Source organism: Thamnophis elegans, chromosome 10 (assembly GCF_009769535.1).
Source record: "Thamnophis elegans isolate rThaEle1 chromosome 10, rThaEle1.pri, whole genome shotgun sequence".
Lineage (NCBI taxonomy): Eukaryota > Metazoa > Chordata > Lepidosauria > Squamata > Colubridae > Thamnophis > Thamnophis elegans.
This window is the reverse complement of record NC_045550.1, coordinates 33,406,204-33,676,771: the sequence shown is the minus strand read 5'-3', so window position 1 is coordinate 33,676,771 and position 270,568 is coordinate 33,406,204. Positions and strand designations below refer to the sequence as shown.

Here is a 270,568-nt window from a genome sequence, read left to right as displayed (position 1 = left end):
ACACTAACTCTATTATAGTCTTGGAACTTAGAATTAACATGTCAGTTTGGGGTGTCTTGAAGGGAATATGGAGGGACTTTCCATCTGGAATAAATTTTCAGAAGAGTTGCTTCTGAGATTTTCCCCTAATTAATGAGTATAAGTTAAAGAAAGTTAAAGATCCAAATATATGCAGCTTTTACTGGAAATAGTCCCACTACATTCCATGGACAAGAGTGTTCACTGGGTGAACACTCAGTGAAAAAGTAAAAAAGTAAAAGATGGCAGCTGCAATGGTATGATAGAAGCTCTCATGTATGCTCTCTTGCAGATCATGACTGTGAGCAGAACCTCTGAGTCCAACAGTGGGCACAATTGACCTAGAAGGTGGAGTTATGCCTCAGGCAAAAATATCAACTGTTTTTCAACTAGGAGTTGAGAGTCTAGGAAGACTTCCAAATTGCTTAGGGGCTCTAAGAAAAGGGAAAAACCACTCAGAATCAAGGTTGAAAATATACAGATCCTGATCCCAGAGAGTTCAGAGCCAACGTACTATGGTTAAATCAAAATATGTTCTTCTCCCTCACCACAGTTTCTGGATATTAGGAAAATACCAAGATAGCATTACAACTGAAAATAAATATTATATTGAAGTTACTTAGCTCTGGGACAACAAATTGTTCTACCTAATGGCCTAATGGCTTAAATTTAGGGATAGAACTCAGAGGCACTTCCCCCTCCACCAACTTGGATTGGAACTGGTCCTGCAGAACAGAAAAGAACCACTGCATCACCACTCCAAATCCCTTGATTCACTCCAGAAGAATACAATGATCAATAGTACTGAAGGGCACTAAGACTTCAAGGACAAACAGAAGAGCAACCCAACCATTTCATCATTGGTGTGTTACAGACTTCCCCCTTTTCTCATATTTTTTTTAAAAAACATATTCATTGACTTATATAGTCACACACTTAATTTAGTAAATGGCTAGAAATAAATTAGTCTAAGTATTTTGTTGTCCAATTTTATATGGCATATGTTAATGTAATTGACTATTTATTATTAACTTACTGATATTAGGCTTTTTGTACTTCAATTTTAAAAGGGAGGCTCCCGTAGAGTCACTCAGTGTTTATTAAATTTCTTTCTCCAGATCTGCAGCATCATACTGACATGTATTTTATTATGGAAATATTCATTTCACGCTAACACTGTCTACAGTTCAAGCTTCTTTGTGAACAATACTGATGACATTGTTTATTCTATGCTAAGTAAAGTCTATGAATAACTTACAACAGAATTATTCAGTGCACTTAGAAATACAAAAAAGAATCAAAGCACTTTGACTAAACATTCAATTTCAGATTTCTTGGGAATAAGCAAACCATAGTCCTTGTTCTATGACCAATAACATAATCCTAAGCATCTTCTTTCATGTCTTCTATGGAGAACTATTTGCTGGAAGAACAAGATGTGGTCCAAAATGTAGTCTCTCCTTGTTTTAAAAATAGATGTGATCCAGAAAAATTAAGACCAAATCTATCTCCAATGCAAGACTGAAATTTTTAGGACCTATGTTGACACATCATCATACCCTTAGATGTAAGTATAAGTAAGTATCATAATTATTAATCATAAGGAGAAAGTTTTGCTTGGACATAAAGCCCTATTTGCAGGATTTAGGTTCTTCTAAAAGGTTGATTGGAATTATGTCAATTCCACAGGGCAAGTTATGGACTAATTTATTTGCAGGACAGTATTGTTGCAAGAATGCTCTCCATGGTACTGAACACAGTTTCTTAACTATAGTGATATTGACTGTAATTCAAGAAAAATTACTCTAGCTTAGTTTACTGTCTCTTTATAATTTTGGTTTATTTATTTAAAATATTTCTAGGCTACATGTAAGGCAAAAATTAATGATAAAACTTAAAACAAAACTCAATCTTGAATGATGACATAGTCTACAAACGTATTTTACGAATATAGATTTATTTATTTTTAAATGTTCATGTTATTAAAACAGACATTTCAATAAAACTATTATAAAATTGTTCATAACATTAGCCTCATAAAGAGTTCTACAATAGACAATGCACTAATATGTTTGTTCAGATCTCATTTCCAGAATATCCTCATATAACAAGGTTTGAGACTACAGATTAGAACATAGTAAAATTATTAGAATTGCTGACATTATAAAGATGGAAAGGAACAGTAAAATATTAGTATATGTAGGAGTGCTATATATACTTATTTATTCTTAACATGCAATACCATGACAAATTATTAGCAGTGGGGCTTTAAGAAGAAATTAATGTTTACTTTATCTGTAAGACTAGCAAGTTACAAGTGAAAAGGATAACTTAAGGATAACTTGGTTGGCAGTTCAGTGGTTCAAATCCCTAGTGCCACATAATGGAGTGAGCTCCTGTTACTTGTCCCAGCTTCTGCCAGTAGAAAAATGGGGACCATTTTTGGTGGAAAGGTAACAGCATTCCATACACCTTTGGCGTTTAGTCATGCCGGCCACATGAGCACGGAGATGTCTTCATACGGTGCTGGCCTTCGGCTTTGAAACAGAGGTGAGCACCACCCCCTAGAGTCAGGAACAACTAGCACATATGTGCAAGGGGAACCTTTACTTTTACCTTAAGAACTTGTGTTCTTTTCTAAGGGTAAACATACCAAATGAGATTAATAAATAATATTTCAATGTACATTACAATATAATCAAATAAATAAATTTTACATCATAAGAACTCACCAAACCTTTTAATTGTTTTCATGATCCATTTTATTATATAATATACTCTGGAGTTTAATAATGAAATAAGTGGTTTAGAGATTACTAAGAGTAAAAAATTAAAGTCCAGGGAAGAAAAGATAATCATGAGACACTTATATGCTAAAGGACATGAGGACAAATTCAGCCTAACTTTATAAAAGAGGTACTTTGCTCAGATTGGGAAATCAAACTTGGGGAACAGCAAAATTAACAATATATATCCAAAACAGAATTTTTATTAAATTTAAGTGAGAATGGCTTCCCTATATATTGCATGTTATATAGCAAGAGAAATTAGAGTATGCTTTTAGAGAGGAAATATAAAGACTGATATAACCAACATTAATATTAGTATTTATAAATAATTTAGGTGCAATGGGAGGAAATCTAGAATATTGTATTTATTTATTTTTTAGTATTTATTTTTTCTTTCCTTTTAAAATAAGATTCTTTTTTCATTTTTTTTTATTTGTATTGCACACATATTGCACCTATATAATTTTACACATAACCCAAGGTGGAGAACATATCCAACATACCTTCTTCCTCCTCTTTGTTATAGAACAACAACTCTATGAGATATATTGGGCTGAGAAAGTGTGACTGGCCCAAGGCCATTCAGATTGCTGCATTCATGTCTAAGTGGCACTTGAACTCATGGTTTCTGGTTTTCAAGCCTGGTGACTTAATCACTAGACCAAGCTGGCTCTTGTTATTTTATAAGATTATGTGCATTTATTTTAGATAATGACAAATCATGGTGATCGTAATATAAACATTAGTATTTAATGTTTGACAATGTTTTACAATTATACAATTATTTTTCAACATGATACAATAAGTTTAATTTTATATATTCAATTAATTAATCATTGAACTAATAAAAAGAATGTCAAATTTCATCACAATTATAAATACTTTTTATTTACTAATACTTTATATTATATTCCATCCTCTATATCTGCTATTTTTATTTTTTATTTTATGGGGTAATCTGTTTCACTCTTCTTTTCTTCCTTTTTAAGTGATCTATGAATGGGAGGAGGCATCTTCTGGATTATGTATACTAAGACTATGAGCATATTGCAAAGAGATAGTTGAAGGGCAATCATCAATTTAGGATAAAGGAATCTTGTCTCACCACTGGTAAATTATAACTGTCCATTTTGAGGATACTTGATATCTCTTTGGTTGGGACATCCTGGCATGCAACAGCCCACAGATGCAAACAAGGGTCTCTATATCAAGACTTATTTTGCATTTGCATGAATATGAATTGTGCAATTTATTATTCAGAAAAAGCTATAAATAAGGAAGCAAGCATCTGTTATGTAGACAGCATTTTTCTTTATAACTTTGCCATTGTGTTCTTCACTTCAGCATTATTACCTGGCTCTATCAATTTTCCATAGCAGGATATTTAAATTTCAGAAAAAAGATGTTCCAATGAAAGCTAACTTTGTCCATAGCTTGGAGACACAGGAAGAATCAAGTGATAATTCAAATCACAGCATTCTACAATTCTGTCTGAAGTTCTAATATTTTTGTCTCTTTATTTTCAGAATGAAAGAATAGCTCATGTTACTGAAGAAACTGACATACACGGATGATATATTATATAGGTGAATCTGAGTGGAAATACCTCATTCAGACTGCCTTAAGCAGACTACAATACAGGTAGTCCTTAAGTTTTATCCAAAATAGAGCCCAAAATTTTTGTTGCTAACAACACTTCAGTTGTTAAGCAAGCTTTGCTCCATTTTATAGTCTTTCTTCCCACATTGTTAAGTGAACCACTGTAGATGCTTGTTAAATGACTTTGGTTTCCCCATTCAGAAGGTCTCAAAAGGTTATTTCATGAACCTGGAATACTGCAACCATCATAAATGTGAGCCAATTGTCAAGCATCCAAATTTTGATCTGCAGCAGTTGTAATTGTGAAGAATGGTCATAAGTCACTTTTTCAATGCTGTGCAATTCAAATAGTCACTAAACAAATGGTTGTAAATTGAGCACTACCGGCATGCAACAAATTATGAGAGATAGATTATATTAACGTTTCCAAACCTGTTTCAACTATGTTTCTCATTCATCATTAGGATAATTTCCAGGGGTGAAATTCAGCAGGTTCTGACAGTTTGTAGACAACTGGTAGCAGAAATTTTGAGTAATTCGGAGAACCAGCAAATACCACGTCTGGCTGGCCCCAGAATGGGGTGGGAATGGAGATTTGGCCTATTCTTCCCCAGGAATGGGGAGGGAATGGGGATTTTGCAGTATTTTCCCCTGCCACACCCTCCAACCCATGCCCACAGAAGCAGTAGTAAAAAAATAATAATTTCACCACTGATCATTTCACATATGCAGTGCAGTTACTGATGGAGAAATAGGAATGACCTGCTAAATTATACTATAATTGCACTACTATTATTAGTAGTTTAATTTGATAATTGTGAATAATAGTACCACACAATGCAAAACTCACACAAACTCACAATGAAAACTTGTTTAAATATCCATCATCAATCTCTGAAAATGAATTCTCAGAGTTCCTTAGTATGGGTGTTTATTAAGAGCTGAGGTGGCACAGTGGTTAGAGTGCAGTACTGCAGCCACTTCAGCTGACTATTAGCTGCAGTTCGGCGGTTCAAATCTCACCGGCTCAGGGTTGACTCAGCCTTCCATCCTTCCAAGGTGGGTAAAATGAGGACCCAGACTGTGGGGGCAATATGCTGACTCTGTAAACCGCTTAGAGAGGACTGAAAGCCCTATGAAGCGGTATATAAGTCTGCTAACTGCTATTAAATGAATAAATGAATAAATAAAAATAAATAATGGAGTAACAGAAATTAAAAGACCATTCTAGTATCCATTTCTAGTATTTAATATTTCAACCAGAATATTTATTTAAAAAATACTGGACTCTAGAAAATCTCAGTACTGGAATCAAAATGAAATTGTAGAAGTATTCATACATGTATCTATCTGCAAACCATATGTAGTCTGCCCTTTGTCAGTCAATAATTCATATTTATACATAAATTATGTAACAGAGACTGGCAGTTGGATGTCTCCAATTTCTAGAGCAAGGCAATGCCAATTCTGCATCCAGAATGCATATAGATGGTGAGAAGTCTTCTGAAGGCTGAGATGTGTTTGGAATAGCTATTCCTGAAACATGCTTACTTCTTGCCAGTTAGAAGATTGGTTTAAATAACCATTGTACAAAAAAGTCTGTAACAGACTTCAGAAACTTTACCAACAAACTGAATTCTTAAAAATGGTCCTTTGGGGAGAAGGACATACGGTGACAGTAACATCCCCTTTGCCACACTCTGCACTCTTGTGGAGTTTGAATAGAAAGATAGACACACTTTCCTGGAAACCTGATAATTAAAAAAAAGTCTGACAAATACTGTAGTTTACATAAGAACACATTTCTGAGGCTGCAACACTTCCAAGACAATTCAAGGCTGACAAGCATCTCTCTTTACCTGAAAATATACAGTAAGTACAGAGGAGTCTTTTGAATTGGTTAATAAGTATGTTCAAGTCAGACTTCCACCACCTTAAATAATGAAATGATTGGTAAGATTGTTTTAAACACATCTGTTTCTCAAACTGAAAACATACAAAGAATGCTCTCTCTGTTAGCTGAAACTTTGGGTATTAGCTAGAGGAAACATCTTCTCTAGATTTGAATAAGGAACTATGAAAGTTGACAAATTCTGAATATACTACAGATATTGTTACTGCTTCTTACTGCTCATAAGTGGTGCAATGGTGGGTTCCTACTGGTTTGGCCCAGTTTGGCTGAACTGGTAGTGGTATGGTGGTCTGGGTTGCTGAAACCGGCAGCAGCCCAGGCCTGCCACACCCCCGAACCAGTTCCCTGGTCGCCACCATCGCCTCCCCCATCTTGTTTTTGAGTTCCGTGCATGCGCAGAACAATTTTAATTGAACTGCACATGTGCACGCAGCCGCATCCAGTGCATACGCACAAAGTGTGCACACACCCGAACCAACAGTAAAGCCGGCCGGAACCCACCCCTGTCCTGTAGGGTTTATGTAGTAGAAATTGTTTGTTTTCCTTGAGAACAAGTCAAAAGGAAAAAAAATGGCTATGAGAGATCATCCAGAAATGGGTTATATAATGGGTTGAGATGTGTTGTTAGTCTATTTGAATTCTGAGAGAATACTGTGGGGCTCTTGAAGAATGCCAGCCATGGTGGGAGCAGGCAATCATAATTCACCAATCAACCAGAAACCAGACTGTTGAGGTTATTGCTATCATATCCTTTAGCCTCAACCCAGATGTTATCTTCTCTCTGCCTAACCTTGGATTTTCTTTTATTGGTAGGTGGATATAACAAATCAAGTACCAGGCTTCAGTCATGCAACATTTTCAGTTACTAAGAATGTCTCTGAAGGCCCTAAATGCTACAGAACAGCATTCTGTAATACATTCATGTTTCACTTGATTTTAAATTATTATTGTTGTTATTTATAACAACAACAATAGATGCCAAGGGGATGTGACCTACTCCTGCTCCAAAATGCAAACCTTTGAAAGAATTTTACCCATAAATATGACTAGAAATATTTAAATAATCAATAATACATAAATTATTCTAGCTTTAGTTGAATCTAGGTGTGTTACAGATTAAAACTAACTAATATAAAATTGGAAAGAAATGACTCTTAAGAGATTTGGACAATACTCTCTTTGGACAATACTTCAAACTCATCTCAAAATAATTATGCTTCCTTGCTTTGGAGCTTTTGGTGAGGAAATTGATATTAATTGATGAGTGATTTGTTAGTTTACCAACTAACAATTTGGTAACTGGGTAAAAGGTCCAGTTTTACATGAATACATTTTAACATTTAAGTTATAAAAGGTATTGGAATTCCACCCTAGTTTAGAAGGTTGGACAAGTCCTTTAGTCTTGTCACATCAAATCAATATCCATTACTTCTTCAGCCATGAGCCATATTCAATCTAATAATGTCCTGATAGCATGGCTATGCCTTCTGTGATGCTCAGTTGAGAGAAAGTTATCCCCTTTTTCTTTATAAATCCAGTAAATTATAGTTTGTTTGATAAACAATTACTAACAAGTCCATGATTTAGAATGATATGTGAAGGCAATTTAATACTTGATAGCTGTGGTAATTTCTTCTATTGAAATTCATATGACTAAAGGGAAATTTACTTGACCATTAATTGTGTCACAAAGTACTACAATGAGTTGCTGAGCTCTAGGTATGAATTTGGCCAATATTTCAAATTATTAAACTACATTGTTTCTAAGTACCTTAAGAATCTTTTGGTTGAAAAGCTGAGTACATACATCCAAAATAATAAATATCTTTTGGTTCTTTAGATCTTTCCACTATATTTTTGGTCATTTTGATAAATGAACTCAGAGTGGTTTCAACTAGACTATAATTTGTTTAACAGAATTGCCATGAATCAAAACTTTTCTTAAAGACAATACACATATAATGAAGATAAAATGTTTAACCCAAAGCCCATACATCACCTATATTATTATTTGGAGAATGTTAATATGGATTCCATGCACAAAATAGCAACTCTTATATAATGAGAGTCAAAGGGAGGAAATATATAGTCATTAATTATACTAATTAATGCAGTATATTTATACTTAAAAGACTCTAGCTTTAAGTCCCTGGGCTTCTTTTTCAATGTAGGCCATAGTTATTTCTTTCATATATATTACAGCATGAATAAGTTGAAATATACAGAGGAAATGATCCATAATTTCTCTATACATGCAGTCCTATCTAAGGACTTGAAAGTCACTGAAGAGAAAAATGTGCATAATCATATGCACTGGCAACCTGTAGAAAGGAGGAAAAAATAGTTTGGTTCACATTTTTCTGGAAATTTAATACTATTTATCATTTAGTAGGAGAACGAGTTTAGTATAGTGGTTAAGGCGTAAGGCTAGAACTAGGAACCATGACTTCTAATCCTGCCTTAGGCACATAGCTAGCTGGTTAAGCTTGGAAGAGTCACTTTCTCTCAGCCCTAAGAGTTAATGGCAAAGCACTTCTGAAAAACCTTGCCAAGAAAACTGCAAGGATTATCCAAGCAATCTTCAAGTATCGGTCATTCCTAAATAGAAGTTACTTAATATCTTTATATTCTCTTTTTGGGGGGGGGCGGGTGGGATACTCACAGTACCTAAAACCAATTAAAAATAAATAAAAAATCACACATAAGAATAAAAAAAATTATATCAATACAAATTTCAAATCAATTTCAATATAGCATAGTTCAACTAATAATAGCACTTATTCCTTAGACTTATATAATGCTACACAGTGCTTTAACGCCTTCTAAGAGATTTATAGAGTCAGCATATTGCCCCCAACAATCTGCCTCTTCATTTTACTGACCTCAGAAGGGTGGAAGGATGAGTGAACCCTGAGCTGGTCAGGTTTGAACTCCTGGCAGTAGGAATGCAGAGTTAACCTGTATTTTAACCACTGCACCACCATGGCTCTAATGAAATGCTTAATGAGAGATTGTTTGTGCTATTTTCCTAAAGACAGTATCTTTATAAATATTTTTAAACCTATGATATCCAGATTTATTTACCAAAATCTGCATTATTATAATTGGCAAATTGAATTTAAAATGTGTACATTAAGAAAATATATAAATATGCACATACTAAGAAAAATGTAACCAACATTCATAATAGTCTTCCTCCAGACTTTTCCTTCTTAACTAGAAGGAAAGATGATGAAATCATCTTAAAACTGGGAAAACTGAATAAAACTGAATTCTATAGATTTTCTGATTCAAAAGGCCTTATATTATGGGTAAGACTTGAAAGTGAGTAACTGGGATTCTGAACTGTGACTCTCGGGATTTGTATGTTTAGTTTGATTTTTATTATGTTAAAGCAAAAGAAAGATCAGGTGGATTACTTAGTTGGTTCTTCCTTTAGACATTGTAAATTGTTAAGGAGAACCTCATTCCAGATTATTTTAATTGTTAGTTTTTTAAAAAGCTGGAAGTAATGAGCCACCACAATCGCCTGCCCTTTTTCTTGAAGACTCCTGACCTTGAAAAGTCTTAAAGCTCTCCTCTTTATGAAAAATAACTTTTACTTAGTGCTGAGTACATATATTGCTCCTCAGACAAATAACAATAAAAGCTCAGGGCTCCATCATTCATCCTCCTTCGAGGGCTATAACCAGGAGCAAATGAAACAAAGGCATAAGATTAACAGTGGAAATTTAACATGCCACATTTTTCACCATGTTTGCTCTACAGAGACAATTAGTAAATGCCATTAATTGCCAGGCATTCTTGAAAAGCTGAGGTCCAGCCCTGGCTCAGTCTGACTCAGAGGCAGATTTCTCCAAAGTAAAATAACATAAGCAGGAGTTTTGAAAATATAATTCACTAGGAACCAGAGTTTAAGATAATCCGTCATTCCACACAGTGCTTATAAATTACAGCAAAAGTTAAACATGTCTCTGCAAAGACCATTGAAAATATTTATGTTTGATTCAGGTAAGATTGACAAAAGTCCCATAGGGAATGTGTTAAAAAGAAATGTTAGGAAAATAATGTTGTCCTTCATTTGAAAACAAGGTAAATGTGAAATTAAACACAAAGACTTGAAAAATACACTACAAAATACAATTATCCATGTTTTTATCTATTTCTATTCTTATATTTCTGCTGCAACAATTCTACTGCTTTTACATGCATTGCAGTTGGGGCATTGAAATATGTTTATCAATAATCAAATGTCTTTTAGTTAATAAGAATCATCAGGTGATTCTCTTTACTATAAGAAGAAAATACTACAAGCCCCAAATATCAGATGATCCAATCCTCTTTGGAGAAAGCCAAAATCCTGGACTACAAGTATCTAGGTTAGGAAATGCTGATATCTAATGATCAGTAAAACTTTTGAAGCCTTGATTTATAAGGCATACATATGACTTTTACTTAAGGATAAACAAGGCAGATGTTCTCCATATCTACCTTAATGAAATGAATATTCTGCAAACAGTGTCATGTTATCTTAAACCCTGGAAATTTTCCTTCAGTATAATAATACATTTCATCCTACCATCAACAGTTTAATTCATTATTGTGTACCTTCATGATAGTTTCCAGGAATTTCCAAACATTCTTATCACACCATATATCAGTTCACATATTGATTTATAGGAATTTATTATCATTGTCTTCATGTCTAAATTATGAGAATGTTGTCGACCTAATGAAATTTGATTTCAGCAACCCATATGATGAAATATCCAAGACAATATTTAATAAGACAATCTTATTAAATAGAAGGCATATCTATTAGGTGGAACTGGAAGGGAGGAATGTGTTGGTATTTTTCATTAATGTTTCAAGCATAAAAAAAGGATGTTGGTATTTTTCATGAACCTTTCACATAAAAAATCAAGATCCATCATTTCTAATCCCAGGACATGATCTTAATTTACAGGAGATAGATTCCATTTAAGTATTAAGAAAAACTCCCAATAAGAAGAGGGATTTTTATTTATTTTATTTAACTACTGGAACCAATTACTAATGTAAATTCCTTTTCATAGCAGGTATTCAAGCTGAATCTGGGAAGCTTCACTCAGGAATTCTGCACTGAAAAAGAGGCTAGATGGCCCCTTCTGTTTTTATAATAATATAAAGTAGCCAAAGAGTCAGATTCACCAAAATTCTGCTTTGTTAAATGCCATTATGACTGATTTTGACTGTCTAATCTTGCTTTTCTCATTGCACTTTCTTCCTTACAACACTAGCTACATAATACTCTTTTATCCTGACTAAAAATTTTATGCTGGAAGAGGACTATGATTCGGGAAAAGCCATGCAATAACACAATAATATACTGTATACCTTTTAAGGAGTCACAACACTGTTAATCATTTTAAAACTCTCAAACATTAATATTTGTGCATTCTTTTTTAGGGGTTTTGAGAAGCTCCTGCTTCTCAACCTAAATTTCTCAAGCTAACCTTTCAAAGTATAAAATGTGCATCACTGAAACTACGACACAAGCACATTTTTGTATGGGCTTGTAGTTTTATTGAGTCTTACATTCCAAGAGAGTATATTAGGGTAAACAGCAACCTTAAATAATTCCTATGATGAGATTGTGTAACAACACTGCAAGGTTGTTTTTAAAAAAAACATTTGCTTTCATTCCAGAAATATGATTTCCAATTTGCAATGAGAGTGGCACATTGGCACACTCACACAATATGTAGTTGAATCAAAATGTAGATAGTTCAGACTGTACAATCTCTGCAGAGGAAATAGTGTCCAAAAAGCAAAATAATACATCTTACCACTGTTGTCATAAATAATTTCCTTTTGCTTCCATCGAGCCCAAAAAGTTTCCATGTGGTTTTAAGTCTATATAAATGGTAGGTAACAATAAGTTACATTGATTCTTCTCTTCTTCAGCTAAGTGTGGTAGTCTGAAATGTAATGTTGGGGAATAACAATTCATTCTCTTTTCCTTTTGATATTTAAATAGCCTAAGGTGAATAAAGGGGCAAGGCAGTACTCAGATTTTTGAGATGTTATCATTCTTCCAACATTTATGTAATGGAAGGAAAACACTGGTCAGTTATTCAGCAGATACCTTTGGAAATTTTAATGATCACAGTCAGAAAGTCCAATATATTTTGAAATGCCAAATATGCAGTTAAGACGATTGGATGCTTCCCAAGATTAGCCATGCTGAAAGCAAATACTTCCATTTGGAGTTTTTGCTGACTTTGCTCTGTGTTCAGCACGGTCTTGATCATCACAGTTAATGGAGAATGTTCAGACTGCTTTAGAGTACATATTTGCTGATTTGTAAATTGGATATTTGTTGGCAGGATTACATGGTCTTATTTATTTATCTGTTTATTTAGAATTAGAAGAAATGTAAGTAATTTGCAATGAGAGTTAGTGAAGATCTTAAAATGATTGCTCTGAAAACACATTATCCCCCCCCCCAAATAGCAATATAGCAATAGCAGCAATAGCAGTAGACTTATATACCGCTTCATAGGCCTTTCAGGCCTCTCTAAGCGGTTTACAGAGAGTCAGCATATTGCCCCCAACAATCTGGGTCCTCATTTTACCCACCTCGGAAGGATGGAAGGCTGAGTCAACCCTGAGCCGGTGAGATTTGAACCGCTGACCTGCTGATCTAGCAGTAGCCTGCAGTGCTGCATTTAACCACTGCGCCACCTTGGCTCTTTATAGTACCTTTTTTCCAGTAAAATTGCAACCACTTGCCCACTAGGACAATTAAGGAACATTATTTTCACCTTCTTTAAAGGAGGTAGGCTCAGAGGAAAAGAAGCTTTGCCATCATCCAGCAAGGGCTCTCCCTCTAACGCTCTACTGAGAGCGGGTCTTCCTCTCCACAGAAGACAAGTAGGGTGATTGAGGAGTTCCTCCCTCTGAAAGAGGGTGTTTTCTGTATACTGATGAAAGGACTTAACATGCAATAATTATTATTAATAATAATTTATTAAACTTGTGTGTCATCCAACTCTTCATGATTCATAACAATCAAATCAGGAAAAGTAAAAGAAACAAAATACAAACAAAATGAAGTGAGAGGTTTAATTCCATCTCACCTCTGGTCTTCATGAATCTTATAAACCAGGGGTCTCCAACCTTGGCAACTTTAAGACTTGTGGACTTCAATTCCCAGAATTCCTCAGCTGGCTGAGGAATTCTGGCAGTTGAAGTCCACAAGTCTTAAAGTTGCCAAGGTTGGAGACCTCTGTTCTAAACAACAGCAGAATGGAGGGCATTTGGATCTCATGGGGAACTTTGTTCCAGAGGATAAGCAAGTTTTCAGCCTCCTGGGAAATGATATGTTTAATAGAATAAATCCAAGTATGCCAGCCCTGCAAGATTGAATCAGCCAGGCAGATGTTATGGGAGACAGATGGTTTCTCAAGAAGCCAGGACTTATGCCATGAAAGATTCTATAGGTAATAACCAGCACCTTGAATTATACTCAAAAGTAAATTGGCAACACAGTTCGTGAAGCAGAACTGTGGCACATGGTAAATTAAAGCATGAGTGACTGTCTGAAAGTTCCCTTGAGCTAGGAAAGGATGCTACCAGTATACCAGAGTTGTACAAAGGCCTCCCTAGCTACAGCTGATATCTGCCCTTCAAGCAGGAGCTGTAAATTCAGGAAAATGCCAGATTATAAACGAACATTGAAGGGGGAAGCACAGCCACACCCAAGGTAAAAAAGATGAATATCTGCAGATATGCACAGTTCAACACTCATAACCATTTGGTCTTGGTAAAATTGTTTTGGAGAGGGTTCCTCCCCATCATAAGCAATACAACTTCCAGGCACTGAACCTTGACCGCTTTACTTGGTCAGCCTCAAAAAAGGGTGAGCAAAGATGTCCAAGTGGCCAGAGATGTGTGGCACAAGCTCAGCAAGGCTCAAGTAGGGTGTCTGAGTGTGTGCAAGTGGCCAAAGATGGTGCATGAATGCCCGAGAAGGTGCAGAACAATTGCGTCAATGGTGAGGAGAGTGAACAAGGGGGTATTGATATCTGGCAAGGTCTCACATGAGTGCAAAAGGGTTGGGGAATGGTGTGTGGTTAGAGGAGACTTATCTGAGCAACTTGGAACCTTCCCTGCCAGCTATCCATTGACATTGCTTGTGGGAAGTGATCAGGAAGGTGACAAATTATGACCATGTGACTGTGGGACACTGTAAATATCCTACATTGAACTGGTTTCCAGGAAGCCAAATCTCAATCATGTGGCTGCAGGAGTGCTGGGACTACCAGAACTTTGATTACTATTATACCCTCTACTCTCTCAGTGCCATAGTTACTTTGAATCATCACTGAATGAATGGTCATTAGCTGAGGTTTACCTGCATCCCTTTCTATTATTGAAACTACAGCTCATATCCTGATATACTATACCTAGGATTCACCTTGCTTCATAAAATATCCAAGAAATTCTGGTCTTTTTTATATATTGTTGTTATGATTTAGTCTCCTTAAACATAGCCAAATTCTTTTATACTGCTTATAAAAATAGACACACTTTGTCCACTAATCATCATGAATTCATTTTTACTAGTTTGTGCTTTCAATCTAACTTTCAATCTAAAATTAACATACTTTATTTTGAACTCTGGTTTATGACTGTAATTTAAGTTCCATCTGTGTAATTGAGGTCAGAGAAAGAGACAGAAGTAAATAAGATTTTCTTGTGATGAAAGATTTTTACCTTTTAAGTACTAGTATTAATTATGATGACAATATATATTGTATTAATATATTGTATCAATTGTATCAATATGAACAATTAGAGCCATTCTATTATAACATTGCTTCACACCTCTACATAACAATTTGATATTTATTAGTACAAGAGTCACATTAGTCTCATTCCCCCAAAACAATCCAAACATGAATGTTTGAGACTTGGATGAAGACAAGATCAAAATACTGATAGTTAGATCCTTCAGACCGACAGCCCATGAATTAGTGTCAAGCACACGATGTCAGCAGATATATCTCCATCCTCATTTTTAAAAACATTAACAACTAGGGAATTTTTGCTGTCAAGAGAAGGAATTTCAAACAGTGTCTATCATACAGCTCTTAAGAAGGTATTATGAGCTTCACAGTTAATAATGTAAGTTTCATCTTATTTCCTTTAAACAAAAGGAAAGTGGTTAGAAGCTAATTTTTTAGTCTATACACAAATTCAGCATTTGTGTTTCCACACAAATGATATATTATCTGTGTTAAAGATAATTGTAACATATACCATATATTAATTAACAAAAAAAATCAAACAATGTGCAGGATAACAGTTTGTTAGCTACTTTTTCTATTTACAAAATAAAAATAAGACTAAGTCTAAAACAATTGCAAAACTTCACAAATAATGGTTGGTTATAATGAGTTACTTTTGTAAGTTACACTCATTTTATGCCATTTTTTGTTTAGAGGAACTGCCCATTTCTCAGCTTTTATGTAGGCAATTAAACATGTACCCTGTGCAGCCAACCAGAAATCTCTCTTTATTCCTGGTAGCTCTCAAATTTATAGGTTTGTTATATTTTCCAGAATAAAATTGATTAGGTAGTTACAGTATAAATGGATAGCAGTAAAAATACTAGATACAAAGTGCAGGTGTATTTAATATTCTATGGCTAAGCTCATTTGGAACATTTCCCAAACTTGTCTAAATAACTCTTAATCTCAGGATGTCTAAATGAAGGATGAATCTGGTGTAGGAACTGCACAGAATAATTAGAATGTTCTGGTCCTGTGGAGAATAGTGCCTGGGCCAAAAAAGCATTACAGCGGGTGATAATATTCCAATGGCATTCAGTTCTTTTGAAATGTAAATAATATTCATTTACTACTGTCATTGACTCCATATCTACCGCATATCTATTATTATAGTTCTGCTTCTATAGTGTTTTCAGGCCAAATGGTATAGTGTTCATGTATAAAATATGTACATCTACCTCATCCATTTGACCCCATATACACATTTGGTAGCCGTGATATCTGTAAGTATTATGCACAAAATCAAATAATGCTCCACAGTGCATTTCTAAGAACAAAATATAAATCCTCCTGTATGTTGCCACTTAAGTGCCAATTAACTTTACAGGAAAAAAAAAATCTATCCACAGACTACATAAAACTTATTGCTGCATTAAGGATTCCTTGTTGATTTGCTTGTGGGATCAGCTTCTAAATTAAGAACCTGATTTGTGCCATGGTACTCAGTTGCAAATCTGTTCAACATCATTCAATCCATTTAATGTTTTCTAATTTCTTGGCTAGTCTGCAAGTCTTATTACATGAAAGGACTTGCTGAGAATCAAAGAAAGCTAACCAGGGACAGATCACAGCTAGTTTACTTAATCCAAATAAAATTCCATAAAATCACAACAACATTATTACTATATAGGCTTTATTTGCCTTTCATCAAGCAAAATTGTTTTATGTATTAAAAGCACATATATTCATGTAATTTGAACACTATAGTTTGATGTATTGCATTTAAATTTGCAGTGCAATTAGAAAACAGTAATTTCAGAAGTATTCAAAAGCACTGAAATACCATGGAATTCAGGCCCCGTGGAAAATCATTTCAATCACCTGCTCAATATTCTGCTATATTACTCATACAGTAAGAACTGCTGTCTCAATCTTCACTGTATTGCATGTAATTGAGACTAATAGTATTGCTCCTAACTCAGAAGAAATCATACAGTATTGTTACTCAAGTGCTAAGTATGAGTAACATGTTGCTTGGGAATTGCTAGGCTATTCCTTGTGTTGTGGCTGAAACCTGGTTCACTTAAAACAATCAGGCATTTTGTTTATAAAATGTTGACAATAATGTTGGGTTTCAAAGTGGAGAAAATGGTTTTAAAATTTAGGTACTAATATTGATTTTCTTTCAGATTTAAATGCTTGCAAATCAATATCATACAATACAAGAGCCCCAGGCATGACAACTTTAGAATGTAAACAAGAGAGCAAACTATTACATTTTCCTATAAACTAGAAAAGCAGTTGTTGGAAACAGATACTTAGAACATCAAAATTATCAAACTTAGAAACAACTTTCTATCCGCTTCTTGTTGGCCTGGATTGAAAATATTTATTTCGCCATCTGGTGCTATTGGTAATATAGATAATTTTGGTAATAAAGAGTATGGCTAGTTCAGAGCAGTAAACACAGCATACAAATGTACTTTTATTGCAGGATTAAAATACTATTTATAAGATGAAATTGAAAATGAAGCAAAGTTCATATGATCCTTTACAATCTAAAGCAGCCAAGAAGACATAATTTAGCACAATTATGTTTGTTTTAAAGATTCCTCACTCTTTGCCTCATTTTAATAGCAACTTCATTTAATATGTTGACATTTTCTTATGAGAGATGTTAGCAAAGATAATGATGGGATGCTTTATTTTATTGCAGAGTTGCCTCAAATGAACTATGATGCCCTTTAGATTAGGAACCTGCCAAAATGAGAAAACCCTTCTCTTATTTATATAACTACCTAGAAAAATACAGAGTTGTATTACGTCTGTAAATAGCAAGAAACAGGACTTTTTAGAAACATTAAAGACTAGGTTTTCCAGTGTTCTGCCCGTGGAATCAAATATGTCAATACACAGGTCTTTTGAGGCCCACCAGAATCCTTGACCCTTAAGGTTTAACTTTTCAGATAATATTTTTAAAAGAGTAAGGGCAAGTGGCATTAAACAAACTGCTATCTTCCAAGAGCATCAGATTGATTTCCATCCTTTGCTACATAGGTCTTGTAAACATATTGGAAGATAAAAACATTAAGTCATTTTTGTAAGAGCCATGAGGGCACAGTGATTAGCAGGCAATAATGAAAGTTAACTCTGCCCACCGTTAAGAGTTCGATCCATGTGAAATTTACACAAGCTCAAAATCTGAGAGAAAATTTTTACAAGATGTTCTATAGATGGCATTTAGATCCTAAAAAGTTGGCTTCTATGTATCCGAATGTACAGCCTAAATGTTGGAGGTGTGGTTCTCTCGATGCTACATATTATCATATATGGTGGACCTGCCAAAAGGTTAAGGCATTTTGGATAAAAATATGGTGGGTCATGCAAAATGTTTTTAAAAGAAGGATAAAGTTTATTCCTCAGTTATTTTTACTAGGTATATGTACTGACTTTACAGTGGTAGAGACCAATTTGATTCTGCACCTGATAACTGCAGCAAGACTGTTGGTGGCGCAATATTGGAAGAAGGAAGACTTGCCTACAATCCAAGAATGGACATTGAAAGTAACAAACTTAGCCGAGATGGCTAAAATATCGGCATATCTCAAAGATCATTCAAATGAGATATATAAACGAGACTGGAAAAAATGGATTGACTATATACAAAATAAATACGGGACTAAGAAATTCCAGTTAGCCTATGCTTAAGATCAGAAATGATTTAAACTGTTAAAAGTCAGTTCAGTAAGAAGAAGCTAAGGTCAATCTAGAATGTCATTAATTTCTTTATTTCTTTTTTCTCAATAGATTTTAGACTGTGTTAGTTAAAAATCCATACCGTGTACGGGTTCTGGGAAGTCGGGGGGGGGGAAGGAGGAGGGGGTGGGGGGGGTGGAGGGAGGGAGGGGCACACACAAAAAAAATTGTACTTCAATGTCTTAATGATTGACAAATGATGACATATTTGTGTTTTTTTTTAAAGAAAAATAAAAAAGTTCTGTTTTTTTAAAAAAAAAAAAAAGAGTTCGATCCTGACAAGTTTAAGGTTGAAAAGAAGGACTGGGGGAGACATAATAGCAATGTTCCAATATCTCAGGGATTGCCACAATGAAGATGGAGTCAAACTATTCTCCAAAACACCAGAGGGTAGAACAAGAAGCAATGGGTGGAAGCTAATCAAGGAGAGAAGCAACTTAGAACTGAGGAGAAATTTCCTGACTGTTAGAACAATTAATCAGTGGAACAGCTTGCCTCCGGAGGTAGTAAATGCCCCAACACTGGAAGTTTTTAAGATGTTGGATAGCCATTTGTCTGAAATGGTATAGGGTTTCCTGTCTAGGTAGAGGGTTGGACTAGAAGACCTCCAAGGTCCCTTCCAACTCTGCTATTGTATTGTATTGCATTGTATTGTATTGATTCAGCCTTCTATCTTTCTGATGTGAATAAAATGAGGAACTAGATTGTTGGGGACAATATGCTGGCTCTGTAAACAACTTAGAGAGTGCTGTAAAACACCATGAAGTGGTATATAAGTCTAAGCCTGATTACTATTGTTATACTTGGTGCCACCATTACCACCACCATACACAGATTGGTACATAGAGATGGTGAGGAAGATCTTGGGTGTCATGAAAGAAAGACACATTCAATTTATCTTCTAATAAATAGGAATTTAGTGAGAACTATGGCTACCATGGTCACACTTTTTCAACCTATCTCAAGCTACTGGTCTAGGGTTATATGTTTTTTTAACCCTTTGAATTACTGTACATATTTCGTGGCAAAAGTACAATTTTAATCCAGCTAGAAGTTGCAATAAGCAGAAACAGTTGTTTGTTTGTTTGTTTGTTTGTTTGTTTGTTTGATGAAACATGTGTCTTTGGAAGATTGGGACTGCCTGATTTGAAGTTGTATTTTGCAGCCTACTGTCTAGTTTTGATAAAAGAGTGGACAACCTATAATTCAACAACATATTCTATTAATAGTGAATCAGAGATGAAAATCAATGTTCAGGTTGTAAAGTCTCTCTCTCTCTCTCTCTCTCTCTCTCTCTCTCTCTCTCTCTCTCTCTCTCTCTCTCTCTCTCTCTCTCTCTCTCTCTCTCTCTCTCTCTCTCTCTCTCTCTCTCTAGAAACCAAAGGAAGATATGAAATAAGCAATGTTTAGTTTGTCCCCCAGATTTTAGTAAGTGTTCTTTTTTCAGTTGACTTTTGAATTGACTCACTTTGCCTGAAGGAATACTTTGTACAATACAGTTTGCTATGCTCAAGAAACTTTCTAACAATTTACCATTGTATAATAATTAAACACTCAAAAGGATTCAGGCTTCTCTGTTCTGATGCAACAAGAAAAAAACTATAACACAGACATGATGAGCAAAGCCATTTGCTGTTATTTATTTTTCAGAAACTTGTACCGATCACTTTTATATTGCCACTTACAGACTTACTGTAATGCACAGGTTCGTTTTACCAATATTATTAATAGCTGTATGACAATTATCCTCAAAGTAGTTGCCTGTCATCTATAGTTTATTTTATATTTCATAACTATATTTAATGGATTTGTAAAGCTAAGGAAGTAGTATGAGACAATTTGAAATGTAATAAATAGACTAATCCAGCACCTATTATTAAGGTAGAAGTTCCAGAAACGCTGATAAATGAAAGATTCCTTTAAAAAAAATGCCTTAATTATTTTTACAAATAACTCAAGGCATAAACATCTATTATTCCTTTCCTCCTCATTTTCCCCCCACAACATGTTACTAAGGCAGGACTGGAGTTCATAATGTCATGGTTTCTAGTTGGGATCTTAACCACTAGATCAGACTGCTTCTCTTTCATTTTGGTTCAACTCACAAGAAGCAATTACAAACTAGCCAACAATATTTTAGTTAGGATATTGGAGAAAGCTAGTCTAAAGGATGTGTTTTCCATTTAGTCAGCTGCACTAATTCTGAAAACTATGTTAGTGGAATGAACTGTTTTTAACTTAACCATGAAGAAAAAGTGTCCTCTGAATGCAATCCATTGAGAAGGATCATGAAGAAACAAATTGCATAAACATTCCCATTTTCTTCCCCTTTGATAAAGTATCATGATAACAGTGACGTGCGGTGAGGGATACCGTTGGTGAGGCAAAAGTGCAGCAGCGGCGAGAAGCAACGTCCCTGCCACTGTGTCCAACAGGCGTCTCTCGTTTATGATGGACATAAACGCGAGATGCCTGTCGGACACAGCGGCTGGGGTGTTGTTTCTCGCCGCTGCCGCACTCTGCCGCCTCGCCCCCTGCCTCCTCCGTCCCCGCTGACATTCTTGGGAGCAGGTCGGCTGGCTGGCTGGCTGGGAGGAGAAGAGCGGTGAGTCTTTGTGCCAGCTGGCCGGCCAGGCAGGGAGCAGGTCAGGTGGGTGTGGCTGGCTGGCTGGCTGGCTGGGAGGAGAAGAGCGGTGAGTCTTTGTGCCGGCCGGCCGGCCAGGCAGGGAGCACGTCGGGTCCAGGTGAGTGGCTGGCTGGCTGGGAGAAGAGCGGTGAGTCCCTCCCCAGCCAGCCACAAGGGCTCACCGCTCTTCTTCTCCTCCTCCTCCTCCTCCCCACTCAGTGCTGGGCTGGCTGCAGAAGAAATGGCGGCTGGTGAAAGAAAAACCTCTCCAGAATCACCCTTGCACTTGCGCAGTCACTCAAGTGCAAGACATGATTCGCTGCTCCCAGATCAGGAGGTGGGAGAATCAGTGCCTCTTTTGCATATTAAATCTTTTGCTTTTAAACTCCTCCTTAACTTTTAAAAGGCAAAAAATTCCTTAAGCAAAAGAGGCCCCAAGTTCTCTCGCCTCCTCCTAGTTAACACTGAGAGCAGACACCAAGCCACTGTGACTTGAAATCTGGTAGCAACTATCCTGGCTTTAATTCATTAAAAAAAATATATTTAAAACTCTTTCCTTTCTCTCAGGAGACTGGGGAGGCTCCACCTCCCTTGCCTCTAGTGACTGCACGTCCCTGCATGATAACAGATTAAGCATCCCCATGGGTTTCTGATACCAACAAATCTGTAGTATGCAAATTATATTGTATATAGGCATGATGGCGAACCTATAGCATACGTGTCAGAAGTGGCACACAGAGCCATCTCTCTGGGCACGCCAGCCGTCACCTATTGCTCTTCTGCGTTCTGGCGCGCACATCCACGATGGCCATCTGGTCGTTGTGCATGCAGGAGTGCAAGAACTGGAAGAGCAGCTTCCTGGCACGCATGCGCACGCTGGGAAGCTCAGCTTCTGGTTTTTGGCGTGCACATGTGTGCTACCCAGCTGGTCTTCATGTGCACATGCACACCAGAAACCAGAAGCTCAGCTTCCCGGTTCATGCATGCATGTCAGGGAATTGCTCTTCCAGTTTCTGGTGCTCCCTCACATGTTCCCGTTTTGGCACTCAAAAAAGATTGCCAATGCTGGTATATAGTATACTATACTAGTATAGTGTATGGTACGGTAAGGCACAGCACAGCACTGTGCATACATAGTATATATATAATATTTTTAAATAAAAATAAAACAAAAAGGGGAAGCAAAATTGAAAGGCTGATCTTTTTTCTTTCCTTTATACTAGAAGACCTGATCTTAAAAGAGAACTTGCACTCAGAAGATTTCAATCTTATTCCCATTTATCTGCAAAATTTACGCTCACTCATATAGGTAGTCCTCTGCTTAAGACCATTCATTTAACAATGGTTCTAAGTTACATCAACCTTGGAAAAAAGTGACTTAAACTATCTGTATTTGCACTTACAACAGTTACACTACACCTGTGGTCACAATCACAATTTGGGTGCTTAGCAATAACCTCACCTTTATAAATGGTTGCAGCGTGCTGTGATCATGTGATCACAACTTATAATCAATTTCTGACAAAAATTGCGGATTTCTGACCCTCCCCAAAAAGGCAAAAAATGTCCATCGGGAAGCTGAATTTGCTTAACCACCACCACAAAAATAGTCATAAAATCAGGTCTTCACTTGAATGCAATGACTTAAAATAGAAATTCTGATTCCAACTGTAGTCATGAAATTGAGGACTACCATTACATGCATTTAAAATAAAATTTAAAAAAAGAAACAGCAAATATACAGAGGACCATTTTATGAAACCAGAGCGGGAGGGAGGAGGGTTCCGAAGCTTTGCTCTTTGCACATGTGATTTTGATCAGGCTCGTAGCATACCCTTTCTCATGTTTGATTTCAAAAGTACAACTGCTTGTTGCATATTTAATATGCCACACAAGTTTCCCTCTAGCTATTTGCCGTAGGAGCCTTTTTTTCTTACCTGACTCTCATGTCAGTTATTTTCACTGATTGCAACAATCAGTTTTCTTCTTCTCTCCAACTCCTTGAAGCCTCACAATGTAGGATGCTTTTGTTGGTGATCCTTTTATGCACTTCTCCATAGACTGTTGGATCTCAGGAATGGAAATCACTTTTCAAAAGATGCTCCTTCGTCATGTGGATTAGACATTTCTTGGGAGCCAGTAGGTTGCTTGACTTTTATTTATTTCAACTACAGGTAGTCCTTGACTTATGATCACAATTGAACCCATAATTTTTGTTGTTAAGTGAGACATTTGTTAAGTGAGTTTTGCCCAATTTTACAACCTTTCTTGGCACAGTTGTTAAGTGAATCACTGCAGTTGTTAAGTTAGGAACACAATTGTTAAGTGAATCTGGCTTCCCTGTTGACTGTGCTTGTCAGAAGATTGCAAAAGGTAATCACGTGATCCCAGGACACCACGACGGTCATAAATATGAGTCAGTTGCCAAGCATCTGAATTTTGATCATATGACCATGGAGGTGCTGAAATGGTCGTAAGTATGAAAATGGTCATAAATCATTTTTTTCAATGCCATTGTAACTTGAATGGTCACTAAATGGACTGTTGTAAGTTGAGGACTACCTGCATATGAAATAAAGACAGTAGTAGTGATATTAGTGGCTTAGAAGAGGACAAACTGCTTTCTCCCCCTTTCCTCCTCTGTGTTAATAAGTTAATTCTAGGTCTCAAAAGTGTTCTTATATTGCTAGCTGAGCTACTACTGCTATAGCAGAAGGCTTTAGAAAGAAACAAACAATAATTGTCTTGAGGAATAATCTCTAAGTACTGTTTTCACAGGGAAACTCTAATGATGATAGATTCCAATGTTAAAACTTCAATTAACTTTGCTGCAGCAGGTGTTGCCTTAACTTTGCATGTACAAAACATATTTAAAAGTATTAATCATTCAGGGATAATTAAAAAAAAAGAAAACAGTAAATGAATAGCAATAATTTTCTTTGTCCCTACTGTGTTGTTTTTTCTTTAAAAATGTTGCCATAATAAAACATGATGGTTTTTAATGAAAGCAGTTTTAATTCCAGACAATTGCTTTGATTCATTGAGAAAAAGTTCTGTCCTAGTGGTATACCAAGGGCAAAGTGGGGGGTCATTTCATTCCTAGGTACAGGCAATAAGGGATGGGCTGCTGAAGATACCAGAACACTAGTGGTGGGTTGTTGTCAGTTGTTTGGCAATGGAGCAATGGTAGAGGGGAAATATATTCCTACAAAGCAGCTTTGATATTTGGCAACTGCTCCCCACAATTTTATTGGCAGAATTTTTGGGAAATAGCTTGCTTGTTCCTTCTTCTCTGAATTGAGAAAAGTGACCAGCTCAATATGGCTTTGTGGCCAAATTAACATATATCCCCTAATTTCTTGCCTGACAATCAAGCAGAGTATCAAAACATTATTTACACCTGGAATAAATACACTAAGTATATTTTCCTTTGCTCCACATACCAAATACAGTCTGGGATGTATTAATCTGCAGCAAACTGCGAGAACCATTGGGACTTCAGTGAGTGACCTGGATCTGGCTTTAGGTACTAATGGTGAAATTCATCCTTATGTGTAGCAAAAGTCACACACAGTCAATTAATTCTCCATCTGGAGCTGGTAACTGTGTATGACTATAAGTGGATTACAGTCTAACCACTCCTGAAATTATTTGCAACATTGCTTCCTATATTGGGCTGTAAATGTTTGTGGCGTCCCAGGAGAGATGCTGGAAATAGAAGAGAGAATCAGATAGTGGTTTAATGAGAAAATGAGGTGATAATTAATAATAAGGGATTGGGTGCATAATGATTAGGGCTGTTCAAAAGTGGCAAAGGGTTGTGGCTGTGCATACATACACATGCAGAGACAGCTGAGGACAACTTTTGAAACTGCTGGGAAGCCTTGTCAATTTCAAAATAAAGTTATTTGCTCATACTAATGCACAATGAAAAGCACCTCTTCTGAATATTTTGCAGAGCCCAATAGTATTATTTACAAAAGACTGGCTGAAGCTCTAAAACCTGTAAAGACTCAATAATAGAGGTTGCTACACTTTGGATGAATGCCTGCCTTTCATGATAATTGTCTATAGAATGTCAAATGAGAAAATATAATCAAAGTAATGTTATAGGGCTGTGATGGTGAACCTATGGCACACGTGAAAAAGTTCACCATCACTGTTATAGGGCATCTCACACAGACACACACACACACCAATTTAGTGTTCTTTAGATACATTTCATGAAAACAGGGCTGTAATCCAACCCACTATAGCAAGTATCAAATTGGGAAGACTGCTTTAGAAAATAGAAAGACTTTGAAGCATTGCCATAATTTGATTCATCTTCAATCTAGAAATGTAGACAAAACTTCTATGAATAAAAGTATCCAAGTATTCTCTGGTTATCAGAGACAGTTGAGGACAGGGAGAGTCAAGATGAAATCTATTGAGTACCTTCCCTCACGGAGAGATATTTTGCCTGCATTGAATCCAGGATTTCAAGGATTATCTGCTAATTCAAGATTTTTTTTTTGAATTAATGAAATAGATTGGGAGTAATAAGCTTCAGTGCATGGTTTGCATGGAAATAGATATTATGCCAAGGAGTAATGGAAGAAAATTGTTCTCTTAGTTTAATTCTCCTGATGGGAGAAAAAGGAAAAATAAAGAATATGGTGATGGATAGTTATAAATAATACATACTACCAACTTCTTCTGCTCCCTGTCTCTCCTAGAAAGATAGAAAAGAAATTCTATCACAGCATGATACTGGAACTAAAGAAACTCTTCTGCTGAGAAAGGCCATTTTAAGATCAATTTTAATCATTTTTTTAAAAGATAAAAACAAGTCACGTAGGCCAAAATATTCCTTCCTTTATTTCCAAGATGTGCTCCTTGCACATTTTAATCTAGTGTAATATACTACTTAAGTGTGATTAAGGGTGCAAACATTTCAAAGTGCAGTATGAACAATTAACTGTGCATTATTTAATACACAATCTAAATTTTATCTCCCTCTTATCCATCTGATCATCCATTTAAGTAGAAAGAGTAGAACTCAAGAACCAATTCCTTATTGTGTGAGTACACAACAGTGAAAAAGGGGCATCTTGGTTTTGTGGGGATATTTGCTATCCATGAGTGATGTCATCCCCCTTGGTTCAGTTCATTCTGCAGCTAAGTATATGGGTGAACATTTATTTGTTCGTTTGTTTATAAGATTTATATGGCCACCCACTCACTCTCAGTGACTCTAGGTGGCTTACAAACAATAAAAACCCAATATAAAATAATAAAAAACAATACCCATCCCACACACACATACACACTACCCTGGTGACAAGCAATCAAATGAGCCATTCCATCCCACTCATGAGTTTGGACAAACTCAGGAAAACAGTGGAAGACAGAGGGGGAGGGGCTGGCATGCTACGTTCCGTGAAAAGGAATGGTGGGATTCAAAAATTTTTACTACTGGTTCTGTGGGCATGACTTGGTGGGCATGGCAGGGGAAGGATACTGTAAAATCTCCATTCCCTCCCCACTCCAGGGGAAGTTTATTGCCAAATCCCCATTCCCTCCCAATCAGCTGGGACTCTGGAGGAAAAGAATAGATGGGGGCAGGGCCAGTCAGAGCAGAGATGCGTTGCTACCAGTTCACACCAGTTCAGGCGAACCTGTAGTGGTATTTTGACCTTGGTCACCCGACCCAGGCTGGCCGGTTGCCGATGCCATTGCTGGCATCTTTATTTGTAATTTTGTAATGTAATTGTAAAGAACAATTTATAGTCAACTGCTCATGTGCACACAGCAAAGTACAAAGCACACACAAAGTAAACCATCAGCAATGCCAGCAGGACCCCACCCCTAAATCAGAGGGGATATTTACTAGTTCTCTAAACTACTCAAAATTTCCGCTACTGGTTCTCCAGAACTGGTCAGAACCTGCTGAATACCATCTCTGATGAAGAGTCGAACATGACTTAGCAACTGAACAACAACAAAGTTAAGTTCTTTTTCTGAGCAAAATTTGCTTTAGATCATTCAATTTTCTAATGAGGTATAACGTTGCAATAAAGTAGAAATAATAACCTCTGGAAAAAATAAATGTTACAGATAGTGTTTGGAACAACCTCAATCATTTTTCATTTTGGACATGCATGGATTGCACTGAAAGCAGGACAAGTGATAATGCCTTCAAAATCCTTTTCCAGCATGGTATGTTTCAATACAGGGAAGAATACTTTTAATACAAATACCTATCAATTAGTCAGTTGCACTTACGAAAGGAATGTTAATTTAGAACAGCACAGCATCCTTTGAAAACAAAAATTGACTAGTTGTTCAGGCAATAAAGATTGCTATCAGGATTGAAAATGTACTGTATGTGCTGCTGGGATTCCAATTTCTGTGTGGCTGCAGGACATCGTAACATGCAGTAGCATTAGGTGACACATTCCAAGAGGAGTTTATCAGATATTCTGCTTCAAATGCCAAAGACTCTTGGCACTGTATACTTTGCGTCTTTACTTGGGGAGATGCAATTTGCTACTTCACTTTAAGCAATAAAAATGTGTTGGCTCAACCCTGCTGACTACTGTTATTTTTATGATAAAATGTCAAAGTCCCACCACATTAACTACTAAGCTATTCAGTCCAGCAACCTGTTTTCCAAACATTTGGGGGGGGGGGGAATCCACATGTAAATTATGTAGACAATAGTTCTCCTCAGGCATTCTTCCCCATACTCTGTTTCTGTCTCTTGAACTTATAGATTCTAATTAACATAATGGATCCTGGACAACACTATAATGATCTTAAGCTCACTTGGTGAAACTTCTTAAAATTAACTTCAAGTATACATACAGCCAGAATTCTTTGAGGTAGCACATATGTCCTAACCATTTGTTCAACAGAGAAACCCTTTTGAAAGGGCCTGATATGCTATGCGTGCAAGTTTTCAACTCTAATTGGATAATGATGTATTTCTATTATACTTTAAGAATAATTGTTTGTATTGGACTCCAATATTAACTTCTTAGAATAAATGTGTAAGAAACACTGGTTTCTTTTAGTTAAATGAAAAGAACAAGTAATAGAGCTAATTTTTGGGATCCAGTGATTTGTTATATCTATTAAAGAATTTTGGAAGTGGTGTTTTTCAGATACATGTCTATTATTTTGACATAATCTATCATGCTAGTCTATATTTCCCCCCAAAAAAATTCATTCTAGTTCTCTTTCATTTCTCCTTTGACATATTTTTTTCCCATAGTATATTTTTTATCCATAGTGTCATCCCTTATTAAGTTGGACATAAAATTGAGCAGACTGATGTAGTCAAATCTACCAAGCTATCATTTTTCATCCAGGAAGCTGCTGGCAAGGCAAGTTTGGGTTGCAGTGAGTCTTCTGCTTTAGTATCCACAAGATACGCTGCTAATTCTATGTAGCAACTATTTTCTTCTTTGATTGCTATAAACAGCTAAGGTTGTATTTAATCAGTGATGCTGGCAATTTTCTCAAACTGGGGGATCAATGTAGCTTAATGGTCATATGACACATAATTAACATAGGCATAATTTGGAGACCTGTGATGCAGTCCCATAGTCAAACTAAAAAGGTGTGGTCTGATCAGTCCCTAAGTAGAAGGCTATTTATGATCAATATGAATAATGCATACAGGTGTATCATTGATCATAGAGCCGAGGTGGTGCAGTGGTTAGAGTGCAGCACTGCAGGCTACTTCAGCTGACTGCAGTTCTGCAGTTCGGATGTTCAAATCTCACCGGCTCAAGGTTGACTCAGCCTTCCATCCTTCCGAGGTGGGTAAAATGAGGACCCGGATTGTTGGGGGCAATATGCTGACTCTGTAAACCGCTTAGAGAGGGCTGAAAGCCCTATGAAGCGGTATATAAGTCTAACTGCTATTGCTATTGCTATTGATGAGAGAGAGATATATATAGACAAGACAGATGGCTAGAGATCTATGTCTCTAAAAAAAAAGGGAAGTGGATACATAAATATGATCTAACTCTTTAGCCACCTCCCTTGTCCTTTTCATTATGGAGACAGAAAGTCTTCATGAGATCTTCTCAACATCAGGACCAGCTGCCTGAAGGAAAAGATATTTGGTACCCCTTCCCATCCCATATCCAGAAAAGTGGTAGCACTTGGTATAGATAATTTTATTAATTGAATAAAAATGGTATCATACCTGAAGACACTAATAAGCTTTTCTAGATGCAGGACAGGCTGAAAGTTAGTTACAGTTCTGATCCTCACACACATTGTAATTTTGGTCCCAATACAGTTATGGTGTTTCATGTATCAAGAACTTTGAAGGATAAACACAATACAGACTTTCATTGTCAATTGGAAGCGATGGGAAAGACATTGAGAGGATAAAGTGTTTTTCAACTAATATACACCTATTATTCTTAATAACTATCTGGAGAAAGTAAGTAATGTATAATCCTATCATACAAATCTTTGTGGACCTGACCTTAATTTGACTGGCCATTGAAGTTGTGAGACCTGCATGAAACACTTAATGCAGAAGGACCTTATTTATTTTTGTTACAAAACTTAATTCATGCAACCATTTTATGTTTGAAAACTAGGCATAAAAGTCAAACAAACCCACACATTTTGCAAGACTACTCCGCGTGAATTATTAATTATGTACCTCAAATCAAGCTCACCTGAACTTCCTAACCTTAAATAGGCATTCCAGAAATGAGACTGTCAAAGTGATAATCATTTTATAGCAAATGACAGGTATTTCTGCCAGACTTGAATGTGACTACAAGACTTTGAAATATAGATGTTCATGACTGCGTGTTGAATTTAATTGGAAGAAATAAAAGTTCAAGTCAGGGATAAATCTCATGGAGACAATCTATCTATGTGACCACTGGGGCCCCCAAAACCATTTGATGACACATAATCTAATCATATCAGTTTTCCAAACTGGCAGTAATTATATTCAAAGTAAACATATACTGGACCCCTTTGTGTATTTGGATGAGTAAATACCTTTTCTGTTTTCAGATTATGCACAGTATGATTAGAAAACTGCCTATATCTTCAGACTAATAGATTAACCTTGTAAGCAAGTAAGCAGAAAAATAGATTGTGTTTGCATCTGCATTCCACTTCTCTCTGGAATATTAGTTTGGCCCTAAATATAGTGTAAAAATAAAGCAATAGAATGACATACAGCAGCCAATCAATCAGTGTATGTAGGGGGTGGTAAAGGATGAATGCACAACCATTGATTCCATCCATAGGTCATTTTATTTATATATAATGAACCTTGACATTTTGAAATCATTCTCTTCATTCAGATTCACAGTTGGCATGCTGAAGGAAGTTCCTTTTCTTGTGTTATATGAATATTATAGATGTGTTGGGCAGGTGAAAGAAATGAACACATTTATATGAGAAATAAATTGTGCTACAAAAATGATTGTATGGAAGTAATTGCAGAGCAGATTTACACATAATCAGAAAGTTGAAGAACAATAAAAAGAAGGGAATTTATGGATCTTCGATAAGAACAATTATTCTAAGAGCATCAATTGATATTTTTTGTTAGTACCTAGAAAATATGGGAATTTTAAAGTAAAGTTGTAGAATGGGAATGATTTTTCTGAAAGCAATTCACTTATATTATTGATGGGCCTCCATTCACTAAAAATCATCCTAAGAAAACAAACCTGGAGAGCAAACCACTGCTAAAATCTAAAACCAGAGCTGTAAGTATTTTCAATTATTTCAAAATTCTTAGATCACTCCAGCAACAGAATATGCTACCTGGGGAAGATATGGAGATAATGAATCTTCTTTCAGGTTCTTGCCTGATGCCTTGATCACTGTACCAAACTGGTTCTACACATCAATAAAGCAGTTGAAATGAGAGGTCCTTCATGCTCTCTGAGCTTGGTAGTTTTCTTGCAGACATTTCATTACCCAAACTGATCATTCTGACTGATGATGTTACCTAGTTTGGGTAATGAAATGTCTGCAAGAAAACAACTAAACTCAGAGAGCACCACGAACATCTGGCTCTACATTACCTAATTATGATATATTGAGACAGCTGATAAATTTCATTAGTAAACAAATGATGTCCTTTTTAGATCTCTTTCATAATCTCTTTTTCTTTTTAAACCATAAGGTTTATGGAGTCAATAAACTTGCACGTTCTTATATTGTGAGCCACCCAATGTACTTTGGAGTCAGGCAGTTGCTAAATCAAATAATTAAATTAAATTAAAGGTCCATTTCTAAGTATAGGTAATTTATGAACAGGTTGACAGTGTTTTTCACTCTTGTTAACTACCTTTTTCAGGCAAAAGCTCAACTAGACTAATGAGAAAGCTTGAGCAGAAATTGTCTGGCCTATTATGAATGAGTAGAGTAAAGGAATTTCTTCCCTGTACATTTCAGGGACTTGCCAGCTGTTAGATAAAGATAACTATCTAAAAAGGCACATATAAAATACATCAAATCCTAACAGCTTTTCAGAAAACATGATATTTTAAAACTTATTTTATTATAATCTTTTGGTGTAGGGTACTATAATTCAGCCTCTCGTTTACCTTTCTGATCTCTCATAATCAGATGCAGTTTAACATTTATATCCAGCTGGGGAAAATAAAGAGTTTCTCTGCCATTACCTGTCAAACTATTATTCTGCTCCTGATCTCTTTATGTGGGTTACAAATTCTCACTTATTCCTTGGCATGAAAATTGACAAGGAACGCAGCAAAGATGACAATGAGAGGCCCAGAGATCCTGATGAAGGGAGTTGTAATTGACAAGTGGCAGCAATACAAGCGGTTGTTTGTGACCAGGTTTTCACCCAAGTATTTGATTCATTTCACTTTTAATCCTCTGTGAGAAAGTGTGTAAATGGTTGAGCATTTTCCTTTTTCTTTCTTTACGCTATATAAAATAAATACAGGGCAGGCAATGGCAGCATGTCTTTATTTTGTCATCATACAGACCTATAGATCCATATGCACACACACATACACAAACCTCCTCAGGAGAGGGCCACCAACTAGTTTTTTATACAAGAAAACATTCAGTATTGCAAAGAATATTAGTTCTTCTATTAGGCTGTCAGGCACATTCGTCATTTCCTAATAATATTTTTTTCTTATTAAACCATCCTTTCCCCATCCCCAAAGTATTCATCTTTCAAATGCAGTTGTAAAGCCTGGCACACTTTCTTCTAGCACTGAAAATTTAAATGTTTGCAATAGCTTGCACGGTCCTTCTGCTCTGCTGATGGCTCCTGCCAAGTCCTTCCAATCTATTAACTGCCATGCTAATGAACTGAAAAGATGGTGATGCGTTTATTTTACCCCATGCCATAACCCCTTGGGGTTTTGCCAGTGGGATGTTAATATTGCCTGGTTCATTTCCCCAGGATTTCCAATACATGTTTTTCTCAAGAGATGATATTAATATATCTCAAAAATAGTTTTAGAAGACTTGATCTACAAAAGCATCTGTTGTGGTGAAATTAAGAATGTTGTTCCCATGTCAGAACAATCTCAGAGCAGTAAATAATAGATTATTGTACATAAAAGTGTAGATCAGGGGTATCAAACTGGCAGCCCATGGGACAGATATGCCACTCACAGACCACGCCCACCGCAGCTCCACAAAGGGGAAAAACATTGCAAAACGTGACAGCATTGTGATGTGACGGGTTTGACAACCGTAGTGTAGATGAATAAAATAGACATTTATTGAGGGCCTTTTGTGGACAGTCTGATCATACCTGAATGACAAATTATGTTACTGTATGTATATTATATACGTTTTGAGTCCTGGTGACTGCCTGGGCAATTTTATTGGCAAGGTTCTTTTTTCATGAGTGGTTTTACCATTGGCAGTTTTCTATGGCTGAGAGAGAGTGACTGGTCTAAGGTCACCCAGTTGTTTCATGTCTATGGTGGGAGTAGAATTCATAGTCTTCTGGTTTCTAACCTGGTACTTAACCACAAACTGGCTCTCATATTATGAAAACTGTATTGCACTTTGTGTTATTGTAAGTTCATTCAAAAGTGAGTCTGAAAGGTGAATACTGGAACCAGGGGCGTGCAGGCAGGGGAGGCAGGGGAGGCAGAGTCTCACCACTGTCATCATGAAAAGAAAAAAAATGTAAAAGGAAAAAGGCAAGAGCTGAGGTCAGGCTGAGCTAATTGCTGCCACAGTCACCATGGATGACTCTGCTTAGTGCTTAACTATTTAAAAAAGCCTCTAAAAAGTGCCCTCTACAGGAGGCGGAAGGAGAACGACGTGCCTCATCTAGTCTGACTTTTTATGATCATTCGAGTTAAGCAAGAGTTAAAAGCCGAAAAATTCTTGATCCAGATGAGGCACATCGTTCTCCTGCCTCCTCCTGTAGAGGGTGCTTTTTTAGAGGCTTTTTTAAACAGTTAAGCAGAGTTATCCACGGTGACTCTGGCAGCAACTAGCCCAGTCTGACCTCAGCTCTTGCCTTTTTCCTTTAAATTTTTTTTTTCTTTTCATGATGGCAGGCAAGAGCAGAGTTGAAATCCTTTCTGAAACAAGCTGGAAAAGCTACATGTGGGTCGGAGGGAGTGGGAGGAATTCAAACTTTATCCTCCTGGTGCAACTTTGTGTGTGTGTGTGTGTGTGTGTGTTTGTTTGTTTGTTTGTTTGTTTGTTTGTTTGAGAGAGGGGGAGGGAGGGAGACAGGGAGGAAGGAGCGGAGGGGTGAAGAAAAAGAAAGAAGGAAACTTATTTAGCAAAGGAGAAAAACAAATGCTGTCACTTTAAATCGGATTCTGGGAGTTGAAGTCCACAAGTCTCATGGCCTCACCAGCCATAAACCTCACCGCACGTCACTGACTGGAACCAATACGCAGAGTAGGGTTTCCTCCAAAAGGCAGGTCTCAGTCCACTACTACACTGACCATGATGTTATCTCAGATGATTTTCTGCTTTTCTTCCCATTGCTTCTGGCTCATATGTCCTGTATATGCTTGTCATCCCCTTACTCTGGATTTTAGAAATTTCTCAATTGTTTACGATATTGTTCTAGGGATTTCCTATAATGTTTTTATAAGCTTTTCAGCCTTCTATGGGCTTCTCAGAATTGTAATAGACTCCCAGGGATTTTCCATAGCTTTCTGAATATAGGGTTTTTACTTTGGTCTCTTTTTCTGTTTAGCAGGCTTCTTCTCAAGATACTGTTTGGTATCTCTCTTCTTCTTTCTAGGCATCTATTCATAATCTGTCTGCTTTTCTGAAAAAAAAAAGGTTTCAAAAATGCCTTTGTCTTTTTTTACCCTGCTTCAAATCATCCATCTGTTCAGTTTTCTTATCTCACACCAGTACCCACATCCTCTGAACTTCTTCAGGTTCCCAGAAATTCCCCTTCCTTATCCTTATCTCTTTTGGCTGCAACATCGTGGCTCGTTAGAGATAAAGATAAAACATTATTAACATTTTCTTGGCAAGGCCATTTACATAATTTTAACTAAAATATAACTATATTAGCGAGCTTGAGTTGAAGTATTGTTGCTATTTCATAGTGTAGGATCCTTTAAGGCATTTACACAGCATGGCTCCAATGGTATATGAGACATTCCACATCTTGCTGTGACACTATTAGCTCAATCACAATTCATAGTAAAAAAAAATCATTTCATACAAGAGACACTGAAATATCATTGAAACCAGTTATAAGTGATAAGGAAATGATCGAACCTCCTACAAAAATAATACATTTTTCTTTAAGAAGATCATAAGGAAACCTGAGATCAAAGCTCTTCCAATCTTTTCAATATTTTTTTTCTTGTTGTGTTGTTCAGTTTCCAGTGGAATGCTCATTTATCCCCCTTGGTACATTGTTTACCTTTTCAAAAGTTTGTTGCAAAAGTTTGATAAGATCGTTTAGGTTTCCCCAGAGGTTTCCTATGTCTTTGCAACATGATCATGTAAGAAGGTAACAAGCTAAACAAAGTACATTTCATGTTGTTTTTTATTGTTCTTCACTAAATTAGCTTGACTGACTTTGGAGAGATGGTCTTAACTCTTTCTTTATAATTGGAAGTTAATTTATCTCTTTCTACTGAGAGGAGTTATTCCTTCACAAAGACAAAGCCATCTATCTTTGTGAATTGCTAGGATTAGGTTGTCCATATTTCTTCAAGCCTTTTGATCTTCTGACACAGAGGTAACAAAAAACTGTAATTAAGCATTTGGGAGGATTAGAAGAATGGATATGGACAAGGATGCCCTGTTTGTTGAAAAACTTAAATCTGAGAAAAACATCCAGCCACTGCTTTCTTCTTGGTGTGTGATTCTGTGGTGTGAGAGATATTTTTCTCTTTTTCATACCTAGAGATCAGGAAAAGAGAAGCAGATATAAAACATCTTTAAAGCTTATAGACTGGGGCAGTTTATTTCTTCCACAAATATTTTCTGCATGGGTTTTCTTACATTGATGCAGTGTCTATAAAAGAAGGGCCATAAATGAAGCTATATTTGCTGACAGTCCATTTGAGGTCTAAAGCAAGGTTTTCACGAAGTCCACATTGCAAAACACTTTCTTTTAAATGAGCACATTTGCTAATCTTTCTAACTGCAAGTTGGAAAATTCATACCTTTAATATTTTGAAGGATTGCTTGATCTTCAAGAACATATATTGGAGAAATAATACAACAATACAATAGCAGAGTTGGAAAGGACCTTGGAGATCTTCTAGTCCAACCCCATGCCTAGGCAGGACACCCTATACAGTTCCAGTCAAATGGCTATCCAATATCTTCTTAAAGACTTCCAGTGTTGGGGCATTCACAACTTCTGGAGGGAAGCTGTTCCACTGATTAATTGTTCTAACTGTCAGTAAATTTCTCCTCAGTTCTAAGTTGCTTCTCTCCTTTAGTTTCCACCCATTGATTCTTGTTCTACCTTCAGGTGCCTGGAGAATAGTTTGATTCCGTCTTCTTTGTGGCAACCCCTGAGATATTGGAACACTGCTATCATGTCTCTCCTAGTCCTTCTTTCTATTAAACTACATATACCCAGTTCCTGCAACCGTTCTTCATATGTTTTAGTCCCCTAATCATCTTTGTTGCTCTTCTCTGCAGTCTTTCTAGAGTCTCCACATCTTTTCTACATCATGGCGACCAAAATGGAATGCAGTATTCCAAGTGTGGCCTTACTAAGGCATTATAAAGTGGTATTAACACTTCATGTGATCTTGATTCTATCCCTCTGTTTATGTAGCCTAGAACTGTGTTGGATTTTTTGGCAGCTGCTGCACACTTCTGGCTCATATTTAAATAGTTGTCGACTAGGACTCCAAGATCCCTTTCACAGTTACTACTATTGAGCAAGGTACCACCTATACCTGTGCATTTCGTTTTTCTTGCCTAAATGTAGAACCTTACTCTTTTCACCATTGAATTTCATTTTATTAGATAGTGCCCATTGTTCAAGTTTGTCAAATGCACGTGGATATTGCTGAAAGAGGGGGAAAAAATGTCCAGAGGAGGAAAAGGAGCTTTCAAAAATGTTAAAAAGAAAAAAGAAAGAGAAAAAGAATATTAGCCATGTTTTTCTTGAGGGAGATGTTGTTTCTTAACAACATTTTTATTAGACCAACAAGTTTACACAAAATTGATGCAGGTCTTTGAGCTCTTATTTTGACAAATAGATTAGAAAAGGTGGAATGAACAGAAACTGTGGTTTATTTTAAAGCTATATACCGGTATATGCCATATTACACTGTGACTGTGGTTAATGCATCTGTTAAAAGCAAGATTTGTTTTATAAAGTAAGTGGGGTCTTTGCTATATATTTACTCGATCCTTCTATTAGAATAAATCTGGTACCTCAGCCTTTTTTCATTCACTTTTCAATATTATCTATTTTCTGCCTCTTGGCCTCAGGGGATTGCAAGAAGCCTTGCTGCCATTTTGGTCAACCTGCTTTAAGCAATAGCAGCTTAAAAATAAATGCATTCATTCCTGGAAGAGGAAGAACTTAAATTTTCTGCTTGTAGATCTATTTCTAAAGGGTGGGGGAAATGAAAATGGAGTGTGTGTGCTAAGCTAGAAATACACATGGAGCCAATAAGAAAGCCATGTGGAAAAGCAGAGCAGCGATGAAAGGTGACAAAAGCTGGAGAAATGACTAGTTGCCTGATAATAGGTTGTTCATCCTTTGATTGGCACATTTAGAATTTTGAGATCATGTCAAGGACACTTTTACAACATATTTACCCCCAAACTGCTTCTACATTTACAAAACTGTTGCCAGGGATGACAGGGCAAAACACTAATATACTACAATACTCTTCACTACTTCCCTTAACCTCCTTACTAAGATGCTATATACTACGCTTGTCAGCAAATACTCAGAGCTTTACTTACAAATATGCCACCAAAGTGGAAAAATGTCAAATCAGCAAAGAGATCACTTTAGAATTCAGAAATATCATTGCAAATACAAATACTATGTTCATAGCATCCAACTAAAACATGTGTTTTCAAATCTGAGAGGGTTTTTTTTAATGGGCAACAAATCAAGTCTATGTCTCTCTCAAGCTTTTCACAAACTTTTGGGACCAATGGACAATCCGATGAAAGAAATAAAGAATCTTATGAGTAGCAACCTGTGTGGATGAATTTCTAAAGTACTCTCTTGTCCAGTGGCGGTTTAAGGCTCACTGGTGCCCTAAGCATTAACAAATATTGGTGCCCTCCTCTTTTGTATATACTGTACAAATCTTCATTGGGGTTTTCTTCTTTCTCAACTTTCTGGTGCCCCCATTTGGCCTGGTGCCTTAAGCTCACCAGGTCTGCTTAATACACCACTGGTCTTGTCCTAAGAGACAAAAAACACTTCAGAGGCACATGAATCTACTCAATAGTATGAAAATAGTGACAACAGGATAAGTCCTGCAGAATAATGCAAGTAATGAAGAAGACATTTTAAGCCCTATATGCCCCCCTCTGAAAACCAGAAATAATGTCTTAAAAGCAGAAACATAAAATGTCAGAACCTTTAACTAACCTGGAAGTCTTTAAAAATATACTAAAATTAATTATACCTTACAACCACAATTGAGACCAAAATTACAATTGTTAAGCAAGGTGGTTGTTAAATGGGTAATGCCAATTTTTCAACCTTTTTTCTACAATTGTTAAGTGAATCACAAAGGCATTATGCAATCCAGCTTTCCCCATTGACTTTATTTGTATGAGCCCAACTGGGAAGATCACATATCATGGTCATGCGACAACTCCCTCCCCCCCCCACACACACACAGGATGCTGCAACCATCACAAATACCTGCCAGTTGCCAAGTGCCTGAGTTTTGATCGTGTGACCCTGGGGAATACTGTAACACTCGTGAGTGCAAGGTTCAGACATAAGTCATTTTTTTCAGTACCATTGTAACTTCGAATGAGCACTAAATGAATGATTGTAAGTCAAGGATTACTTGTAATCATGACCAACATCTCATCAAAATCCTTCAGTATCATATGACAGATGCATGCACTAACATAGACTAACTTTAACTTTAACTTTTAATAGATTTATATGCCGCCCAATCCCGTAGGACTCCGGGGGGCTAAAAAAGAGAAAAAAATATGAAACAATATAACAAATTGGGATGTCCTAATTATTATGGGAAACCTTCGTTCAAAAATGAGCTCTAAGACAATCTCTACCTGTACAGAAAATATGAACTAGAAAATAAGAGGATTTCCCTGCTCAAACTATTCTATAAACTTTCTTTTTCCCTTAGTAATCATAAATGTATTTATTTATTACTATTATATCTTCAGGAATGAGACAGAGGCTCGTGTCCGGTAACTCTGTAACCAATTTATTTTAACACAACTTGTAACAGTAACAGGTAACAACCAGGCAGGGTGCTGGTTTAACAATGTAGCAACAGAAGGATGATCTGTGTAGAGAGAGAGGCAGAGAAGCAGCTCCAGCTGGACTGGAGTGTTCGTCTGCTCTGGTGCTGAACAACTGACAGTTTGAACGAGTCTGCCTTTTATAGTTCCTCAGACTCGCCCGGCAACTGACAGGCGCGTCTGATTGGCTAAGACGCGCCTGGCTGCTGCCGAGCTGTCATTCGTAACAGCGAGGACTAACTTTTACTATACAACAATTACCTATAGCGATGACATCATTTTGAGACCTGGTTGCATCACCTCTTCTTGCTATTACTGGTCAGGAAGATATGGTCCTAGGGTAACTAGACTGGGAACCATGTAGATCATTGTTGCATAAAATGTTGATAAAATATTTTGTGATAAAATGTTTTGGCTTCTTAGTACTATTTGCCAACAATATACAATCTCACACTACTAAGTATTTATCTATTCATAAGTGATAGAGCATTATACTGTATATGGTATCCCATTAATATTGCACATACATTCATCCTCACATACAAATCATTTAAATATACACAAAGAAAGATTTTATGTATAGATATTTTTTGTCTTTGTTACTCTGTTGCTTTCCACAATATAATATAGTGTTGGTAATTATTCTGTATTATCACACCTAGATCAACTGTCATTAGATCAGAAAAAGAAAATTCAATACACAGGAACTATGTAATATGGTAAAATATAACTAACTTAGCACAATGGTTAAAGGAATTTACTATAGATCACAGCCAGCAATAACCACCAAATTGTAATGAAAATTATTATTTTTAATAAAAAAATTATTTTCAAACAAACACACAAAACATATAACATAAAAGTTACCCTAGGACTCTTCAACCGCATACAGGGTGTCGATTGGTTACAAGGTCTTTCTGTGTCCTTTCCATAGTGATCACTTGAGCTTTATCAAAAATCACATATTGTCAATCATATATCTTTGTATACATTATTATTATACTTCATTTGTTTGATTATCACTGTTGTTTCTCCATTTTGAACAAGGTATTCTAAATATGTATCCATTTATATTATAATGATTCATTATATCATCTTCAATATATCCAATAATAAAGATTTTTTTTATATCCTATTCTGTCGTTCTATTATTTTAGTATTGGTAACATCTCTAATAATTTCCAATTCCATGTTTTTTTCCATTATTATCATCAATCTAATATAATGTATACAAATTGTTATAATTGTTAAACATCCATTAAGCATAGCTATTATTACATCCTTTTATATGAAACATATTAAATTTGAAATAAATTTATATTATAGCCCTTCATTACATCATCTTGAAATCATCCAATGAAATTATCTATATATTCTATTCTATATAGAATTATTTATCTTTTATAAAAATGTTTTTCAACATGTCCATCATCCTCAGAGTTTGTATAAAATTTCATATTATCAATCTAGTATATATAAATGCTTTATTATCATTATCGATCATTTATTTGACTATAGCTATTCTTACTTTGTCTTATACATAGTACTTACTTGTCTTATACATAGTACTTTGACTACATTTAACTAAATTTATTGTGACATTTCATTTCATCATCCTATATCCTTCCAGAAATAGTGCAGTTCAATATCTCTTGCCATTTGTAGTATCTATATTCTAAGTGTTTTCTTGATAAGTCTTATGTGGACTTCTCTTGACAACTTGTTATTCATTGCATACCTTATAAAGATTTGAAACCCTCTATCTGTTCCTTTCATCAGCTTGACTTTTGTTATCGCTAGTGCTTCTGCCGAAATTACTCTCATTGTTTCTGCCAAATTTTCTCCCCTTTATTCATCTATATTTTGACATCTGAGATAGAGTTCCAGTTCATCGATCTCTCCTTTCCATATTTTGCACTTATCATTTCCCTCCACTCTTGATTTGCTGTCAGTGTCAACAATTTTCTTATCACTTTCATATGTCTCTGTGGTTTTTTGAACTCTGTTCTCAAATTTCATTGTTGTTTTATAAGTATTCTCAACTCTTCCCTCCATACTTTCTGTATTTTGATCTATAATTTCAAGTCTCTTTTCAATTTTCTCTATGATTATTAATAAGAATAATTCTTTGCAATGTTAGTCCCTTTTCTTCATCATATTGGGCCATTTTTCCAGGTTATAGACACTGCCACTAAAACATTCAAGGCTTTTGCTAGGTTTCAAACAAATTCAATAAAGTTTTTCAGATCAAAGCTTTCTCTTTTCTTCAAAGAAACACCTGTATAGCCACTGACCCTTTCAGTAAACAAAGCCAATAGCTTTGTATTATCAGATGTTGCCAAGCCTCTAGCCTCTAGATAGCAGTGTTACATTTTTCCCCTCTGTTTTTGCTTCTCTTTCTAAGTTCTGAACTCCAGAACAAAAGAAAAAATGTTTAAAGATTATGATCCAGTTGAGCCTTGCAAAGAAAGAAGCTTTTAATCTACAAATACAAAAAAATGGAAGAAGTATAGAGGAAGAAGGGAAAAAAAGACCAGTCCAGTTTAAAAGTAAAAGGCATTTGTAAAAAGTCCATCCATAGAAAACAAACAAAATTAAAGTGAAAAAGATAATACGATAGTTTTAAACCAGGGTTAATTTGCTGCTTACTTCCTTCTGTGTTCAATTTTATTTTAACTAAGTTGTTTGGCTTTTCTCTTCTCTATTAATAAGGATTTTTCTCACCATTTTGACACACTGTCTCTCCTGCTCTGTCTCTGTTTCAGGGGACCTTCTGCAGCCCCAACCTTCTGCAGCCATTTTGACTGCTTTTCTTGTAGCCGGCAAAAAGAGCTTTCTCCTGGATCGATCAGGGACTTTGCAATATCCATGAGATCAGCAGGACTTGCTCTTCTCTATCACCGTTCCTTCAGAATGGTTTAGGTCCAGCAACAGAGATATCGACCACAATCCTGGAGCTCCAAGATTGCATGACGTGTCGCGACATCCAAACCCGCCCCATAATGAAAATTATGAATAACATGCAGAGCAATCACACGGACTATCAACTAATTAATTTTTCATTAATTGTCTAAAATGTCATAGTGGAGAAGAAAGGAATATTAGAAATAGAATAACCATTACCCTTGGATACCCATTGAAAGCATAGGCAATATTCAAGGAAAGCATCTTAGGGAATGAAAAAAAATGTTGAGAGAGAGCTGCCATAGATCTGAAATACAACATCTAAAGCCAAACTGCAGGCAATGTTTACAATGTCAGAATTCTCTAGAACTAATATATGTCAATGACCATTTCTTGTTGGCCATCCTATTTAATTCATGACAGACATAACTACATCTACAACTATATTCCTCAGCTGGACATCATCCAGTTTTGTCAATTTCAACAGTCAACAGAGCTTTGCCAACAATTTCCACAGTGTATCCAGTTTGGGAGAAACTATACATATTTCATGTTTTAATCAAGGAAATATATCCTGAAAAGAATTCTATTAAGGAAATTTAAGCACTGTGTTAATATAACTTGTTAAAATAATTAATGTTGAGAATATACACATTAAAACAATTGGTAAAGAAAATAACAAATAAAACAAACTCTAAAGTGTTAACTGTTTAAACAAGCCAAGAAAATGAATGTCATATGCTTGTGTATGGAACAGTGGATGTACTAGAGAAATAAAAGGATCTCTTGTATTGCAAATTACTACTTGGTCTTGAGTAATGATTTCTGTAAGAACAATAAGGAGCACGTATTGAATGAGGTCATTTTTAAAATTTTAATCAGTGGAGGAAGGACATCCTTTTCACTATTATCATCAAGGGGAAAATGTGTCAACAGTTAAGATCTGTTCCACCAGAGTTGTCCAGAACATTATTTTATTCCAAGCAACCTGCCAAGTCATTAATTCTGTTGTGTTACCTGGAAGTATATAGATTTTCAAGTTAAGTTGTCAGAATTATATCAACAAAAAATGCAAAGCACAGCTGTATGGAGACAGAAAGTCAGCATCACCAGACTTCTCTGTTAACTCTATTTATGTAATCTACTTAAGAAAACATTTATTTTTTTGAAACTGTATTTTAAAAACATTAGAATTAACATTTGCTGAAAAGCATTAGTTATTAGCCCCAATTTAGTTAAATATCATTTAATGCCTTGTTCAAGCATTAACCTTTCATGTTTTATAGTACTTACATATAGAAAGTTTGACTGTGGCATGCAGCTTCTTGTCTATAGGCTTTGTTGTTGTTGTTGTTGTTGTTAGTTGCAAAGTCATGTCCAACCCATCGCGACCCCATGGACAACTTTCCGCCAGGCCTTCCTGTCCTCTACCATCCTCTGGAGTTCATTTAAGCTCACAACTACTGCTTTGCTGACTCCAGCCAGCCACCTCATTTTCTGCCATCCCCTTCTTCTTTTGTCCTCAATCTTTCCCAGCATTAGGCTCTTTTCCAGTGACTCATTCCTTCTCATTAGTTGACCAAAGTATTTGTAGGCTTTGTAAAGCCCTACAAAAAATACAGATGTTCAAGCCATGGAAATGTTTTGCTTTTAGTCAACACAAACTTAAAATGACTTAGTGAGGGTTTAGTTCCAAAATAAGTTATCTGTGTACTAAAAATGGATAACAGATTTTTGGAAAATCTCTAATGAAAATACAAGTTTTTCCATTAAATAGGAACATAACAAAGGAATATCAGAATATGCAGACAGGAAGCAGGCAGGCTGGAAAGAGGGGGGAAGTACAGTTCAAATTATCACTTTTCTTTAGAATTCAGGGGCTAAATTTGAGCCAAGCAATATCTCTCAGTCTTCATTTTGTTGTAAGAATAAAATACAAGTTATCAGAATAATTAGCTATTATTCTTCAAAAAAAAATATGTGTTTAAAATTCAAAATAAAAGTCATAAGTAATAAGATTAGCTATTCCCATCTATGTTGTTATCTTTGAAAAATCTGGAATTTATAATCCAGATTTATGTTTGAAAGAAGTTCTAAAAATAGATGTACCCTAACCACTGTCTTAAACCTTTAAACTGGGACCTAAGAAGCTTCTACTTGCTGCTTGGAAACAAATACTTGTGACTCACAACAGTTTACAACATAGTGGCTCACATAAAACATATGATACACAATATACAAATAAATTACTATAGATACAAAAAAACTATATCAAATAATTGTAAATAAAATAGTAAACCTTACAGTAATTATAAAAAGCCTAGTCAATATTCAAATTCTCTATATTGTACATTTATTTTACCGTAGTAACTTAATAGTAAGCAATTTATTTCAAATGCCCTTTAAATAATTTTGGACTTCCTGAAGATATATGCCTCTTTAATAATCAAACATGTTCTTTTGCTAACCAGTTTCATGCCACTTCACTACACCACTATGTGAGTTGAAGTTTATATTCAGTTCTTTAAATGAAATATTTCCTTTAGTTTCCCAGATAGCAATATTTAACTGTCTAGCAGTAGCCATGATGCTGTTCATTAACCAGCAGCTTAATAACTCAGCAATCAAGACAGGTCATCCTTTAAGATGACATATAGTAATCAAGACTGCCAACTTGGCATTTTTCCAAATCCGTAGTACACTGCTAGATAAAATATGGATAGAAGAGTTGGGGATACTGTTTTGCCTTTCTGCTTGTATATTTGGGGTACATACAATTAGAAGGTAGGCTTGGATGAGCTTCTTATCCATTAGCCACATACTCAGATTTCTCTTCAAACTTGTTCATGGTGAAAATATTCTACTGATGCAGGAATGCATCCAGTTCTCCTAATAGCCTATCCACTGTGATCTTTAACCACACTCTTAACACCTTCTATAATATTTCAATTAAAAAATGTATTTTCTTCATATCATCCATTATCCATTATCAAATTATTAAAAACCTATCATTTAGTTCTAATCAGCAAAAGTCTGTTAAGAGCTACCAGAAATGGTAACATATTTTGCTTTAGGTTTAATCTAATCAACCAATTTTGTATTCCAACTTATCACTTTCTGTAAAAAATAAAATAAATCTCTTTCCATTTAGAAAATATCTTTAAAGCCTTATCATTCAGTGCTATTCAAAAAGAAATTCCATTAATAGCTATCACAAATCACAACATATATATTAACCTTGATCAAATAAATCCAATTTGCATTCCTTCTGTTTACTTTTCTTGATCTTTGTCATCAAATAATGTCCATCAAACAAGCTGATTTCTTTTAATTTTCTCTTTGTCTCCTCTCGGAAACAGGGAGTTTCTGAATTTAAGACTCCCCTTTGTAAATCCGAGATAAGAAGGCTTTTAAAGTCACTCTTCTGATTTATTATTTGTGTGTTCCTTTTAATTATTATGACATCTGTTGGTTTTATTGGTAAATCCATTGTGGCGTCTTATATTTTGGTATTTTTAAATTAATTTTCAGATCCACATCTTTTCCATATCACTTTTGTAATCTGGCTTTTTTTTTTAATTAAAAAAAACACATTTTCAAATCAGTCTCAGTCTCTTTTTTTAATCCCATAAAATCTGTTGCTTCTCTATATCTTCTGTTATAACATCAAACAATAATTTCTGAGTCCATTGTTCCCAGAGACCCTTTAGTTTTTTTCTATAGTCAAATAGTTCATATGATAACATTTTGCTACAGAAGCTCATATAGTTCTAGTAGTGCAAAACTAATGTAAAAGTCCTTACAGATTAAAGTGGAACAGTGTCTATGCTTCCAGGTATTTTTGCTCATTTGGATTTGGTGCACCTCAACTTTTTTACACAGATATGGGATTTGGTGCAGTCAGGCTTCATTCAATTTTGTGACAAGATGCTATATCAACCTGTAGAGTAAATTTATCATCAAGCTCCAAGCTGGGCTTTAAGCAGAGTTAAGAGTGCTAAGCTTAACTAGAACTAAGGATCAAGTAGAGCTGGAGCTGCTTACTGTGGCTTTTGGTCTTAGACGCTGGATGTCAACCTTGTTTCTTGCATATCACTGCAGAAATTACAGAATTACAGAAATTGCCCTGATGCTGCTTAATCCCTACCTGAATATCTAATTACCATATTTTCTGTTTCATCTGAACATATCTTCTCCTTTGTATCCTGAGGGCAAGATGGGATCAGGGGGACTAACATGGCTAGCTATGGACATTGATATTTTCTTGGTTAACTAGTCAACTATAGCTACCTGTTGTGGCCCAGCAGGAGCCGTTGGAACTGCCACCAGACTCCAACAGCGAGGGGCCCTCTGAGTCAGCTCTGGAGGATGTAGAGGACCCTGGACAGGGTTCCGACTCTGAGCAGGGCTCAGAGAGGCTAGTTGGCCAGCTGGAGGTACCTGAGCCTTGGACCAGTGGGGAGGAGACAAGGGAGAGTGAGCCAGACGCCAGTAGTGAGTTGTTCCTGGATGCACGCCATCGAAGAGCTAATAGGCATCAGGAACAGTTGCATAATTACAGGAGGTAATTGCACTCAGCTGGTGGTCATTAGGCTTCTCTCCAGACTATAAAAAGCTACTTGTGCACACACCCCTCTTTGCAGAAGTCAACGCAGGATTGAATGTCGGAGGACATTACTGTGAGCTTGGCAGGCTGGATTGCTGCCAAGCCTTATCTGTGTTTATTGCTGCCCAAGTTTGTCTGAGTTGCTGCCTAGGTCCTTATCTGTTTGTTATGCTTGGCTTTCAGCCACCGAGGTTTTGGTTTCTTGCTATTAAAGTACATTCCAGTTAAGCTTGTCTCGGGAGTCGTTACTGGACAGAGGAGGGGGTCAGAACATCTACCTTTATTCCCTTCAGTCCCAAAGATGCTTTTCAAAAGACAACTGGACTTACTTGGTTTTTTTCCTTGAAAACATTTTGCTTGTCATCAAAAAAGCTTCTTCAGTTTTGAATTGAAGTGAAGGGTCTTCTTGGATGAGATGCAAAATGTTTTCAAGCAAAAAAACCAAGAAAATCCAATTGCCATTTGAAAAGCATCTTTGGGAGAACTATGACCTGGATGATTGAGAATCGCCATAGACCTTCAAAGGGCTGGGTGATGATACTCATCCCCTTTTCATGTGAATCTCCAAGATAATATTGCATAACTGAGTTAAAAACAGAACTATTTGTCTAAGTCTGGCTGCAATTTTCTTTATAACCTGATGATCCCTAGATTGACCACCATGACTGTTTATATTTACATACTGGTATGTCTTCCATCTGGGCCACAGACACTATTTCCCATTAAGCCACAAACTATAGTCTACAGCAATCATTAAAAATATATGAACTTTTGGAAATTTCAGCAGATGCTATGACTGATAACTATTGCAGATGTACTTGGTCTCTTGCAATAGCAAACTCCCTTTCAGATTGGAAGCCTTTTTTTTCCTCAAGGAATGAAACAGGGTTCATTTCTGATACCCAAACATGATATGCATAGAAACTTTGATGTCTTGGATTTATTACTCTGCTAGCCAAACTACAGAAACCTGTTGCTAGGTGAAGGTAAAATGTGGTTTAAAGCCAGCTGTCAATGATGTTGTTTCTCAATCTTCAAGACTTTGCAATTGCTGGTGTACCTTACTCATTGATCTTGTTGAAGGGCAAGTGACAGGTTATGAAATGAAATAGGTTCCTTGTGAAAGAATTATGTTGTTCATTATGTAAAGCTGCATCTATTGCACTTAATTGGAAGTCCCATCTCAGTTATAGCTCATTAAATAGTCATGTAGGAGCTGGATTCACATTTTCATTAAGACATAATATGGTTTATTTAGTTTTGGCTTGGCATGTTGCACAAACCCAATCACTGAGATTGATAAACCACAATTTATGACATTGTTTAAAAGAGAAAAAAACTAGAAACTCTGTTTTATAACTCTTATCTGCATAATTAGAAAATCTTAATTCATTTTTAAGAAAGGGGAGTTAACAATATTACATACTTCTTATTAATAACCTTAAGATGTCTCACAGTACCTTAGCTTGGCTAAACTAATTTTTATGTCATTATATATTTTCTTTTAGCTAGAAGCTAATCTCTTATTAGGGTTATGCCTCTTAGGCTGCAATCCTATATTAATTTAAGAGCAAGCTCCCATAAAAAAGCTACATAAAAAACTTTAAAATTCTGGCTTGTTATGAAAAAAAATAATGTGTATTTTTTAAAAAACTAGAATTTAAAGTTCTATTTGTCTTAAAAACTCAAGACCAAAATGTTAGGAATTTGATACAGCTGGTTCCCACTTATTTGTTTTGCTAATCAAACCACTTAGATTTGCTTTTCTATTTCTATTCCTTTTGCCAACTGAACTACTTTGTGCAAATTCAAATTTTCTGTATTTAAGATCTAAGCCATAGTGTTAGGTGGGGTTGTGAATGATGAGTTGTGTTTTCTTTTTATTTTGTTTTATTTCTTTTTTTTTCTTTTCTTATAGCAAATACCCTGTATATAAGTGATTGCAAAATGGAATGTGAAAATGAATAAAATATATTTAAAAAAAAAAAAAAGATCTAAGCCATATCAAGACAGCTAACTAAAAGAATAACCAGCATATTGCTATGCATAGCCCTTTCGTTAAGCTGACGTTACTTGCTCCTTGAGCTTTGTGAGTTTAAAAAAATCCTGGAAAAAGACTGTTTTGCCAGAGGAGAAAAGAAGTATCTACCAGCAGCAGGTGTCCACTTTATTAAAGAGTAGAACTGACAGACTGTCAGGCCTGCTTTTTAATCTGTTAGGAAAATGTCTGAATGATGTATGAGCAAAGGAAAATGCAGATACATCTCCGAGTAAAAACTGAATGCTTGAGAATGATCATCAGCACAGCCATCTTGACTACTTTAGTTGTTTTAATATAATAATTATACAATTTGCACACAATAACAAATCAAATGAAAGCGTATAAAGTGCCTGATTTCTGTGCTCTTCATTCAGCACTTAGTAGAAAGCATGAGCACAATGATACCATTTACAGCTAAAAAAATTAGTATTAGACCAATACAAAATGTTCAGTGAGCAACATAATTAGTTTAAAAAGTAGATTTTGGAGACAGTCAAATGTTTAGCACCAAAATGTATCTTCCTCTCACCCCTACACAATGGTGTTTTAAACAACAACAACAATGAAGCATCACAGCTCTCTAGATTATCCCCAGCCAATTAGAAATCAGCATAGTATTAAATGTAAAGGTCCTGTATGCCTAAAAGGACTAATCTAACTTGTCCAATTCAGTTGCTTTTACAAATTCTTACATTACAAAGAGATTGATTGATCTATTGATTGATCGATTCATCTAATAGGCCACATAAGCTATTTTGCCACCATCTGAACTTCCATATGTTGTTTCAGTCTTGCTCAGAATGATGTCTTAAGAGCAGAGATGGGTTGCCAATTTTTTTACTAGTGGTTCGGGCACGCTTCCCCATGCAACATGTGCTCACATGCGATGCTTCTGCACATGCGCAGAAGAATCCAGGCAGGTGGGTGGAGCCTCCCGCCACCGCTACTACTGGTTTGGCTGATCTGAGCCGAACCAGGAGCAATCCACCTCTACTTAAGAAGTGTTGGTCTATTAACAATGGCAAAACACCTTGAAAGAGCCTTTCTTTAATCTCTACCTTCCTATCCTCTTTGCCAAAATTTCAGGATATCTCTGTGTAAAGAGTTCTATCTAAAAATTAGCACTGTATTAACCTTAGAGTAGCATATCTCATAGATAGTTAACATTGCCACTATCTGTTCTTGAATGGACAAATATCTCTCTTCCTATAATTGGGGCACAGCAGAATAAGAATTCACCTTTCTCCCAGAAATAGCTCTTAATAAATGGTTGCTTCTAAAAACTGGATTAGCTGGACAAAATGTGTTTGGATTGTGTGATGCTAGATGACAAATCTAATACTACCGGTATAGTAATAAAAATGATTTTTATTTTAATAAAAGCAACAAAATAAAAAAATGAAAGCAACATTGAATTACAACAGGTTATATACGGTTGAGATCCATATTCCAAAATTATTAGTCATTAATCTCCAAGTAGCCTAACAAACATGAAATAGAGAAATAATGGATTGGAACACTATTTAAATAGTACAAATAGCATTTAAAATATATAAGTTAAATGTTCTCTGCCAATATTACTTCAGTGATTCTCTTAGGGCCTTTTCAGCTTTGAGCATGAATTCTTAGGCAGAGTCACTTGAAATCTGTTTTCCCCAGGTTCTTGCTCCCTCTAGACAAATATCTCTGCTTAAAATCCTCCCCCTCCTCCATCACTTTCATCTGATGTTTATGAGGCAGTCACTGCTTTTAGAGAATCCTCCAGAGATCTCAACTGGCTAATAGGCCACTCAATAGAACAAATCCCTTTAATTCACTACAGAATGTGTGGTCACCAAGCAGTATTGCTACACCACCAGTTGGAAACATGACAATCAACATATCTTGGGGACCATCAGGTTGAGATATGCTACTCTAAGGTTAATACGGTGCTAATTTCTTTTGATGAGACCCTTGAAAGGGGAGAATCCATTACTGAACTAAAATTCATCCTGATACTGGGTGTTTGTAGTTTCTTTGCTTTGCTGAAAAGAAGTTAAAAGAATAGAAATAAAAGGAAAAATGTTGGGAAATTGTGCAAAGGTGTTGCAAACAAAATAAGCAAACTTGCATTTAAAGATATGAGTAATAGTGCAGACTACCAGTTTTTCAGTTTATGCAACATATCACAGGAGGAAAAAATGTATTTATTGTGTCATTTCGCAAATATGTTTTTAGGTTTTTAACTGAATAATTTTGAATAGTTCATTTTAAAAAATAATAGCAAAGAGATTTGGGGAAGGTTGTATCATTTGGATTTTTTAAAATGTAACATGAGATCTCGGATTAGAAAACTCATTTTTCATTTTAAAAGAAATGGTTGCAAGAGTTTAAAAAACCAGGAAAATGAAGAAACTCTTTATTATATAAAAGGAAATTCCAGTGTCCTATTTTAATATAATTATCTTGACTATCATTTGATTATCGGTATGTTAAATGCATATTTTGGATATTTTCTAGGTTTATTCATAAAATTAATTAAATCAGTAAAATTCTTACCTAGATAAGAAATCAAAAGATTTGTAAACACAGGAGGATCTGATTAATTTTTAATTTCCAATCTGGTTTTCAGTGGAATGATCACATTCAGATGTTTGTATCAAGAGGAGATCAAAAGCCTTAATTTCAACTAACCACAGTTTATCGTTATCTATGTTCTGAAACAAAATATACATGGTTTTAAGATTTTTTTATGCAAACATAAGCAATTTATAATTTCAGGTTATACAGAAAAACAACAACCAACAGCAATTTGAATTTTGCAAGTGCGCACACACACAGACACACATACACACAAACACACACATACACACACACACACATATACACACACACACACTGTTTAGTTGCAAACCAAAGTGTATGGACATATATATTTAGGTAGGTAGGTAGGTAGGTAGGTAGGTAGAAATAAAAAGTTGGGTTTCTGTGTATAATACTACAAATAACCAATACTTCTCAAGAAATGTTAATTGCAATGTTTTAAAAGTTAATTTTAAAAATTAAATGTTATCTTAAGTATAATTACATAAATAGACTACACAGAGAACCTGGTCATGTTGGCTTTCTGTCTCTGTGCAGTTGTTCTTTGCATTTGTGTTGATATCACTCTGACATCTTCGCTCACAAATCTATATTCTTTCAGATAACGTAGCAGAATTAGTGCCTTGGGAGAACGCTTGGAATAAAAATAATGCTCTGAAAGATTGTGGTGGGTCAGATGTTAATTGTTTATGTCTCCTCCATTGATTATAATAAAGAAAGTGATGTGTTTCCTCCACTGATTAAATTCAAGAGAGTTGTTCCCAGGAAACTGCCAATAAGTAGAAAAACTACTTGACTGCTAAGACATTCAATCTAAGTAACTCATGAAAGTTCCTTTAAATTGACCTTATTAAAAAAAGTGATTTCATATTAAAGTTTTGCTATTTAAGATAAAGGTATACAGTGGCTCGATGGCTAAGATACTGAGCTTGTCGATCAGAAAGGTCGGGAGTTCAGTGGTTCGAATCCCTAGCACCATGTAACAGAGTGAACTCATGTTACTTGTTCCAGCTTCTGCCAACCTAGCAGTTTGAAAGCATGTAAAAAATGCAAGTAGAAAAATAGGTCAGAAGGTAACAGCCTTCCATGCACCTTTGGTGTTTAATCATGCCAGCCACATGATCACAGAGATGTCTTTGGATGGTGCTGGCTCTTTGGCTTTGAAACGGAAATGAGCACCGCCCCCTAGAGTCGGGAATGATTAGAACATATATGTGCAAGGAAAATCTTTATCTTTACCTTATCTAAGATAAATCAAGTGACTGGAATATCTTTTGGATATCCCCATCATTCATTGTACTTTGTATCACATTATCCTCATTTTTTCATAATATGGCTTTTTGATCATTGACAATCTTTAGTCAGGAACCTATTGAGCCTTTTGTCTTGCTTCAAGATGGGTCTAAAGTGTGGACCATAGCTTTATAAACATATACTACTAACCAGTGGATGTTTTGTTTGGCTTACCTGGCACATGAATGCAGTCATTATGTTTTGTAACTCCTTCCACTACAGATTCTGCACAAAAAATAGTATAAAGGTGAAGATAATGGTTTCCCCTGTGCCATTGTTCTTACTCTAAGGAACCCTACTCATCTCCATTTCTTAGCTGAGGGAGCCAGCATTGTCTAAATACATGTGTATGGTCACGTGGCCAACCTGATTTTATGCCGAGGGGCACAAAATGCTGTTACCGTCTCATCAAAGTGGTACCTATTTATTTAATCACATTAGCATATTTTCAAACTGCCAGGTGGTCAGGAATTGGGATGAATAACAGGTGTCACAACACTCAGGACTTGAACCCAGGCCATCACCTTTCCAGCTGCCAAACGTAGCATCTTTAACTGCTGAGCCATATAGCACAGACAAATAAATATTCACATGACAAGATAAACTAGGTTAGCTTCTGTACCATGGTCGGATTTAGTGACTTATTTAGATAATGGCCAACATTAAGGTTATGGCTGAAAACAATTTCTGAGAGTTTCAGTTTCAACATTTCAAGAAGTCACTGCATTGGGAAAGTTAATATGAATAAATAGTTTAAATAGTTTATTGGGATTTATATGCCGCCCTTTTCCCTGAGGGGACTCAGGGCGGCTTACAACCACAGGGGAGGGGGGTGCAAGGTCAGAAACAAACAATATGTGCACAAAGAAAAAATAATAAAACACAACTTTCATTCAGCAATCAAATGCACACTGATACCATTTTTTTTACAACTAGTTGACAGAGTTTGGAAGTGAAGGCAGCCATTGTTGTTCCCTCCCCTACTACAACTCCCCATACATATAAATACATTGTGTGTTTTGAATGAAGCTGAATGACAGAAAGAGTCAGTTGTAAATCTTTAGCGAGATTAGTAATATAATGGCAGAATCAGGAAAGAAGGGCAGCAAAGAAGGTTTGTTAGAATTAGTGTTCAGTCTGCCTTGAGTGACACATATCAAAGAAGAAACGACTACTCGCCATTGCTTCAAATCCTCATAGATTTGAAGCCAATAATTTTTCTTTATTTTAGAAAGTAGAAAAGGGCTGAACAAATAAGGGATCAAACAGAATTCAACTGCTACCAACAAACTGAAGTTTAATAATTAAATTTCACAGTAAAAAGACAGCTAGGAAATTGTAAATGCTAAAGTTAGCAACAGATTACAAATCCTAGATGCATTTGCTTAAGATCAATCTTAGGACATAAGTGTGTGTACTGTATATACTCGAGTATAAGCCTAGTTTTTCAGCCCACTTTTTGGGCTGAAAAAAGCCGCCTCGGCTTATACTCGAGTCAGTGAAAAATTTGCCCGAAATGGAGGAGAAAAAGGGGCAGGGCCATGCCGCTGGGTGACACTCGTGAATGGCCCAGTGCCCCTGTGAGTTTCCCCTCCCTCTGTGTCAGTTTGCCGCGCAGCGCGCACCGCACCATCCCCCCTCCTCACGTTCTAATGTAATGCAGGGCTGTCTTACGATTCCCCTTCCTCCCCCTCCTGCCGCTCTGCAACGATGTCCCACCTCCTCCTTGTTATGGCAAGCAGCCACATAGCGATGTCCCACCTCCTCTGGTACAGTGATCCAATGATAGGAATCACTGTGCCGTGTGTCATAGGAGGCGGGACATCGCTCCCGCGGCTGCACGAGACATCATCATCACAGCGGGACATCAGCATCATGAGGTGAGTGAAGTATTTCATTGAATACACCGCTAGTTTACTGTTTTTCTTTGAAATAAATATTCAAAAACATTATTGGTATCTATTTTTATTTTTGAAATTTACCGGTAGCTGCTGCATTTCCCACCCTAGGCTTATACTCGAGTCAATAACTTTTCCAGTTTTTTGTGGTAAAATTAGGTGCCTCGGCTTATATTCGGGTCGGCCTATACTCGAGTATATACGGTATATAGATTGTAATAGGACAAATAAAATAGGATGAAGAACTGAGAACATCCAGAGAACAGAAGGTAATGTTTCTGTGTGCCTATGAATATGAAAATAACAGTGTCAAAATGTATTCTCAGCGCTTCAAAAAAAATTCTTCCCAACTCAAAACAGGTTGCTATTTTCTTAAAGCAGGTTGCTTTTCCCCTGAAGGTATTTGGGAAAATCTGCTGGTGACATTTCTAACTAGACATGTTTTTTTTTTTTTCTGTATGGCCAGAGAAGGTAGAGTTCTTCCTATGTTTGAGATGTTTGAGATGTTTATTAACATTTGTAGGCCGCCCTTTTCCCTGAGGGGACTCAGGGCGGCTCACATAAAATCAGGGAGGGGGAATACAAACAATGACGTAGACACATATAATAAAAGTAATAAGCAACATACATTCATCATTCGGGAGGGGCGGCTATCCTTGTCCCCAGGCCTGACGGGCTAGCCAGTTCTTAAGGGCTGTGCGGAAGGCCTGGACGGTGGTGAGGGTACGAATCTCCACGGGGAGTTCGTTCCAAAGGGTCGGGGCTACTACTGAGAAGGCCCTCCTCCTTGTGGTTGCCAGCCGGCACTGGCTGGCCGATGGAATACGGAGGAGGCCCAATCTGTGAGATCTAATTGGTCGCAGGGAGGTAATTGGCAGAAGGCGGTCTCTCAAGTATCCAGATCCACTACCATGCAGGGCTTTATGGGTGACTAATAGCACCTTGAAGCGCATCCGGAGATCGACAGGTAGCCAGCGCAGCTCGCGGAGGATAGGTGTTATGTGGGTGAACCGAGGTGCACCCACAATCACTCGCGCGGCCGCGTTCTGTACTAGCTGAAGTCGCTGGATGCTCTTCAAGGGCAGCCCCATGTAGAGCACATTGCAGTATTCCAGCCTAGAGGTCACAAGGGCCCGAGTGACTGTTGTGAGCGCCTCCCGATTCAGGTAGGGTTGCAACTGGCGCACCAGGCGAACCTGGGCGAATGCCCCCCTGGTCACAGCCGTCAGGTGGTGGTCAAACGATAGCTGTGGATCCAGGAGGACTCCCAAGTTGCGGACCCTCTCTGAGGGGTATAAAATTTGACCCCCCAGCCTGAGTGATGGAATATTGGTCGAATCTTTGGGAGGGAAACACAACAGCCACTCGGTCTTTTCTGGGTTGAGCACAAGCTTGTTAACCCTCATCCAGTCCATAACGGCCTCAAGGCCTCGGTTCATCACGTCTGCCGCTTCATTGAGTTGGCACGGGGCGGACAGATACAACTGGGTATCGTCCGCATATTGATGGTATCTGATCCCGTGCCTACGGATGATCTCTCCCAGCGGTTTCATGTAGATGTTGAATAGTAGGGGGGATAAGACCGAGCCCTGAGGCACCCCATATGTTAGGGGCCTAGGGGACGATCTCTGCCCCCCCACTAACACCGACTGCGACCTGTCCGAGAGGTAGGAGGAGAACCACCGCAACACGGTGCCTCCCACTCCCACCTCCCGCAGTCGTCGCAGAAGGATACCATGGTCGATGGTATCGAAAGCCGCTGAGAGGTCAAGGAGGACCAGGATGGAGGAATGTCCTCCATCTCTGGCTCTCCAGAGATCATCGGTCAATGCGACCAAAGCGGTTTCTGTGCTGTAACCGGGTCTGAAGCCTGACTGGAAGGGGTCGAGATAGTTTGCTTCCTCCAAGGACCGTTGGAGCTGGAAGGCCACCACCTTCTCCTATTGTTCTGCTATGCCATTCTTCAACACACTGTACCAGTAGTAGGTTTCAAATTTTTTTAGAACCCCTTCTGTAGGTGTGGCCTGCTTTGTGGGAGTGGCTTGCCAGCCATGTGACCGAGTGGGCGTGGCCAACTTGTAAAATGTGGTGTAACTCACTTAACAATGCTCTTGCTTAGAAACCAAAATGTTGGCTCAGACACTCTGGCATTTGAAGCACGCAAGTCTTAAAGCTGTCAAGTTACAAGACCCTTGCACCCCTAACCATTTAGAAAAAAAAACCCAGGGATGTTCAAACTTGACAGCTTTAAGACTTGTGGACTTCAACTCCCAGAATTCCTCTCTCACTCTTCATCTTGAGGATGGGCGGATGGGCAGGGGGAGGGAGCTGGAACCGGTTCTAAACTGTAGATTTGTGGAACCTCTTCTATAGAAGAGGTTAGAACTGGCAGGAACCCACTCCTGCCCTGTGCCCTTAGCTCTCCTATTTTCTAATTAGTTCTTAGTTATTTCTAAAAAATAACTCAATAAAATCTTCTCTAGAAACTTAATTGAAGTGTAGAAAGCAAGAGATGCTGCAGATTGCTGCAAAGTGGATGAAATGAAATGAAAGGCAGGACATTTTCATATATGCTGTACCTTGTGAGAGGATAGCCAAGACCCAATCCAGCATCCCACCTACATATTTTAACAAATTGAAATCAATTTGTTTGCCATAAAAATTGATGGGAAAAAGCACTCACACACGTGAAAACAAACAAGAGAAGAGGAGAGAGAGGGAGGGAGAGGGAAAGAGAAAGGGAGGGAGGTAGGAAGGGAGAGAGACAGACAGATGGACGGACTCCAGCCTATCATTCAACAGATCTGTAATAACCTATGAAAATCCTCCCTGCAGTGTTTATCTTGTATCAATGCTGTATTGCATTTCTATGTCTCTTTTGTTCTTACATGAGTATACCAAAGAGAAGGTTCAAATTAAATATTTCATCTTTCCGAAAGTTGTTCCATTTTCTCAAGATTTTTTCATCCCTTTCTAGTTCTTGTGATTTCATAAGATCTATAGCTGCCTGTGGCTTTTCAACCTTGCACGACATGATTCTTTTCTAAATTTTCCAGTGTTGAGACATCAGTGGCAAATTATCAATGTTATTTTTTTTTAAAGACAGCATTCTTTCCCCAAATGTCAGTCTGCGAATCATTGAATCCGACTGACAAGCTTTTACTTAACAGTGATACACATTTTGAAAGTTCTGTAACTTATTTTATTCACAGTCAGGTTTGTATCAAAATAACTCTAGTAAGGATTTTTCCCCCCTAACAGCCAATGCAGCTGAATTCTGTCAAGCTAAATTCTACTTAACCATAAGGGAGAAACTCTAGCTTTCAGTAAGAATTACAAGAAATTTAGCATTGATGCCATGCTTGAAAGCTGTAGGTAACAATTGGAAACCTGTTAGTAAATTAAACCAGCTGCATTTCTCCATGTTTTGATTTCATCCATTGTTGAATAAATTGGATGTTAACACCCATTTCAATTTAATGAATTAGAAAGACATAAATATTTAGCCTTGTGCAAATAAATCTTACAAATCATATGGACCTATAGTATGCACTCTGGTTGACTAATGGAATCCTGGCAGATGGAATTCTAGCACATCTGGAAGGAATGAGTTGGGGAAACCAACGTTAAAATGGTTTTTAAAAATAAATATTTGGCATCCTGTAGATTAAATTATATTTTATATGTACATATTTATATAGATATTATGTTCAGTATTTGAATTTAAAAAATCAAAAGTAAAGTTAGTTTTACCTATTGCAGCACCTGCCTTCTAGAACACCATACACCAGTGTTTTATAAACTTGGCAACTTTAAGATGTGTGGACTGAAAGTCCCAGAATTTCAAAGCCGGCGTGCCAATTCTGAAAAATATTGCAGCATGACACTTGATTGGTCCTGATGCTGCCATCCTAATGCACAGATCTTGGTATCTTGATTGATTCCAGCTACTAGAGATAACAGCCAAGAGAAATCTTTTATATCTACTGATTTATCAAAAGTCTTATTAATACTCCTAGCCTCTTTGAACATTAGCAACTGTTCCAGAACTTGTTCCTACCTATTTTTAGTTCTCTTAGAATGGGATTCACATCTTCTGAATCCTGGTCAACTCCAGAAGATATATATTGGAAATTCCAGTGCAAATCCACATGTAAGGGAGTAGACTTGGGAAGGAAGTCACTAGAGACAGTGGCTTTATCTCAAAAGAAAGTGACTTCTGTGAAATTCTCAGAGAAATGTAATCTTGCGCTTAAATCATTTATAATGCAGACAAGAGACACATGTGAATTTATTAGATTTATATTCCACTTTAATTTTTTTTTTTCAGTTTAAGGCAGCATACATAATACTTAGTGCTGCACAATATTAACTCTGTGAAGTGGATTAGACTGAGAAAGTGACTAGCCCAAATTCAACCAGTCACTTTTGAGTTCCTGGTCTACCAATTTCTAGTCCCACACCTTAACCACTTCGCCAAATTGGACCTTGTATTTTTTCTTTCTTCAAAAGAATCTCTAACTTCCCAAGCTTCTATTAGATTCCAAGGGGAAACCTCACAACGGGACTAATCCTATCGATGTTCTGTAGTAATCTCTACCAAAAGAAAATTCAGCCCTTGAGAAATTGTGAAGATTTCTTTAGATACCTGTCTCTACCTGCCAATAGGTGAATTCCGAAAGAAAATTTGTGGCCAAAAAAACAGAATGTTTCAACAAGTAGCTATTAGTGAGAAAGAGATAAGAAGTAATAGGGTGCATCTCCTTCATTTTTGGTACCATCCATTAATCCACAAAACTCATGGTCGCTAAAATATTTATTTGAATCAAGTGTATTTGTGACAATTTACATGTGTTAAAGAACACTTAAAAAAAATTCTTATACTTTCAATGGAAACATAAAATATAGTGTTGCAACAGAAGAAAAATGGCCAGATGACTTATAGAGAACAAGGAAGATGATCTTGACAGACACATACAAGTTGTGTTATCTAGGGGGAAAGTGGTACAGTGTTTAGAGTTCAGTACTGCAGGCTACTTCTGCTCACTGCTGGCTGCCTGCAATTTGTCAGTTCAAATCTCACCAGGCTTAAGGCTGACTCAGTCTTCCATCCTTCTGAGGTGGGTAAAATTAGAACAATGTTGAGGACAATATGCTGGCTCTTTAAACCATTTAGAGAGGGCTGTAAAGCACTGTAAAGCAGTATATAAGTCTAAGTGCTATTGCTATTGCAAAAAGACGATAAAGCATTTTTAATGTCCCGATACTATTCTTAAACCACTGAGACACCTCACTAATTCACTGAAGTATATGAAGGAGCAGGAAGTACAACACAACTGAACTTGCAATATTTGGTTATTATAGGCATTCTTAATAAAAGTAATTGTAGCCTTCTTGTGGATTGATTTAGAATGATAAAATCCTAGGGCTCCAAGAAGGAACCTTAGATGTCTTCTAGTTCAACTCCCTGCCCAAGATAAGACACCATACACCTTCACAGACAAAAGATTGTTCAAAATTTTCTTGAAAACTTCCAGTAATGGCAGCACCCACAACTTTGGGAGGCAAGCTGTTTCATTGCTTAATAGTTCTTAAAAGGTAAAAGTAAAGGTTCCCCTCGCAGATATCTGCTAGTCGTTCCTGACTCTAGGGGGCAGTGCTCATCTCCATTTCAAAATTGAAGAGCCAGCACTGTACGAAGATATTTCCGTGGTTATGTGACCGGCATGACTAAACGCCGAATGCACATGGAATGCTGTTACTTTCCCACCAAGGTGGTCCCTGTTTTTCTACTTGCCTTTTTTATGTACTTTCAAATTGCTAGGTTGATAGAAGCTGTTATGTGGCACTAGGGATTCAAACTGCTGAACTGCCGACCTTTCTAATCAACAAGACCAGCATCTTAGCCACTGAGCTACCACATCCATTATGTAATAGTTCTTACTCTTGGTAAATTCCTCCTTATTTCAAGGTTGGATCTCTCTCTTATGAACTTCTACCCATTACTTCTTGTCTTGTGCTGTAGTGACCAAATCAACATCAACTTTTCTGTTCTTCAAATATTGGAAAACTGCTATTATGTCATACTTCAATCTTTTCTTTGTTAAGTTAAATATATCTAGTTCCTTTATCTGTTCTTCACAGGATTTAGCCTCCAGATCCCTTATCATTTTTGTTGCTGTTCTCTGCACTTTTTTTAGGACTTCAGCATTTTTTTGTATTGTGGTGACCAGAGGTGCATGCAGAATTCCAAAAATTCCTTACCAGTGCAGGACAGAGCAGTAGCATCACTTCCCATGATACCCTCTGTTGATGCATTGACATTTACAGCAATTACAGCACACTGCTGTCTCCATGGTGGTCTCGTGGACATCAAGTTCTCTCTTGATCCAGATATTGCCTATCCTGTATTTGTGCATCTAGTGTTTTTTTTCTGTGTAAGTGCAGGACCTTACTTATCTCACCACTGAATATCTTGCTGGATATGGCCCAGAGTTTTAGTCTGCCAAGATCCTTCTGAAAATTGGTTTCTCTTCTGAAGTATTAGCAATTCCCATCAGCTTTGAGTCATCCACAAATTTGATCAGAATTCTTTCAGTCTCCTCATCTAGGTCATTTAAGAAGATGTTAAGAGCACTGGACCCAAAACAGAACCTTGAGATACCATACTGCATGCTTCCCTCCAAGGAGAAGTAGTTCCATTGAAGACACACTGAGTGTGGTTGTTCAGCCAATTACAGATCAATTTGTTATGGTACTGTTTAACCCACATTGTTCTTACCTGGAAGCAGGTAAGAACTACTTTATCAAATGGCTTATTGAAGTCTAAATATACTATAGCCATAGCATTTCCTTGGTCCACTAATTTATTGAACAAGGCAATAAGATTTGTTTGGCATATGTTCTTAACAAACCAATGCTGGCTTCTATTAATTGCCTGGTTCATTTCTAGAGACTCACAAATCCACTGCTTAATTACCTGTTTCAGAATTTTCCCAGGTATTGTTGTCAAATTGACTAGTCAGTAGTTTCCTGAATCCACTTTTTTTTTCTTTTTAAAAGATTGGAACTTTTCCAGCTCTTCTCTAGTCTTCTGGTAGTTCCACTGTGCTTCAAAGGCTTATGCCATTTTTTGAATTACAAGAAAATTATGAACATTTAGAGATGTTCTATTCCCTACCCCTAGATCACACTGAGAGTACTGAAATTTATCCAGTAGTCATAACTATATTATTTGAAACTCCAACTGATCTCAGCAGGATTTGCCTTTAACTAAGGTATTTAGAACTGCAGTAAAATTTACCTCTAGTTTTTGTAAGCATTTACACCTATGATTAGCTTTTACACCTTGTAAATTAGATACTGCTTTGAAAAAATAAGAACACTCCTAGACAGTTAATCTTGGCTGTCTTTTTCAGATTTCTAATATTTGGCTTCAAAAAAGTTGCCCTTTTAAAGATTTGATATGAGTATGAAATATATATTCTTAATAATCTTCTCTCATAATTTCTGTTATTGAAATTTTGCCACTTAGACATGAATACTCACAGACACCATTTATATTATAATTTGAATGCAGGGCAAAAATAGACAAAAAGAGAGCGAACGAAACAAGAAATAGACAAAAAATGATATTATTTGTAAGAAAAACAGAACAATGAAAGCAAAAGTGTCCCTTCTCCAATTTTGTTTAACACCCTGGTAATAAATGATGGTTATTCAATGGCTATGCATTTCATTATTACTTTGGAAGATGTACTTACACACTGCATCCTGAGACCTTAATCCACTTATATCTGCAAAACTACATTCCAACTCATTATCAGTCCTGTTAATATATTTAGACAGAGAATACAAGACAAGGGTTTAGATACCTGGGGGATCATGCCAGGACACTCTCAGTATTTCCATATGTGCAATGCTCTGTAATTTTCTAAATATGCGCAGAGGTATGAAAGAAAACCCACAGCACTTTCCCTTAACACATGCTATGTTGACATTTTCAATGCAGTACTTAATGTATCAAATGTAAATGCTAGGATCATTGCAGAAATATTAAGGTGGACCTTCTTTTTTATTTTTTATTTTATTTTAAACACTTGATCACATAAATAAAAACATACACATAACTTACAAACAACACCGGAACTGAGCGTTCTTTCTCACAGCAGATACCTATTGATGCATCTTTACAGTTATTGTTTCCCCTTCTATACATTCTAATTTTACATTTGTGGTCACCTTGTTTTTTAGTTCCTTTGCTTAGTTGTTTATGTTTAGTCATTTGTATCAGACTATCATATTCCCTTTGTTATATTGTATATCTTTTTCTTACGTTTGTATATCTTAAATTATTTTTCCTACCCTCTTATCTCTGTATCCTAATTCTTCTACTATACAGTTTACATTTCCCGGTTTCTTATTTCTGATTTCTATCATCCAACCATTTGTACTATTTTTCCCAAACTAAATAGTATTCTGATTCCTCCTTTCCTTGAATTTCCTCAGTCAATTTGTCCATCTCTGTGCATTCTAAGATCTTCCTTATTACCTCGTCTTCGTTTGGTACTGTGCTATTTTTCCATTTTTGTGCATATGATATTCTGGCCGCTGTGATAACATGTAAGATTAGGTATAGCATTTCTTTACTGTACTTTGTTGTGGTTAACCCTAATAGAAATATCTCTGGTTTCCAATCTATGTGGTTTCCCATTATGTCTTTCAGCCAATTTCTAATTTTAACCAGATTTTTTGGCTGCCTCGCAGGTCCTAAGGTGGACCTTCTATGAACACACCTGGACTCTATCTAGAGATGCTCCCTTGTGCATTCAGCCTGAACAGTTACATAGGTAGGACAATTGTGATACATTGCAAACTTCAGGTGCAACAATGTGAGTGAACCTTTTTTTAATCTCCTCTGGCTTGTCATCCCTTGAATTTAATATTTATTTTATTTATCTATCACATTCCTTCAATGACAGATAGTTCTCAACTTAATTGAGACTAAAATTTCTGTTACTAAGTGAAAGTGAAATTTGCCCCATGTTACAAGTCATTAAGTGACTCTGATTTCCCCGCTGCCTTTACTTCTTAGAGGGTTGTAAAAGAAGGTTACATGATCCTGGGACTTTGAAACCGTCATAAATATGAGTCAGTTGCCAAGCATCTAAATTTTGATCACATGTCTGTGGGGATGCTGGTCATGGTCATGGGTCACTTTTTTCAGTGCCGATGTAATTTCAAAAGGTCACTAAATGAACAGTTGTATGTCGAGGAATACCTCCTATTCCAGTATATATATATTACAAGATTTATATTCCACCTCAAAACCTTCTTGGTGAAGAGTTTCAGAAAATTAATTATTTTATTTTTTTAATTCATCTCATAAAAACATGTCATATTATGCATTCTTCAGCTTTTGTAGCAGATTAAATATGAGCTTCTAAGCTATAAGTGTCTTTAATAAAGAGTCAACTGTGCCTTATAACACACTGGGTTTTGATTGATGAATAGACACAATGCTTCTGTGCTGAGTGTTTGCACTATGCTTGCTTCAAGAATTTCCTTTCAGTTGAATCATATAATATACGAATAACAGTAATTTTAAAATACCCTTAAATTCTCTTAGCTAATCAGTCTGAACACACAAATACTGGTAAGAATTATTCATCTTCATTAGAAGAAATGACTTTTTGGCTGAGTGAACTTTGGTATAAATGTTCTTAAAAAGTTTGAACTATGGCATTTTTGAGCAACAAAAAAATGCTGAAAAAAGCTATGCCAATTGGGCAGGACATTTTTATAAAAAATAAAGTTTTCACTTATTAATATTGTACACTTGAAATACCAAAGATATTTGATGATGTAAATATATTTTACTATTGTTTTACTTCTGTAATGCGAGACTATTGTAGTCAGCATACAGTCAAATCTATTGAGAATTTTAAAAAGAATTTTAAAAAGAAAAAAGAAATAGAAAGGCTTTGCATAAACAAACTTGTTTTCAACATTTATTTTCTTTAAAGCCTGATTTTAAAAAATATCAACTGAGCTTTAGAAAGCTTTTCCATATGCTAATATTCAGTGACAGGTAATTATGAATAGAATAATTGTAATCTTTCCCATACGTCTCTAGAAATTTCTGATGTCAGTCATGGTGATTGCCATCAGAATTGTTTGGAAGCAGTTTCCATCAATTTTAGTAAAAATGTAAATAAATTAAGACAAAATAAATAAATTAGCACAAAAGGCATGATTCTACAACTTGGTTGATGCAAATTATAATATGCATCAGTTATCATTACTGTGCTTTGTGCAAAAGTGGAGCTCTCAATTGGTTAAGAATGATCTTGATGATGATACAACATGTGATAGGTCTGTGCTTGCTTTCGATAAAAATTCTATAAAATTTAGGTTCATTTTCAGTATATTAAGATGGATATTTTGACTTTCAAACAAATTAGGAACTGGGAAGTATTCAGAACCAATACAATACAGAACCAATACCTCCCAAAGACCCATTAGATCGCACAGGGTCGGCCTCCTCCGGGTTCCGTCAACCAGCCAATGCCATCTGGCTATGACCCGGGGGAGGGCCTTGTCTGTTGCAGCTCCGGCCCTTTGGAATGAACTCCCCGCGGTGATTCGGACCCTCACCTCTCTCCTGGCCTTCCGAAAAGCCGTTAAAACCTGGCTGTGTCAGCAGGCCTGTGGTTGATGAGCTCCCTTCCCCTCTCGACAGGTGTGGTCGTTGGTTATTTTAAATGCTTGTCTTGTATTTGTATGTTCTGCTTGTCTTGTATTTGTATGTTCCCTTTCCCGTTTGAGTTGTTCGCCGCCCTGAGTCCCTATAGGGAATAGGGCGGCATATAAATAAAATAAAACCTCAAACCTCAAACCTCAATACAGGTGCAGGATTTTCTTTTTATATATTTCTATATTTTTTGTTCTTCCTTTCAAATATTCAAAGTTCTTCAGTTGGAATAGAAAATTGCAGAAAAAAGATATTTCTTTGTTCCCTCCTCCTGGACCCACAGCTGACTTTTGAACATCATTTGTCAGCTGTGACCAGGGGGGCATTTGCCCAGGTTCGCCTGGTGCACCAGTTGCGTCCCTACCTGAACCGGGAGGCTCTCACAACAGTCACTCGTGCCCTTGTGACCCCTAGGCTGGAGTACTGCAATGTGCTCTACATGGGGCTGCCCTTGAAGAGTATTTGGCGGCTTCAGCTGGTCCAGAATGCAGCCGCGCGAGCGATCGTGGGTGCACCTCATTTCACCCACGTAACACCTATCCTCCGCAAGCTGCACTGGCTGCCTGTTGATCTCCGGGTGCGCTTCAAGGTGCTAGTTGTCACCTACAAAGCCCTTCATGGTATTGGATCTGGGTACTTGAGAGACCGCCTACTGCCAATTACCTCCACTAGGCCAATAAGATCCCATAGATTAGGCCTCCTCCGAATCCCATCAGCCGGCCAATGTCGACTGGCAACTACCCGGAGGAGAGCCTTCTCGGTGGCTGCTCCGACCCTTTGGAACGAACCCCCCATGGAGATTCGTACCCTCACCACCCTCCAGACCTTCCGCGTAGCCCTTAAAATCTGGCTGTCCCGACAGGCCTGGGGCTAAAGACTTCAACCCCACTCGAATAGTATAACTGTTGCACTTTTTTAACGATGTATTGTCTTCATGTTTGTAACTTGTCTGTCCTTCCCTCCCCTTGAATTGTGAGCCGCCCTGAGTCCCCTCAGGGAAAAGGGCGGCATACAAATAAAGTAATCTAATCTAATCTAAACTAATCGTATCCCCCCCCACATTCTTATTTTGTACCAAGAACATTCTGTACCACCCTTGAACATTCTAATACTCGAAACAGCTGTTCCGAAGACAGAACCTTCTCTTAGTGACTGACCAAACAGTGGTATTTAGTTAGTTAACTTTTACTTTGTTTGCCACCCATATTGCTGTGAGGCAGCGGTCTTTATGCTGGAATAATAATGCTTACTTTCTATCACTGGCTTTATTTTCCTTTGTTATTTTCTGTTTATATACTACTTGTCTCATGTTCTGTTTTTGTCTTCTCTCTTCTACTTTAGGTTTCTTCTTCAGAAATGACTTTGTCTGATAGAAGATTGCAGGCTATTCTGATCTGCAAATTAGCAGTTATTTCTCTTTCAGCACTGATTACCCAGATCCTTTGTTCAATGTGTTGATGTTCCAAGAATTAGCTCTCAAAAAATTTCACACCCTTTACAGTGTGAAAAAATAATATAATGAAGGTACTTGCCTTGAACATTAGGTGAAAGGTGGCTATAAATCCATACAACAAAGAAAGAAAGGGATTAATGAATAATGTCAATGCCATACTTTTACGTGAAATGTGTGTGTTTTCAGAATTTAGCAAGAATATGTTTCTGATCATTCAGAATGCAATAATGGCTTAGGAAAAAATGGGTTGTCAAATACCTTATTTTAGGCAGTCTTCTTCAACCTGATATTCCCAGCATTTGGGACTATAACTTTCCTAATTTCCAACCAGCATAATCAAAAGACATTGGATGAAGAAAAGTTTATTTCAGGATTCTCAAATGCGGTTCTAATTCAATCAATAATGGAGACTATGCGGCATTGGATAAGGCTTCAACGCTCTTCAGAGCTGCCACCTTACCGCAATTTTTGTATGATACAAATTGAGAACTATTAAATGCACAGGAATAACCTAACAGTATTTAACAGATTTAAATTATATCAAAGTTTAGTTTTTATCATGGTCCCATCCATTTGAAACTCTGGCATGCCAAGGGTCAAGTGCAGCATTCAGCCCTCAAAGTGGTACTGCCTGGTCAAAATAAAAGCCTCCTCATCGGAATGATCCCAGCATTGGAAAGCCAGACAAAAAGCAATTGTTCAGCATTTCCCTCTAGAAACAGTGAGTCCCTTTCTTTCTTTCCCCCTGAAGGGACGGGAAACCTGTTAGACTGATGCTTTTCACAGAGGAATATGACTACTGGCCCAGAGAAATTTCTCTTGAGGTTGGGAACTTTTCCTCGTGGAAGAAAGCCTCACTATGCTCAAAGGCTTTTGTCAACTATCTTAACAAGGTGTACCCCCTTCTGTTTCAATAATAACCCAGAATTATCTTTTAGTGAATAATTTCATTTTGGCTTTTCTAATTACCCATATAAATGTCAAGCCCTTTTCCTAACAGTTGCTGATAGCCTTTTTGGATAAAATAAAACAGAAACCCTATTCTATGACCACTTGCACTAGCTTTTATTTTATGCAAACTGGGTATCCTGCTCTTGTCCTCTACCCTGATAGTTAATATCCAGCAAGAGTAGAAAAAGAAACAGAGTTGAAAGGAACCTTGGCAGTGGTGGGATTCATTTTTTTTTACTATTGGTTCTGTGGGCGTGGCTTGGTGGGTGTGACATGGCTTGGTGGGTGTGGCAAGGGAAGGTTACTGCAAAATCCCCATTTCCTCTCTATCAACTGGGACTCAGGAGGCAGAGAATAGATGGGGAGGCAGTCACAGGTAGTATTTACAGGTTCTCCAAACTACTCAAAATTTCCGCTACTGGTTCTCCAGAACTGGCCAGAACCTACTGAACACTACCTCTGGGTCATTTTGGAGGTCTTCTAGTCCAACCCCCTACTTAGGCAGGAAACCCTACACCACTTCAGACAAATGATCAAGTGTTGAGCGATTACTTTATACTTAAATTGGGGAGATGCTTTTTTCCTCCCTCCCTACCTGACACCCCCCGTTTTAGTCCCATATTGAAGAGAGATATTTCTGATAAATGCTATTGTGTTCCTTTCTGGAAACCAGGGCTGGTAAGTGCGGTATGTTCGGTCAATGCTAATCATTTTAGCCGCTCCTAAACGAAATCCGAGAGGCTCTGGACTGGAGTCCCCCCACCAGTCAATCAAGCGCACTTAGAGAGGCGAGGGCGAAACAATAGCGCAAGTGCTTCGCCGCTATTCACCTCTTCGCTTGTTCTGCTGACCGCGAAAGATTCGCCCGCCTTCGTCTGCGTGAAACGAACTAGCGCAGATTAAAGCAGCTCTCGTCGGCTGCGGTGGGAGGGGGCGGGCGGGATTCCTGCCAGGATATCATTTAACTCGAGCACTGCGCTATTTAAACCCATTGACTAAAAGGTTCAGTTATGGCTCTCCAGCGCACACGGCGGCCACCTAATCCATTTGTACGCGGGCAAACAAGAGGTCTTTTTCGCAGATTTCTTGGACTTCGACATCTTATCAGTTCCACGCCATTGTCAATGGCAAAAGGGACTGTGGGGATTTTAGTCCAGATCAGAAGAAAACAAGGTCTCCTCCGCCGTGTTGGCTCGCCGAAACCGAGAGCAAACAGATGCTGGCCACGTTCTTTGAATTGTGTCCAAAGGCTGCCTCCTCTCCGTCCCTGGATACTAACTGACACTTGTTCAGCAATAACGCGCGTTGGGTGTGTACACGTAAAAGTCTGGGACGCGGGGTGCATTAAATGCGCTCCCTTCCCTCCCTCTGTCCGTGCTGCCCTGCTTTTTAACGCGACCGCGTTCTGACTACTGCTAAAGACAAACCGGGCCCCGCATCTCAGTTTAGTTCAGTAGGTTTAAGCAACGGCGATCCCAACAAGGAGCCAGAAGTAGTCTTTTTGGGGGGTGGGGGAGGGTGGGGAGAGAAAGCATCCCACATCTGCGCGTGCAGTTGAAAAAGGGGGTGGGGCTTCGGCGGGATCGCTGGGCAAAAAAGCCACGCTCTTTTCGGATTGGCCTCCTTTGGGTATGATGTCACGTCCGGCGGGGAAGCCTTGCCTTGTTGTGGAGCCGCCTCTTTCTGGTTCTGGCTGCGTTTGCAGGTGGTACTGCTGCTGGTGGTGCTGCCGCTGCTGCTGTTTCGTGCCGCCGCCGCCGCCGCCACCATCCTCGGAGTGTAGCGGAGTCATCCAGGCGCGCGCGCGCGCTACTCACTCCTACCTGGGAGACCTGCGCTTAGTCCGGCCAGAGAAGAGCGCCTGGTGCCGCTTCTTCTCCATCAAACTTCCCTCCCAGACTTATAACCGTTTCCCCATCTTTATTAGCATCGTTCGGTTTCTCCACACTCTGGGCAAGATCTGAAACCTCTCCTTTAACTCTGCTTTTTTAAAAAAAACAAAAACAAAGGATTTTTAAATAATAATAATAATCACACATTGTATACAAAAGCTCCGTTTGGTGGTATTTTTTCTTTTCCTATGCAACCTCCCTCTTTCTCCGTTTCTTTTTGGAGCCGATCTCAGGAGCTGGCACGCGAATTCCCTTCGCCGGGATCTGCTTTTTGAGAGTGGCCGTTGTGCGTTATATACCGAAGTTCAGCCTCTCCCCACCTTTCACCTCTTGGCTTTGGAAAGCGCGCCCCTTGGCCGCCGCTTCCCTGTCTGGAAGTGGCCTGACCCCCACCGCTGACTTGGCCACCTTGTGCGCTGCGCGCTGTGATTGTATTGTTCGCCGCCTCCTCCTGAAGGGTTTGCTTGTTGCCAGCGGGGGAGAAAAAGGAAGGCATCCGAAGGGAGGGATGCCCAGCGGAAGGAGGGGTTGAGCGATCACCTCCCCGCCACCAGCAAGAGCTCTTGAAAAGAGAGTACCGAGCGGCACGCGGAGACCGGCGGGACGCTGCTCCTCTATTATTATTATTATTTCCCCCCGCGACGGCTGCAGGTTGCTTTTAGGCGAGGGATTGGGGCACGCGGCAAGGATGCGTTTCTTCCCGGAGGGATTTTGGCTACTGTGTGTCGCCGCGACCTGTTCGGCCAGGAGTGAAGGTGGCAACAAGGCGAGGAGCTGCTCTGAGCTCCGGCAACTCTATGGAGCCAAAGGATTCAGCCCGAACGTGGTTCCCCAGGCGGAGATCTCCGGTGAGTAAGCTGCCTTTTGCGCCGTTTCTCCTTCTCCCCTCCGCCCCCGCCCGGCTTCTGCAAGGCGAACAAAGGGATTTCTAGCCGCTTTAACGGGAAAGCCCGCCGCCCACTTCCAATCGCCTGAGGAGAGACTGAGATGATCCTGGGGTGCCGGGTTCAGGCAGGCGGATTGAGGGGTCGGGAAGCCTACTTGAAAAGAAAAGTGGGGGCGGGGGGGGGAGAATGAGAGCAAATCGATCTCAGCAGCTGAGCCTTCGCTAATGGGGAGGAAAAGTCTTCGTGCTTGGGCCAAGTGCGGTTTAAATGCAAGCACGGCTGGGATGAGGAATCGAGCTTTTAGATGTGACTTGAAGAATGTCCAGGGTATTTTTAAGAGCTTAAACCACGAACAGCGTCGCGTTCATTTAAGAGGTCCGGTTTGGTTCTTTACATTTCCTGGGGTTTTAAATAAAGAGTGCTGATTGTAGTGCATAGATGCTATCCTAACCAGTTTGGGTCCATTTAAAAAAAAAAGTTAACATCTCTAGCTTGGCTCTGGAAAGGATGGAGGAACTTCACACCATCTCCCACTTTATTGGGCAATGCTTTTTTTTTCTTTTGATTAAACCCAGTTTTGGCAGTACTCTGTTAACTTTCTGAAACTGCAGGGTTAGCAAACCACCATCCTTCCCCAGGATCAGAGAGGGTTCTAAAAGTGGTTATAAACAGTCTGGACTGCCAAGAAGTTTAATATGTGGATAGTCTGTTCTTCCCAAACCAGCTTTTGCTGACAACTGGTTTTGAAGCCAAGACAGAAATCTCTGTGAAAACGCCTGTGTCAAACATCTCCTTTAAATCTAGAGTTTGTGACTTTTGCTCACATTTAAGACTGCTTCTGTCTCAGAAATGTATATTTTGAATTACATTTACCAGGAAGAGATTTTCTTATTTCTTCCCATTCTCCTCCCACTCTCTGGTGCATGATGTTGGGGGAGGGATGTGATTTGCTGGTATAGTTTTAAAAATAAAACTCTGGTCATAGCATGCGGCCATAATGCTTGAGAAAATTGGAGTCAGGAGTCTAGTAGTGGATAGTGAGAAAAGTTGTGATTGGTTTACAAAGCTAGAGAATGCCATAAGGTAATAAGAGAGGGTATGTTTCATCCTGATTGGGGAAGATTAAAGACCAGCTGACAATTTTTTTTTTAAAAAAGACACAAATACTAGGTTGTTTGAAATCTGTAGTTGAAGATTGCAAGAACTCCCTCTTCAAGCTAATTGATTAATATAATTTGACTTTCTTTCTGCAACTTCCCTTTTTTTGTGGTTCTCATACTTACAGGAATGTATACCTTGAAAAAAATCATACATTCTTGCTAGCATTTAAGAACTTTTTTTAGTGAAACTCAGCAGCAGATTACTTCAGAGTAAGGATGACATTGATCGGTCAGTTTTACATTGTTTGCATAGAAATAGATTTATGTGGACACTTATTCTAAATAAATTATAATATAGTGGGTCATTTTTTATTGCTACAGTTTTTAGGCATTGAGTGCTGGCTAGTAGATTATACAGAAGCGTCTCCAGTTGTTTGAGTTTCGATTCAAATCAAACTGAAGTTCTAAATCTAAATCTGTTTGCTTCTCATATTATACTGAACTGCCCCCTACAGAATGATTTCAGTTGTCTGATGCATCCTCATTTATTGTAATATTGGATCTCCTCAGTTTTGAAATATTCTTAACTATTGTATAAGCCTTATACTATAAGGAGTAAAGAACTTATAGGGCATTTGAATAAATGCTGACTTTTCTTTTTAACTTTCTGCAGTGAGGATATTGATTGCTGTATGAAATTGTAATCTTGTGCAAAATGCTTAGGAGAAAGTTGCTTAAAAGTCTGTAGTAAAGTAAACATGCTTAGGTTAGGCTTATCTCCCCTGCAGCTTCCCACATGGAATAAGTACAACTTCCAATAGTTAAAATAGTGTCCGTTGTTTCTTAGCTATATTCAGATTGACGCAAAATCAGAAATGAAAACTCTAAATAAAAATTGAATTCATGTATTTTATTTTAAAAAACGTTGGGCTGATGATATGTTGGTAGTGTTAAGAGAAAACATTTGGATGCTTCACTTACCACTATGTCTTTGCTATTTAGTGAGAGGATTCATATTTATTTATTTATTTATTTACTTACTTACTTACTTGAAATAGTTGTATGTATGTCAAAGTGGCTCAGGGTAGCTTACGTTAAATGCAATAGAACCCACCAGTTTTTGCTAGCAGATTGACTCTGTAATGAGCAATAATATTTAAAACACACATATTTTTTCTGAATATGGATTTGGTTTTAAACTTAAGAGAGACTGCAATCGATATATGGGTATAAATTCAGATCCTTTGAGCTTTGATCTTTTAAAGTACAGAAAGATGTCTAGAGGTTTGTGACCACTCCTCTTTTCATTATGGACTCAGCAAACCAAACCATTGATCACCACCACCAAAGCTATGAAATAGTGTGGCTTATCTATATCCTAAGTTAATTTGATTGATTTCCCCAATGTCCTTCCTCACATACTTGCAGGCAACATATAGAAATAAGCCATCCAGGCTTCAACAGGGAGATGTACTTGTACTTGTACTTGACGCCTCTTCACCCATCGTGGGTATAGGCGACTTCCATGGAAATTTATATGGCGATCTATGGAAGCTGTTTCAGCTGGATATACCCAAGGGGACGCCAGTCCCAAGGGTCAACAGGGAGATGGGTGGCATATAAATTTAATTAACAAACAAACAAACACATAAATCCAGATCTTTTATGATTTTATTCACTCAAAAAAGCCTTATGTTAAGAGAGTATGTTTGGTTCAAAGTTACTCATCAATGTCTACGTCCGAAGTCTTAACTAGTGTATTGGTCCTCTATATTATACTGGTGAGATTAACCTCTATATGTCTGATGACATTCCCAGCTCTCAAAAACTCAACCTCTACTTAGTTGATTGCTCTGAGAAAAAGAAAAGAGATGAGGGCTTAATGCCTGGGGTGCTTGGAAAAAATAATGTTGAGCCTGCTTACTTGGGACATTGCCATGGTAAAAATTATAGCACTGAAAGAGAGACATGAGAAAGATTGCCAGCAACTGGAGAAGGCAGGAGAGTTAATGGAAGGGAACCTTTTCTAGAGGTGAACTCTGCTTACTCTTGTATTTAATACTGCTTTCTCTTATACTTTAAAAGCCTTTGAAGCCATCATAATTCATAACATGAGTCTGAAAAATGTAAACAGAATATGCATTATATGTACATAACATATTAAGGCAGAATAACTAATATAGCCCCTTTGTCATCCATACATTTACCTGATTCACTTCATTTTAATGTTAAAAAAAACTATTTTTAACAATGGGAAATGACATGCTACAGGATTACAGACTTCCCCAGCATCGTTTATAAACCTACTTCTGGGTTGTGTATAGGCCCCCTAACAAGATCTGGCATGTTCAAAAGCCAAGTGCCTGACACTAGATTAGTCCATTACAATAAATAACAGAATAACAGAGGTGCCAACCATTACCTCCACTGAGATACAAATGGCTCTCAGTCCAGTGGAATATTAAGGCAGGAGAGCATAATTGGTATCCAAGGTATACCAGCAACGTAAGTATCTTATCAGAGCTATGTCCTTGAATCTCTGGCTATAAGCATTCTGGTTCAAGTATCAGACTGAGTGAAGGCACAGAAAAAGACAAACATAATGGAAATGAAGCAGAAAAAAAAAGAATGGAAGTATGCTTTGCTATAAACCATCTGCTTATAGCACTGCCAGCTGTGTGCTTAAAAGGAAAGTCTTCAAATAGCTGATAGGTGGTTGTTATATGGACATCAAATTGGTAAGAACATAGATGTCCAACCTTTTGGCTCTCATTGAATAAAGAGAATTCTGGGATGCATATAAAATATACAATATAGTTATTGCATATAAATCACATAATAATGTTAAAAGTTTATGATTTTGTGGGGCTGTGCTACTAACTGCCCAGAACCTCATGTGGTCCATGAGCCTTGATTACCCTTGGTTTGGGTAAGAATAAAGACTATAGAAAGTCATATTTATGTTGTGCTAATATCAGTTTAGTATTTACACAGATTTTGCCATGTTTTGCTAGAGAATATGATTTAGACAGTGAGGGAATTGTGGATTTTATAATGGGAATTACTGATGTTCATAACAGGGAAATTACAAGTAAATACACTTATGTTACAAAGAGCTCTCTTCACAGTCAATTCTGTTTTCTTGTTTTTTAACTTATTTGTTCCTTGCAGAAACATCTTTCATATTCTTCGGCCTTTCCTGTAAACCTTTCTCTACTGATATAGTTTATTTTCACATTAGTGGACATTTTGCAAATATTATATCTTGCTTTAATGGAATTCTAGACAAACTATTCTTTAGTTTGAAAAATATAATGATCTTTCTTACTTCATGCCTCAACTTATAATTAGACACCCCATGGAGATACTATTACCAGTTCGTTTGTTTTCTGCTACTCAACTCCAGTATTTATATAGAGAAAGAATTGGCAGTAGATTGCCACTGTACAAATACATTGATAATTAATAGCTCCTCCTGTTCGGTTTATTCTTCTGTTTTTTCAATTGCCTGGTAATTGAATGAGATTATATATGAAAAAAAATTTCTTTGATTTCAACTGAGTTGGTGCGGAATACGTAGAGAGGTACCATACCTCTAGTTATGGGGTAAAGCAGGAATGTCAAACTCAAGGGCTGTGGGCCGGATCCAGCCCACAGGATACTTAGATCTGGCCCATGGGGCTGCCCTGGAAATAGCAAAGCACTGGGCCCATAGCATGCAGTCCTCCCAAGCTGCATTTTCACTGGCAAAGTGCTTGAGCCACCACAGCACCCCCAATACAAGTGACATCAAGCTGGCCACGCCCACCTGGTCCCCAAGGTCAAACACAAGCCAGATGTGGCTCACAATGAAATCGAGTTTGACATGCTTGGTGTTCAGATTGGATTATCAAGCTGCAAATTGGACACTCAGGCTACTTTTGTTCAAAACAATAAAAGAAGAAGAGAATCTCAAAATTTGTACCAGTAGATTTTTTTTTTAAAGTCCCATTTTTTTCTAAATTGTGCTTTTGGTTAAGTTATAATCCAAAGAGAAAACCTGAGAAAGGAATTGATAGAAAATGAAAAAATAGAATTACAATTAATGTAATAAGGTGATCTATTTTATTACGGTTTTTTAAATATTAAATAAAAATAATGTCAGAAAATGAATTCTGGGAAGAGCCGAGGTGGTGCAGTGGTTAAATGCAGCACTGCAGGCTACTTCAGCTGACTGCAGTTCTGCAGTTCGGCTGTTCAAATCTCACTGGCTCAGGGTTGACTCAGCCTTCCATCCTTCCGAGGTGGGTAAAATGAGGACCCGGATTCTTGCTGGGCTGAAAGCCCTATGAAGCGGTATATAAGTCTAAGTGCTATTGTTAACTGCTATTGCTAAATAGATGGAGAGTGGTCTTCCCCCAGAATTCTATAACCATTTTTTTAAATAAAGTTGCAAAATATTGAGTGCAGATATATTAATTGACCAAAACCACTCTTTCAATTTTACTTTTATACATGTTGAATTTTGAAACTCCTACAGCTAGAATTTAACATTTAATTTATTCTACATAAGTTGCAATTTGTGCTGGAGAATGGAGGAAATCATTCAGTTTCTCCACTATCAGTCAGTACCCATGACCATGTACCGTGTAATATTGAAATTCACCTGAGATGCTTCTGTCCTTGTGGTTAAGCTTCATCTTTTCTTTTGCATTTGATTCCTTCCTGCCCTGCAAAGCAAGATGTACCTGCTGAGATTCAGGATGCAAACATGTGCCTGCTGAGATTTAAAATATAAACACTATTGAACCAATGGACTAAAACAAGAATAATATTTGGTTACAGATTACTTGTCTTCTGAGGCATTGATACAGGAGAGGATAAAGGCAAAGCAATTTAGACTGACCTCATGACCACTGACCACTATGCTCATACAGATGTTTCTACTTTGGAGTCAAGTGAGCATTTCTGAGGCAAAATTTGCCTTGACAAAGCGTATTGATTGCCTCTAAGCTTTTTTCTTGTCTCTTACCTTTTGAAACTTAAAAGATGTTGAAGAAACTTCTGTATGAGCATAGTGCTGATTTTTGTGGCTCCTGAAGAATTCTAAGAACACAAATTGTTCAAACCTATTAACCATATGATATTGTGCACAAGATATACTTAAGTAAATTAAAATTTGGGTTGATAGTGCTTATTTATTTATCAAATTTAGAGATCGGCCATCTTACAGTGTGACTTATGCTGAGAGGGAGGCTGCTTTTGGATCTTATTACTCCAAGTGGAGAACTGTTTTGATTTTTGCTTGTATTTGACTTCAATGTGTATCTGTTCCTGTGAATTGGAAGACCATTTTTGATACTTCGGAGAGCTTTTCCATTAAATTTATGCAAATATAATGCAAATTTATGGACATTAATGTGAAGCAACATTTTCTTTTGTCAGTGTAAGTTCAGTGAGTTAAATCATCTCTTTTTATTGTTAGTGGTGGTATAAAGGGAAGATGGGTATATGTCAGTATTATTTATCAATAAATTACAGTATTTCAAGCTAACTGCCCCACAACCATCTCTTCTTTCTCCTAATTAATATGTAATGTGTTTTTGAGCATGAATTTAGATGTCATATAATCAGATCTATGTCATTATAAATGTAAATGTACAGCGCATGACAAATGCTCATGCCCATCCATTTCATTTTCTTATGGTTTTACTTAGAAGTAAAGTATCAAGACTAGGACGATGCCAATATTGTTTCAAATGAGTGATGTATTAGTCGTCATCCCCCCTACAGATGTCTATCTATGGACAACTGGCATCATAGGGTTATTTTTACAATATTAATTATGTTAATTATGCTTACCCTAAAGCCGTGATGGCGAACCTATGGCGCACATACCAGAGGTGGCATACAGAGTCCTGTGTTCAGCGCTCTGTCGCGTCCCAGCTGAGCTCTCCATGGTGTTTCGTTCATGAGCTTCTGTTTGCCTTGCCACACTGTTGATGTTGGGATGCCCGCTAATGTTCTCCTGATCTTCGGGTCTCTGCTGTGCATGCTGCATGTCCCATATGTGTGCACACATGACCATGCATGCACACACGCACCTTTCAGTTTGGGCGTGCACGTGTGAGCGGTTTGGGCACTTGGTGTCTAAAAGGTTCACCATTACTGACCTAAAGTATCACATATTTCAAATAGCTTTTCGTAAATGTAAAGATTATGCTGTGTTTGTTAAATCATATTTCTACACTCTTTAAAAATAACTAAGAAAATGTTTCATAGCAGCACTTCTATGCTGCTCTGAGGTGTGGTGTTAATAGTAGATAGATGCTTTGCTCATATCAGGTCCAAAACATTTCTATAATTTAAAAAACCAAACATATACAGATCAGGGATATGCAGTCAGAGGAGGCAGGGGAGGCAGAGCCTCACCACTGTCATCATGAAAAGAAAAAAAATGTAAAAGGAAAAAGGCAAGAGCTGAGTTGAAATCCTCTCTGAAACAGCTGGAAAAGGTACGTGTGGGTCGGAGGGAGGAATTCAAATTTCATCCTCCGGGTGCAACTTTATGTGTGTGTGTGTATGTGTGTGTGTTTGAGAGAGGGGGAGGGAGGGAGAGAGGGAGGATGGAGGGGAAGGGAGAAGAAAAAGAAAAAGAAAGAAGGAAACTTATTTAGCAAAGGAGAAAAACATGCTGTCGCTTTAAATCGGATTCTGGGAGTTGAAGTCCACAAGTCTAAAAAAATTGCTGCCTCACCAGCCATAAACCTCACCGCACGTCACTGATACAGATCAATCAGAAACCTGTGCAAATTCCAGAGGTTTTAGCAGTCACGTAGGGATACATGTCAGGTTTAGATTTGCTCGATTTTCTTTGTCAAAATTTCCTTATTTCCATTTTTCTCATCCGTTTTCAAGTTTTCGGATTTGTCCAACGTCCACATTTTAGTATTTACTGCTTATAATGTGCCATTTTTTGAACATTATTTGAATTTCAAACTACGTTACAAAAGAGTAAAAATGCAACAGTTTGTCATATAATTTTATTCTGAATTATATATAAAAATGTAAGAATTTGTCAAATTAGAATGCAAACTACATTCCTTCCCTTATCTAGGAGGCTTTGCAGTCCTTAAAAATTGTAGTTCGGAGTTCTAAGAACACAAAAGAACATCTGATCATGATTATTTTTAATTCAAAATTTGAGACCAAAACTGTGTCTAAACGTATGCCTTCAGCCTAATCATCTTTTAAATAGCTGAAACTGCAGTTCTCTCAGAGAAACTATGAAATTCACTTACATCTTTTAAATTATTGGTGTAAAGCAATGACTCTGCTACAGAAAAGATTGCTCCAAATGTGCTGGCTAAAACAAACTCAACCATGCAAAGCTAAACCCAAATACATGCTGTCATAAGATAGTACAGATGATTCACACACATATATGTTTTTCCTGTTTGCAGTAATCTAGGAAGTGCTTCCCTTAAAATAAATGTGCGTGAAAGGGGGTCATGCAGTGGTGTTTCTTGAGCAATTCCATATCCTGCCTCACATACAGCATGTTTAGCATGTTTAACCTAAATTAAATATCAAATATTATTTGAACAAATATTAATAAATACCAAATACCAAATACCAAATATATTAAATACATTTCCTTTTTCTCAGTCATTCCTTTCTTTTCTGGAAAAATGTGCCATATTATTCTCACTTGTAGATTATATTTGGAGTTCCTCCTTTTCTATTAAATAATGAGTAAATGTTTGGTCTGATGGGTTGATAATTTTTTTAAAGAAAATACACCTTATTACGCTAGTCCTTCATAAAATAGGATTTGTGTGATCATGATTCTTACTGTTATAATCTAACCCCATTGGAATGTCTTAGATAAGTTCTCTTGTGATCCTCAGGCTCTTTGAAAGTTCAGCCAGTACAAAGCGAACACACCTTAAGAGCCTTTAATGTTATTTAATCAATCTGAAAAAGTACACTTAGAGAAAACTCTCACCCCTCTCTGGTTTCAATTAGTTCCTAGATGGAGGAGATTATGATACTTCTTACTATTTGCAGAAATGGGAAATGGAGGATTTGTCCTGCTACTTATTTTCTTCCTTTGTAATGAAAAGTGTAGGGGTCACATTTCTCCCAGAGTTGCTGAAGGGAAATGAGCATCAAATTAGTTTAATAATAATAATAATAATAATAATAATAATAATAATAATAATTATTATTATTATTATTATTATTATTATTATTATTATTATGCTTGCCAACAACCTTCAAATTACTCACAGGCATTATTGCAGATAACATGATGGATTATTTGGAAACAAACAACATCTTGCCAGTAGAGCAAAAAGGCAACAAAAGAAGGAGCAGGGGCACCAAAGATCAGCTTCTAATTGATAAAATGATATTAGAAAATTGTAAGAACAGAAAAACGAACTTGAATATGGTCTGGATTGATTACAAAAAGGCATTTGACTCACTGCCACATAGTTGGATCATAAAATGCTTAGAAACAACTGGCATTAGCAAAAATATTACATCCTTTACTGAAAAGGCGATGAAACAATGGAGAACTGAGTTGGCAGTAGGGAATGAGATCTACGGAATAGTTAATATCAAGCGAGGAATTTTCCAGGGTGATTCACTTTCACCTCTTCTCTTCATCATCGCAATGATCCCACTATCAGTAATCTTAAAAAAAATGAAATTAGGCTACCAAACAGCCAAAGAAGCTGAAAAAATTTCACATTTACTATATATGGATGATTTGAAACTCTATGGAAAGTCAGAAATAGAAATCCAATCATTGACAAACACAGTCCGAGTATTCAGCACCGATATTTCAATGCAGTTTGGCATGGAAAAATGTGCCACTGTATCCATAAAAAGGGGCAAAATCACTGCATGTGAGGGAATTGAAATGCCCAATGGCCAATTAATTAAATGCAAAGAAAATGAAGCCTACAAATACTTAGGCATTCTGCAGTTGGATAACATCAAGCATGGAGAAGTAAAAACTATTGTCAGGCGAGAGTACACCAACAGAGTTAGGAAAATTTTGAAATCTAAATTGAATGGTGGAAATACAATCAAGGCCATAAATACCTGGGCAATACCAGTTATAAGATACACAGCTGGTATAGTTAACTGGACACAAGCTGATTTGGACCTTTTGGACCGAAAAACCAGGAAACTAATGACAATGCACTACAGTTTACATCCACGTGGTGATACTGATAGACTATACCTGCCCCGAAAATCAGGTGGCAGAGGATTATTACAAGTGAAGCAAACAGTTGAAGAAGAAAAACATGCACTGGCTGATTATTTAAAAGAAAGTCAAGAACATCTATTAATCGAAGTAAAGAACAAAAATCTACTGAAGGCCCAACAGACGAAACAAGAATACAGAAAAGATGTGATAAAATCAAGAATGGAGAGTTGGCAGAACAAAGCACTGCATGGCCAATTTCTGGAAAAAATAAAAGATAAAGTGGACACTGAACAAACTTGGTTATGGTTAACAACAGGTACATTAAAGAAAGAAACAGAGTCACTAATCCTGGCTGCGCAAGAACAAGCTATCCGCACAAATGCCATTAAGGCCAAAATCGAAAAATCCTCTGATGATGCCAAATGCAGACTTTGCAAAGAAGCTGATGAAACTGTTGATCACATACTCAGCTGCTGTAAAAAAATCGCGCAGACTGATTATAAATTGCGGCACAATTCAGTAGCACAAATGATCCATTGGAATTTGTGCAAAAATTATAATATTAAAACAGCAACAAACTGGTGGGAACATCAGCCTGAAAAAGTCACCGAAAATCAGATGGTCAAGATCTTGTGGGATTTCCGTATACAAACCGACAAAATACTGGCGCATAATACACCAGACATCACACTGGTTGAGAAAAATAAGGTCACAATCATAGACATCGCAATACCAGGTGATAGCAGGGTCGCCGAGAAGGAACATGAAAAAATCGCAAGATATCAGGACTTAAAAATCGAAATTCAACGACTATGGCACAAACCAGCAGTGGTAATTCCAGTGGTAATTGGCACACTGGGTGCTATTCCAAAAGCACTGGAATTACATTTAAAACAGTTAAAAATTGACAAAATCACCATCAGTCAAATGCAAAAAGCCGCACTGCTTGGATCTGCACGCATATTAAGAAAATACGTTACGACGTCCTAGGCCCCTGGGTGGGGCCCGACTAGTAACCAATGCCAAATCCGGCGAAACAACTGGCCGCTGTGATACAATTGTATAATAATAATAATAATAATAATAATAATACTATTGTTTCCTTTCACATAATAACTTCAACCAAAGTAAAATTCTGCAACATCTGCTTAAAACTGTTCTGTGTATAAAGGATCATGTGCTTGCCTGCATGATTTGTATTAAATGTTTTATCATATCAATACATGATATTGTAGTAATCTTGTCTCAGTGTTTTATATGCCAATTTATATGGAAGAGTTATCACTTTCTTTTTAATCCCTCTCATCCTGAACACATTGTCATTCATTTTCTTAATATTTCTTAAGTATTAAGTGGTGCACTACTGCCAGACTCATTGGATAATATGTTGATGCCCTCTAATGTGTAATAAACAGGTTGAACTATAGTTTACTTTAGTGCCTGCTCTTGCCATTTAACTAATATACTGGATATTTAAATTTAGCAAATACAGTCTACAAATAGAAATTAATAAGTAGTCTGGTTATTGAAAAAAAAAGAAGGCATTTCCATTTTATCTCTTCTTAAACTCTCAAAAGCAAGCCAAGTTGCTGAACCATTCATAATGTTGCTTTGTTTCTTTTTTTTTATTATAAGGACCAAATTTTTCTGATCTATGCTCAGAGGTAAACTTTTCATAGTGCTGTGTCAGTGATGGATGTTGCTAGGAGGTGCAAAGCATATTGCAGCAGTCAGTCAGTCAGTCAGTCAGTCAGTCAGTCAGTCAGTCAGTCAGTCAGTCAGTATCATTGTTCCCATATTTCACTATTTATTCCTTTCTCTCTTGTTCCATTATTTATTGTCCAAATGCATCATCCACTTTCTAGATTTCCTGAATATGCTAAGCCCCTATTGTTCTGATTTATGTATAAAAATATTTTTTGTACTTTGTGGGATTCATTGCTCTCTGATATACAATTGGCTCTCTTTTGATTATCTAGAGAGGCACACTCTTGTGGTCCACCGGCAGCCTGCAGAGCTGGCAGCAGAGTCAGACAAAGAGGAGGTTGGGGAGGAACATGGGCCAGTCCTGGAGTCTGGGCAAAGGCCTGGATGAGAACTTTGTATCGGAGGCAGAAAAGGGGCCACGGCCATCTGGTAGTTACGTGCTGCCTCCGGAGTCTGACATCAGAGAGGCAGAAGAACAGCGGAAACCTGTTCCCAGCGTGCACATGGAAAGAGCTGCCAGAAGGCAAGAACAATTACGGTCAACTTGGGTGTAAGGCTTGAAAATGATTGGCTCCTCCCATAAGATATAAAAGGGGAGCGAATGGGATGTGAGCAATTAGTTCATCTGGTTTGTTCAAGTTTTGAGAAATTCTATTTGGCTCTGTGCTAAGTTTGGCCTTGCAAAACTAATTGGCAGTTAGATCTCTGGCAGCATTTCAAGGGAGATAAGGAAGCCTAGATCAGAAGACACACTTGGCGAATGAGTTGGCTAATGGGATGTAGACACATAAACCCTGTGATAACTGTTTTATTTCTTTTGAGTATTTATATTTGGCCATTCGTAAAATGGTAAAAGCAGTTAGGTCATGTGGTGATCTGCTAAATAACTATCACAACTTATGACTGTAATTGTGGGCTCAATTACAGTCATAAATTCAAGAGCAGCTGTATATTAAAATGACAAAAATATTTTGAGTAAGTCAATGCAATTAATATATAATAATAAAACAAGCATAATTCTGAAATGCATAGTGAAATAAATAATAATGATGCTTATTTATTCTGAAATCTCAGGTCTTACATTAGTGAGAAATAGCTAGACCTTGGTGATGAATATGCTTTGTGTAAGCTCACAGCAGAATTGCAATACTTTGAAAACAAAATGTTTCATTGTAATAAAAGTTCAGTTAGGGTTTTCTTTTTTTAAAAAAAAAAGTAAAGCAACATTTTGACTAAAGTGCCTTTTGTTGAGTCATTCCTTATTTTTCCAGAAGAATAGGTCATATAATTCTTATTTGTAAACTACACTTCCTAAATTAAATATCAAATATTATTTGAACTGTGAGCCGCCCTGAGTCCCCCCAGGGAAAAGGGCGGCATACAAATATTAATAAATACCAAATACCAAATACCAAATATATTAAATACATTTCCTTTTTCTCAGTCATTCCTTTCTTTTCTGGAAAAATGTGCCATATTATTCTCACTTGTAGATTATATTTGGAGTTCCTCCTTTTCTATTAAATAATGAGTAAATGTTTGGTCTGATGGGTTGATAATTTTTTTAAAGAAAATATACCTTATTACGCTAGTCCTTCATAAAATAGGATTTGTGTGATCATGATTCTTACTGTTATAATCTAACCCCATTGGAATGTCTTAGATAAGTTCTCTTGTGATCCTCAGGCTCTTTGAAAGTTCAGCCAGTACAAAGCGAACACACCTTAAGAGCCTTTAATGTTATTTAATCAATCTGAAAAAGTACACTTAGAGAAAACTCTCACCCCTCTCTGGTTTCAATTAGTTCCTAGATGGAGGAGATTATGATACTTCTTACTATTTGCAGAAATGGGAAATGGAGGATTTGTCCTGCTACTTATTTTCTTCCTTTGTAATGAAAAGTGTAGGGGTCACATTTCTCCCAGAGTTGCTGAAGGGAAATGAGCATCAAATTAGTTTAATAATAATAATAATAATAATAATAATAATAATAATAATAATAATAATAATAATACTATTGTTTCCTTTCACATAATAACTTCAACCAAAGTAAAATTCTGCAACATCTGATTAAAACTGTTCTGTGTATAAAGGATCATGTGCTTGCCTGCATGATTTGTATTAAATGTTTTATCATATCAATACATGATATTGTAGTAATCTTGTCTCAGTGTTTTATATGCCAATTTATATGGAAGAGTTATCACTTTCTTTTTAATCCCTCTCATCCTGAACACATTGTCATTCATTTTCTTAATATTTCTTAAGTATTAAGTGGTGCACTACTGCCAGACTCATTGGATAATATGTTGATGCCCTCTAATGTGTAATAAACAGGTTGAACTATAGTTTACTTTAGTGCCTGCTCTTGCCATTTAACTAATATACTGGATATTTAAATTTAGCAAATACAGTCTACAAATAGAAATTAATAAGTAGTCTGGTTATTGAAAAAAAAAGAAGGCATTTCCATTTTATCTCTTCTTAAACTCTCAAAAGCAAGCCAAGTTGCTGAGCCATTCATAATGTTGCTTTGTTTCTTTTTTTGATTATAAGGACCAAATTTTTCTGATCTATGCTCAGAGGTAAACTTTTCATAGTGCTGTGTCAGTGATGGATGTTGCTAGGAGGTGCAAAGCATATTGCAGCAGTCAGTCAGTCAGTCAGTCAGTCAGTCAGTCAGTCAATCAGTATCATTGTTCCCATATTTCACTATTTATTCCTTTCTCTCTTGTTTCATTATTTATTGTCCAAATGCATCATCCACTTTCTAGATTTCCTGAATATGCTAAGCCCCTATTGTTCTGATTTATGTATAAAAATATTTTTTGTACTTTGTGGGATTCATTGCTCTCTGATATACAATTGGCTCTCTTTTGATTATCTAGAGAGGCACACTCTTGTGGTCCACCGGCAGCCTGCAGAGCTGGCAGCAGAGTCAGACAAAGAGGAGGTTGGGGAGGAACATGGGCCAGTCCTGGAGTCTGGGCAAAGGCCTGGATGAGAACTTTGTATCGGAGGCAGAAAAGGGACCACGGCCATCTGGTAGTTACGTGCTGCCTCCGGAGTCTGACATCAGAGAGGCAGAAGAACAGCGGAAACCTGTTCCCAGCGTGCACATGGAAAGAGCTGCCAGAAGGCAAGAACAATTACGTTCAACTTGGGTGTAAGGCTTGAAAATGATTGGCTCCTCCCATAAGATATAAAAGGGGAGCGAATGGGATGTGAGCAATTAGTTCATCTGGTTTGTTCAAGTTTTGAGAAATTCTATTTGGCTCTGTGCTAAGTTTGGCCTTGCAAAACCAATTGGCAGCATTTCAAGGGAGATAAGGAAGCCTAGATCAGAAGACACACTTGGCGAATGAGTTGGCTAATGGGATGTAGACACATAAACCCTGTGATAACTGTTTTATTTCTTTTGAGTATTTATATTTGGCCATTCGTAAAATTGTAAAAGCAGTTAGGTCATGTGGTGATCTGCTAAATAACTATCACAACTTATGACTGTAATTGTGGGCTCAATTACAGTCATAAATTCAAGAGCAGCTGTATATTAAAATGACAAAAATATTTTGAGTAAGTCAATGCAATTAATATATAATAATAAAACAAGCATAATTCTGAAATGCATAGTGAAATAAATAATAATGATGCTTATTTATTCTGAAATCTCAGGTCTTACATTAGTGAGAAATAGCTAGACCTTGGTGATGAATATGCTTTGTGTAAGCTCACAGCAGAATTGCAATACTTTGAAAACAAAATGTTTCATTGCAATAAAAGTTCAGTTAGGGTTTTCTTTTTTTAAAAAAAAAAAGTAAAGCAACATTTTGACTAAATTGTCTTTTGTTGAGTCATTCCTTATTTTTCCAGAAGAATAGGTCATATAATTCTTATTTGTAAACTACACTTCCTAAATTAAATATCAAATATTATTTGAACTGTGAGCCGCCCTGAGTCCCCCCAGGGAAAAGGGCGGCATACAAATATTAATAAATACCAAATACCAAATACCAAATATATTAAATACATTTCCTTTTTCTCAGTCATTCCTTTCTTTTCTGGAAAAATGTGCCATATTATTCTCACTTGTAGATTATATTTGGAGTTCCTCCTTTTCTATTAAATAATGAGTAAATGTTTGGTCTGATGGGTTGATAATTTTTTTAAAGAAAATATACCTTATTACGCTAGTCCTTCATAAAATAGGATTTGTGTGATCATGATTCTTACTGTTATAATCTAACCCCATTGGAATGTCTTAGATAAGTTCTCTTGTGATCCTCAGGCTCTTTGAAAGTTCAGCCAGTACAAAGCGAACACACCTTAAGAGCACCAAAAGGCTTGTCCGTGCATGAAAAGTAACTGAATAGTAGGCTGGGTCAGTAGGCTGCAGCTTTCAGTAACAGACAGCAAAAGTTTGAAAAGTAAAGCTGCTGAATTACATAATACAGTTTAAATGCAGCAACATAATTCATCAGTCTTATTGATAGTGCCTGTGTAAGACTTACTGAACAGATTTCTCTACAGTAGTTCTTTGTGTTTTCATAAGAAGCAAGAAAGAACATGTGAAAGTTTATCATACTAACTTTAAGCAAGCAAGCAGAATAAAACTGGAAAGGACCTTGGAGGTCTTCTAGTCCAACAACCTGCTCATGCAGGAAACCCTATACCTGTGATGGCGGACCTATGGCACACAGATCAGGCACATCAGGCATTTCCCCAGCCCTGCTCCACCATGCAAACTTGCATGCTTCCCGCCAGCCAGCTGGTCTTTGGGTCTCTGCTGTGCATGGGTGGGGTGTATGCAGGCGGCAGGGCACATGCACAAGGGGGCACTTGTATTGCATTTTATGGGCTTGCGCAGTGCCTCCACGCCCGATTTTGGGCCTGGAAAGCTGCCTGCACTAACCTGGAAGCAAAAAATGGGCGAAGGAGAGTGGGGTACATGTGTGGGGGAGCATTGTGGAGTCACAGGCACATGCATGGGGGAACGGGCACATGTGGGGGGGTCACATGCACATGTGCAGGAAGTGGGCTCCATGCGTATTGTATTATGGGTGCGGGAACACGGGCGCACTGTCGCAGACATGCTTTTGGCACACGAAGACAAAAAGGTTAGTCATCATGCCTTATACCATTTGAGACAAGTTGATTCCAATAGCTTCGTAAAAACTTGTGATGAAGCATCCACAACTTCTGAAGGGAAGCTGTTCCACTGGTTAATGGTTCACACTGTTAGGAAGTTTCTCCTTAGGTTGCTACTCTCCTGGATTAATATCCATCCATTGTTTCTTGTCTTGCCTTCTGGTGCTTTGAAAAATAAATTGTCCCCCTTTTCTTTGTGGCAACCCCTCAAATACTAGCATACTGTTATCATGCTTTCTCTTTAGTAGTGCTGACATTTCTGAAACAGATTTACTGGAACAATTCGATAGCTGTTATATGTGTGACCAGCCACATTGTATTGTGGACAAATGATGGGAGTTCAGATTTTTGGTTTGCAAAAAAATGATGCTCCTTTACAGGACTGTAAAATGGAACATATTGCACAATTGAGCCAGTATATTTAAATGTTTATTTTAATATAATTGACTGATCCAAAATTGGACTAGATTGATTTGTGTTTGGGTAGGGTTAAGAGACAAGACCAAGTGTAATGCAGAAAGACAATGTTTAAATTTATGTCTTTGTTTCCTGATCCAAACAAGATCCATGATGTCTTGTCAAGTTTTACTTAATCTGTAGGAAGGAATAACTTCTGAAATAGGCACTAATAATTTAAGATTACATTTGTTGTATTAAACTTTATTTTGGAAAGGACTTTTTAAATATATTACTCCTGGAGAGGTATCTTTTTCTTTGTATCAGGTCTTTAAAGACTTTGCAAATGTATTGTTACCTCTTAATTAGCCTTATTTTATTATCTCTAGGTGAGACTGTCAGTTTTGATTTTGCTGATTTTTCTTTCCATAAATAAACTTGGTTAGTCTGCTATTTATGAACTGAGAAGAAAAAGTTCCCATAAATATTCATACATATGCACGCATCTAGTATATACAATTGCTATATGTTTTTTCTACTATGTGCACTTCTTGCCATTACTTTTTTTAAATAGAAAAATGCACTTTTCTCTGTATTGAGTCATATATGTAAATTAGTCTCCAATGTATTCATTCTAAATATTTCTCAGTTAAGAAAATTGGCATGATCATCAAAAAATTCTGATGGAAATAGTTTTGCTGCATAGTTTAAATTGGTGCTTGGGAAGGGAGGGGAATGCTGGGAATTAAAGCATTTGCAGGGGCTGAAGCTGAGAAACAGAAAGCAGTGGTTTTGTGGAGCATAGAAATGGAAGGAAAAGGATTTAACTGAATTGGATATAAAAAGGGCATCCAATCATATAAAATCAGTTGTTTGTAGTGGCTTCTTAATGCATGATTCCTAACCAGCCAGGCTTTTTGAGTATCAGAGAAGACAACTAAGGGAGAAAGCTTGACTATATTAGAGTTGTTGAATAAGCCACTGGTTCTCATTTGGGGCCCTCTAGGCAGGGGCCCCCAATCTTCGTTCAGCAGCATGCCAGCAACTAGACTGCATAAACAACAAAACCCCATGCACAGGGTGCCAGCAGCACACAAAACCATACCCCCTCGGTTGATGGAAACACCTTTTTCCATGGAACCAATCCCTGGTACCCAAAAGGTTGGGAGCCACTACTCTAGAATGTTTTAATGGAACCACAGGTGAAAACATGTAATAGACTCAATGGCACAACTAAAGTGTATTATAGTGCAAATATTGACTTCTTGGTGCCAGAGAATACCTTTTCTTATTCCAAGTCTATATCTAGTAATGCAACCTGAACTTGGGGAACAATAGAAGAAGAATAAGATCAGAATAACAAGGGAGCCATGGGTGGAAAAAGATTAAGAAACGCTGTAGTAATCTATATCACTGCATTCATGAGCATGTGGTATTCAGCAGGTTCTGACCAGTTCTGGAGAACTGGTAGAGGAAATTTAGAGTATTTTGGAGAACCGGTAAATACCACCTCTGACTGCCCCCCCTCATCTATTCCCTGCCTTCTGAGTCCCAGCTGATCAGGAGCAAATGGGGATTTTGCAGTAACCTTCCCTGGAGTGGGGAGGGAATGCAGATTTTACAGTATACTTTCCCTGCCATGCCCACCAAGCAACGCACCAAGCCAAGCCCATAGAACTGCTGGAAATTTTTTTGACTTCCACCACTGACATAAATCATTGTAGACTTATTGACTCAAAAGTAGATTTTTCAATCTTAAATGGAAACAATAGAATAGAAGATATTTCACTGGTCTAAAGCTTGTTCAGGCTCAGAATGGTAATATCCATTTCCTAAAGGGTTCTGCTGCATTTGACTATGTTAATGCAATAGAGGTAGACTTGCTATTAAAAAGTAGGGTTAATGTTAAGCTTTCATTCATATTGCATCTGATTCAGCATTACTGTAGTCATCCTTAATTTGTACTCTAACTATTTCATTGCTTTAGTTCCAACCACCAAATGGAAGATGTCACTTGGAAGTATCATCTCAATAGGTCAAGTTTGTGTTACAATGTATGACCAGATCTTAGATCTTTCACCCATATCAGTAGGGAAATTCTCCCAGTATCTCTAGTAACTCCAAGGAACCATTTATGTCTGGAAGCAGGCTATTCTAATTGGTGCATCACTCTTGCCAAAGAAAAAAGATAAATCAATAGATAATAGTCTAATGATCACAACACATTGGATATTATATACCTCATTCTGTGACCACCATCATTCTGTGAAACAGAGATCCAGAGCTGATTACATTTTGGAACAATTCTAATAATTGTCATGGGCATCCATGAGCCATCAGCAGTAGCAGTCTGAAAATATTTGACTTGTATGTAGAGGTATCCAGAATATAGGCAGTTGCAAGAACATGTCGTTTTAAAGAATTGCTTGCTTTAAAATACTTCCTGCTTTCAATAATGGGATTTTATTCTTAGGCGAATAAAGAGAAACATTTACAAGAAAACTAATTGGTAAACCCAAAGCACTGTTAACATGTATAAATGGAAGCGGGAATCTGATCCCAGTGAGATTTATTGTAGGATTAATTAATACTATTTATATCGATGTTCAAAGCTTGATGATTCATGGGCAGAGCTTATTAAAGATACAAACCATCATCCTTTTTTTTTCTAATCCACATTCTAGTTCATATTTAACTTTAATCTTTTAATACTGGAATGGCAGAAGATACAATGCCAGTTCAACTCTGACATATTCAAATTACTAGGTAAGTAACCCCCAAAGAGGAAATCATCCATTCTAAATTCTTTTCCAAGAAGATGTCACCAATGGCATATTAATATTCTGGCTGCGTGCATCATTCAACTTCCATCCAGTTAAAAAAAATAAAGTATCTGCTGTTCACTGGAGCAGCAAATATTCATATTTCCTCCAAAAGTAGTACTGAAAATGTTTCTGCTCATATTTGTTATGAGCCGGTATAAACGTAAAAGATATGGATGTGAAGCTGGAAACACTCTGTCTCTCTTTTAAATAGAGAAAAACACAGATATATTTTTTAAAAGTCAGTAAAAATTTGCACTGTACAAAATAGCTGAAATAACTAGAGTATATTATAAATAATTTGGTCTGCTTATAAAATAATATATTTCATATAACACTTCCATATTCCAATCTAATAGATTCAGCAAGATAAAGACATACTTGTCCAGGGTGTCTCAGCTCAAACAATTTAACTGAGCAACGTGCAACCTGAAAACAAACAATAAACCAGAAAAATAAGCATAGCATCAAAACTTGTAGTGTGTGTGTGTGTGTGTCTGTGTCTGTGTCTGTGTGTTTGTGTATCATAGAAGACGGTGACACTGCATGATAACAAAACAACCAAAGAGGATCCCCAAATGCCTGAGAAAAAGCCAAGTCTTAAAAGTTCCTAAAGGTGAACGAAGTGGGAACCTGTCAGGAGGAAACTTGGCTTACAATTATCATGATCATACATCCATTAATATAAAGATACTTTTATTTTAGAAATCTATCCTTTAGATTTTTTTTCTTCAAAAATTCACTTTTGTCTTTTACTTTTATCCTTAATTTTTATTGGACAAATGGTAATGCTTAATTCACAGTCATTCACATTCTTGCGAAAAAGTAAGGAAATTGAAATGACTTGTTGAAATAAATTTACATATACTATTTGATTTTAGATATTTTTATTACAATATGCATTTTTGTGAACTTTCCTCTTTGCTCTTGAATTTTTCGCTTGTGTAGTAAAGTTATACACATAAACAATTAAACATTTTTTTCCTTATAAGCCACTTAGAGTTTCACTTTTTTAGGTTTATCCTTTATTCTTCCAAAAATAATCTGGTCACTATACTTAAAATAAATGAAAATGCTTTAAAAAAAACGCAGGCACATGAACAGTTTATTTGTTAGCCATCTATTTAAGTTATATTGGTGTTTTCTCTTGAAAATAAGTGTTCAGAGTGAATCTTGCTAAGGTGTAATGCACTTCATTTTCACCACAGAAATAATGTTTCTGTATTTAGTGTATTTCTATTGTCACCATATTCTAGGTCAGCTATCTGGGATGTTGAATTGAGCCCTTATAAAGTAGCATTCCTATTTGCAGATAAGTAGCCTTGTGGCACAGTCATAAATTAAATATTTTACTCAGCTACTGATAACTTTCATAATGGTATTTAGGTCTGGAGTACCTAAATATAACTGAAACATAACTGGTGTATCTGTGTCGTGCTAAATTGATAACGATTGTTCTCATACCATCACAGGCAATTTTGTAGTAATTTTGAGTTACTGACTTAGAATTGATGGTCTGTTTACCTTTACTGTGTGGGATACCACTTTTATTCTTTCTCATTTACTGTAGTACATTTATGCAATTTTATCATTCATTTCTATCTCTTTTTTAAAATTTCTTGACTAGTTGTATTATCTATAAAAGATAAAGGTTTCTGCTATCAGTTATGTCTGACTCTAAAGAGCAGTGCTCATCTCTGATTCACAGCCAAAGAGACAGCTTTGTCCAAAGACACTTCCGTGATCATATGTCCAGCATGACTATGTGCTAAAAGGGCATGGAACAATTATAGATAGCACCAATATGAAGGTTCTGAAAAAAATCTTTAGGTGCAGAGAAAAAACCAAAGTATATTGTATTGCATATTATACTTGTATGTGAGATGGTTTAATTAAAATTAGACTGTTTTAATTTATAGGTGAGGCAGAACATGCCTCAGTCCTTGCTATGAAACAGCATATGTCCATGCTTAGAAGACCATCTACTTAAGCAAAGCAGGAGAACCATTTTACTACTAAAGTAGCAAGTTACACCTTTTCATTGAGCCCCCTGAAAACGGTGCTTTGATTGAACTTTTGATGAAGTAAAGGACTTTTTTGGGAAAAAAAGTTCCACTCTATTTATGAATATTTTGTAAGGAGATAAAAACTTTTTTGAATTTTAGGAAGGTTCATAAATATCTTTATGTCATTCTAGGATGTCCCTGTTTCTCAAAACTTGCCTACCAGAAGAAGTGATAGAAGACAGAACGCAGTGTACAAGGGGCTGATTTTTTTTTTTAAAAAAAAAACCTTCATTAGGAGTGAAATCCTTACCAACAAGAAATTCCAATTTGTTTTGGTGAACTATAGTCTTCTCTCTGGATTTTTAGATATTCTCTTCCATGCAGAAAAAAATTGAAATATGCATATTTCTTGATTCCCCTACAGTGCATATTTTGCATAAATTTGAGGGGGAAAATATCTATATAATTGATGATTTTGCCTCTAAAAATGAACATGAGTATTTGCTTGTGGTGAATAGAAATTATGACAGAATTAGAATGAGAGAATTTGAAATACACTGTAGGTCCTAGAAACAGATTCAACATTTGGCAAGCCAAATTGTATTGGGAATTAAAGCTAAGCAGGAATTGGAAACTGCTCATAACATATTTTTTTCCAATTTCATTGCACGTCCCTTCCAATAACCACCTGTCTAAAAATGGGTCTAGGACATCTCACTACAGCCCAATCCATTGCAGGACAACTTGCTGTTGCCGACTCGCCATGGAACAATTCAATGCAGATTAATTCCTTTTATTAGTCATCAAAGCATTCCAAAGCTGGTAGTCATAGAAATGGTTTCCCTTGACACAAGAGATAAAATAATTTTGATGAAAATGCGGTCAACAAAAATAAAACTAATTAAGTAAAATAAGAGGGAATTAAGTGAGTTGCCCCATAGTGAGTTGGCTGTGGCATATTGCCCCATTCCATCTAAAAACAATTGCAGGTAGTCCTTGACTTACGACCACAATTAAGCCCAACATTTCTGTTGCTAAGTGAAACATTTGTTAAGTGAGTTTTATCGCATTTTGCAACTTTTCTTGACACCATTGTTAAATGAATCTCTGCAGTTAATAAGTTAGTAATATGGTTGTTAAGTGAATCTGGCTTCCCCATTGACTTTGCTTGTCAAGGTCGCAAAAGAAGATCACATGACCTTGGGACACTGCAAAAATTATAAATATGAGTCATTTGTCAAGCATTGGAATTTTGATCACATGACCATGGGAATGGTTCAATGGTTGTAAGAAAAATGGTCAAGTTATTTATTTCAATGCCATTGAACGATCACTAAATGAACTGTTGTAAGTTGAGGACTATCTGTATCTTTAGTGAAGTAGAGAAATGGTGGCAGAAAACATCTTTTTTCCATATGTTTAACACTATTTTTCACAATTAATAGTCTTTCTCCAGGAACTTAGGTGATATAGAATTTGTAGACTGAAGGAGCAGAGGTTTACCCAAGCTACTGTAAAGACTTTTGTACTGGAGACAAATTCCTTGTGTGTCTAACTATGCTTGGCCAAATAAAATATTCTATTCCAAAGTATTCCTTTTTTTAAAAAAGTTTATCATTCTATAAAATTTAAGGTATTTTTTTCACTATGGTTCTTACAAGAATGTACGGGGTTGAAGAACTTTGACCTTTCTGAGGGTCTGAACTACAACTTGCAGAATGCTTTTACTATTTGTTCTACTGATTGTAGCTGCTGTAAGTTGTAGTTCAGTAACATGAAGAGAACTACAAGTTGCCCATCCTAGTCTGGATATTGAATTATTTAGTTAAGTTGAGTAAGTTCAATTTAGTATAGGAAAATATCTAACGTAGACGAGCTTTAGCAAAGTTGAAACCAGGACTGATAAAACCAGGACTTAATTTGAACCAAAGCACCAATTCTATAGCTGGCAGATTTCTTTTCTTTTCTTTCTTTTCCAAATTTACTGGGTAATAAGGCAGGGTGAGAGAAGGATAACCGAAGAGTGAGATTTTGACACTAAGCTTTTGAGCATGCTTGATGGCTGCATTGTTGAATGAGTACTGGGAAGTTTTTTTGTTGTTCTTCCTAACTCTTTGATTAGAAGGCAATAAAAAGAAAAGAACAGCTCCCACAGTTCAAAGTGGGTCCCCCCCCCCCCCACGAATTTCATAAACTCAGAAAAAAGCCCCCAAACTCCCCCCCTCCCGAAAATATGGTCATAAATTGACACAAATATCCATTTTAATCACTGGCAACTAAACTATTTGAGTTGTTTGGAACAAAAAAGTTATTTGTAATATACCCTCTTTCTACAATTATTGTGAGTTAATTATTGAGTTTAATTTTCTGGTTAATGAGTTCTGCTTGCAGAGTGGTAAAAATGTTTCAGCCTGCTTCAGAAGCCAGTGCATTCGGGGAAAAATAACTTTTGGCAGCAAAGTTTTGTGTGCGTTCAGGTAAGGTTTTGTAAATGTTTTAAACTGATCCCTTGATAAATATTTTCTGTCTCTAAGGCTAGGTTGTTCTAGTTAGGCTTTTTTTTGCTTCAGATGCTCAGTCTGAAATTATGCCTTTCATTCTTATGTATGTATCAAAGTTAATAGGTATAAACTATAAAGCTATAGTTTATACTCTTTAATGCATTTTGTATCTAAAATGCATTGTGAAATTCATGCTGATCACTTTGTATTCTGAGTATCTATAGAATAATTTCCTGACATTGATTTTGTCCATTCTAGCCGGGATTTCTAAGAGTCAAAATTCAATACATCTGGAAGGTCCAGTGGTGAAGTCTTGTGGAAAAATATGCAGAGAACAGCAGTAATTGATTTCAGCAACCAAACATGAGCTGCCGTGTTATTTGCAAAAGTTAAGATAGGTTAGACAGGTTAAGTGTGTACATATTTCAAAGTTTTCATAGGTATACCATGTGGGTCTGTAGTAAATTACACATGAAGCTTTCACAAATGTGCATTTAAAGCGTCTTGAGCATTGTGATTGAAATGTCAAAAATATGAATTAAATGTTTGCTGATGCTAGCAAGTATTAAGCCTTTAAAGCATTTTTTACTGCTGGTGTGAAATGGGCCCCTCCATTTCATCAACACAAGTTAGTAGTGGAAGTTAGACTCTAGTCTTTGAATATTTCTAGATAGGCTTTATTGTAACTTAACAAGTACTTTTATGGACTGAGATGTCTGGCACTGCTGTGCTGTGCTGCTGTGGTTTTTTTTTGCTTCATACAAAGTTTTGTTATTTCGTTATTAAGCTTCCGGGAAGTAGGCCATCAGTTTAATTTTAATCTTGATAGAAAATTCTTTTTAAGAGAATTGAATAGCACACTTGTATTTAATTACTGCAGACAGTTTTTGAGTGTGAAATGATAGCAATATTTACTCAGACCGTATTTTCTGCATAGCAGTTTAAATGATGTATTCTGAAGCTTTCAATCCAAGCAGTGCCTGAGGATATAAACAACTTTGGACATGTTCAGGCACTAGTGCTCCAAAAGGAAAAACCAGCAAAATAGTAAGAACAAACTCCTGGTTTGGGCATAACCTCCTTTAATCTGTGAAGATGATTAGAAACAGGATGATTTTGCTATATGTCCCAGAGCTTGTGATATTTTCATAATTTTAAAATTGATAGTAATGCCATACAAATATAGGTGATCTACTCCCAATATTAACTTCTAAGGGATGCTGTGTTACTTAAGCCTGCTACTTACTTTCTGGTCCATGCTCACTTATTGCATAGAATTGAGCAAAATAGTGACCTATTTCAGATATATGTTAAAATTGACTTTCTTCTAGTTATGACTTGATAAAGAAGGCACAACTGCTTGGGTTCACGCAACATGCTAAATGATAGATTCTGGTATTTAAATCATAATGATAAACTTATAACCTAGTACAATTTGTGACCTAGGGCACTGATGTTTGAGTGAACAAATGGTTAAAACAATTTTTCCACACATTTATTTGTAAATTGAAATGCTTTAAATAGCTCTAGATGTGTAAGCCTCATCTGTTCTATTTAATGTCCCAAGTGTGGATCCAGTAACCTGATCCTGCTGCATATTGATTGAATGCATAATAAGAGATCTGGTTGTCACATTAACAGCTTTGTTCCTCTTTCTGAAAAATGTCTCCTGAGCAATCTTAGCTATTCCTTATTTCATTCTGTGATGGGAGATAAAAAAAAATAAGAGTCAACTACTACAGTGAATTCTTTTGTTTCTCCTATTTAACTCAACTTCCATGGAATTCTCATCTTGTTTTTCTCCACTCAAATTGGAAAAGCAGCTACATCAGAGCTAAGTTAGCATTGTTCTATTTTGAATAAATGAAACAAAACTGCATAGTACTATCATCTGCTGTGATGAATAGAATATATTCAAATAGCAAGAGACAGGTCACTATTTGAAATCTTCTGTATCAAATCTTGTGATCTTCATCTTTTAGGTGTTTGGAATATTAATAAAGTAGTAGCAAAATAACTGGTAAAGATGAAGGAAAGTGGTCAATAGAATGAAATGGACATTTCTTGGTTTATCAAGGTAAAGCATTAAAGAAATTCTAAAGCAAAAAAAGGGACAGGAAGAAAAACAATCTATGGATTAGACAAATTTAAATCTGTGCCTGTTAGCCAGTCAAACATCATTTAAATAAAGTAACGAAGCAACTATATGATTTAAAAGATACATTTTGATGGACATACGTTACTATATATAAGACCCTTGTATACAGTCACAACAATAGCTTGGAAACTGTGAAGAGGGCTCTAAGGAATTTGGGGTGGGAGATTTACTTGATCAGACAAGCAAGTATTATTTTTCTTTTCAAAGATATTAATGAGAAGTTCTACCATAATCCAAAGAAAAGCCTCAGGTAAATGGGAGGAAGAAAAAAATCTCTTTATTGCAATTTAGATGTAAAGATCAGGTTACGACATACAACTTGTTGAAGAGTTTTGTATAAAAACAGCTGTCCATCTTCAAAGGGAGGTAATTCATGAAGGCATGTGTGTCTGAACCCTATTATCAAAATGAAAATAGCTGATTAGCATTAAAATGTCATCTCTCTCAATTTACACTACAGAAGCTTTCTTTTTGTGTGCAAGTCGTATGCTGTCTCCATTTTGTTAGTCTACCTCTTGTTAAAGATGTCTGGGATAGTAGCTAAGAATGTGAACTGTGAATTAAGAGACCTTTGGTTCAAATCCACCATGAATTCACTAGATGGCTTTAGGCAAGCCACCCTCTTTCAGTTTCTGCTCTCATTTGCAGTATGGGGTAATTCATCTCTAACTGACAATGCGTGCTTGAATTATGGTGTTATTGCTGATCAATGATTGATTCAGGACATTTCTTTATCCTTTTTTAGCATGTCAAAAATGAATGCAGTAAAGTGGATTCGATTAAGAAAGTTAGTATAGCACAAATAAACAATATATTCCATAAGAAATGGACACAGGGCAATAAAGCAGGCCTAGAGCTATGTTAAAATGCATTCAAATAAGTATATCTGTTTTGCAGAGAGCTCATTGTTTATCTGTCCCATTAATGGATTGGTATCTTATAATATCAGTAACTGCATCTGTTACAGGGTGCATTTTTTATTTTACCAAGATTTTGTGAAAGATGATTTGTGAAAATGGGGATAACAATGTGTGTAGAAAGATGGGGAAATGATATTTAATCTCTGAGTATGACAAAAAAAAAATCTGAAAGTCTTAATGCTTCACCTCTTTTCAAATTTAGCACAGTGACTGCAGTTCCTAAGGTCTTGCTGCTTTCTAAAGCTTAGCATGAATTAACTGCTTTCTGAGCCACTCTTTCCTGTCTCAGAGTGGATGGAAACAAAGAAGCTTCTTCTGGCCATACTGTGTTTTGTAGAGACTCATTGTATAGGATCTGGGAATCCCAAGATACTGAAGGACAAAGTCTCTTCATGGCCTCGCTGCGAGCTGCCTCTGGACTCAATATCAAGAGCCACATCTTTCCAAAGATGTGGATCTGGTGTGTGGTGATAAATTGTCCCAGGTTGTAACTAGATTTAAGAATCTCCTTATCTTGTGCTGTGGATGTATCTGTATCCCCAGATTTGGAATCAAAAGTTTTTTAAAAATAAATTTCAAATTTACATCCATTTGTTCAGTTACCATTCAAAGCAATTTTTTTTACTACCGCTTATGTGGGAGTGGCTTGGTGAGTGTGGCTTGGTGGCCATGGCAGGGTAAGGATACTGCAAAATCTCCATTCCCGCCCTACTCTGGGGCCAGCCAGAGGTGGTACTTACCGGTTCTCAAAATTTCCTCTACCTGTTCTCCGAACTACTCAAAATTTCCACTACCTGTTCTCCAGAACCTGTCAGAACCTTCTGGATTTCACCCCAGATTCAAAGCTTTGCCATTGCTATAAAAAAAAAGTGGGGGGGGGGTTATGTCTAGTCTTCAGAGTTTCAGCCATCACTGCAGATCCTCAATCTCATGATTACAATCTGGATATTTGAATGTTCAGCTCAGATTATGATGTCACCAAGAGCTGGGCCATGTCATCACCATTTGTGACCATTCACAGTTTTTTTTTTACTTGTATATAATGTACTTGAAGTAGGAATTTATTCTGTATTTCAGATACGTACACTCTGATGCCTCAAAGCTGCATGCAGCTTTTGAAGATTGGAATATGGCAGTGATGGCTAACCTTTTGTGGATCGTGTGCCAAAAGTGGGGGGACCACGCGGGGGGTCATACGCGGGTGTGCCCATACCCATAATGCTATGCACGTGAATCAGCACACATGTGCCACTCCCCCCCCCCACTTTTGGCATGCTTTTTTTGTCCTCCCTAGGCTCCAGAGGCTTTCTAGGAGCCTGGGGAGGGCAAAAATAGCCTTTCCAGTGGCACTCTGAGGCTTCAGGATTTTCGCTGAAGCCTCCAGATGGCGAAAAACAGCCCTATGGGCAAACCAGAAGTTCGGCAATGGACTTCCAGTTTGCTCATACGGCTGGTTTTCACCCTTTGGAGCCTTCAGGAGGCTTCCCCGAAGGCTCCAGAGTGCAAAAATCAGCCCTGCTGTCAAACCAGAAGTCCATTCCTGAACTTCTGGTTTGCCCGTAGGGCCGTTTTTTTGTGCTCCGGAGGATGAAAAATGGCCTTAAAAGAAAGCCAAAGTCAGCTGGCCAGTGTGTGCATGCGTGCTGGAGCTCACAGGGCAATGCCTTGCGTGCCCTAACAAGTGACTGTGCATGCCACATGTGGCACGTGTGCCATAGGTTCACAATCGCAGGGATATGGCTTGCAAAATTTTGCAAAACAAACAAGAGAAAAAACACTATACTAGTTGACTTGCACAAGGACCCGTAAAACCTTGGAGCCATGTTACTTCTATGCTTATGGTACAACAGAGCAAAGGATTCTCATGTTAGAAATAGAAGAGCTCTCTCTATTCCTATATGTATGTATGTATTATGTATGTATGTATGTATGCATGCATGCATGTATGTATGTATGTATGTATGTATGCTGGTATTGTTGTAGTCGGGTCTTTTCCCATGTAAGAATGAGATTGTCTTGGCAATGTTTTGGCGAGGTCTCACCATCCTCAGGCTGGTCTTTTTGGCTTAAAGTGTGATCGGAGCTGCCGTCTTTCTATAAATCTTGGTGTGTGTGTGTGGAGTGCTGCGTTTCAGTAAGTGGATTGATTGGATGTGTGGCTGTATCATGATTGATAGATTGGTGCTGGCTGTGTGTCCATTGCTATTTTGTGTTGTAATGGCCTGGGTGGTGGGTGGGGCTCATTTGTTGACTAGGGCTGGTTTCCAGATGTCTGGTAGGCGGGAGGTATCATCATGTTTATTCATATTGTGGGGGTGTTTCTCTATTTCGATAGCTTCCATAATTCTCTTGTTCAGTTTTGGAGATTAACCTGGTTCCTTCAAAATTAATTTCATGTCCTGTAGCTTTTTTTATTATTTTTTTTATTTTTAATTTTCAAAACAAACACAACACAAAGAATCCTCATTCTTTACATACTGTAGAAAGTGTATCAGTTGGTTACAAAAGACTTTCGTGCATCTCTTCCACAGTCACCAGTGGCATCACTCTCCTCCCTTACATCAAAGGCACCATAGATAAAATTAGCAAAATTCTCCACAAACACAATATCAAGGCAACCTTCAACACTGACCAAAAAATAGCCAACATCTTAAGAAACCCCAAAGACAAAATACAGCTAAAAAACCAAGAAGTCTACGAAATACCATGCAAAATCTGCCCTGCAACATACATAGGACAAACAAACAGGAGAATAAATGCACGCATCGCAGAGCACAAGAATGCAGTAAGAAAAAAAGAAAAAACTTCCTCCCTTTTCCAGCACCTTAAAACTACAAGACATGAAATTAATGTTGAAGGAACCAGGTTAATATCCAAAACTGAACATTTCAACAAGAGAATAATTATGAAAGTTATCGAAATAGAGGAACACCCCCACAACATGATAAACGTGATGATACCTCCCGCCTACCAGACATCTGGAAACCAGCCCTAGTCAACAAACGAGCCCCACCCACCACCCAGGCCGTTACAACACAAAACAACAATGGACACACAGCCAGCACCAATCTACCAATCATGATACAGCCACACATCCAATCAGTCCACTTACAGAAACAACGCCAGCACTCCACAAACCCCCATCAAGATTTATAGAAAGACGGCAGCTCCGATCACACCAGCCTGAGGATTGTTTCGTTTCTGAAGGTTTGTTTCGGGGTAGTTAATCAAATATATACGCAAAGGCATAAATATTTTTGACCTCCTTAATTGTAATAAATACATAATAAAATAAATTTAAAAATAAATTTATGAGTATCCAAAGTATGGACTGTTGATTACACTTGAATTTGAAAGGTTCTCAGAAGGGTTTGTGATGCTACATCTCACAGTTTCAAAAAAAAAACCAAAAACCTAAAGGAAAATGGGATGGAAAGGAAAAGAACAGAGAACTTCAAACACTCGTTTTCATGGTTCTGAAACAGTCAGCTACAGTGAAAACTACCTGCTCAGAGAACATCGCCGCTTTCCAAAGTAGTTAGTCTTGTTAATTTTTCTCTCTGGGCACAAAGTGTTAGGCTGGGGAACAGTTGCCCTCATTCAGTTGGCAATTGCAGTTAATTTCAGGGACTTTTGAAGAAAAGATTTAGAAGACTTTAGGAGGGAGCTAAAGGAGGTAATTGAATCCAAGTTCTCCAGTTTCTGCTTCAACACATCCACAAAAGAGGAGCTGAGTTGCGGCAAGTTGGGTGGCAAACAAATTTAATAAACCAAACTCATGACTTTCCTAGGTCTGCTACCTATCTGCTGTTATGGTTAGAAGGCTCACCCCCCATAACGTTCAGTCTAAAATCTGTGAAGACCATGTTCTGTGTCCCACACTCTGGAATGATGGAAAATAAGTCTGGACTTTTATGGTATTTAAAGAATACTGTCACATTCTCCTTCTTTTCTCAAGTTAAACCTTCCCAATATTTTCAGTCTCTATAGATTTTAGTTTCTATTAGCCAAATTATCCTTGTTATCTTTCTTTGCACCTGTTCCACTTTCTCTTAATGGTATTCTCTTAATAATATTAAAGAATGGTGTGAACAATGCAGAACATAGAACTAATTCTTTCTGTGATTTGAAAGCTACCATTGATGTATTTGCCTTTTTATAATCATCTTATATTGCTAATTCATATTCAGGCTGACAAGGTAGAGATGGGAATTAAGAGAAGAAAGAGAAACCAAGGACTCCCCTATCTTCCCTCTCAGTGGAAGAACAGCTCTTGTCAAATAGATCCAGGCAGAAAAAAACAATGAGGCTTATTGGAATAACCCACTTCTTCTACAGGAATGTATGTCTGCATAGTTCCACGAGATGTGATTGCAGTGGAAATGCTACATCAGGGAACTGTGTTCATGAAATATTACCAGAACTGCCTAATTTAGATAGCACTCCTGAATATACCTGTTTTCTTCTGAGAAAAATCCTGTTCTCTATACACAGGTGGCTAAGAAGCCTGCTGTAGGGACAACTGTAAAACCAACATGTATGTCTTTTGATGATAACTTTTAGTTATCTGCATGCCATTACTCTAAATGTTTGTTCTTCAAGCTAGAAATCAGAATGTTTCTTATTTTATATAAAGATTTTTTTTAATTTTTGAATAAACCCAAACAGACAAAACACAAAAAAACCCCACAAAACCATCTTCCATTACAAATTGTAGAAAGTGTGTTGATTGGTTACAAAAACATCAGAGCATCCCTTCCACAGTCATCACCTACAATTCATATCAAATCATATATTTTAAATAAAATATATTTATATATATATTACTATTATCATACCTCAACCTTCATTTGACTATAATTGTTTTTACGTCCTTTTATATAAAATATTCCAGATTTAAAGCAAGACCACATAATGGCATTGCATTAGCTCTTCCCAATATCATCCAGTAACATTACATCTTTATAACATGTTCTAAATAAAAATTGGTTATATTTAATAACAGAGTTTTTAAACCTTCTTTCGTAGTCACCATTTGCAATTTATATCAAATTTCCTCTTATCAAACCAATACATATATATGTATTATCATTATCAATCAATTATTTAACTGTATCCATTATCACTTCATTTTATACATAATGCTATAAATTTAACTAAATTTGACTTAATTTTTTTATCATAAGCTTTCATTACATCAACTGTGTAATAGTGCAGTCTTATGTCTCTTGCTATTTGTGGCATTAGTATTCTGGTTATTTCCTTAGTAAGCTTTGTATGGACTTCTCTTCGCAACTTATTGCTTATTGCATATCTTGTATAAGCTCGAAACCCTCCATCTGCTTCTTCGATCAGCTTACCTTTGGTTATCACTAGTGCTTCGGAAAAAAATTCTCTCCTTAGTTCCATCAATTCTTCTCTCTTTTCTTCTTCTATACTTTGAAATCTGGGGTAGAGCTCCAGTCCATCTATTTCCCCTTTTCATATTCCACTCTTTCCATTTCCAACCAGTCTCAGTTCACTGTCAGTATCAACAATTTTCTTGTCTCTTTGTTTATTTTTCCTTCAGTTTTTAGAACTCTGACCTCCACTTTCTTCATTTGATGAACATCCTCAATTTTTCCATCAAATTTTACTATTCTACGATCTATGTTCTCCAATCTCTTCTCAATTTTCTCTGTTACTTCTAATAATTTTTGAATTTCAGACATATTTTGCAGTGTTAAGGTTCCTTTTTGATGTTGCGCCATTCTTCCAACTTGTAAACACTGCCACTCTGGCATTCAAAACTTTTTATTAAATTTAAAGCAAGTTCATTTATAATTTTTCAAGACAAGCCTTTGTTTTCACGCCACTCCAGCTGCCAATAAAGCTCCCAAAGAGCACCTGTTTAAACAACCCATGCTCTTCTCACTATCACTCTCTGTAAACAAGCTGAGGAACCTTGAAATGCAAAGTCAAATGAATAAAGAGAAAAAAGAAAAGACAATATTTCCAAGCCTCCAGCCTCCAAATTACTTCCTTTCCCTGTGTTATTATAGCCCACTTTGTATTCCTTTTATATCTTCTTTATAATCCAGGCTTAAAGAAAACAAAATTCTTAAATGGAGCAAAAAAAAACAACCCATCCAATCCAGCATTATAAAAATAAGAAAAAAGATTTTAATCCATAGGTATAAAAAAAAAGAATATAAAAAGTAGAAGAAGAAAAACTAATCAGTTCAATTTAAAGAATAGGAAACATTTGCAAAAGTTTCGCAAAAGAAAATTAAAAAAAAGGATAACACACTGTCTAATGTAGCTTAATTTTGCCAATTGTTCTCTTTTGTTTTCAAATTTAATTTCGCTTTAAATTTTTTTGGGGGTAGTCTCTTTTATAATAATAAGATTTCCTCACCAGATGGACACACTTTCTCTTTCCATTTAACTCCCGTTCCGGGGCTGTCCCAACTTCAGCAGCTTCAATGGCTGCGCTTCTGTCGCTGGCAAAAAGAGTTTCTCCTGGATCAATCAGGGACTTTGCGATGTCCCTGAGATCAGCAGGACGTATTTTTCCCTGTCACCATCTCTTCGGGATGGTTTAGGTCCAAAAGGACCGCCCAGCGGCAAAAGTATCAACTGCGTTCTTGGAGCTCCAAGATCGCACGTCGTGTCATTGCGACATCCTTCTTCCCGAAATCAAAATGTTTCTTAAAGCTATCAAGACTATTTGGAATAATATTTGAAATTACTATACATTGGGTTTTGTCCTTTTTTCCTCTTCAGTTTTACAGCAATACTTATTTGATAGACTGCTTCAAGGAACATTTGGCTTAGAAATTACATACCCGTATTTTTTGGAGTATAAGATGCACCCTTTTTCCTCAAAAAAGAGGCTGAAAATCTGGGTGCATCTTATACACCAAATACAGCATTTTTTGCCTCACGAAGCCCCGCTCCTTCACCAAAATGGCTGTGCATACCCTTATGGAGGCTTTCAGAGAGCTCCTGGGTAGGGCAGAAATGAACAAAAAAATGGGCCATTTTTGCCCCCCCCCAGCCCCCAGCAGCACTCTATAAGCCTCCATAAGGCGATGCATGCCATTTTTTTGACAAAAAAAGAGCCCATTTTCCAGAGGAGGGGGAGGGAGTGGTCACATGTGGGTATTCTCAAAGCCTGATTGGTCCAAAGACTTTGAGAATACCCACGTGTGACCACTCCCTCCCCTACTCTGAAAAGAGACGTTCAGGTAAGACCAACGTTCTTTTTCACAAAAAAGGGCCATTTTTTGCTCATTTTTGCCCACTCTGGAGCACTCTGCAAGCTCCCCAAGGCTACTCATGCATTTGGGGGGGGGGACCAGGCCCATTTTGTGAAAAATGGGCCATTTTTGGGAGGTTTGCAGAGTGCAAAAACTTTATTTTTCTTTTTGGAAAGCTCTTTAACTGATTGTTGAGAATTGCATTGCTCAAATGCTATGCCAGCAGAAACACCTACTTATCTACTCTATTTCTCTCTATCTCAATTTCTCTCTACCTATCACTCTACCTACCTACCTACCTACCTACCTACCTACCTACACACACACACATTCTCCTTACCTACCTACTGTATTTCTCTCTCTATTTCTCTCTCTCTCTATTCCTCTACCTACCTACCTACCTACCTACCTACCTACACACACACACACACTCTGTCTCTTATCTCTCTCTATTTCTCTCTCTCTCTCTTTATCCCTTTATCTACCTACTTATCTACTATATTTCTCTCTATCCATCTATCTACCTGCCTACTTTTTTAAAAATTTGCCTCTTCAAAACCTTGGTACGTCTTATACTCTGGTGCGCCTTATACTCCGAAAAATACGGTAATTAAACTTCTGTGACTTATTTTCAGCTTGAAGCACTTAGACATGTTTACTGTATATGTTTTAATACTCAGCATGGGGGGATGAAAAGTTTAAAATTCTGGATAACGGCAAACCGGCAAAATTCTGGATAACGGCAAAATTCTGGATAACGGCAAACGGCAAATCCAGAGCCAAGGTGGCGCAGTGGTTAAATGCAGCACTGCAGGCTACTGCTAGATCAGCAGGTCAGCGGTTCAAATCTCACCGGCTCAGGGTTGACTCAGCCTTCCATCCTTCCGAGGTGGGTAAAATGAGGACCCAGATTGTTGGGGGCAATATGCTGACTCTCTGTAAACCGCTTAGAGAGGCCTGAAAGGCCTATGAAGCGGTATATAAGTCTACTGCTATTGCTATTGCTATTGCTAAACCAAATTCTGTATTAAAAACAGAATTCTATAGCATATCTTTATAAATTGCTTTTGTATACCTGGTAGTGTTTTTATATATTATTGTAGCTTCTGTATAGCTTAACTTTTATCACTTAACTTTTGAGTGAATTTTGAGCAAGGAGCAGATATTCTAAATAAAAGTAATGAAGTTGATGAAAATAGGATTGCTTCTAATATGGAACCTGTTCAAATCATCTATTCAAATTTTCTTTGTTCTATAACCATTTATACTCTAGGTATATCATGCTCTGGTACACGGGTGTCAAACCTGATTTCATTGGGTGCCACATCAGGGTTGTGCTTGACCTTGGGTGGCCAGCTTGATATCATTTGGGTTGGGGGCATCTGTAGTGGCCTGAATGCTCTGCCAGCAAAAACAGGCTCCTGATCTCTGTTTTTGGCTGGGACAGTCTCCTGCAACCCTCTGCCAATGAAAATGGACTTTGAGCTCCATTTTTGCTGGCAAAAGCCCCATGGGCCAGTCCCTCAGTGTTTCCAGGGTGACCCTGCAGGCAGGATCTAAGCACCTCGTGGGTCAGATACAGCCCACGGACCTTGAGTTTAACAACCTTGCTCTAGTATATTGTTTATGCTTTTCCCTGTTTTTTTTTGCTGCTCTTGTATGATCTTGATTCATACAATGTATAGTCCAGAGGCAAATTTGGATATCTGGACTTGTGAGATTGATAAATGATGAGCCTTATTGAGTCAACTTAGAATGGCAGGAAGTTAAAATAATCACTCTTAGTCTGGAAAGAGTTCTAATTGGACAATGAGCTCTATGGACTATTATGTTGTGATTTTGCTGCCTTGTGGACATTTTTCTTGAAATGCAAATGGTTTTTCATCTGCTACAGTAACATACCTTCTTCCTGCTACCCAAAACTTGGTATATGTATCAGCCTCTATGTGGTGAGGTCAAAATCAGCATGATGGCAGATAGAACATCTTAATATAAACTCTGCCCCTTTTGATCATCTACAGAAGCAGAATGGTAAGCTGCACACCTAGATGGCTAAAAAGGTTTTGCGCTTATAATAATGTATAGATCTTTTCTTTCCAATAATGAAAAATTATTAAACAATTATGGTTCTCAGAAAATGTACTTGTCTTAGGCAAATGAGTCTCATCAAACTCTCATAATTCTGCTGAACAGAATTTATGAGAGCAGGCTGATGGGGGTCGCAAAGTGAGGGGGCAGGGAGCTGCATTATGTCCACATTTGTCTGTAAACCAGTTTACCTGGGATGTTTGTTTCAAATTGCCATATGTATCAAGATAAATAAAACAGCAATATCAGCAGGATTTCTTTTTTCTTGTAGCCAGAACAAATCTTCACCAGCAGTAGTCAACACAGCTTTGTAGAAACAAAGCAAACATTGCCCAGTGATGCCTGACTGAGAACACTATGCAGTTTCTCTCTTTCTCTTTCTCTCTCTCTCTCTCTCCCTGTTTCTCTATGATCTAGAGCAACAGACCAATCAAAAAAGAGGGTCTGCAAAATTTGTTTTTGCCCACTCTATGCACTTAGTTGTTTCAGTAGAGCTTTTTTAACTGTGCAAGATGAATTTAAAGAATCAGATTTTGAACTTGAGACTTACGGGATGCAATTATTGATTCAGTTATCTCCTGAATTATGACAAAAGCAGTTTCCAGCTAATTTGGAGGGGATATTTAGGAGATTCTTCTAAATCATGGAACATTCACAATGCCATTGGATCAATGCAAGACTTTCCTAGTCTTGTTAGAAATGTTCCCTGAATTTATGACAATTCACAAATAGGCTTGCGAACAGCAACAAGAAGATAACAAAATTAAGTATCTTCTACTAAAAATAATTCTTAAGGTTGACTAGCAAAAGTTACTTGTGTAATAAAAATCATATATCACAACTTAGCTTCTCTCCTTCTGTAGTCGGTATAGTCAAGCTATACAAGAAGTATGGAGATAAGCATATCTATGTACTTCCTTGATCCCTACTAAGTTCAGTGGCATTTAGGTCTAGCTCAGGGGTCTCCAACCAGTGAGTGGTGTCCTACTACTGGGCTGTGGCCTAGTCGGCAGTGGCTACATGAATAAACGGACGGTGTGTGCGCCTCTGCAGACGATCGCAGCCCCACTCACACAAGCCTCATTGTGGGCGCTTGTGACGACACTCGCACAAGCCTCATTGTAAACGCTTGCAGCCCCATTTGCACAAGCATCGCAGAGAACATTGTGGATGATTGCAAACACAATGTGCCTGCCCTCCCCATAAAATCATCTCCTCCCCATGCTCCGGGCCACCAACCCAGAAAGGTTGGGGAACTTTGGTCTAGTCTAGTTAAATATGTACAAAGCTTTTATTTTAAGCATAGTAGAGCAACAGAATATTATTTGTTTTCTTCATGTATATATTTCATGCTCCCATTGTACAGAGTAACGCAAGATGTTTATCATTGGGGACAATGGAGAATATCAAATATTTCACATAGTAGTGTGTGTATGCATTCTATTATACATACACAAAGTCATGTCTTCGTTCAGAATATAGTTTTTCGAACTTGGCAATTCTGGGAGATGAAGTCCACATATCTTAAAGTTGCTAAGTTTGAAAAGCATTCATTTAGAAAGAGTTCCTTACCTTCATCAAGATTCTATCATTCCTCACCTTAAAACTGGTTTATGTCTCATGAAAGTATTATTATTCATGAAGCATTTTGCTTAATAAGAACTAGTTGTGTTACTTTATAGATGCTTTCTGCTGCAGATTCCTTTAATGACCTTTGAGTGTATAAATATTGCAGGTAACTACACAGTAACCGTTAAAATAGCTCCCTTAACTCAATATTATGTATTCTTAAAGCTGCATATTTATAAACACTGAGCCAGGAGTAAATTCTACTGAATTTAGTTGGTCTTATTTCTGAGTAGGTTTGCAATGTAAATGCAGAGAACAAGTCTTGCATCACAACAGAAAGTCTCCCTTCCTCCGCATCCATTTGGCTGGATCTATTACTTTCAATGTCTTAGTGGGTTTTCCATTTTATTTGGTTTATAGCAACTAGATTAGTTTTATACAAGATCATGACTTTTGTGGTTACAATAAACTAAAATGCAGTGATGACAATTTAGGATGCTGTTGTAACCTCCACCTTCAGGATCCAGTAGAGATAGCTGTCTTCAAAGATGGAGCTGACCCCTTATCAGGATCTTGATAGCATACTCTGTGACATTTGGCAATGTTTGATTTGATACAGGTTTGTGCTCTAACATACCTGTCAATGAAGGGGCACTGGATTATGATTTTGCTATGTTTATTTCCCTCTTGGAAAAGGAACCTGAGTTTTTCCATAAGCTGCTGAAATACAACTCCAGGCTTCCTTCACCATTAGTCCTGTTGGCTCGGGGTACTTGGAAAGAGAAGCTAGAGAGAAATTCCCTGAAGATGGGTTCAGCACGAATCTGAAAGGTCAGAAGACAAAATCTCTGGTTCCGGTGACCGACCCAGATTAGATCCTGCTTCGAAAGAATCCTATCTGGAGGGCCACAAGCTCATCACTTGTACTGAAAATCTTCTGAAAAGATCTTTATGGATGGTGGAGAATTTCTGCAATGGGAGTTTTCATTGCATGTATATAAATTAGAGTAGCAGCACCGATGTATGTATTGTGTATATATTTAAAAACTCAGTTGCATAAAATGAGGGTAATAATGTTCTTGAATAAATCTAACTTAGAAAACTTATGGAATATGGTGCACTACGAATAGCATCAATTGCCATTATTTTTAGATAAGTGTTTCTCTTCTAAAGATAAATAAAAGAAAAGTGTCATGTTGCTATAAATTGTTGGAACCTGAACCGAGATATAATTTAATTATGTGACCAAATAATATCTTCAGCTGTTTGCTCATACTAATACAATACAGTATTATATGTATTTATTTTATTTCATGTTCTTAGGAACTGGTAACAAATAAGATTTTGAATGGTTGTAAAATGCCCCAGAAGCTGAAAATTCAAGGATGAATATTGCCATGTTTCTGTATCTTTCTATTCCTGCAGTAAATTATATAGTACAGTATGTTAGAACAATTAGAGCCTTTGTATAACTTGCATTTCAAAATTACTATGTTACCATTTAAGGAATGTGTCTCTAGTGTTCTCATACCATAAATAATACCCATGTTTCCCTTGCATTGATTTACCAGTTACAAAATAATTCCTTCCCACTTTTCACTGATCTACAGTATATGCATGTGAAAATGCTTTTGATTAGCATTCTGAATGAGATTGAGCCCTTGTTTTTGGCTGGTCTGCTACAAGAGATCAGTGATTCACTGTAATCTGTTAGTTTTGAGTTTTCCACCACATTGCAAAATGGGAAAGCCTATTTTTAACACCATACAAATTTCTGCTGTACAGAACTGCTGAAACCACTAGCTTTTTCCTGGTTGTAGCTAGACATGGCACAGAATCTGCTCCTTCAGTAGTCTATCGTTAGTCATTAACTTTAACAAGGATGCTTCTCTTATGTTCTGCTGGAGGCTTCTCTGACTTGATTGACTCCAGATACTCTATGTTGGGACATCAACTCCATTACTAGCTAGAAATTCTGGTAGTTGCAATCGTAGTTCAACTGGGAGTATGTCGAACAAGGCAGTGTGGGTGGGTGACTGGACGGTTCTGTATGCTCTTCAAAACAGTAAAATCTCTGGCTGAAGCCTGCAGAAACTACAGCAGAAGTAGTTACCTCAGCAGAAACAGTGTGGCTTGCTGTTTTTCACTCCACTCATAAGAGAAAATGGGTTGCCTGATAAATCTGTCATTTTATCCTATTGCCAACAATTACAATTACTTTGTTCACTTTCTGCTACTGTGACTTGAGTTCCTTGGCATTATTACCCTTCTAATGACTTTCACTGCTAATTTATTTTTAAGTGTTCCCCAGACAGTAACAGTTTCTAATGCTCATAGGTGGCTTGGCGGTTGGAAGAGTATAAAGAAGTGCTTAGTAAATGTGCTTGGTTTCCCTTCATTTAAAATATTACTTTGCCACTTAGGCCTTCACATTAAATTAATATTTAAGTTGCAATTTCTGTAACCTTTTACTTGCTAGCTTCTTTAGATTTGAAACACAGTTTAGAATTCGTTTGGTAGTGGCCTTTTAAATAATATATAGCAATTTATCTGCTGCTAAAGCATGTGGAAGCACGAACTTGTGTGGTGTGTGTGTGTGTGTGACCTTGTAGCCTCATAACCAGTTCTAGCCTGTTCCTTTTAAAGCTCATCCAAATCATTTGACAAGTTAGAAACTTGGCAACATAAGAACTTTGGTTTGCTGTTTCCAACCTCCTTTATCTGAAGTGGGGAGTGGTGAAAATAGTTTTCTAAATGTAGAGTTTTTCAGAATAAAACAACTATAAGTGACTTGCAGATTTTAAAATAGGCAAAATAATAAATCATGCTGAAGTCTCAAATCACCATGTTTTAGAAAATACTTGTTAGAACATGTACCACATAAACATTTGTGTAAGAAAGCATCTCTCTTGTTCTTCAGTTTTACTATTTGCTTTATCACTTTTATTATTCTTTAAGTAAGATAATGGGATATATATCCCATTATTATATATATACAAACACCATTATGTACAAAGCATAAAATAATGCAAAAAAAAGTTAACATTTTTTTTTAAAAAGGATGCTACCTTGCAAACAGGGAAGTTTACACAATTAGAAAAAGAACTTAAACTTGAGAAATATATATACTGGAAAATATATTTGATAAAAGACGTTGCCTGCATCACATTTTTCAACTTCCTTTGGACTATGAAGAATCTTTGCTGTCTCTCTCTGTCGTGTCTGTAAAAGTTATATTTTTAAGTGGGAAACCAATATGCACCATGCACAGACATACATATGGTTCTTTCATATTTTGTACATATGAAAGAGGCTTTGCAAGATCAAAAGGCATTTGGAGACATATTATTGAGTTTAGCTTGAAATAATGTACTGTCCATGTGGGAGAATGGCAAAAGTAGAAGCTGACTGCCATCCTATCTCATGATCTCACTCTTTTTGTAGCTGATACCTTAATCAAATGAGATTTTTCTTATACTTACAGACACACACACACACACACACACACACACAAAACACACAGACAGACACTTGTTGGGGGTGAGGAGATGAATTTGACATGTATGCTGGCAAATAGTGGTTGAGATCAGGGAAAAGGAGAAAGAGAAAATGACTAGAAAGCAAGTATAGATATATAAGGAATCACAAACTGATGAAGAGATTCAGATTCCCTGGTGATTCAAGATGCTAAACAGGAAGAGGAGCAGGATCTCTCTACCCAGTATCCTTTTCCACCTTTGACAGGTGCAAGCTAAGTTTTAATTACAGTCCTTGAATAACTCTCAGTAGCAAGTATCTTTCAAGTTAGGTACTCTACTATATGGGCAGAAGAATACTGTTTCTGTTAATTTCAGAATGGCTAACCAATTAGGTTATGAAACAATTCAATACATTTCTTTGCTGGCATAATCCCACCCCCCAAAGTGGGGGGAAGAGCTGAAGTTCTGATTATATATAATAGCTGAATACTGCTCAGATTATTACTTGTTCCCACCCTCTATTAATCTTGTTGAGGACTAATAACATACTCTTGATTATGCTTTGAATAAAGAACATTGAATGATTTCACAAGAAGGTTATTGGGTACTGTTTTTGCCTTGTCAATATTGAGAAAACCTTTGAATTCTACCCAGTCTTTACACAGGAATTAGAGGTCCAGGTATTTAAGGCGGCAGGGGCAGCTGATCTGTGGTGCTAGCATAGCTGGCTGCACCATAGATTTGAGATAGCATTCATTGGCAGTGGCAACATTAGGACTGTAGTAGAGGCCCAGAGGCAGGGATGAACAACTGAGACTGCTAAAGGTCCAGGATTAGTGGTGCCGTTGTGCAGGGCAGCCAAAAGGGCAAAGTTGTACGGGGAGATAGGGATGCTGCAGTGGCCATAATTTCAGAGACTCGGTGTAAGTCCAATTTGTTCAGCACCTCCATAACTTTTAACAGTCACTGAACAAATGGTTGTTAAGTGAAGACTACTTTTATACTTCTCTGAATACATGAGGCATGGGTGGAAACATTTGGAGTTATAGTAACCATTACTACCATGTAAGAAACAAAACAAAATGTTCATTTAAAAAAAAAAGAAATGTCAAATGTATGATAAAAGTTTTTAAGAAAGGCTTTAAGTTATCACAGCTATAGATCCAAATGTGTTAGAAGTATCCATGAAATGAAGCAGGTGCTTTGGTTACTGTTCTATCACCAAGATTTTCAACAGAACTGGAAGTGAAATTTGAAAGATTTCATTGCCATCTGGTTTCTCTAATTGGAAAATAGTTATTTAAAAAGAATAGTAGCGTCTTTGACCATATGTCAAAAGTCCTTTTGAGAGGAAATTTGGATCAGGGTGTTAAAAGGAATCTTGGGGGCAATCTATTTTTATTCCTAGTTTTATATAGGATCTGAAAGTCCTGGATTTGTGATAAATGGATGTCTTTGGTTTAAATGTGATTAATAGAGGACAGCAGCCGCAGCAGCTTCCAATCTGTGTTTCCTGAGGGATAACCTCTCCTGTATTCTCCTGATATATGTATACTTTATCATAATTCTTGTTACCTGCAATTTCTACTAGTCTGTCCAATGGAGCAAGACAGCACAGATCAGTTCCATTATTTATGGAACTGATCTGTGACCATCAACATTCTGAAATGTGAAGGTAGTTAACTTATCCCCCCTTTAATCTTTTCCTTGTTAAGTACAGTATATTAAAGATTGCAAATGTATTAGGGGCATTGCTTTTCTGTTAAATTAGCATTGGATATAAAGAAGCACAGTGCTGTGTGTTTTCATCATGTGTGTTTATTAGGGCTGTGCAGCAGTTCACATTTCAAGGCAAAGGACATTTCAGAGAGCATGGATATAAAAGTAATACTTGTCTGCAATGCCTTAAAATGATTGCACATTTCCCCCCTGTTCGCATAGCTACCGTCCAAAGCCACCTTGTAATCTTGAAGAAAGATATGCTTGATTTAAAGAATTGCAGACAGATGCTATGTCTGCACCCCATCCTTTCTTAAACATCTGTTTTCCTTTGAGTTGAAACTGCTGCATAGTTCATGTGTGGATGCATGCATACACACATACATACATTTCTGTCTATAAAACCTGTCTTCAGTTAAACAGTGTAAAATGTAGAATTTCTCAATTTTCATACAGTCATTTTCCAAGTCAGAACTGAAGACCGAGTTTTTAGCTGATAGCAAGTAGCATTTCATAGACAAAGTTTTATTTATGGAAGTAATAAGAACAAAGAAAACTAGATTCATTGGAGAGAAAAAATATATTTGATTTTGACCTTCATCACTGATCTGAAAAATAAAGAGTCCCTGAAGGGATAGAACATTCCTAAGCAATTTATGACTATGGTGTTCTTTACAATCTAATACAGCTATAACTGGCTTTTAAAATTGTATCAAATAAGCAGTGCACATGTGGGAGAATAATATATGGGAGAATATAATGTTTTGACATGAACTATCTGCAGATAAAATGTCCAGGGATTAGATTTAATAGGGCTGGAATATTTAGTATTTATGCTACATTATTTGATATGGAGGGAGATAAATCTAACCTCTGATAGGTGGATAAAATTATTTGAATGTTGGTAATAATAGGATTTCCTATGTAGCCTTCTAAGAGAACTAGAGCTTCATTCCTGAGTATTTAGTACTTTTATTAGAATTATATAAGTAATTGGTACTCTTTCAAGACATTATAAATACCGCATTCAGTGCTTCCTCATCTTTTTAGCCATATTGGCATGTTGTATTTGGCAGCTTTATTTTACTTTCATAATGATGCTGCAATCACAAGTGTTTTTTCTTTAGATTTGACATTGTAACTCAAGGTTGAGATGGGGACTCTTACCCCTTTTAAGGTGCCTATTAGGAATGGCCATTGACAGCCAGGATCAAGAGGGTGCATTCAGAGAGTCCAAACATGAAACTGCTTCTGGCAGTTATCAGCGGAAATAGGAAGGCTTCCATATGACTATGCTATTCAGTTTAGCCTAGTAAAAGTTACAAGTCTAAACAAATGATGCTTGTTGCTTTCATTTTCATACAGCTTCTCCAGCTGATTCCCTCTTCTATCCTCACACAGCCATTGGAACTAAGGGAAAGCTATAACTGTATTCAGATTTATTATAGCTAAATGGACCATTTGGATTTTTAGAAGTAGGTTCTTCATAAGAATGTAGCAAAAGCTGAGAAGCTTCATTCCTTGGGTCCCTTCCTAAATCTCACTTGATGGGCCGTTCAGTTCTCTGATGTAAGATGCAAGGACTGGGAAGATCAGTTCTCCTTGAAGCTGGTGGTCCTAAGAGTAACTAAGGTATATAATGCCAAGCCAACTAGTTATTTGCTTCATTGCATGGAAATATATTAGTAAGAAATACAGAACAGGACAGTGTTATTTGATTTGGAGAATGTACCAATCATATATTTTAATTTGAAGAATGTTCATACTAACGTTGAAGTCTATATTTTTATTTGGAAGGACATTCCTTAGTTTGTAAAGACTACGTGCATTATTGAGGTAGACCTCTTTTGAGGAAAAAGTAGGACTTCAGAAGGAAACCTAGTGCAGACTATAAGATCTTTCATTTAGAAGAAAGTTCAAACACTAATTTCAAGAATAATCAGGACTTTTAAAAATGTTTCTGGGTCTTACATAGATGTCAGAGGCATTCTTAAAACAGTACAGAGGTAAATGCTGTAACACAGGGACTTAATTGGAAGTATCCTTTATCGGGTGTGGGTGTGTGTAGGTGAGCTGAAATGGTAGAAAGTTGTCTGCATTTTTTGAGATACAAGACACATGTAAATATAAACATTATAGGATGAATTGTTGTCAGCTGAGTGAACTGTATGTAATATGGGCCCTCTTGTACATTTTCTAATGTCAGATTGGCAATGTGACCATCAGAACATAGGGGTCCCTGCTCTAAATTGTGTTTTAAAAGATGAGCAGATTGTATCTCCCCTTTCATGAAGAATCTGGAGGCAGCCCATAAGGGGCAGCTGTTCCAGGAGTTATTGAAGAGGCAACCATTTCCATCAGAGAAAAGGCAGTTTGCAAAACAAGCTACAGACCAATGATGCAAGTATGGGGCAGCAGTTCTAATCTACTGCAGTTGGAGATGCAGATTGCAAGCAGAAGGCACTTAAGGGGTGACAAACTAGTGATGGAGACTGATGGCATGATTGATTATTCCTTTCCAATCTCCTGAAATGACCCTCCCTCTTCCTAATTGAAGCACTGGAAATAGTAGAAAAAGTTGAGGTAAAAGCTAGAGGCATTTTAAAGTAGGGTTTACATGATGCATTGCATTTGTATAATTAGAATACATGCTTCCCTTAGTTTTGTATAAAATATACTGGAAAGTTGAGAAAATTATCAACAAACACCTTAGTCCCTCAGGCTACTGCAGCAAGGAAGTGGTCTGTGAGCTGGCAGATGTTTCTGTGCATTGCCAGCTTGCATTGTATTTTAAGTATGGGAATACTTTTATCTGTTGAAACCATATATTTTATGCAAAATACGCTGCCTTTATTACTCCAATAAAATCTACCACGGTTATTCTCAGGACATTTCTGGTTATACTTTTTGTGATATTTAGGCCTTAGCTGGTCAAAATGCAAAATCAGCTTATTGCATAGAGTTACCTCTTTTCCATGTGTTACTTTTGACTTAGAAAACTTAAACTTTTTTTTTCTGCCATACATTCACTATACACTACCTTTTGGCTGGAAGAATGCAAGCTTCTCTACTTCATACTGATGGAGATTTAAATTGAGTTTTGCCCCTGTATATCCACCAAACAAAATTGATCTCATGATGATAAAGCAGATGCTTACACAGCAATTTTTTTGTCCTGCTGTCAAATACTATGCCTCTTCATGTTTACTACCTAGCTTCAGTTAGTATGTTAAAACTTCCGTGAAATATTAAAACATCCACTTTCCATTTTTCCTTATCTAGCATGGCTGTTTATATTTTTCTTTGTCTGGAGTTAACATACTTTATGTAACATTACTGTCTATGTAAACCCCCACAAATTATTTTCTATCTTTTCATGAAGCTGTAATAATAAAATATGAAAATAAAATAGTATTAAAGGGAACCCCGTGAAATCAAAATAAAAGCAAACAACCAACCTAAGTGCTCTGAATAAATGCTGTAATAAATTATCGTGCTGAGGAAATGATCAGATGTGTCATATACTTGTCCATAATAATATAGGTTTAGGTCGTCTTATACAGGGGTGTCAAACTTGATTCATTGAGGTCCGCATCAGGGTTGGTGTTGACCTCAGGGGCCAGGGGGGGCAGGCCATCTTTACATCACTTGTGGCTGGGTCGCCTATGGTGGCCTGAATGCTCTGCCAGTGGAAAATGGGCTCCCAAGTTCCGTTTCAGCCATGATGGCCTCCTGCCATCATCTGAGCTCCGTTTTCACTGGCAGAGGGTGACAGGAGTCCTGCGCAGCCAAAAATAGAGCCATCCTCCAAGCTCCAATTTCACTGGCAGAGGCACCACGGGCCAGTACTTTGCTGTTTCTAGGGCGGCCCTGCAGGCTAGATCTAAGCACCCCATGAACCAGATCTGGCCCCTGGGCCTTGAGTTTGACACCCCTGGTCTTATAGGATCAGTCACAATCTTCCTTAGATAGTGACTCAACAGCATTAACTTAAATATTACGTTAATGTTCTTCTCTTGTTTTTTGTTCTTTTAAATAAACCATAATGGCTTAAGACAGATTCTTCATCTCTGGATCACCTCCCTCCAAGTATTATGAGCAGCTTAGAGGAGGTCCTATAACATTTTTTAAAAAACCTGATCAGGGTTGTACAGGAAAGGTGTGAGTGTTGTCAAAATTCACTTTGGGCTTCACTCCCTTCTTCACTGCTACAAGCAGTTAATTGTGGTACACAGCATTTGAATATGATTTAAACTTAAAATTAAGAGATAAAATTATTTCTTGCTACATTATATCCCAAATCAAATCATTTAGAGTGCCAATATTGCAACATTGGGGAATACCAGTTTAAGAATTTGAGGATAAAAAGATACTTTCGCAATACTTCTGTACTGTTAATTTTAGAGTATTATTAAAAATGTGCAGCTACCTCTCCAATAACAGTTTTTAGATCCCAAAATACTACTTTACTACTATATTTCCTCAACAATACATTAATTATTCTTCTCAATTAAGCCTTCACTTTAATTCCAATTCCTTAGTCCCAGCTGATGAGACTCAATTTTAGGCAAAAAGTTCAACAAAATTAGCAGGTAACATTCTTATTATGCAGCATCAGTTGATTACCATGTAGTGAAATAAGTAAGCCCCACAATGCATTAAATCTAAGGACCAGGAAATCAGCATTTTAAATTTAAATTTAAACCAGTAAATTTAGTGTTAGATACATTTCATATTTTCTCTCTGTATCAATGGTGGGATTCATTTTTTTTTACTACCAGTTCTGTGGGTGTGGCTTTGTGGGCATGGCAGGGGAAGGATACTGCAAAATCCCCATTCCCTCCCCACCCCACTAACCTGCTTTCCAGCTAGGTTCTCCTGTTCAGCCCATTTTCACTGGCAGAGCATTCGGGCCACCATAGGTGACCCAGACACAAGTGATGTAAAGATGGCCACGCCCACCCTGGCCCCTGAGGTCAAACACAACCCTGATGCGGACCTCAATGAAATCAACAAAGAAGCAGCTGGGAGGCAACATGGGTGGGACCAGCCTATTTGCCAGTTCTCCAAACTACTCAAAGTTTCCGCTACCGGTTCTCCAGAACTTGTCAGAACTGGCTAAATACCATCTCTGCTCTGTATCTCTGTGAACTTTCTTTACATGTCTAGATTGCAGCTGATCAGTACTGCAGATTCAATCTACAAAAGCTGTTTGCAGCATGGAGAATGTGAATGTACTGCCTAACTCTACCTTTAAGCAGCAAATCTTTACCTGAGATTGTGTAGCTGTCTCTGGAAAGTCCAAGGCTGTGAAAGGGCAGAGATGCTGTGTCTGCATCCCTATGTCTCCAAAGTTCTTATTGAAGTTTCAGTCCAAACTACTATGTAGCTTGCCTAGATATGGTTCTATTTTCTCAATAATCATACTGAACTTTGCAGTTAACTAGAATTCATCTGAGAAGGTATGCAGTTGTTTGCAATAAGAAGAACTAAGAACTGAGCAGTGTCCCCCCCCAAAATAATTAGTACCGGAAATATAGCTTTTCTAGTTCTCCCAGGATCAGGACTATGCATCCAGGTTTCTCTTCTCAGTTAGAAATGAATATTCAGCATTCCAAACAAAGGTTCAAGTCAAAAGCAACATAGAGAGATACACAATTTCTTACTATGCTATCATATGTACAGTAATGAGTCTACAAAGAGGACTTACTCTTCTATTAGTTACTCACTTTGCAATAGCTTCTTTTTCTTTAAACTCTGCCTAAGCATTGTTGTTGAATTCCTCATGCTTTAGGCATATTAATGAAAATCACATTGGTGTTATTTTTCTGCCGATTCCCAGCAGAAAAATGTAGTGGTGTCTTGTTTATTTCAGCCTTAAATTTAGGGACTTTCCATGCTCAGGTACTCATTCAGTAAGTAATAGTTACGTTGCATGAAGTGATTTAAGTAAGAAACAAAGCCAATACTTACTGAAAGAGAATACATGGCTGATTTTGCTTAATTGTTGTTGTTAATAGATATATTGAAATCAGCAAGTAGACCAAGACTAGCAAATCCATTTTGTCGGCATTGTAATAGTTTCGATTCTTGTCTACTACCTGGACAAATCCATGCAGTTTTCATGGGTAGGTTTTGCAAAAGTGGTTTGCCATTGCCTGCTTCCTAGGTCTGGAAAAAGTGACTGCTCGAGGTCATCCAACAGGTTTGCCTAAGGTAGGTCTAGAACTTCCAGCTTCTTGGCTTCTAACCCAATGCCTTGACCAGTGCACTAAACTTGTTCTACTGTCTTGTGATTAGCATGGCCCAATGAGGGACCAGGAACAGAATCAAACAGTTCAAGGTATCTGTTTCACTTTTTAGAAGAAGTCTTTGGCTTCCATTTTTAAATCAATGGGCTTCATTTAACTGGCTTCATTTCATTAATATACTAAGTTCTCTGTATACAAATGACTTGTTTTAGACTCCTTAGAGTTGTAATATAACTCTATAAGCTCTTCTTATGAAAAAAAGGCCCATAAAGGAAGCCAGGAATGCAGATTTGCTGAAGGACCTCATGAGATCACTCAAATAAAGTTTTTTATGTTACATAGTTCTGTTAGCCTTTATTATCTTCTTAGAGATGGAGATAGAATGACCTTTTCTTATACTTCTCAAAGGACTGTCCTCAATTTCTAAGGTACTTTCTATACCTTCACCTTTTCAAGGCAATAAGAAGAAGGGATAAAGAAGCATTTGTAATTATTCAACAATAGATGACACTGAGCACAACAGGGTATTTTTTTCTTCTTTTGCAAATTGCAATAATCATTTCTAACAACTACATTTCATATAAGAATGAATATAAAAATGTTGCACAACTTGTGGCTGTTTTTGTTCTTTACCTTGGTAAATTACCTTGGTACCTTTATAGTAATTCATAAGAAGGTACTTTAAGCAAGAATTAGTTTTGCACTTTGCATGAAATCTTTCAAGAACCAGTGATGCAAGTAAATCCCTTCATTATATTGAATAAAAGTCTTCTTTGTGTGTTTGTAAAAAGAAGAGGGCAGGGCTCAAGCACCCTGGCTTAATCATCAATCCTTGAGTTGATGGGGGAAAAAATCTATAAGAAAGATGTAATACATCCAACTGAATGTGGCCACAAATTTTCCAGAGAAAAAAGCCTTATGCAATCAGGGTCCTAATCCTAGAAGGTGGTTGAAACAGTGTTTTGTTAAAAATGGTAACATCCTGCCTACAGAACTTGCTTGTCATAAGGGGAAGGTTTTGGTAGAGCACAGATGTACAACATTCAGCCCAAATATTGCATACAGTCCTCCAACTTTCCCTTTTCAGTTATTACAGTGCCTTTTATTTTCATTTTGCTCTTGGCTGTTCTCATTTTTTGTAATGTGCTGCTCTATATATTGGCGCACAGGTATCACAAGCACGGTCCTCGAGCCAATGGAAGCTATGTACCCGAAATGGAGAGAAGTCCAAGGAAACAAGATGAGTGTTTCTAAGGCTCATAATTTATTTCAGCTTCTTTCCATTTTATGATGCATTCTAAAAAGCACTGCCTTTGCAAGTATTGGGAATAGCTGCTCAGTTGGCTTAAGCTGAGTTCTTTCTGGCGGCTGGGTGATAAGGTATTTTTCTACACTTTGACTTAAATCTGCATGTATGTTTTGTACCCCACAAATGTGTGTGTGTGTGTGTGTGTGTGTGTGTGTGTGTGTATGTATAAATATGTATAAAGTATATGACTAGAACAAAGCAACTTTTATTTCAGATTTTAAACTTTTTCAAGCTAGGCTTTGTACTTCTATGGCTAAATGTAGCTCAAGGGATGAATGAGAGGGAAACTACATAATCAGAGCAATATCATGGAGCATCCTTTGCCAAAATTAGACTGATTTTCCCATCAATTCTCAAAACAAATCTTAATGTATGCCAGTTGAATCCACAATAAATGAAGATAGTATCTTTTTACAAACATAGTAGCATCTTAAAGTGCCCATCATACTATTAGGGTATATATGTTGCTTATAGGAATTCATTCTTGAATTTACAATGCCGAAAAGATCATAAATAGGATTAACCTAGGGTTTAATTCACTATAAAGTAGACTGTAATAGAGTAAATCATTTTTTTCCAAACTTTTGGTTTCTCCTTAATGTTTAGGACTTTTTAATCTTGTTGCTATATCTGCCAGTTACCAGATATGTGAGAGAAAGAAAAGACCTTTGCTTTTACTGATTTTAACATACAGATTGAGAAACAAATCTAGACATGCTTTATGTCTCTGCTTTAGGCTGAAGCCAGAAAATATCAACCAATTCATCTCATTTATTAAAAGTATGCATGAAAATGGTGCAATATGCCTCACGTCCTTCTTGGGTCAAATACATTTGTTACGAATACTAAAACCACAGAAAACATTAAAGGTTTCTGCTTGGTTTGAAATTTTCCCATTTTACAGCACCTCTACATCTTCTACACTTAGTACTAATTCTTGCCATAGTCAAAAGGAGTGGCATAAGCAATCTGCAGGTGCTTTGACCGTGAGAGTAGCTCTGCCACACAAATTTGTGAGTGAGTCATGCATGTTCAACCCAATGGGAACCCTGTCTCGAGATAATCAGTTATTTGCTTGCATATTTCTTTTAGTTACATATCCCTCTACTATATAAAAGAACAATCAGCTTTAGGCAGGATTGCAACAACTGTGTGAACATCTTTGGTGAAAGATACCAACTAACCACACCCCAAATCTCTAGCTGCACATCATTTCTTTTTGTTTCTTACTCCTCCACCCACCCACCAAAATACACAACACAGTAGAAGATTACTAAATGCTGTATTGTATCTCAGCTCTTCATTATCTCTTTGAAAATAAAGTATGCTGTTTTTTAGATATTAGATATTAGGGTGGAAAAGATTTTTTTTTTTGCAAAACTGTCAGAACCATTGATTAAATAAATACCTTTGTATATTGTAGTGTTTATTCTCTTTTAGCATTACAAAAGAAAACACAATTATATTGTTCTGGTAGTTAAGTTTAATGAGTCACTAAAAAAACAAAAATCATCCAAACTCTGTAATGCTTCATGCTATAATGGAAAAGCTAGAAAGTACATTAGGCAGAAACCAAAAATAAGGCAGTCTGCTGAATTTATTCTAATCCCAACAGGTTACAGTAAATTTGCGCCAGACGTAAAGTGCAATATCTTGGTATTACGCACACAGTTAATCAGCTCTATCCTTCAAAGCTATTATTTCAGGCTTGTTAAACTATGCTACTAGATATTGAATGCCAACTGACTGGCTGAGGGATTAGTCTTAAGTATTTGTTCCCTAATCCTAAATGTTTATAAATCAGCATTAATTATTGTAGAAGAAGGCAGTCATTTTGGGTTCTCATGAAGGCTTTATTCACTTCATTGAATCATTTAGTGATGTAGGCAACTAATAAATGTAATGTAATATAACTTAATACAGATTAATATAAAAGCAGCATGATGAACTTTCTTTTTCCTATTCAGTATGATCTGTGCATGCTTAATTAGGACTAATCACAGTCATTATGGAATGTTGTAAATTAAAAGCAATTAAAGGTTTGGGCACGTTCCGCCGAGTTGAAGGTGAATAAGATTTAGAAGAATCTGGTGGGACAGAAGGTTGGCGTGGATCAATGGTTCCCAAACTTGGCAACTTTAAGCTCTGCTGTCTGGAGAATTCTGGGAGTTGAAGTCCACAAGCCTTAAAGTTGCCAAGTTTGAGAACCACTGGCGTGGATGAAAAGCATATGCAATCCACGTGTCTCTCCATTCTAAGAGCTGGATTTATGTTTGTGTCCGACCTGCTCAGTCTACTGTGCAGGTTTAGAGAATTCAAGAGCATAATTTCAGTCACGTAACAGGTGAGATGTAAGGGAGTCTATGGAAGATGAACACCACTGAGGTACTGCAATTTGTCATAATACTGCACATGGCAACAGATGTATTATGCTCTCTCAGACCCAAATGAAATGGGATGGAAGAAAGAAGGTTTTTTTTCCTTGACATTTTCCAGTGAGGAGACAATACCCCATTAATCCACAGGCTTGTTCGAAAAGAGGGATAATTGAGGATAGCTTGTCAAGTCCACTCTAAAAAATAGCCATGAACAATGTTAGCTGAACGGATGTGAATGATAAACAAGCAGGTACATCTGTTCCTTTCATTCTTGTTTAAAAATACACCTTATTAAATTTCTACAAAAAATAAAACATAGAAACAAAAATCTAAAGGAAAAAATAGGAAAGAGGAAGGTGCAAAGAAATAAAGAAAGAAGAAAAATAGAAAAAAAGGGTAACTTCCAACTTTGATACAGTTGCAAGTATAAAATATATTAGCCTTTTGGTCTAAAATTCATTCAATATTCATAAAATATTACACAGTATTTCTGTAATCTTAATTAATTCTAATTTTCAAATCCCAAGATTAAAATAGATTTTCTGTTTCTACAAAGAAGTCCAAAAGCGGGTTCTATGCAGAAACAAAGCTAGACAAAGTATATTATTTAATCAATGTAGTTAGTTCTGCCATTTTGGCCAATTCCATTAACTTCCCCATTCACTCTGCCACCAGGGAACCTGTGCATATCTCGCTGCAGATTTAATATACAAGAACAAAGTCCCATGTTTTCCCTCCAATTGCTTATCCATCAAACCTAAAAGAAAACCTCCAGTTTCAATTGTACATTATATTTAGAATTCTCTGAACAAACTACAGATTTGAAGACTTTTAGCCTTCTTACATGCTTACAAAAGTGGTAAAAGGTACCTTCAGAGTGATTACATTTCCAACGCATCTCTTCTTTCTCATTCAGAAGACATAGCAGCAGGATTTTATTTTTATTTTTCTAGGTTTTAGATTCTTGTGCTATAGAAAGAAAACATATTTTTATACTTGGTTGTGCTGGCTCTTCTGGCAGATTATGGTGGATGCTGCTGCCTGTGAATGGCAGTGAGATGCTGCAGAACAGAACATTATAGCACCTTGCTGCACTGTTGAAGAAGCATTGTGGTTCCCCAATGAGGTGCAAAATATGATTTCATCACAGCAGTAATATCAAGTTCAAACTGTCCATCTGTATGTGGAATAGAAGAAAAGGTATCAGGTTGTTTTTCATGTTAGATAACAACAGCCCTGTTCTGTCTATGTGGTATAAATGTATATTGTGCAGTGCTTCCTTAAGAGAAAAGCCCGAGTAGGGACTTAATCTCATACTTTTGGGACAACCCTTTGTAGGTACTATTCACAGGAAGGGGTAAAACATGGGTAGAACTGGAGAGAGGTATGTAGGCATTGTGGGTTTTATTACATTCATTACAGCCAGCTGTTTTTCATATGTTTTGCTCATTGGCATTGCATTAATATGTGAATTGAGAGAAGAAAATGTTTTCCCCTTCATTCTGAACTCCAAATTTTGATTTTTCCCTGACCTGATTATGAAGTTGTCCTCTTTCTTCTTCCTGCTATCCTTCCAGCCTGAATTGCTGGAACTTGAATGCCATGTAACTGCATAAACTGCCTATTCCAATGAGTTTTTTTCTGCTGTGTCTGTCACGTACCGTTTTTTTTCATATAATGTTTTTTAGTAGCTTCCAAATGTCTACTGTGAAAATTAGTGCTTTCAGGTGTATTTCAGTGTGCTCAGGAAACAGATGGATGCCTTTACTTCTGTAACAGAAATCAGAATAATTTCAGAGTTTTAGCTGAGGCAATATCCATGTTATCATTTACCATTTAAAATATGACTAATATTTAGTTATAGAAAATAGATTTCCTAGGCAGATGCACTATTTAATAAGTCAGATGAGAATGGATTTTCACACAGATGAACTGTGACACTTTATTTGTTTAGTGTACCATACAAAACTGCAGAAAGAGGATATCTTGGTTTTTTTTAAATGTAAGTTATTCAACAATCAACCCTCTTAATCTCCCTGCCCAGCAGGTATGTTGGGATTACAACTCCCAGAATCCCCAGATTTCTATTAATTATGGTCCTGACACATCTGAAAGGCAGCATATTTGGAAAGATCACACTGAATAAACATTAACACTTCTTTAATTTACAGAAGTGAACTGGTCAAACGTATGTTGTTTTTTCATCTTTCTCTATAGCAGTGATAGGTTACCTTGTTTTCCTCCGGTGCGAAAAACGATCGCCCCCACATCGATAATGCAATTCCCCACCCGCACACCCCACCCCCTGCACATGCCGTGTGACCCCTGTGCTGTCCCTCCCCCATGTGCATGCACATGTGACCCCCTGCACATCCCCTCCCCCCACATGCATGCACAACCCCCACAGCCCATTTTGGGCCTAGCAGGCCCCTCTGAAGCCTCCAGAGGTTAGAAATGGCCCATTTATGGATTTCCAGGTAGCTACGGTTTTTTGCCCTCCACAGGCTCCAGGAAAGGCTCTGGAACCTAGAGAGGGCAAAAACAGCCTCCCCCAGCCCTGAAGGCAAGAATTGGCCCGCTTCTGGACCTCCAAAAGCCCATTTTTTACCCTACCCAAGCTCCAGAGGCTTTCCTGGAGCCTCCAGGAGGGCAAAAAAACCCGACCCATTTCCGGACTTCTGGGCGGCCCATTTTTCACCCTCCCAGAGCCTTTGCATGATACTTGTTGACATCAGTAGAAAGTAGCTATGTAGAATGATATATGGGGTATGATTTATTTCATAGAAACAATGCATTAAAATAATTGTGCTTAAATATTGAGTAGTTAAATTTTCAGCTACTACACAGATAAACACAATATAAAAGACAACTTATCCCTTAATGTTTGGTTGTGACTAATTAAACTATAGTGTTTCTATTTCAGAGTAAAGGGCTCTTTACTGAGAGGAAAGCGGATCTGACTATACTGTAGATCCTGAGAAAATATTGCAGTATCATTCCTTATTTCATTTATATATTTAAAATGCTACATGCGCTACTTTTGTAATTGGAAATCATTTCCTTTTCCTCTTTCATCAATCTAATTTTCCTACCCAATTCTTTGGTTCAGTCTGCTAATATAGTTATTGCAAAAATGACCTTGAGAGAACAAATTGGTGTATTTTCACTGTATGCATATCTCAATATTTCAGTCAATATGCTTTCTCAAAAAAACCTATGAAAATGGCAAAATGAGGCAAAAGACATTACACATTTGTGGCATCTTTTAACTCGAAAAGTTTTCTTTTTACTGTGAAAAAAATGAACATCAAAATCAGAACCAGAACATTTAAATGATCAGACAGAATATTTCCAAAACTAAATCATATGTTATTAGGTTGTAATTTTCCATGTTAAGATACAAAATTATCTGATTTTGCCCTAGATAACTAATTTGTTAGAGCAAGTTTGCAGAAAAGCTTCCTGAACTCTTCTGGGTCAGAACTCTTAAGAGACACGGTGGTTCAGTGGCTAAGATGCTGAGCTTGTCGATCAGAAGGTTGGCAGTTCAGCAGTTCGAATCCCTAGCGCCGCGTAACGGATTGAGCTCCCATTACTTGTTCCAACTTCTGCCAACCTAGCAGTTTGGAGGCATGTAAAAATGCAAGTAGAAAAATAGGATAACCTTTGGTGGAAAGGTAACAGCGTTCCATGCTCCTTCGGGATTTAGTCATGCCGGCCACATAACCATGGTGACATCTTCAGACAGCGCTGGCTCTTTAGCTTTGAAACGGAGATGATCACTGCCCCCTAGAGTCGGGAACAACTAGCACATGGAACGACTAGACAAGCCGAGATCTTTACCTTTACCTTACATGCAAACAAATATAGAGGGCACAATATCTCCAAGTTGTTCTTTCTTTCCATTTCTTCTAAGTTTGACCCATCATATTCCTATTACTTTTCCTTGGATTTCTGAATTAGTTTATTTATTCTTACAATATTGAACTTTTCTTCTCCAATCCTTCATATTGGCCTTTTTTTGTTTTCTGTTGTGTTGCACGTATGTGTGAGGGGAACCTTTACCTTTACAGTTAGGAGCATAGCATGTTTTGCCATATCACATTTTATTAATAGCATACTAGAGACTTGCTCTTCAGTCTGTAGAATACCCATGAATTGTACACTAGCCTGTATCTCTGAAATAAATATAAATGAATACAAAACTGCAATACAAGAAAAGAAAACTTTCATAATCTCTGTGAAAGAATAATGCAAGCTGTGATATTCTTGATATGGGCTTTAATTTATATGATATATAGTCTGTTCCATTTTTCCAGTCTTTGTGGATCCCCTTGCATTACAGGCATAGATTACATCTAAACCTTCTGTAAGTAATGATGATTTAGAGAACTGACTTCAAAGAGAACTTATATGATTGAAAAAATGTATCATGTGAAGCAAACCAATCTTTAGCAGATGCTTTGTATGCACCTGCAGTACAGAAAATTGTGGATGTCTTAGGAATAGAACATATTCTTTCAAAAATATTTTGGGTATATTTTAAGACCAATATTTCTTCCTTTGATTTTATTCTGACTTCCAAGCCTGTTGAATACCAATTTAATGAAATAAATTTGTATTAGTATCCTAATGTTGGTATTTCAATGCTTTGTTTATTTGAGATTGCAACAGCAAAATACTTTGTTTTTGCAGTGAGCTGATATTTTGATTTTAATAGCATTTCCATTTTATGAGACTTTGAAGTGCTATGGATCATCAATGAAATATTGTAAACTATTTAACCTCTTATGTGCTCTTTTTTAATGTTCAGGTAATTTACTTGAGAATTGTTTTAGGACATACTGCTTCCTTATGGGTCCCATCATCCATTGTACACAAAGATCAGATGAAGAGGCAGCTTTGGGTGAATTATTAGTAGGGTTGATCAAAACAAATTCCAGTATTGCAGATATCAACCTGAGATTTTAGATTATGCTTCAGGACCAAGGAGAGCAACCTTGCAGTATTAACCCAAAGGTGCTTTTGCAAAAGGCAACTGGGCTTTCTCCTCCCCTCCCCTTGAAAATGTTTCACTTCTCATCCAAGTCCAGTTGCCTTTTGAAAAAGCACCTTTGGGACAACTGTGACCTGGATTATTGAGAATCTCCATGTTTTATAGCTAAACAATGTTTAGCTAATGTTTTATAGCTAAACAAAAATCTTTCTGGAAGTCCCACCCCTTCAACAACTTCTTTGCACTGTTTGGACTTTGAGCCAGGGTTTTTTTTTCAATAACATCTGTTTTTCTTGTAGGAAAGAGGGAAGATAAATTGCAGTGGATTGTTCTTTGAGTCAGTGGCAACTGACAAAGAGTACATGAGAAGAAGTGGGATCCACAGTGATGATAGGAACTCAGAGGACTAAGGACTAGTTTTGATGCCTTTTTACTGTCATTGAAAGCTTACCTCTTTCAGAACTATCAGTCCTGACCATTACATTGTTTTACAAAGTGGTATACTTCATATTTATAGTAATCTTCTTTCAGCTAATTAATACAAGTATGAATAGGGGAGGGAATGTTAGTAAATAGGTAAATGAATGAGCAGTTTACATATTTTACTGGATTTATATTTAAAAGATTATAGAATTACTTTTTCAATTTAGACAGGAATTAATCACATTGCTGTTTTGAAAAGGATATAAAAGGAAATAGATCACAGTGGGATTCAGTGTAAGTTTATTAATTGTCTGAGTCTTATATTCTCAGGATCCCTGTTTTCCATTCATCCATTTTTTCTTACCAAGTAGTAAATGTTGGAACATTACAAAGAGAACCTAACAAACTTTCTTAGGTTTTGCATTTTGTGGTGGATCTGAGAGAGTTAGGATCCACTTTAGATTTAAAACTGTGGTTTGAAGATTTACTCCAGTGTACTAAAGTAAATTGGCTGGAGGCATGAGTTTAATTTCATAGTATTGGAAACAGAGAGTTGACAGATGTGTCCTGTATTACAGTGATTGTTTATTGGGAATATAGTACTCCCCAGTTTAATTTCTCATAAAGCACAATCACGTATTCTATGATTTTTTTTAAAAAAAACTATCAAAGTAGTACTCTATCTAAGGCCCAGTCTGAATTTACACAGAGCAGTAAATTCTGAGCAGTAAATATGAGCCGTGGTGGCCCAATCGTTAGAATGCAATATTGCAGGCTAATTCAACTCATTGCCAGAGTTCAATCCTCACCGACTCAAGGTTGACTCAGCCTTCCATCCTTCCCAGGTCAGCAGAATGAGGAATCAGATTCTTGTGGGCAATATGCTGATTCTGTAAACCACTTACAGAGTGCTATAAAACAGAATGAAGTGCTACATAAGTCTAACTGCTATTACTATTGAAGCCATCTAATTTTTCTAATATGATGCAGATATTGATTAGAAGCATTATTTGTAATAATACGTTCACTGTTTGATAAAAATTTTATTTAATGTACTATATGTATGTCCTGCTACTTCTACATAAGCCAGGAATAAGGAATATGTATGCTGCAGGTATGCTGCAAATGATAAGTCACAAAATGAAGTTTGCTCACTTGGAGTCTATTTCCATGTGAAAAACCCATATTATATTTGTAGGATTCTGTAGTTTCTCCAAATAAACCGAAACAGACATCAGTACAAGTAGTTTATATGTGCTCTGTAATAAATTATTGCTTGACAAGTTGTTAATTGTTTATAACACTAATTGTTTGCAAGAGTAAGCTTTTCACAATAATATGAAATCCCTACCCGAGCTTGAACTCCTTGAGAGGGAGTCTTGCAAGTTCCAATTTTAAAGGTCAGCAGGAGTTCACATATATATATATTACATATATATATATATATATATATATATTATATAGAGAGAGAGAGAGAGAGGGAGGGAGGGAGGGAGGGAGGGGGAGGGAGGGAGGGAGGGAGGAGGGAGGAGGGAGGGAGGGAGGGAGGGAGGGAGGGGAGAGAGAGAGAGAGAGAGAGATCTTGCCATATTATAATATTTAATTGCTGGTAAAAAAATAAGAGATAGAAAAAATAACAGGGTGCAAGCGCCATTACATTGATGCCTAGTCTTTTTAATGCAAGGTTTTCCTCAAGGACATATGTATTTTTCTTGAATGTCTCCACTGGGTCTATCTCAACTTTGCTTGATGCTACATTACATTGCATTTCCATTCCAGCTTTTTGAGCTCATGGTGTGATATCATAAGAGCCTGGGTATGTGCAATTAACTTATTTTGCTGCTCATTTGATGAGGTTATCATTGAAATAAATGTGAGAATCTACAGTATTTGTTTACTTTCTCCACACTCAAACACACATTTCTAACGAATGAAACAAGCAAAATGTTTTTAAATTATTATATTTATGTAGTTATATACCAAGCACATCTAAATTATATTAAAGCAACAAAAATATCTTTACAATCTCCAAGGGTTGTTACAACTTTTGAGCACCCTAATGTTTGGAAATTGAAAGTTGAAAAATTTGACACACCCTACAACCATCATTATGGGTTACATCTAAGAAAAATAGTCTCAAAACATATAATTAATGTTTTGATATGACAGCTAAAATAATCTATTTGTTTATAATATGCATATACTGCTGACTCTACAAGAACTCCTTGAGGTTAAAAATATTTAATAAATTCAGGGGAAAATACATGAGAATAAATCACATTATCCACTCCAGGGCCCACAGTATAGCAACATACTAGATATTAAAATTTATTATTGAGTTCTGTCTCTCTAAAAACTCATCAAAGTGGGTGCTAAAACTGATGACACAGCTCTCTCACCTCTTTTATTAATTTGCTTATCATGTCTATATTTCACCAATTTCATTATGACTCATCTTCTGGTGAGAGAATGAAAAATGTAGCTTAAAATAGGTACATCACTTTTAAAAATTTAAATCCAAAGCTGAACCCAGTCCACATGCATGTCATGATCCCATTTTGCAGCCTTCTCTTTCCCACTACAAAATATTAAGTGCAGCTGTGATCATTGAAAGGTGCCCAGCCCAATTGATTTAAACCAAAAACATTTCTCACAGACAGACAGACAGACATATACATATACATATACATATACATATACATATACATATACATATACATATACATACATATAGATAGATATAGATAGATAGATAGATAGATAGATAGATAGATAGATAGATAGATAGATATATAGTGTTGAAAAGTCCCAAGGTCAAATATTCTATAGGTTTCAACTCTATTGCTTCAGTCTTTGGCAAGTATCCACTCTCGGCAGATACTGTGTGTAATGTAAATCTTTCATTCTTGTTTTTCTTTCCTTGCCTCTGTTCTCTTTTCTAGGACTTGGCTCTCTTTGTATGGAAGATTATTACAAGTCAGGTCACACAGTCCTCCCCCTCCCTTTCTGTGCTGTTTCCTCTTGAATCAATCTCTTCCACTTCAAGAGGTTTAATGGGTGCACAGAACCCACATATTGTCCCTGCTTGACTGATCCTGTGATCGTGTGGTTGCTACCATAGAGGGACAATCAGTCCCAGAGCAAATATCAGGTGGAATTTGCTTATGATCTTCTCAGTGCATATGCATCCAGAGTAATTACCTAAAATTTCACATGACTGAGTTCATATTCCATTTAGTCCCACAGTGTTCTCATTCTAAATGTACTAATTTTTTACTTCAGTTATACTATAAGGGTATCTCAAGCCCACTTCATTTCCCCATCTCTCTATTTTCATTTTTAGTACAGATGGTATATGAATCCTATACCATCCCAGGTGCTCTCCTTTGGGCTAAAGAGCCAATTCCTTCATATATTGTACTTCTTTGATTACTTTGAGCTATCCAAAGTTGTTGGGTATCAGAGGCATTCAAGTTTAATAACTTATTATGGCCCATTGCACAGTCAGGCAGGTCTTTAGACTAGATTTGGTATTTTTATCAGTTTATCAAGTCTTTCCCAAGGACCTGGGAAGGGCAGATGTTCTTGTTAATGATGTTAAAGATACCACCACAGGATATAAGTTGTTTCATGTAAAGCTGCCTTTTGCAATTGACTGATGGTAATTCTGTCAATGCCAATGGTAGTCAAGTGGTGCTCCACGTCAATGGTAGTAAAATGGTGCTCCACGTTTTGGAATTGCACCCAAGGTGCCTATTACTATTGCTACTACCTTTCCTTTCTTAGTCATCATTATTCTACTTCTATTTGCAAGTCTTTGTATTTTGTTATTTTATATCTAATAAAATCACAATTATTATAGTAATAATTACATCTTGCAGTTGTACAGGTAGTCCTCAAGTTAAGATTGTAATGGAGCCTGCCCTTAATGATTGTAACTTGAGATAGTCATAAAATAAGTTGATCTCATGTCCGACCCAATTTACAATCCTTTTTTATGGCAGTTGTTAGGCAAATCCCCAATTAAACAAATGCTGTGGTCATTAAACAAACCAAAGGTCACCAGGGGGCAGTTTTACTGAAAACTGAAAACAAATGGCAGTTTTCATAAAACTGCTGTAAAGCATGTTTCACATTACAATGGCCATTATAAACTACTAACTGCCATTAATGTGGACTAGTTGCTAATCAGCTGAAGTGCGGTCATGTGACTATGGGGGGATGACTATTGGAACTTCGAATCTGTGTCAGTAAGTACCCCCGCAGGTAGGTCTGTCAGAACTTTGAACAGTCACTAAGTAATCAGTTGCAAGTTGAAGACCATCTAAAATATTGTATTGATGAAGATGCAAATAGTTTTTAAACGTTATTATGCTGTTTCTATATTAATATAACTTGTCCTAAATCAAGGGACAAGTTAAAAATAAACAAAGTGTATTCGGGGTGGGTGTGTGAAAATAGGACACTGCAGGAAGAGAAACTACAGGTTTTACATAAAAAAGTATTGAAAGAAGGATTAATAACCCAGCAAATGGGTATAGAGTAGATGTAAGGAAAGAAAATGTGGAATTGCTTGGAAGAATGAGAAGAAATGTGGAAGTATGAAAAAGAATACTTGGTGAAATGATAAAAACAAGGAACAATGCATATAAGAAAATAATTGCTGCAAAAATAAAGCTTGATATCTTGTGATGTTTGATACAGTATAGAATAGAAAAGAACATACAGTATTAGCAAATAATTAAGTTAAAGAGAACAAGGAAAGGTTAAGATCAAAAGAAGAAAACACAAAACAATTTTGATGAAAAAGGGGAGAACAAGACAGAGTAGACTTACAAATGAAAATAACAAAATGGTTTGGAATGAAACCTAAGAAATTTACATGGGAAAGATAGTAATAGTGTTGAAGAGTAGATTTGAAACTAATGCTGTAAATCTTAGTGTCAAGAGAAATAGAATTGAAACAAATGCTATAAATTAGCATCCAAGGGAGAAGATCCTCTGTGGGTTTTCTAATTGGTTTATGAAATCTTCATTTGTAGCTGACAAATGGAAGAATGTTGTTATGATTTTGTTTGATTAAGAGGAAGGAAGGAAATTTTAGAATATGTAAATGTTGGTAGAAAAGTAGTAGACAGGGAGTTGTCTATTGTGAGGAATGCATATTTGTCACAAGATGCAAACATGACTATGTTGTATTTCTATCCACCTTTTTATCTGAAAGCAAGAGTTTAATATGTAGAGAGAATTAAATAAAACTGATACAAGTGAATGCAATGGTAATAGATCCTCAAGAAGTGTTTGTAGTAAACAAAGAGAGATAGGATCAAGAATAAAAGGTTATCAAATAAACATGGAGTGAATATAAACTTTCAAAGCGGTAAATTACCGCTTTGAAAGAAGTGTATTGAGATAGTTTGGTTATAAAGAATGAATAAATGAAGATCTGATTGCAAAACAATATATGATGGAAGAGTGAATGGGTGGAGAGCAATAAGAAGACTAGAAATTTGTGGTTGAATTGAATTAAGAAGTTCCTAAAAATAAGACCGCTAAAAAGTTTGAAGAACAAAGGCAATGTAGGAGGTTGTATATGGATATGGTACAAGACAAAGTGGTTCTCAAGGATAGACAGGCATAGAGAAATATAATGGAATACGTTTCTTTTACATTTCCTTCTTATTTCATATCTTTATAATTCATTTAGATTCTTATTACTTTACTATATTTTATATAACATTTCTAACATTCTTTAGCGAGATGGGTAGGATAAGTGTGTGTATTTGTATGTATGGAAGCATACAAAGTGCAATCCTCAGTTAATGTTTGACCTGTTTAGCAAGTTCAACTCTTCCAAATTAGAATAGTTGCTGAAAAATTAGCTTTATGTCCGGGTCACAGCATCTTGCAGTCACATGATCCTCATTTGCAAGCTTCCCTGCTGACTTCTGTCAAACCATTAGTAATTGTAAGTCACGGTCATGCGATGTTGCACTTAAAGACCACCGGTGATTCACTTAAAGATTTTAATGGAACTGATATTGTATAAGCCTAGCATGGTCACAGAATGTTTCATTTTATGATTTTGTCAATTAGCAATGGAGTTGTTTGTTCCATTTGCAATTATTAACTGAAGACTATCTATATATTCAGCAGTCAACTCAATTTGTTGGATTACCTGAGCAACTGTCTTCCAGATGTTTCTTCCCACACAATGCAGTCTGGCTGGTTGGCCAAGGTCATCATAGAATGTTGACTGGCAGAAATTGGGAAATGTGCCTTCTCTTCATATCCCCTGCCTTCTGGTACATTCTCCCTTCAGAGATGAGGATAATCCTGACCCTACTGGCCCTATGTACAGCCATAAAGTTCTGGATATGTTTTCAGATCTGGGGCCTCCCTTGTGTTAAGGACTCCATTTCTTGGCTATATTAACATCTATGGCAATAGTTTTAATTAGTGACCATATATAGTTTTACTGTAATGTTTTGTTTTATGCTTTTATGAGGAACATTGCCCAGAGTCACTGGTTGAGATGGGCAGCTGTAGAAAACAATAAATACATTTTGTATGATCATAGAATGTATTTCTTGTATCTTGTCTAATTCCTTGCTCTGTGAGCTATCCACTAAACCTTTACAGTGTGAGGGGAATCTATAGCTGTTCTAAGCAGACAATATTCCTCCTAATATTCAGGTTTTTAACTCTCCTTTTTAAAAATTTCAACCCTTTCTTCCTTGTCCTGCTCTGTGTTTCAACAGAAAAGATCTGTCCTTCCAGCAAGTGGCAAGCTTTTAGATATTTATAGACTATTATCATATCTCCCTTCAGTGTTCAGTGTTCTGTTTTGCAAACTAAATCTGCTCCTTTAATCATACTTTTATGAATTGGCTTCTGAACTCTCTGGTAGCTTTCCTCTGGACATTCTCCAGCTTTTCCCTCTTCATCTCCTTTAAGGAATTGTGCTTAGAATGCCTCATTAGAACAGAGGTCTAATGAATCCAGAGTACAATAGCATGATGTCCTTCAACACTTCGGTTAATGCAGTGTTTCTCAACCTTGGCCACTTGAAGATGTCTGGACTTCAACTCCCAGAATTTCCCAGCCAGTGAATGCGAATGCTGGCTGGGAATTCTGGGAATTGAAGTCCAGACATCTTCAAGTGGCCGAGGTTGAGAAACACTATGTTAATGTAATATTGTTTTGGCATTCTAGCTGAAGCATCACTTTGCTTGCGTATCTTTAGTTGGTGGCCATGAACCCCTCACGACCTCTGACCCCAGGGCCAGAGATGGCAAATTGGGATCTCCCAGAACCATAAGCCTGGGGAGCTTCATTGCCAGCTCACACAGAGAATCCGGGATCACAGGCAGGGATGCTGCTACACCATTATCTCCTATCACATGGCCTAAAGATTTCTGAATATCCTTTTCTGTGTCTTGTTTTCCCCCTAATGAGCAGCCATACTTTTAATCCCCAGCCATTTTCTACCTGAATCGGTGCCTGTGTCTCCCTTCGCATTTAATTTTGCTTTTTAAGTTATCCTAATAAAATTTGGAAATCTCTTGGAAACACATGATCCTTTATATCTGGGAAGGATCCATTCCTGTCTAAGGATCCCTTATAGTTATAATCTTAACATTTCCATGGCTTCTGGAATACAAAGTCTAGTGCCTCCCTCCTTTTAAGAGCTATGCTAACTGCTTCCGCTTATGTTCCGTGGTGTGAAGTTGTGCTGGCAGTTCTTGCAGTGTTTTTCTTCAACTTCTCACAAAACAAATTGTACTATGGAAGTGGGAGAAAACGGGCCATGCTAAAAAAAAAAAAAAAAAAACCAGAGCATTGCTGACACTTAGTTTTGTCTTTACTTGAAAAGCTAAATGGCTGAGGTTTGTCACACAAGGAAGAGTGTTTCTCTGTGGGCACATGTATGAGAGACTGAATCAACTGAAGTTTCAGTCACGAATGACAGTTTGCTTGCTGATCAATGGGTGAGACTGTCTGTCTGTACTGACACATTGCCTGTGTCTTCTTTATGTTATTTTTGACAAAAAAAAATCACTTTGCACCTGGAAGCTAAAAAATGTTATTTCCTTCAGAACACTTGGACATTTTAATTTGTCTTAAATTTGTTAGCCAGAGAACATAGGCATCCACTGAGGGGCAGAGCAAGGGATGCAAATGACAAAACAATGCAATGCAAACTACACAGCTGACATATTTATAAGTTTGAAATACCACAGCTTGAATCATGATGTCCCAATGCACATTTCCCCATTTTTATGGTTCATTTATTAGAATGGCATCTCTTTCATTAAAAAATGCATTTTAGATTTCCAGGCAGGGGTGAAATTCAGCAGGTTCTGCAGAACTGGTAGCGGAAATTTTGAGTAGTTCATAATACTGGCAAATGCCACCTCTGGCTGGCCACAGAGTGGGGTGGGAATGGGGATTTTGCAGTATCCTTCCCCTGGAGTGGGGAGGGAATGGGGATTTTGCAGTATCCTGCCCTGCTACAACCACCAAGCCACACCTACAGAACCTGTAAAAAAAAATTTGAATTTCACGACTGGTTCCAGGCCACATGTTTGGCTATTCCATAGTTAACATGTTCTGCTGTCACATGCACTGTTCCCTCTAAGGTGCACGCGTGCACGGCCGCGCACGTTGCAAGAAAATCCAGCGCAGCAGTTTTATCTGCCGCGCAGAGATTTCTTAAGGAAACGTGTGGAAGTCCTTTACAGGCGGCTGCAACTGAATCCGGCAGTGCTGTTGCCTGTTGGAGGAGGAGACGAACCAGCCTGCCACCACTGCCCACCGCCAGCCCCGCTGCTCTTCCCGCCCCCTTCTCAGCCCCACAGTCCAGCGGTCGCAGCAGAAACTGCTCCGGGTTTCTGCTGCCGCTCCCCGCATTTTCTGGACAGGGTCTCGCAGGAGGAATCCCTTCTCCAAGGGATTCCCATCCAGAAAATGCGGGAGCGGCAGCCGATCCCCGGGGCTGCTTCTGCTGCGACCGCTGGACTGTGGGCTGAGAAGGGGCGGAAGAGCGGCGGGCTGGCGTGGCCGGCGGTGGCAGGCTGGTTCGCCTCCTCCTCCTCCAACAGCACTGCCGGATTTCCGCCCAACGCTGCGGGGGCGCCAGCGGAGCTTTGGCGGCTTCACCTCAGCCGCAGCGCTGGGCAGCAAATGTGTTGGTGCTGTTGGAGGAGGAGGAGGAGGAGGTGGCAGCAATAGCACCTGAGGACAGGACAAGAAGCAATGGAAACTTGTCAGGAGACTCAAGATGGAAATAAGGAGAAATCTGACAGTAAGAACAATTAAAATCAATGGAATCTTAATTCATTTGCTGCAGGTTTTCAAAAGACTGGACGGCCATTTGTCTCAGATGATATAAAGACTCCTGCCTTGGACAAGGGGCTGGACTAGAAGACCTCCAGTATCCCTTCTGATTCTATGATTTTAAAAACCACAAGCTTTTTACAGCTCGCTTGCAACTTTACCAAATTTAATTCAGCCATTTCCTTTTGTTATTAAATGGGTATTGCTAGTTCAATGCACATGCGCTCCACTTTTAAGATGCTGAAAAAATCCCCATGACCTGCAACAAAATTCATTCTTCTACTCTTATCTTGCCCTAACTTCTGATAGGTTCCTGAAATATAGATCTACAAAATTTAGTGAAAATATTTCTATCTATTTTAATACAGACTCGTAAAACAGATTGGGACAAATGAAATTAGTGCTCTGGGATAATAGCAGGTTTACTCTATTTGGATTTTCAGATAAAAGGTATCTTTTGTGCTAAGTTCTAACAATGTAGTTCTCTAATGTAACTATGAAACAGTCCAAATATAATTCCCCTCAGGGAGGAATTCTGGGAGTTGAAGTCCACAAGTCTTAAAGCTGTCACGTTTGAAAACCCCTGGGTTTTTTTCTCTAAAGGGTTAGGGGTGCAAGGGTCTTGTAACAACAGCTTTAAGACTTGCGTGCTTCAAATGCCAGACTGTCTGAGCCAACATTTTGGTTGCTAAGCAGGAGCATTGTTAAGTGATACTGATATTATATAACACTTTTAATTAAGCGGGTACCTTGAATAAACATAACTTTGAGTTTCAAATAATACTGATTTTGTTGTTGTCTTAGGTGACATATGTGAAAAAATTCAGGTGCTCAGGCATGAAAAGTGCCGCTCAAACACTATACTTTTCCGCTCACACTGAAAAAAAATTAGAGGGAACATTGGTCACATGCATTTAGCCATAGTTTGCTTAAAGAACCATAATTGTTTGGTTTTGTCTATTGTGGCAAGCTATATAGCATTGTTTGCAGGCAACATTTTAGCAACACTAAGCATAGCATACTATGGCTTCACGTGATGTATGAATCTAGCATGACCTTTAGTAATGCCTTGTGACAACTAACTTTTCTTCCTCTGAATAGACAAATGTGACCCATAGTGAAATGTTGCAGCACAGAAAGCTATATTTACTGGAATGTTGCCTTTAATATAGAAGATCACTCCTCTTTTCTTGCAGTTCGCCAGTGATGAGAACATTTTCCCAAGCTTTGGTTGAATTAATAAGTTTTCATATTTCTTTTGGATATGTACTTCTTATAGGCAAATTATGTCAAGTTGTAATTTCTCTAATTTATGAAATATTTTCTTTCTTTTAGTTACCGAATTAAGTCCATTAATGTTAATTGTAATCATTTTTCTTTCTTCCATGTTTATACTTTATATACAGGGTTTATCATTCTAGTAGATCTGGGTTCTCGTTTTTCTTTATGGCTTCCATATCCCGCCGCCCCTTCTTTCTCAATTCCACCTACTGCTCCTTCTATTTTTTCGGTTGCGGTTGTAGGTAGCTCCAGTAGTTGTGCCACCGAGTCATCTTTCCCAGTTTTCTCAGCCATTTCTCTAAAGTATTCTTCGTAAAAAGCTTCTGCCTTCTTGATTGTATCTATCCTGTGTCTTTGTCCTTGCCATGTACATAGTAAACTTTCCAGTATGAGCCATCTGTAATTAACACCTTTTTTATCAATACTTTGGTCAGGAATTGGTATTCTCTTCTCCTCTCTCTCACCTCTCTCGGAATTTGTTTGAGAACTACAATCTCCTTACCTTTATATTCTAATTTTCTATCTCTCAATTTCTGTAAGAAAGCTATATTTAGAGTTCCATCCAGTCTCATTAGTAAAATAAGACTCAATATTTATTGGGAGAAGACTGTGACTTTCATTCATCTGAAATCCAGTTTTTCATTATTTTAGGAAAGCATGCAACTAATTCAACCAGTTCCCCATTCATAGATCATTTTCCATACCAAATACTTGGGGGGGGGGATAAAAGTGGTCTCTCAAAATTTTTGCTCTCACAAGGCTTTTCTAAATAAATACCACCTCCTCATCTTGTTCCAAGATTATAGAAAGTTGTCTCTGTGGTTTTAAAAACAATTGTAAAGGAAGGATCATGATGTCTGGATCTTAAAAAAATAATGTGAGATCAGAATGGTTACCTTCAATTGTTCAACCTTTGCAACAAAGCCACAAGGGCTTATGGAAACTGGCAAAAACAGGTATTATTATGTAACAATACAAGGTCCTCTCTATCATCTTCCATTTACATCATGGCACTGGACCAGTGGTGGGATTCAAACATTTTTTTACTACCGGTTCTGTGGGTGTGGTTTGGTGGGCATAGCATGGCATGGCTTGATGGGCATGGCGGGGGAAGGATACTGTAAAATGTCATTTCCTCCCGATCAGTTGGGATTCGGGGGCAGAAAATAGATGGGGGCAGGGCCAGTCAGAAGTGGTATTTACTGGTTCTCTGAATTTCTGCTCAAAATTTCCACTCAAAATTTCCTTTAACAGTCCTCCAGAACTGGTCAGAACCTGCTGAATATCACCTCTGCACTGGACATACATTTACTCACTTTCCCACCTCGTACCCTCTTGGATATCTATTCCTTCGGCATTCTTCTTTTTTTAATTTTAGTATACCAGCTTGTCAATATAGTTACCAAAGGCATTGCTTATAATAGGATTTTAACTATGAGATAAAGGTTGGATGACTGTTGCTGTTGCTTTCCATAGATAGGAAGACAGATTGCAAATCTGCAAGCAAGGGCTCCAGAAATAACACTTTAAATAAAGAATTTGGTTGTGCGCCAGGAAAAGGCACTTGTGTTCTGTCAGTGGTGCCTCATGTTAAACGGTGATAGGCAACATATTGTAGTGCAGTCGTTTGAACAGCAGTGAGAAGCTAATCAATGTGCTAGGTGAAGTGGTTTAAAAGGAGGATTAGCAGGGTGAATGTTTTCCTTGCAGCCTTTCATGATAGAGCATAAGCATTGGTCTCTTCTATAAAACACTATCTTGGGAGTTTTGATGTTCAGAACCAACAGAATGGATTTGCTGTACTTGCTCAGGCAGTGACTGGCAATTGTTTAATTCTGCTTTTGAGAATTAGCCATCTTTTGTGTGTCATTTACTTTTACATTGTTAGAGGTTTGCTTTCTGCCACTGATCACATCATCTTTTTGTTGCTCTTGTTGCAGAACTTTTGTTCAACATTTCATTCTCCACTCCCCTTCCCTGAGCACAAGGTCTCACTTTTAGGTACCATCCTTCACGGGTACCTGTTCTCACCTCCCACACCCCTTGTAAGAACCCTTGCTCGGCCACAGCAACAGCAATTGAAAGAGGCTTCCACTTTTTTTTAAAGATACATCTTTCTTTCCTTAGGTAATGTTTTGTAGAAGTTTTACAAGGGTCATGCCAAAATACATTCATATTAATAATTTTTTTGTTTTTCATTTGCATGCTGTAGCTCTAACCGCTAAAAATACTCTTTTCCATCATGTCACTTTTTTAAAGTAAAAATGGGATTGTATTTGCTGTCCTAGATCAGGCCTTTATTCAACCACTCTGCAGTTCTGTTTTTGTTGGCTGCTTTGTAATGCTGTAACTCCTTTGAATGCTAATTTGTTCAGTTGAAATTGGATGTGCTGCTAGGATAGAGTTCTAAGGCTGTACGTGGTTATCATTGATTATGAAACATCAATCCTTTTACTTTTGTTTTCACAGCAACGTGGATTGAAATTATTTGTTGAAGGGGTGTAGTACCAGCCAGCAAAACAGTTTCATTCCTTGAGTCCTCTTCCAGAAAAAGTCTGTTTTAAATCTCCCAAAATATTTTTTAAAAGGGAGATAATGTTTATGGGATAATGTTTATCCCCTTCGAGAGTCCTTGTATTTGTTGAAAGGAAAATTTAAAAATAATGACAGTAAGAATAGATAATTTGATCTTAAATTTCAGTTTAAAAATATAATGTGATTCCTGTTCTAGTTCTGAGAAGAGAATGTAGATGTCTGATTCATTGGCTGCCTTGAAGATTCAAATATTAGACTGACATTGACAGATGCACATTTAGCATATCATTCTGCACCTCAACTATCCTATCCCCAAAAACCTCACTTATTTTATGATTGGAAAATAATGTTTAAAATAAACACTTCCCCATGAAAAGTGATTAGAATATACTTGCAGATGAATTTCCAGATTTGCAATTAATTTTGGGACTTTGGGATTTGAAAGAAGCAATAAAGTTGGATGTGGTAAATTAATTTTGAGTTATGCTTTATAATAACAAGAATTATCTATATTAGTAAATGTCAATCTGCAAAGCTTGAAAGTAACCATTTTTAAAGTCATTTAAAGTATGGAGCCAGGTTATTTGAGGGACCAGCTCTCTTGGATTACATCTGCCTGTCCCACTGGATCTGGCAGAACACACCTCTTTGGGTCCCATCTGTTACGGATTTACATGTGGTGGGCCCCAGGAGATGGACCTTCTCTGCTGTGGCTCCTGCCTTATGAAACATTCTCCTTTCTCCCTCAAAGTAGTTTAGCTCCATTGCTTTTAATGTTCCATAGTCCTTCAAGACCTTGTAGTGTCCAGTCCGGGTCCCAGGGCACTGGGCTATCTTATGTCTCTAGCATTTAACTTATTGTGTCTTGTACCGAGATGGTTTTATTGTTAATAATGACTTTTAAATAATTATTTTTTATAAATTTATTGTTTTATTTTAATCATTGTACACCACTCGGAATCATTTCATCTGAGGGGGGTGACCATATAAATTTATTTTTAAAAATAATTTGTAATGGAAATGGAAATTGCTTTAGTCACTACAGCATAAGAAGATGCATATACTGAATATACTTAGGTATAGCCTGAATAGTGCATACCATAGAGGGAAAATAAACGCTTTTTATACTTCCCTCCCTAATCCCCCATTCCTGCTGTGGTGAGGGCAAAGTCGGTTTGACAGAATGAATTATGCAGGCAACCAAGCTGAGTTGAGCAATCTCATTGCAGGGCTGTATTAATTCAGACTATTTCTTTAAAATCATGCCTGCCCTACAAGTGGTCATGTTAAAAACCTAGGAGCTAAAGTGTAAAGCTCTAGAAGCTGAATTAACCTACCACCCATATCTGTTTATACATAGTTACACCTCCACATATGAAAAAATTATATGTTGAGAAAAAGGCTAAGTGAAAACCTTTGACATCTGACTAGCCAGTGTTTTTAAATGGAACACAGCCCTTAATTTGCATCTGTAATGCTGCAACCCATTAACTGACTTATCACCTTCACTGTACCATGTGGTGACCATTCCATGATGATTGTCTTGTGGAATGATAGTGATACCTTATTCCCGTTTGATGGAAAGATTTGACCGTACCTTTGACATCATTGCAAGCCACTCTTTAAGAAGATGCCAAGTTGGAACTGTCCCTTACATCAGTGGTTCCAACATGGGGGCCCAGGCCCACAGGGGGGGCAATTCGATTTTTAATGGGGGCAATTTGAACCTTGTTTAAAACCAAGTTATTGGCCTTTTAGGCTTCCTCCGCATGAGTAGAGGTTCACTTTTTGAGAAAAGTAAGAATTATATGTTACAGGAGAGGCACCCGATTGTTAAAGATGCTTAGTGTGGGGGCTGGCAAAAAAAAAAAAGATTGAGGACCCTACTGTTAGTATAATCTGAAGGATTTATTAAATGGACTGTTAATGATACAGCTGAGTGAGTTGTCATAGCCTTAAAACTTAGAATCTTTTCAATAAATGGGAATTGTTGATTTTCCATCTCTCAAATGATGTAATAATGTATTTGCTGTTGTTCCTTAAGAAACCCATCTAAATTAAACACAATACAGACAGTTCCATTTTCTCTTTCTCTAAGGATGCTCTGACTCCTAGTCCCAAAGGGTGTTTTTCATTTCAAAAGGCACTTGACTTTTGTGGATTTTTTTCCCTTGAAAACATTTGCTTCTCATCAGAAGCCTTTTCAAGTTCTATCTAATGGGCAATGGAAAGATTTATATTCTTTGTAGTCATCTGGTTGTTTTACCTCCTTTTTTAAAACTCCTAAAATAGGAAAATTTGTTGGTTTGTTTGTTTGAAATTTGTCAAACAAATACAAGAACAAGAAAATAAAAATACAATGACAGGGACGATGGGCATGTTAGTGTACTTATGCCTACATCCTCTACATTTGTCCGCTAAATTCTTCTGCTGTTAGAATAATTTCAGAATCACACTTATCTTTTGTCAAAGCATATCATCTGTGTTTCATTCTGTGAAATAGCACATTCTTAGGAGCAGACATAGTTCTTTCCTTGACCCTGTCGCCTGCCTTCTACTCTTCCCATTTTGATTGATATGTCTTGGCCAATAGCTGCTGAACTGGTGAACTCCTTGCTCCTTGCTCTTTCCTAAAAAGGCTGCTGGCTTCTGTGTGTAAAAAGAATCAAGCACCCATTTCATAAGGGATGTCAGCCTCACTGGTGGTTAGCATAAAAACACAGTAGAGCAGGCTTTTTTCACTGCCTACATTAGTGTAGCAGCAGCTATGATCTCCATTATTGCCTGTACATCTCTGTTGCTATTATCATCTTATTACATATTCAACTGAGACAGTGCTGGGCAAAAGACATTTCAATATTTGCGCACCGGCATCCTCTCTGTTAAGTGAGGCTAATTCATTTTGCCCTTCACACTCTTCCTTAAGCAATCCTGGTAGATGTGAAGGTTAAGTTGCATTACAAAAGATAGGTTCCCCCACTCTTCCCCTTTTATCTGTCTGTCTGAAGGGCATACTAATTGTGTGGTTGAGTGCTCTTTCCAACTTCATGGGCTCTTTCCAAACAAGCTCACCTTAATCAAGTGGTCGCTTGAATGCTGTCAAGAGGCCGGCCTTTCAAGATGCCCTTTGTTTAATTCCAGTTGTCTGCTTAATTGGACGTTTGAGAGACGCTTATTGATTGATGAACAATTAAGAAGAGTTGGCTTCTTTCTTGAAATAAGATGCATTCAACAGTTAAGCCTTGAAGTTTGTCTCTTGGGGAAATTCCTCAGCATTGAGTTATTACCTGGATCTGTTTTGGTCTGTAACCTTAGAAACATGTAATGCAAACACATTAACGAAGCTTCTAAATAATCCTGACACAATGCACGTTGCTTCTTTGAAGCTGTCAGAATTTGTTAAATCAAGAAGAAGAAAACCTGAGTAGAAGAGCTCCTGCACAAGCCATACAAGTTTTAAGTTCTCCTTGTAATTTAAAGAATCTGTCATGAGATTGGCTTAGCATTCCCTTCATTAATGTTCTTCTGTTTTTCAGTCTTAATTAATTTAACACTTGGCTACTGAAATTCATCACAGTTAATTACCATCTCTGTAGCAATTACATAGGAAATGGTGAACATCCTTTTTTTTTAAATGGAAATGATAACAACCTGGCACAATAGGAAGTGATGAGAAAGAACAGTTGGAAAAGGAAGTATCATTTAAGTGTGGGCCTGCAATGTAGATTTTATTGTAATGTGGGAATCATAATTAAGCTTTAAATTACACCTTTTATGCTAGCAGATTTTTTTTCACACCGTTGCAAATAATATTGTAGAAATGAAATCCCATGGTGGCTTGAAGATGTTTTCTGAAGAAGCTGCAGTGCTGGCCCAAAGTTTACAACTTTGTTCAAAAAACAAATAATCCTTGTTTCAGAAGTAGCAACAAGAACGTCATGGAAACCCAGGAGTACTGATGCTCTAAAGTACCGTGTTTTGTCAAAGATAAGACAGGTTCTTATTTTTCTTTTGACGCCGAAATAATGCTTAGTTTTCAGGAGGTCTTATTATTTTTGAGATTGCAGAAGCCCCTTACCCTAGGCCCGCAGTATCAGCTGATCCGAGGGAGCTGGAAGTTCGTCTCTGTTTCTGGCACACTCTTGCAAGCCCCGAGTCGCTGGGCCTGCCGTTCTTTTTGTGACTGCTACTAAGAGAAGGGACACGGTAGCTAGGTTTTGCGGTAGCGGGCCTGTGTGAGGCCATTCTGCATTGGTGGCAGGTGCATGTGGGGGTGCATGGGGCATGTTTCCTTCTTTCCCCCTCCCCAGGATATAGTGGGGACCGCTGTGCATGCGTTTAAATATTTTAGGGAGGGCTTATTATCCAGGTAGGTCTTGTTTGGGGAAAACAGGGTAGATTAGGGTAACTGAAAAACTATATATGGCTCCTATCCTTGCCCACTTTGGCATGATTATTTTTTTTTGAGTTATTTAGTGAGGCCATCTAATTGTAACCAAAATTTAGTCCTAAGTTAGCCTAGCAGCTCTGGAGAACTATGCAGCGACTTTCCTCTTCAAGACTACCATCAACCATAGGCTGTATTAGATTCCAACATTTTCCAAGTTCTATTAAAGTCTGTAGATATTTCCACTTGGTCTTCTCTTTCTATGTTTGTGCTTATATTTAGGTTTTGCTTGCTAACATTTTCAGAATAAAATTAGAGATGTGGCAGACAAATATTCTGGACAGCATGTACATAATTTGTATTCACCATCGATTTATTAAGCCTGTGGTCAGAGTATACAAAAATGTCAACAATCAGCAGGCTTTCCTTATGACTTTCTCCTTATTTTGTCTATTTTAATTCGAGTGTTGTCCACCATAATTTCGGAGTATTTTAAGGAGAATAATTTTGGCTTTTTTCCACTTCCTTTCATTTGATTCCCCGATGGTTTGCTTGTTTTTCATTTCTTAGTAGACCTTTTGTATCCTGAAGCTATTAAGTATTTTTTTGTTCTGTTTTCCAGCAATTAAAAATATCACAGTCACACTATAGCTTGTGTTTGGGAGCCTTGTTTAACAAAAAGTTTCATATCTATAGCAGAATGTTATTTGACCAGATCTTCAGTATTTATCATTTAAAAAATATGTAAGAAACCTTTCTCTTACCAGTTCTTTATATAACTTCTGACTTCTATTGGCCTTTCTGCAAACACCTACTACCATGGAGAGATTTGAGTGGATAATGTTACTGCCAGTTCACGCCCTGTCCCAGAACAGAAAGAGCCTGCAAGCACATTCCCCTGGTCTAAGCTTGTTAAGAGTAGAGTTTTCTGGCTCCTGCCAGTTTGCTCTCAGCTGTGAAGTGTTCTCTTTAATCTAGGCAGTGTCTTGTGCTCCTATGGGCTGTGCCTAGAAGCTGCTGGCATGCCTTCCCCTCTAATCATTGACTGTCAAGTAGGAGGGTCTTGGGATTATATGGCTTCCTTCTCTGTCTCAATGCTCTGAGCATAGATCACAAAGTACCATTACATAATAAGTATTGGTGTTCTTAGTTTGAATAACACTATACTACATTTCTGTAATGTTTTCAGGATTGTACAGTGCCAAAGTCAGGAAGCTGCAACAAATAACAGAGAGATACACCTATACAAGGGCCAAAGCATTTTATAAATATTGGGTTTAAAAAAATTAACTACAGGTATACTGGCTTACCACCACTTGTTCAGTGACCGTTCAAAGTCACAACTGTGTAGAATGAGTGGTATTTACAAGCTGGTCCTCAAAGTTCTGGCTGTCCCAGCATCCTCTGGTCATGCAATCTCCATTTAGCCACCTTCCCAAAAGCAAAAGTCAATTGGGAAGTCAATGGGAAATGTCACAAAGGCACTCTGGTAAAATCCCCTCTGGTCCTCCTGTGCACTGTGCCACAACCTTGTTCCCTTAGCCTTTCTGTGCTTGCACAAATTGTACTCTCTTTCCCATTGTGTTGTCTGTCTGTCTGCCTGCCCTTCTCTCCTCTCTCTCTCTCTCTCTCACACAACACACACACACACACACACCACACACACCACTGGTGATTTAGTGGTTTTATTAATATTCCCCAGCAATTCCTTTCCCCCAAAACACCAGAACGGTCCAATTAAGCCCTGCCAAAAAACAGACCAATTCTAGTCCACAGAGTCCACAAATTAAATCAACTTCACGAGGCAAGAAAAGTCCAGAGTTCACAAGACACGATCCAAGTCAAGATGTCAGTCCAAAGCATGGCAGGAATCATAATGACCAGAAAACACACACTAAAAAAAATGAACACATTGTTCCCAGCATCACCTCCATCTGATTGATGTGCTAAATAGCCAGCTTCTGGTGCAGCCCATCAAGAAGGGTGAGGCTGCCTCTTATTGAGTAATCAGGCTGACCTTCACTGCCCTGCGTTTTCCCTGCTCTATGTGTTCTTGGGTTAGGTGTAGAAGGCAGTTCCTCTTCCTAATCACTGACCAATTGCATGTTTTCCCATCTGAAGCCTCAGGGCTGTCTTGTTGCAGTTGTGCTTCAGCCAAATCCTTTCAGACAGCTGCTGGGAACCATTGACCATTCCCTTCCAGATTGCCTGGAACTGACATCTGGAAAAGTATCTGGGGATGCATCTGAAGGAGTCATCATACCGTCAGAAGCATATGAAGGAGTCCTCATGCTCACCTCCACCTGTTCCTTCCCCCCTCAGCCTTCCTGTGCTCATGCAGCACCACATTCATAATTTGCACGTGGCCTATTCCAGGCCTTCCAAAGCTGATCACACTGCCTTGCGGAAGCACTGCACTCCTTACTTAAGACTTCCACTACTTCTCATTTAATGAATCATGCATTTTGGTAAGGCAGAAACTGGGACTGCCTGGATTGCCATCACTAAGCAATGTAGCCATGTGACTTGCACTTTACAACTGCATAGTTTATCAGTGCAATCCTGGTCCCAGTTGCCATTGTAGCCCAAAGACTAACTGTACGTATTTACTTTTAATCTTAGACTATGTCTTTGGGAAGTTGGCTGCTCAGAATACGTTATTTGGAGTAGCCTATAAGCCTTGTATATAAATAATTTATGAAGCATGTACAGCCACACACCACATAAACATGGTTGTGCTTTCATCTACAATCTAAATACCATCACCAGACTGATCTAACTGAAAACAAAACAATAGCAATATAGCTACATCACTTCCTTTTAAAGATTAAGAATGCAGAATTTCATTCCATGTTTCATAGCTGCACTTATTCGGCACATAAATTAGGATTTAATTATAGCATAGCCTATCCGTTCAAATAATTGTCAGGTCAGAGACTACTTTTTATAGAATTACTAACATATATTACACTCTGTAATGTTTAAAGTATCATTTCCCATTATAGCATAATTTAACGGTGAAATTATGCTCTTGTCTTTCCAATAAATAGACTAAACTGACATTTCTGTTTCTAGACCATCTCATGTCTCAAGTTGATTTCATATTAATAGATAAGAATTAATTTGATGTGAGCAAAAACCCAATCTATGTTCATATATTTTCAAAAACAATGTAAATTCTGGGGTATTTGTTAAAGAGTGGGCATTTCAGAATTTCATTCAAACTGTATGTCTTATTGTTCTTTTTTTAATTTGGGTGTTTTACAAAGATAGCTGAAGAATGAGTTATGCATCTTTTGGGCATATCACTTAACAAAAATTATCTTCATGAAGATGTGACAAGATGATGTCATTTGCTGCAGAGTGATATCCATGATGACACCTATCCTCTAGTTTGTATATTTCAGTATAGAAGCATATGGATTGAAATGATTTGGGAAAATATAGAGGTTTGAAAGAATAACAATTACCCTTTTACTCTTACATCCCTTAAACCTTTTTATTTAAAAAGAATTCTCAGTATTGAGACAAACTTATCTAAATGCCAAGGATGGATTTAAATTCCCACTATCCCTAAAACAGCTGGGTACTTCAGGGTTATTATATCAGGTTGGCATGAGGCTGAAAAAATAGAACCTTTTTTGTCAGCTTTTGCATGAATTGAAGCCTAAGAAATATCACTATTACATTCTGTTTATTCTGTAATGGAACCTACATTTATACACTTAACACATACATATGCAACAGGTGTCCACTGCCATTTTTATGAATGGGCGGTGTTCTTTTAATAGACTGTTGGACTCCTGCCTCATTCCTCCTATTAGTACATGTGGCTACCATCCTGAATGAGAATCTTCCTTGTTATTCTTTTATAAACAGAATCTCCATATAATCAAAGATTTAACTTGTATTGAGAAGTACTCTGAAAATTTTAAAACCTGGGCAAGTGAACTTAATAGCGAACACACTTAGACTTATATACCGCTTCGCAGTGCTTTACAGCCCTCTCAAAGCAGTTTACAGAGTCAACCTATCTCTCCCAACAATCTAGGTCCTCATTTTATCGACCTCGGATAGATGGAAGGCTGAGTCAACCTTGAGCCACTGAGGATTGAACTCTTGGCAGTCGACAGAATTAGCCTACAATACTGTAGTCTACCATTGTGCCACCACAGTTATTAAGCATATTTATAGATTATATTCTGTGTTATAAAATGATTATAAAATTGTCAGGTGAATATAAGTAGTATTTTTTTAAAAGAAAATGAAACTAATATGGATAATGCTAAAATCCAAATCAATTGATTTTCAAAACTGCTGTAGCCACAACTTAAGGAAACTAAAAGGACTATTCTTGAAATTGCAACACTTGAGACCTGGATGCAAAACCACTACTGCAATAAGATCTAATTACTCATTCTCCTGCAGCTCTTAACTGAAGTAGCAAGGCCCTTTGTGGTTCACACCAGATTTCCCTAGTTTCTTTCTATTGCTCCTATTCAAAGCTTCCCTGCATGCTTAGCTTGCTTGGTAAAATACACGTAATTTCTTTTTCTCATGACATCATTTATTCAGTAACAGTTGCTAGGCTACACATTTGAGCACTGGAAGCAGTGGGGCATATTATTTCACTGCCCAAACTAATGTTCACTTTTACAATCTCAGAGGACTTTGTGTTTAGGGTCAAGTCAGAAAAAAAAAGAATCAGATGATTCGTATTTATTATTTGTTATTATTTACTAAGGCCTAACTGAGTACAAGAAACAAACAAAAAACATATCTTTGACTGGTGTTTGTTAGAGTTCCAGCCAGGAATCCAAGAATTATCTAACTGATGTCATAAGATATAATATATGGATCCCCCCACTTATTTATATCCAGAATACTTAGTACAAATGTGTTAAATCTGTTTGTTGTTCGATCTAATGTACCAATAAATGTATGTCTAATGTACCATGAATGTGGCAATATACGTACATGTCTCTGAATTATGTTGCAAGATCCAATCTGGTCGGTCACCAGGACAGAGGTTTAGGCTTCCTAGCTTTTGGACTCATGCTGGAGGCCATGCTCAGGGAACTTCTCTCTCATCATAATGTGTGATAGACTTCTCTCTTATCTGAGGATAGACTCCGGCACAAATCTGAAAGCTGGGAAGACTAAACTTCTGGTCCTGCTGACTGACCTAGATTGGATGTAATGGTGCAGTGGTGGGTTTCAAACATTTTTAGAACCTCTTCTGTGGGTGTGGCCTGCTTTGTGGGAGTGGCTTGTCAGCCATGTGACCGGGTGGGAGTGGCTTGCCAGTCATGTGATCAGGTGGGCATGGCCAACTTATAAAATGTGGTGAAACTCACTTAACAAAGCACTTGATTAGCAACCAAAATGTTGGCTCAGAAACTCTGGCATTTGAAGCACACAAGTCTTAAAGCTGTCACGTTACAAGACCCTTGCACCCCTAATCCTTTAGAAAAAAACCCCCAGGGGTGTTCAAACTTGACAGCTTTAAGACTTGTGGACTTCAATTCCCAGAATTCCTCCTCTCGCTCTTCATCTTGATGATGTGTGGACGGGGGGGAGGAGGGACCTGGAACCAGTTCTAAACGGCACTGTAGATTTGTGGAACCTCTTCTACAGAAGAGGTTAGAACTGGCAGGAACCCACCCCTGATGTAATGTACCAATTAAACTTATCTTTTAAGGGTATATGTTTTATTAAATCTGCAAATCTTTTCCATATTTTACCTATGAAATAGATATTAATAAAATATATATTCTTAAAAGATAAATGGTTGGTAATCAGTATTAATAAAAAGGTAAAATAAGGCACGGAATTAAGTAGAAATACCTCTTTCTCTCCCTCCCCCTCCCTCCCTCCCTCTAACTATCTTGATGGAGTCTGCCTATTGAATCATTACTGACTTTGTCTTGTGTGTTTGACTAAAACCTGGTCACATCAGTGCTTTGTGAATGCTGATTAAATTGTCTGAGATTATGATAGAAGAATCATTCTGGAAAGTTTAGGCCTTGTTGTACATTTGGTTCATGTTTGAGCTTACTGTAGCAGTAATGATAAAGTAAAGTTGTAGGAATAGATAAAGTTTTCTTGATAAAACACAGTGATATACAGTAACTGGCCAGTGTTTGTTCAAGTGAAGAAGTTTTCCTGTGTTCTTCTAGTTGGCATTGAACCAAGACATCTATTTCCAATATGCATTTTTCAGGCCTTACTGTTATTACTGCATAATATTGCTTTAACTGAATTATAAAGTAATTTCTACATTTCCATTTTGTGACAAAAAAATAAGATATTTCCAGTGCAAAAATCAGCAGGTCATTATTATGCATCAATTTTCCAGGTAAATTTATTACTGGGTAGAAACTTTTCAGTTCTTACATATTTTACAGGAGTACAACATTTAAGAGGATACTATAGTAAGAACATGTGTGGGTTGAAACAAAGCTACCAATTTTCCTTGGAAAAATACATTCCCAGGTTTTTCAACTTTAATTAATGATGTGCTCATGACATTTTCAATGACATGTATGTTTATGTGTATTACATGTGCTCTGTCATTTTGTGGTTTATATGTTTAAAAATAATGAGATTGCTGATGAACCTGTCTCTTGTGTCGTTGCTGTGTTTGTAATATTGCTGCATCTTCATTGCTACTGTTTTGACTTTTTTTTTGGCTGCACATTCAGAACACACCGTATATCCTTTGCTTTTGCCATGTGAGCTGTGCAGGGTTGACAAAAGACTCTTTGTTTCACAAGTTGGGGCTTTCAGCAGTGCCTTCCTTTGCTTTTAATGTTTCCAAGTGGTATGAATCAGAAACTGTCCAATGTTTTCATTGGATAGTGAACAATGCCAACAGTTTGCTACTTACTGAAAGCAGGAATTCATGGTGTCATTTCATCCATTGTCCCTTGTAATTAGAAGCTATCTGTGCACTAGAAATGCCTAGCTGGTAAAATAAATATGTGGCGCAAGCAGTTAATCCAGGAGGCCTGGAGCTGGCCGAATTCCATTTGTGTTTGTTTCTTGCAGTATGTGCTTAAAAAACACAAGGTAATACACAGGCAGATTCTATGAGTTTTTCCCCACAACTGGGTGCTAGAACTCGGTGCATTATTAAGTCTGCAACTCAGTTATTTCCGTGCTCATTGCAGCCTTCCAATTATACTTTCAGCAAAGGTATTAAAGAAATAAGATATATGAAAAGGTGCTTGCATTTATTTAATGTAGCTTATTATGATGCTGCATCTAGCCATATAGAAAAACAGAGAGAATGCTAAACAGTTGCACTTAATCCCAGCAATTGGTCCTTTGTTTCTTTCTGATGTCTATGACTTTACTTAATGCTGCTTTATGAAAGGGGTTGGCAAACTAACTATTCTATTTAATTCTGTTGCTCACATTGTCCATGACAATTTTGTCTCTGTTGCACTAGGCTGATTGTGTCTCTTACAAGGATAGTTTCCCCTTCTGCTCATTGTTGAGAGTATTCTCTTCCACCCAGATTCTAATTTAGAGATGAAGAAGCATTTGCAACTGGAGTTCTTCAGAATTTAACATCCTCCCCCCTCCCCGCAGTAACCAAGATTGCTTCTGCTAATAGAGCTTGGAAGCAATACTCCGCCAGAATTTCCCCTAATATTTCTGCATTTTGCTCATATTATTGCTTCTGATGGTTAAATGAAGCTTCTAACTTGCCACTCAGGCTCTGAATGTGTTTGCAATTGTTCTGCAAGGACTTTATAGTAGATATTCGCAGATGCAGCCTGTGGATATTACCGTAGCATGCATATGAACAGGCTGTACGAGCAGTGTTAGAGTCATGTCAGAATAGACTTAACCTTAGCAGCTCTGTAATGAAGGTGGAAAAAATTGGTGTCTCCTTGTAGACTATTACAATGGGCTGTACATGGGGCTATTCTATCCTCTTGGAAGCTACAGCTTATCCAAAATGGAGCATCACATATAGTTATGGATACGTCTAGGTACACCTGTGTAAAACGTCTGCTGGTGGTTACCAGTGAGCTTCCAGATGTCATTCAAAGTGCTGTTTGTCACCTACATCACTCTTATTGTTTCTACTCCCCCTGTAAGATTCAACAGGGCAGGCTTCCATTCCACCCACCATTTAAGTACTGGCATCTGATCAAGCCTATGAAGCTGGGTGTTATGTCCCAGTGTGAGGGGACTTACATACTGAGGCAAGACAATTGGTAAAAGTAACAGTCTTTATTGCTAACATTGGAGGCTAACAGTAAGCACTAGTTTGATAGCTAGTGTGACTGCTCAGCTAACAGGAACAGCAGCTGCCAGGCTTTTGACAGCTCTTTATATAGTGGCACCAGTTTCTCCTCAGCCAATCAGGGCTCAGCTACTTCTGTGTTAGGCACAGACCAAGGGAAGTCTGGATACAGCACTGGCCTTCTTTGTTTTAAAAAAAAACAACCAAAGCAGCATTGTTTGAAATTTGTGGGGGGTGGGAGGGCTCCACCTGGATTGAACTATGTTGCGATTTCTCCATGTGGTGCATTTAAGTTCCTTCTGTTATGGTCAATTTTATTTATTTATTTTGTTTATCTGACATAGCTTGGTTTTGTTTTTAATGATCACACTTGTGTTAGGTGCCTTAGAATTCTAAGTTAAAAATAACTACACATGTTTATTTTCAGACTAAAACTGAGGAAAATAAGGTGGAGGAAAATAAATGAAGTGATGTATAACCCAGTGGTGGGATTCAAACGTTTTTACTACTGATTCTGTGGGTGTGGCTTTGTGGGAGTGGCAGGGGGAGGTTACTGCAAAATCCCCACTCCTGGGGAAAGGATACTGCAAAATCCCCATTCCCTCCCCATCCCACTAACCTGCTTTCCAGCTCCATTCTCCTGTTCAGGGCAACAAAAGAAGATCAGCTGGGAGACAGCAGGGGAAGGGCCAGCTTATTTGCCAGTTCTCTGAACTACTCAAAATTTCCGCTACCAGCTCTCCAGAACGGGTTGGAACTGGCTGAATACCACCTCTGGTATTAACCATGCTTAAAGTATTCACAGTCATTCAAATGAAGAAAGCTATTCTAAATGAATAGATAGTGTTAATTGCTTCTATTCCAGAATCACCCTTCTATGCTGTCAGCGCATGGCTGAATATTACCTCCAATTCCTCTGGCACTATAAAGACTGCTGTTGCTGGGGCAGCCTGCTTTCCTTACTGTCATCTCCCTTCTGCATATCAGAGATGGCATGATAAAAAAAAACAGCAACAACTGTCAAATGGCAGTTGTCAGGAAGAGATCAGAAACAGATGTATTGTTCTGTCTACATAACAAACCATGACTTGCTGAGCACAGATAACTTATTCATCTCTCACATGGTGTTAGTGCAGGAGGAGATAAGCGGACACAAAGATGTGTGGCAGTGACTTGGGTCTAGTTGTCACTAAAGTCATGAATCTGTACCCAGATTACGTCGGAGCTAGGGGAAGAGAAAGAGGACAGAGAGAATTACACTGAGAGCATCTGCTTCTGTCATCCTGCGAATAGAAAATTCCTAGGAAATGAATTTATCCTGTATTCCCAACCATAGGTAGAATTTTTAGAGTTGAGAAGTTATACAGTAGCTGAAATACAAATGGAGAGAATGTGTAAGAAGAGATGCAATACTTGTATGTTATTGAAATGCTGCTTTGGATATAATCAGTATGGTGATGGGCAGAGGAAAGAAAGAGTAGGAAGCAAGAACATGCCTTGCAATTGTCACTTTCTTTTAAATTCCATCCTTAAAGTGATTGATTGTAACAGTGGTGGCATTCAAAATTTTTTACTGCCAGTTCTGTGGGCGTGACTTGGTGGGTGTGACATGGCTTAGTGGGCAGGGCTTGGCTTGGTGATACCCACAGGCAGAGGAAGGATACTGTAAGATCTCCATTCCCTCCCCACTCCAGGGAAGGTTACTGCAAAATCCCCATTTCCTCCCAATGAACTGGGACTTGGGAGGCAGAAAATAGATGGGGGCGGGGCCAGTCAGAGGTGGTATTTACCAGTTCTCCGAACTACTCAAAATTTCCATTATCAGTTTTCCAGAACTGCTCAGAACCTGCTGAATACCACCTCTGAAGTGTATCCTTTGATTTTTGCACAAGGCAATTATTTGGCTTAAACAAATCTGAGTAATAAAGTCGTTTAAATTTGCTTATCTTTTACATCACATAGGCTGAACTTATATAACACAAAATCAATTCCTGAAACACATTAGCCTACTTTAACTTGGGAAACTATATGTATTGGGATCACAACTTACACAATTTCCAGGTAGCACAAAAATTGCAGTCCCAGTGCATGGCGATTATCCCTAATTGGAGACAGCTAATCCTCTACTGCTCAAGAACCTCAGCTACATAATGTGTCTAAACATAAGCTAGCAAATATTGTCAAGATGTCAGTTAATGGTAATATTTAGTCTTTACTGTAATTGTTTTCAAATAGGTAAGCTTGTCTACATCAAAAGTTTATTGTCTCTTAAAAAGAATATGTCCTTGGAAAAATGAAATATCCCATCCGTTACACAACCCATTGTTCATTATTTTCTGCTCCCTTTTCATCTCTGCAGAGACCAACTTTAATACTTTTATGGATATAACCACTTTAAAAACTAAATAATAAATGTACATATATAATTAAAAACAGCCACAACTAAATAAGCTTCAAGTATCCTGAAGTCTATTTTGCTTACATCTTTATGAACAACACATTATATTGATTAATATGGAGCCATGATGGCACAGTTTGCGAACCGGTAGGGAAGGTAAGTGAAAATTACCCCTGGTCAAAATGTAAATTGGCCTTTAGGGTCAAAACAAACATTGCAGGTATTTCTATAATTTCCTAAATTTACAATAATACATCAGTTCCTTGGACAAAAGTCTATTCTTAATTTAGATTAAAAATAATCGTCATAACTACTTTATGCATGTTCTCATTTTCAAATTTTATTCTGAATATTTAGCCTTTGTGTAATGATACTTGGCCATGTAGACAAACACAGTGTACCTTTCTCCTGTGCGCTGCTTGGAATCTCCATGTATGGGTTATAACTTCTGCCTATTAGCTCAGAGACTGAGTTTGAATTGTTTGGACACACCTCCTTGGCTTGACTGGAGTCAGTTTCTTAACTCAATCTAGCCCAAAGAGAGGCATCTTTAACTCACTCTCTAGGTTAATAGAGTTTTGAAATAATTCCACGCTGAAGTCTTCAACAGACAGGAAAACATCTACATTGTCTGGAGCAGGAGCTACTGTATTTTTTTAATATAAGATGGACCCTTTTCCCTCAAAAAGGAGGCTGAAAATCTGGGTACGTCTTATACACTGAATACAGAATTTTTTGGCTCCCAAAACCCTGCCCCTTCACCAAAATGACTGTGCATAGCCTTTAGGAGCCTTGCACAATACTACTCGGGGCTGGGGAGAGCAGAAATGAGCAAAAAACAGGCCTTTTTTGCTCAATTTGCCCCCCCCCCCAAGTATTCATGCCCTTTTTTTACAAAAAAACAGGCCCATTTTTGTGGAAAATGGGCCATTTTTTGGTGGTCTGCAGAGTGCAAAAACTTTTTTTTTAATTTGCCTCTTCAAAATCTTGGTGCGTCCTATACTCCGATGCGTCTCATACTCCGAAAAATAGGTAATTCATCAGGATTCCCAGCAACATCATCGGAGCTCCTGGATGGTCGCCAGATAGCTGGCAGCCGCTCTGTGATAAAGCTTGGCCAGGCGACCATTCAAACCCGGCACCAACTGCACCCGGGCTAATTAATTGCTTCCTCAGCTGCACCCAGCTGCACCACTCACAATTCGAGCACGAGCAGTTTTACTCAATTAATGCCGTAGCAAATTCAGTTAAATTTCACTAAGAGGTACAATTTAAAGTTTGCTGGTGTTTTTTTACTTTTCTAACATCTTCCCGTACAAAGAGCATTTTTCCTCAGAAAATTTAACTTTCAAATAGTATGTGAAACAAAGTCACAATTATATACATACACAGGAATTAATCAGCACAGGGTATTAGAAAAACACATTGAAGTTAATAAAAATAAGTATTTTACCCATACCTCTCAACAAGTTCAAGGTACTTTAATAATGGTATGGAAATTGTGTCAGAACATGTAATCCACTTCATCAGAGAAATCCTTCTCTTTCATCTGATTATTTACTTTAACTCCTGTCTTGCAGCAAACTAGAATAAAGGATAAAATCTCAATCTTGGTTTTATAATTAAATGAGATACTGTTGAATATAGAGAGAAGCCTGAATAAAGCTAAAGAAATAAGGAGGCAGGTGAAATTAGACTCTGATGCTACTCAAACTGAAACTATATTTGCACTTATATATATATTTTAAGAACTTTAATAAGAAGAGCCTTTTCAAGCTGTGAAATTGTCTGGCCCTGCGATCTCATCCCCCTCTATCTATGTGTGAAAACTCTTGTAACAGCAGTATCCTACTGTATATATAGCTGGTTTTTCTCACCTAATGCAGGTTAACAGAACATATACCTGTAACAGTTAATTTCACTGAAGAGTGTTCCTTCACCAAAGCATAGAGATATGAGGCTAGCTTTATTGTCCTTCAAGGCATAAATATCTGAGGAAATACAGGTTATGCCTGGTTTGGAATTCATTTAGAAAGCATCACTTCCTCTCTACTATTCTCAAATCCCAGAATTTTAGTTGTGCCACTTTAGCCTTTACCAACTATTCTTGGACACACTGAGCCTTCTATAACACAGAATGTATATTTTCAACTGTGGCCTTCTCAGAGTGGTAGGCTGCAAACTTTTTAACAACTGGTTCTCTGCCCTAATGACTGGGTGGTGGGCATGGCTGAGAGGCTGTGGCCAACTTGATGTCACTTATGTTGAGGGGCGATTCGCCTCGCCTGCCCTCTCATGACTGGGGAGATGCTGCAATGGGCATAAGTGTGAAAAATGGTCATAAGTCACTTTATTCAGTGCCCTAGTAACTTTGAATGGTCACTAAATGAACTGTTGTAAATCAAGGATTACCTGTACAAAAATGCAAAATGCTTCTTTGTTTGCAAAAAGCTGCCCTAAATACCAGTCTTTTGATTAAAAATGGGGGAATACATACTGAAGATCAATGAGTCACAGTGGTCATGGAAACCTAAACCATTCTGTCTGGATACCTTCCTTTTCCTCAGCAATACCTACAACCCAAAGTGACAAATCAGACAGGTAGCGAGAGCACATTGAGGGATTAAAATAGTTAAAATACAAGGATAACTAACAGCAGAGAAGTTACTCTTGCTCATAAAGTAAAACCCTTTAGCAGAGAGGTCATTTAAGCTCTCCAGAAAGTGGGTGGACATATTTGGGCTACAAAATGCCAAGCTGAAGAGACAAATTAAATTAACATCTTGAGTGAGGGCTAATCCCATTCTGCCTTTGTCCACACCTTGCTGCATGGAATTTTTGCCTATGAATATAGCTATCTATCTCTTTATCGCTGTAAGTGCTGACATCTTCTGTGGGCTATTAAAGAAGGTGGGGTTGCTTTCTCCCTCTAAGAAAACATGGTTCTCCATTTCTCATTAAGGGAAATATATTCTTTCTTTTTAATATTTCTCAAAATATTTTATTCCTCTAGGAGAGTGGTTTATGCTAAGTTTCTACAATGCCATGTTACTATGCCATATTATGAGAGAAAACTAAAACAAATTGGAAGGAGGATCCACTTATTATCAGTGAGCAATCATGTGCCTTGCCCACTCCGAAGCAATGCAAAAGACTCCTGTCCCAGAGATGCTTTTTCAAGAGGCAACTGGACTTTCTGGAAACCAAGAAAGTCCAGTTGCCTCTTGAAAAAAGCACCTTTGGGACAACCATGACCTGGATGACTGAAGAATCCCTATAGACAAGAGACTCCTGTGCTCAGTGAACTGATAAAACAGAGTTTCCCACCCAGGACAAGCAATCATTAGATCCATTTGCACCACTTAAAGATGGAATGGAATGGAATTTTATTATTTATATGCCACCCTTCTCCGGGAGGACTCAGGGCGGCGGACAATTCAAAAGGGGGAAAAGGGGAACATAAAAACAAAATACAGATAATAAAAATAAGCAACTAGCCTCACTCATCTCACAAGATATCCTTAGGTAACCATCCAGATTTAAGGAAAGTACATCGTCCCTCTCAGCCATTTCTTCTATGGCTATGCCAATCCTTTTGTAAATAGCTGTTCCAGCTGTGTTGGAAGTATATTCCAAAAAGCTTAAAACAACCTTTTAACAATCTTTAAGAGAGTCAAGTCCCAGGAATAAAAGTACCACAAAAAACTCCTGGACGGGGGAACTCCAGAGAAGCTCAGTCTACAGATAGAAAGTCTGGGTGTAAGCAGGTGGGATTCAGCTGGTTTGTATTAGTTCAGGCAAACTGGTTGTTCCGATTTTGCGTAGTTTGGAGAACTGGTAAAATCGACCACCGGCTAGCCCCGCCCACCCCATCCCACCCTATATATTATCTTCTCTTCACCACGCAGTCCAGATCGTCCAGCTAATCTCCATGCCTCACCTACTCTCCTCACCAAAGTTAAGCATGCTGCCTGCTCATGGGTCGGGGCCTAGGGGCGCACCGTTTCTCAGCTTTGGCCTTGCCCCAGAACCACCGCCCATTTGCTGCCCGCCTTGGCCAGGTCAGGGAATACACCATTCCCCAGTTCCAGCCATGCCCTGGGTCTCGGCCTACATGCTGCGCCCCCCCCCCCCGGCCTCAAACTACACCCACCCAGGGCCGAAGCAATTTATTCGGCCTGCTGCACTAAGGCGAAGGGCTGTCGGGAGAGCCAGTGTGGATGCAGGAGGGCTGAAGTGGTTTGGGAATGGACCGAATAGTTCTTCTTACCTATAAGAAATCCCATCCGGAATGCACTGCAGTGGAGATCTTGCAGCTGCTTCTTTTATCAAGAGAAGCAGTCGCTGCCCTGGAGGGCAGAGATGGAAAGGCTGCTCAGTCGGCCCTTGCCACATGGCAGAAGCCACACATTTGCGTCAGCCGCGTGCGTATCTATTCATGTGCACTCACATTTTTGGGATTGAATCCTACCACTGGGCGTAAGGTTTACAATGTAATAAGGTTAACCCAGAGGCAGTTTCTGAAAACACTTAAAGCAACGGGCAATTAAGATAAGGTTTAGGCTAAAAATATAGGCATACCAGAATGTTTTCTTCCTGCCTCCCTTACAGGATTAGCCCTGTAAAGTGGGAAAAGATTTCTTCCAACAACCGGCTCTTCGAACTCTCCGAAGAAAATTAACATCCGGTTTGGCAGAACCAGTGCGAACTGGAGCAGCCCACCTCTGCCTTCTTGAAACAATAAATCAAACTTTAAATTAACCTATATGTTCTAGCTTCGTTGGTGGTAGTTTTCTGTGTTGTCGAACAAGATAGATAACATAGAAATTATGTGCTGTCCAATTATTCTAGCTGGAGGTGCTAGGAATTGATCCAAAACCATAACACACTTTCCATGCATGCATGAGAAATATATGAACAGGAAGGAACTGATATCTTAATTTCAAGAGATATCATTATGCTTCTTGCTGTTAATAAGTTTGAATTTGCTATTAATGGAAATAATGCACGATGCTAATCAAGTATTTTGGGCTGATGACTTTTTTGAGGCTTCTAAATCACAAAACTTATCTAATACCTGTCACTTTTTCCCTAGTTATGATTGTGCCCTTTGTTTCTGAAGTAAAAGAAAGTAACTTTAGAATGTTCTGCAGTAGCAATAGCAATAGCATTTAGACTTATATACTGCTTTACAGTCCTCTCCACCAACAATTTGGGTCCTCGTTTTACCCTCGTTTGGGAAGGATGGAAGGCTGAGTCAACCTGGAGCCTGGTGAGGTTTGATCTGCCAAATTGAAGGCAGTGAGCAGAGGTAGCCTGAAGTACTGCACTCTAACCACTGCACCACCATGGCAGTAAGCATCTGTATGCTGATTTCTTCTAATGGGCAAATGTTAACCGAGGAGTATTTCTTTCCTGAAGAACTTCTAGACGAAAACTTTCTGCAGGACAATTTTTTTTCAATTAGGTTGCCCCTGTTCAAGTGCCAAATGACTGGATGGAATAAATTGTTGCCTCTGTCATTAAAAAAAAAAACTTGTTCTAGGCACCTATATTGTAACATTAATATTTGAGAAGATGATAGATGAGAATATAAAGATATTGATCTGTACGTTTTTAAAAACAATTACCAGAAGTCAATGTGGAATCACCAAGAGTCAGTCCTTCCAGACTTATTTTAACTCATTCCCCCCCCCCAAAACAACATTTTTACATAATGGACAGAGGGATGCTGTAGACATAATATATCTTGATCTCAGCAAACCAGTTGACTTTATGATATTCTGATTAGCAAGCTAGTTAAGTATGACTTGTAGGCCATGACAATTAAATGGAAACTTAATTGGTTTGAGAGTCATGCTTAATTAATACTCGTGAAATAACTAAGTGGTGTAGCATAAGGTTCATTTTTAGTAGAGATGTAACATTTCTGGAGATACTGAAGTAATTCTTTTCCTTTTTTTCTCCGTAAAAAGTATAATTTTATCAGACCCTGATTACATTTATGTACTTTATCATAGTTTGGACATTTTTGGGGGGCACTAATTCTTTTGTGCTTTTTCTAGTGCTTTAAAATGTAATTAAGGCAAATCCATCAAATTTTGGATGAAGAAATTAGGAACGGATAAACCCACAAACAAAAGAGACACTGAATTCTTCAGTGAAAATGGTCGTGTCCCTGAGTGAGAACAGAATTTTTCTCTTGCTTCTGATAGTTTTATTGTTCTGCTTGTCTTTTGTGTACTGGAAATGTAGAGCACTGAATTGCAAGATAAAAGTCTTCCTTTGTATCACAAATTTATAGAGAAGATGTGGGGGAAATAAGCCTAGCAATCTCACTTGTCCCATTGTATGGATAATCCAAAGTAAAATATTTCATTGGAGTTTTGTAATCCCTTTGTTTTCCTGATTTTCTAATTTTTAAGGGGGGGGAAATCTCCTCCCCTCCCATTTTCTCTTTTTTTTTTCTTTTTAGGCTAGATATCCGAGTCTTTAGCCTTCCACTTTTCAATATTGTGTTATGATTTGGATAATTTTGTGGAGCTTGAATCAATAGAATTATAATTTCCACATGAGGCCAAATTAACAGTTCCACTTTATCCTATTTTGGTCAGAGGCCCTTCAAGTAGTTTGTGCAGTAGTGAGCACTACATTTTAAAAATGATTCAGAGAAACTGGAAGAGGTTCTGATAAGAATAACAGTGGTGTTCATGGCAATATTGGAATGCAGGACTTCATTTCTAGTGCCATTATTTAAAACTGCACGTATTTTGCAAGTTTTCAGTTTAGAAGTATGTAGAAAGAAGAGGAAGAATTTTTTAGTTCTTTCACAGTAGGAGACAATTTCTGTGTCTCCTTATTACCTCCATGTGAACATTTGCTGGAAAGGGATGCAGAATTTTCTGGGGATTAAAATAAATATTCCATGTGAATTCTGTACCAATTAAGAACAACCAGTGTGATGGAGTAGAAAAGACACTTGAGACTGATTTCTGTTTGTTGAACCATTTCATGTAATTCTGTCTTCAGAGAAGTTCTTGGCAGTCTCACTGTATCAGTTCCTTGATGAAACACATGCTTTGTGTGTTCCATACAGATGACTGGACTGCTTTTCATTATTATTTTGTTGGACAGTGGAACTGATAAACTTTCACAAGTTAAAACACCCAGTGAATTAAAGTAGCTCTTACAATTACATTTCATAATATGATACATTAGTATACTTTATGGGAACTGTTGTTTCAGTCCATTTCCCTTTGTGTTTCAAATATCCAGTGAAAATTTAGTTTTTGGACCAAAACTATTAAACAAGCTACTTAATCCAGGTTTCTTTGCTTTCTAACATAGTTGGAACATTCTCCACTACTTCTACTGTTATTATGTTTTACTCTCTCAATCTGCCCTTCAGTTGTGTATTCATGCATTTTACCAGGCAGTCTAGTTTAGACTGATTTGGCATTTTTAATCCACCTATTAAATCCTTCGCAAAAGTATGGGCTAGGCAGATGTTGTTTGAGTTTAGATGTATGTAGAAAGGTAGGGTTACAGCATGTAAGCTGTTCTAAGTAAATCTGCCTTTTGCAATTGACTGAGAGTGATTTTGTCAATGTGATAGTGTTCAAATGGTATTCTAGTTCTTTGGGTATGGCACCCGCCTATTACCATCCTTGCTTTCTTTGGTGCTGTCTTTGCTTTCTTTGACCAAAGATGTTCTATTTGCAATCTTTGTGTTTTGTGATTTTCTCCTCTCCAGTTCTTTTTTTTTTTTTTTTCATTCTTCTAGTTCTAGATATGGCACATTCACTACCCATAATTATGTTTTTTTTTCTTAATGACAATTGTTAAATCTGGGATGTTCTGTAGCAGATGCTTCTCTGTTTGAATTCTAAAGTCGCAGAGAACTCATATCTGTTGATTTTCTTGGCTTTAGCTCTTATTTGCTATGTTATTATTTCCTGTGTTTCCTTAATCTTTTTGTTTCTATGTAATATTTCTTGATTAGGAATTCTTTGGTTTTCTTGTTCTTCATCTTCTTTTTTTTTCTTATCTAGCTTACTTGCATCTGATCTCAGCATACTGATCTTATATTTCAGCCTGACCTATCATTTTGGTGTTGAACTGTTTGGTTTTCTTTTTTCTTGTTTGTTGATTTTGCAGTCAGCTGTAACTGCAGCCATGGTGCACATTAACTGGTTTGTTTCTTGCAGTGATCTGGTGTTTATATTTGATATTACAATTGGCATGTTTTGATACTGTGCTAGCTGTTTGGACGGGAAGGTTGGAACAAGCTTCAGTGCTTCAACCTTACATATTTTTTGCTGTTCCAGATACTTGGTTCCTTTCAATTTTTCTTCTTTCCTAATATGTTTGGAACATTAACTTTGTTTTAATCTCTTAACTTGCCCTTGTGTTGTCCATTCATTTATTTCAATAGCATTATTATAATCTATTCGCAACAATGTGACCTCACAGCTGACAGTTCCTTAGCTATTGTTGGCCTTCATACACAGAGTTCTTTCCAAGAAACTAGAGTGTTATTATTTATCAGCAAAGTTTATGTGTGGCACAGTGTGGCCTTTTGCAACTGATAGATTAAAATTTTGTCAATGCAATTATTTTCTAAATGCTGTCCAAGTTTTTTTGTATGGCTCCCAATGTACTAATAAACACGGACCACCATCACCAGTTTGTTCCATAATTTTTCAGTTTGGATTTTCAGATGTTGATACTTTGTGATCTTCTACAATTCTTTGTCTTCTTTTTTGCTGTTCCCTGGTATTGCTACATCTTTATCCACATTTTATTCTCTTCACAGTTATATCTGGTACATTATGAGCCAAGATTTTATCAGTTTGTATTCTGACTTTTTACTTTCCCAGCTCTGTTCCCACCATTATTGGTACATGATAGTTTTTATAGATGTTCCAGTGAATCATTTTGATGACTGTGTTATGTGTCATTATTTATAGTTGCATTGTGTGAGCACATGATCTACTGTTTCTTCTGTTTCTTTGCACAATAGGCACATTGAATCACTTGATGATTTTTTCAGTTCTGGTCTTGACTGTATTAGTTCAAATATCTTGCTCTTGAGCAGGCAAAGTCAAGCTTTCACTTTCTTTTTTTAATGTTCTAGTTATAAGCCATTGCCAGATTTTATTTTTATCTACTTTTTCTCCAGTTGTTTATAGAAATTGATTATGTAATGCTTTTTGCCAGCATTCTGTTTATGTTCTTATAGCATTATTTTGATATTTACTCTTTGCTTCCTGTACATTTAGTAAGTTCCAGCTTTTAACTTGAATCAATGCTTGTTCTCGCCTGTCTTTTAAATAATCTGCCAGTGCACACATTTCTTCTTCAACAGTTTCTTTGACCTGAAGTAAACCTCTGCCTCCATTACTGCTGAGCAGATATAATCTATCAATATCACTACAGGGAAATATAGTAATGCATACTGAATAGTCATCAATTTTCTTGTTTTTTCGGTCCAAACAGTCCAGTTCAGCTTGTGTCCAGTTAATAATGTCAATAGTGTATTGTATCACAGGTATGGTTCAGGTATTGATGGCTTGGCTGGTGTTTCTACTGTCCCCCTTTGTCTTTAATAATTTCCTCACTCTTTGGATGTATTTACTAATTTCATTTTTAGCTTGTCCATGCTGGATGCTATCCAACTGTAAAATGCCCAGGTATTTGCATCCTGGTGGTTTCTGATCATTTGGCCATTCATCATTTCAATTCCATTACTGTTTGTCTGTTCCCTAAGGTAATTGCTACGGTAGCAGATTTATCTAGGCCAAATTCCATTACTATATCTATGCTAAAATTCTTTCAGTGTTTGTCATTATTATTATATAATCATAGACACCATAATCATCATTATGGCTATAAAGCCAGGTATGTGCATCATGTTGGAGAGGGGGAGCCAAAAAATATATATCAAAATTGTTGCATAAGGTTCTTTTAGCTATATTTAGTTAGGGCAGGAACAGAAATTCAGAAGAGATTTTAATTGCAGCTGGTAAGCCTTGAAATGCTAAGAATGTGTGGTGCAGTATGGCCTGATTGTGTAGAAGCAAGGCAGACTAACCACAGGCACTAATGCAACTTACCACCTCTCTAGGATGATTGCTGAACGACTTAAATCATTGGCCATATTATTTTACAAGTTTGTCTTGGTTTTCCATTCACGGATTTTTAAAGACAAATTAGAGTCAGCAATGGTCTCTTGAGCCAACTCTTTCCAACTTCTTACTGCATGTTTAGTAATATAATTTTTGTCTGTTGTTTTTGTCTGTTAAAAGCAGTGTCCAAATATAAACAAAGGATATGGAGGAAATTAAAGATATAGAAGATAAGTTTTAGGGTTGTACTTTTAATTAATTAGCTTTATTGTATAACCAAGTTACAGAATCTTTGAAACACTAAGGAATCTTATCTATTGTCTTTTGAAACCAGTGGGGAAAGAATTTCTTAGGTAAATCTTAAATGGAAGTTAAAACAAATAATTCTCACCATGTTGAGAAGGATCAGAGTTTTTAAAAGGCATCTCTGAAAGAAGATCAGATAAATTCTTGTTTGCTCACTTCATTAAATACAACTTTAGAAGACTGCAATTTCAACATTTCTTTCTGCCCACGGCAACAGCTGATCAAAGTGCAGTTTTTGTTATTTATAAATATCTTATCAAGACAGATATAGGACTTCTTGAGGGCAGAGAGTGAGTGATTTCTAAGGTGAAAAGTAATGCTGAAGGTGAAATGTGAATTTAACTGCTTTTTAGTAGTAACTAAATAGGATAGCAATTTGTTGTAAAGCTAAATGTACAATGTCAGTTGGTAAAGTGTGGGTTGTAGCAAGGAGTTGAGCACCAAGCCCAGATGTGGGGTATGTGTGTAGGTATGTATATCATAATGAGTTAGAGTTAACAGAGATCATACTAAGTTTTAGCGGTCTCTAGGTGAGAGATCCTTGGTGACTCTCTTTCTTTTGCAAATGTCTATCTCGGGGCTGATTTTATGGAAAAGTTGTTCCACCTTAAATCATTTCATAATTTTATTATTCCCACTGATTATTTCAAAATATTTGTGTGCTATGATTGTACTGTAGTACATATATAGGTATTATACAAAATTAAACTTCATTTTAATGACATTTAAGTACAGGAATAAAATACGCATAATAGTTTTGCACCATCATGTGGTAGACAAGTGCTATGATGAATGAGAAATAGCATGGGCCAAAAATGCCTCTTCCTCGTTAATGTCAAATGAGTAATTTCTGGATGTAGGGCTGCTATGTGAATCTCTAATGAGGATCATGGTTTCATATGAAATAAGAATTTCACCACTGAAATTCAATGAAATTGAATTTCGCCACTGGATTATACTATCAAAAGTTTCTACTTAGTAAAAATAACAGGGATATACACTAATTTTGTTTCAATAACAACCTATTATCTGGACATTCAATTTGCATTTGCCCCAACAGCAGATCTGAACATAGGAGAATATGAATTTAGAAAAATCAGTTCTAAGGGTGTCTGGAATGGAAACTCGATATACTTTTGAAACTCCTTCCCCATAAAATGGTATTTAATTATTCAGTACTTTTGAGATCCTAGTAGGTTTTCTTTTCCTCCCCAAAGGAGCCACACAACTGCTACTTTTAAGGGCAACCAACTCCTACATTTACACTGTAAGTAATAATATATTAATACAACTCTTGCTTTATTTTTACAGTGTTAATCAGATTTTAACAACTTCTTGCTTTGATGTTTATACATCCTGCTACTTCTTCCCTTTGAAGCTGTTCAGCTTGCTATTTGTTCATTTCTATGGTATACACACGGTATTTAAGCAAAGTTATTATAAACACTTTTCATACTAATTTTCAAACTGATTTATTCTGTGATGAAGTTATTACTATTTGTGAAGTTCGGTTAAGGAAAAGTCAGAACAAATTCAGATTATTACATTCCAACGTGTAGATATTTTAGCCAACATAACATTTATGCCTTTAAAACCTAACTTTCCAAAGTTGCTTCAGTTGTGGGCAGTTCTACAAATAACATATCTGGACGCTTCGTGTACTCATTATGGCTTGGCAGGATGAAGTAGAGGTAAGTCAGCTTTTTAGAATAGACTGAAAAGAAGATTGAAAAAATAAACTTTCTGGCCTATATAAATCTATATATAAGAAATACTTATGACAGAAAATAGATTTTCAGGCCATCTGGGTTGCATAGCACACTAGGAAATTACACTTTCTCTTATCATAAAAAGGAAGGAACCTGAAGCAACTGAAAGCTGCAAAATGGACCTAGTTCCTATGATAATGTTTTGATGTTTCATGCTTATTAACTGGAATGTAGGGCAGAATATCAGAATGATTAAATTCTGCAAACAGCCATTCCAAAGGGAATACAGTTTGTTCCATCATTCCTGCCTAAAAACCAATTAATGGGAACCTTTTGTCTCTTAACTGATTCCATCTTTTCAGAATTTGTGCTCATGCTGGACTTTTTTTCTTTTCTCTATAACAGAATAACAGAGCTGGAAGGGATCTTAGAGGTCTTCTAGTCCAACCCCCTGCTTAGGCAGGAAACTCTACTCCACTTCAGACAAATGGTTATCTAATCTCTTCTTTAAAACTTCCAGTTGTTGGAGTATTTACAACTTCTGGGGCAAGTTGATTAATTGTTCTAACTGTCAGGAAATTTCTCCTTTGTTCTAGGTTGCTTCTGTCCTTGATTAGTTGATTAGTTTCCATTCATTTCTTCTTGTCCTGCCTTCAAGTGCTTCTCTCTTCATCCTCCCCCCTTTTTTTATTTTATATCTTGCCTTTCATACTTTTTGGGGGGGGGATCTGCTTTTTTTTAGCCATATCAAAACTAGTTTGGGATTTTTTTCACCTGAACCCCAGGATAGAAATGATATAAATAAAATCTAAATTCAATTTTCACATTGGGAGTTATTAAAGTATACAAATATTTGGCATGAAAAATTGCTACACATTCTGGCTTTTCAGTCTTAATGAGAAGTCTGAATTAAGCAACATAAAAGCTTTGTTAAATTTGTGAATGGAAATCTCCAAAATTGTAAAAGCTTCCTTTGAACACCTATGTGTCTCTCATTGTCTATTCCCACGTACAGTTTCCAAAAATGTCTATAATCATTCCACAGTCAGTTTTTAACTTGTCTGCTTACAGAAAATTATTCTTTGCATTATCCTTGGATAATTTATAGACATTATGGTTACAGCTATAACATATCAAAATTTTAAAAGTTATCCTATAGGGTAGCCATTACTAAATGTTATAATAGTAAATTGTGAAAAAAGAAATACTTTCTGATATCGATTCTGAATTTCTTACCAGTTTCATTGGTTTCACAAAGATCTGAAATATTTCCCAAAGTTTTGAAAACCTCTGTGTCTACTTCTACCACATTAATAGACTAATTTATAGGTCTATACCCATGTCCCCTTATTGTCCTTTTCTATTGAAAAATAAATGCTATAACATTTTCTTATTTCATTCTTTTGATTTTTTTTTCTTTCTCTTTTTCCTTCATTTGTTATATCATGTTTAATTTTTCCAGTCTCCATAGCCCAGTACTCCTTATATTTATAGTGCCCTTGGTTGGAAACATTCTTTATGAATGCCATTTCTAAAGGGCTTCCCTGAAAAAGATTGTTTGGGAAGAAGTCACATCATTGTTTGGCTTAATACAAAGGATGGATGGATGGATGGATGGATGGATGGATGGATGGATTGAAGTTGTATAGTTACCCACTTTGCATATGTGACTCTAGGCAGCTCCTGAAGCTAAAAACCCCAAACTCAAAACACAATCAAACAATAACACAAAAATCCATTTTAATATATTAAAAATTGAAGCCTTTAAGACCCTAAAAATTGTAATCTTTAGGAAAATGTCATCCATCTTCAGATACTTCCTTGGTTTGTTCTATATTTGCTTGTTTATTCAATTTCTGAGATCTTACCTAATATTCCATACACAGTGGGAATGGCAACACTTTGAGATGATAGTCTCCGCCAATTTGGAAAACTAACATACACTTCATTTGACCACTTCGTCCCAACAATTTCTACTATGTCACAGGGTAGATAACCCTTTTTGCCAGTAGACTTTTGATGCCATGGTATGAGACTTGGCCAATGATAAAATGCCTATTTTCTGGAAGACAAACTGCCAAAGTTACTCTTTACCTGGCTTTCTAGCCATATTTTCCAGCAATTGCTGGAATAAAACAATATATCATTTTTCTTTCTGTTCTTTTATATTCTTGATCTGTTTGGAGAACAGAAGCACTCTTAGAAATAAAATGTTAAAGGTTATTTTTTTTTGCAGAATGCCAGATTTTCAGGTAGCTTTTAAAATATTAAAATTAACTTTTAAAAAACAAACTAGAAGGACAAAGTTGAAAAGCTATATGTGGGCATATGTTACCTAATTTCTACTAATGTCTTGTGGAACAGTGTTAACTTGTAAATACAGGCATCATGGAAGTCTTCACATGTGGCACGCCAGTATCTATATTTAGTTAAGCAATGCATTTAACAAAAATGGGTGCATCACCAATAAAATTAAAACAGTCTCAACTTGCATCAGAATGATCTTGGTAAGTTTCATGGAAGGCTAATTTTAATTTTGTAACTGAACTATAACATATTCTTAAAAACAATATACTTAAATGAAAACCTTGAGTAACTATAACTACATGGAATTACGAATGGAGACACTATAATTACTCCCCACATGATTTTACCAAAATTTGATCATGCTACCACTTGTGCATTTTTTCCCCTGTTTGATGGTGTTTTATTTTGTGGTCTGCTTCTCATTATTCATTTGACTTTTGGCACACATATTTCAATAAGTATTTCTCTGTCAGAACTAGAACAGATTACCATAATTAACCACAAAATGATTGTGCAAGCTCTTTGTCAAAGTTATATATAGGATCTTATAGAATTCTCACACTAGTTTTACAAAATGCCCCAGGTTGGCAAAATTTTCAAGTCATGTATCAATTCCTTTCCATGCAGACCAGCTAAATATTCCAGTATTTTGAGGCTAGACAGACTTTCATTAAGTTTTGAAATGGTTGCTTCCTAAAATATCTTTTTCATCAAGAGATGCATTTTTGTATTTGAAATATTGTGCAAGATTCCATAATTTAATAGAAGACTATAGAGATTTTGTCCTATGCCAATTTAATGGTTGTATATTTTAATCATTTCATAATTGTAAGAGAACATTTCTACCCTCTCTGATGGATATAAAGTTATGTGGAATAGGTTATAAAACTCTCAAGAAATCAAGAATAGCACAACAGAGAAATTTTTTCTATTTGAAGGATGATTAAACTTATTTTTATTATTCTGCTACTGGAATATTTTGTACTATATACAAAAACATACACACTATCATGTTTCCAGGTAATTCCCACTGATTGTACTGAATGAGTTCCAAGATATCCAACCTTCATTTCAGGGATGGTTGATCTTCATTATCAACAGTTTCACGTATCTATGATTCAGAAGTAGAGACAAGATCTGGGTATATGAATAAAGTTTCATATACATAATTTTTACTTGTTTTGTTACTTTATGAACAAACAAAATGGTAATCAGGTTTTAATACTTATAGCATTTTCAGAATATCTTTTAAAGGTCAAAGACAGATCTTCTTATACTTACATTTGCTCCTCTTTCTCATTCAATTGTGAGGATTTCTACGTGACTTTTCTAGTCTCAGTTCAGGGGCTTTGACACCATTGGATGCTGGTATTGCTTGCTGCTTGCTTGTAGCAATTAGATTGAGCCACAAATGGACTTGGGCATTACAGACATTCACTGGAGCAATTGAGAAGAAATTAAGAAGATGTGAAAGAGCCCTGAAGAATAGACAAGCCTTTGGAGGCCACATAGTGCAAATAAGTGATTCCCTCTATCACTAACTAAGTTGCTTTTCTATACCTACAATGAGCGTCTCTGCATTTGCGGAGCGGCAGAAGACCTGCCACACATCCTATTTGATTGTTGTTTGTATAAGGGGGTGAGAGATGGCTACCTTGGTCTATATACCAAACGAATGACCCATTGGGATTCCCATAGAGCCGAGGTGGCGCAGTGGTTAGGGTGCAGTACTGCAGGCCACTTCAGCTGACTGCTATCTGCAGTTCAGCGGTTCTAATCTCACCGGCTCAAGGTTGACTCAGCCTTCCATCCTTCCGAGGTGGGTGAAATGAGGACCCAGACTGTGGGGGTGATATGCTGACTCTGTAAACCGCTTAGAGAGGGCTGAAAGCCCTATGAAGCGGTATATAAGTCTAACTGCTATTGCTATATCAAAACAACTTATCTTATGTGCAGCCAGAACCAGAAAATAATATTTAACACAGCACAGTACTTAAACAAAATGGTTCGGTTGAGATCTGCATATGTGGGACTGATTGGGTAGATTGCAGGGGTGACACCAAAATATAATTTAATCATATTTTATCTTAAATTATTGTATTCTATTCCAATTCCATTTTAGACTGTATTTTATTCCAATTCCATTTTAAATCATATTTTATTCCAATTCTATTTGAAATTCTTTATCAAATTTTAGTAATAATTTGTTTCTGGAACTTTACACTTTGATGTGGCCCAAGGGCTAATCAATAAAGACTCAGTATCAACTACGTTGCTTGAAATAAAACTTGTAAATAAGCTTTCCCTGTGAGGTCCACCATGTCTGAGCAAAAGGAAAGCACAACAAATATAGCTACATTCCAGAGATGATTACTAAGAAAAGAGAAGTGCTTGTGAGAGGAAGAATATGACTATAGGCATCAAAGCTTCATCCAAAGTTATAAACTTGATAACCTTGTTAATGGTTTTGTCATCTGCAATCTTATAACGGAACACAAACACTGTAAATTTTGAAGATCATTTGTGCTTCTTGATGAGAATTGGAGTTTTAATCTATGCTTATACAAAATAGCTTTATGATTTAACTCCACAAAAATATATTCATGGTCTCTGCACTTGAAGTCCAGGATGAGAAAAGTTGCACAAATCCAAATAATGGCACTATTATGACCTAACCTAATAAGTTTCCTCAAAAAATGTGCTACACTCAGAAGATGAGTCTCATTTGGCCATAAACTGGGTCAATTTAGCAATAATTACTAAATTGCTTTGCTACCCATTTTTTGTTTAAGAAATACCTTATGACAAGGTATTTTGGTATTAGGTCGGTAAGATGTTCAAAAGGCAACTTGGTAAAGCAGGTTACCGCGAACAACATATTCCTCTATGAACACTGAGACAGCCTTGTCCTCTGAAAAGTTCAACGTGCTTGCTCTGACAACTGCCCAGATTGTCTTTGTATGTGTGTGTGAGCGCGCGCACAGAAACCGAAGTAACTATAAGTGAAGCAAAGGACCTGTGCCCATTTATTGGAATGCATTCATTCCTCACTAGCTGTTCTTTTGTCTTTCTTTCTGGCTCAAATCTGTGCAGAATCCAAGAGGAATGAAGATTTCTGCTCAGTCTTCAGTGCTGTTACTGTTTGGTTTCCTAAAGAAAGCAAGCAAACAAATAGTGACTAAGGATGCAGCAGCAAGAAATTTTTTTAAGGAGTACAGAGGTTCTTTGGAGATCTGTAGCTTTGAAAGTGCCTAGGAACGTCTACCTATGACATCACCATTATTGATTTAGAAGATGACAACTATATTAGGAACCTAGTATATGTTCTTGCTGCTCCCACAGTTTTGAAGAGAACAACTGTATCTGCACGTCTGACGAAGTAGTCAATTTTTAATAACATACAAAAATATAATCATGAACTTCTTCAAGATGCAGTAAAAGAATTTGATGCATTTACTGTGAAGGGCTAACACAACTATCTGTCCGGAAATTATTGCTTGAATTTCACACAGCAGGGATCCCTCCCTCCCTCCCCCCCCCCTCTCTCTTTTGCTTCATTTACACAACCCTTTTGGAGGTATTCACGGTGCCTCTGCAAATCAGTGTGATATCACAGATAAGAATTTGCTTCTGGTAGTAAGGTCATGGCCAGCAGTGAGCATATACTTTAGATGCTGAGCATAGCTAGCCAAGCTTGAAAATCTTTGATTTGCACAATTCAGTTTGTCAAATGGCTTTGATCTGCTAAAGAAAGGATTCCCTAGTTTTTCTATATTTATATATTCAGATCCATTTTTGTACCTGCATTTTCAAAGCGGATTTTTGCTAATATTTAGCAATATGAGGCTTAGGTTTTAAATTTTTTTACATGTTTTTTGACAGTGGGAAACAATGGGTATTTAATTTGTGTATGTGTGGCCACATGCTGGATATAGCATGTTGCAAGATACTTTCCTTCCCATGTATGACTGTCAGACAATCCTTGGTGTACATTATCAATACCTTGATGACTGTTCAACAAAAGATTAAGCCAACACTGAACGTACTTGTCTTCTTTTGTCAACATTTTCAAGAGATTTAATGGAAGTTAAGTGCACCCAAGAGGATGATCCCTGAGCCCTGCACGAGTTAGAAATGAGTTAGATAGCTCCAGATGGACTTAGTGGGCAAAACAAAATATTTGATGTCAGACTTTGATCTATTATATTAGGCTTTCTTCCTTTTCAAACCTCAGTTTCTAATTCACAGATTTTAAGAGCAAGCATGCCTTTGGTAGCTGGATTTTGTCCAATTGTACAAAGCTAATGTAAATCAAACTCATTTATTGATCAGAACTGTTTTTTTATGGCTTATGTTATAGACAGCAAATCATTTCCTCTGTATTAAGCTTAAGAGGTGGTTATTTTTTAATCTTTTATTGCTCTTGGATTCCTTTTAGCATGCTCAGTAAGTTTGCTACTGGAGATAGACTGCCTCTTATTTCCTGAAGCAGCCTCTATTTGCTCAGTCACAAGCAATACCCACAGGGGACAATCAAGCACCTTTTTCGTTTATATCCCATGAAATCAGAAGCTCCAGCTGGTTTCTCAGAGCACATGGCTTCTCTGGTTTCTTGCTTCTCTTTTTTTTTTATTAATCCCATAGAATTCTTATTCCCAGTCCCTATTTTTTGAACCTGTGCAGTGGGTTGAGGAGACAGTTGTGGGTTTGCAAGACCCACCTTTATTGTGTTTATTTGTAGATGCAACAATTCTAAACTTAAACATGCTCATGCTCTAATTGCTTAGGTAATTTCTCTCTGCCAAAGGAAGCCATAGTTAATGTTACTAACTCTAAATGGAGCAGTTCCGTGGAAAAATTAGTATTCAACTATTTTTTTAAAAAAAAATTGCTAGTGTATGCTTGTTGAGTATCAGTTGGCTCAATAATGATTTATGAATAAAATCCAACTCTGATAATCAGCATCGGTATCTCATGTCTTAGATTTTTGCAAAAATAAATTAGGTTTGGTTACAGCTATTTCTGAAATAAACCCCTCTGGCATTTCTTATGTCAAATTGTCTTATTTGGGAGAGGAAAATGTGGCCCACTTGCCAATGAATTTTTCAGCTGCTTTTTGTCTGACTTCCTGCCCTAAATGCAAGCCGAATGAGCAAAATGTTATACATGCAGAGGAAATCTGTGGTTAGGACAGCTATTTCCCCTCCTATACCTGTGATTCTTTCTTGTTAATCCTTTCATTATATTCCTCTCAGAAATTTTCATTCCAATCAGCATAGCCTTTTTGCTTAGTCAGCTGTGGACTTGGAGATGGAAATAGCTGCCCTGCCCCTCGGATCATTGACTGTTAATCATTGTGAAATCCTGGCTGTGATCCCAGGGCAAAAGCTGCTACCAGTCTGGTAGATTATGTGCTGAAAAAGCACACACTACCATCAGTAGCATCACCAACTGTTACCCAGTTTTTCCACATTAGAGTACCACTACATCAAAGTTAGAAATAAAAAAAAAATGAAGTCAAGTTATCAAAACAAAACTGCAGTGAATATTGCAAAGGAAAATGTGTGACATTTTGGCTTATTTTCAGATTGCAATGCTTTAATGCCCAATGCTACATTTACACCCTCCTAAATGATTTGGAAGAAATATTTAATAATATAAATGAATTGTTTTATTATGTAGGCCACTTTACAATTTATATTTTAAAGATAAATCTGTTCATTAATTGCTGAGCCAGTAACTGTGACCAGCTTTCATTGGACATGTTACCTATTTTTATTTATTTGTTTAATTTGTATCCCACCTTTTATTATTTTATGACTAACTCAAGGCGGCAAACATCTCCAACATGTCTTCCTTCTCCTATTTTCCCCACAACAACACACCTGTGAGCTGAGTTGGGTTGAAAATCTGATGGGACCAAGGTCACCCAACTGGCTTTTGTGGCTAAGATGGGAATTCAGTCTCCTGCTTTCTAGCTTGGTGCCTTAAACCAGGGGTCCCCAACTTCTGGGCTGCGGCCCAATAGTGAGCTCTGGGCTATTTGCAACTGGACTGCATAAATGGTAGGCAAGCATGCATGTCTGTGCATGGATACCCAAGTTTGTGAGTAGTAGCCGAACACATGCACACACACACACTTGCACAAGTGGCGGGCATATGTTCTATAGGACAATAGAACAGACCAGTTGTGGCCCAGTGGCTAGAATGCAGTATTGCAGGCTAACTCTGCCCATAGTCTGTAGTTCGATCCTGACAAGACTCGAGGTTGACTAGCCTTGCATCCTTCCAAAGTCAATAAAATGAGGACTCAGATTATTGGGGGCAATATGCTATTTTTTAAAACTGCTCAGAGGGTGTTGTAAAGCACTAGGAAGCAGTATATAAGTTTTAAGTATATAAGCCTAACTGCTTTTGCTGTTTATTATACAATTTTTGTTTTGTTTCTCAATTGGGCAATTTACAGATGAAAGAAACTTTATTTAAAGCTCATCTAGCGGTTGTTATATTTTTGACACCTCTCATTTTTTCAATGTTTAATAATTGATGCATATACTTCTCTTTTTAATAGCCAGGTTGTTTTATTTACCATCTTTATTTTTGGTGCTGCATTTTAGATTTAGAATTGCCATGAAAACCATGGAGTAGCAGTGTCTAAAATAACTAAACAAATATTTGGAAGTCATGCCCACAAAGTCAATACATAAGATGCCCGGTTTGGTATACCCTGGACATAATCCTATTGTTTGGTTACTTTAAAATAAAGTTAGTTGTAAGTGAAATCCTGCAACCAGCTAGTTAATACTAAAACAAAACATTCCTCTGTATTTCTTTGTTCCAAAAATAAGGGGCAGATGAGGAAAAAGAGATTTAGATTGGAAATAGACACCTCTGCCACTTCCATCTGTTGACGGTGAGATTTCAAGGCTGTTGTCTCTTTTTCAAGATCAGTTTTGCAATTATGTTTGGAAATGCCTATATATTCCATTCTTACATTTTTTTGGAATTATCTTCACCTATTACCATAAGGAACACTGATACATTTTTGATAGTATGTTTGAAATGGGGAAATGGTATTTTGATGGCCACACCTCCCCCCCTAAAAGTGATGAAAATTTAGGTGCATCTTATAGACCAAATACAGGCGTTTTTGGCCTCCCGAATCCTCTGTTCATCCCGTTTTTACCTTCCCTTGCTCCCAGAAGCACTCTGTAATGGTCTGCATGTTTTTGGCCTGCAAAGTTATTCGGAGGGCAAAAACATGATGTGCAGAGGGCTTGGGAGCCCAAAAACGGCTCCGGTTTTGGCAAAAACAGTCCTTTTTGCCGAGTGCTTCTGGGGGCCAGGGATGGCAAAAATGTAACACATGGACACTAAAAACTTTTTTTTCTTGTTTTCCTCCTGTAAATGTAGGTGCGCCTTACAGTCTGGTACGTCTTATAATCTGGAAAATACGGTACTTTCCCCCTGGATCCAGCTGGATCTCTCTCCTCCCCTTCTTGCCTGAAGGATGAGGTATCTGTCAGATGTCTAGGCAGATAATGCGACCAGGAACTCGGGAGCAGCTCTATTAAGCTGCCACCATCAGCAAGGTCCCGTCCAGGAAGCCCCCCCCCCCCCATTTTATTATCATTATAAGTCATTAAAATAATATTTATTTCCAATGTTTCTTGTGAGGTAGAGGATTCTGATTCATTTTAGGAATGGGGAAAATTAGGAGTCTAGTAAAATCTTTTCAAACTAGCATGTTTTCTTAAAAGCCATAATCCTCCACATGTTAAAACTCATTTTCTCAGATACATTGGGGAAAACTAGAATACAAAACAGTACATAGCAGAGATAAATAATATGCCTGAGCCAATGAATACAATGATAACTTAAAATTTGAAATTGCTTCCATTATTGATAGAATTTGCCTGTGCAGAAAATGACTGTTTTTTGTAGGAAAGACTTAATCACCACCATTTGTATACCAGAATTGATGAAATTGCTCCCTGCCTGCATTTTAGTCCCTTAGGATGCTCTCTACCACTTTGTTTACATCTGTTCATGAGACTGAAGGGAGAGGGGGGAAGAATCGGCTTTCTTCCAACAAACTATTGGGTCCCCATCATATACCTTTTTATAATTGATTTACTTCTAGGGAAGCCTGGGAAGTCTTTCAGCAACATATGTATTTTTTAAATAAAAATATTAATTCAAAAAAAGTTTTTTTAAAGATAGTGAAGGAAGTTTTTGAAGGAAATTCCGCAGCATGCTGTGGGCCATTGGGATCGTATTATGACTCCTGTGACTCAGAACAAATCTTATGCTTTCCCAGGGTGGCCTACAGTTCTAGAAAAAGTACCTAGAGAAGTCTCTCTGGCCAAGCCATAAAGAAGTCATAGAGCTATAGAGATGGATAGCCATATATCCTGGAGCATGGTGTGTTCTTGAGAAAAGATTTTAGCAGGCATTAGCTATGACCTCTTATGCTTATCTGTCTAAACCTGTATTTTTCAACCATGGCAGCTTTAAGATGTGTCTACATGGCTGGCTAGGGAATTCTGAGAGTTGAAGTTCACTGGTCTTAAAGTTCCTGAGGTTGAGAAACACTGAAATATCACTGACAATATTTTCTCCAGCTCCTCAGTTTGCCCAGTGATTTACAGACCAAAGCAGATTCATCATGTCTCCAAGAATGCAAGCCCTCAGGCTCCCAGTGCTGAAAGGAAGAGGCTAGGAGGAATGTGTATGGGTTCTGATGGCCTTGTTCCCATTTGAAAGGCTGCTTAGGAACCAGACAAGCCAAAACAAAACATATGCTTAAGTTTATGCTGTGACAGTTTTCCTCTAAAAGCTTAGGCGGATTGTGCAATGGCTCTAAAATCACATCATCTGTATTGACTTCTTTGAAACTAAGTTATCTTAGGGTAGGGTTGGAAAAGATACCATTTTCATGGCATAATTTTGTTTAAGTGCATTCCTGTCAGTACAGGAGGAGCATGAGGTGTATTTGCTCTTCATTTCTAATTTCTGATTTTCTATTGTGTATAAACTCTTTGATATACATGCATTCAGGAATAGATATCTTTGAATGGTAACCACCAGAGGTGGTATTCAGCAGGTTCTGACCAGTTCTGAAGAACCAGTAGCAAAAAGTTTGAGTGGGTTCGGAGAACTGGTAAATACCACCTCTGAATGGCCCCGCCCCCATCTATTCTCTGCCTCCTGAGTCCCAGCTGATCGGGAGGAAATGGGGATTTTGCAGTAACTTTCCCCTGGAGTGGGGAGGGAATGAAGATTTTACAGTATCCTTCCCCTGCCACACCCACCAAGCCACGCCCACCAAGCCAGCCATGCCCACCAAGCCACGTCCACAGAACCGGTAGTAAAAAAAATTGAATCCCACCACTGGTAACCGCTATATAAATGATTGACATCAAACATTAATAATTGTTTCACATGTTGTCATTTCCAAAGCGGCACTGTATTTCATCTCTTATTTACCCTGTTTACCCTTTGTCAACCCTGAAATTGACTGAAGTGTGGCCATTTTCTTTTTTGTAGTTTTCTCCAGGGAGGTTTATCTTCTCACTGTTTTAGGGCTGACGCAGCCTGGAGAGAAGGGGCAGGGGACGTGGAGATAGCTAGGGTATTGTAGCCAAAATAAAATTATTTTCCCTAGGAATCAAGGACATTGGTGCAGGTTTTCAAAAGGTAGAGACTGAGGTCACCTAGCAACTGGACTGTATGCTGATTGGACCATGTGACTGGAAACTCGGGGGCAAAGTTTTACTTTTAATTGGGTGTAAAACTGGTGGGAACTTAGAGCCGGTTTTCCATCAGGAACATGCCAATTTGATATGTCCCAATTAAATGTTCTTTGATGAAATTGCCTGTCTCAGACTTCTTATTGAATAGATTGTATTACTTGGAGTCTTGACACCCTTCTTATTTTCTGTTCTCCCAAACTCCATAAACAACTGTATATATAAATATCAGGATTATAAATCTCATGCAATAAAAGAATTTCTGGCCTGGAGAGCCACAGAATTTTACTTATTTTGATGCATAAGTCTTTGTTTATTAAAATTAAGCAACTTATTTCTGTGTTTCCCATCCCTCAAAGCAATCCTGCCTATTGTCACTGCCCCTACCCCATCTCCCCACTTCCATTCAATTGCATTTATTTATTAAAACTCTCCCATAGGAACTTATTCCAGGCATCTAAGGAAACATATGTCATCTATGACAGTTTAAATAACAATAAAGCTGATTTAACCTTTAAAGTGTGACAAAGCGCTTTGATTACTCGTTTTTATTTCACATGATTTGCCTTCTTATCCATTTTTCTCTTCTTCCCATCCACCAGGAGAACATTTGAGAATTTGCCCACAAGGTTATACTTGCTGTACTAGTGAAATGGAAGAGAACTTTGCCAACAAGAGCAGAAGTGAATTTGAAGGCATGTTGAAGGAGGCCACACGATCAGTACAAATAATCTTCACATCCCAGTACAAGAACTTTGATGGTAAGGAATAAAGAATGTACATAGTTTGGAATGCTGGCTGCCCTCATATGAGATTTTGTATTCATTTATTTTATACACATTATTATATTTGATTTAGAGTGCAAATAAAAATTAATTGCCCAGACCAGATGAACGAGCGGTAGTAGGTAAGCAAACAAAAACAATTTTGATCTAAAATTCCCCAAGAAGGAATAAAATACGACAAAGCAGATATAGTAATACAACAGATACTTTCTGTATTCTGATGACAGTAGTACTTTTTTCTCTGACTAAAATTTAAGTACAAAAATTAAATATACAGTGAAGGTTTTCTGATTGGTTTCAGGAAATGTTATACATACAAATATGTTTATCTCCATTTGCCACAGCCAAATTTAGAATCTGTTTAAACAGGATAGTGAATTTAAAATGCAAAGGCATACATATCTTGTAACTATAAAAACATGGAATGTTAAAAAGTATATATTTCATTGAAAAAATATTTTTTCCTGTAAATCAGTAGCTAATTTAATATCTTGGCTTATTAACTTTTTTCATAATGTAACACACTCATACAATCTGGTTTCTTTGTCCTGGATAAAAGTGGAAGAGTATTCTTACCAACAGATTGTGCTTCTAAAATATATTTTGTAGGATAATTACATTTTTAAAAGCTGAACTATTGATTTTATCATTGGATTCCTTATTACAATTGTACGTTTTCTTACCTCTGTCTTTCCTATACTTTAGAAAGTATTCTTTTTATTTCTTTTATTTATATTTCTTAACATCTTATCTCAAACTTGTGTACATTCGGAAGAACAAAATACCATTTTATCAAACAGTAATACATAAAACACTGTTCTGTCAGTGTTATACATTCAAATGGGACCCATGAAGACATTTTCTAATCCATCATGTTTTGTTTCTGTTTGGTTAGCCACTGCTGCAGCTGTAATTTGGTTTGTGATTCAAGTAAGTCAAATAATGTAATAGTACTTTATAAACAGATTTTCAGTGGCTAAGTTGGTAGAGACATAATTTTCCTTCTTTACAGTCTGCTAAATAGTTTAGATGGAAATAACTGGTTACTAGAAGAGGAATTTTGGGCAAACATGCATATAAACCAAGGGAGAAGTCTAGGCTAGACCTTTTCTCTTTGACATATGATCAATGAACTCAAAGAGTAGAAGAACAGCTAGAAGCCCAGATCTTCCACTAAGTATGAGTCTCCTCATCTGAGATTGTCTTCTTGCACTGCAAGAAGAAGCCATTACAAACTCTTCTATGTTACAGTATCGCTACTCTCTTTGTCCTAAACATTTAGCACAAGTCACCCCTTCAAGATTGTCCAGATCAAGAAATAGACTTCACAAGAAGACTAGGCTTCTCTTTTATTGAAATAGGCTAGCAGAGGTCAGCAACCCGCTGCTCTGGAGCCGCATGTGGCTCTTTCATTCCTCTGCTGCAGCTCACTGTTAATCAAAATATACGTCACAACTGCCAATGTGTGACACCCACCAACTTGCGATTTATTAAGCTTTTTGGGCCATGGTAGGCCAACCATGGCTAAATCCAAGAAAAGAAAAGTTTCAGAAGAAAACAGAAACTTTAATTCAACTATATATACTAGTTTTATGGCCACTCAGAAATAGTCAGGCACAGGAAGAGTTTTGTGGCTCCCGGTGTTTTCTGTGGGAAATGGGTCCAAATGGCTCTCTGAGTTTAAGGTTGCCGACCCCTGCGCTATAGTAATAGTCTTGCAACTCTGGCTGTGATTTCCCTTCTGAATCTCTCATATCTCAAAGAATATAAATATAAATTTATTAAAAGTTAAGTTAAAGTTAAGTTAATTTGGGAGGACTCCATTTGCATTGCTTCCTTATACCTTTACTTTTCCCAGGGCTCAAGGCATGCTTCTGCACATTTTATTAATGAGTGATTTCTGTAGAGTTTTTTTCCCCCTAAGGTCATCTTCATAGTTCTTTATAACATGGTGTATCAATTGTCAGATTGACAATCTAAATTCTACCAAATACCTCCATAGTAGTCTCAATCCAGGTACAAAAGGCAATAAAATTGTTGTTTTAACTTTTCTTCCACAGTGGAAACACTTTATACAGGTGGATTCCTTATAATATGGTTTAAAATACTAGTCTAGAAACAGAATTTTAGAAAAAATATGTCTTCCAGTTTTTTCTGTGATCTGTTCACTCATCTTATGTCACCTGGGGACATAGGATAGTTCCCCTCCCGAATGATGAATGTATGTTGTTTACTATTTTATTATATGTCTTATCTTAATGTCTGTATTCCCCTTCCCCGATTTTATGTGAGCCGCCCTGAGTCCCCTCAGGGAAAAGGGCGGCCTACAAATATTAATAAAATCTACAAAAATCTACAAATCTACCTGCTTGGAAAAGGGATTGGAAAAGGAAAGGTCGTTTAGTTAGTTCACTTTTTCTTTGTGAGGCTAACTTTAGAACCCAATGACATTAAGCTTTAGAAATTCTGACAGTTTGCGATTAGATTTCCAAATGACAATGAATAATGGTTTCTTATATTTTTTTTACACATAATCATATATTTCTTAAGTGGTTCATTTTAATAGCAATTAAGGCATACATAATTTACATAGTAATTAATACTATTAGAGAAGCAGAGAATGATTTTTTAAAAATGTGTTAAGTCACAAATGGGAAGAAGTTAATCAGATCACTGAATTTAACAGTTTCTCTTCGTAACGTTCAGTTAAAAAGGATGGATGGGTGGATTTGATAAGTAGATTCACAGAGATTGCTGCTTTTAACTTGTGATAGGCTTATGTGGATTTATATTTATTTGTAATTTAAATGAACAGTTGGATATTGGGAATTCTGAGCAGTGGCTGTTTACCAAGCTTTCAGTAAAACAAACATGTTATTTTAAAATAAAAATGTACTTTTTAAAAATTTATCTCTCAAGCTTCTATATCAATTTAGTGACAAGCAACTTTAAACAGTGCATGCCTTAAATCAGTAAAAAGGGTTGAAACAACTTACAGCAATATCTTAACATGTTAAACTTTGTCAGTTCCATTGTGTGCGAAGAGCATACAGCTAACCCTATATAATCACTTATGGGGTGTGTTGGGGGATAGATCTACATTCAGTCCCCAAAGATTTCCTAAAACAACCAGGCCTTAATAGTAACAGGTTAGGGCCTGTCCTAATTCCTTGGGGAGCAAGGGGCAATTTGGTTCCAGAGAAGAGAGCCAGGTGCTTGTAGAAAGAAGCCAAACCTTATGCATCTTTTTGTTTGTTCCATTAAACTATATTTAGGTGTGGTGTTGCTAATACATAAGCATAGATCATGCTGTCAGATCCTGCTGTCAGATTCACATCACTGGTAGAGCAGAGTTCAGTTTCATTTAGGTAGCAACTGTGTTTTGATATCTCAGTTTCGAAGAAGTATTTGATTTTCTCAGTCATTGTTCTACTTTTTGCTTTTGCTTTTTCATAGCTCTTTTTGGGTGGTGAAGCCTAGACTTTTGCTCTGTGTACACAGGAATAGCTGTACTGTTCTCATTTTGCATGTACAGACATGAGCACAATGCCTTAGCTTAGAAATAGATGACATAGATTTTGCCACACTGTTGTGCTGCTTCTATTGCTGACATACACTTACAATGGTAAAAGCAATTACAGATTATAAAATAATTCTAAAACATTATATAATTTTCCTTTCCTGCTGGCAAATGTTTTCTGCCCACTAATAAAGTAGAAATATTCATGAGCCTACAGACAGTTCCAAGCTTAATACTTACGTTTTCCTAGATTGTGAACAGATTTAGAAAACTTCTTGAAAGTAATTCAGTACCATCAGTAAATGCAATTACAAAATTTCTATAGTATATGAAGCTGTAAATTAGTAGGAGAAACAATTATGCCCATTTTAAACAAACCAACCAACACCTCTTTCCTCTCAAAAAATTTCAACAAGAAGTGCCAAGTGTGCCCTCTGCTGGTCATTGACCAGATCTTTCTACCTCAACTGTGCCGTGTCCAATCAATAAGCAACAAATTCTTAATTCTTTCCATTTAAGTTTGTAAACACAGACGTAAATCATTTCAGTTGTACATGCAGTGTCAAAAGCTTATTTGGAGATGTAAGTTATGGATGGGTGGTTGGATGGTTGGTTGGTTGGTTGGATGGATGGATAGATGGCCGGACATACAAATGCCTAGCCATTGGGATATAGGCAGAAATTTTCTAAAGTTTTGAAACTCCTTAACATTTGCAAGATGTTACATTTCCCGTAAAACTTTATAATAACTTGATTTTAATTTAAAATATGACTCAATTACCAATTGAATTCGAAAGAAATTCAAAGAATGAAATGACATTTCTTAATCCTCATTTTGACTATAATTCATGGAACTAAGCCTAGCTATATGGCAGCACACGATCAACCATTTCTCAAATTACACAGCTCTGACCTTTATTAATAGTGCAATAAAAATCATCAGAATTCTTACCAAGGTTGTTGGCCAGTGGGGGAGGGGAGGTAGACAGATGAGGATGAAGAGGAGTATTTCCAAGTTGTTGCTAAGAAACCTAGATGGACAGGCCCACGAAATCAAAAGATTTGTTTATTCTATCATTCACTTTACTTTTATATGGGATTTAAGCTTTCAATTATTGCTTCAACTATCTCTCTGTGGGCAAGTGTTACTTTATGAAATTTTCTTCTGTATATATTGGTAGGACTGAAGTTTATCAAACACTATACAAGCTGTTTAGATTTGTGGAGTGAAAGTTCCCTGTCCTTCCTTCAGTAGTTTTTTCCAATGCAAATATGGTTACAATGATCCTTCAGTTTACTAAAGCAGTGTGCGTCAACATCATCAACTTTAAGATGTGTGAATTCCAACACCAAGAATTGGCTGGAGTACTCTTAAAGAAAAAAATGTAATTTGGGAGAATGATTAATCATTTGTACTCTTGGAATGATAGGATATTACTATATCTGGTCCATTAATACATTGGCACATCAAGTACAAAAAGATGAATACATTGAACAGAACAAGGCTGTTGTTATTATATTAATCAAAGCTTCATTGTTCAATCTTAAAGTGTTTCCCACTTTGTTTGATTGTAATATTGTACTGTTCCTCTTTTCTCAACCACAGTTAACTTCACAGTATAATACCATAACTGTAGCTTTGAGCCAGGATGCTTGTAATTCTTTTGAGAAGATATTAATTTGCTATTCCAAAAATATCCATGATTTTTTTAAAAACTGGGTAATTCATAGGATGTGCTAATGCTAGTCCTTAAATTTTAAAGAATTTGTAAGCTTTCCATTCTAAATTACATAATTATTTATCCCTAACACAGCATTAGTGGATATAATTGTGAAAGCTTGTTGATTTTAAATTGATTAATGAATTCATTAACAAACAAAACAAAGAAGAAAATTGACATCATGACTGAGGCATTTTTTGCAGAAAATTATACATTCTGAAAAAGTGAATCATTAATTTAGATGAAAAGAGGAAGGAAGAATGTTTTGGAAGTTGTAATTATCTAAAAATTAATAGTTTTATTGAATCACATTTCAAGCCCAAACAAATGCTTATTTATAAGGGATTCACTTACATTAATAGTGTTTCAAGCATACAGCCTTCTTCACTTCTGTCTTCATAGTGAGTTGTTCAGTGTTGTCAAACCACTCATATAGACTTGACAGATTTAGGTATGAAAAGAAAGCACAACTGAGCTGACATTTCAGTGGTTGGGAGAAAAAATAATAGAATTTTTGCTTATCTTTGACTTTCTAATTAAAACAAAAGACAATATTTTATTAACTTTATCTTCTAGTAGATTACATTAAGTTGCATGATTGTACTTTCTTCTGCTATCACTGTTTGGGAAGCAGTTTTTGAATCTGATGAACATTGTATATTGCTCCAGAAAGGAGCATGGCAAAAGTAAAGATCTGTATCAAAGCTTTTGAACAAAGAAAAAATCTTTTTTATGCCTCTTGGAAAACAGCTAATAGACAGCTTGAAGCATCTGCACTTTTTGTGCTGAAGGGGATGAAGAGATCTGTATCAGAGGTCCTTGGAACTCTGATGGCTCAGTGTTTAGAATGGAGTGTTACAGGCAAACTTTGCTCATAATCTGGAGTTTGATCCTAATGGGGCTCAAGGTCAACTCAGCCTTAAATCCTTCCAAGGTCAGTAAAATGAGGACCCAGATTGTTGGGGGCAATATGCTGACATTGTAACCTCCTAGAGTTGTAAAACACTATGGGACAGTATATAAGTCTTAAGTGCTAATGCTAGTGCTTTTTATGCTCTCTGACCCTAGCTGTTTTCTTCCAGATTCCATTACCCAAACTAGGTAACATCACTTATTAGCTAACATTAGCTAACAATAAACAATCCAACCAAAGAACCACCAAGGCCTTTTCTACTAACATTGACAGGGCAAGCACCAGAATATAAAATGACAGCAAATCCCACTTCCTACTAGCAGTGACAATATTACCTACTTTGGATAATGGAGTGTTTGCAAAAAGACAACACCAAGCTCAGAGAGCACCAAGGACCCCTCATTTCAAACTTGATCTACAAATATTGTCCTCTATCAGATCTGTGTTAGAAAGATAACAGAAAGTAATTCTGTTACTTCTGCTTTCAGCAGGAATCAAACCGTCTCAGAGAAACCATTATTTGTCGTACAGTCAATAGCTACACTATATTGCCAAAAGTATTCGCTCAGCCATCCAAATAATCAGAATCAGGTGTTCCAATCACTTCCATGGCCACAGGCGTATAAAATCAAGTACCTAGGCATGCAGACTGTTTTTACAAACATTTGTGAAAGAATGGGTCCCTCTCAGGAGCTCAGTGAATTCCAGTGTGGAACTGTGATAGGATGCCTCCTGTGCAACAAATCCAGTTGTGAAATTTACTTGCTCCTAAATATTCCACAGTCAACTGTCAGCTGTATTACAAGAACATGAAAGTATTTGGGGACGACAGCAACTCAGCCACGAAGTGGTAGGCCACGTAAACTCATCCAACATCAGTGTGTGACCTCACAAATGTGCTTCTGGAAGAATGGTCAAAATTTCCCATAAGCACACTCCTAAACCTTGTGGACAGCCTTCCCAGAAGAGTTGAAGCTGTTATAGCTGCAAAGGGTGGACCGATGTCAAATTGAACCCCATGGATTAGGAATGGGATGTCACTTACAATAAGTTCATATGCAAGTAAAGGCAGGTGAGTGAATACTTTTGGCAATATAGTGTATGTCTCTCCCAATACTTCTCCTTTAAATGAAATGGTTTAGGTGTTCATCAAAAATACATTCCAGAACTTGGAGAGATTAAACTTGTCAAATAGTAGCCTCAGGGAAGTAAAGACTTTTCTTCACCTGTAACAGCTTGAACATCTGGAGGTTTGCTTTCCCCTTAAATGGCCACTTCTCCTCTTAAAATTTTCAGCTTTCATTGTAGGTTCCCATACATAATTTTGGGCATCCACCGTAGTTTACTTTATAAAAAAAACCAGGGATGTTATTTTCCCCTCCCAACTATTATCTTTTTTTATTTTTTTAAAACCTGACAAATAGTTAAAAAGATAATGCTTCTGTGTTCATTGGAAAAGGAATAACAAACCTAAAGCAGAGGGCAGAATTTGACACACATCATGTGCTGTAGGGCTTAAAATAATTGAAATTTAGGTCAGAAAAATACAGAGCTTGCTTGGTCTCTCTGCCCAGTGGCAAAGGAGCTATTGCCATATTGGGTCTCAGACGAATCAATGGTGCTCCAGCAGAAGTCAGGGTACATCTGTTTGGGACTTCAAAGCCCTGGCTTTGCTGTGATTGACAATTGCACACATTAAGTGAATGAAGAGCAGCTTTCATTCAGAAGGCTACCTTGGTGGCTTCTGCTTTAATGTTCAATGAACTCAGTTCTAAATTCCCTTAAAACTGTTTCTGTCCTAGAATATATAATAAATCATACAATAACTTTGATTACCACAACATGATGGTATCATCAGCTACTGAAGAGGTCTTTGGATAAATCTATCCATAGCCATCCAGCTGGCTGGGATTCAGAACTGTAAAATGACATGGGGATGCCTACATTCCTTCTGCATCCTTTTACCAAGAACAAGGTGTGTGATAGTAAAATCTGTACTATTACTAATTTAACCTCCCCTCTCCCCCAAATATTAATGATACCGGGATAAAGTTGTGATTAAAGTTTTTGACCAGGACTGTTACTAGGGAGAGCAAGTTTCAAATTCACTTTCAGGCATGGTAACCAGTCATTTTCAGACCAACCTACTTCACTAGAAATTAGACAAGAAAGTGCTAAGTATGCTACCTTGAACTTGAGGAAGAGAAATGTCAGGCACAAGAAACCAGGAACCAGGATAGAGTTCAAAAGCACCGTGAGTTTATTCCATGCATCCTGTACATAAGAATATGATCTACTAACAGTCAAGGCAAATTGAGACCAGCTAAGAGTCATCAGACTTCAAGAGGGGCTGGATTTAGGTATCTTTAAGGGATGTGGGTACTCCAGACTGATGGTGTGTTTGACCCTGCCCTCAGGTTCAGCTCAGTCCTCTCCTACATGGGATGGAATATGAATTTAAATACACAATCTGATGTTAACTATCCAACTTAGCAGAAAATATGTTATAGAGTTTCAGTTTAAGTATTTCTGTCAACTTCACAAAATCTCTGAAAAGCAGAGATCGAACTTCCTTTAATAAAAACATGCTTACATTCATAGCATTTTTCCAATTTGATCATTCTTTCATAAAACATTAGAAGATCCCTGGTGGTGGTTAAAGTGTAGTAGTGCAGGCAAACTCTGCCTATAGGCTGGAGTTTGAGCCTGACAGGGTTGAAAGTTAGCCTTCCAGCTTTCTAAAGTCAGTAAAATGAGGACCTAGAATGTTGGTGGTAATATACAAATAATGCTTACATTGTAAACCACCTAGACAGTACTGTAAAGCACTATAGGATGGTATACAAACCTAAATGCTATTGCTCTAAGATGTAGAGAAAGAATAGTGGTTATCTGTGACATGAATCTTATATTGTAGGGCAGAATAGTTTGGGATAAGGTACTCTTCAGTCTCTCTTTTCGGAACTGGTGCTTAATGACAGAACTAAAGTTGGATGTTTCAAAAACAGTTCAATCTACTTTCAAATAGGATTGTGTATCATGGAATTCCTACCAGAGTGTTTTGCTGCTCAGGTACAAATTAGATTTCATCAGCTTTTTGACCACTGATTCTGAGATGATTGTTCACCTCACAGAAGAATCCAAATGACCCGTTTTCCCTTTTTTTATTATCCCATATATTTGGGGGGGTACAAAACAAAATCTGTCTAGAGCAGTGTTTCTCAACCTGTGCAACTTGAAGATGTCCGGACTTCAACTCCCAGAATTCCCCAGCCAGCATTCGCTGGCTGGGGAATTCTAGGAGTTGAAGTCCGGACATCTTCAAGTTGCCAAGGTTGAGAAACACTGGTCTAGAGCATGCATTTAGAATCTGGAAGGAATTGATGGGGGAATTAAAATCGATATGGAATAAAGCTGATAAAGGCTGATGGACCAACAGTGCATCTTCTAGGATCCAGATGGTCTGCTCTAGTTAATAATAATCTTGCTCTGAATACATAATCAGATCATTAAATTGTAATAATCCTGGTTAATCAATTTCTAGATATTGGATCCTTAATCATTTAAAAATTTCAACATGACTATTTTCAGAACTTCATTTCTGCAAAGCAGAAAGTATGTTGTACTACCTTTATCCTTGGTTTTCATGAAAACAGTATCCTAAAAATAATGCTGAAATCAGAAATGAATGTGCATTCTTATTGCACTATTCTTTTGCTCATTAGTACAGTGAGAATAATGAGGAAAAAACTGTTTGACTTTGTATTCATTAGTTAAGATTTGGAAGTCCTGTTGACTTAAACTGGTTTCTCATAGTTATGGCTTTGGGGGTCAGTATTCATCTGGAACAGGAACTTTCTATATATACCATGATCCAGGACAATTATACGTTCAGATCACAATTGAACTGTGATTTTGCTGGGTTCCATTCCAGTCATACATCCACTTATGATGTGTACATATAAGTACTGTCATCAAGCAGAAAACCTATAAGAGTGATGAAGTTCAGATGTCTATTGAGCTGTCCACATCTGCTGTGTTATTGCGTCTTTCCATTGCACTTCCGGAAGCCAGATGAGATGTCCATGAACTTAATTAAAACAAACTTAATTAAAAACAAACATTAACTGTTTGTTTTAGGATTTAGGTAAGAAGGCAAAACGTAAGAGTAGATTATTTTTTCTGCAATTGCTTTTATAAAGTGCACAAATGCAAATCTCCTAGCTACATATACTTTACATCATAAAAATTAAGTGACAATGTTAAATTTTAGTTAGTAGCTATAAATTCTCAGGCAGGCTTCAGGAGAATATAGGAAATAGAAGATCAGATTACCATTACATAGAGTATATGTGGAAAGCAGGGGTACTAGACTGAACCCAAGATATATATGAATTCTGGAATCAGCTTTAATAACTTAGTGACTAACAATTGATTAAAGAATTCTCCTTTGTAATCAATATGTAATCCCAGTCCTATTAAGTCTCCAGAAGGCTTTGGCCAAGTTTATGCTTGCTTTAGAGGAAAGTTTAATGACTCCCGTGGAGAATTTGCCATAAAGTAATTAAGCATCTGCTAAAAGAGTTAAATGATGGATAGTCAGAAGAACCTTGGAGGGAAGTGGTATCAACCAAAGCTGGCAATATTGATTGCATAATATATTTGTGAGAATATTGTCATGACTCTAACAATAATCACATTGGATCCTTCTTTGAGGGAAATGTGAAAATAAACAAAGAATATAGACCTTCCTCCTGGTTCCTTAAGAAAACAAATATAGCAACTGGATTACAGCAACATCAACCAGAATTTTGTTTCTCACAATGCCCAGCAAAGTTGTCTTTTGGTTGCTCACAGCCAAGGCATCTTTTCTCCTCTTCATGGTTAGGGTTAAAATCAAGGTTGCTGCCCCCAAACTAAACTAATATTTAGGTTTCAATAGCCTTTATACAATTGTCCCTCATTAACTTTTAAAATTTAAATCTAATTTACTATAGTGTAGTAACTTTTTCTCTTACTGAATTGTGTTAACCAATTTTCCTAGAATAGACTTTAAATTAGTTGGCCTTTAATTTCCTGGATCTTTCTTGAATTTGTTTTTATTTTTTGAAAGTTACAATTTTGAAAGTTAGACTATATTAACCTTGAGTCCCCAAATGGTTTTTCGTTTAAATGTAATCCTCTCTGAGGAGATGGCTGTATTTGAGTCCTTATTCTACAGAAAGACAAGGGCTGGGATTTCTTTACATTTTTCCACCGGCTCATCCAGGAAATTGTTATATATCTGTTAATCATACACTATAGCAGGGCTCCTGCACAAAATCAGTAGATCCTTTAAAATGACCTGCAAATTTCATGTCAATGTATTATCATCATCCTGGAAATCATTCTTCCTATGATGTAAAATCTGTTTGGCTTCAGTGTTGAAATTGCTACAACAAATCAAGCTGTTATCATTGCCTCAAAGAGTGGGAAGGTTTCCTCATAAAACATAAAACCTTATTCTAATGCCAGTAAAAAATGAATAAATTGGTCCTTGAGGAAAAATAAATGGCAATAAACATATTGTTTTGCAACATGTAGTACATTTGGTATTGAAATTAAACTCTGTGGGGAGTGAAATGTTGTTGCTTTAAAGGAGCAATATCAAACTGTTGTTCTATCATCCTTTCCCTCTGTAACAGATGTTGCTATTCCTTTCCAGGAACTTCACAAAGGCCACGGTCAGCTAGGATGCATTTCTCAGTGCCTGAGGTGTCTTCGTTTAGTTCTCCTTTTAAACTTCCAGGCCACTCTGATTCTTTTCCCAAGAGTTTTTGGAAACAAAACTTTAATTAGGGTAATCTTTTCCTCTTTGATCTCCCTTATCATTCTGTGTCCTTCCCTCCTTTCACAGCCCTTTTAAAATCATTTGATTTGATTCATTTAATATACAACTCATGATACAACCTCCCCTAAATTGTTCCCTTGATGATAAATCTCTTTGGGGGAAAATATGAAAGAAGATTTTGATGTTATCAGCTTCCTGGGGTAATCAGTTGTGTTTTGCCAGTTGAGGCTGCTCCCTATTACTTAAGCATGCTTTCCCTAGGAATAAAACAAACCAAAAAGAACAATTAATATAGAGAAAGCTGCATTCTGACAGGGCACAATCCATATGACACGCAATTCGCTGTCCAGCTAGTTATTCCAACTGCAACTAGATTGATAGTTCCAATATTTTGTTATTTACCACAGCTCTTATTTCCTATTACCTAGGTCTATGTGGACAATTTTGTTCCAGAGATTCATCACTCTCTGTTGACCAAAGATTGTCTTAAGCAACTTTCTTTTCATATACATACATAAGCTGTAATTTAGTTTGTTCATCTTTGACTTAGTGTGTTTTGCGGTTTTTAAAATTTCAAAGAGCCGAGGTGGCGCAGTGGTTAAATGCAGCACTGCAGGCTACTGCTAGATCAGCAGTTCAGCGGTTCAAATCTCACCGGCTCAGGGTTGACTCAGCCTTCCATCCTTCCGAGGTGGGTAAAATGAGGACCCAGATTGTTGGGGGCAATATTTACAGAGGCAACCCTCTGTAAACCGCTTAGAGAGGGCTGAAAGCCCTATGAAGCGGTATATAAGTCTACTGCTATTGCTATTGCTATTGCTAAATGTTAATTTAATTGTGTGAATCTAATCACTTGTGGTTTGTTAATAAGCAATCTTAGATAGACCGTGGTTGAATGTACCTGTTTTGTGTGCTTGCGAATCACACCCAGAACTACTGCTCTAAAAACAATATAGTTTCACTTTTTTCAATGAATACTTCAAGCCAAAGAAAAAACTTCAATAAATGTAGGTAGTTTCCTTGAGGTTACTGCATCGCTGCCCCTTTTCTATCTTCTTTATTGTGCAAAATTTGTTGTAAAACCATTATATATGTGTCACATAACCTCTTTTGATGGCTAGGAAAGTTTCTAATGTAGTGTAACTGGGTTGAGCACAGATAAGATATAAGAGAAGAAATGTTTGTTATCATAGGAATAAAAAACCAACTAGATTAAGTAAAGAAAATGTTTTCTTTTTAATTTATGTATGTATTATTTTTTAATTATTTTTATTTTTTATGGATGATGGACATGTGTTTATTCCAATAAGTAGTGTAATATTTAAAAACTTGCATAAAAAGTTGGAATATTTAGAGACTTGACTGAATTTGGAATTCTTATAATACATAATTTAGAACATGCTGTAATTTAGAATATGTTGGGCAGTATATAAATTGCTGGTGAGTGTGATTCAGAAACCAAATAAGACAAGCACTGTATGCAGAATTTAGAAGCAAGAATAGGTTTGCAACAATGGGAATTTCAATGGAAGAAAAATATTAAATTAATTCCAAATATTATCCTCAGAGAAAATTGGCATGAGTTGTTTTGTCATTGTATATTAATCCACTTCTGATGACTAAAATGAATAGTTAATATTCTAATAGTTGAATCAGATTGGATTGTTCTTTCATAAATAGTGACTAGTAAAACTCAATAGTTTAGAAAAATTATTCATATAAAATAAAACAACATAATAAATTCACATTTCAATTAGTAAGCTTTTTTTGAAATTTCACAAAATCATATATTCCCTCTAAGTGTACTGAAATTAGCTTTGTCTATGCTAACAGCTGCAAGATATTATAGGACTTTTCTTAGGACTTTTATCTCCTCTTTGGAAGAGTGTTTAAATTATAGACTATGCCATGATGGGTAACATAGTATTTTAAAAGTAAATCTAGTACAGAATTTAATTCAAATTGGAAATCATTCCTAGGCTACAGTTCAATACATTGATTTGTACCACATCCAAAAATCAGATTTCTCTCTGCCCAGAAACTATATTTTATTTTTGTAAGGTTTCTAAATTAGAACACACTTTCAGTACTGTGGATAGAATATATTGTAATGTATATTTTCTTCATGGTTTATATTATGATGACTAGGTTTCCTGATGTTATCCTTTGCTTAGAACTCAACAGAGGTTTTCAGGTTTTTAAAACAATATAATGTTCACATTTTCACAATCAATTAATAATGCACTAGAAAAGTATAGTCTGTTTGACTTTGTAAATCTCTTGCATATTCATTTGTATTCTACTCTTCTCTCTTTTCCTTTTGTTCATTTTCCTTCTTTGCTTATATATTTAAAATGTCCAATAGACAGATACAGACAGACAGACAACCAATCCTTCCTTAATTTGGAAAAGATTGCCACACTTCAGTTTTTTTAAATTAGTTTTTTTTAAGTGTTGCTTTAAATAGGCAATTAGGGTCACCTCCTTGAAATTAATGTACAGAAATTTATCACTCTGAGTAGTCAAGGCCCAAACGATGGTTTCTTTATTACAAGAAATTGCCTTCTCTCTATGTGTCTCTTCATGTTTTATAAACTTGCCATAAATTCAAAGTTTCTTGAAATAGTATTTAAATACTATTTCTTTAACCTATTCATCTACCAAAATAAAAGAGCAGAAAAGAATGTTGAACGTGGCTTTAAATTGTGGCTTATTTTGCCTGCTATTCATTCCTCAGTTTTGCTCTCATTATATGATTTGAAACTTTAATTACATCTTGTGAAACAGCTCATCTCCAAGCAGTCCAAAAGATTCAGATGACAAGATTTCCCAAGCCTGCTACCATAAGGAGTGCTTATTGTCATTCATCTTCCATTTTTAACCAATGCAAATATAAATGGCTCTTTTGTTTATCTTTTGAATTATTTCCATTTAAAACTTCTTTATCATAGTATAGCTTGGAATGCAACATCTACTGAGTATTTAAAAAAAACCACTTTATTATTTTAAAAAATAGATTTATTTTTACTTTTTTAGATTCTTGGGATAAGAACACGTTTTTTTAAAAAAAAATTACATGGCAATCTTATATTTTGGTGGAAAAGATCCAATTAAATTCCATGCGCATTCTGAGAAGAAATATACAGAATTTTACTGCTGTATGTTAAATTGTTCTAAAGAAATACCATCTGGCATAAGGCTATATATGCACAAAACATTAAACACTAACCCACTGCTATTTGAATACATCTTGAATTCTTGTGTTTCTTTTTCCATATGTGGCTGCTAGAGACTAGAAATATGCACTTCCATTTTCAACTTAACATTGTGCTTATTGAAGTAAATCTTAGTAAAAAGATTACCTATAATTCTGGCTGATACGAAATGGTAGACAGTCAATCCACAGACAGGGGATTGGGGACCCAGGCATAAAGTACCTTAAAAACTTACAAATGTTTTTTTTAAATAAGCTCTTATCTGAAAATAGATATTTATTTATTTGAAAAAATTATATAGCCACCCATCTTATAACAAACTTGGGGGGCTTCCAATCGATAGTCTAATACCTGTTGGCTGCTTGCTTTTCTGGCTTTTCTATCATAGTTCATTTATCTTGGTTAGCATCTTCTGAAAATTAGATTATGTTGTATTTGTGTAATAAAAAAAACATTTGACTATAATAATAAATAGTCTGGGATATGCACACCAGTGGTGGGATCCAGGCAGTTAGGAGAAGCGGCCACCATACTGCTACGATGGCTCGTTTGGCCCACCCGCCCACCCGCATTCTATGGCCATTTATACCGCAGCCAGCCCATTGTACAGGTGCACACAGCACCTCCATCAAGCAGCTGGGTGTCACAGGGTGGTGGCATGCACATGCATGCACAGTGCGCATGCCTGTCTAGGATGCCCGGCCCCATGCGCAGCGTACCGGCTCCGCAGGGTCCGGAACCCACCACTGATGCACACTATGTCAAAATATCTCAAACAATAGAGATTCGTTTTTGCTGCAAGGAGAGACAGAAACAAGTAGCAGAGTGAAAGTGAAAATTACAAAAAAAAGATAAAAGGAATTGGAAGAATAAGAAATGGAAGTGATTTTAATCCAACAATGGACTAAAAAATATTTTGTGAACTGAAAAATACCATTGTGTGCAACCTGTAACACTTAAATAATTAATAAATGGGATTGTTGTACTTATAGAATCCAGGAAAGGCAAAACAGAATTTAAATATGCTAAATTAAGTTACTATAGCTTAAAATATTAACTGTGGGTATTTTTATTACTAAGTCCTGGAGAGATAGATGCTTCTACATCTTTTTAGGGAGTATGCTTTTATAAATATGTTATATCACTAAGACTACACTTTGCCTTGTTTCTTTTATAGAGTCCAAGCACTCTTTTTCCATGAACACGAAACTGATTGACTTGATTCTTTCAAAAATTATCACAGGAAAATTTATCTCATCAAATGCTACTTAAACATATTTCACTGTTGTGCAATTATCCTGTCTCAAAATGAAGCAGTATGTCAGGATTTATCTGTATTTTGTTTCACACTGTTCTGAAATGCTCCCATCATGAAGAACTTCAGGCTGGGAATGTTCCTGTAGATTCTCCCAATTTCAGCTACTTAGCTATAAAAAATCAGTGCCAAATTCTGTAATAACCATGTTGTATGAGAATTGAAACTGTTACGGAAATAGCCTTGTAACTAAATCATTTATTTTACTTTCCTAACTGGGTAACAGATGAAAGCATAACAGGGATAGAAACAATGAATAATCAAAGCATATATTGAAACAAACTCTTTTTTCTTATCCATTATTCAATTTTTTGCTTCCTTTATTTTTTATGTGATTTTAAATTGTAAACTTTTTGAGAGCAAGAACATAAACTTCCATGAATATTGATGATGTAAAATGAATAGCCATAATAAAAGTGTTGAGTCTTATAAATATGAAGTACTGGTTTTCTGAGTCTCCTCTTATATAACTCTACCGGAGATGGGTGGTTAAGAAATTGATTGATTGATTAAATAAATAAACAAACAAAATGCAACTTAAAGTAGAAGCAGTAGAAATTTTTGTACATGTTTTGTTAAAACAAGATCTACTAAGATAACAGTACCTACAAAAACCATTTTGGCTAAATCTAAAGCATAAGTATTTCATCTGATTTAGTTGGGTAAAGTTTTTTTCATTTAAAGGAATAGGTAAAACAGAGTCTTTCCAAATTAAAATTGTAGACAGGCTTGATTGCAGTGCTTGAAGGAAAAATTAAAGCTTCTTTGAAAAAATGAGAATAATCATCAGAGCAGTGGCTAACCCAATGTCCCTATAATGCTCTCAATCAGGAGAGTAGCTTGCAGCTGGCATTCAGTGGTATGCAACTGTAAACCAAGCCAGCAGTTCATGAATAGGACCATTGACAAGGCTTAGCATGAATTCAAATCCTATATTATTCTATACAGTATTCTGAACTACACAATTCCATGTGGTCTGTGTATAAAGTTCTTTTCATAGCATTTATTCTAGACATTCTTCACAAAGCTTATTTTGGTTTCTAACTTTCATAGAAATTCTCCTGCTACATATTTATAATCACTGCTTTTTTTAAGCAATCATGAAGACTAGGAACTCTTTTTCAAGTGTTGGCAGCAATGCACCCATTGGAGCCATGCACCAGTGACACTACTGGATATTGTGGCCAAATCACATACATACAGACACATTCATACAAATATATATTAGAGTGAGGTAGCAAAATCTAGTGAGATAGCAAAATCAGGGAGGTTAATCATTTAAAACATTGAGTCCAATCTCACAAGGTTTTTGTGTTCTCATCTCTATTCTTACCAACTTTGGACCATTTATTTATTGTTATTGTTATAAAAAGCATGGTTGCAACACTGCTCAGAATCAGATATTGGTGCCTACCATCTAAATATCCATCTTCTACTTAATAATAAAGATTCCATTGAGTTGTGCTCTACTTCTGGGGACTACATGGACATCTATGTATTATATTTAACAGCTAAATGGAAAATTATGTGCCATTGGTTTTTTCCTGAACATTTTCCTTATTTCCCAGAGAACAAACTTATCTTATGTTGTCCATCCCAGCTTATGTTTCAATAAGTGACAAGTGGCTATTATTTGAAGACAAGACCTTCCACACAACATCAGTTGTTAGCCTCTGCCCCATTTAGGATCTTATAGAATGTATCTCATTTTGCCATCAAATTATAATATTCTCTCACTTTTGCTGTTCAAATATATATTTGGGAAAGCAGAGAAAAAAAGTAAATAATATAGACATTACTCTGTTTCACCAAACTCACTGAACTGTTTTTGAGGGCTACTTAAAAACTGGACAAAAAGATGAAAAGCCTTTTAATGAATGTATTTAACCTGCTTATGTCAAGTGCAAAAAAAGCCTTCTTAATGTAAACTGACCTACTTGTTACATTGCAAAATAGTTACTCCCAGTGATTATCTGATTTCAAAAGAAACTGAAATTATTGCAAATTAAAGGCTTCTACTGTCTCTAAATAGAGCAGACTGGGATAGTTGTTGTAAACTCTGTGGTATAATTGTTAGTTGTTACTTTTGAAGTGACCTTCTGTTTCAATTTGTACTGTATATGGATACTAACCATTTGCTGTAAACTATATGTTATAGTTAAATTTCCTAAACTATTAGCATTCAAGGATATTTTTCATTTTCTTATACTTTCACTTTTAGAATGAGATTCCATCCATCCAGTAAAGACAAACTATTTTCATTGTCTGTCCATAATGTTTCATTCATGCAGGTTTTTGTGGTAGAGCCAAACATTTGCTCTAAAGTCTATATATAACATAGTGGATTTCATATTTCAATATACATTAGCTGTTAAGAAGGAATGACCCTGCTTTAAAAATATTTTCCATTTGTATTCTATTTTATGGTTTTCCCAGCTATGGTTTTCCTAGTTGCAATGTATGGCTGTGAAAGTTGGACCATAAGAAAGTCTGAGTGCCAAAGAATTGAAGCCTTTGAACTATGGTGCTGGAGAAGACTCTTGCGAATCCCTTGGATTGCAAGGCAATGAAACCAGTCAGTCCTAGAGGAGATCAGCCCTGACTGCTCTTTAGAAGGCCAGATCCTGAAAATGAATTCAAATACTTTGGCCATAAAATGAGAAGGAATCTTCTAGAAAGATTGAGAGCAAAAAAGGGGATGACAGAGAATGAGTTGGCTGGACGGAGTCACCAAAGCAGTAGACGTGAGCTTCAATGGACTCCAGAGGATGGTAAAGGGCAGGAAGGCCTGCAGGAACATTGTCCATGGGGTCGGGATTGGTTGGACACAACTTTGCAACTAACAACAACAACACAATTTTATTTTAATTCAAATATTTCAATTTTTCTGGCCTTTCAGAAATATAACTTCATGTATGGTCTTCAAATAGGTGAAATGTCCCTGAAAAAGTTGCCATAGTTTTTCAGTCCTTGTTTATTTAAAACCTAAGTGTTTTGCAATGGATAAGAAAAGAATTTGTTAAGGCTTCATAAGATATGTGTGCAAGCCCGCATATATACCATGGGAGAATCAGAGCAGTTATATACATTACAGGCTTAGTGGTCTAATAAAGATTGCCAGTTTTATCAAAATGAAAAAATTCTGTTTTTAGAGACTACCAGCAAGCAATATAAAATACTGGGAATCACAAATGCTCCAATAATTTTTGGGAGGGCAACAAGCACAGTTTGCAACAAAAGGACTGTAAAAGCATTATTTCAGGAATTAAAATATATAATTTATATAATAATATTTTCTATATGAGAAATTTAAATTATCTAGAATGTGTTTATAAATCAAGAAGTATAAAATGATACTGAAAATGTATTCCACATGAGACTAGAAATATAACCTTTGGATTGATTATTTCTTGATATGGAATATAAAACTTGGCTTCTCACCTTAGGTGAAATCTGTTGATACCTCACAATTTTTGTTCTAATTATTTTGTTACCAAGATTGCTTTGGATACTGTAATGAATATTGCTTACGCCAAGACAAAGGGAATGTATAACTTTGGATATTACTTTTTTTTTTTTACACTATTGGAAATTAGAATTGGAGGCACAGTTTTTCAGTATTTGTTTCAATTGAATGGGTTGATTCCAGGAGCACCTTCTGAAGTATTATTTAATAGGTCTGTGCATTCTTCAAAAGTTACTTAGAAACAATAAACTCCTCCATGTTTCTCATTAAAACAGTTTCCACATAAACGTAGAAAATTGATATGACTGATTTGACTTTAATGAACTCCTTAGCATTTTATAAAAAGAGACATTTTAAAATAATTTCATTGCCATGGCAGCAGGTAGCTGCACCAGCTAAACTTGTCTGATCTGAAAGCTTAACCTTAGGTCACCCAAAACATCATTTCATAATGCATGGGAAAAGGCAATAGTAATAATTATATGGTGCAAATGATAGATCTTTCAAGTTGGATGACACTCAGTGAACTACTAAGGAAGAGCTGAAGACCTTTCAGCCAATTATTGTCTTTATATCACAGTGAGAACTTTCCACCTGTCTAAATCCTGATGTTGCCATGTAGGAGAAGACAATCAAAAGCTGCAAAGATAGAATTACAGTAGGATCATGGAATATGAAAATATGAATATATGAAAGCTGAACACAGTTAAAGTTTAATTTAGTCAATTATACAGTGCCATCTTAGGCATCAGGTTTGAAATGGACTGAAATTACTGTAGATCAATCAAAAATCAAGTTCTCTGCCAACTGAAAATCTGAATGATCTGCAAGCTCTAATAATATCGGTTCAAGGATTACAGTGAAACAAATGGGACTAAGATAAATAGAAAGAGACCAAACTATTGACGATAGGTACAACAACCAACCTTAGAATTGACAATACAGATATGAAATAGTGGATAGCTTCTGCTTTTTACAATTTACTATCAACAATAGAAGAACCGAAATGAATATACTTGCCACAGACTAGCACTTGACAGAACAGCAATGAAGGTCCGGGAAAGATATGCAGATGCTGTGACAAGTTTCTAACTATAAAGATCAGCTTTGTCAGCTTTGTGAAGGGAGTTTCCTGTACAGAAGTACAAGTCGGATTTTAGAAGTAGAATAGAAAGATTATTAATGCTTTCAAATTTTGGTTGAAGAAGAGCTTTGAAATATCATGGATAACTGTTGTGGCCCAGCAGGAGCTGTTGGAGCTGCCAATAGACTCCGATAGCAAGGGACCCTATGAGTCAGCTCTGGAAGATGTGGAGGACCCCGGGCAGGGTTCAGGCTCGGAGCAGGGACGAGAGAGGCTGGTTGGCCACCAGGAGGCACCTGAGCATGGAGCAGTGATGAAAGACAAAGGGAGTTTGTCCCTGATGTCAGGTACTGGAGCAGTGGCGAAGATCAAAGGGAGTTTGTCCCTGACGCCAGAAGGGCGGAGAAGTGAAGGCAGCAATTATGGAGACAGACTCATAGGAGATAATCAGGCCCAGGTGGTTGTGATTTGGCTCCTCCCAAGAGAGTATATAAGAAGAGACTTTGGGAGGAGACCTTTTGCAGGACACAACCATTAAACTAAGCTGGAGAAGCTCTTGTGTGTATCTCTTATCTGTGGGAGTCTGGGTTGCTGCCAAAGTCTTGTCTGTGAATAATTACTGTGAATAAAGTATGGCTAACAGTAAGCTTGTGTTACTTGCATGACTCACCGGATGGAGGGGGGTCAGAACAGATAACCAAGAAAACAAATAGATGAATCATAAGATAAATCAATCTGAAGTTATCATTTGAGATACATGACGAGGCTCAAATAATCTTATTTTGGGTAGATTATTCCAAGGCCTAACTTCCTTGAGAAGTCTATTATTCTGAGAAAAGGGGAAGGAAAGAGAATCAAAGGCAACCAGGAGCAAGGATACTTAATTAGAGTAGCAACAGGTGGACTATTGGAAGATAGAATCTAAAATCAGAAAGGACATTAACTCCTAATGTTCACGGTTTTCATTGTCAAAATATGGGAAACAAGCATGAGCTTCAGCTGTTAGTAAAGAAAAGAAATTATTTAAAAGGAGGCACCCAAGGAGATGATGTCATGATGGACATATAGTTAGTGTGTGTGTGTGTGTGTGTGTGTGTGTGTGTGTTATGTGTGCTTGGAACTGCTGTACAGAGCATCTGAGTTAAAATAAGTGGAGGAACCCCCTCCTCCAAAAATCCACCCTGCTATTGTTGTTTTCTAGTAAGCATCCTCCCAACTAAGGAAGATTGTAAATGATACTTTCCAGAAGCAAGCTGCTGATCTTCAAAAGAGGCATGAAGACATAGTGATATAAGGTTTCAAATAGTGCAGCAACTGCCAGGAAAAAAATTCCGCCAAATTTGGTTCTTCTGGTTTGCCTTGCTGGTAATTTTCACCATAGAGGGTAAAGGAAAGCACATGATCATTTGATCTATCTTTGATCTGATATTTATCAATAGGGGAAACAGTGGGGGATAAGGGAAGCAGCAAAAACATTGTGGACAATAATTATGTAATGATCAAGTGTTTGGTTTGAAAGTAAATAAAGTGAGCATAATCAGCACATATTTTGGATTTTTAGAACAGTTCTGAGTTCCTTTTTGTTGATGCAAGATAGGTAGAAACTCCTAAAACATGGCATTAAAAGCACAGTTGCAGGTAGTTGCAGTGAGGAGTACAGCAAAAGAAGTTACTGTGACTACACAAAAAACTTTATGTAATGTATGTATGTATGTATGTATGTATGTATGTATATTAGGATTCAAGCAGTAAATGGAAAGAGCCTTAATACAAAAGAAGAGTACAGAGAGGTAGAAATATATATTCTCCAGAAGTATAGAGCTGATAAGAAAAAAAATCAAAATTTCAGAATGAACTAAGATTATAGCAAGAATGCTAAGAATAACACAATTGACTTCTTTAGATATGTTTAAAAATAAAAGAATGTGGAAATCAGCAGTTGAGTGAAGGCAAATTTCCAACAGGTAATAAAGAAAAGGCAGAGCTATTCAGTCCTCAAAACAAATTATGTGTTCCAAAAGGAAATTGTAAAAGGCAGAATAAAACGGCAATATTGAAGTTTGAGAATACTAAGAAAATCCTTTGAATGATTTTAAATCTCTAAGACTAGCTGAATTATAACATAGTGTACTAAAGGATGTAGCTCAGTGCGTGACAAATTTTCATGCTGTTCAGATGCATCAAACTACAGATCCACTAGACTGACATGGTATGCTCGAAAATTCAAGAGCAGGTCATTAAAATACTGATTGAAAACAATTTAGTAATTTAGAGAAGTCAGTGCCGATTTATCAAAAACCAATATTGCCAGATTGATCTTCTCATTTTTAATTGGGTAGCTTGCTTATAAATTGTTGGAATGCTGTAGACATAATATACCCAGCAAAGCATTTGACAGATTACTTTATCAGCTAGTAGTTAATCTTGTCACATGCCAGTTACCAAGCAAATTAAATGTGACATGGGTGGCATGACAATTAAATGTTATGGCTTGTTGAAGAATTTTATTCAATGAGTGCTCATCTGTAGTTGTTCAATAAGGCCTAAAATCTTTATTCTCAATCTTTTCAGTAGTGGTTTGAATAAAGAAGTTGAAGTACTGCCTGTCAGATTTATAGGTGATACAAAATTGAGCGATAATGGTACATTTGAAAAAGAACTTGTAATAGTACTTGATTGCGGATGAATATAAACCAGCAACATTATGTGACTGCAAATTCAATTTTTGTTAGTTTAGAAGTATAATTTAGTTCCCTGATCAGAAATTTTTTATCATTATGTACTAAGATTCAAGATGGAAGAAGTAGTGAAAGAGACCATGTTAACGTGGGCGACAAATTTCGGATACACAATAGAATTGGCAAAATGGGAAAACCTTTGGGAGACAAACTATAAACTAACAATGGCAACGGCGTACAGGGAGAACATATACAAGATGTTTTACAGATGGCACTTACCATCCATGAGAATTGCAAGAATGTTTCCAGAATGTTCACCAGCATATTGGACAAAAATAAAAGATTGGCTTGAGGAGATTACTGCACAACAAATTGAACTAAAACTGGAACTATTCTTATTAGGAATAATTAAGGGGAAGTATGAGAAGAAAATCAAATATCTAATTCTACATATAACCATGACAGCAAGAATCTCATTTGCACAGAATTGGAAAAATAAACATACACCAGTCTTCTGTTGGCGTGATAAAAAAAAATGGGAATGCGCCGAAATGGACAGGCTTACAAAAGAGTTAAAAGACAAAGAGGAATCAGAGTACTACTTAGTATGGGACTTATGGTATAATTTGCTAGAGGAAAGAGGAAAAAACAGGATAGTAACAAAGAGAAGAAGAAAGATCAAGAAACTACAAAAAAATACAATACCGCAGAATCAATAAGAGGGGGAAATACAAGATAGATTGTAGATGATATAAAAAATATGAGAGGATCAAATGTATATAATATGTATGAAATAAGACATATAAAATATGGATATAGATATGGATATAGTTATATAATATGTATATATGTATTGATAAAGGAAACACAAAGGATATGTAAAAGATGTAAAATATGCTGTAAAGACGATATGATTGCATAAATAAAATAAAACATTTTTTTTAAAAAAGAAGTATAATTTAGTTCCCAGTGACATGAATTAATTTTTACCATAGCTCATGTTCTGACGTATGGAAATCTTAAGTTTAGATTATTGAGTAATATTGCTAAATTGAAAATCAAATTACTTAATTTATTGAACAGTATTTAACCTTGGCTGATTAAACTTGAGAAGAAGCTTGGGGGGGGGGATAGGATCCAAAGAAACAAATATAGAAAATGTTCATATGTTACTTCCTTCATAAGTTGCTTGCTTCCTCAAAAGGCCATTTGACCAGAAGCCTTTGGATTACTAATGTTCCATTAAGCATACAGGGCTTTCATCAAAAGCACTATTACCCCCAAACGTCTATTGATGCAAAATATTTTCACACAAATATTTAGATGGAGGGGTTGGTTTTTAGGCAATGTGTAATTAATGCATCTTTCAGTATTCATATAAGAATTATGGTGATACTATAAATGGTTTTCAGTTGCAAGCTCTTGTGGTTTGTTTTATGTGAATTGCCTAAAACATATGTCTACTTTTAGACAAATTATACATAAAGGGCGTATCTCCATCAATTTTTTGTTATCTCATTCTGAGATAACTTATACACATCTAAATAATGGAAACTCTAAACAAACTTTTGTTTAGTAGTCAGCAAATACAACATTCTGCTCAGAGCCAGCAATTAATAATGAAAACTCTACAGCAATTAATAACAAAAATTCTACAGCAATTAATAACGAAAACTCTTATGTAGGTACTTGAATTTAAATATCTTGGTGAAACATTCATTATTAATAAAGGTCCAGGGCAGATGTTATATTTTCCTGCTCTTGATTTTAAAAGCTTTCTGCATCTGCTATGATAGGTGCATAAATTTAATTGATTTCTTGAAGAAGCCAAAGACATATGAATCATAGTAGGTGGCTGGTATCATGCCACGGCCTTTGTATAGCCAAAGGAGCAGATGTCACCAAGGAACATGAATCATGATGATGCCATGGTGAATAAAAGGTCCCAAGACAAAAATAGTCAGTGAACTTGCATCACTCAGTGGCCTTTCTGGGTCACAGTCCTGGTGCTGAGAATGGTGCCATTGTGTTGCATGTTAAGTTTGGGATTGAATCAGTGGCTGTGTGAATCAGAAATTGAGGAGAAATGTTTTTGCGTATAAATTACTTTTTTATGAACAGTAAGCATTTTAAGGCTTACTTTAAATCATTAGCATAAAAATGTGATATGTTGCACAGGAGTAGGTCAACATGCTGATGTTATGCACAGGGTTCACGATCACTTTTATTGGAAAAATATAATAAATACAGTTCATGTTTGATTTAGAAACAAGATGTTCATCTTTTGTTCTCTGAAAAGATTTGTTTTCCCCTCAAGCAACCAAAGAAATTAAAGAAAGGAATTTTATTTTCTGAGCTCTTAATCCTAGTTTGGTAAAGTCCATTGCCCTAGATTGATGCTGGAAGAAAAAGTAGAAGACTCAGAATCTTATAAATCATTGTGGGTGGGAAAAGCCACACCCTTAGGCTTTGTAAAAACAAGCAACTGTAGCCCAGATTCAATAGTCCAAACATCTGTATAACAAATGTAGACTTTAAATAATTATTAGGATGGTTTTGCTCTTGTTTTTGTTGGTTTTAAATCCTGTTTTTGTTGCTTTAAAGAAGACAGGGGAGGCATACTTTACATATTTTAGAAGTTATGAGAACATTAATTTATCTGTCATTCTAATTTTTATTTAATGATGATGGGTGAAACCTAGGTTGTGTTCTGTTAAAGCATGCTGAAAATATGTAGTCTATTGGAAGAATTCTTGATATTTGCTGTATAAACATTGATTTTTGTTTTGTTGGAAGGTCATTATAAGGCAGCACTCAGTAAACATATTTCTACATAACACTTTATCTCACATCCATTAGCAATCAGCTGCTTTCAAAAATATTGCTTATTTTTTTCACTGTAACTTTTTATGCATTTTTTTTCTTAGTGTGAAGAACAACTCATTAAAACAAGTATGATACTGCTCATAATGATTCACTTTAAGACCACTTTCTAGCATAAATATGCAAACTCATTGAGTACTTATAGTTTTTCAGTTAGTAATTTCTTTCACAAAAATTAAGCAATATTCAGTAAAATAGTTATTCTTTCATACAGAGACCCTACCCATTGATAGTTAGAAAGAGGATTCACTGATGACAAACTAAAAAAACTGTGTTTGAAAGACTTTCAGACTGTGCTTGAAAGAAAATCAGACTTTCAAAATTAGAATTATGGGATCTTTTTAAGGATAGTAATGGAAACAGTTGTTTCCTACATGCTTCCATTCTCAGCCTTAATAATCATAAAAAGCCCAAAGAGTAGACTGCAAAATATCTATCCTTCCCATTTTGAAGAAATCACTGCCGTCACATTCACACCTCAAACTGGTCAACATGAAAACTTTTAATATACAGCTAATAGGCTAATGTTGCCTATTTGAATTGATAGTGACTCTCTCTGAATTTAGTCTGAAACCTTAAAATAATGAAATTGGGGGTTAATCTAGGATGTTTTTGTATGTAGAGCAAGGGCTCTGTCAGTAAGCTATCATGTTTCCACACTTATATTGCCATCTGTCTTATTATAAATCAATTTTGAATAACTAGTGACCCACAGACTACACTCGGTCCTCTGATATCCCATTTATGCCCCTCTCAGCAGAAGATTAATCAGGGCTCTCCATCTAACGATAAATCATAATGGGCCAACAAAATAACTTCTTTTCTTCAGAAAGAAGTATTTGTGACTTCTTATCCAGTGCTTTTCCAGTGGATGTACTTAAATCAAATGCCAAATTCTGGGAAAGCTATCTGAGTGATCCAGTCCAGTAAGATGCAGTAAGGTATTAGTGAGGTGTATCTTAAGAACTCACAATGTCTCATTCTTTAGACTGATTATATCTTTAGACTGAAATATCTTGACTAAGTGGGTAAAGAGGTAATGAAACACTGAAGGCAATAACATATCTTTGCAGGCTACCCCTATCCAGAGTCAGGTTAATGGCAGAACCCTGAATTTCCAGCCTACAGTATATGCCTTTTAAATTGGAAACACCATTTCTTATTTTGATTAGGACACCTTTTTATGACTCCTGTCTTGCAGGTCATATTTTTAAGATCTAGAAGCATTTGAAGTTCAGTTTTAGATGTGCACAGAATTATTCAAGGAAATACACTTATTCTTTGGTCAGAGATGTATAGGTCATCAGGAATCAGAGGCTGAACTTGCTTATATGTGGACTCCATTCCTGGTAGCCTGTCTTCATTGCTAAATTACTGACAATACTATCGCTGTTTACATCTTTTATTTTTAAGATGTAGCCAATTCTTAGGTAACCTGTCACAGTGTGATGCAATTCTCTCTATCTTCCTCTCCCCCACCCCTCTCCGTTTCTGGGCTTGACAAGAGAGAGTGGAGAGAAAGAAAAGGGCTGGGATTTACAAATAGCATTTTCAGCATGGCTTGACCTCCTCCCAAACTGGATTTGCTCAGCATCCAGTTTCTCTATTCATAAAAGAACATCTCTAAGGTCTTCTACCTGGTCCTTCCCTGGAAACCAGGGCTTTGTCACCAATGGCCAATCTACTCCTTCCCCTTAGGTGAAGCTGCCATTCTCTGCAGTCATTCAGGTCCCTACTTCCCATTTTTGGGTCTTTGTTGAACATCAATCTGGCTCTTTACTTCCCATCTTCCAGGGAAATCACCCCTGGACCTTTATTAGACCTTTATTCCAATGAAACCAATGACTGCTCTGCACACTTATCTCACCAATTTTTCTCTCCTTCACCGTGTCTGTTTCTCCAATTTTTAGTCAGACTGGCAACGTCTCTCTTAGAAATTGAGGAAGTTTGTATCTCCTACAGCTCTGGTCCCTAACACCAATATACCAAGGTGAGGCAATGGTACCTTTGTTTCAAAAGCCCCCCACACACACACACACACACATACCCCTCACACACACACACACATACATACATACCCCTCTCAACTGCTGTGCTGCCAACTCAGCTCATTGCCCCTCATGACAGTACAGCTGCCCTTCCAGGACAGAATTGATAGTCTTGCAATATTTGAGGAGTTGCCACAAGGAAGAGGGGGACAACTTATTGTCCAAAATACCTGAAGGCAGCACAAGAAACAATCAATGGAAACTAATCAAGGAGAGAAGCAACCTAGAACAATTAACCAGTGAAACAGCTTGCCTCCAGAAATTGTAGATGTTCCATCACTAGAGTTTTTAAAGAAAAGCTTGGTCAGCCATTTCTCTGGAATACTATAGGGCCCCTGATGGCAAACCTATAGCATGCATGCCAGAGGTGGTTCACAGAGCCCTCTCTGCTGTCACGCACACCATTACACCAGTTCGGATCTTTGGGGTGTTTCATTCGTGAGCTTCTGTTTCCCTGCAAACAACGAAACAGAAACCCCATGAAAGAAAAAGATATTGCCACACTCCCGGTGTTGGGATGCCCTGCCTCCCACCAGGCAGCTGGTCTTCGGGTCTCTGCTGCTCATGCACGAGTGTCTGTGCATGCGTGCACATATGTCCATGCATGCGCCCACATATTCCGGGCATGCGTGCACGTATGTCCATGCATGCACACATTTGTGTGTGTATGTGCATGTGTATGTGCTCATGTTTGCACATGCACACACATTTGCGCATGTGCGCACATTCACATGAACACCCACCCACCTTTCCGTTTGGCCATGCATGCATGCGCACTTGGTGTCTAAAAGTTTCACCATTACTGCTATAGAGTTTCCTGCTTGAGCAGGAGGTTGGATTCTGCTCTGTTATTCTGTAATTCTGTTATTCAGAAAATCCATGCCAGGCCACTAAAACCCAGATGCCACACTATTATTGTAGATTTAGAAATAGATTTGTTTAGTTAAAACTTTGACTTTTATGTTTAATCTATGTTTGTACCTAATTGAGATTCAATGTCCTTTGAGACAGTATCTCAGCTGAAAATAAACCTGAGGGCAAAAAAAAAAAAAAAAAAGCAGGAGGCAGATAGTAAAGCACAGAATTTCATTTCAAGAAGTATGAAAAGGGGTCATATTCTCATAATAGTAAAAGATATTTCTATTCTTTGGTTTCAAAATGTCGATCAGGGTTGACAATAAGAGCCAGGCATCAACCTCTAGGCTAGATCTGACTGATTACTTGATTGGTGATACAGAGTTGGGAGCTTTTCCTATATATGTAATATAATTAATCATGTATTCACCTTTTCTCTCTCCCATATAATCCTTTGCCAATCTGTTCTTAGTACTCTTAATCAATTTGTCTGGGAGCCAAGGATCATCCTTGTAGGGATGTTGTTTCAGATTTTTATTATTTGGGTTCAAATTACAATGGATTGTTATTTCTCCACTACATCGTGATTCAAAGGAAGTGAAACAAACTATAGTGTTGTGTTTATTAAAAAATGTCTCAGCCTGTAAATCATGGATGACAATCAAGGAAGAATAAATTTTCCCCAAATATAAACCTATAGCAGAATAAAGTTTTCTTTTTAAAGCTAAAAAGCCATTGTAAAAGGTGTATAAACATGAAAAATAATACAAGTCATTTTGTTACCATATGACTACAAGATAATTTTTTGTTTGAGATAATTTTCATGTCCAAGACAAGTTTATTTCACATCCTAATTGAACTGGTTATAAAATTACATTGCATTCATCATTTTACCCATGTTTTTAGGCTCGTCTGGGAAAAGAATATTTCCATGTGGGAAGTTAAAAATGATGTACCTCGGCAATTCATGCATAATTTTTATTATAACTTACCTGGCTATTTTTCTAAAGATAGAATCCAAAAAGCTGCAGAAACCATTGCATCAAAAACAGATTTTATTTTAACCCAATATAAGTTTCATTGTTCCATGCTATATCATATGTTTGTTTCAAAAGCAAATTGCCATGAATCACAGAGAAGTGCTAGTCAAATAATTCTAAGACTGTAAGTCCCTTTATCTGGGAATAAAACATTAATGACCTAATAAAAGCATTGTCTGCTTTAAATTAAATTCAGTGAAATTTGATTTCAAGTAAGAGTGCAACTATAAATGCTAAATGGTTCATTTTGGCTCCTAGAAGTATTTGAATTGTAGTTCAAATATTTAACATTGCTTTATAATACATTTTTTCTAATATATCTTTCTTGTTTTATGGTTGTTAAAAGCAATTTTGCAACAGTGATTAAAGATACAAACGTTTTGTAAAAAAAAGATTAAATGTGACATGTTTTAGAGTTTAGAGTTTTAGAGTTTTATTAGAATTTGTAGGCCGCCCTTTTCCCTGAGGGGACTCAGGGCGGCTCACATAAAACCGGGAAAGGGGAATACAGACATCAAGATAGAAACATATAATAAAATGGTAGGCAACATACATTCATCATTCGGGAGGGGCAACTATCCTTATCCCCAGGCCTGACGGGCGAGCCAGTTCTTCAAGGCTATGCGGAAGGCCTGGACGGTGGAGAGGGTACGAATCTCTACGGGGAGCTCGTTCCAAAGGGTCGGGGCTACTGCTGAGAAGGCCCTCCTCCTTGTGGTTGCCAGCCGACACTGGCTGGCCGATGGGATACGGAGGAGGCCTAGTCTATGGGATCTTATTGGTCGCAGGGATGTAATTGGCAGAAGGCGGTCTCTCAAGTATCCAGATCCACTGCCATGTAGGGCTTTATGGGTGATTAATAGCACCTTGAAGCGCATCCGGAGATCGACAGGCAGCCAGCGCAGCTCGCGGAGGATAGGTGTTATGCGGGTGAATCGAGGTGCACCCGCAATCACTCGCGCGGCTGCGTTCTGCACTAGCTGAAGTCGCCGGATGCTCTTCAAGGGCAGCCCCATGTAGAGCACATTGCAGTATTCCAGCCTAGAGATCACAAGGGCCCGAGTGACTGTTGTGAGAGCCTCCCGATTCAGGTAGGGTCGCAACTGGCGCACCAGGCGAACCTGGGCGAATGCCCCCCTGGTCACAGCCGTTAGGTGGTGGTCAAATGACAGCTGTGGATCCAGGAGGACTCCCAAGTTGCGAACCCTCTCTGAGGGGTGTAAAATTTGACCCCCCAGCCTGAGTGGTGGAATATTAGTCAAATCTTTGGGAGGAAAACACAACAGCCACTCGGTCTTTTCTGGGTTGAGCACAAGCTTGTTAACCCTCATCCAGTCCATAACGGCCTCAAGGCCCCGGCCCATCACATCTACCGCTTCATTGAGTTGGCACGGGGCGGACAGATACAATTGAGTATCGTCCGCATATTGATGGTATCTAATCCCGTGCCTGCGGATGATCTCTCCCAGCGGTTTCATGTAGATGTTGAATAGTAGGGGGGATAAGACCGAACCCTGAGGCACCCCATAATTTAGGGGCCTAGGGGACGATCTCTGCCCCCCCACTAACACCGACTGCGACCTGTCCGAGAGGTAGGAGGAGAACCACCGTAACACGGTGCCTCCCACTCCCACCTCCCGCAGTCGTCGCAGAAGGATACCATGGTCGATGGTATCGAAAGCCGCTGAGAGGTCAAGGAGGACCAGGATGGAGGGATGTCCTTCATCTCTGGCTCTCCAGAGATCATCAATCAATGCGACCAAAGCGGTTTCTGTGCTGTAACCGGGTCTGAAGCCTGACTGGAAGGGGTCTAGGTAGTTTGCTTCCTCCAAGGACCGTTGGAGCTGGAAGGCCACCACCTTCTCAACAACCTTCCCCAAGAAGGGAAGGTTGGAGACTGGGCGATAGCTATTAAGAACAGCTGGATCCAAGGATGATTTCTTCAGGAGGGGTCTCACCACCGCCGCTTTCAGTGCGGCGGGGAAGTTCCCCTCCCGAAGGGAGGCGGTTACAACCGCCTGGATCCAGCCTCGTGTCACCTCACTGCAGTTCGTGACCAGCCATGAGGGACACGGATCCAGAACACAGGTGGAGGAACTTACAGCTCTCATGGCCTTGTCCACATCCCCGGGGGTAACATCCTGAAACTCAACCCAGAGCTGTTCTACTTGGTCCCCCTGTGCCTCGGCTGGAACTGCGGGGGTGGAGTCCAAGTCCGACCGAAACCGAGCAATTTTGTCCGCTAAGAATTGGGCATACTCTTCAGCTCTGCCCTGCAAGGGTTCCCCCGCCTCCCTTTTGTTCAGTAGGGAGCGGGTTATCCTAAACAGGGCGGCTGGACGGGACTCAGCGGATGCAACCAGGGTGGCTATGTGGGATCTTTTTGCTGCCCTGAGTGCCCTGGTGTATTCCCTGGTGCAGGTGGTTACCATTGCTCGGTTCGATTCGGACTTATCGGACCTCCAACGGTGCTCTAGGCATCTCCTCCGGCGCTTCATCTCCCGGAGTTCCTCGGTGAACCAAGGGGGTCTCCGGGATCCGCTGCCTCGGAGGAGCCGCAGTGGCGCAATCCGGTCGAGGGCCTCCGACGCTGCCGAGTGCCACGCAGCAGCCAGAGTCTCCACCGGACTGTGGGCGAGAGTGTCAGGAATAACCCCAAGCTCTGTCTGGAACCTTGACGGCTCCATAAGGCGCCTGGGGCAGAACCACCTGGTCGGTTCCTCCTCCCTACAGTGGGGGTTTGGCCTCCGGAAGTCGAGCCTCAGTAGGCAGTGGTCTGACCACGACAGGGGTATGATGTCACTCCCCCTCAGACCAAGTTCACAAATCCACTGCTCCGAGAGAAATACAAGGTCAAGCATGTGTCCTGCTGAATGGGTTGGGCCTCGAATTACTTGGGTCAAGCCCATGGCTGTCATGGAAGCCATGAACTCCTGCGCCCCATCAGAGTTTTCACCGAGCGACGGCAAATTAAAGTCCCCCAGGACCATCAACCTAGGGAACTCAATTGCCAGCTCGGCTACCGACTCGAGGAGCGAGGGGAGGGCTGCTGCAACGCTGTTGGGAGGCAGGTACGTTAGCAGCAGACCCACTTGACCCTTGAGGTCCAACTTTAACAGCAAAGACTCACACCCGACAATCTCCGGGGCAGGGACCCTACGAGGAACTAACGACTCCCGGATGACAGCGGCCACACCCCCACCCCTTCCCTGGGCTCTCGGCTGATGCAGCACCTGAAATCCTTCTGGGCACAGCTCTACAAGGGGGACTCCTCCCTCTGGGCCCAGCCAGGTTTCAGTAATACATGCCAGGTCTGCCCTCTCGTCTAAAATTAAGTCCCGGACGAGAGGAGCTTTATGAACAACAGACCTGGCATTTAGCGACAACAGCCTGAGACCAGGGTCCTGACTACTTACGCCATCTGGTCTTGGAGTGGGACTCCTAGGGCCGGAAGGAGGGATCTCTGCAATGTAGCGAACCCTCCTTCCCCGGTAATGGCCTGCCCTAAAGTCCCCGCCGTATCTGCCCCTCCCTGTTACGACCGCAATACCCCGACCCTCTCCCGTGTCTCTGGTCCCCTCAACCACCCCCATGGCCCCCGCAACTCCCGGCAGGTCCTCCGAATCACACATACTCAAACACTCCCCCAAACAGTCCCCACGTAAAAGTTAAAAAACACAAAAATTTTACAACAATATGATCATAAAAGTGGGACATTCATTCATCTCATGCGTACCTCATACATAGCCCATGCAAAGAGAGAAGAAAAAGATGAAAGAAAAGAAAGAAATTATAATTGCGCAAAATTAATTAATTTAAGGTGCGAGTTCAGGCAGTAAAAGATTGGCTCTCAATGTTCAGAATTGAAATGGCTAAGGACCAGTTATAGTTCAGATAATATCTGTGGGGAAGTGTCTTATAACCCCTCTCTTTTTCTATAACTTTGTTAGTCAGGGGGTCCTGTGGGGGTTCAAAACACACACGCAGTGCAGTCATCATCTGTCCACCCGCAGAACAAGTCCAGAGTCTTCCTTCTGGTGGAAAAACCATTCCAAGAAGTTCCCAGAGGCACACCATTAAAAATAAATGGGAAAAGATGGAACAGGCGCTGTAATTGCCTAGAGACCCCGTCGTTATTCCCAAGATGGCGCTTGCTCCCTCGATGTTAGATAGGCAAGGCAGTCCAAAAAGCACCGGAGACTCTGAGGCCAATGGGATCGTCCAGGTCTGCAAATTCCAGGGGTGGTCTCCCCAGTTCCACAATCCCCCTGTAGGCAAACGGGGGGCAGGGGTGGGGGAGGCGATGGAGATGCCAAAATACGATGCCACTGCCACCAAATTGATATTCCCCCCCTCGCCGCCGAACAGCTGATGCAAATGAAGCAGCACGGAAACCGCCAGAATCGCCCAAACCTCCGCAATCCGCAGCTGCAGCGTCCTGACGGCCCGGAGATGGTCCTGGGGGTGGATGCACAGTCGTGGGTCGCTCCCGTCGCAAGCCAGCATAGCTAGAAGATGAAACAGGCGACGGAGCCCCCGAAGAACGCCGCCGCCATTTCCAACCCGAAATTCTCTTCCGCGCTGCCGAATGGCCCGACCAGCATGGAGATCGCTAAAGACGCTGGAGCCCTTGCGGTTCGGGGCTATCTCCAAAGAGGTAGTCCCTGCCGTCAACTGATCTTTTTGGGCTCCCTGGGTCTTAGGCTTCCCGGGTGAGCTGTTTATATTATATTTTAAAGATGTTACTCGCGGTTTCTCCAGCATTTCGTCGGGTAGATTTTAGAGCGGACGGAGCCTTGCAGCCATCTTAATCCTCGCACGCGAGGATGTTCATCACTTAAGACATGAAAATATGTGAATATTTGAAAAGGATGTTATAAAGAGCAGAGTTACTGATAAAATTTTTATAGTGCGGTATATGATGCAATTGTTTTAACTTCATGATTTAGTACATTTAATTTGAGATTTATTTATCATTCTCAGACATTCCTTTTTGGGAATGGTTTCTAATGTAACTTTGTATGAGAAGGGGTTGAAAAAAACCAAAGACTCAAATCTTTTGCTGATGTCATTCTTCATATGAAAAGACATTAAGATTAAAATATCTTTTAATCAAATGTTTATGACTACCCGTCTCACTGAAAGTGACTCTGGACAGAACACAATAATTGAATAAGACAACATACATATGCACACACACACGCACACACACATACACATACATACATACCGTAATAATATAAAGTATTAAATTAGTATTAAAAATAAATAATGTTATAATAAAATAATCTGATCTATAGCTTCCATTAAAATAGCCTCATGAAATCAATACAATTCTTTTTTAAGAGCTGATTCAATTTATATGCAAAGTGGCCAAATAGGGAAAACTAAAACTTTTGCTGCATCACATTCATTACCATGTGTTTATTTAGCTTTAGCCTTTTTTATGCATCAGTTGCTCAAAAACTTGCTTTGTCCCACTTCTAAAAAAGAAAGTTATTCTATTCTTGCAGGTGAAAGATAGAAAATCTAGGTTATTCCTTCTATTTAGGTAGAGGCTGGCCATATGGCATCTATGTATGTATCGCTGTGTAACATCTACTAGCCTCCAGAGTTTAAAATAAACATTCAAAATTAGCTAAGTTCTCATAGAATTTCTCTTTTCACATGTGACTTTATTACTTTTTTAAGGTTGTGATTAAAAGGCATTCTTTCCTATATATAGGTTTGTACATAATTTATGATCATATGCAGATAAGCCATAAATAGTTTTTACTTGTTTTTGTTTTTAAAGGAAGAATTTACCTTCCTCGAAATATCTGCATATGCATGATCTAAATACCCAGGAAGTTCCATAATAACATAATATAAGCAATAGAAGACGCCCCCCAAAAATTCTAACAAATAGTTAACAAAACTATTTAAGGAAAAAAAATAAATCCTGTCAAATAAATTATTCCATAATAGCTTTCATCCATCTGCCACTTTTTTTTTTACAATATAACAGTTCTCATGAGATTAAGGTTGAAAAAAATGATATAAATAGTATCTAGTTTACTAAGTAACATGTACAAATATGTGTAGATAAAAGATCAGTCTTTCTCAGCCTGGTGGTCTCCAAATAGCTTAGGTTTGGATTTGAATAATCCCCATAATACTAGCTGGGTGATTCTGGAAGTTGAACTTTAATATCAATTAGGGGAAAGAAATTAAAATATGTTAAATTATTTCTACTTTTTCATTAAATACTATGTTCTGTATTCTGGTATTTATTTGTGTGCCCTTTTTGACTAAACCTGTTGAATATCCAGGATATTATCAAAGGGCCGGCAACAGCCTATGCTGCGCCCTGATTGGCTGGGATGCAGCATAGCCTGTTGCTAGCCAGCTACCAGCCCCTGATTGGTTCTGACAGTTCTAACCCCTGATTGGTTCTGACAGTTACAGTTGCTAGTATAAATACCCTGGCGCGTTACCGGGCGTTTTGAATCGCTGTCATCTCTGTACTCAATAAACATCTTGTCCTTGATTCATGGCTCCTGCGTTTTCCTCATCCACCTCAATACACAAAAAAACCAATTGTTTTAGTATTTTTGTCTTCCAGTTTTCCAGCTGTAGCTAATAAATGTGCATAGTAAGAGTTTTGTCAATAAAATAGAATAGTCCAGAACTGAAAGAATATTTCCATGTAGTAATGCTATAGAATAAAACTGGCAGAAGACTAGCAAAACATATCCCTGAACACCAACTAGCAGTCAAAAGATAAGATGATAGCTCTTAGTTCCCCAACACATGGACAACTCCACTATAGTTTCAACTGGGAGACAATGAACATTCTACACCAAGGCAAGTCCAAAAACATTGCAAAGTTCCTGAAAGCCTGGCACTCAGCAAAACAGGCATTTAAAGATAAAGAGTATGTAAAGACCATTCAAAAGAGACAATCAAAACACCGAGAGACCACATGATCAGCAATCAACATGCAGATAAGCAGAAATTGACACTGAGCAGTAAACAATAGCCCACTAAAGGAACTACCAACTCAATAAACAACAGCCTAATCGAGGATCCACCAAGAACACTTCCATGAACACTGATAGTGCAAACCACTTATATATAAACAGAGGGAAAAGCCCACTTCCTTCTAGCACTGTTTTTTATATATATTTTTATTATTATTTTTACATTTAAAACAACACGGTACCACAGAGTCGAAGTGACCATGCATTCACATTATACACAATTAGTCTCAACCATTAACTATTAGCCTACTTAGTGCATTATCTATCCTTCTGTCCAATCACAATATATACAGTTTGTTCCAGTCTTGTCACCTTGTCTTATACCAATCATAAAATCTGTTCCAGACTTCAAAATATTCTGATTCCCCTTTATTTTTAAGTTCAAGAGTGAGCCTATCTGCTTCCGCACAGGCCAACACTTTTCAGATCATATCTAGCTCTGATGGTGTATTTTCTTATTTCCAATACTGCACAAAAGTTATGCATGCCGCAGTTAGTAGATGTATAATTAGGTAGAGTACATTTTTTCTTAAACCCCTCCGGTATTTTGCCTAGGAGAAAAAATTCTGATTTAAACAAAATTTGGTCTCCCACCATTTGTTCCAACCATGATTGAATCATTTTCCAATGTCTTTTGGCCTCATTGCACTTCCACCACATATGATAAAAAGTGCCTGGTTGTTTTTTTGGTTCCACCACAAAACCGCGGTCGACTAAAGCGCGCTCGACGAAACCGCGTACCTGACATCATCACAGCACAATGAAAAAAGCACGCTGTGAGCGGTAAAGCTAAAATTAACGCGTAAACCTAAACCTAACCCCCCCAAACCTAACCCTTAACCTAACCCTAAACCTAACCCTTAACCTAACGCTAAACCTAACGCTAACCCTTAACCTAACCCTAAACCTAACCCTAACACTTAACGTAACCCTAAACCTAACCCTAACCCTTAACCTAACCCTAAACCTAAACCTAACCCTTACCTTTACGTGAATCGGCTTGCTTTAAAAGCGCTTTTTAAAGCGCCCTTTTTTCTCCGTGGTCGTTGTTGTCGCGCTGCTGATGATGTCAGCGACGCGCTTTAATCGGGCGCGCTTTAGTGGACCGCGGTTTTGTCGTGCCACGGTTTTTTTACCCTTCCAACAATTTGGGGCCAGATTTTTAAACATTTTGGAAAGCCGTGCTGGGGGGAGATGCCACCTGTAGAACATCTTATAAAGATTTTCTTTATACCCTGTGGCCATTGTTAGTTTCCGATTAAGTATCCAAAGTTTTTCCCACTTAGCTAATTCCACATTATAACCAAATATTTTTGCCAGGCAACCATAGTTTCCTTGACATGTTCTTCCTCGAGTTAATATTCCAATAAAAATCTATACAGCACTTTGATCAACTTGTTTTCTGTCTCTATCAAAAGTTTATCTCTGTGTAATCTTTAGCAATACCTTCCTTCTTCCTGTCCTGTGCAAACCTTGATTGTATCTGTAAATAAGACCACCATTCTACTTGTACCCCTTGTGATGCCAATTCTAATCTAGTTTTAATCCCCCCCCGTCTGTTCAATAACTCTTTATATGTAACAATATTTTCCATATTAATTAAATTTGGGTGTATATATGCTTCCATTGTAGATAGCCAAAAGGGTGTTTCGGTATAGTGGTCATGTTTAATTTTATTCCATATTAATAACAGGGACTGTCTGATATAGTGTCTAATGAAATATTTATGTGCAGACCCTTTTTCATACCACAGGAAGGCATGCCATCCTGCTGGAGGTCATGACCCTCCAATTTGAGTAATCTTTTATTTCTCAGCATTATCCATTCTTTTAACCATGTTAGGGTGGCCGCAATATAATAAAGTTCCCAATCTGGTACGCCAAATCCTCCTTTTTCCTTAGTATCTTGCACGGCTTTGAGTTTTATTTTTGGTTTTCTTCCCTGCCAAATAAAATTCAAAACCAATTGATTCAAATCCTTAAAAAAACATTTTTCTAATTTAATTGGCATATTCTGAAATAGGAAAAGAAGTCTCGGTTTTCTCTATATAATTATTCATAAAACTCTTGGGTAATCCTTTTCTTTTCCTCTAGTTGATAGTAGATCTCGCCCTTTTCATCTTGTAGTTTATTGATCCAGTTCTCTTTCTTCTGCTTTCTCAGCCTATAGGATAGCCACCACCCCGGTTTATTTGCATTCTCAAAGAAATTTTGTTTTGCTTTTTTATAGACTGTGCCAATTTTGCTTTTTCAAATATAGCCAATTCATGTTTAATCAGTTCCATACTTCCTTTTATACTTCTATTTTGTGGTTTCTTTTGAAGTTCACTCTCTAAGTTTCTATACCTTTCTTTCAACTCTCTTATTTTTTGATTCTCAATTTTTTTCTTCCTAGCTGTAGCCAATATCATGACCCTTCTTATAAATGCCTTAGTTGTATCCCATGGGTTTTGTATGGATGTGTCTCCTGGCCAGTTTTCTTTGAAGAAAAATCTCAGTTCCTGATTAACTCTCTTAATATATTCCTGATCCTTTAGGATTGTTCTATTGAATAACCAACAATAACTACCCTTTTGTTTTTTTCCATGTAATCCTCATAGGGATCCTCTATCTCCTTCACTTCTAAGATTAAGTCCATCAACATCCAGACCATATCTATCCTTGACCAGGATTCATGTCTATTCATGTAAAAGGTGTATTGCTCTTCCTCTGGACATATTTCTCACCATACATCATAGATATTTAATTCTTTGGCCATTTGGAAGAATGACCTGAGCAAAATTCTCCTAGCTCCTTTTCTCGTCTTTCCACTTTTATAGTCCCACTTCTGGTCAACTATAGCATTGAAATCACCCATTAAACAGACATTTTTTGTTTCCCATCTCTCGTATAATGCTATGTAGTCTATAATAAAATTTTCCCTGACCTTCATTAGGTGCATATATTATAAACAATAACACCTTTTTTGGGGTTTAACATTATTTCTACAATTAATATTGTCCCCTCCTCATGATAAATTAATTTAGTCTGGATCATGTCTTTAACATACAGTGCTATTCCTCTTTTCTTTTGATCAGTTAATACTGGGTACAGTTTACCCAATCTAGGATATTCCAAGGTCTGGATCTGTTGTTTAGTTATATGAACTTCTTGCAATGCAATTATATCGTAATCCAAACGTTTTAGTTTATTAAAGGTTGTTTTCCTTTTCTGGGGCAGGTTTAGACCATTGATATTCAATGATAAAATCTTGATTTCTCCTGATATGATTCTATGTGTATTCAGGTCGTGTGTTTCTTGTTGCCCTTATCTCTCTCACTTCTCTTGGTTCTTCCCCTTTTTTTCTCTAAAACAACTTCTTTCTCCTTTCTTGTCTCCGCTAGTTCCTTTTCTTTTCTTATCTGTGCCCTGAATCCTTGTTTTCAACAGTTCTCCTTCTTCTTCCTCATTCTCCTGCCCAACCAGATTATTGTAGAAATCTTCTGCTTGTTCTACCGTGTCTATTCTGAATCTTCTATCTCTCCAAGTTACCAGTATACCCTCCGGCATCAACCATCTGAAGTTAATTTCATATTTATTCAGCACAGATGTTAAAAATTGATAAGACCTTCTTAGTTCTCTGATTCTCCTTGGTACCTGTTTTACGACTGTTAATTGTTGTTGATTATGTACTATCGGATTGTTCTATTCAGCACCTCGTCACGTGTTGATTTTTAAATGAACTTTACATTGACTTTCCTCAGGAGATTGTTCTTTTTTGCATAGTTTGTCTGGATTCTATATGTCTCATCGATCTCACTTGCCATCTCATCCTTTCCTATTCCCAAAGCCTTTCCCATAAGATCTGCCATCATATCTGGTAAATCCTCACCTCTTTCTTCCTTTACATTCTGAAACCGTAGAAATTAGGCCACTTTCTCCTATTCTAACGTAAGGACCATTAACTCAAGTTCTTTGTTTGCCTGGATCAGCCTAGAACTCAGCTCCTTCATTTTTTTCTCCCCCTCCATCCTTCCTTCTATTATGTTTATTGTTTGTTTGTTTTTATTGATCTGTTCCTGGAACTTCTCAAATTTACCATCCATCTTCTGGATCCTCTCCTTTAGTTCTCCAGTATCATTTCTTATTTCACTGATACCTTTTTTCAGTTCTTGGTGGTTTTTAGCCATTGTCTCTTGCGTAGTTTGTAATATAATCTGAAGCTCCTTGGTTGAATCAGATCTTTCTCTCTGCAGCATATCGTCAGAGGATATTTGGTTTGATTCCTTCTAGCACTGTTAATGTTACGTAGTTGGTAAATGAAATTTCTGTAAGAAAACAACTAAGCTCAGAGAACACCAGACCCTCACCATTCAACCCTGAACTACAAATATTCTCTTTTGCTGAGATTGTACCTGATTATTTGTAATTCCAAGAAGATCAGTATGCTGAATATACATATTGGTGATACATGAAAACAGCATGTTTGTTTGTGGTATATTTCTAAACTGCCCATCAGTCCTCAGATTTGCAATATAGTCCTCAGATTAGTGGTACTACCTTGCATAGAATAGCATGAGCATACTTGGGGAAAGGAACTATAGTTGTGCTTTGGCTTACTGCTCAAAATGTGGCAAAAACAACAAGCACTTAGTCATTAACTGCAAAACTTCTGTGCCATGGATGCAAATGGCTAGTAACTAAAAAAATGTTGTGCAGAACCCTTGATTGACTTAGGGCATGGAAATTGGAGCGATAGAATGAGAACTGTGCATAAAAATTTTCAAGTTATCCATAAATTGAGATGTAAATTTTATTCCCCTTTTTGTGTAGCATTGCCAGGTTCCATGCTTCTTCTTTACTCATTAACAAATCCTCCACTACATGTCATTAATAGTAATACAAGAGAAAAAAAAAAGGAGAATTCCAAGCTTACCCACTGGACTTTCTATCATTTTCTTTCCTGGAACACTAAGTTGGCATTTTAATAAACTTTCTGGAGCATCACACTTAATTTGTCTGTGCATAAGCTATACAACAACTGCATTTATATCATGTGCTAGTACAATTATGATTATGATTTCCAATCCAGATTTCAACATCACATGGAATGAGAACTTCCAGATGTACAAAGTGGATGAAGAAAAAGCAGAAATATCCAAGATTATATTGCTAACATACTTTGGATAATGACAAAGGAGTTCCAAAATGATGTTTATTTTTTATTAATTATACAATATATTTTGGCTGTGAATAGTCTTGAAAACAAAACAAAAAATGTAGATAGATCTAAAATCATAGTTATAACAAATGAATTTACAAGTCCATTGAAGAATTTATATAATGACCAGGAAAAATGTTAGAACAGAACAAATAAGTGGTTGAGAACTAAGTAAGCAATGCACCAATATTGTATATTGTCACCTTATTTGTTCACAATTTCTTGCATTATGGTGGAGTAAAATAAATAAAAAAATAAAATTAAAATTGCTAGGAGAAACACCAACAAATTCAGATATGCTGATATCAGAAAGTGACCATAACTTAACGAATCTCTTCTTGAAGATGAAAAAGAATGTGCAAAAATGGTTTTGTTTAGTGTAAAAATTCAAACACTTTTGAAAACAATCAAAATGGATTTAAGGCAACCTTAAAAATTTCAATTTATAAGAAAGAGAGGGAAATACTGAATTTGCAAGTGGAATTGGATGATCATTTAAAATCAAAAAGGATATACAAAAATTAACCTGAAAAGAGATGTGGACTGTCCTTTCAAATTGAAATATAAGTGACTTAGTGGAGTTATTTCATGGAGATTACAAATTAAAGGTAAAGGTTCCCCCCGCACATTTTGCTAGTCATTCCCAACTCTAGGGTGTGGTGCTCATCTCCGTTACAAAGCCGAAGAGCCAGCGCTGTCTGAAGACATCTCCGTGGTCATGTGGCCAGCATGACTAAACGCCAAAGGTGCATGGAACCCTGTTACCTTCCAACCAAAGGTAGTCCTTATTTTTCTACTTGCATTTTTACATGCTTTCGAACTGCTAGGTTGGCAGAAGCTGGGATAAGTAACAGGAGCTCACTCCATTACGCGGTGCTAGGGATTCGAACCGCTGAACTGCCAAGCTCAGTGTCTTAGCCATGATCCACTGTGTCCCTATGATTACAAATGACAAATGGACAAAAGAAGCGAACATATGAGAAGACAACAAGAATTAGAATTTTATCTATGAGGTTAAAAGAAAAATTAGAAATTTGATTTATTTGATTGTGGTTAAATAATTAGTTAATATTTTTGGGGTTTAAATTTCTATTTGGCTTAGATACTTTCCCTTTTGGAATTGTTTAGTGGTACAATGGATTAATTTTTTATTTTTATTTTTGGAGGTCTAAAAAAGTAATTATTCTAGTAATTTTAATAGCTTTTTTTTCTTTTTTGTATTTACTTCTTAGGAAAGGAATGAGGGGGATTTACCCTAAAAGTAAGAATCTTTGTTCCCATAGATCTCTAGAGATTGGACAGCTAATCTAGATGTCACATTTTATTGTCATCTTTGCATTGTGGTCTGGAAACCTGTACAGTAGTACTTCGCATAATTCTGAAACATTATTTTCATTTTCCTCTGTTGATATTATTAGTAAGACAGTTCAGGAAAGACAGATATAAAAGTTGGTTTATCAGAATTAAAATAACCTTGAAAATGTTATTTCCTCCCGGCAAAACTCTTCTGAGTGCAAATAAATGAATTCCATAGTCTATGGATGCAATCCTCTACAATTTACCCGGGCGTAAATCATAATTAACACAGTGGAGCTTATTTCTTAGTACATGCCCGGGATTGCATTCTAAGAAGATTAATGTGAGTTGTCATTTAAATGATGCCTTGTTAGTTTCATTGTTTACATGGATTTAATTGCTTGAGAAACCATGAACCTTTTATTGAAAGGAAGATTAAATTTGTATGTGGTGTTAGGGTTAGTTCAAAATGTTCAGGCTTAGATACATTGATGTCGCAGTTGAACTATGTTAGCTCAGAAATGCTCATTTTATGTGAGTGAATGAATTCCAATTCTTAATAGACGAAGATTATGGAATAGAGTGGCAGCCTAACTTAACAGTTGTTTCAATATTGGAGAAAAAGAACACCAAAAAGGGAGCAGCTGTGTTGGGCAGCTGCAGTCAGTATGCAAAGCAAGATTATTATGATGTGAACAGATGGAAGGAGCTTTGAAAAGCTCCAGGTTAGAACTAGCACAATTGTTTGCAAGAAGACCATAACCAAAGAAGCAAAGCCAGCTGTAGCAATCCAGTTGACAGCTGCCTGTCATAATTTCTTTTGCTCTTAGAGAACAGACAACTGTGGTTGCATTCCTCTGCACGCTCCAAATTAAGACAAACATGTTTGATCTATTACCCAGGAATGTAGAATTCGTCTGTCACTTACATTTATTCTGGTCTTTATATTTCCCGCAATTGAATAAACAGTGTTGCCAGTTTAAACAAAATGCAAGTCACCTCCTTTTTCCATCGCTTTTTAGTTTTCCCTTTTAACATCTGTTTTGAAGCAAGCAAGTTGTTTCACTTTACTTTTCCTTGTTTTCTCCAAATGAATGCCATGGATCTAATTGTAAATTATATAAATACGGATACATATGTCTATAAAGATGAAAGCAGCAATCATATTCCCTCTTAGTGGGTGGGATTTAGTCATTTAGTTATTTAATTATTCAATGTATGGGGATGCCCATCTCATCCTAGTGGCTCAGGATGGCTAACAGCAGTTAAAAACATAAGGAACTACAAAATAAAAAACAACTGGCAGCCATTGTAAAAATAGATCAAACTAGAGTTAAAATAGTCCTCTCACAAACTCTAACTGATAATCCAAATCCTATATCAAGGAAATAACAATATCTTCAGAGCCTTGCAAAAGGCTGGTAGTATCAAAACCAAGCTAATATCTAAAGCAGGTCTGTCAAACTCCTGGCCCACGGGCTGGATACATCACGAGCTTGTATCCTCCCGATACATCACGTGATGATGTGAATTTTACACCCCTTATCTAAGGAATGATATTTCAAAGAAGAAGTAACCACCACAGAAAAGCCTCAACATCTAGGTACGGTAATTTGACATTCTTTAATTGATAAGATCCATGCTATTTCTCTTCTGCTGGATGACACAGGTAGATAGAAACTATTAGAGAGAGGCTGTCCCACAAATAACATAATTCCATGATTTAATTCAGTGCAAATTAAATTCCAAAAAAAAATGCACATGACTCCACACCTCTATGCCAAAACATCAGGTACCATGACATAGTCTCATGTAATAGCAATAGCACTTAGACTTATATACTGCTTCACAGTGCTTTACTATGCCTCTCTAGCGTCCGAAAATCTGGTTCCTCATTTTACCAACCTTGGAAGAATGGAAGGCTGAGTCAACCTTGAGCCAATCGAAATTGAAGGAATAGAACTCCTGCAGTGTGAGTGGAGTTAGTCTGCAATACTGCATTCTACCCACTGTACCATCATTGATTGATAGACATATCCTAGAAAAACTTAATGCCATAAATCACCCCTGAAATATCAGTGTTCTTCCCTTATATTTTGTGCAATGTCAGTATTTCCATGAAATTTTACTGAAATTTGGAATTTATCTCATGAGATAGGTTTCAGAAGAATACTGAAATCCTGTAACCATCTTGATGAAATTCCTACCATTGTATTGGTTAAGTTTATTGTTAAATTTGGGGTGTTTGCTGATCTACATTGCCAATTGATAATTAAGAGTCCTTGAAAGGAAGCATAGTTGAAGTCAGGATATTAAATTTATGAATACATATTCATAACATATGGCTCTAACATTACTAAAGGATTTTTAAATCTTTCTTTTTAATTGGAAAGACTGAAAAATGTTCGTTTTCCTATAGAAATCAACAGATATGTATTTAGTTAACTAGAATGTGTCCCCTATATTCTGATATTTTTGGAACTGTCAGCAGTTTTATGAATTACATAAATTATTTCATTTAAATACATTTTTAACATGGTTCAGATATTCTTTTTGTCTGCTTTTTACACAAAGCAATCTAGGAGTCCAAAAGTAAGTTTGATGTAAGAGTGGAATGAAGGTACCTCAGGTTTTCCAGATACCACCAAAAAAAACCATACGTCTTTCAACTTCACATGGCAGCCAGAAAAAGTTGGCTTGCTCTAATGAATAGCAGAGAAATAATGCACTCAGATTTGTGCAATTTCCGATATTTTTAAGTGATCAAATCCCAGTAAAATAACAGTCCGTTAGAGGAAAGCATGTAGACTGTGTGTATTGATATGTCTTGTTTCCTGTAAGACAGAATGTTAACAGAGGAATTGACCTGTGTAAAATATGAATAATATTTTTATGTAGGTGTGAGCACAAGTACACACATATACATACACACAATGTCCTGTTTCCGTGGTCCTGTCCTAAAGAAAGGAATTCCCAATATATAACATCACTGAATTCTCCCCACGTGTGATAGTAGTGATAGCAGATAGCCGCTATTTGACCTTAGTACTTCCCTTGCTGGGGAAAAAAAAATCATATAGTTTTGGTCCCTTTTAAAACAAATATAGACTTGTTTTCTTTAATTTAAAGCAAATAATGTAGAATAAGCTTTTCTCATGTTCTGGATCTTTTTGGTTTATTGTCTATTTGCACAGCCCAAATTAATTCAACATGTTTCTGAGCCTGGAGAAACAACTGAACTCCACCACACATCACTATCCAATTCAGTAGCCAATTCGTTCCACTCCCCTTCACTAATAAAACATTAAAGAATGCAGATCAAAAAATTTCATCTGGGCCTCTGGGAAGGAGGAAAACCTTACAGCAGGCAACATTGCAAAATGAGTGGGATTACCTTATCTTTTACTACTGGAATTCTCTCACCCATTATACTAAGGTCTCTATGGGGAAAAAAGGATATTCCTTGGATAAACTTTCCTTGCCCTGTTTTGATTTTTATGATTGGGGAAGACAGGAAAGGAAAGCGTTTAACAGCATTTCTCTTTTTAACTCTTTCTTATCATCTACAGTGGTTAGCTCATAACCCTACTGGCTTATCTGACCATCCCTTGGCCTGGTTCAGCCTATTAGATCTTTTGTCTGTTGGCTTCTTCCCCTCATTCACATTTTGATTCATTTTGTTCAGTTCTCTGAGTGTCTGTGATGAAAGAATTCTAATCTCTGTACATAATTGCAGCTTTTTCCAAGGGATTGGGAAAAAGGCTAAAACCATGCAGACAGATTTTCAGATAAAATCATTTGTAGTTAGCCTCGCTAAGCAAGTTGCTGCTCTTAAATACAGGCTTGGAGTTCAGCACACATTTACTGCAGAGCTGATGCTTTGGGGGGGGGGGGGTCCGGACCTGGTATTTACATGTTGTTTGGATACTTTATCAGCCCTCTTCCTCTTCCATTTATGATTTTCTCATAGCACTTCTCAGTTTTATAAAATATGTGGAGGGAGGGCAAGTTAAAGACAGCCAAGGACATGGCTCCATCTATAATATGATGTCCTGCGTCTAATCACCAATGTGGAATTATCTAAGGACTTCACCCACCTTCTTGGCAATCTTTGATGGAGCTATAAAGGGACTGTCTGGTTTTCACTGGCTTTGCCTTTGCATAAATGGAATTACATGGAAAAATTACATGGCTGGGGAAGAAAAACTTATTTCTATGTTTTCAGATTTTTTTCAGCAAGGAATTAATTTGTCAGAAGCTATAATGAGAACTTTGGGACCATGATAAAGCTAGTGCATTGCCACAACTCTTAGAAAGCCCAGGATGAAAAATAATTAGTTAAATGTTAATAGTAAAAAAGATGTGTTTCATAAACTTTAAAAGATAAGACGTTGCAATGTTAACAGTGAGCAGATACCTTGAAAGCATCTAATGATTCTATGAAACCTACAACCTTGATTCTCATTTACGATATTGACTTGAAACTGAAGTTACCATTCCCAATTTTGGCAATGCATCTAAACAAGAGAACATCTCGTGTCTGGGGCTAATGGTATGCAGCTTCGGTCAATTTTATACAATACTATAGAGCTGTATTTATGAAACCATAAATAATTAAGCAGTCCTGTGTTATATTTTCCAAGCACACATTGTATCTAAATATATTAGCGTGGTGATTACAGGATACAAAAATATCTTTTAATGTGAGGTCAGAGTATGATCATATTGTTTTAAGTCATGTTCAACATTTGTACACCCTCATCTGTGTAGTTCATTTGCCTGCCAGGAATTGAGAGCAATAAAAGTAAAAGAAATTGGTAAGTTATCCTATTAGACTCCTCCCTATCTATCTATCTATCTATCTATCTATCTATCTATCTATCTATCTATCTTTTATTCAAAGCCTCTTTTTTCCCAAGGGAGAAGCTTAGACAAAGAGGAAAAGCAAATAAATATGTACTATATAAATATAGAAGTACAAGCTTTGAATAATTTAGCATTAAAAACTTGTTATTATTAGACATCAAGTAAAAAATACATATAACACAACTTTAATGCTGACTTAATATATTTAAAGAAAGCAAGAGATGTAAATAGATACATGGGAACACTGAAATCCCGCATTTAATGCCTGTTCCAAATTATTTTCCCACCGTTCAATTCTTGTGACAGATTATTTAAAATTAGGGAGACAGATTTAGTTGAATTCTCCCTTTTTTCCTCCTTTGTCAGTCTATACCAGTGATGGCAAACCTTTTTTGGCTCACATGCCAAAAGTGGAGGGAGTGCAGGGAGTCGTGCATGGGCGTGCCATGCCATGCCCATAATGCAATCTGCGACCCCAGCGCTCATGCATGCATGACCTGACCATTTTTGCATGCTTTTCTTTGCCCTCCCCAAGCTCCAGAAGCTTTTTTAGGAGCCTGGGGAGGGCAAAAGCCTCCCCTGCCCCCCCCCCGGTCCAGAGTGCAAAAAACTGGCCCTATGGACAAACCGGAAGTTCAGGAACAGACTTCTGGTTTGTCCGTATGGCTGGTTTTAGCCCTCCGGAGCCTTCAGGGACCTTCAGGAGGCTTCCCTGAAGGCTCTGGAGGACAGAAAAGGTCCCTAAGGATGGCCCTGCAGAGGGCCTTGGGGGGGGAGGCTGTTTTTGCCCTCCTCGAGCTCCTATAAAGTCTCTGGAGCCTGGTGAGGGCAAAAAATGGCCTCAAAAAAAGGCTGAAGTCAGCTGGCCAGCACGCATGCGCAACCTCTCACATGCCCTGGCAAATGACTTCGTGTGCCATAGGTTCACCATCCCGGGTCTATACTTTCTTATGCCTTAGTTCTTTCAGCACCTTCTTTATATACTATTCATCATACTTGTTTTCTCTTGTCAACAATAAAGGAAAGACAATGCCCAGAAACAATTTTTGTAGCCTTGCAATATAAAATAATCTAGGTTTTCATGCAAATATTTATATTTTACTATTACCTGTGACTTAAAGTTGCTATTATAGGTTTTAAAAGTAATGCATATTAAAGTATAATTAACAGGATATGTACCCTAAGCTATAGATTTAAAATGAGCTATATAATTTAATTTTGGAATGTAGTTTTCAAATGTATAAAAAATTATATTCGTCTTTTAAAAGTGATTAAGAAACTTGCACTACATTTCTCTAAATATTCTTTTGAGCCAAGACATGTATTTTTAATTTAAATAATTATGGATTGCTATAGCATTTAAATTAATAAAGGGTCTTTATAATGATATGACTGATAATTGGCTTGTGTTTTCTGTGGCGGCACCAAATGAATTTTCTAAACAGAAAAAAAAAATTATTGTGGTCTGTTTGGGGAGAAAGTGAGGTGGAGAAAAAATAATGTGTCATGTTTATATTTCCAGAACAGCTGCTCAAAACACAAAATCAAGATGCCTCTCCCCAAAATTTTCTGTAACAGAGACTTTAGCAGCTTAACAGTAATGCTTTTTTCCGGCAGGATAGGTTGGCTGAGGGGGGGGGGGAGTCATGAGTATGATAAAGTGCTGAAAAATAACATAATGATGCTGTACTTGAGCAACATCTCCTTTAGGGTATAATTGGAGGCTTAATGTTCATCCACTCTAACAAAGAAGCAAGTGTGCTGGATTTTAAAGGAGGAAAGCTAATGGTTTTAATTACCAGCACTTAATGACAAAGATTGTTTAATTTTTTTTCCATTTTTAATTATGGGAAGAGCTTAGCTAGCCTCAGACCATATCATTTAGAGATCTTCTGTCCACTGTGTATCAGCTCATAGTTTCATAGCAAGAATATTATTGTGATTTTGCATGGTATTTAAAGAGACCAGCTCAGTATTATGAGAACATGGTCTCTGCAGAAATAATTCTAGTGGTCCATTTATCACTGGTTTCTGGATACTACTGTCCACGAGTGTGAAAGCTACTTTTTTTAAAAAAAAAATTCTATGCTAAGAAAGAAATTCAGAACACCTCATTATAATGAAATGGAGTAAATGGCCTGTTCTGAGTTCTTGGTGTGTATTTAAAAAAAATAAGCTATCTTAAAAGCATTAAATTAATTGTTGACCATATAAAGGTCATCTTTCCATCCAGATTCCAGTCCTGCGCCTCAGGAAAACTTTGTGAAGTTTTAAATTAATGACAAATGAGAGAACAAAGTAATTATTCCTCTCCATCATTCCTTGTTTTAAACTGGCTCTCTAAGAAGATACCAACCAGTCTTTTGCAACGTTTAGCTATTTTTATGTTCATGTTGAAACATACACATGTTGATGAAAGAGAATTTTTCATAATACGGATGAGTAAATGGTGTACCAGTAGCCATTTGCATGTTGTTTACCCAGAAAAGGAGTAGCATAATGTGTAAGTATTGAAAATCTGTTTTTTTTTAATCCGTCTTAAGAAATAATGAAAACTTAGAGCAGCCTTTACCAGTTTTAGTGGCCTCCAAATTCCTACATTTCCCGTATTCTCATAGAAGAAGTATCCATGTTTTCTGCTTCAGGGACTTTGGGAGTGGCTTGAAGAAATTTCAGGGAGGAGTACAAGAATGTGACACTTGCATGAAAAAAAATCAGTGAAAAAATGCAATAGAGTTCAAATGAGGTTCAAATAGAATAGGAAAACTGGTGGGGCTGGGTGAACTGATGGGATTAAATATGAGAAAGAAACATCAATGACAATCCAGCAGGAAGCCTGTAACTGCACAGGATGAAGCTAAAGAGGGAAGAAAAGTGCTATGAAGATTGACTCATATGTGGCGAGAAGATCGCTGGTAGGTTTTTGGAAACATGGGAGTGGAAGCCCAAGTGTCCTTCTATACATGACAAAATTTTCATTCTTTCATTCATTCCGTTTGATTTCTATGATCGCCCATTTCAGCCAAGTAACACTGGGAGGCTTACAATTGTAAACTAGCTATAAATAGTTATAAATAGTATTACTATAAATATTATAAAACAGTTAAAACAATTAAAGCAGTAGAAATATCCAAAAATACATGCATACAGCAACCAAGATAATTAACCAACCACTTGGTAAAGCCAAGAACGAGCCCTCAGCACATTAAGAGCCTCAGGCCCAGGTACACATACAATTTTTTAAAGCCTTACAAAATACCAACAGGGCCTTTGAACATACTTAACAAATATTCATCAAAGGAAGTATGAGGGTTTCTGAAACATCAAAGATGGGGCATGATGCCAAAAATTCCTGATTTTTTTTATTTATTTTTTTAGATTAGAAGAGAATAAATCACAACACAACAATCCTGTAACTTAAGGAAATTGTATCCCTGTGTAGCTAGTTCACATAGCATAGCTCATTGAGAACTTTGGGAGCAATGAAGCTATTTTAACTTTTGAATTACAGCTGATAAAGGTTTGGAAGGCTGCTATTGCTTCACTGTAAAGCACTGTATTCAAGAGCAGACTATAGGTTTCCAGATAGTGGGTTGGTTGTTCATTTATTTACTTATCTTCCAACCAGTAATTAGTAAAGAAAAAAAAGGAGGAAAGGGTCATTAAACCTAATTTAGGATGGCTTTCAGAATGCAAGCATTAAACTTTAAAAGGTCTGTGAAAAGAGAAGGCAAAACAGATAGCAGTGTGAATGTCAAGCAAACCATTTTAGCAGACCATTCCACTGTACAACATAATTAATAAGTAACCACCTGCGTAAGCTTCATTTGGAAGTCGTTCTGGAGGAGCACCTTCAAAGATGACATGGAGACATTTCTTTAAAGAACAGCTCCCATCATTCCTGAGAAAATGAACTAAACAAAGGGGAAAAGTTTATTCTGTTTTTATGAATTGACAACACAAAAAATGTCCTAAGGTAGTAATAGCACTCTAACATTCATCCGATATTTTTTATTGCATTCCATAGAAACAAATAAAAAACTATGAGGTTACTCCTATCTGACCTTCCTTCTCATCTGCTCATTTTGGGACATCTCTTGGGTTGGGTTGTTTCAGTAATTATGACAAATCTTACTGTTAGTTACTTAGAATGAGAATTGTGCAACTTAAATTCCTGCTTTAAATAAGAGTTTCAGATACAAGGCAAACATTTGTTTTGAAGTACATGGGAGCATGAAAGTAACATGCATCTTCAACTTCTAAAACCAAATTGTCTTTTCCCAGGATTATGCAGAAACAAAACTGTTATTACGCAAAGGCATGCCATCTTGGGAAATTGAGTAATTGCTTTAACAGTTTGCAGACAAGTGTGACATGCATGCATTCTGAAACATCCTTATGATTCTAAGCATTGCACAACTCTATATATTTATTGTAAACTGCATTTTCAAGAAGGGTTGTGTACAACAATGGAGTGGCAATCCTAGTCAAGTAGCTGACTAAAATGAGCTACAAAGAGTATACCTGAATTGTAGTTTTTGCCAATCAAATCTATTTCTGCAGATTAATGAAACAATGCTATCTGTATAAGGCAGCCTCCCTAGCTTGCTTGCTAAGATTCCCAACAAGTATAACCAGTGCTGAGAATTAGAGGAATTCAAGTCCATATATCTGGACAGAGAGGGAGATTTTAAAAATTGCATCAGGTATATTTCCATGGGCAAGGAGCACTCCAAACTATATCCAATAATAAACGCTGTTTATTATCAGATATAGTTTGGAGTGCTGCTCCCTGAAGCCTATTAGAATTAGAGCTTCTCTTCAGCTTTCTTTGAGCTGTTTCACTGTCTGAAATAAGAATGAATAACATTTGAAGAGAATTCTCAAAGAGCTGTAAAAAACTGTTGCTTCAATAATAAGGTAAAGGTTCCCCTTGCACATACATGCTAGTCGTTCCTGACTCTAGGGAGCGGTGCTCATCTCAGTTTCAAAGCTGAAGAGCCAGTGCTGTCCGAAGACGTCTCTGTGGTCATGTGGCGGGCATGACTAAACACCAAAGGCGCACGGAACACTGTTATCTTCCCACCAAAGGTGGTTCCTATTTTTTCTACTTGCATTTTTACATGCTTTTGAACTGTTAGGTTGGCAGAAGCTGGGACAAGTAACAGAAGCTCACTCTGTTACGTGGCTCTAAGGATTCGAACCGCCGAACTGCCGGGCTTTCTGATCTACAAGCTCAGTGTCTTAGCCACTGAGCCACAGAAGCGTCCCTGCTTCAATAATAATAAGGGCAAAATAAACTATTTTTTTCATCTTTATTTTTAAAAATTCAGATACCCAAATGTGGATTGCTTTAACGCTAACATGTCACCATAACTTTAATATGCCACCAGACATATCAGGGAATTGCGAAAGTACGATAACATCATAGGGATAAATCTCCAGTCCTCAAATATTTTCTGAAACAGAATGTTAGGAGTTCTTTCCAGGCAACAAAGGAAATTGATTTTTATAGCATGGAGGAAAGATAAAATGTGACTATGGTAAAAACCTATGATAAGGAGGATCCTGCCTGGAAACGAAAAGGTTATTCTAACAGTAGGTTTATCCTCTTCTTTCCTCTCACTGGGGAAAATCAATATGTCAGAGCCACTGTGCAGCATAAATCCCTTTAGCCTTTTTGAGATGTTAGGTGTTAAATAAACAGGGCCTTTCACATTCCAGATGGAAAGAAGTATCTTAAAACAGGAAGGCTGCATAAAAACAAAGGCATAGTTATTTTCATATTCCGTTCATTTGCTATTATGAAATATCTATGTAGATAGCGTTACTTAAAATTTATTGCCTGAGAATCAGTATCAGTCCTATTGAGTGGAGCAACTTCAACGTTTTATTTAATTCTTTGCTTTCCCCAAACTTTTCAGAAATACTGCTTCTCAGTAGATCTCATGTCTATCATTCCTTCGCCAAAAAAACAAATATAAATAAAGCTCTTCACTTTTACTAAAAAAACAATATGCTATATATAAGTTGTGTGTGTATATATATGTGTGTGTGTGTGTGTGTTGTATTTGTGCTGATAAATTTGTGCCGATAGACAGATAATAGAAGCAGTTAGCTTCCTCCCATAATTGGGGCATACCAGGGGTTGTGATATATATATCTTCCTTCTGCAGTGTGGCCTTTGCAGGAATCTCTGTTCCCCTAAGGAATAAGCAAATAAGCGGACCAGAGGGGGCACGCCATGTGTGGCACCTGCATCCCATGGATGGGGCTTCGCTTCTTTGTGCGGCCCAGTTGCTGACATGCTGCAGCCCCTTGCCAGTCCATGTACTGGGGGTTGGGGACCCTGCATTAACTAAAACTAAATAGCAGACAGAAGAAAACTGATGGTAAAGGAACTGATGGAGAAGGTTCTGCAAAGCCGTAAATAACATACTTCAAAATATTTCAGAAGAAATATTTTAGGCTTCATACAAGCATCGGCACAATATCTTTCTGTAATTCATTAGAGCAATATGTCAGGGTTCCAAATAGCATCCAAAATTAAATCAGAGTCCAAGGCAAAGTATTGCTCAAAGTGCCAATTTATTAAGAATCTGAGGTTGGCACATCTGGGAAAACCCGAATGTGAAAGCTTCCCAGTTTTCCCCACCCAGTTGAAAGTTCATGATCTTACCCCCACACCCACAAGTCCATCACATGGTCCATTCTTCCACTGCCATGCTGGCAGTTTCACCAGTTCTAGTCAGGTGCAGAGGTGCATAGACAAAGGATGACCTTGGCTTTCTAGAAAAGAATTTTATTTTGGCTACATTTAACTGCGTACAATCCCCCCTCCCATTTTCCCACAATAGAAAAGGCATAGTAGAATAATAGAAAGTGTGGCAGGCCAAAGATCCAAAAGGAATGTGGCTGCGGGCCTGTCACAATATTTTTTTCACAATTCTGTGAAATCTGAAAAAAAATATATTTCTTTAAAGTATTAGCTCTCTAGGTAATGTGTTCTACCTTTTAAAGCAGAGGTGGCTGAGGAGGCTTAAATCATGCTGGCTCAGGAATTCTGGGAGTTGAAGTCCACAAGTCATAAAAGGGCCATAGTTCCTCACCACTGTTTTAAAGTAACTGTCATAGAAAAAACCTTGCTTAATGAATTTGAATTTAAAGTGGTATTGCATAAGATTTGAACCACTTCCACTGCTATTTTCAAAGCATGCCTCATCTTTAACAGTTAATTGGATAAATGCCTATTTCATAATTAGTCATTCTATAAGGCAACAGTTTTTGGAGAATGCTTATAACTTCCCAAAACTCACAATGTGTTCATCACCCAGAAAGTTTTAGAACCCTTGTTCAATGGCTATTGAAAAATAAGTAAAAAATAATGCATATGTCAATTTTAAGAAGCACTCATCTTTCAGCAAGATGATCTACTTTGAAAACTAACTTTTCGTCTGTACATATTATCTTCAGACATAATTTGCCTTCTCCAGATCTAATGCTTTAGTAACCTTTCTTTTAGAGGACTATAAATGCATTAGACTTAATATAGATTAAAATATATAAGCTGCTTTGAACTTATTCATTGCAATTTCTTATTAAGTATTTACACTGACTTGTACATTATATTAATTCATACTGTGACCAATCTTCCTTTATTCATGAGAATTACTAAAAGAGGGCTTTTGTCCTACAATTGTACTTTGAACCAGCCTCTTAATTTAGACTAATTGTGGTCTTATTTTTATCAATAAATTATTTTACAGCAGTTGTCTTCATAAGGCACTCGTTGCATCTCATAATTTTCAGTGAACTGGACATACTACATGTGAATTCTCGAATCTCATTATTTGTAATAATTTTTACATTCTTTCTAGCCTGTAGTAGAAGAGATCAGGCATTAAGCTGTTATGGTTCTGACTGTGGTTCCTAAGCTTTTCTCATATGATAAACAGAAGCTAATCTGAACCTAGTATGTATCAACATGCTTGTTACCATCACATATTTCTCCCATGTTATTTCTTCTCTGGTTTTAAATTACAAGTATTATGTTTTCTTATTGTAATAACCAAGTTATTAGGTCCTTGGAGACTTAATTAAAAATTGCATGAATTCTCTTAAATCAGAGAGATAGTTCTCACCTGTCAGAAACTTGTAATATTGTAACATTAGTGAATATAGAAGAACTACTAATCTTTAAGACTAAATTACACCAGAGAGTTGTAGTTGAAGTATATGCATAAACTTGTCTTGTGATATAGTTATATCAAGAGATATCTTATTTGTCTAAAAGAAAGATTATGTTTTGTCCATTTGCACATGTAGATTGTCCAGAATGGTTTTCTTGGGACACTTGTTGTACTTAAAGAGACATCAATATATTGGAGAGTGTTGAGTTAAGGATCAGTCCTGGGTCATATAACCTTCAATATTTTGGGAGCTGCAAGAAATAATAATGTTCATTAATTAGAGAAATAGATCAAAGAAACATTGAAATTTAACAGTGAGCTAAATATAAAATTCTGCACTTCAAAAACATAAATAATAGATGGCGTTAGGATAGAATAGCTGATCTGGTAGGGCTACTTCTGCAAAAAATCCTGGAATAGTAGTGTGATATGGCAGAGGAGGAAGTGGAGGAAGAATCTACAGATAAATTACTTCCAAAGCACATGAATAACAATGTCTGATTCAGAGGTGGTATTCTAATGGTTTGAACCGGATTGTCCGAACCGGAAGCAGAAATCACGGGTGGCTCCGCTCACCCACATTCAGCTCTATGGCATCCCATTTAGGCCCCTTTTTTGCCAAAAGCACATCCGTGCGCATTCACATTTGCGAACCGGTACGAAGTTAAGTGTATACCACCCCTGGTCTGATTCTCAGAAACCGCCTGAACAAGTCCCTACAATTTTCTTAGCAATTTGTTTCAGTAGTGGATTACACTCATCAAATATCTGAAAGAATGCTACATATATATCAAAGACCCGTTGCATAATGTATATTATTGCAAAGTGCAGGATACAAAATAATGGATAAAAGGTATTGGAAGGCAGACTAGAACTGATACCTTAATAATAAGAATAGCTAGATGGTGGAACCAGTTGCCCAGAGAGGTATATTCCACTGGTTGGAATCTATTTAGAATTCCTTAATTTGGATTCCTGCATTAAGAAAGAAGCTGGAATGAATGGCCATAAATGTATCTTTCCAACTCTTTTGTCCTCTGGTATTACCTATTAAGGTGATGCCCAAGCAATCAGCTCAATTTTAATGTGTACCAGCATTAACATTTAAGAAACTGAAATATTTTCTTTTTTATGGATGGATGGAATCATCACCAGTTTGTGAATTATTTTGCATTTACAAATGATTTTAACTGTTCCCTATTTTGGAAATACTGTTAGAATGAATAGATTGTTGAAACATTGCAAAAACAATGAGCCATACCATTTTAACTATTAGTTTGAAAAGCAGTATATTTTGAAGGTCTACAAAAACTTTTTGCTCCTATGAATGATTTTTGGGCCTTTATTTAGTTTAAAGGTAAAACACTTCAGCCACCTCTTGAAATATTTATATTTCTTCCTCATAACCTGCATGTATAACTGCATATTATCTCTTTGTAGTAGAAGTATGATTGACCAACTACTATAGCAAAATTGTTCTGGCGTACCTAACAGACTTTGGGACCCCAGAGTGATATGGAGTTCATCAAGTGGTTCATTGATGTCGCCAGGGGAGTGATGGGGTGGTATTGCTTTTTATTTATTTATGTTCTTAAATAAATAGCTGTGATCGGAGAGAATCAAAGAGAATGGTGCTATTTTTAGTGGATACTAATATCAGTCAATGCTGCTCCATCCAGATACTATGGTATGTAAAAAATACTTAGTCTGATTCAATAGAGTAATATAAATTGACAACTCAACATTTTATAATTTCTGTTCAGAATTTCAAAGAAAAATGTAGATATAGTTTTATTTCATAGAAGGTAGAGAAAATAAACTAAGATAAGACAATGGAATAGAATAGAACAGAACAGAATTCTTTATTGGCCAAGTGTGATTGGACACACAAGGAATTTGTCTTTGATGCGTATGCTCTCAATGTACATAAAAAGACCAAATACATTCGTCAAAAATCATAAGATAAAACACTTAATGATAGTCATAGGGTACAAATAAGCAATCATGAAACAATCAATATCAATTTAAATCGTAAAAATACAAGCAACAAAGTTACAGTCCTGCAGTCATAAGCGGGAGGAGATGGGTGATAGAAACAATGAGAAGACTAGTAGTAATAATAATGCAGTCTTAGTGAATGGTTTGACAGTGGTGAGGGAATTATTTGTTTAGCAAAGAGTTGGTGTTTGGGGAAAAACTGTTCTTGTGTCTAGTTGTCTTGGTGTAGTAGTTCTAACAGTTTTATTTTTTAATATCTTTCATCATTTTTTTCCCAACTAAGCTAAGGGAAATGAAGAATGCTTGGGATTCCTAGGATAGGAACAGATTTTTGTGTGAAAGGACTGTGAATTCAATGCAGTTATAAAGCTAAAATCTTTTACAACATGCTCTGAGATATATTTGTTTTCATTCTAGGTATGCATTCATGCAAGATTCTTATTTACTTAACCATTTTTTTCCAAATAACCCACATTTAGCTGGAGTCACACCACATGTTCACCTATAAATCATTGTATACAAACCATAATGTTTATATTGACAAATCACTGAGCAAAAACCAAATAAACCGTATTTGTGTGATTTTAGGCCAGGTTTGTGCTTTTTCCAGCTGATTCTGATTGGTGGAGATTGTCAAGTAACTGAAAACTAAATAAGAGTTTCACAGATCTGGAATCAGTACCACCAATTGATTCAAAGCTAGGATGATTCCCTTAATTTTCTCTTTTAGGGTTAATGGAGCTTTTAGTTCTTATTTTTCTGTTTTACAGGGAATGCCTTGCACTAAAGTGCACTAGCATTATAGTATTTAATGACCTGCTGCCTGTTAGTATAAATATTCACAAATGATATCTAAAAGGAAATAATGTCTCAGCACCATGGAAAAATGCTTTGAAAAGATATAGTATTTGCTCTCTTTTAATAAATGTTAAATTGGTGATAATGAACCAGCATGCTATCTGTCATGTTGTACCTTTTAAATCAAAAAGGGTTGGTAAGTTATCAAATAATTTTCTAAATGTCCTCTTTTAATACCAAAGGCAAATATTGAAACCTTTCAGTCTTCATACATAGAACTACTAGATATATTTATTATTGATATATTCTTTTAAATAAGATGGTAAGCTTAGGCACATATATTTCTGTCAGCAGAAGTATGGGAAATAACCTTTTAGCATCTTTTAATCCCTTTGACCTTTTATGGTATTGATTTATATAGTGATTTGCACATATTATCTTGGGAATTAAGCAGTATGATCAAATTGAAATGGAATTGTTGTCTGTCACTATTTCATTAAAAATATGTTTGGGCATATTTCACATAGATAATCTTTTGCCAAAATTTCATCAGTGCCTGATTTTCAAATAGACAATAAATGAGAATGAATGTAGCGTTGTGTCTTACACATTCATGGTAATGTTGAAGAAGAAGAAGAATGCTGGGCATGAGATTTTTGGGAGAAATATTTCACAGTTCTGAATGTGAATCTGGTTTTGCATCTATGCAGTCAAACAACCCAATGCAAATGACAAGTGTTCATTTTCTATGCTTGAAGCAGGGGTGGGTTTCTCGCCCCGTTCCAACCGGTTCGGTTGGAACGGGGCCGGCGGCGTCCTCGTGCACGCGCGCAGCACACGCATGCGTACTAGCGTCTGTGCGATGCTCCAGCTGCTCCTGGAGGATCGCGCAGGCGCTGTATGCGTCCTGCGCATGCGTGGAAGCGCAGAACTTGTCAAAACCGGGTAAGGAGGGCGGGCGGGTGGGCCCTTCACCGTTCCCGGAAGTTACTTACCTCTGGGTTCGCCGACCAACCGGTTCGCGGGGACCGCCGTGAACCGGTTGAAACCCACCCCTGGCTTGAAGATACAAGTGCACTAAACATACCAGGGTTTTTTTTTTTCATTTCTTTTTAGTAATGGTGCAATAAAGTAATTTGAAGATGTCTTTAATTCAGGTTAATTTCATTCCAGAAATTCCAGATTCTTTTAGTGACCTGTTTCTCCTACTTTTTTGATTTCAGGTTACTTCCAGGATTTGTTAAACAAGTCAGAAAAGGCACTTTATGACACATTTCCTGGTATGTATGGAGACCTTTATCTCCAGAATGTAAAGCTTTTCAAAGACTTGTATAGTGAGCTGCGGCATTATTATCGAGGTCCCAACATCAATTTAGAAGAAGCCCTCAATGAATTTTGGACTCACCTGCTAGAGCGGCTTTTCAAGTTGATGAATCCCCAGTACCAGCTTCCTGATGAATATATGGACTGCATAGTGAAGCACTCAGAACAGCATAAGCCATTTGGAGAGATTCCAAGGGATCTGAAGCTCAAGGCAACAAGAGCCTTTATTGCAGTTCGTTCCTTTGTGCAGGGACTTGGTGTGGGCAACGATGTTGTCAGAAAGGTCTCTCAGGTAGGTCAGCTTAAATTCCTGAGAATTTTTTAAATTACCTATTTACTCTGGGGAATATATTTACTGTTGTATTAGACAAGGCAGACGAATTCTTCGATTGGTGCAATTTCTGCTTTGCATAATTGATTACCTCAAGCAGAGAGCTCCCTTCAGATTTGTGAGTGCTGTTCCTGAAGTTTTGTCACAGCAGGATCCACTCTGCAATTCAGCAAAGCAGTGGGACTCTTTTCATTTTGAGTGTTAAATTTCTGGGAGGTTTTTTTTTTCCTTTGCTATATTACATCAGATCAATCTAGTGTCTGATGTACTGTTGTGGGGGGGGGAGCAATAGTGACTACCAAAGCTAAATACACTAGGAGGGCCTGGCTAGATGGCATCTGGATATTGAAACCTGGAAGCTACCCAAAGTCATTTGCTGTGTCTATAGAAGGAAATAGTAACAACATGTTAGGTAACCCTACTGAATAGTCAAATGCCTTCAGTAACTCACAAGGATAGAATATAGTTAGAATTAAAATTTATTTACATTTGTGGCTAGTTTTCATTGAATTCTAGATAACATGGTGGTCATCTTGTTAAAAAATGAATTGTCTTAGAATTATTTCATTGCAGCATTGTTGATTCCCCTGCCACTTTCATACTACTGGTTTTTCCAAAGTCATGGTTTTTCTATCAAAAACTACAATAAGGTGAAATGGAGATATTTACAATCCTATCATATGGCATTTCCAAAGAATTATAAAAAGTTAAATCATAGTAGCTTCAATATTACTGAAAATATTAAGGGAATGAGTCTGAAGGAAACAAAATATCTGTAGCTTTGCTCTAAAACATGTCCGTCATCTTTTATTCTTGATATTATAAAATGCACATGAACAGAGAAAGAATGTGCAGATTAACACAATAAAACACTGAGGTTTTCAGAGATTATTGTTATTTTACCTTCAATGGAAAGTTACATGTTTTTTTCAACACAAATAGGCCTGTAAAATACATAATGTCTTCAGTTCATAAAGAAAAACAAATAACTCAAGTACCCAAATGTTTTACGTATCAAGGTGGTATTATAAATAATTTGAAAGTGACTGAGCCTTTATGCACAGCAGTAGCATTGGACTTTTGGGCCATCAAGCAGATTGAACACAGAGAAGAACATAAGCTATATAAGAAGCTGGCACATAAAAGTGTAAAGTTTTCTTGTTTTCCTTTTGGGTATTCAATATGCTTCAGGTTTAAAATAATATGCCACTTGCGCATGAAAGTGTGAACTAGCTAGTTTAACCAGTCTGCCTTCATTTCCTCTTTCCTGGGTGCTCCCAATTCAGAAGTTCATAAATTTAGAGATTAAGTCATGCATTCCAGGACAAATGACTTTTCTATGTCAGTAAATGCATTTATCTCCTGATTGGAGGTATGTGAACCAGAATTATTTTCCAAAGTAATTTTTTTGCATTTACAATTTGCCAAGAAATGTGTGTAAGCATATTTGGGATAAAACAGCTGCCACACTTTTTGTCATGCTTGCTAAAGCTTTGATGAGTGGCAGAGCATAGTAACTATAGTTTTTCTGGTGTATGTCTGTGAAAGCGGGGGGGGGGATACATTTGAATGAAGGTAGCTTGAACTAGTGGAGTGAAGTTGTTCAATACATGCAGGGAAGGAATAGAAAGTGAACACAAGGAAGGAAGAGGTGGAAGCTGCTTGGAACATAAAAAGACTTGTGTTATAGAGTGATGCGGAAGTACAATAAAAATATTCTATTTCTTGTATTTATCCTCTAGTCTCATTAGATATCCCCTTGCAAGTATCAATAGTAAAATAAGCTTTCCTTTAGTATATCAAAGAAATGATCAATCATACAGTGCTGGAGAATAAACATTTAGAAACATTGTATTTCCTGTGCTTTGTTTGCAGAGGTTTGCCATGTAATTTCCTTTATCTAAGATAAAATACACCTAATTTGCATGATTGCTCAGCTCTGTGTTCATATCTAACTGCAAAGATTTTTTTTATTTATTTCATATTACTTAATATGGATATAGCAATCTGTACCATTCTTGTTGTAGTTGATCCTTATTCAGTAAAATCTGCTGTAGATAAAGCAAAGAAAAATACACTACTTATAAACCAGCCTTAGAGAAAGCTAGTAAATTACATAAAGAGAAGGACTATGTTTTTGGTCAGCTCAAGCAACATTTACATTTTTAATTACTTAGGCTTCTTATTTTTGCTACCATTAAAGTTCCTTACTTGTCCCAGCTTTCAGGACTTGTATCTTTTGAACATTTCAATCATTTTGCTCTTCAGTTTGCCCTTCAGTTGAATCATTACATTCCAGAAGCTCTCATAGAAATAGAAAGATCTGCATGCAGGCTGGATTGAAAGAATAGAGAGTGAAAGCTGTTCACCAAATTGTCCATTATAGGGGCTCTTCTCACAACACCGAACACTCTCTTTCCCAGAAATGGCATAAAGCATTACTTCCCCCGTTAGTTATCCTCAATGAAGAGTAATTCAAACTCTTCTTGACTATTTTAAAATATCTTTATTTTAATATGAGTGAAATATTTTGCTGTTTGATGGCCAGCCTAGAAATCTCTGCCAGACTTTTCTTAGCATATGTGAGATTTTACAACCTGCTAAGAAAGCATTTTGTATTATCCACAAGATAATCCCTGGTTAATACTTTCACATACCACTTTAATTCTGCTGGCAAGTTAGCAGAATTAAGGAAAATAGGCCAGTGCTGGAAGCAGCTTTTTGAATGAATCCACGAGAGTGCGTTTCACACACTATAAGGTGTTTTTTCAACAGTCCCCCTATGATAAGCACCCTATGGAAGTTGGTCAGTTGAAAGAACCAACACAACAATATACCTTTGATTTTCTCTGTGACACGCTAGATCATGTGAACATTTTCCCCTGATCTTCTAAGTGTATTGACTTCCGGATAGCGATTTTTGTCCAATAATATGCTTCCTTTTCATAGCACTAACCCGAATTAATAAACAAATTGAATGAGACTTTTTGTTCAGATGTAATAGAATTATGTTAAAAGATATATCAGCATAACAAACTTCACTGTGAGATGAAACTGCACTATTTAGGCACCAGATCTATTTTAGAATAGTGTCCCAAGGCCTAGGGACAAGTTATAAAGCTGGGCGATCATAATTAAGTGATTTTTAATCACTTAATAATTATATTTACCATGAAATTAAATTCATATTACATTTTTAATGTCTCATGGTTCCAACAAAATAAACAAATAGTTACAGTATAATAATGTCATACTTTATTCCATTAAGTAATGTTAATAAAGGAATGTTTCTACCATACATCCTTCTATAAATTTAGACTAGCTCTCCAGATTGCAGTGCACTGTTCTGTTGGAAAACCATACCAGTTTCTAAGAGCAAATGCTTGAAAGGCATACCATAACATATATTTTTTTCATAATATCACAGAACATTTCTCAACATGTCTTCAGGGGACCAGGTTGGAGAAGGCTGGAATTGGCCCTTAGGCTCAAATTAGATTGATGTGACAGACCCATCTGTTAAAACAGATGGTGGACTTCCCCCATAGCCCTCTCCCTCCTCCCATTCCTTTATCCCCGGTGGAATTCCTCTCTGTCCTTGGCAGAAGAAATCAGGGCTTGAAACAAAGAGTGCTCCATCAACATACCTCCTTTTGGCCTCAGGTTTGAGGTAAACTTCAAAAGAAAGATAGTATGTTGTTCCACATAGTGGAGAAATAAAAAAAATCCAATATAAATTCTAAATCATCCTCCAGTTGAATTATTATTATTTTTTGCATTCCAGAATTGCGTCAATATTTTTAATATAAGAGAAAATGAAGAGGAATACACTAGCTCCTTCTTCCCCTCATCAGTCTTGCCCTCATCATCCTACCAAGCTCTTTATGTTATGTAGGTTCCTGGGATTTCCACATCAGCCAGCCAGACAATTCTGATACTTAGAGAACTTCAGAAGACTTTTATGGAATGTCCTTTTCTAAATCAAAAAGCAGATAACTGCTTATAAGAAGTGATTATCACAGAGAAATAAATTTACTGATAATATTGCTACAATTTACTCCGTAGTACATACACCTGCATCCACTGAGAAATATTTTTGGTGGATCAAAAAACACATTCCCTTTAACTTAAACTTAATAGACTTGGACAAGTAGTTTGAGGAAACAGTATAGAGGATTATAATACATTTTCATTTTGCTGTTACACTCTATCCAGGTGTCTTTTTTCCTCACAAAAGACCTGCCAGTTTTCTGTTTGTTTTTAAGGTGAATGGTAAATACCATATATGTCAAGCAACAATTCTTGGAGTATTGGTCATTTTGCAACACAGGTGTTGTAACAGTTAAAATTCTCCTTTTATGCTATAGGTTGGAAATGACCATGGAGCAAGGGGCCTTGTTTTTGATACCATCATTTAGGTAGAATAAATACATGAATCCAGTCTTATAAAGGACTATTTATTACCACATTGATTTAATTCTCTCTCTTCCCCCCACGCACAACTCACAAAGGCATGTCAGTGCATTTCTCAACTTAGATCATAAATAGACAATATTGACAGGTGACAGCTTTCATAAAATGTAATTGTTTATCAAGAATAAAGTATTGCATTATTGCTGTGTTTGTTGCATTCCATTAGACACTAAAATCCAATATATCCCTGTATTAAAATAAATCTGTATTTTAATTTTGTTTTTTAGATTTCTGTGTATGTGTCATTCGAATTCGCTGTCTTCAAGTTTTATAAAATTTATGAAAATATGAATCTTTTTAAATCAAGAAAAATTGCTCTACGGCAGATTATAAAGTCTAAACTAATCCCTAATTCAATAGAGATTGTGTTCATCATTAAAAATTCTGACCTTTTTGTATCCTTGATGGATAAAAATAAGTTAATCAATTTCATTTGAATGGACTGATTATAGACTTACCATATTTATAGTATAAACAATTGTAGTCACATTAATTTAAATGAGCATATCTATGAATAACCTAAGTCTGAATAATTATAGTTAGCCTTTAATACCCGTATGTGAGCTGGTAATATGCTTTCTGCTTATGTATTTATCTGAGAAACTAGTGAATTCTATTTTCATATCGCTTATAATTATGTTAACTCTGCAAACTGCTGAGCTTCCTGGCATATTTTAAAAAGAAATGTAAAAATGTTTTACCATAAATTATATCAAAGCTAAATGACATACTTCTCTGATTTCCTATGAGGTAATTATTAAAAAAGACAAATAATTCTAAGGGTTGCCTAGTTGATGTGAATAAGTAACCTACAATTGAATTCTCAGCCAGAATATTTTGACATAGAAATAATAAAATGAATCTTTTAAAAATACATCATATTACATTGGCCTCGATGTCCTGCTTATCCGTATTATTTATTCATTCATTGTATGGTATAATGTGCAAAGAGATTATCAGGATTCTCAAACCTAAACAATTGTAACCACTTTGTAATATGGCCATGGAAATTAGGTCTTTAATATTCCTCAATTAAATGTAAAAGGAGATCTTAAAGTGTCAAGCAGAACATGCCTCTCTGATGAAAGCTTGTTAAAACACATCTGAATGAGATACCCCACCAACCAAAATTTAGTTCTCTAAAATTCCTGCTGAATGGGATCAGAATTAATAGTAGTAAATCAAATTATAAAAAGCAATGCTATTTTAGTAGTGCATTTGCTACCAATAAATCAATTCTGCCCCATGTTGAGGAGTTGATAAATCAAAAAGTGGCTGAAGGCCAAATGAAATTAAACTCTCTTTGAATATCTGAGAGAAGTGAGGGAGCTGTATGGATGTTAGGGGTAAAGAATGCCAAAGTATGGGAGCTGCCACAGAAAGGCCTCATTGTCTTGTTTATGGCAGTTACAACGTAGACCTACCGTAATCAAGATATGTGTATCTACTTGTTGCCTTGATAATGGATCTGCCTTCTCTGAGTTAAGGTCGTCTTCTACATATGGTCTCATAGCAAGCTTGCCAGAGAACTGTTCTCAATGAATGGGTAGGTTTACCTCTGGCAGGATGGTGGTTGGTATAATGAAAGCCAGCTGGGTGGCTTTGGGCCAATCACTCTCTCCCAGCACAACTCCCCTCACAAGTTGTTGTTGCGGGGAAAATAGGAGGAAAAAGGAATATTAAGTATGTTCACCATCTTATTTGTAAAAATAATAAAGACAACTTACGAAAATCTAAATAAATAATTTAATGTTGTGTTAGCATCATGTTTTATTAGTAATTTATAGTAGATAACCAAGACAGCAATGTCAGGAGAGTTGTTACCATGCTTTGGCTGGATTGACTTACCAGTAATTTCAGTATACATATTCAGGATCCATTATAATTTTTGTGTTACCTCCAAAAGCTACTTCAGAATGCATTATTGATCCTATTTGAATCAGTTCATGACTGTCCATCCTTTAATATGCAAATTTGTTGTTGGAACCTCCTTTGATGATCCCAATTGTTTTGGATCACAATTCTTTCCTTGTTTATCTATGTCTGTTTCCATCTTGATGACTTTACATTCCAATATTGTTTCTTGACTATTCTAATGGATCACTTAAATTCTGTAAGTTCTTTCTGAGATCATTGTCTTTCTTGGCTTTGGCTTCTTTTATGGACAGTTTCCACCATCTGTTCTGACTTCCAGTTTACTTTCTTCTGTCTATTGGCAGTCTCTTTTCCATTCATTCTTAAATTCTTTGATTTCATTCCATAGTTCCTCTGGTTCCTTACTTATGAAGTTTAGGACTTCAAAGCAGTTCCTAGCGATCTTGAAAATAGTCAGCATATGTTCAAGATCATATTGTAGAAATTGGATAACTTTGTTCTTCTTTAGTTTGATTTGGAACTTACAATACAATAATACAATACAATAGCAGAGTTGGAAGGGATCTTGGAGGTCTTCTAGTCCAACCCCCTGCCTAGGCAGGAAATCCTATACCATTCCAGACAAATGGCTATCCAACATCTTCTTAAAGACTTCCAGTGTTGGGGCATTCACAACTTCTGGAGGCAAGCTGTTCCACTGATTAATTGTTCTAACTGTCAGGAAATTTCTCCTCAGTTCTAAGTTGCTTCTCTCCTTGATTAGTTTCCACCCATTGCTTCTTGTTCTACCCTCAGGTGCCTTGGAAAATAGTTTGACTCCTCTTCTTTGTGGCAATCCCTGGGATATTGGAACATTGCTATCATGTCTCCCCTAGTCCTTCTTTTCGTTAAACTAGACATACCCAGTTCCTGCAACCGTTCTTCATATGTTTTAGTCTCCAGCCCCCTAATCATCTTTGTTTCTCTTCTCTGAACTCTTTCTGGAGTCTCCACATCTTTTGTACAACGTGGCGACCAAAACTGAATGCAGTATTCCAAGTGTGGCCTTACCAAGGCATTCTAAAGTGGTATTAACACTTCACATGATCTTGATTCTATCCCTCTGTTTATGCAGCCTAGAACTGTGTTGGCTTTTTTGGCAGCTGTTGCACACTGCTGGCTCATATTTAAATGGTTGCCCACTAGGACTCCAAGATCCCTCTCACAGTTACTACTATTGAGCAAGGTATCACCTACACTGTACCTGTATTTTTGTTTTTCTTGCCTAAATGTAGAACCTTACTCTTTTCACCATTGAATTTCATTTTATTAGATAGTGCCCAATGTTCAAGTTTGTCAAGATCCCAACTTCTATTTCTGCCCCCCAATCTTAGTTAGAACACTACAATTTAAACTGTTTTGGACACTCCATCCTACTCTATTTTTACTGGAATTCTCATTGCAGAACAGGAATCTTTACTTGTTTCCTATCTGAATTAAGAGTCCAGTTTAAACTATTCTTATTTGTGTTTAAAGATCTCCAGTTACATGGCACATGCAACTTAGTACCTGTCTACCCTTAGTTCTCCATACAACATTGTTCAGTCCTTATATTCTTCTATTCAATAATTTACTTCAATTTTTCATTCCAGTGTTATAGCTTCTGACTTCCAGGCTTTGGGAGACTTAGCCTTGGAACCCTGGAACAGCCTCTATCTGTCCTTCCCATCAATTGAATGAACAGTTATGGCATTAGAAAAGGATTTGTGTATTTTCTTGTCCTATTCTCATTAATCTTGGCAATCCCTGGATTAATACCTGATGTATTTTAACTATGGATGTTTACATGTTTGGTCATATTATAGGCCTTTGTTTCATATACAAATGGATGTTTTCTTTGTCTCAGTTAATATATGTTTGCTGGTTTGACTGTTAAGTTGTGTACCAATTTATTGAATATAACTTTGTCATTATTTATGTTTGATTTATATCAAACAGTACAGTCCTGTACTGCAGTGAATCCTGAACCCTTTACGCATGGCAGGAAAGAAATATGTGCTGTCTCTGACATATTCTTGGCATCACTTGACAGGACAAAGTTCCAAATAGCATAGTGCTGGAACATGCTGGAATTTCTAGCATGTATGCACTATTGAAACAGTGACATCTATGCTGGCTTGGGCATGTCATGAGAATGGCTGATGGTGGGATCACAAAAGATCTCCTGTATGGAGAATTAGTGCAGGAAAAGCGCCCCAGAGGGAGACCATAGTTGTGATACAAGGATATCTGCAAGAGAGATTTAAAGGCCTTGGGGATAGACATTAACAGCTAGGAAAACTTCACCTCTGATCATTCAGCTTGGAGGCTTAAGACGCAGCATGGCCTTCTCCAATTTGAAGAGACACTTGTTCGGCAAGCCGAAGCAAAGGGGCAGTCCCGAAACCAGTAAAATCAGGGGGCTGGGCAGGGGACAGAATGTCCTCAGTGTGGAAGGGATTGCCATTCTCATATTGGCCTTTTTAGTCACACCAGATGCTGTTTTAGGAACTCTTTCCAAAGCACAATACCATAGTCTTTCGAGACTAAGGATGCCAATGCCATATCTTGGTTGGTAAAGGTGCATAATAAAATTAGTGGTCAATATCTCGTTTTTGTGTTGACTAGCAACCCAGATTCATAAACTGAGATTTGAAATGAAGTTCAAAAGTATGCTTTTTGCTAACTAAGTTTTAGTTTGGCTATCAGAATTTTTCCATCATATCTTTAACATGATCAATAATAAGAACGTAATACATTTCTGAGCTATATTACATAGATAACAGAAAGCAAAATAAATGAGGGAAAAGTGCATTATCTCTTGTATTTTTCAAAGTTCAAACTTTGAGTTCTAAATTACAGTTAATACTACCTACATTTTGATACAATAATTGAATTGAGACCCACAGTGATGGAAATGAGGAAACTTGTCAAATACTGACTTTATTGTCTGATTTCAGATTCATGGAAATTTTAGTAAATTTGTTGCCAAAGTTTATTTATTTATACATAGCTACATAATGTACATAAATACATAACCACAGTTCTGTCATTAGGGCTTTTTAAAAATCCTCTGGAACAGTTGATACTGAATATTCAGAGACTATTTCATGTTTGATTTCCAGTAGGCTTTGATATGGTAAAGAGTGTGGTGGCTCGGTGGCTAAGACACCTGTCTATCAGAAAGGTTGGCAGTTTGGCGGTTTGAATCCACAGCACTGCATAATGGACTGAGCTCCCGTTACTTATCCCAGCTTCTGCCAACCTAGCAGTTCGAAAACATGTAAAATGCAAGTAGAAAAATAGGAATAACCTTTGGTGGGAAGGCAACAGCATTCCATGCCCCTCAGCATTTAGTCATGGCAACCATATGACCATGGACGTCTCTGGCTCTTCGGCTTTCAAACGGAGTTGAGCACCGTCCCCTAGAGTCGGGAACAATTAGCACATACATGTGAGGGGAACCTTTACCTTTACCTTGATATGGTAAATCATGGTGATTCTCTTCAAATTCTGCACTACCTGGCTGAATAAGCAAATAAACATGGTGTTATTATTTCATTTGCAATTTGACAATTCTTTATAAATATCTTATTAGTGTAGCAGTTAAGTCATTAGATTAGAAAGCAGGAGACAGTGAGTTTTAGTCCTTCCTTAGGCACAAAGCCTGCTGGGTGATCATGGGCCAGTCTCTTTCTCTCAGCCCTAGGCAGGAAGCAATGGCAAACCACTTCTGAAAAACCTTGCCAAGAAAACTTCAAGGACTTGCCCAGGCAGTCTCCAAGAATCAGACATGATTGAACAGAAGGAGGGGGGGAAGTATTTTAGAACCTTTGCTGGCATCTGTAATATTTATGTGCTTGTTTTTTTATTCTTCTGGCCTTTTTTAAATTGGCAGGGCATCAAAGAAACAATTGTAGGGCAAGACAATTGTAGACCTGAATATATTCTAAATGTTCAGATTTCAGAATGCATGGTTTTCAAGGATTTTGAAATGTTTCATTCTGATCATTTCTGAAAAGTAGTCCTACTTTGAAATTAAGTGGGCTGTGTCCAAGGATTTCATATAAGAAACAAACTACTTGTCTATTGAATGCACTTAGTTTTAAATTTTATATAGATTATCTCTACACACGTACAAAAATACTTTTTTCTCTTTTAAATCCTGGGTTGCGTTTTAGGTTACATGTTGTATTTGATGATTGTTATATTATGTCCTTAAGAAATGATTGTTGGTTTGTTTTTAAGGTCCCTTTGAGCCAGTATTGCAGCCGTGCTATTATGAAGTTGATGTATTGCGCACACTGTCGGGGCATGTCAAACATTAAGCCCTGTAATAGCTATTGCCGTAATGTCTTGAAGGGCTGCCTGGGCAATCATGCTGACCTGGACACTGAATGGAAGAACATGATTGGTAAGATCTACAGATGCCTGCCTGAAAAAATTGTTTTCATTGACATTTTTTTAGCTCTTTAGTTTCCTTTTAGTTAAGCAATGCAAGGTTGGAGATCAATTGATGCATGCATTAGAGGAATATTTTCAATATCTTTGAAGCATCACTTCTTCCTTTATGTAATTCTGCATATTTTTGAAATTCCATAGTTCCCATAATGGATTATGAGTCTTTCAAGTTTTTCAGAAGACACCAGGATATAGAATCTCCAAGTATTCATCAGTACCACAGATTGGATGATTTTAAGGAGTTAAAAATTAGTTAAATTAGCAGTTAAATTCTTCAGAAAAAGAATTTTTTAACAATGAGTAAAAAGTTCAATTACCTTCAAATTGAACTCTATTTCTAGTAAACTACATGGACACATTCACATAGAAAAAGTTTAAAAATTGAAAAATGGTTCTCAAGCATAATTATAACATTTTGTTGTATGTTTTTATTTAAATATTCTTAAATTTATTGTATCACTTTATCCTTATGACTTCTTTTTCTGAGTGGGACAATATTTAACGGTTTGTCCGGATCTAAACTAATTGATTGATTGAATGTTTTCAGCCAGTGTTGATCTTAATGACAACCACATACATAGATTTTCTTCATGATCATCTGTCTTTTGGTCCTACAGGTTTTCTAACAGTACATTGCCATTTTAATTGAGGCCATCCACCATTACAGATTTCTCAAGAGACCATAGGGTTTTGGATAATATGTCTAAAATAGGAGAGGATGAGACTATTCATGTGCTTTGAGTGAGAATGCTGCATTGATATGTTTGATGATCCATTTGTTTAGTTGGTTTGTTGTCCATACCATAGTATTCTAAAGAGTTTTCTCCAGCACTGAAGTTCAAAAGTGTCAATACTTTTCCAATCCTGTCTCTCCAAAGTACAACTTTGCCTATATAAAGTATCACAGGAAATGCTACTGTTTCCACTATTCTGATCTTTGTAGGTATAGGTAAATCATGGTATCTGAATATCTAGGATGTAAATATATAAAATATTCCATTGATGTATGTTGCATTTTCAATACTTATTATGTTAATTATAAAAAGACCATCTCAAATGATTTGTTTCATATGCTTTTTAATCAGTATCATTTTATTCTTTTCCCCAATAGATTCATTACTGTTGGTGGCTGATCGTTTTGATGGACCATCTAATGTAGATGTTGTAATTGGTACAATTCATGCTAGGATTGCTGAAGCCATTTCAAACATGCAAGAAAACAAAGAATCTATAACAGCCAAGGTAAGAATTAAATTGTGAACTTCAGAATATTTACCTCTTATATATTAAATTGCCTGTATTTTTCTTATTGCTTCCTCCCCTCACCTCCCCTAAATATTCATGGTATTTCCTGTAAACAGTCACCTAAGCATGCCAAGTGACTTTGGATCACATCCTGGGTATTTTGAGCCAGTGACATTCAATGACAAGTTACCATGAGAGGATTCCATTGTTTCTACTAATAAAAAACATAGACATGTTATGCTTGCGATTCTTCAGGGCTCAATAGGTGGAAAGCCACTTTTATTGTCATACAAGAATGATTAAACCCTAGACCTGTCATCTTTAATTTGTAGTGTTGACTGGAATGTGTCTCCTTCCCAATATGAGTGAGCTCACTGACTCCTTTCCAGTATTAGAGTGAGCTCACTGTGAGATTTATCTGTCTCTTCCTCATCGCCTTTGATTACCAAACATTTGTCCTTCCTGAACAGAGTGTGATATTTTAGCCCAGCATAAATGAAATTTGCTCCATCACAAATCCAAACCCTGCAGCTTCCTATCCAATTGACCCTGATGTGAACAGCATAATTTGAGTTCCTGGACCCCAGCTATTATTCTTATGGAACAGAAGAATTGTAATTAAGCTGCTAAGAGAAAGTGCATCAGGAACTGACTAGCAAGAAAATAAGTCACCAATAGACTGACAGAAAGAAAAAGAGAGAACATAATACTGCTGCCTAAAATATAGTGATATAAAGCCATCAGTTCAGAGAGTGAGAATGGCTTCAAAATCCATTAATCATTAAAGCTCTAGAGTGGGGTTTTTAAATTCACTAATTATTATGCATATATGACATCCCATATCGATACTAGTTTCTGAGGGCTTAAGCAACTTAGAAAAGTAGAGCTCGTTGTGCTATACATTTTTAAATCAGCCATTTGAAACAAACAAAATAAAAATACTAGTATGAAATATATAGGAAATCAGAATGTCTTCATATTTGAAATGAATTTTAAGTAAATTTAACATTGGTGAAGTCAATGTGCAGAGATTTACCTGATAGAAGTTTATTTTTTTTCTTAAACGTGGTTTTCTTTTATTTCCCCAGATTTTTCAAGGTTGTGGCAATCCCAAACTCAGTTCAAAAGCTGCCAATGTGGAAGATAAGAAGAGGCGGGGGAAATATGTCACTGAAGATAAACCTTCTGGGCTTAGTTCAGAGAAATTTGTGAGTGCAGAGGGTTTGTTTGATTTAACTCTGCACTAGAACTGCTTGTGTAACCTGTTAATCAAAACGTTCCTTAGGCCTTGTAAAGATGTTCATTGTGTAAAAGAATACATACAGTATAAGCACCGCTTAGCTTCAGTGTGGAGCCTTTCTTTCATTGGAAGAATACACATAACTAATCTGTAAAAATGAAAGTACCCTTTTAGCCAATCATCAAAAGACACTTTAAAAAATGCACCAAATCCTTAGCCATCCTGCTTACCAATATAAGGTGTTATTTTTCACATGTTTAGACTCTCTGCAAGTAAAAATGGTTCTATCTCATCTAGTAATCAAGGGCAACTCAGAGCCATACTTTACAATAACAATAAATTGCAGTTATATTGTGTATTTTAGAAATGTGCAAATGTCTAAAATTTTGCAATATTGGTGTAAAAATTACAGAGACTATCGCGAATGATTTGCTTGGCATGCTTCTGAGCCAGTATCTGCTTATTCAGGTAGCTGTTGAGCTAGGGGCTGGAATGGGAGAGAAGATGCTGAGAGATTGAGAAAGAAGGACCAAGGGATAGAATATTGGTAGCAGCAAACAGGAGGGAAGATCACTGAGAACTGACATACACATCATACAAAGGAGGCAATAGTAGGACCATGTGTGATTCTAAAGGAAAATAAAAAGGGACACCAGCCTGCTGTACTCACTGTATAAAATCATTCTGGGATCCCTTTCACTTCAGCTAAACTACAGCCAATCTTTGAAAGAAGATAAACACATTGAAAGAACATAATATGTTTGTAAAATAGAGACAGCTGATGGATTGAGTCTCCCCGGATTGTATCCAACATCTAAACACTGCTAGCACTGGCAACAAAATTCCCCTGATTATTAACAGATTATTTAAATCAGGTAAATGTGATCTGCCACTACTTTGCAGAAGATACATAAATAGACTTTCTCGATTGAAAATTATTGCATCAATGTGCAATGAAAGTGTCTTAACTGTAAATATTTTAGTATGGAGTAGCCAGTTTATTTTCGTTAATAGTGTCTTAAAACATAGCCTTTCTTCTACGTTTGTTTTGGGATGTCTTTCAATAGCATCCAAAGTCCCATTTCCATTGCTAGCCTTTATTCTACACTAAAGAATTCTATCAGCCACATTCTTCAAAAAAAAAACCAATCAAGAATATTTTCGCATTTACTTTATTGCTCAGATTTGTTATTCCCTTTTCATTATTATTGTATGAATCCAAAGCAGAAATGCAAAGTAGACATAAAATCATAAAAATATGACGTCTTTATCAGATATAAAAAGTGTTATCTCAGAATGTTGTCTCTGAAAATTTATGCCATTAAAAGTTTCTTGGACTATATTTAATACTTATGTATTCCTAATGTTATATTTTCTTGTTTTGCCACCTACAATTTTTTAGGTATCTTTTTCCTTTCTTTCATTTCTCAGTTAGAGCAAAAATCTGATCTGCACATGCCTTCCCCGGCATAAAACCATAGTGGTCTTCCTAAATTTTGCCTCGTGTCATCTCTTGTACCCTTTCAGTCCCAATTCTTGCAAAACATCTTCCCAGCCACACATAAACTAATCTTCTTGTAGGATTTGCCTTTTTTCTCATGACTTACTTTGTAGAAAGGAAGAAAAATGGCATTCTTTCAAGACTCAGTCAGATGTGTAATCTTCACACATTTAAAAAAGTCATACAACCACAGCACTAAGCAAACTACATTTACTTTTGCAATTTATACATACAAACTTATCATTTTCCCATTTTCTTGACGTATTTCAAGTTTCCATTTCATCCATTTTTCTTCATACAAAGAACTATACAGTATCATCCATTTTTCAAAACCTCCGTTTCATTCTCATATAAAATTCAAAAACAGTCCCTTCAGTCATCCTTCAGTTCGGTTTCCTCTCAAAACATCTTATCACTTTTATTTTTAATTTCACTCATTTCATCTGTCTTCTAATACTTTTTCCTGTAGGACTCATGCAGTCATCCTTCTTCAACAGTTGATTCTTTGATTTCTTTCTTGAATTTTCATGGCCATCTCATGGCCTTTATTCTGATATCATCATCTCCTTCATCCTTGCCTTTTCTCAGTTTCACAGTTATAGGATATAGCTATTATTTTTCATTTCATTTGTTAATGTATGCCCTTTACCATTTACTCCTCCTTCATGTCACAATCTATTTGCCGTTGTTATCATTTGATTGCCCTACAGATATAGCTATTATGGCTTTTGAAAATCAAGGCTTTCACATAACACTTTTTAATAAAATTGATGAGATGTAGACTGGTTTACTAGCCTTTGTAGTTTTAATGCCATGTGTAATATTCCCAGATAATGATAAGAATAATATTGATCAGTTGTGACACTATGTGATAAATATAACCAAAAATTAATTTTATCTCAAGCATAGCCATACCATTTTATGCAAGCTAGCATTTCTAAACTGGAGATTTTATTACAAGCCAATTTAATGTATAAAATAATGTATCTTTAATTGTTGTTGTATACTAAAATGGGTAACAGTTCAGGGATGGTTACAGCAGAGAATAGGGTAGGGTAGGGTAGAATAGAATAGAATAGAACAGAAACAGAAACAAATGTTGTTTTTAGTTTATTTTGTTTTTAGTCACATTACAATTGTCCGCTATTTGAATGGTCTTGGAATGCATTTATAATGTAAATACATAATGTACAGAATGTAAAGCTATTGATGTTAAAGTGTTTTTTCAATCTTAATTACTCTTCCTAATGACAGGTTTCAGATGCCAAAGGGAAGCTGCGGGACGTAAGAGACTTCTGGGCTCTCCTCCCATCAACACTTTGCAATGAAAAAATATCATCTGGTTCTGTAAATGAGGATAGGTGCTGGAACGGAATGACCAAAGGCAGGTAAGGCTAATCAGCTGTGAAATAATGAGGCCCATTTACTATACCATGCTTCAAAACATTTAGGTTATGCATAGCAAATAAATATTTCAAATTTCCTTTTGTATTGTACTATTGCATATCACATATATTGATACACAACAATCAACTTTTTTTTTAAAAAAAACCATCTTTTAAAAAATTTAAAACTGCATAAATTTCTTAGTAGAAGCATTTCTTGAAAATATTTGACAATTTTTGGAAAATTGTTACTGGAAAAAAAATTAGATCTGCCACCTTATCACATAAATTATAGAGTGTGACATAGTCACCAGAAAGTATTGACTTTTCTTTAGTTTCAACTAAACAGACCTTGGAGCTTGTTGGGACATATAAGGGGGGCATCAGAAATGACTTATATATGCAGGTAAGTTGATATAGAGAAGTAACTCTTCAAATAACCACATCAAAAAGAATCCAATGTTTTAGGGATTATCAGACACAAGCCAGCCACATTGGGAAACTCAGACTGTCATCTATGTTTTTTATGAAGTTTTAGAGCTTGGAAAAGTAAAATGTTATTACAGAGGTGGATCGGAAAGAAATTAAATGAGATGAGACAATAATTAATTGTCCCATCTTTATTTAGACAGGTGAAGCTCAAAAGAGAAGACTGATCTAAAAAGGCTTAAGCAGCTATTCACAAAATTCATTGATATTATACTTCCATTTCCCTAGGTCAGTGGTTCTCCACCCTTTATTCACCATGGATCCCTTTAAATACCACTAAGACTTAACTCAAGATATAGATCATAAATTTCTTCATGCCTTTGTTGACCCCCTGTAATGATATCATCACTTCCCAGGGGTCCCCGGACCAAAGGTTGAGAACCAGTTCTTGACAGTCTTCAAGGAAGCCCAGTACCACAGCTATCAGCTTGTCAGAACAGTGGAGGGACTTGTAACCTCTCTCAAATTTAGTATACCCTGAAAAACTGATTCACTTTCAGAACTCAGACTTACTTTGAGGCGCTCTTCCTCTTCCAGGGACAAATTTTCTACAGGCTCCAATATTTCCACTATACTCCTGGGCCGAAGGCAAAAAAGTATCAAGCAGAAGTTCATAATTCATGTCTAAAGGACCACTGACTAGATTCATGAAATACAAAGATGAGATAGTGACCAAAACAATACGTTTTCATTTTCTTCTATACTTATTTTTTATTCTATCTCTTTTCTTTTGCCACTTTCCCATGGTAACTAGCTAGTGGATAACAATAAGAAAAGAAAATGGGAAATCAATTTTTTAAAAAGAGTGGGTTAGGCTCCCACCCACCGGGTAAGTCCGGTTGGATCTCCATGTAGTCCAGTTCTCCAGAATTAGCTTTCAGCATGAACATATACATACTCTTTACAGATACCTTCCAGATGTGATGGGAGATGGTCTAGCCAATCAGATCAATAACCCAGAGGTTGAGGTCGACATCACCAAACCGGACATGACTATTCGCCAGCAAATCATGCAGCTCAAGATTATGACAAATCGATTGCGCAATGCATACAATGGAAATGATGTGGATTTCCAGGATACAAGTAGGTACAAGCTGAAAAAGTGGGACTATTCATAACATTGCATGTTTAGTAAGCAAAAGAAAGGTTCATACACAGTTGTGATACTCAGTGTTCAGAACACTGGAAAATTATCCCCCTGTTAATTTTCAAGGACTGAATTTTTAATCTGGAAGAAGGCATTGATCAAGTGTCAAAAGCATTAATGTTTACTGATAATCAAAACGTCTTTCTCCTTGTCAGGTATCCCCAAAAATGCATGTATCCACAACTCTCATACACTAATCCAAGTTAATCAAGTGAGTGACAGTTAAGGCATTGTATAATGGGTAATGAAAATAGTGTGAATCATCCAGATTAATGTGTGAAATAAATTCTGTCCCAAATGGCGCCTCTCTAGCATAAGAATTCTTATAATTTCAGAAGAAGAGAATTTAGGTAACTCAGGATGAACTTGGAGTCCTCAGTGTTCTCCAAGCTTGTTTCCTTGCAGATATTTCATTACCCAACTATGTAATATCAGTTAGGTTATGAAATATCTGCAAGCAACCAACCAAATTTGGAGACTCTAAAATTGTAAAGCATGAGAGATCAGGTCCACACATGAAGGTTCAATTAAACTGATTTATTGCTTAAGCCTATGCCCAAGAATCTTCTGAACTAATGTTCAACACCTGGTTAGTTAGATAGGGGCCAGCGGCATTCAAGGAGAAGAAGAGTTGGACTTAGTTAGCTTGAGGCTATGTAATGATTCTAGGCTGATTCCCCTTTTCATTTCACTCCCAGGTTGATTTTGTCATTCTTTCTCCTGTATTAATTCTTATAATTAATTTAAGAATCTTTCTTAAAAGTAATACTCCTATTGCAAGGAGTATTGTGAAATTTGTCTGAATCTAATACTTTTCTTTAATTCAAGATTTCCAAACATTTTGGATTGGTAGGTAGATCTAAAGCATATCGTAGGCTGTGTTTCAAAATTGTTACATTGCAGGGTGGAAGTTTACCAAGAAGTTGTCATGATAGGCATAGCATGAAATACTCATTTCCCGGGCAAAATAATTAGGTTGCTTCCCACCCTTTCCTGTGTTCTCCATGATGTTCTCTGCCATTTCAGTTCTCCACTTGGTTCTGAACATACTTCCAAAGGGATACAGCTTTTGCCATTATAGCCACCCATTATTGTTAAATTCTACGACGAGCCAGGGAGTCAATCTAGGACCTACTAACATTTTGAAAAAGAAAGATAATGCTGGAGTTGAATCTAATTCTGCCCTCCTCTATTCTACATGACAGGCAGTTGCAGATTAACCTACAATATCTACAAAAAAGATATTGGCTAGAATTCAGTTTTTTGAAGAAGGACCATACTAATTTGAATTTTGTCTTGGCCAGGTGATGACAACAGTGGTTCTGGAAGCGGTGATACCTGCCTGGATGAAGTCTGTGGCAAAAGAGTGTCCAAGAATTCTAGCACCCGGCCACCAGAAATACATCCTATGCCTAAACAGTCAGGACAAGGCATTGGTGGAAATAACAGCAATGTACTTTTGCCTTCATACTTCCTTTTATTACTTTCTTTGGCTGCTATAGCAGCCCAGTACCTGCGGCGGTAACTTGTTTGAGCAACTGCAAAAGAAACTGTAGTGGCTAAGTCTTAACTTTGCCAAAATGGTGGACATATTTAATTCAACTTGATTCAACTTGGCAAAATGAGAGAGACAAAAGTTCTTGATGGTTTGTGATAATCTGGCAGCGCTAGAGTTGGTTATTTTTCCTTTTCTTCCTTCCTTCCTTTCTTTCTTTCAAATATTGGGCCTTTCCTTCTGTCCTCCATTTAAAAAAGCCTTTAATTTGCCAAAAAGAGATACCTAGGGGCTGTGACAGATCTGACAGGTAGGTTTAATTACACCCCCCCCAGGCAACACCTTTTTCATTGACTGGAATAAAAGATATGCAATATCTCGTATTTTTATTTAACTCTGGCATTATATTTGGCTCAGAACAATATGTCTTTTTCATTTATACATTTTCAGACTGCTCTAAAAGGGGTTCAGCTCATAATTTTCCATTCACAAAAGCGAAAAGAGCCTTTCCTTTGCATAAGATGTAAGAGTATTATTATGTACAATCTCAATTAACATCTCAATTAACAAATGAATTCTTTATCCCAGAGTTTGGAATGAAGGTCCTTAATTTTATTTTAAAAAATTCTTCTAAAAGTAAACATTGCTATCCACTAATATTATTCCTACATCCATAGCAACAGCAGTAAAAGATTTGTGTATTGCAGGATCCTTTGAAAATAACTTTCAAATAATAATACGGAACAGTATACACAACACTGTGGTAAAGAAAGATATGGGGAGGATATCATTCCAGAAAGCCTACTTTGATCTAGAGGAAGAAAAACTTCCTATTTAATAAGATGATAAGAATCAATATTTACCAAAGGAATAATGCAAAAAAAGTGATTTTCATGTGTGTGTATTATTACTTATCCTGTAATCAAAACTAGAATTTGCATGAATTGGTGAACTTAGGGCCAAGTTAGATACTGTCTTAATATATATATATATAGAGAGAACATTGTTTATCAAAATCTCTACTACCTGAAATTTTCAAGGAAACCTGCTCAGAATTATGTTGGTGGAAAGAGTAAATAGACCCAAACTATCCATATGTTGGCTTAATTAATTTGATGCCTATCAGAGAGAGATGTCCAATCACAGATTTGCACCAGTGTGTATCTGTGTCTGTGTGTGCAATTCTCTGCCTTGGGTCCTGAGCTTTAATTCTAAGCATCTTTTTTTTCTTTTTTCCAAATTATATCAAACCAACCCTACCATTTTGACTGAATATTAGAAAGACCTTGAAATGAATTAACTGATGTTAATTCACTTTAATTCATTATTATAGTTTCTCTTTGAGAAGCAAGTGATCTGAAAGCATAACTTTTATTTAAAATATATAGGCTTTTCTTAAATGCTGAAATGTTTCTATTCTTTGTCTTTAAAAAAAACAACCCAAATGTTGTGTTTCTTAGGACAGCAGTCAGGCGTAGAAACTATTATCAATTCTCAAACATTCCTAGTTACAAATAAGGAAACCATTTCTAGCAACTTAGCATTCAGTGGGATGAGACAGAGTAGAGGCAAATGAATTCAGTTGAAGGATTCTGGTTCGGCTTTGTTAATTATTGGGAAAAATTAGTTCCCTAATCATCCCATGAAGCCTCTCTGAGAATTGAAAACTTGTTTAACAAACAGCAATGCCAGAAGGAATTCTTTGTAGCAAAATACGTCTAGTTTTGTACACATTATTTAAATCCTTGTGAGTAAAACAGTTCACCCTTCCACTTTCATTACTGATTTAGTCTATTTAAAACATTTTTTTTTATTTACATTGTTCTTAAACTGAATATGTCCGTAAAGAGAATACATATGAGGCATGGAAATCAAATATCCTGCCTTCTTTGAACAAGCTTGAATGCAAGAGAAAGTGGAAAGTGCCACATTGAATTAGTGTTGTAAATGTATGTCTGTAAATACACAAAGAAATAAACAGCTATACATCATGCAGGGGAAAAATATTTGCCATTTCCTTCTCTGAATGAAAATCTGCCAACTTGCTGGAGAGCTGTAAACTCAAAAGGGTTTGGAGCCTTTTCTAAGACTCAAACTATGTGTGATGTTGACAATGTATTGTTTTTTAGAAACCTGAAGCGTCCGTGAATCATTTCTTTAAAAAAAAGGAATAAAAAAAAAATTGAGGTGCAAAGTTGAAGGATTATTCATGCTTTAAAATGATTTAGAAGAAGTCTTTGTGATATGTGGGAATATGAACACAACACCTCTTTAAGGTAGCTGCATCATTTTTTGGGCTTTCCTATTAACTTCATGAAGCACAACTATTTTAATTAGCTACATGAGAGATGCACATTAGCATTACCTTAACAAGATAATTCATTAAAACAGCAAGAAGCATGAAAAAAGACACTGCCACTTTGAAGAAGTGGTGCACATATCCCCACACATTTTGAAGCACCTCTTTAAAATAATTGCTGACGCACAACCGGCCTTAGAAAAGAGCAGAGTGGGGTACAGCCTTCTTCACTAGCTGAAAGACCAAATTAAATTAAATTACCACCAGCAACAAAAAGGAGTATCCTCCCTAGCATATACTTTTTGCTCTTCAATCTAGCATCAATTCTCTGCTTGATATAAAATTGGAGATGCCTGATTTAAATGAGTCTTCCACCATTGCTCATCATTTGAGCCCCAGTCTTCTGTCATAGAATAACATTTTTTAAGGTTTATTTTTGTTATGGCAGTACTACATTTTGGTATTAAAAGCATTACGCTACAAGATGTGATCTGTTTCAAGTCCCTTGAAACAGAAATGAGTCATGGGTGTATAACATAGTTTTTTTTCATGTGCCATAATGTCTGTTTCAGAAGGAGAAAGGGGTCAACAGAAGTTTTGAGAGCATTGCTATTTATCCTTTCAATGACAAAAACCTGTTGTTTCTGGTGGGCTTGTTAAGGAGTTAAGATACAAATATATCCAGACTACATCTTTGACTTTTTTATTAAAAAGGTAAAATAAGTGCAGTTCTGTCTGCAAAACGTAAAATTTATTTCACGTTATCAACAAACTTGATCATTTACATATATATTTCTTTTGGTTACCAAGTTACTTGTAACTATCTTGCACTGTTGAATTATGTTCTTTGAATCCTTGTATAAATAAATAAAAAAGGCTGGAGACTTAAATAAGTATGAATACCATTTGGAACAGGATGATGTATTCTTTTGCTTTATATAATTTCAACAGTAATACTGCAGGTCGCCAACTGAGCGTGCATTAGATCACTCATAATAATAGCATTGAAAAGTGTTTTGCCAGTGTAGTGCAATACATACATCCCCAGCCAATCAACATAACTATTCCATCGATGTCTATCATATCGCAAAGAAATGACATGACGTTTAATCAGAAATAAGGCCAAGTAAAATTTAGAATCTAATACTACATCCTGTTTTGGAATTGTAATGGAGAACTGCAAGGACAAGGTAAACATTCGGAGGCCACAATGGATCATTTGTTCTATAGGTCTATTGCATGTGATGCTCTTAGTTTCTGCAAATGGTATGGCTTGCTCTGTGGAAAACAAACTTTTATTGCAATGTATCACATAATTTGCCAGCTACGTGGGATTGAACTGTGGTTTTATCTTGAATGGATACCAAGCATTACTGAATAATGCACCTGCCAGAACAATCTGAGCCATGGAACACTCGTGTATCAATAACTGAAAAGTAGCCATTGTTGAACCAATCTGTGGAAATGAAAATCACCATTCTTTAGTAGGGAGGAACTGTTTGCCTGGGAATTCAGTCTGAATAGGCTTTTTTTCCTCTTCGGTGACCTCTTATCCATGTCTCATCTCCGTCCAATTTTGTTCTCCCTTTTTCTCTCTCTACCCAATTAACACCTTTCTATTTCCATCTCCATCCAGTTTTCTTTGACATTTTTACTGCTAGGTAGTCAATATAAGCATAGCGATCTGTTGTGGGTGTGAATGATGTTCTGCAGTTGTTATACAGTTCTTTACCCATTAAATATTGCACATTCATAAGACTGCATAACTAAAAACCCTGTGTTACTCTCCACCAGTGAGAGCTCTATGACCGGCAGCCATTGTTATTACACACATCTGGAACGCAACTGTCATATTTCAGACAGTTCTCCGTTACAATTCCAAAACAGTATATAGCATTAAATTAGCCAAAAAAGAGGGGTGGACAGATTAATGGGTGCTAAATTCATAATTTTAACTTCACAATTGGAACTATGTGGCTTGAGTTGAATTGTCCAAGCTATAATGGTAGCAACCAGATGAAAAAGAGGAGTGGCTCTTACATACAAATGGAGTGTCTTAGCTGGGGCAAGAAAATATCTTCTTGGGAGAACAGAATTTATATCCAGCTACTTCCTTGTTCCCCATCATAGCTATGAGGTAATGACAGCATACATTTTTCCAGTAGGGTATGTTCTGCTAATATGATTCACCCTGGAACAAGTCAGAAAACTGTTCCTACAAGAAGTTTCCTGATGTGTCAAGAAAAGTTATTGTGGGAGCATGTAAGTAAAGAATATGTTTGCAAACATCTACAGTTCTCTATGTTATGACAAGTCCCAGAACTGAGTAAAAACTATCAAAGCACTGTTAAACATCCAAAGCATGTATTTAGATAGATAGCTATTTACTTATGTATACAGATATGTACACACAACTTACAACCAGTCACTAAGTGACCATTCAAAGTTACAATGGACCTCTTGGGGAACTTACAACCTGGATTCAAAGTTCTGACGATTCCCCCCCCCATCACATGACCACACTTCAGGCACTCAGCAAGATAGCTGCATTCACTACCACTTGCAGTGTCCCATGATATGACTCATTTTCTGACATTTTTGAGGGAGAAAATAGCATTTGCTTAACAATTTTAGCAGTTAGACTTAGCAGACTTATATACCGCTTCATAGGGCTTTCAGCCCTCTCTAAGCGGTTTACAGAGTCAGCATATCGCCCCCACAGTCTGGGTCCTCATTTCACCCACCTCGGAAGGATGGAAGGCTGAGTCAACCTTGAGCCGGTGAGATTAGAACCGCTGAACTGCAGATAACAGTCAGCTAAAGTGGCCTGCAGTACTGCACCCTAACCACTGCGCCACCTCGGCTCCTTTTCAACAAAACTGGACCATAGCAAACCATGGATTTGCTTAATGATTATAGCAGTGTTTCTCAAACTTGGCGACCCTAAGTCCTGTGGACTTCAACTCCCAGAATCCCCCAGCCAGCACAGATTCTGGGAGTTGAAGTCCACAGGACTTAGGGTCACCAAAGTTGAGAAACACTGGATTATAGCATACACTTAATGATAGCTTCAAAAAAGGTCATAACATTGGGTTGGTCATGGGTGACCCAATTTATGACAATCACAAGTTAAGACTGATGCACAGGCTTCATCACAGGTAATTAAAGGACTACCTGCATATATTTAGGGGTAACTAATAGATAAGAGGGAGGGAGGTACCAGGTGGGGAGGGAAGAATGCCTGAAAGGATTTTGGCTTTTTAAGTTCAAAGTTTACAGACATTTGACCAATTTCTGGATGCATTACTCCCCCCACCCCTTTTTAATAAAGGAATAGTTATCATTAACTTCAAGAAACGCACTTCTAAGTAATTATACACATAAGTGCCATGTTATATAAACAAAATATTTTATTTATATTCACAACTAAAATAACATGTTTTAGAAATAATTCAATTGTGTAATATCTGAAATATATTACAGCAGAGGCATAACAATAGGATACTTCAATATTGTTAACACCATCAGTAGCCTTAAGCAAGACAATTGCTAGCATTTTTTCACCCTCAATTACAAGTATAGACACTGCTGAATTCTACCCCAATTTTTACTGACTGCAATAGGATCTGTAATTGAAAAGATCACTAATAATGCGATGTTTCAGTACCAAGACTACAGGGGATCTCATATAAAAACAATTGCCTCATTCAATAACACTAAGTTTTCCAACTAATCTTCAACTAAAATAAGATCTGTGCTATTTTATTACTCTGAACAGAACTTTTCATCCTGAATTCTGCAAGTTTAATGCTGCATATCAGATTTCAAGGATACAATTTTAAAAGTCACCACTCACAGATGACTGAGAGCTGGGTGCGTCTAAGAGCTTGTGGAACAGTTTCCTTTGTTTCTGTCAACTGAACAGATGAAACAATTGCTTCAGCTCCTAACTCATATGCATTTAAAATCAATAAAAACTGATTCTCTCTGGTTTCTGAAATCCCTGGAAGCACAATAACAGAGAGATACATGCATTTACGCTGGTACTAGAACCATCAACTGCTTGGGAAAAATCACATTGTTGTGGAAACTAAGCGGCA

The 270,568-nt window shown here is 37.1% G+C and overlaps 1 protein-coding gene across 1 annotated transcript; it reads left to right on the top strand.

Annotated features, from left to right (window-relative positions):
• The first annotated feature begins 70,452 nt into the window (after positions 1 to 70,452).
• Positions 70,453 to 264,576, top strand: GPC1 (glypican 1). Its single transcript, XM_032225564.1, has 9 exons — positions 70,453 to 70,612; positions 183,068 to 183,226; positions 244,410 to 244,801; positions 255,455 to 255,620; positions 256,779 to 256,909; positions 258,001 to 258,120; positions 260,908 to 261,041; positions 262,435 to 262,610; positions 263,979 to 264,576. Exons 1-9 carry the CDS (start codon positions 70,453 to 70,455, stop codon positions 264,197 to 264,199), a joined length of 1,659 nt encoding a protein of 552 aa, XP_032081455.1. The 3' UTR covers positions 264,200 to 264,576.
• Positions 264,577 to 270,568: the final 5,992 nt, after the last annotated feature.

What these genes read in the sequence shown, in the direction of transcription:
- GPC1 (XM_032225564.1), top strand. Translation starts at nt 70,453, where the DNA reads ATGCGTTTCTTCCCGGAGGGATTTTGGCTACTGTGTGTCGCCGCGACC. An exon ending in TCCCCAGGCGGAGATCTCCG is followed by an intron (nt 70,613 to 183,067) that starts GTGAGTAAGCTG and finishes CCCATCCACCAG; the next exon opens with GAGAACATTTGAGAATTTGC. An exon ending in TGAATGGAAGAACATGATTG is followed by an intron (nt 255,621 to 256,778) that starts GTAAGATCTACA and finishes TTTCCCCAATAG; the next exon opens with ATTCATTACTGTTGGTGGCT.